Genomic DNA, 288,358 nt, shown 5'->3' with positions numbered 1-288,358 from the left:
GCAGGGCAAGCAGACACTAAAACAGTAACCTAAGAATTAAAAGACAAAACATATATTCCCTTGTTCTCTACGTGGTGACAAGAGGCCAAATTCCTCACACAGTCACATTCTCTCCGCTCTAGCTTCGTCTCACAGACGTTACACAACTTCCGACGTGTTTTACTTTCCCACCATGATGTGTGTGCGCCACTTAAAAATTTAAAGAGTGGTAATGTGCTCCACCGGATAAGAGGTATCAGTTCAGCCAGGGCTAATGCGCACCTCCGAGTACAACCGTGACACACAGATCTCGGAGATATTCCGCCAACCCATCAAAACTGACAGCTTGACCAAGTGCTTCCAGTGATCAGCAGCACGGGCACCCCACACACTCCACTGTCTGCCCCAAGTTCTCTGTCGCTGTCCGCCTACGTCTCGGCTGTCACTCCCCGTTACACCCACCATCCCGCCCTCTAGCGCGCGCCGGGGTCACGCGACCTCGTCGTGCCATCGGGCGGCGCAGAACAACAACTGCATCCTTACAGAGACAACTGAACTGAACTCATCCCGAACAGGCCATGAAGGCACAATGGTACCGACCTGCCGCCGTGTCATCCTCAGCCCACAGGCGTCACTGGATGCGGATATGGTGGGGCATGTGGTCGGCACACCGCTCTCCCGGCCGTATGCCACTTTCCGAGACCGGAGCCGCTACTTCTCAATCAAATAGCCCCTCAGTTTGCCTCACAAGGGCTGAGTGCAACCCGCTTGCCAACAGCACTCGGCAGACCGGATGGTCACCCATCCAAAGGTTAGCTCAGCCCGACAGCGCTTAACTTCGGTGATCTGACGGGAGCCGGTGTTAAACTGCGGCAAGGTCGTTGACCCTTACAGAGAGAGGAAGGGTGAAAGTAGGCGTCACCAGCTCCGACACGGAAAAATACTGAGACTTAATATAACTCTGAAAGTACTTTAGTTAAGTCAAGGAACATGCCTGGAACGATTTTTCTAATTAAAACTCGCCATTCTTGAATTTATGAAGGAGCAAGTGTGCAATAACGAAAATTAGGACACCCAGAATGGACTTCAGACACAGAATTTTAAGTAGACATAACAGCACACAGACCACAGTATGACACTGCAAGGCGAGAAACAGCTTCTTTCTAGTGATTAAAATTCTTCTGGGTATTATGCCGCGTCATTGCTAAAACCTAACAACAATAATAAACTAAAACCGACGTTTCGGCCGAATTGCAACGGCCTTTCTCAGGCTTCCTCAGCTTCTTTCTAATTTGACGGGGATACATTAAACAGAAAATCGCGTTGTAGAACGGGCACGTCCCGACAAATACAGTCCACTTCCCAACGCTCGTCGGTGTTAAAGGAAACGCGAGATTTGAAAACTTCATTGTTGCCTTCAAAGAAATGCAACGATAGTTTCCTGGACATTTTGAGAACACTGCCAATAATTCTTGAATCTGTCTTCGAGCAGTTATCGAGACCGTTTACAGTTTCAGTTGAAAGCGTTCCTCTGCATGAGCAGCTGTAATTGATTGATCTGAAAGATAATTACAGTTTTAAAGACAAATCCCTTTAATGCTAAACCCTCCAGGAAGTTTACACTGCTTTCCTCAGGTAGAGTTTCCAAGTCTCCGTAATAAGATCGTGTAAGAGCAACAACATTTCTACCAAAGTACGTGACTGATAGACGTTTTATCGATTATGGAATTAAACAAGTTATGAATGTGAGAACTCGAGTGTGAAAATCTATGAAATTTTCTGCATCTGTCCGTATGCTGACAGTTTGTACCAGATAAAACGTACGTCTTCCGCGGGCCAAAAATAGTTAAATAATTCTGAAAGTTTGATTTGTTTTTTAACTGTGTTTTTGAGAAAGGTGAAATATAAAACCAAATCATATGCGACTTAATATCCATTAGCCGGCCGGTGTGGCCGTGCGGTTCTAAGCGCGTCAGTTTGGAACCGCGTGACCGCTACGGTCGCAGGTTCGAATCCTGCCTCGGGGATGGATGTGTGTGATGTCCTTAGGTTAATTAGGTTTATGTAGTTCTAAGTTCTAGGGGACTGATGACCTCAGCAGTTAAGTCCCATAGTGCTCAGAGCCATTTGATTTTTAATATCCATTTAAATGCGGCACTTCGCAGTTTCCTCTCTTCCCTCCTTGCGCTGAGACAGCGTGGCGTGGCGGTAGGGGAATATGTAGGAAGCAGCCAGAGCGAGCGCTATGGCACTCGTGCCATGCTAAAGCCGTCGGCGCACGGACCGTGCTGCCGAACGTTAACGTTGAGCGTGCCAAGTTCAACGTGCTGCTGAACGCTCAGGAATGATGCCACTTGTGCATAAAGTACGTGGGGCCCCAACGTGGTACACGCGATCGCAACGCACTCCAGCGGCAGTTGAGGGATGTTTCTAGTTCGTAAATCACACTGTTTACTCAAAGGGTGCGCGTAAAATTCCCACGTTAGCTCTATTAAAACGCACATTTCCTCCATCGTCCACGAAATGGAAAGTACCATGTCCAATCAATAAGGACACAGGCTTGTAAAAGTTCCATTACAAACAGTGTGGTACAAATTTGGAATACTTATCCGCATAAGATAAACATTATTTCATCAGTCCCACATTTTAGTAAAACCCCAAGGTCAGTCTTACTTCATCACTGTTCCTACCCAGTAGCAGAATCTTTGCAACATGTGAATCACGAAGCGTAACAGAAAAAGGAGCAAAATATCTTTATACAAGTAGCGCAAGCTGTCCTGTAGATTAAGCCAATCGAACAAAGCCACCCCTCAAGAGAAGGAGAACTTATATTTACGTAACATCAAATATTATAACATATACTTATATTAAACTAATAACAAAGTATCAGAACCTAATAAAAACGCGAATGTTAGGAAAAAAATTTTTGGATGTGTTAGGACACGAACCACCGCCCCAACAAAAAAAAGCTCACTTCAGGACAAACACGCTACCCTGTACGCTAAACCAACACACGTTCTTTGGTCTAAGCCATATTCTACTATACCAAGCTAAAAACTTTAATCTTAGATGAATGTGTTACTAGTTGAAATTTAATTATAACAAATTGTACCAAGAACAATGCGTTTCGTTTTGGATGGATCTTCAGTGTGTTGCTGCCTTCAAATAGCATACTTTCATAATACGCAAGTTACAATAATTCTTTTGCCACGAATGTGATCTTTCTCATTATTTTCTTGGAATGAATAACACAACTAACAACGGGTTTTCCAGTGATTCTCAATTTGCTGGTGCTCAGAAACGGCATACATACACATAGGCTTGAAATGAATGCCAATATGGCGCCTCATAACTCTGTACTGAAGGGAGACGGCGTGCGTGAGACGTAGGTGGCGTTGTGCCATCTCATGGTCAATGTTCAGACGCACGCTCAGAATATTTGACATGCCAGATACTCCTCTGCACGTTCGGAAAGACTCCCGAACGTGCTGTTCCACACTATGACGTCAGAAACACGGCACGCTCAACCCTCAACGTTCGGATGCACGGTCCATGTGCCGACGGCTTAAGGCTCGGGAGCCGAATTTTGGCCACCGGTTTATGGATGTGAGAGATGACATTACAAAATCGGATGGGATGACTGCAAAATCGGATGGCTCTATCCAAAATGAAACCCACGACCTATGCGTAGGTTAAAATTCATTTCAGGTTTCTATCTTCATCAGTGTTGAAGTTATAGACTTGTGAAATCGGATTATAATTTTTTAAATTTCCTGTACAAGAAGCACAAATCTCTTGAAAACGAGTCTACGCCGTGAAGAAGACTGCTACAGCACGACCTAAACATTGACTGATTTATTGACTGAAATGTTTAGTTTGTTGGGGCTCCAGTAGGCCTTGAAAGATTTTAATGAAAATGTGGATTAGTATTCTATGCAAAAACTATCGTCAGGTGGAAGATAAAACAGACGTTTAAGATAGTATTATGGATATATAAAATTCCCACGCTATATCGTTGATGCCGTGTTCTTACAAGTATCACATGCTAGTGCGACGTGTTGTACCCAAATAAATGTAAATCCTTCGACAGACCGCACAATCATAAACTTCTTGCCAGACGTAATGTTTGGTTCTTGGTCTATCCAGATCTAGAGTTTCTTGATACAGATCCTGTCTCGCCAACCCAGTACCGACTGCTGCAAGAGATGGATAAATATTTGTTTTGAAATGCTCTTCAATTTGCAGTGCTGCCTCCTGCTCGTTGTTATTCGCGCATAGATAATGTTTCTACATTATAACGAAATTCATTTTCTTCCACGGTCAAACACAACACTTAGCAGGTAACTTCTTCTGAACCCGTTAGACGCTGAAGACTACACAAACTTCAAACGAACCGGAGTTATATCCTTAACAACATAATACCATCTCATATGCATAACAACGTAATACCATCAACGATACAGTGAGTGCGTCAATAGGTTTACAACCATCGATAATAACGTTCAGTTACCTAACAAAATAAATTTTTATTCTCAGTACAGATTTTTTTTATCTTAGGTTCGATAATCTCGAAAACTAAGAAATGCATTTTTACAGATATTTGTTGTCGTTTGGATCTCAGCAATTCGTCTCAAATACTGCAGGCGTATTTCGGTACATCCGGATGGGTAACATTATTTATTCACATCGTCTGACTACAGGAGATATGATGGTGTAAATCTCTTGATTAACATATACTTTGCATAGTTATTTTCTGGATTATGTTCTGAACATCTCCGTATCTCCGCAGTGCTCTCTACAACACTCTTTGTCGTTATCTTGCTGTCCTCTTCACCCCCCTCTCACCCCTTGCCCCACCCCCGCCAACCGTAGACCCCACCCTCGCTTGGTGCTGCCAGAGTTTCCTCGATTTCAATTTCCTGCTCTTATCGGAAGAAATTACACAGCCATCAGCCAAACCACGCTACACCATGCACCCTCGCCTCATTCAGTATCCTCAAAATCACCATGGTCAGCATCACCATCTTCCACCCACGACCTCGTTCCATATTGTAGCGATTACACGAAGCTGGAGCCATCCGCCTACATCTCTTTTTTGCTGTTCTTTCCTCTTTCAGTCGGTACGCTCTCAATACACTTGCTCCTTCATCCTCTCTACGTGTTTCAGTCAGTGTACCTTACTTGCTGATACTTTTTTAACACTGACTTCACATCATTTCAGTTACATGATCTAACGGCCTACAAAATCTAACACTATTTCCAACGGATGAGTTTAGTCTGGAACGTATCGGTAAATGCTAAATTGTTCAGAATTCTATAATCGTGTAGGAATTGCATTGTCTTTTTCAAAAGGAAGTCGCGATTATTTCGATAGTTTATTGCTTACTTGTTTATTGTTCCTGAAGTTTGAGTGAACCATGTTCCTTTCGACGCAGAAGTAATTACCCAAATAATTTAGATGAAATTACTTCTTCAAGTACCATTAATCTAGGACCATTACAGATATTACTAGACGTTTTACTCTATGTTACCTTATTTTAAATTTTTCCAGTGCAACCTTAACTTGTAACTGTCATATCTCCTATACTGTTATTCAACTCGACGTGATATGTTTTCCATTTTATTTAGGACTACTAGTCGCCAGAGAATACCATATTAATTAGTGCATCTGATATATTAATCTTAAGTTACTGCAATAAAAAACCACTTCTCGCAAGGAAAGGGTTACTGTTCGGGGAGTATTATTAGCGATTCCACTATGGAGGATGACGAAATTTCTGGGGTCTCCAATTCTATAACGTCTTACGACCTAATTTTTCGAAATCTCTTAAAACGAAAATCGTGATAATCCTCTGAGCAAGTTCACATAATTTGTTTTCACTATCATCGAGTACCAGACTAGGGCTTACGCTCAAATGAATGAAACGTAGATGGCAAATATGAAACTCCAAAAGTACGTATCACCAATAACAATGGGTCTGCAAGCTAATCCAGTAAGTACTAAAAATATCATACTTCGCTATAGATTCCAGTGCGTCGATGAATAAGTATCATGTATGATAAGGATTCTCACAGGAAAAGTGCAATGAATTTTCTATGTATCCACAAATAAGAGTTGACGAGAATGGTCACTCTGGAGGTGAAAAATAAATGTTGTGCTGTTTATGTTCTACTACAGCATACCAATAAAATTTTGGAACTATAATGCTTCATACGCAGAAGACCATTGCTCACCGAAAATAGTTTATGGGTACTGGAACTACTTATATCCAAACAATAACAGCAGCAGCAACAACAGCAACTGCTATTTGCAAAGATTCCACTACTGAATGACAGTTACAAATGAGTGAAAGAATTGGTAACAACATACTATGTGATTGAGTGACATCCGCAAATTGAAGTGATGTTTCAATATCTGCTACATTGTCTTTAAAATACAAATTTATTGTATTCTCGTTACTGTTGCTGACTCTTGAAATTGTCGGTGACAGGCAAAGTACGTCATCTAAAAAAACAAAACTAAGTAGTTTTCTAGGTAGTTACTGGTGGAAATGCGAAATTGGTTATAAACTGGTTGCCAAATGGATGAGGAAAGATAATAGTTCACGTGTAAATTGCTTGCTCTGAACTTCCTATTAACTTAATTTAAAAAACACATATATTTCACTACGCTGTGTTATGGTAACTGCCCTGGAAAATTTCTTGCATTATGCATTTGGGCTACATAACCGTTTCATCCATATTTAACAGCAAGATGGAAATTCTTACAGGGTGAACCAATTAAATTTAATAATCTACGCTAAGTGAATCATAAATTTTGACGAGCTGAATTTTTTAAAAGGATTTCCATGTTACTTTGGTCTTAAATCCCAGATTATTTCTCGTCATCTTCCTCAGCTCTGTCGCAGGTTGAAAACTAACTTAAGCAAAGAACTTATTTTCTATGAAAAGTACATTGGATCTACGTACAGCTAGATTTTAGTTACAAATGAGGCGGACTACGCTTTGCTACGTGGCAACATACCTGTGACAGCATATGCATTATCAGACTTACCTTTGATCAGTATTGATAACTGATTCTGTTAGAAGCAAAGGGATGTAAGTGTCAAAACTGAATATTTGAAGGTATGTGCACGATAGAGCAGTGGAGGAACAACGCTGTTTAGTGGTAAAGGGATATAAACTGCTTGCTGACTGTTATTTGAAGAACTACGTAACAAAAAGTGTTTTCACTTTAGATGCCAAGAAATACGAGTACCCATACATGCCTTTAGTTCCAAATGTATCAGGATATCTGCTGCATCAGAACTGGCAGATTATATTCTGTTTTCTCATCCAAAACATTGAGATAATCGTAGAAGAATGGAAGAAGGTGAACATAATTACAAGAACGGAGATAATGCATACGGAGTGAAAAATCTAATAGTGACGGTTTGCTGGTGTTTATACAACAACTCCCTCAGCCTGGAATGACCCTCACTGCCTCTAGTGACAAAGCAGGGGTCAGGACAAGAACAAAAACATCATTAACATCTGGTTGTATATCACAAAGTACGCCTCACTGAAGACTATTGACCACAAGTTCCTGATTTAAAGCCTCTCCGGTTGGAATATTTTATAAGATTGCTCTCAGCAATGACATGAATTTTGGATCCATTGACTTAAGACGCTGAAACTTAAGACGTCAGAGCTCAGCAACAATACAGTGACTGAGAAATACCAAAATCTGCAGCACTTACTTCCATTTTTACCTCTAATTTTTCGTCCACTCTATTCAAATCCTAAGCACAAATCAAAAACATATGTTTCCACAACCGCAAAGGAGATCACCAAAAAGAGAGGGGCTAAGCACGCAATCTGCTAGTGATACGGTGCCTTCTGATGATGCTGTTTGGTTCTTGGAATATACATCTATTGTAAAAAAAAACAAATGGGAGTATTTGTTTGTATATGTGATAAGAGCTTGTTTGGAAATTCATGTTTCTGCATGTAACTGGGTTTATTCATTGCTTTATCCACTCCATTATTTGTACGGATTAGACTAATAGGTAAAAATGGGACAAAATATTGTAGTAAATTGCTGTGGATCATTCCAAACCTAATATTATGACAGTCAAATGGATGTAATGGACCTCCTTCGAGGAAGATGGGTGTAAGTGCTAACTACATTATTGGTAAGAGAAATTACTGAGTACAAGAATCTGAATTTAATTCACTGATACTGCGCGTAAGCTTCAGTAATAACCACTGTATGTGATGGTTACTGTAGAGAATATAAAAAAATGAAGATAAATTTTCTAATTTAGTGCAAATTTTGAAGCAAGTTTACCTGGAATCGTGATTTTATCACTTACACGGCTTTGCTTTTAATCGCCTCATTTTAATTTAATGATGTTGGACACCATTTCTCGAGCAATGCACACTAATCGATATTTTGTCAAACATTTTGTACAAAGAGTAAGTGCTAATTGGCACATAAATTTGACTAACCTATAACAGAAACAGTTATCTTCAGGTATTTCGAAAAAGTGAATGAATGTGTTTGGCGGTTTGTCGTTAGTGTTTATGCCTTCTTTGATAGCCGTTGGTTTGTTGAAATCAGAATGGATGGCTGAAATGGTTCAAATGGCTCTAATGGCTCTAAGCACTATGGAAATTAACATCTGAGGTCATCAGCCCCTAGACTTAGAACTACTTAAACCTAACTAACTAACTGCCCGAGGCAGGATTCGAATCTGCGACCGTAGCGGCAGAGCGGTTCCTGACTGAAGCGTCTAGAAACGCTCAGCCACAGCGGCCAGCTATCAGATTGGAGTGTCGACGTCTTATGTGATGGAATTTTTCTTTAAATTCTTGATTTTACTCATTAGCTCACTATATGTATATCATAGTTGTGTATTTTATTTTCTGTGTTTGCTCCTGGTAACTTTGTCCCTACAGTTGGATTTTGTGTTCATTACGTAGCAACTGCATCGGTGTTGTCTATTTTTGGTTGTCTTAACGGTAACGGAGGCTAACGTATGCCTTTAAAATTGTAATTATAATCTTTTTTCTTATGGTGCTGTCTAGAAAATTGTTCTGCTTCGGATTTATTTCTGTATTATAAACTTGATGACGTACCTGTTGAATCGATCACTGTATGGAGAATATCTGCATTTTCCATGATCTGTCACCAAGATGGCTAAAACTGGCGAAGTCCGTGATACCGGCTTTTATAATTAACATTACTCTGCACACATGTAGCTGTATACTGACCAGCAAGATTGAACTCCAGCATGAGGTGTATGCATGTCCTCCCTCATCGCGAGGGAAACAAGACCATCCTTCTCCGTGTCCCTAACGCAGTTCCTGTCATCACCAAGTCCATAAAGCCGACCCACTGTGCTATGCTAGATCAAACACATCAGTGCGGTCACTTCTCCATTGGTTTAAACTTCCACTGTCTCTCTCCTAGCGAATGCAATCGTTAGGACGTCAGTCTCCATGAACTGTATGTGATTCACAACATTTCAATCAATAATCCGATTTAAAATAACGAAACATCATTACATGCCCGGTAATGATGGTATCATTTTCACATAAAACATGACTTAGCCGTAGTCTTTATGAGAAAATGAAATTAGTAATTATAGTTCTGCTCAAATTTGACCATTTTTTTAATTTCTACAAAATTGGCCCTATTAATACAAATAATACGTTACACTACCTTTCTTCTTCGTTACGCTTCGTCTGGTGCTAGAAAAACTTCATTGTCTCGCATCGTTTGCTGCTTACTCACCAGATTAGTGAAGTAAGTATTGTTTGTGTAGTGTTGGCAGAAGAGCCAACACTGTGTTGCTAGAGGAAGCCGAAATGCACGCGTTTAATTACACGCTGACTGGCGTGAGGTCTGGAACAGTTAAGGGAATTAATAGTAGCAAATAAAGTACGTAGTTGATATAATACTTAACTTTAATCCACAATTGTAGAACATCTCTCTTGACGGTACATGTTATAACCACAATATAAAATAATATCAAATGCTATGGCGCCTTGCTAGGTCGTAGCAAATGACGTAGCTGAAGGCTATGCTAACTATCGTCTCGGCAAATGAGAGTGTATTTTGTCTGTGAACCATCGCTAGCAAAGTCAGCTGTACAACTGGGGCGAGTGCTAGTAAGTCTCTCTAGACCTGCCGTGTGGTGGCGCTGGGTCTGCTATCACTGACAGTGGCGACACGCGGGTCCGACGTATACTAACGGACCGCGGCCGATTTGAAGGCTACCACCTAGCAAGTGTGGTGTCTGGCGGTGACACCACAGTTTGTTATCATTACACAGTGATAAGAAAATCACTAGCAGAATAAAAATGTGTGCCGGACCGGCACTCGAAACTGGGACCTTTGCCTTTAGCGGGCAAGTGCTGTATAATTTATTTGTACCAGCTTTGTTTACTTCTTTTCTATTTGTGTTTTTTATTTATTTCTTTTTCTCGTACATTCGCTCCCACTTTTAGCGAACTTCGCCTAGCTTCAGTAGTTACATTTCAAGAAAAATTGAATAAACACGGAAAGTTTTCTTCTTCTAGTATTTGTAATAGGAGTGGCCGAGCGGTCTAGGGCGCAATGTCACGGGCTGCGCGGCCCCTCCCGCCGGAGGTTCGAGTCCACCCTCGGGCGTGGGTGTGTGTGTTTGGTTCTCAGTATAAGTTAGATTAAGTAGTGTGTAAGATAAACCCCAGCGGTTTGGTCCCTTAGAAATTCACGCTTATTTGATCATATTTGTAATATTTATTTGCAGCAACTATGATAAAGAAAAATACTTAAATGGGTTTCCCGTTAGGGCATCTTCTTTTTCATGAGAAAATAACCTAAACATATTTTTAAGAAGCGTTTCTCGCAACTAAAATCCGCGTTCTTGCATGTTGCTTACAATGTTTTTAAATTAAATGCAATCCCTATGATTATTTCTCGTACATGTAGCTTGTAAAATAATTTAGTTTTTTGTCACTAATTTTTTGATACACTTCCTTAAACAGAAAGAATCTTCTTATGTCGTATGTAAAAAGCATGAAAAATAAAAAATGAATAAAAAATCTAGCACACATAAAGCTTCTATTTCTGCAGTAACTACACTGCGATGATTCTGTCCTTGTAGCTATTCTTTGATCTGTAACATTACTGCTATGGGGTTTGTGGAGTGGCAGGTGAAAATTTTCGATTGTTGCTGTTCTCAACACAGACTCTCTAAGCACAATGTTGGCAACCAGAAAGTGATTAGCAAAAACGTGATGCCTGTAATTAAAATTCACTGTGCCCATTCTGATGGATAAATTGAAGTTCGCTAAGCTGAGGATTTAGGATGATGTGTAGGATTCATAGAAAATGCAGTTCACTATAACAATTTTCACTATATTCTGAAAACGATAAAGTGTAAAGTTCCAGACAAACGTTTACCCAAGCAATGCTACTATCAGCTCTTGTACTATCAGATCTGTTCAGAGTCTATTGCGTGGATCCTATTATCCCTAGATAACTAAACTATTCGATAATCACAACCGATGTAAATGTTCAAAGTAAATGCTCGCCAAAATTTGATGTTGATACTCACCAAACGCCACACTAGTAATGGTGGAAGGTCTGTCAAAATACTACATATGCAAACTGAGAATAAATCACTGAAGTCATTCCGTAATTAACACTTTACCACAATGCTAACTCATTGTTGTGCATTCTGAGTTATGTAATACGGCACCCAAGGCTGTTGCTTGAAATTGCACAGACGAGACGCGGCTTCCGACAAGGAGTGCGCGCTGATACAAATGTAGAAGAGAACTGGAGCCTGACTCTAGCTTGCAGCGCTCTTATTTATATAGCCGCGGTGCAGACCACCGAAAGCACAGCCGACAACATTTGCCTTCCTGAATAGCCATTGGGGCTAGTAGAGCACCACTTCAAGTTACTAAATAATTAATTGCTTCATTTGCTGAAGGCCGATGAAGCTCTCAATTGAATTGTGCAATCAGCACACAGGTAAGTATCTGTAATAAAATTCTGATGTGTTAGGTTAAATACTTTTGGCGAGAGAATTATTTTAGTTGCACTGCACGCAATAGATGAGCTCTGAACTTGCTCTTTGGAGAGACACTGTAGCTATAGTTGTATATCCACCTTTTGGAAACTTCTCACATCATTATTATTATAGCGTATCTCCATTCTACTAAATCTAAACATCCTAGCTTTATCTAATCACTTACTTAATCTATCTTGCTTACGTACTTTCAGGACACAAAAGCAGAAAATCATGAATTTCAACTAAAATACTGCTTTGTGAGATCCAGCGTGCTGTTTCCATTAAATCACAATGAAAAAAGAATCTGAATATAAATTTAGAAGTTTCTAGCTCCTTCCTTTTGCGCCAATGATTTTTACGTAAAATGTCCAAATTTCCAAAACTGTTAAAGTTACTAATCTGAAACTTAACACATTATCATTTTAGCATCACTCTTGACATGCTATTAGCTTTTCAGGTTATTTACTTTACTTTTAAGGTATTGTGCAACATTCGTGACATCATAGCTAGTTACAGTGGACTAGGCTGGCACACAATGGAAATCATATGAATTCTATATGGCGTGAGTAAGCTGCTTCCCTACAGCTTCTGTTTAGGCCTTCATGGCTACCGTAGCAGCCAGGAAGCCCACGAACTGCACATCATGCTGCACCTTCAGCACCACTCCCCTAGTTTAGAATGCTTCTTCATTTTCTCATGTTGGTATTATTTACGTCATTAGTATACAGTTTGCATGTGAAACAGAAACTTGAATACATTATCAAATTTCTTTTGTTGATGTCTTTTCTTGTACATTTTGTATTTTCTATATACTTGTGCACTGTCATGTCCCATTTTGTTTCTAATGTATTTGTTATAATTCCCAAATCGATAATATTACATTATTTTTATGTTGAGAAAGGAACTTCTTCTCAAAGTAAGAGATTATTTAATATAATTTTAGCTCCAATGCTCCGTCTGATGAAAGCGAGCTGCATTAGAGCTTCCTTCCATATAACTCTGTATCCCTCAAAAATGAAGCGGTGGTTTAATGATTCGTGTTTATTGGATGTTGGGTATATATATATATATATATATATATATTGTAATGAGTTCTATTGACAATAGTTCTTCGATGGTACTGACAATATTATTTATGACTCTGTCCCACGCTAGGTGTATATCTGTTGCTAGTATTTTAGTGTTACGTTGGTACCTAAGTTTGTAGCCTTTTTGATTTGCGTGTAAGTATTCCGCTTGCAATTGGTTTATTTATTAATTGTCATTTTCTATTATAATTATAATTTTTTATTTGTAGTTCACTGTTGCTATTTGAGTTTACGTATTGTCGTTTTGTCAGTTGGAAATAGTGAGTTGAGCCGAGGATGTTAGAAAGCGGAGAAATCGGAACATTTACGACATATTCTTCTGTTTGAGTTCAATAGATGAATGACAGCAGCGGAGGCAGCCAGAAACGTTTGTGCCGTGAATAAAGATAAATCCATTGCACAGAACACTGCAAAAAATGGTTTACTTTTTGTCAGGAGGATCGTTTTGACATTAGTCACGTTGAGTAAGCCCTCGGGTTTTGAAGAAGATTGTTTAAGCGCATTACAACACAAAGATCCATGTCAGTGAGCACGAAAACCGGCAAATGCGCTGAACTGTGATCATTGCACCAGTGTGCGACATTTTCATACAATGTGGAAGGGTCGAAAGTCGGGTGTACGGGTGCATTAATTGTTTGTAAAGCTGGTACCAGGTTGAGATTCATTGGGAGAGTCCTTAGAAAATGTAGTCCATCAACAAAGGAGGTGGCTTACAAAACACTCGTTCGAGTGTCATCAGTGTGGGATCCGTACCAGGTCGGGTTGACGGGGGAGATAGAGAAGATCCAAAGAATAGCGGCACGTTTCGTCACAGGGTTATTTAGTAAGCGTGATAGCGTTACGGAGATGTTTGGCAAACTCAAATGGCACACTCTGCAAGAGAGGCGCTCTGCATCGCGGTGTAGCTTGCTGTCCAGGTTTCGAGAGGGTGCGTTTCTGGATGGGGTATCGAATATATTGCTTCCCCCTACTTATACCTCCCGAGAATATCACGAATGTAAAATTAGAGAGAGTCGAGCGCGCACGGAGGCTTTCCGGCAGTCGTTTTTCCCGCGAACCACACGCGACTGGAACAGGAAAGGTAGGTAATGGCAGTGGCACGTAAAGTGCCCTCCGCCACACACCGTTGGGTGGCTTGCAGAGTATAAATGTAGATGTAGATGTACAACATGCACTAAGCCAAAGTTAGAAAAACCAGAAGGTGACCATCTGTGGATTACTGCTTGCTCGCCATCAGTTGGTTCATGAACAACGCCGACCATTGCTACCCTGTATCATTACTAGTGAAGAAAAATTGTGTCATTATGCGAATATAAGCAAACGAAATGAATGGTGGAATCCAAGCTATGAATCTGGTGCTATAGCTACGGTATGTTGTATTAGTAATTGCTTCCCCGAGGTGTAACCATCACTGCTGACATTTTTTGTCAACAACTGAGGCGTATTGGAGACGCCGTCGGAGATCAACGACCAAGAAGACTACTCCAAGATAAGCCCACTTGCATTCTGCTGTACTGACAAAACCTGTGTACAAGAGTTGGGTTGGGAAGTCATTCTGTATATACCTTAATCACCTGATCTTGCGTCCTTAGATTTTCACATTTTCCGCTCTCTATCGAACACCTTTCAAGGCACGTCCTTTCCGGATGAACATGCGTTCCGAACGTGACGAGTTCTTCGCCTCAAAACCACGTGATTTCCACAGACGTGGAATAGAAAAGTTAACCCGGCATGGGGCAGACTGTTGAAACCAGTGAAGGAGAATACATTATTGGTGACTAAAGTCTGTGTTGGATGTATCTGCTGTGTTTATTAGTCTTCGAGCAAACGCTATGAAATTATGCACCAATCTAATATTTATTTATTCCACATTGCTTTCCAATAATCGATGGGGTATTTTACGTCCGTCTTATTTTAATTTCCGCATGGTTTTTACCTATCCACAATGTGCTGACGGTTTTTCTCGTTTTTGTCCTCATAATGCATGTCAGGTGTCTTATTTCTAAGTAAAAATGCTTTTGGTATTATGCTGTATCTAACCAGAATAATTAAACGGCATCTATATAAATGAAAGCTGGCTAATGAGTCAGAACATTAAATGAATGTATGTAAAGATTGTTGGTCTAGTAGACATTTATGTTTAAAGTCCATCAGACTCGAAGCAGATTTACTTGAGTTAATAATGCTTCTTGACTGTGATTACTTTTTCATTTTGAAAATAGAAATTCATTGTCTTTACTGATAACCGGTCTGTTTCTTAAAGATTAGTCAAATATGTATGTAATTAGCTCTTGTAATCCAGCAAACACCAACACTGCATAATACGTGTGCCAAAGAACTCAGAAAAACTTTGCTGGAGTCATTTATCTGCTAATGACTGCGTCTGCCGTGAAATGAAATGCTGCGTCTGACTTAAGGATCGGAGAGTTCATCTAATGTGCTATGACGAAGCTCAACGTGCATGATGATATGGTATTCTGGCAACGGGCAACTTCGTTTTTTTTATAAGTTTACGTAAATCGGAAGGACCGCGTTGAAATCGCAATGACCGCGTTGCAGCGTTCGTCTGTCAGCCTTCAGCACGATAATTATCGAAGATATTATTTAACGTATCTTGATTAATGCAAATAGTTACATATTTGCAGAATTTCCACAGTTCACAACTTCAGTGTGATACAATCAGCAGATTCTCGTCCGACACAGGACGTAATCTGATAAATTACATGCTTTCACTAACCATAAAAAATCTACAAAGTTCATATTGTTACCTCATGCAGAAAAGCTTCGCTGGTTCCAGACAGTACATAGCCAATTCGCTGCACCCACTTCTGTAACATCGCTGGCAGCGCTCGGCCGCGTAGCTTAAGTTCAGCTGCTGTACCCTTTACACACCTGTCGAGAAGTTCGTAGAGAGATGGAGATAACACACTGTTTCAACTTATAATTTGTCCTGCTGACATTTTCAGGTGGCTGCTTGCTTTGGGGTTTGAGAATGTTCAATAAAGTAGCTGTTTATCTGTTATGCTGTTCGGTGTACGCTCAGTGTGTAGAGCGCCTTTTTTTTTTTTTTTTCAAATGTCTTGTCAATCCCAGGTCTTGCTCCTGAGGTGCTAGGTAGTTTTGAGCATTGCCATCCTCACAATATCACCCTGCCAGAAAGATTTACGGAGTGGTCGTGACAGCTTCCTCTGTTTCTTCTGTTAAGGCTAAAATCTGTCCTTGCGAATGTAGGTGTTGAAAGAATTGACCAGTTGACGTGTTTAATTCTTTGCTTGATGTTCAGATCTCTTATTTGGTTTGGTTGGATACCCTTCATTTTGGCTAGAACTTGTCTCCAGTTGGAGGCTTTTGTTCTTAGTTGGCACCTGTAGGTCATACCGAAGGCAGTGTGATGTTGCATCCGGTTTGCCCACCGTGACTGCAAGTTATTGAGAGCTTCAGATTTAATAAAAGAACTTCCGTGTTGTTTAATTTCGCTCCCGTCGCATTGCAGGAAAGCAGTAGCTTGTTTCGTTAGCAAGTCAGTGTCTTCATTGCTCCTTATTATGACTCCGAAATCGTCAGCAAATTTATTACTTTTTATATTCCAGTTATTGTTACGCCCTGTAATACAGTATTCAAATCTCTTAAGAAGATTTTTAAAGAAAATAAGTCAAGTATTATTTGTAAGAAAATTGCTTGTGGGCCTACATTTGAATCGTAATGTCGTCGGTATGTTGTCCATGAGTCAAAATCCTTATTTTTATTTCTCGTTATTTGTTAAAACGATCAAGTAATTCTTTTTAATACCAGTATTTTGCAGAGTTTTGAAAAGATATCATTGGTTAGGAGCATTATGCACCTTTGCATAACCTATGAAAGCAACGTCTACTTTTTTTGATAACGTGGAGAAGTAACGATGATATGCCTGCATTTTCGTACTGTCTTAGGGGACAATACTAGTGGCATCCGATTACACTTTCCAGAATTTGTCTAAATATTTGTTTAATTACATTTGCAATTATTTTTAATCTTTGTTGATTAAGTTGATTGGTATAATTTGGTTTATCGCTCTGATTTCTGTGTTTCTTCGTTTGGAAGTAGTACTGATGTACTCTCTTTGAGGGTAGAAGGAACAAGTTTCCTTCTCAGAATTTTATTTACAACTTCGGTAAATTTTTTGCCTTTTATATGCTGAAGGGTTCTGTAAAATTCTATGAGCAGGTCTTCAGGGCCAAGAGACTGTTTTGGGAAGAGAACCTTGCATAATATCAAAAACTTGCTCAGTTGTAATTTTGGATGCAAAATTTCTATATTCCTCTTCTGTCAAGACATCCTCTATTCCAAAGTTCTGTAACAGATCTCATTCAGAATTTTCTTTAATGTTATTTTCGGAATACAGTTGTTGTAAAATCTACGTGACTTGTTCAAAACATCTTTTTGTTCTGGTAAAACTCTTAATCTTCTGTTTTTAGGTTGCCAATGATATTCCCCCCACGAACTATGGACCTTGCCGTTGGTGGGGAGGCTTGCGTGCCTCAACGATACAGATAGCCGTACCGTAGATGCAACCACAACGGAGGGGTATCTGTTGAGAGGCCAGACAAACGTGTGGTTCCTGAAGAGGGGCAGCAGCCTTTTCAGTACTTGCAAGGGCAACAGTCTGGATGATTGACTGATCTGGCCTTGTAACACTAACCAAAACGGCCATGCTGTTGTGGTACTGCCAGCGGCTGAAAGCAAGGGGAAACTACAGCCGTAATTTTTCCCGAGGGCATGCAGCTTTACTGTATGGTTAAATGATGATGGCGTCCTCTTGGGTAAAATATTCCGGAGGTAAAATAGTCCCCCATTCGGATCTCCGGGCGGGGACTACTCAAGAGGACGTCGTTATCAGGAGAAAGAAAACTGGCATTCTACGGATCGGAGCGTGGAATGTCGGATCCCTTAATCGGGCAGGTAGGTTAGAAAATTTAAAAAGGGAAATGGATAGGTTAAAGTTAGATACAGTGGGAATTAGTGAAGTCCGGTGGCAGGAGGAACAAGACTTTTGGTCAGGTGAATACAGAGTTGTAAATACAAAATCAAATAGGGGTAATGCAGGAGTAGGTTTAATAATGAATAAAAAAATAGGAGTGCGGGTAAGCTACTACAAACAGCTTAGTAAACGTATTATTGTGGCCAAGATAGACACGAAGCCCATGCCTACTACAGTAGTACAAGTTTATATGCCAACTAGCTCTGCAGATGACGAAGAAATTGAAGAAATGTATGATAAGTTAAAATAAATTATTCAGGTAATGAAGGGAGACGAAAATTTAATAGTCATGGGTGACTGGAATTCGACAGTAGGAAAAGGGAGAGAAGGAAACATAGTAAGTGAATATGGATTGGGGGTAAGAAATGAAAGAGGAAGCCGTCTGGCAGAATTTGGCACAGAGCATAACTTAATCATAGCTAACACTTGGTTCAAGAATCATAAAAGAAGGTTGTGTACATGGAAGAATCCTGGAGATACTAAAAGGTATCACATAGATTATATAATGGTAAGACAGAGATTTAGGAACCAGGTTTTAAATTGTAGGACATTTCCAGGGGCAGATGTGGACTCTGACCACAATCTATTGGTTATGAACTTTAGATTAAAACTGAAGAAACTGCAAAAAGGTGGGAATTTAAGGAGATGGGACCTGGATAAACTGAGTAAACCAGAGGTTGTACAGAGTTTCAGGGACAGCATAAGGGAACAATTGACAGGAATGGGGGAAAGAAATACGGTAGAAGACGAATGGGTAGCTCTGAGGAATTAAATAGTGAAGGCAGCAGAGGATCAAGTAGGTAAAATGACGAGGGCTGGTAGAAATCCTTGGGTAACAGAAGAAATATTGAATGTAATTGATGAAAGGACAAAATATAAAAATGCAGTAAATGAAGCAGGCAAAAAGGAATACAAATGTCTTAAAAATGAGACAGACAGGAAGTGCAAAATGGCTAAGCAGGCATGGCTAGAGGACAAATGTAAGGATGTAGAGGCTTATCTCACTTGGTGTAAGATAGATACAGCCTACAGGAAAATTAAAGAGACCTTTGGAAAAAAGAGAGCCACTTGCATGAATATCAAGAGCTCAGATGGAAACCCAGTTCTAAGCAAAGAGGGGAAAGCAGAAAGGTTGAAGCAGTATATAGAGGGTCTATACAAGGGCGATGTACTTGAGGGCAATATTATGGAAATGGAAGAGGATGTAGATGAAGATGAAATGGGAGATACAATACCGCGTGAAGAGTTTGACAGAGCACTGAAAGACCTGAGTCGAAACAAGGCCCCGGGAGTAGACAACATTCCATTAGAACTACTGACAGCCTTGGGAGAGCCAGTCCTGACAAAACTCTACCATCTGGTGAGAAAGATGTATGCGACTGGCGAAATTCCCTCACACTTCAAGAAGAATATAATAATTCCAATCCCAAAGAAAGCGGGTGTTGACAGATGTGAAAATTACCGAACTATCAGTTTAATAAATCACAGCTGCAAAATACTAACGCGAATTATTTACAGACAAATGGAATAACTGGTAGAAGCCGACCTCGGGGAAGATCAGTTTGGATTCCGTAGAAATGTTGGAACACGTGATGCAATACTGACCTTAAGATTTATCTTAGAAGAAAGATTAAGGAAAGGCAAACCTACGTTTCTAGCATTTGTAGACTTAGAGAAAGCTTTTGACAATGTTGACTGGAATACTCTCTTTCAAATTCTAAAGGTGGCAGGGGTAAAATACAGGGAGCGAAAGGCTATTTACAATTTGTACAGAAACCAGATGGTAGTTATAAGAGTCGAGAGACATGAAAGGGAAGCAGTGGTTTGGAAGGGAGTGAGACAGGGTTGTAGCCTGTTCCCGATGTTATTCAATCTGTATATTGAGCAAGCAGTAAAGGAAACAAAAGAAAAATTCGGAGTAGGTATTAAAATCCATGGACAAGAAATAAAAACTTTGAGGTTCGCCGATGACATTGTAATTCTGTCAGAGACAGCAAAGGACTTGGAAGAGTTGTTGAACGGAATGGACAGTGTCTTGGAAGGAGGATATAAGATGAATATCAACAAAAGCATAACGAGGATAGTGGAATGTAGTCGAATTAAGTCGGGTGATGCTGAGGGAATTAGATTAGGAAATGAGACACCTAAAGTAGTAAAGGAGTTTTGCTACTTGGGGAGTAAAATAACTGATGATGGGCGAAGTAGACAGGATATAAAATGTAGACTGGCAATGGCAAGGAAAGCGTTTCTGAAGAAGAGAAATTTGTTAACATCGAGTATTTGTATGGAGTGTAGCCATGTATGGAAGTGAAGGATGGACGATAAATAGATTGGACACGAAGAGAATATAAGCTTTCGAAATGTGGTGCTACAGAAGAATGCTGAAGATTAGATGGGTAGATCACGTAACTAATGAGGAGGTATTGAATAGGATTGGGGAGAAGAGGAGTTTGTGGCACAACTTGACTAGAAGAAGGGGTCGGTTGGTAGGACATGTTCTGAGGCATCAAGGGATCACCGATTTAGTACTGGAGGGCAGCATGGAGGGTAAAAATCGTAGAGGGAGACCAAGACATCAATACACTAAGCAGATTCAGAAGGATGTAGGCTGCAGTAGGTACTGGGAGATGAAGAAGCTTGCACAGGATAGATTAGCATGGAGAGCTGCATCAAACCAGTCTCATGACTGAAGACCACAACAACAACAACAACAATGATATTCGGTTTCCTGTTGTTTGCATGTTGCATTAAATGATAGATGGGGTTAATTTTCCCCGTGCGTATTTATTGTGGTATGAGATTTTACTTTTAAAGCCCCCCCACCTGCGTCCTCTTCATAGTTACCATTTTGGCTTTAGTCTTATTTATATTTGTAAAGACCTCCTATGACAATGGTTTCATTGCGAAGGTCTCGTCGTCAAGAGTAGTGGAAATCCATCGTGTCTCTTGACCATTTTACTCTCTCTTTCCCGTAGGTAATCAACGCTGATCCTAATTTTTTCTTTACGCCCACGTCCATAATTCTGTATCGGTTCTGTAAGTGTTCCATATTCTTAAGACAGCCTGCCAGGTCTCCTGTATTTTTAAAGCTTGGGCATTTTCTAGGAGCATAGTGATATTAAGTTTACGTAGTGGGCAACTCCAATATGTGTTTTGTCATGTAAATTTAGTCCTGCATTTCACACCGAGGCGCTCAGAGATTCAGCTTACTTTACTACGTAAGTTTTGAGTGACGTGTACAGGGTGCCAGAAAAAAACACCAACAAGCATTACGGACAAGTCCCTCACACAAAAACAATTAAAAATGTGTAGTAAACATGGGCTCTACGACGAATAGCGTAAGAGCAATGAGCGATTGTTCATCATCAATACCATGAAACATGTTTCTTCTATTCCAAGGACTTCTGCTTTAAGGAGGGAATAAGGACGAAAACAAGGAAAAAATCTAACAAACATGGACTCTAAATTGTGAATCTTTAGAATTATGAGCACTTGTTTAGTAGAAGAGACGTGTTACACACTAGCGAAGATGAATAAGTGGTCATAGCTCTTACGGTATACATTGTAAAACCCACGCTTAATAGACTTTTTGCTTCTACGAGTACTGTAGTGCAATTTCAACGGTATAGATTTACGCCATTAAATATCACACCCTGCATGTTACTATAGAGTGAAATGTTATTAACGATGAAAACCAGTATTCACATACACTTGGATTGGTGCATACCATCACCTCCCAAAATATGGAAAACAAAGTCATTGCAGTAGAAAACATCTGTTTCACAGAATCGAAGTGTCTGTTCATAGCACTTACGGTATGTACTTTAGAGTCCATGTTGACTAGACCTTTTTTCTCTTGTTTTGCTGCGAGGTACCTGCCCCCAGAGCTTATCGGTGTTTTTCACTGGGACATCATGTATACAGTCAGTTCTACGCTTTGAACTACTGCTAATGCAGGTAAATCTTACAGTCGTCGGGTACTGTATTCCCCACCTCTCCATCCACTTCAGGTCTTTAACTAGGGCCTCTACTTCCAGGGGCAGATTAACATCTGGTGGCTGACCGCTTTTGCTTAAAACACGATTGGAATCTTCTCCAGTTTTCTGCACGACTTTTTTTTTAATATATTCTATCTTCCCTGGCATTTTTCCCTGAAGATACATAAATATTTGTAAAGTCATGTTAAAAAGTTTGCAGTTACTTCCCCTCCAAGATTCTGAAAGACATACGTTTTTCGATTGAGTCCATCCCTTAGCAACGACTGCAGTCCCAGACGCTGGTTTTTATATATATATATATATATATATATATATATATATATATATATATATATATATATATATATATATATATATATATATATATAAAGAAAAGATGTTATGTGGACATGTGTCCGGAAACGCATAATTTCCATGTTAGAGCTCATTTTAGTTTCGTGAGCAAATTGTAAAACCTCACAATCAACATGTGTGGGCTGACGAGAATCCGTACGCCATTGTGCAATCACGTCATCAACACAAATTTTCTGTGAACGTTTCGGCAGGCATTGTTGGTGATGTCTTGATTGGGCTCCATGTTCTTCCACCTACGCTCAATGGAGCACGTTATCATGATTTCGTACGGGATACTCTACCTGTGGTGCTAGAACATGTGCCTTTACAAGTACGACACAACATGTGGTTAATGCACGATGGAGCTCCTGCACATTTCAGTCGAAGTGTTCGTACGCTTATCAACAACAGATTCGGTGACCGATGGATTGGTAGAGGCGGACCAATTCCATGGCCTCCACGCTCTCCTGACCTCAACCCTCTTGACTTTCATTTATGGGGGCATTTGAAAGCTTCTGTCTACGCAACCCCCGGTACCAAATGTAGAGACTCTTCGTGCTCGTATTGTGGACAGCTGTGATACAGTACGCCATTCTCCAGGGCTGCATCAGCGCATCAGGGATTCCACACGATGGAGGGTGGATACATGTATCCTCGCTAACGGAGGACATTTTGAACATTTCCTGTAACAAAGTGTTTGAAGTCACGCTGGTACGTTCTGTTGCTGTGTGTTTCCATTCCATGATTAATGTGATTTGAAGAGAAGTAATAAAATGAGCTCTAACATGGAAAGTAAGCGTTTCCGGACACATGTCCACATAACATATTTTCTTTCATTGTGTGTGAGGAATGTTTCCTGAAAGTTTGGCCGCACTTTTTGTATATATATATTCAAATCTCTTTGATCCCTGACACATAAGAACTCCTGACGTTAGCATCAAGCAAGATAACTATAGGAAGTCTTTTAATGCAGTTACCTTGATGTATTCTAAATTTTATTTATGTTCAGTGTGATCACACTGTATCTATATTCCACTTGGGAACGCTAATCGACACAACGTAGAGGTCTCCATATTGGAAGTTGCTGGTTGCGAACTCTTTACCACTACTTTCTCTTTTTTAATTTCTTAGACTTCATTTTATACATGAATAAAATAAATTCTTCCTGTTCCACTCCATATGTCTGTTCCTCTTTAACTTCCGCTCAATCACGTTCCTGCATTGTCATGACCAAGCCGGTTTTCACCGTCCTTGTTTGTATTATCGAACAGGTATTTAGATGATTCGTTTGGGCTCTCACCATATGGTTGCTTCGTTCTGTCATAATAAAACTCACCGATTCGTTCCGTCATCTACTGCATTCTCTTCCTGCATGACCCCAATCCTACCCTTAAAGGGTAAGTTGCTCAGGCCAGAGGTGTTTTTTTTATTTACTTATGAAGTCTTAAGCGCTTTCTCTGGAGGACCCTTTCCTGAGTTTTTTAGCGATTCTGTTGATGATCTCTGAGATGGAATCTGTTATTTCTTAGTAGCAGAAGTTCTCTTGTCGGCATTAATTTGACTGTAGTCGTTTATTTCTTTTTCTTGAACTCCTGATTCTGTTGATTTTTTTCGGTCGTCTTTCTATTCACTAATTTCTTTCTTTCCATTTGAATTTTGTATTACTCCGAGTGGTAATCTGCTCCGTATGATCGTTATTTCTCACTTGTACAATTTCTCGCGTTTTGTGAGTTTTCGTTTCAGATGACGCTGAAATACTGGCATCTTCTTGTTCAACAACATAACAACACGCTGAGATGTCTGTGTCATGCGTCGTATGTGCAATTTGTGGTTCTTTCAAAGAACACTCAGTCTCTTTAGATACGCGCATTATTTTCTCAGCTGAATCACGAATTCCCGATATCTGATTGTCTTCTCTGAGGCTGACATCTGTGTTATTCCAGGTTTCCGCACGCGCCGCAGATACTTCCTCCTGCTTCACCACTGTCGGGTGACTGGGGCCGCGAGCAAATGTAGCGCCAGTGAACGATAGCTTCATTCTTACAACTGGCCGTGGTACAGTCGCCTCGTTGTTTGGTAACTGCCGTCCACACCTTATTTAACACTCACTTCGGAGCTTCGGGAGAGCTCAATGGAATTACAGAGGGCACAGATCGTCGACTGTCTCTCGTACATGACAAGGGAGCGAAATCCACAGAAATATACGTATGAAGATGTGTATCCCAGAAGCCCGAACTTAATTTGTCTTATGCCATTCAAAACTGGAAACATATGTGAACCGGACTAATTTTCTGAAGTTACAGATATAATCCGACATAAGGCTTCGGAGCAATACTTATTTGCCGGCCGAAGTGGCCGAGCGGTTCTAGGCGCTGCAGTCTGGAACCGCAAGACCGCTACGGTCGCAGGTTCGAATCCTGCCTCGGGCATGGATGTGTGCGATGTCCTTAGGTTAGTTAGGTTTAAGTAGTTCTAAGTTCTAGGGGACTGATGACCTCCGCAGTTAAGTCCCATAGTGCTCAGAGCCATTTGAGGCAATACTTATTTCTTTAGCTGCTGTTTCGTACAGCAGCTCAAAAATTATTGTGGTTTGGATAACAATCCGGCAAGAGAATCAATAGCTTCACTAGCGGCACCATCTGAATGGTTAAACTTGATTTTGCCACCATACTTGGTAAAAAACTGAACTCCTCCCCAACGGGCCAAGGAGGTCCAACGGTACTGACGGACCGCCGGGTCATCCTCAGCCCACAGGCGTCACTGGATGCGGACACAGAGGGGCATGGGTCAGCCCACCTTTCTTCCGGCAGTATGCCAGTTTCCGAGACCGGAGCCGCTAATTCTCAGTCAACTAGCTCCTCACTTTGCCTCACAAGGGCTGAGTGCACCTCGCTTGCCAACAGCGCTCGGCAGACAGGATGGTCACCCATCCAAGTGCTAGCCCAGCCCGACAGCGCTTAACAAGGTGATCTGATGGGATCCGGTGTTACCGCTGCGGCAAGGCCGTTAGCACCACACTTGGTAGCGCTTCCTATAGTTTCCCCACTTCCTAAGTGATTAATTAGGCTGATATACATTATGTGATCAAAGGTAATCGGGCACCCCCCCCAAAAACATACGTTTTCATATTAGGTGAATGTTGTTGCCACCTACTGCCAGGTACTCCATATCAGCGACCTCAACAGCCATTAGACATCGTGAGAGAGAAAGATGGGGCGCTCCGCAGAAGTCACAGACTTCGGACGTGGCCAGGTGATTGGGTGTCTCTTGTGACATACATCTGCACGAGAGAGTTCCACACTCCTATACATCCCTAGGTCCACTGTTTCCGATGTGATAGTGAAGTGGAAACGTGATGGGACACGTACAGCAAAAAAGCGAACAGGGCGACCTCGTTTGTTGACTGGCAGAGACCGCCGACAGTTGAAGAGGGTCGTAATGTGTAATACACAGACATCTATACAGATCATCAAAAAGAAATTCCAGACTGCAGAAGGATCCACTGCAAGTACTATGACAATTAGGCGGGAGGTGAAAAAACTTGGATCTCATGCTGGAGCGGCTGCTCATAAGCCACACATCACACATCACGCCGGTAAATGCCAAACGACTCCTCGCTTGGTGTAAGGAGCGTAAACATTCGCCGATTGAGCAGTGGAAAAACGTTGTGCGGAGTGACGAATCACGGTAGACAATGTGGCGATTCGATGGCAGGTTGTGGGTATGGTGAATGACCGGTAAACGTCATCTGGCAGCGTGTGTAAAGCCAACAGTAAAATTCGGGGGCAGTGGTACTATGATGTGGTCGTGTTTTTTATGGAGGGGGCTTCCACCCCTTGTTGTTTTGTGTGGCACTACCAGGGCACAGGTCTACATTTACGTTTTAAGCACCTTCTTGCGTCCCACTATTGAAGAGCAATTCGGGGATGGCAGTTGAATCTTTGAACACGATCGAGCATTGTTCACAATGCACGGCCTGTGGCGGAGTGGTTACACGGCAATAACATCTCTGTAATGGACTGGCCTGCACAGAGTCCTGACGTGAATCCTATAGAACACTTTGGGATGTTTTCTAACGCCGACTTCGTGCCAGGCGTCACCGACCGACATCGATACCTGTCCTCAGTGCAGCACTCCGTGAATAATATGCTGCCATTCCCCAAGAAGCATTCCATTGAACGTTTCTTGCGAGAGTGGAAGCTGTGATATAGTCCTTCTGGAAGGCACAGTAAATCATCACAAATATGTATCTATTCTTGGGGACCGCGTCCACGGCAACATGTAGTTTGTTTTTCCTAAACATTATGGTATCTACCGCCAGGATAATGCAACGTGTCACACAGCTTGAATGTAGGTGCGTGGTTCGAAGTGCATCAGAATGAACCTGCCGTACTTCCCTGGTCATCAAACTTCCCAGATTTAAATTCGTTCGAGAGTATGTGGAACCACCTTGATCTGGCTGTTCGTGAAGTTGGTCTTCATCCCGTGAAGCTAGCGCACCTGGCCGCTTCACTGGAGTCGGCATGGCTCCACAGCCCCGTCGTTACGTTCCAGAACCGCGGTAACTATCTTCCTGCATACCTCGTGTTTCATAAGGTGGTTATTCTGGCTGTTGACAAGACATTAATGTGACTGGAGTGAAAACATTTGAATCGTCAGTATTAATTGACAAATTTTGGTGCTTGACAATAAATATATCAGTGTGAACCATCGCATTCTCTATAGGCTCCAGTATGACGTGCCTCCTATTCTCACCTCTTATCTCACGTTTCCTGACCATCTCTCCTCTGTGGGACGGGGAGCGCTAACATTGCTTGCCGGCTTACAGCAGCGTGAATGTTACTAGGGTCTATGATGAAAGCTATTAAAATGTTGGCTGACGTGGGACACAAACTCCTCAACTTGTCCACAGTTGAATAGCAGAAGTCAGAAGAATTCAATCTTACTTAGTAGCAAATTAAACATGTACTCCAATGATATTTATCTCTGTGATTTGTACGTTTTATGTAACCACAAACGTATCTCAGCAGCCTTCAGTCTGATAAAGTTACAATCAAAAGACAAATATACCCATCTTTTCTTTGAAAAGTATTCGGGCTCTTTTTATCATTTGTGAAATGATAAGACAAGACACAATCACATGCAGACGGAAGCAAACGACCTTCGTAGTTGCGAGACAGTCGTTTAATCCACATGTTTAGCACTGCCGCCATACGTCCGCACCGCGGCGAACCCGCGACTTTGTTGACTCACCTATCCAAGCACAGCTCACGACCCACGCTCACAGCTTTGCCTTCCCCAGTACTTAATGTCCTATTCCAGAAATATCACGAAAGTTCTGTTGCAGACGTTGCGGGCTAAGCACTACTGTCAAAAAGGATTTGCCTGAGGGACTGTTTCCACAACGAAGCTTCGCTCTGAGGGGAGTGTCCGCTGATCTGAAACTTACCGCCACGTTAGAACTGTGTGCCGCGCTGGGAATAGTTCCTGTTACCTCCGAGAGTTGCGGACAAGTGCTCTGTCAACTGAGTTGTCGAAAACACGACTGATAGGCAACCTCCACATCTCTGCTTCCACCAGTATCTCGACTCTTACCTTACAAACTTCACGGAAATTCTCCGCTACATCTTGCGGGACTCACGTTCCACTAAGAAAATACATTGCTGAGACGTGGCTTAGCTAAAGCCTGGAAGATGGTTTACAGAATAAACTCTGCAGGGGCACTTAAGTCTTTCTGGCAGATTAAAATTGTATGCCAGATGGGACTCGCACCTGGGACCATTGCACATCACATAAAGGCGCTCTATCCATCTTTTTATTTATTTAAGCACAGAAGTAATTTTTTACTATTCTATTGTTTACTTACTTTTAATATTGTTTCTTTTTGTTAAATAAAGGAAATAAATCCTCCTTATCAATGATACACAAGGAAATGTACATTTTCCTCTTACTAGTGGAAAACTTACTGAAGCTAAAACAAACTGTGCGTGAAGCTTTTCGTCTTCATTTAAGGAGAATGTAAAACCTTTCGCCCGTTTGTTATTCAAAATTTGAAACAGATCTTAAGACTTTCCTCTTCTAAAAGGAGATACCGAGTAACAAGAAAAAAATGTGTTTCTGAGTCATGATTCTTCACTTCTTCTAATCATTTTACTGGAAGGAACTAATAAATTCTTTTGCTCTTTATATGCGAAGCATGAACCATGGACCCTGTCGTTGATGGGGAGGCTTACATGCCTCAGCGATATAGCTGTACTGTAGGTGCAACCACAACCGAGGGCTATCTGTTGAGAGGCCAGACAAACGTGTCGTTCCTGAAGAGGGGCAGCAGACTTTTCAGTAGTTGCAGGGCAACAGTCTGCATGAGTGACGGATTTGGCCTTGTAACATCAACGAAAACATCCTTGCTGTGCTGGTACTGCGAACGGCCGAACGCAAGGGGAAACTACAGCCGTAGTTTTTTCCGAGGGCATGCAGCTTTACTATATGGTTCAATGATGATGGCGTCATCTTGGGTAAAATATTCTGGAGGTAAAATAGTCCCCCACTCTGACCATCGGGCTGGGACTACTCATAAGGACGTTGTTATCAGGAGAAAGAAAACTGGCGTTCTACGGGTCGGAGCGTGGAATGTCAGATCCATTTAGAGGGCAGGTAGGTTAGAAAATTTAAAAAGGGAAATGGATTGTTTAAAGTTAGATACAGTGGGAATTACTGAAGTTCGGTGGCAGGAGGATCAAGACTTCTGATCAGGTGACTACAGTATCATAAATACAAAATAAAATAACGGTAATGAGGAGTAGGTTTAGTAATGGATAAAAAAATAGGAATGAGGATAAGCGGATGAGCTACTACGAACAGCATAGTGAACGCATTATTGAAGCCAAGGTAGACGCGAACCCCACGCATACCACGAGAGTACAAGTTTATATGCCAACTAGCTCAGAACATGATGAAGAGATGGAAGAAATGTATGATGCAATAAAAGAAATAATTCAGATTCTTAAGGGAACCGAAAATTTAGTAGTCATGGTGGACTGAAACGCGCTGTGCGAAAACGAAGAGAATGAAAAGTAGTAGGTGAATATGGACTAGGGGTAAGGAATGAAAGGGGACGCAGCCTAGTAGAATTTTGCACAGAGCATAATCATAGATAACTCTTGGTTTAAGAATCATGAAAGAAGGTTGTATTCATGGAAGAGGCCTGGAGATACTGGAAGGTTTGAGATAGATTATATAATGGTAAGACAGAGATTCAGGAACCAGGTTTTAACTGTAACACATTTCCATGGGTAAATGTGGACTCTGATACCAATTTATTCGTTATGAATTGTAGATTAAAACTTAAGAAACTGCAGAAAGTTAGGAATTTAAGGAGATGGGACCTGGATAAACTAAAATCATAGGCTATAAAGAGTTTCAGAGAGAGTGTTAGGGTACGGTTGACAAGATCAGAGGAAAGAAATACAATAGAAAAAGAATGGGTAGCTTTGAGAGATGGAATGGTGGTCACAGCAGAGGACCAAGTATGTAAAAAGACGAGGGCTAGTAGAAATCCTTGGGTAACAGAAGATATATTGAATTTAATTGATGAAAGAAAAAAATATAGAAAAGCAGTAAATGAAGAAGGTGAAAACGAATATAAACATCTCAAAAATTAGATCGACAGGAACTGCAAAATGGCTAAGCAGGGATGGCTAGAGGACAAATGTATAACCATGTATCACTAGGGGTAAGATAGATACTGCCTACAGGATAAATAAAGAGACCTCTGGAGAAAAGAGAAGTATATAGAAGATATATACAAGGGCTATGTACTTGAGGGCAATATTATGGAAATGGAAGAGGACATAGATAAAAATCAAATGGGAAATATGATACTGCGAGAAGCATTCGACAGAGCACTAAAAGACGTAAGTCTTAACAAGGCCCCGGCAGTAGACACCGTTTCAGAAGAACTACTGATAGTCTTAGGAGAGCCAGCAGTGACAAAACTCTTCCATCTGGTGAATAAGATGAATGACACAGGCGAAATACCCTCAGACTTCAAGAAAAATGTAATAATTCCAATCCCAAAGGGAGCAGGTGTTGACAGTTGTGAAAATAAGTTAATAAGTCACGGCTGTAAAACACTAACACGAATTCTTTACAAACGAATGGAAAAACAGGTAGAGGCTGACCTCGGGGAGATTCAGTTAGGAATCCGTAGAAATGTTGTAACACTCGAGGCAATACTGACCCTACGGCTTATCTTAGAAGACAGGCGAAGGAAAGACAAACCTACGTTTCTAGCATTTTTAGACTTAGAGAAAGCTTTTGACAATGTTGACTGGAATACTCTCTTTCACATTCTGAAGGTGGCAGGTGTAAAATACAGGGAGCGAAAGGCTATTTACAATTTGTACAGAAAGCAGATGGCAGTTATTAGAGTCGAGGGACATGAAAGGGAAGCAGTGGTTGGGAAGGGAGTAAGACAGGGTTGTAGCCTCTCCCCGATGTTATTCAATCTGTATATTGAGCAAGCAGTAAAGGAAACAAAAGAAAAATTCGGAGTAGGTCTAAAGTCAATGGGGAAGAAATAAAAACGTTGAGGTTTGCCGATGACATCGTAATTCTGTCAGAGACAGCAAAGGACTTGGAAGAGCAGTTGAACGGAATGGATGGTGTCTTGAAGGGAGGATATAAGATGAACATCAACAAAAGCAAAACGAGGATAATGGAATGTAGTCGAATGAAGTCGGGTTATGTTGAGGGAATTAGATTAGGAAATGAGACACTTAAAATAGTAAAGGAGTTTTGCTATTTAGGGGGTAAAATAACTGATGATGGTCGAAGTAGAGAGGATATAAAATGTAGACTGGCAATGGGAAGGAAAGCGTTTCTGAAGAAGAGAAATTTGTTTACATCGAGTATAGATTTCAGTGTTACGAAGTCTTTTCTGGAAGAAATTGCATGGAGTGTAGCCATGTATGGAAGTGAAATATGGACGAGAAACAGTTTAGACAAGAAGAGAATAGAAGCTTTCGAAATGTGGTGCTACAGAAGAATACTGAAGATTAGATGGGTAGATTACATAACTAATTAGTAGGCACTGAATAGAACTGGAGAGAAGAGGAAATTGTGGCACAATCTGACTAAAAGAAGTATCGGTTGGTACGACACGTAATGAGGCATCAAGGGATCACCAGTTTACACTGGAGGAAAGCGTGAATTGTAAAAATCGTAGAAAGACACCACGAAATGATACGCTAAGCACATTCACAAGCATGTAGGCTACAGCAGTTATCCGGAGATGAAGAGGCTTGCAGAGGATAGAGTAGCATGGAAAGCTGCAGCAAACCAGTCTCTAGGCTGAAGACCTCAACATCAACATGCAGTAGTTAAAGTCTAAAACCTTTGATACCCGAATCAATGTCTTTTCTGGTTCAAAGTTCTGAATCATGTCATATGATGATTCTTTCTAAGAAACATGCATAATTTTTTTCTTTTATTTGTGCGTGTGATGTGATGCTACTGACTTGTTAGGTACACACAAAAAGTTCTTTGCTCTTGCTTTCTTCCTTCAATATGTAGTGCACCATGTGCTCTTTTATCCAATTAAAAACATCCTGAATGAGATTTTCACTCTGCAGCTGAGTGTGCGCTGATATGAAGCTTCGTGGCAGATTAAAACTGTGTGCCGGACCGAGACTCGAACTCGGGACGTTTGCCTTTCGCGGGCACGTGCTCCTTTCTTTCAGGAGTGGTAGTTCTGCGAGGTTCGCAGGAGAGATTCTGTAAAGTTTGGAAGGTAGGTGACGAGGTACTGGCAGAAGTAAGGCTGTGAGGACGTGGCGTGAGTCGTGCTTGGGTAGCTCAGATGTTAGTACACTTGCCCCCCAAATCCAAAGGTCCCGAGATCGAGTCTCGGTCCGGCACACAGATTTAATCTGCCAGGAAGTTTCATGTCAGCGCACACTCCGCTGCAGAGTGAAAATCTCATTCCGGAAACATCTACCAGGCTGTGGCTAAGCCATGTCGCCGCAATATTCTTTCTTTCAGGAGTGATAGTTCTGCAAGGTTCGCAGGAGAGCTTCTGTAAAGTTTGAAAGGTAGGTGACTAGATAATGGCAGAAGTAAGGCTGTGATGATGGGGCGTGAGTCGTGCTTGGGTAGCTCAGACGGTAGAGCACTTTCCCGCGAAAGGCAAAGGTCCCGAGTTCGAGTCTCGGTCCGGCACAAAATTTTAATCTGGCAGGAAGTTTCAAAAGCATCCTGCTTCGTTACACGATATGGAACTTCATCTGAAATCAGAATATTAGCGGCGGTCGAGATGTTGGGGGAGGCTGTTGGGGATGGATGACTTCTGCTGAACTCTTTGCGAAATTCCTTTTACGCCTTCACACTCATACCTTTGTTAGTCAGACTCATGACTGTTGCACACCACGCACGGAGAGGAATTGGCGAAATGGACAGCATCCAAATTGGAATAAGCTGGTACTTTCCGTTTGACAACCTTATATTACGTCACTTTCATTTATGGTAAGTTCCGATCATGGATGGTTTTCCGATTAGCAGGCCAGTCATTGTTGGTATATTTCTTTTCAGTCGTATTATCTTCCTTCTTGTAGACATATTTAGAAGTCCTTTACTTTCATCGTCTCCTGTTCTGAAAGTCTCGATGAGATCTAACTCTGTTCAACGTGAAAATATTTAAACAGTTAAGACCGCTGGGAACATCTATAGGTGGTTGCAGGCGGCAGTAGCAGTTTTGTTCAATAAGTTGGTAGTCAAACGGTTTGGCGACTTTTCCGACTGCTTCTACGTTCGACACACACATAACGCTAGTAATTTGTAATTGGGGTTCACTCCTCCATTCCTTATAGGGGTTTTAGTGTGTCAAACGTCGCTTTAAAAGTATTTCCTTGGCTCACAACGTTCCCTATTGGCGACACGATTGTTTTGGCTGTTTTGAGAGTATCTGCAAGGCTTGTGCAAAATAGCTCAGTTTAGATATGTATGTATTTACCAGGGTAGTTTCCTGTATCTCGTCATGTTGCGTCAGACTGTTTTCTCGTACAGACGCACGTATACTTGTAAGTTGCTTTTTATAATTAACAACAATGGTGTGTCGGATGTTCCTTCTAAATTCAATACTCAAACTTTTCAATTTGGATACTTCCCTTACTTGTCCCTGATATTGCAAGCGTATCCCTCTGCTTACGTTCATAATGCCTGACTTCTTTTTGTTCAGCTTGGCATCAGACGCAAGTTCATATGTGTGTACAATCTGAAGAGCTTGCGCCACTTGATTCATAATCAGAACTCCTCATAATCTGTGTAACCGTTGCGTACTGTTTTCTTGTCATTTGTATGCAGTCCTTGCAGCTGTTGCGTATCGAGAGGAGAAGTTCTATTCGAATTGTGAACGTGGGACATGGGGAAGCCTTCCCGTACGGAAGTGGTTATGTCAATCATTAATCATTATCCGTGCTACGGTTCTATTTAATATTTCTTGAGTGACCCACATGATTAGTGGTGGGGCTGCCATTGCATCCATGATTTTGAGAAGATACTGATGATCTACTCTGTCAAACGCCTTCTCGAAGTCTGGTGACAGAAAATCATATTTCAAGCGGTAACTACTGCGGTTAATATTAGATACGTATATTCTGTCTTTACTTGTAGATGTTTTGTAAGGTCCAGTGATAGATTTCATTACCGTTTTTATTCTTATTTTCAAAACGTGGGTCACGATGTTGTAATCGTTCTTGAGCAATGTGTCTAAGCGCGGGTTCTCAGCTCTTTTGCTTTCCGGGTTTTTAAGAATCATTCCTTCAGAAAATTTTTAGGGAATGTCGGCATATCCGTTTATGAGCTCGTAAACGTGCACAGTAACTTGCTTTTCATTTATGGCCAGAGAATCTGGTAAAATTCTACGGGATGCCATCATGTCCTGGAAATTGATTATTAGGAATCTTTGCTGTAGCTTCTTTCAGTTAGTCCTCCTCTGTCTTCGCCGAGAGATTTTCCGTTTCCAATGCGATAATTCTGCCTTGTACGTGTCTAAACAGATCTTGCCACTCGTTGTCGAAGGTAGGTTTCTTGAACATCAATTGGTTCAAATGGCTCTGAGCACTATGGGACTCAACTGCTGTGGTCATAAGTCCCCTAGAACTTAGAACTACTTAAACCTAACTAACTTAAGGACATCACACACATCCATGCCCGAGGCAGGATTCGAACCTGCGACCGTAGCAGTCACACGGTTCCGGACTGCGCGCCTAGAACCGCGAGACCACCGCGGCCGGCCGAACATTAATTGTGAGATATATCTGCGAACTGAGACCTTTATCTAACTCGGTTTTGTGAAAATGGTTCCACCATTCAACTTAATTTCTGTCATTATTTTTGCCCTCTCGTCTCGTATTCTCACTCATCGCATGGCACATAGCTATTTCCGAGCTAAAATTTTTCCTTTGATTTTCTGAATCCTTGTGTAATTGCCTATTATTGGCGCGTCCAGGGAGTACTTATCCATTTCTTTGTACACTGCAGCCAGCAAGGTATACTAGTTAGGATTGTATAACGGAATCTTGGTTTCGCATTCTTTCCATACGTTGGTCAACGCCTCATCTTGTAGATGTAAGATACACAGTTTCATAAGCCGCTAGCTCAGTAGGTCCTTGTTTTTTTATATTTTATTTTTTAATTAACTGTAGCGATGTACTTAGCATGATCAAGAAACTAGTTTGCCACACTTCAGACTAGAGAAGATGGTTCTTTAAATTGGCTGATACATGAATCCCGTCCAACCTGCTTGCTGAATGACACAGAAGGTGAAACCAGGCGCTACACCACAGGAATTTTCCCACATATCGGTTAGCTGCTACTGATGTACTATACGCTCGAGTTCTAACGTCTTATTGAAATTCGGTGCTTGGTCTTCTGGAATGAGGACAGAATTAAAATCGCCGGCTAAGAATATGTCGTCTTTGCTATTACTGAAGAGAGCAACGATCTCTCTTAGCGCCCTGTTATCGTTGCTACACGATGCGTAAACGTATAGGAAGTCTTCCAAGTGTTGTAGATGCAAAGAGAAGCGTGTCTTAATGTTCAGCGCGGCGACTTTGAATGTGTGTATTGCGTCCATCAAGTCTTACTCGTTATCACTTAATTTTCAGCATAAGAAGTGCTGTCGGAAACACATCCTTTCCAGGTGTATGTTCTAGCAGAGTGGTTTCCATCTGGTTCGATTGATCATCTTGTTAGACAGGGATTCGCTCCCTTCCCTCAGTTCCAGACAGTTCATCATCTTGGCCAGTTCGTCCGATTCATCTGCCCATCTTTTGTGTTGTGTAATGTTTGGTGCGTCGTTTACACTTTCAGAATACACTTTCTCTGGGTCGTGGGTGGTGAGGTGTTTCGGCTTACTTTGAGTTAGAAGCATGTATGCCCCGATCCAGACTTCTGGATGGTTCCTCACGTTGTTTGTTACTTATTTACTTTGCCTTTTCTCTCAAAACCAGTGCCCATTCTTCAGCGCCCTTTCGAGCCAATCTTCACTTGAAGTACTGCCTCTGGGAGAGGTTTTAGCGTTTTCCATTGACACATTCTTTTCCTGTGGACGGTCCAGCTGTTGGGCAGATGGAGGCTCGTGTAGTTTTCTGGAACTTGTTCCCTTTGAAACACAATAGTCGGCTCTGTGTCTGTTCTGGCTGAGCAACTGCAGCTGATTTTTCACCTTGAGGCTTGGGTCCTTTAGTCACAAGCGAGTCGATAATGGCCATCATTAATTCATACGCACGCGTAGTGCCAACCAGGTGACTTCGGGAGTATGAGGCACACAGCTTTGCCCTGTGGCTGCCGCTTCTTAGGTTAAAGGCAGCGTTGACGTGGTCGGCGATCTCACAGCTTCGTCGGCCGTTGTATACACTGCGAACCGGTGTCGCGGCACGACGTACTGGTTCTCGGCTGCCCACCATATATTACGATGGTACGATAACTGCACACATAGATATACACTCCTGGAAATGGAAAAAAGAACACATTGACACCGGTGTGTCAGACCCACCATACTTGCTCCGGACACTGCGAGAGGGCTGTACAAGCAATGATCACACGCACGGCACAGCGGACACACCAGGAACCGCGGTGTTGGCCGTCGAATGGCGCTAGCTGCGCAGCATTTGTGCACCGCCACCGTCAGTGTCAGCCAGTTTGCCGTGGCATACGGAGCTCCATCGCAGTCTTTAACACTGGTAGCATGCCGCGACAGCGTGGACGTGAACCGTATGTGCAGTTGACGGGCTTTGAGCGAGGGCGTATAGTGGGCATGCGGGAGGCCGGGTGGACGTACCGCCGAATTGCTCAACACGTGGGGCGTGAGGTCTCCACAGTACATCGATGTTGTCGCCAGTGGTCGGCGGAAGGTGCACGTGCCCGTCGACCTGGGACCGGACCGCAGCGACGCACGGATGCACGCCAAGACCGTAGGATCCTACGCAGTGCCGTAGGGGACCGCACCGCCACTTCCCAGCAAATTAGGGACACTGTTGCTCCTGGGGTATCGGCGACGACCATTCGCAACCGTCTCCATGAAGCTGGGCTTCGGTCCCGCACACCGTTAGGCCGTCTTCCGCTCACGCCCCAACATCGTGCAGCCCGCCTCCAGTGGTGTCGCGACAGGCGTGAATGGAGGGACGAATGGAGACGTGTCGTCTTCAGCGATGAGAGTCGCTTCTGCCTTGGTGCCAATGATGGTCGTATGCGTTTTTGGCGCCGTGCAGGTGAGCGCCACAATCAGGACTGCATACGACCGAGGCACACAGGGCCAACACCCGGCATCATGGTGTGGGGAGCGATCTCCTACACTGGCCGTACACCACTGGTGATCGTCGAGGGGAGGACACTGAATAGTGCACGGTACATCCAAACCGTCATCGAACCCATCGTTCTACCATTCCTAGACCGGCAAGGAAACTTGGTGTTCCAACAGGACAATGCACGTCCGCATGTATCCCGTGCCACCCAACGTGCTCTAGAAGGTGTAAGTCAACTACCCTGGCCAGCAAGATCTCCGGATCTGTCCCCCATTGAGCATGTTTGGGACTGGATGAAGCGTCGTCTCACGCGGTCCGCACGTCCAGCACGAACGCTGGTCCAACTGAGGCGCCAGGTGGAAATGGCATGGCAAGCCGTTCCACAGGACTACATCCAGCATCTCTACGATCGTCTCCATGGGAGAATAGCAGCCTGCATTGCTGCGAAAGGTGGATATACACTGTACTAGTGCCGACATTGTGCATGCTCTGTTGCCTGTGTCTATGTGCCTGTGGTTCTGTCAGTGTGATCATGTGATGTATCTGACCCCAGGAATGTGTCAATAAAGTTTCCCCTTCCTGGGACAATGAATTCACGGTGTTCTTATTTCAATTTCCAGGAGTGTATGAATGCATGTACTTACGTAAATTAGTCTGTAACTGCTCAATTCCATTGGAAATGGGGAACTTATGAGCACATTTCTGCAAAATTAGTGATTATCTTCCCATATGACGCTATCATGGAATTTATTTTATCTGCAGTGGCTTCGAATGGCACCTCAAAGATGCGAAACCAGCATGCGTCACAGAAATGTCAATAACACTGCCGTCATGATGTTTACGTTTAAACGTTTCACCATTAGACTCAAAATTTTTCTCACACAATTCGGTGTTTGTAAGCTTCCTGTATACTATGCTGTTCGTAAAAGAAACACGAATACCTATGATATCTCCGAAAGAGAATTTCACAGTTTTCTCAAACCATGTCTCGATTTCAAACGAATTCAGTCTCTGAACGTTCTGGTCAAATGTACATTTCAATGTACCTATTCCCTTCCGCTGATTCATCCTTGCTTCTGATATGAAACAAAGTCTCAAAGAAAGCAGCTAACTGCTGCAACGGGCGCTTTGACTTACCGGTCCGAGCGCAGCAGACCCGCCCGCGCACAACACACTATGGACGTCCGCTCACTACAGTCGCCAAGGCTGACTTAACGCCGACTGAACTACCCAACCACGACACACGACCCGCACTTACTACTTTATTCCCGCTGGTACTTCATCCCAGTCACTGTATCAGCTAATGTTCGCTTATAATAGGTTTGCTAATATGTTCATTACTCCAAATAGGATGTTAGTAACTTTCAAAATAAATAAGATACAGCACCCTTCATTTTTTTATACTTACGTGTTAGTTCTAGTTTCTCTATATCTGTATTTGAAACAAAAGTTATTTTTAATATCATATTAGAATAATATAAAGCTGTTCAGACTGAACTGTCGTGAAGCTGACTTTAGAGAGAGTTGCGTATCACTCGAGAAACAGTCACACCACAGACGCATCGGCCTGGTTGGGAGTATGTGCTCAGTTTGCTACTTCCTCGCTTCCAATGTCTCTCTTGGCTCAATCCCATAGAAAGCAGAAGCGTCTTAAGTGACATAGCTAAGGTTTGCCGCTGAACAACCCCTGCAAAAATTCTAGCGTAACGACTTGTTAACATTCAACCACTTTGAACCTCATTTACTGCATTTCTCAAATTTTATATTTTCAATGTGATTCATTACAAGTATTCTTCAACTTGAAGAGCTCGTAGATATACATCAACTCTGCGAGATTTTGTACACGTGAAGAAGTAAAAAGCACGAGCACATTAGAATCTAACTAATACATGCAGTACGGTATTTGTAATAAGTACGAGGAATTGCTGTTTGTAACAAGTATGTGCAATAGTGCCTAATATCTCAGCAATGAATTGGTTTGGTGGCATGGCGTGAAAGTACTTTGAATTTGTGATCTACAACACACACGGTACTGACATTCTACAGTATTTATTATTTTGCAAACCGGTTTTCGACTGCCACACCTACGTCCGGAATCTGACAACGGCGTAACAGCCGAAAACCGCTTTGTAAAATAGTAAATGTTGTACAGTTTCAAACCAGCGTCATGTGTTTTTTCATTCATAATGTGTAAAATATTGTAACATAACCGACGGAAAGTTCAATTAATACTAGGAATGCGTGACTCCATTATTACTGCACAGAGGGATTGTAACAGTCATCTCGCTCTTTCCAAACCGTATGACTGCTGGTGGTGCTGTTCTACTGTTCTGTTCATTCTGTAAGCGAATGGGGGAGAGTGGCGTTATTGTTTCGTCTACGTTTGCTAATTGTACCCACTCGCCTCGTAAATCCAATCGTCATTCGCTTCTTCCCTTGCAGTATAGGAGCAGCAACTTGAGTATTGCTGTAATAAATGATAACTAACGAGGGGAATAAAGGAGTGCCAATTACCGAAATAATCCAATGATGTATTTTTTAACACTTGCACTACATAGGGCTAAACTGTTACACGTTTCGCAAAGTAACAAATATGATGATACAGTGATACATACAGTAACACTACACCACGATACATCATCCCACACTGCAATCCAGATGCGACGTCCGTGGCAATACAGGTAATCCAAGTTTTATTTACCGGCGCGGATGAGATGCTCGCGGGCATCTAATCATGTTCTCGCGATTGTTCTCGTGGTTTTTGACTTGGCGAACCGTGGATTACGTCTCGTGAGGTACACGAGTGATAACACAGCATCAAACACCTTTATAGACACAAAATTTACTTGTTCTGATTCCTTAACATCTTTACACCAAGCACACGGTTAAACACCTCCACGTGACTTCCTTGCTCGTTCTGGCGCGAAAGAACAAAGAAGCCACCATAGCGCTGTCATCATAATTGATATCAGCGTTACTCGATACATACTTACACTTCTCTGTATCAATTTCTTTTCGTCCACAGAACAACTGTAAACTCCATTCAGTTGCAACATTGACTCTTCTAGACACGCTGTTGTTCTTTTTTGGGATCAGGTAACAACACTTATTAACACAACCATTTACTTGAAAGAATAAACGCCCCTTTTATACATAAAAGTTAGAATAATTCGATTATCTGTGACGTGACAGCCTTTGTATTGTAAAATCCGTCTCGAGTCACATAAATTTCATTGCTCGTCGGTGATAAGACGAAGCTATTGAGGTAATTTATACGCAGAAGCTGGCAATTAGAAGTGAAACCATTAACGCAGCAGTGAACATTTTCTAATTAATAAGTAGCTCCATCAGTCTCCGGATCCCATCCGGCTTCTCTCCAGCTAATTACTGTATTCTTTTTTTTCTTTACTTCTCCTTCCTCTGCAGCTAATTACTTAGCTTTCTTTTTATCGTGGTTTTGCTGGAACCCGATAATGTAATCCATTATGGAGCAGTGTTTACACGGAGAGTAGGAACCGCCTCTGAGCCTTGGCTTAACCTTAATGGCGAGAGAAAGAGGATCCGAGTCCTGAGAGATATTGGTTCAGCGGAAGCAAAGGTCACTTCGCTGCCGAGCTTTCCACATAATGTGCCACACCGAGTGGCAAACTGCTTCTCGTTTGCACAGTTTTTCATGGAATGCGAGATACTACGACACAGAATGTAACACTATACCGCAGCATCGCTACAGAAATATTTAAGGATTATTATTCGTAGCAAACATTTTTTATTACCTTAGTATGATCATTGGCACTATTGTGCCAACATTATAAACTAACAATTAGAAACATCTTTGTTGCAAGAGAAATGTTATCTGAATTTGTTAAAAATAATTTTTAAAATTTGTAGAGTATACACACTTGCTAAGTTAAAGACTTTTGGTTGAATTAATACATTCAAACTGTCCGAGGAGCTGAACAAAAATCTGTGGACAGTGGACGGTGTTTGATTGCGGCAGGTCGTAAGAGAGGATAGAAGTGGTGTAGCTGGGAGAAAGTCTGGACTCAAGTGAAAGTGGCTGTGGCGCATCGACTGGTCATCTCATGTAACTGCAGGAGGCCCTGCGAACTACAGCGGCCTTAGTTCCAATACAGCACTCCTGGCTGCCGCATCGCGGTCGCGAAGTGGGGCCGAGGCAGTTTCAGATAAGTTTTTACAGTCTGGCGATAATTTGTGGATTTGTAGTTTTAGTTTGACGATGTCAACTATGGACAAACGATAGTTGCTTTTATTCTGAGGAAATTTGGGTTATACCGACTGAAACCTGGGTAAATCTAGGTAAACTTTGCAACTGAGGCTGTTGGTTTTTAAAATTAAAATTAAAATGTATACAGTTGCTGACAGGGCCGCGAAATGTTGAAAATATTAGTCCATTGGTTACTTATAACGAAGCTTCAAGAACACTGCATGGAAGAGTTCTGTCCGACCACAGAAAGGAACACTTGCATCTGGATCCAACATATTATAATTTGGAAATATGTAACATTTTTGCTTCCAAGATACTACTTCGAGCCTGCAGCATCCAAAACCTGTAAGATCGGACATCTTCAAACGTTCGGCTCTGCAAAAGGCTTAATTTTAAATTTAATAGACGAAATGAGAAAATATAAACGTCCGTCAAATGAGGCAGGTTAGGGAGAGTACAGACATAAGAACGCAGTCCCGCCGTGGTAACGTTCAATAAAGTGTTCCGTGGTGTCCACTAGCGTCAAGTAATTAAAATTACACAAGCATTCGACCAAGGACTCCTTGGCCATTTTCAAGTTGTATTATTGCGACTGAGCTGCTGGTACGCCTCTTATATACTCTAGACGCTGGCTGTGACGTTATTGGTGCCTACGGCCTCACCATATAGGGGCATAAGTTGAATCGACGTTCGATGCGCCCGCTGCAGCCGCATGATCGCTGGATCCCACGCGTCACTGAGCTGCAGGCCACCGGTGTGCTATCAGTGATTTTTATTTCAATGGCTACTTTTGTTACACAATCGCAGAAGCCGTTAGTGCGAGCCATGATGGATGTTGCGTCAGATTTTATCAGGTGTCCGTTTTCTAAAAAATACTCAGCTAAAGCAGATTTCTCGGGGTAGCGCAGGCCATAAAACCTCTCATGCTCCTTGCTGTATTGTTCGATAGCGCGTACAGTTTGTTCGCTGTAAGACTGACCACACTCGCAAGGTATGTTGTAGATTGCTGGTGTTCTGATACCTGCTACGTTTTTAACTGACTGATCTCTGTCGGGGGCCTTAAAGTCGATTTGATCTTCTGTCGTTGCAGCAGGCGGTTTATCTTGCCCGACGCGGGGCCAGAGAACGGTAAGACAGCACGTTCCTTATCCTGTTCCTAGTCGGTGGTCTTGTTGCTAGGCTTACTGGAAGTCACTTCGTTTGTTTAATATGCGTTATAGCTGTTGTTCCTGAAGACCTTGCGTAGGTGGCTCATCTCATGAGGCGGGTTATCAACGTCTGATATCTGTAGCTCCGTGTTGGGCGAGAATACAGACGTATAAAAACGGTATATGAAAACTGGCAAAGCAGAAATGGTTAGAGGACAACTTGAGGCTAAAGAGACATGCATATCTCGAGGAAAGATACATGCAGAACGCAGGAAAACAATGAGAAGTAGGTCTTGCAGTGACACTTTACTACTTCGAACATACTAATCACGCAAGTAGTACTTTGCGGATATGGGCACGAGGTGGACAACAGTGCGTGATCCGTAACAGGAAATTCTAGTAAACTGCACTTGAATTTTCTGTAGATAATCAACTAGAGGCTTGCTTACCTCATATCTTCGGAAGCTGTGTCGATGTCTCAATTGACTTTCTTCTCCACAGACCACGGCTCTTAAAATTCTGTTTAAAGACAGTGACTTAGAAAATGGCTTTCGGGAATACTACTACAGAGCTACAATACAGTATTGATAAAAGAGGTACCACCTAATTTATTAGCTGAAACCAAAATAACGAAAGCGCGTTTTCACAGTCAGCCCTAAATGAGAGCCAGTCTGAAATTATTAATCTTATTAACAGTTGCGTGAACTGATTACAGTTCTTTGAGAACCATAATATTTACAGAACAATGCAATGTTTCCATGTTTCCTCGGTTAAAATTGCCGGGCTAGTCAGAATAAAACTTTAGTCTCTTTTATTTATTACATGTAACACTAGCGTCTAGACATGTTCACAATCTCAGTGTACCCTAATATTTACAAAACAGTGCATTGTTTCCATGTTTCCTCAGTTGAAATTGTCGGGCTAGTCAGAATAAAACATAAGTTTCCTTTATTTTGTGAAATGTAGCACTAGCGACTAGATATGTTCACAATCTTAGTGTACCCTAATATTTACAAAACAATGCATTGTTTCCATGTTTCCTCAGTTGAACTTGTCGGGCTAGTCAGAATAAAACATAAGTTTCCTTTATTTTGTGAAATGTAGCACTAGCGACTAGATATGTTCACAATCTCAGTGTCAGCGTTAGAATGGCTACAAACGTTTTACGAGGCAAAGTTAAACATTAACATCACTTTTAATTAAATGAAATAACCACTCGTAGTGTGCACATGCTGCCTCTATATAGGCTAGTCTTCGATAAAATTGTTAAGGCTTTCGTAGCCACTTCTTGACAAACTGCCTGTTGGCTTCTGTCTCGTGTTCTTCAGTCGAAGTTTTTTTGATGATTTTTCTGATATTTACCCAGCACGAGTGGTTGGCGTTCTCAAAGCTTAACCCGCCATTGCTACCGGTAACTGGAGTCGAGCTCGTGGCCTCAGATTAAATTTACCTGGCGCGCCAACGTCCAATAGTTCTTCGAACCAGTCACGTGCTCTGCCAGATGTGTGACACTTTGCATTGTCCTGATGTAGGGGCAGATATGGTCCCCAAGGACAGATTCATACTTAATTTGCCGGCTGGGGTGGCCGAGCGGTTCTAGGTGCTACAGTCTGAAACCGCGTGACCGCTACGGTCGCAGGTTCGAATCCTACCTCGGGCATGGATGTGTGTGATGTCCTTAGGTTAGTTAGGTTTAAGTAGTTCTGAGTTATCGGGGACTGATGACCTCAGCAGTTAAGTCCCATAGTGCTCAGAGCCATTTGAACCGTACTTACATTGATCCATTGTGCCTTCCAGAATAATGACGTCACCCAGGGAATGCGACTAAAATCTCCTCTGACCATTAAACTCCCCGCTCTGGTCTGGACCTTCCGACGATTTCTGGAGGGACTCTGCTTTCAGACGTTTCACGTCCGATGGTGCATAAAACGTGATTCATTTGAAGAGGCCACCTTTCGCCATACGGAGGACGTCCAGTTGCGGCACTGGTGATCAAATTCCAGGCTTTGTCGCCGATGAGCAGGAGTCAGCACAGGTCCATGGACCACGCACCTGCTGCGGAAGCACTTGTGCAACAACGTTCGCTGAACAGTAGTTGAGGAGAAAGAGTATGTGGCCCCCTGTTTCATTTGGGCAGTTAGTTGCTCAACAGTTGCACTTCCTTTTACTCGCACCTATGTCTGCAGTTGTTCAGTCCTGTGGCGCACCACAGTTTCCTCGCCACCTGTTTTGTATAGTGCCATTTTGCAATGCACGGTATACATTAACCACGGAAGTACGCGAACAGTTTACAGAACTTAGTAGTTTCGGAAATGTGTCCACCCTTGGCCTAAAATTTTGGACGTCAGATAAATCTCTCCTTTTCCGCATAACGACAACGCGTGACTGTTCCTCCGGAACGCTTTATAATACCCTGCATTGCCAGTGATGCAATCTGCCGTCTGTGAGTGGTTACTGCTCAGTGACGTCCGATGTAGGCGGCGGTCACGTTAATGTGACTGGTCCGCGCAAAACTACATTATTTCTGCACTTTGAAAGTTCATACACATTTAATCAAATAAAATTATTCACTGAAGTTTGAGCAGCAACGATAATTATTAAATTTAAATATTAGCACCTAAACGAGTTGTTGAATCCGTTGAAACTGATAAATCATACTAATTTTTTCTTGTTATGTACGGGTAACTATATTAATTTTCTGTGGTTTACTTGCTTTCTACATTGACGTCTTGGGTGTCCTATTCGAGAGTTGCCATGGTATTTCACTGTTGTTTTGAGATCAGTAGCATGTAAATAAAGTAATATTGACAGGGACTTTTAAGTATCTGGGAAAGTTTGTGTATCAAAATTCGTAACAGAGCCTATTAAAAAGAGGTCACGCTTGAAACTTCGTGGCAGATAAAAACTGTGTGCCGCACCGAGACTCGAGATCGGGACCTATGCCTTTAGCTGGCAAGTGCTCCAGCACACAGTTTTAATCAGCCAGGAAGTTTCATATCAGCTCACACTCCGCTGCAGAGTGAAAATCTCATTCTGGAAACATCCTCCAGGCTGTCGCTCAGCCTTGTCTCCGCAATATCCATTCTTTCAGGAGTGCTGGTTCTGCAAGGTTCGCAGGAGAGCTTCTGTAGAGTTTGGAAGGTAGGAGACGAGGTACTGGCAGAAGTAAAGCCGTGAGGATGGAGCTTGAGTCGTGCTTGGGTAGCTCAGTTGGTAGAGCACTTGCCCGCGAATGGCAAAGGTCCTGAGTTCGAGTCTCGGTCCGATACACAGTTTGAATCTGCCAGTAAGTTTATATCAGCGAACACTCCGCTGCAGAGTGAAAATCTCATTCAGGTCACGCTTGGTCGTTATTATGGGGCTACGCACTACTGTGATCCATTCAGTTTTTATCTTCGGTTATCATTACTTTCCACAGTTCCAAAGTTTTGAATATAAACTTTTAAGTCAAGAAATTTTTTGATCCCCCCGAATACGCCAGTTTACTCCTTTGAAAGTAATGACCGATCACGATATGTGTTAAACTAATTGTTACGTAAACTTAAGTCTGATTATAACCAATTGGTTTCAGTAATAAATAGTCCGTTTCAGGACTGGCTACCGAATTATTGCATTGCTTAGTTGGATTCTCACTCACATCATCATCATCATTTAATACTGATATGCCTTTCAGCATTCAATCTGAAGCATAGTCCCCCTTATAAAATTCCTCCATGATCCCCTATTCAGTGCTAACATTGGTGCCTCTTCTGATGTTGAGCCTATTACTTCAAAATCATTCTTAACCGAATCCAGGTACCTTCTCCTTGGTCTGCCCCGACTCCTCCTACCCTCTACTGCTGAACCCATGAGTCTCTTGGGTAACCTTGCTTCTCCCATGCGTGTAACATGACCCCACCATCTAAGCCTGTTCGCCCTGACTGCTACATCTATAGAGTTCATTCCCAGTTTTTCTTTGATTTCCTCATTGTGGACACCCTCCTGCCATTGTTCTCATCTACTAGTACCTGCTATCATCCTAGCTACTTTCATATCCGTAACCTCAACCTTATTGATAAGGTAACCTGAATCCACCCAGCTTTCGCTCCCATACATCTAAGTTGGTCGAAAGATTGAACAGTGCACAGATAACTTAGTCTTGGTACTGACTGCCTTCTTGCAGAAGAGAGTAGATCGTAGCTGAGCACTAACTACATTAGTTTTGCTACACCTCGCTTCCAGTTCTTTCACTATGTTGCCATCCTGTGAGAATATGCGTTCTAAGTACTTGCAAACGTCCACCTGTTCTAACTTTGTTCCTCCTATTTGGCACCCAATCCATTTATATCTCTTTCCCACTGACATTACTTTCGTTTTGGAGATGCTAATCTTCATACCATAGTCCTTACATTTCTGATCTAGCTCTGAAATATTACTTTGCAAACTTTCAATCGAATCTGCCATCACAACTAAGTCATCCGCATATGGAAAACAGCTTATTTTGTGTTCACATATCTTAATCTCACACAGCCAGTCTATTGTTTTCAACATATGATCCATAAATAATATGAACAGCAGTGGAGAAAGGTTGCAGCCATGTCTTACCCCTGAAACTACTCTGAACCATGAACTCAATTTACCGTCAACTCTAACTGCTGCCTGACTATCCATGTAAAGACATTTAATTGCTTGCAAAAGTTTGCCCCCTATTCCATAATATCGTAGAACAGACAATAACTTCCTCCTAGGAACCCGGTCATATGCCTTTACTAGATCTATAAAGCATAGATACAATTCCCTGTTGAACTCATAACACTTCTCCATTATTTGCCGTAAGCTAAAGATCTGGTCCTGACGACTTCTAAGAGGCCTAAACCCACACTGATTTTCATCCAATTGGTCCTCAACTAATACTCGCACTTTCCTTTCAACAAAAACTGAGAATATTTTACCCACAACGCTGATTAAAGAGATACATCTGTAGTTGTTACAATCTTTTCTGTTCCATGTTTAAAGATTGGTGTGATTATTGCTTTTGTCCAGTCTGAAGGAACCTGTCCCGACCCCCAGGCCATTTCAATTATCCTGTGTAGCCATTTAAGACCTGACATTCCACTGTATTTGATGAGTTCCGACTTAATTTCATCCACCCCGCCTGCTTGATTGCACTGCAATCTATTGACCATTTTCTCCACTTCCTCAAATGTGATCCTATTTCCATCATCATTCCTATCCCATTGTACATCGAAATCTGACACATTACTGATCGTATTTTCACCTACATTGAGCAGCTCTTCAAAATATTCCCTCCATCTGCCCAAGGAATCCACAGGACTCACCAGCAGTTTTCCTGACCTGTCCTAAATACTTGTCATTTCCTTCTTACCTCACTTTCGAAGACTGCTAATTACACTCCAGAATGGTTTTCCAGCAGCTTGACCCAAAGTCTCCAACCTGTCTCCAAAGTCTTCCCAAGATTTCTTCTTGGATGCTGCAATTATCTGTTTGGCTTTGTTTCTTTCTTCAACATAACAACTTTCTCTGTCTACCTGAATTCTAGTATGTAATCTTTTTCCTTTTACAGGCTGCCTTGACTGTGTCATTCCACCAAGCTGTTTGCTTCATCCTACCTTTGCACACTACTGTTCCAAGACATTCCTTAGCCACTTCTAGTACTGTGTCCCTGTACGCCGGCCGAAGTGGCCGTGCGGTTAAAGGCGCTGCAGTCTGGCACCGCAAGACCGCTACGGTCGCAGGTTCGAATCCTGCCTCGGGCATGGATGTTTGTGATGTCCTTAGGTTAGTTAGGTTTAACTAGTTCTAAGTTCTAGGGGACTGATGACCTCAGCAGTTGAGTCCCATAGTGCTCAGAGCCATTTGAACCATTTTTTTGTGTCCCTGTACCCTTTCCAATGACTGTAACTGACTACATTCAACAAACTGGTACCTTTCTGAGATCACTGTTATGTACTTGTGCCTGATTTCCTTATCCTGAAGTTTCTCCACTCTTATCCTCCTACATATGGACCTGACCTCGTGCACTTTCGGCCTCACAATACCAATTTCACTGCAGATTAAATAATGATCAGTGTCATCAAAGAAACACGTGTGTCCCTCACAGCCTTCCTGAATTCCTGATCTGTTATTACATAGTCAATGACAGATCTGGTTCCCCTGCCTTCCCAAGTATACCTGTGAATGTTCTTATGTTTAAAAAAGGAGTTTGTGATTACTAAGCCCATACTGGCACAGAAATCCAAGAGTTGTTTCCCGTTCCTGTTGGCCTCCATATCCTCTCCAAGTTTACCCATAACCTTTTCATACCCTTCTGTTCGATTTCCAATCCTGGCATTAAAATCACCCATGAGCAGAACACTGTCCTTGTCCTTTATTATAACAACTACATCACTGATTGCATCATAAAAACTATCCATCTTATCTTGATCTGTCCGTTCACAATGCGAATATACTGACACAATCCTAATTTTCTTGCTAGACACTGTCAAATCTATCCACATCAGTCGTTCGCTTACATACCTTATTGCAACTACGCTGGGTTCCATTTCTTTCCTGATGTAAAGCCCTACACCCCATTGTGCTATTCCTGCTTTGACTCCTGACAGGTAGACCTTGTATTCTCCCACTTCCTCTTCTTTCTCACCCCTTACCCGAATGTCACTAATAGCTAAAACGTCCTGCCCCATCTTACTTGCAGCCTCTGCCAGCTCTACCTTCTTCCCAGAGTAGCCTCCATTGATATTAATAGCTCCCCATCTCATTACCATTTGTTTGCCAACTCGGATCTTAGGAGTTCCTGGTTTGTCAGTTAGAGGTGGGACTCCGTCACCTCCAAAGGTCCGAGGCATTTTGTTCTGATTGTTGCCAGCATCATATTTAGAGTACCAGGGAATCAGGTTGCTAGCCTTACTTGCCCCGAGTCCCATTGAGTTTTACCCCTAACGGTTAAGGGACTAACCGGTGGATTTGGTAGTCTTTGCCGTATGAGCACAAAGGTGACCACGACTCAGAATATGTCCGAGATGCCCAGCCTTATTCCAAAGTAACTGGTATCCCGACTGTCGGGACCACTTACTTAGCCACTCATACGTTGCCCGTGGTTCATGAACTAGGACGTGACTACAGGAACCCACACCATGAACCATCTTTATTAATACTGTGTATTCGGTTGCCATATCACTGATTCGGTGTGTACCTTTTCATACTGTTTCAATCAATCTTCTTCGGAATCGACGGCTTTCCAATAAATAAGGCGCTCATAATCACGGTCCATTGTAGATTGTATTGAACGAAGTGTGAGGTCACAAGCGCTACAGTTACAAATTACGAAATATTCTGTACTTGTGTCATGCATACACGTGTCCCTACCTCTACTTTTTAGTGTTGTTTCAACTTGATATGTAGTCTGGAACGAAAACTTTTGACCTAAGAAACATACCACAGTATTCAAAACATCTTCAGAGGTGGGTGAAGTGTTTTGCTGCCGTACAGTGTCACCTTACCAGGAATGTTTCGGCAGCTAATTAAAGACCATCAGCTGCATAAAAGAAAGACTGAGATACAGTCTAATCACGTTATTTTGCGTCTAAGAGAGAGATGAAGTGCTCGTTATATGCTGACAGGCTCAAAATATCACAAGTATGACGGCGGGTATCTCTTATTACATCTGGTGCAATCGGGAAAGCGATTCAACACTGTTCATTTTAAGAAAAATTGTTCTCTTTGATTGAAAACTAACAACTACTTGTAAGTGTAAATGACATGTGTACATTGAATTTTTCTGTGCTACGCAACTGTCTGACTTTAATGATATGATTGTTTTATGGAATTACTTATTTCGCTTTTTATTGACACACGAGATTTTAAGTTGGTTGGACGACAGCGTTTAAGTATTTTGCAGATCCTACACAATAGGCAATCTTTCCATTACTATTGCACAGCAGATGAACTTATTTGGCTTTCCTTTTTTTCTGTTACAGGCCGCCAGCGTTGGTCATCTCGACACTGCTGACAAAGATACTCGAACCATAAGGTAAGTCACACTAAACTTTCAATGTACGGGAGCAAAAAACATACAGTAGTGGAAACTGTGTGTGTTTTGTGTAAACGTTTGAGGACGTCTAAAGCGTAAGATTGGTTCTGTCTTTATTATGTTCATAAGCATATTTTACAGTTGATGTTAATTCTCATGTGCTGCATTGTTTGAGATGTATGAACTGAGAAATATCTGTACCAAAATTACTCCTAACACGACATCATTGACTACGCAGCTATGTTGGAATTTTGTGAGCCGTATAACTTCTGAGTTTACGAATGAGAGAAAAAATCATTTATGTGCAATCCCATGCTCTCGTTTTCTGTTCAACCCACTTGGTTCGGTACATTTGTCCACGATTTATTTCATGATGGCGGCCTTGCATGTCTCTCATTATTGTAGACGCATTAGTTCCGAATAGTAATATAATAATAATTGAAAACCGAACAGACGCATCTGTTATGCATGACCTATTACACGAGATTGATGAAAAGACTGGGCTACAAATATCTTACCAAAAAATCGAATATATAGAACACATACACAATAGAGAAAAATTTATGAAGGAAAACAATGGAAAAATGAAGAGAGTTGATAAAGTTAGATACCTTGTGGATTGGATCCTAGCCAACGGACTGGATAACACAATAAATAAGGAAAGAGTTTGAATTTGACACCAGTTAACACAACACCACTACAATAAGAAATCACTGTCCATCCAAGCAAAGGTCAGACGTTATAATTCAGTTATTAGGACACAAATAACGTAACGATGAGAGTGCCAAACACTGAATAAGAAAGGTGAACTAAGAGAACTAAAAAAAAAGAGCGAAAATATTCAGAAAAATTCTAGTTCCTGAGAAAAACAATGAAAATATATGGATTAGAAAGAGAAATGACAAGTTATTTAAAAATATAGAAAAAGTCACAGATACAGTGAAGAAGAAGTGGGTAAAATTGTATCGACATTTAAAAAGAATGAATTACAAAGAAAATTTGTAATTACATTAACAAACTGAAGAAAATTGTAGGGTGGATACAAGCAGAGAAGAAAGTTGCAATCAAAAAAAGTATTACAGAAGAAATAATACGTAACAGGATTCGCTTTAGGCTACTGATAGGCGACGCAATGTATGAAGAAGATAAGCCAAAACTTCGACCAAAGAGAGTGTGGACAGATGATCAGAGACGAGCAGTTGCAGAAAAAATGAAGAGGTACTGGGAAAAAAGGAAGAAAAATAAGCAACATCAGTCTTAAGTAGTATGAGATCCATAGATGGACAAAGTGATAAGTAAAAAAATCATAACAAAATGTTTCGACGATTCATCATCATCGTTATTTGCGCCACTTGACAGCCAGTACCGGATAAAGGCATCCTCTAAGGGTTTCCATGGTTTCAGCGATATGTAGCCAAGTTTCTCCTGCACATTATCTGACGTCACTTGCACACCTCCCATGAAGTCCTCGCCTTTGGTTTTTCGATTCCCTGGCAATACAGCGAAGCTCTGTCATACATTTACCTGCCCACACTTCCCACTAACCACCATGCAGTTTTTGTTACTGCCATGATTGCATCTTCTATTCCACTCTGTTTTCTGATGATATTTTGTTTTCCTGTCTCCACTAGTAATTTCCAATGACAGTATCCCCATCGCTTACTGTGAGACCATTAATTTTTGAACACGCCGGTTACACCTCAGACACCACGTCTTGTGAATCCTGCCTCTTCCGTAAATAAAATGTTAGATGTGAACATTCGATCTGCGGCACACTTATCCAACAGCCATGGACAGAAACGCCGTCTGTCTTGATGATCCTGTGGCCTTAGTGCCTGAACACGCTGTCGATGATGCGGGAACAATATCCCCCAGAAAAGAGTGTGAGACACGCCTGCCCACACGACAGCAGCAACACCTGTTGTTGGCTCGAGGAGGGCACAGTGTCACGTTCTTATATGTGTGGGTAATCTGTATATCACTCTGTTCATCACGGCAGGTTTACGTAGTAGCCTCCACGGCCTTTTCTATATGTTTTGTATCAGCTTAAAGTTTAATGTCTGGAAGACCTACCTCAAATGAAATATTTCAACTTAATCAATCACTACAATCTTTATATTAATAGTGTCCGCCTCCGTAGCTGAGAGGTCATTGTAGGTGATTGGATGGCTGTCATGCGGAAGACAAGGGTTCGATTCCCATTACTGTCAAGTATTTTTCCTTGGTGTGACGAGTGGTAAGAGGTGCCCTCAGTCTCGTGATGCCAACTGGGGAGCTACTTGAACGAACAGCGGCGGAAAGTCGGCAAAACGGTCGGGAGAGAGGTGAATTGATCGCATGCCCCTTCATACAGCATCGGCATGACGCTGCAAGGCAGAGGACTGCACGGAGACCAGTCACTAGGAGCGTTTACGGCCTGGCAAGAAGCTCCTTATTACCTAAACAGAGTGAATTATTATTCAGGTATATATTCAAGGATCTCCTAACCATGTTTCTTTTTATGCTATTTCCTTCTAATTAACTGTAAGTTTTCTCCATATATTACATTTCAGTACAATGTAGAGGGTCTTATTTTCCGCAGCGGTCAGTCTATTTCTAGTTCACCATTTGCTCATGGATTGTTGTACTGCTGATGTATTCGCTTCAAGCTGCTCTTTCGAGTTGGCAGCTATCACAAGAAAGAAATGGCCACCTGGCCACCATACGTAAGTACTCTATCTATGCGATCTCCTCCCCCCCCCCCCCCCCCCCTCTCCAGTAATGTTATCAGTTGCTCGCTGGCAATATTTCAGAAAACAAGTATGCAAACTGTCCCCTACGGACACGCCTTAGTGATATTTTTTATTGCCTTCCCATTCCCCGCTGACCAGTCGGCGACTCTATTGCTGCTATAGTCAAGAAGACGCCGGGAGCTGCAAGTCTCCCAGATGTGGAAGCACCGCGGGCCGCCATAAATTGTTGAATGCCCCTCATACATCTATTAGTAACGCTATTACGTTTTTCGTTTTTGTTCGCTTTACTAATTGAACAGTCTGCTTAACTGCATCATCCGCCAATTTTCCGGATGTAAATCCGAAGTGATGTGAGCTGAGGCTCCTAAGATTCCTATGCACCTGAAGGTGATCACAAAGGAGTGGCTCTTGGTCCTTAGCTAGTGAATTAAGAAGGCAAATTTGTCGATATTATCTGAGTTCTGCTGGAAATTTGTCCACAGAGTTTTAATAACAATTGATTTCGCCTCTTTCCAAGCTGCAGACACGTGTCTCAACCGGAAGGTCTCGGTAAGAAGATTCGACTTTCCAAGCTGCAGACCCGCGTCTCAACCGGAAGGCATGTTTAAGAAGTTCCGTCAGGCATGGGGTGATTTGCGATATGACCTGCTGTAGCACCTGTGAATGAACTCCATCAAGACCGGGAGTCTTACTCGTCTTAAGCTTCTTAATAGAAGAGACAGACGAAGGTGTTCGTCTTGTATATGCCTCGTAATTAAATGCTCGTAATTAAATGTGTTCGTCAATCTGTGGATCCAAGCCAGGGTGGAGATTACACAGCTGAAATATCACCGTCTACCTAGACCCCTGGGTTACTTCACCATCGCCCTTCTTTATCATCCTCATTAGTGCTCTGCCCAAAGGCAGATTTCACATGATAACTCTCCATGCTCTCTTGTCTTCTGCCATCCTCTTGATGTCTGTGTAATTTCCTCTTCCCTTTATCTTGTCTATCACAGCCTACCTTCTCCTGCCTCTCCATCTCCTCCCACAAAATAGTCCTTCCAAACCGTCTGGCAGCAAGCATTCTCGCCTCAACGAATGTCACATCCCCTTCTTTCTGTCCCTTCTAACTTGTATCAGTTTTCTCCTTTCACCATCCATTTCTCACACTCTTTTGTTAGTCACTCTTTGTATCCAGCTTACCCACTTCATTCTCCTCCACATCCACATCTCAAATGCTTCTGGCCTTTATTCAACCTCTCGTCCCAGTGTCTATGTTTCTGCCCCATAGAGTGCCTCACTCCAGACAAACCACTATCCCAGCCTTTTCCTCAGACCTTTGTGTAGTTTGCCACATAATAATCTCCTCTTTGTATTAAATACCCCCTTCGCTATTGCAGTGCGAGTTTTCGCCTCTTGATGACACGTCAGGCCTTAAGTGATCGTAATTCCATTATAATTAAACGCTCTTTCTTGGTTAAGAATGAATTGTTCCACCAAAGTATTTGCCAGTCTCTTTCCAGTGCCGATCTCCAAAAAAATGGTTCAAATGGCTCTGAGCACTATGGGACTTAACATCTATGGTCATAAGTCCCCTAGAACTTAGAACTACTTAAACCTAACTAACCTAAGGACATCACACAACACCCAGTCATCACGAGGCAGAGAAAATCCCTGACCCCGCCGGGAATCGAACCCGGGAACCCCGGCGTGAGAAGCGAGAACGCTACCGCACGACCACGAGCTGCGGACGCCGCTCTCCATACTCTGTTTCTGCTGTACTGATTCTCATCCCATACTCCACTCAAGCTTCATTTAGAATATTCATGACACCTGTGGAACTTTTATCCTGTCGATCAGTAATTAATACGGCTTGCTCCGGTAATTGCCTTTAACTGTCGTTCCACGCAATCCCAGTTTCTTTTTAACCCGGAACAGCGTTTCTTGAAACTGTGATTTAAGCTGTCTAAACTGCCAAAGTCTGACCTGTCCGTCACTATCTGTCATGGCGTGTTGGTAGAATTTGTCTCTGGGCAGCAAACACAACATTTCTAGAAATGAATATCAATTCTCATTTTACGTGGTGGGAATACACAAAGTCGTATCATCATTGTGTATGAGATACGACGGCCGTTCAGAAATTGAGGTCTGATCGTTTGTGAAATGGAAACCACAATGAAAATCAAAAATGTTTTGTGTGAAACAGTTTGCTACACCTTCCAGCTACTTTTCTACGTATTCTCCGCTCCAACTTAGGCATTTGTCGTAGCGTAGTACCAACTTTCTAATACCCTTGTCACAGAATAGAGCCGCCCGTGCTATCAGCCACTTCTCTGCGGTGATATGCAGTCCGTTGTCTGTGCCAAAATGTTTTCTTCGTAGCCAGCGGTTCACGTTAGCAGAGATGAATGTCACAGGGAGCCAAATCCGGGCTATATGGTGAGTGATCACGCACTTCTCATCGAAAACGGTTCAGGGTTGCCTTCATTGCCCGTACAGTGGGCGGCCGAGAATTATCATAAAAAAGAAATGCATGACAGGTACTTTTTGTGGGGTTGCATGAAATCGGGCAAACCTCGCAGCGCTCCCATACTCGTCGAGGCACCTGTTGTTCTAGGAATCATTACGTGCTTACGGTGCGCTCAGAAATGAAAAGAGCGACTTGACGCTATCGACTACCATACTAGAGACACTCCTCGAAACATACCTGCAGAGCTTTATCGGCTTTTCGTGTCATTTCAATTTCGCGAGCTCTCTGATTTTACTTTCCGCATAGCCCTCGTACATATTATTAGTAAGTAAGTCAATTCATGGCTATGGAATCGTTTCCTCGAGAATGGCCACACTTGTCGAGCTACAGAAAAGGGTCATAAGAATAACAACCAAGGATAGCAATCGGGCTCAATGTAAATATCTATTAAAAAAATCGGAGTGTTTAACTACACCATGTGAGTACTCAGAATGAAGTTTCACTCTGCAGCGAAGTGCCCTCTGATGCGAAACTTCCTGGCACATTAAAATTCTGTTTCAGACGGGTACTCGAAACTCGGACCTTTGCTTTTCCTGAGCAAGCGCTCTACCAGCTGAGTTACTACGACTCATAAGCCTTCCTCGTGGCCTTACTTCTGTCAATAGGTACCTCATCTCCTCCCTTCCAGACTACAGAAATTATCCTGTGTGATTCGTGCTCAGGCAGCTGAGTCGGTAGAGGACTTGCTTGCGAAAGGTAAAGCTACCGACTGCGAGTCACGATCTGGGACAAAGTTTTAATCTGCCACGAAGTTCTTTATGAGCGCACACTCTGTTGGAGATTGAAAATTCATTCTGGCAACAGGCCGCCAGGCTGTGGCCTTCGCAATTTCCTTCCCTCCGAGGATGCTAGTCCCACAAGTTTCGTAGGAGAACTTGGGAACCATGAGATGAACTAGTGGCGGAGGTAAAGCTGTGAGGTCGGGTTTTCAGTCGCGTTCGGTTGCTCAGTTGGTAGAGCACTTGGCCGCAAAACGTATAGGTCCGAGTCCCGGTCCAGCACACAGCTTTAGTGTGCCAGAAAGTCTCACAGTATTAGTACATTTACCAATGAATTGTGCACGTAAGTAATAATCTTGATGATTACTGCATGGAACTATCTGAAAAGATGCAGAATGAGCTTAAATTTATCGTGAAAGAACAATCATCATATATAAAACAGCATTTTCTACCTACTAATAAAATTTTGCGATAAAATTGAGTAAATAAATCAACATTTTCTAATACAAACAAATTTTTAAAAAAATTTAAAGTATCTGGTACACGAAACATACTGTAAAATGGAGAATTACTTCGAAAACACAACACTGTTTCGACTATAACGGTTTTCCTTCTGAGAAAAATACCACCGTTATGCAGTGGGTAATACTAAACCTAACACATTTGTCTCTTTCTGAACTCATTCATTATGGAAGGACAATGACCCAGTTTTTCGGAAAAGTAAACGTGGAAAGCAGCGTTAATGTCAACTGATGATGAGTGTGCTGTACCGTGTAGCATATACAGTAACCGGTGTTGAGAAATGACAATAGAACAAACTTTAGAAATTATTAAATAGATTCTTTGCAATAATTTAAAAGTGACAAGGCGAATGAAGTTATGCTGTTTTAAACAGAGTAGCCTTAAATTCGGAAGAACAGAGCCCCATATCTCCATGGGGCACTACCGATCTAAGTTTACCGTGGTTTCCCTAAATTACTTGAGGCAGTTTCTGGGATGGTTCATTTTATATGATCATGGCCAACTGCCTATCCAAACTTTTTGAACTACACCTGTATATACATAAATATCTCAAAATTTGTATCATACTAAGATATGCTCAAATAATTGTATATGGTGTGTAGTGACGAATCAAACTATTACTACTACTACAACAGGTTTGTCCATGAAAAGTACGCCAGTTAAAAAGAAAAGTAAGGCTATGGAACCACCAGCCACCCCGCCCCCCCCCCCCCCCCCGCACCCCACCCCTCCAAAACTTCAGACGTGCTATAACGGGAACAACGCTATAAAATGTTGTTGACTTTTATGGTGACTGGGTATACCTGTATCAGTTTGATATTTCTACTTTCTTTCGATCTCTTTTGAGCACTGGTGGTGTTTGCACTAAAATGTGACAAGAAGTGATCTTAAATTAGTTATAAAATTTTAAAATTCACTGATTGGCGATAATCTGATGCCACACGGTCTAGTACTTTAAAAGGCACAAAGTGTTCTGGCTGAATCTTAGGATGACGAAATGCGGAGTTTATTATACAGGTTGTTCGGAAATTCCCGCTACAACCCTCTTGGACTTGTAGAGGGGAGTGAGTAAATTTCCGTTCCACGACGATATCAGTTCAGATGCTTAAAGCATCCACGTCTGCTGAGGGAAAGAGAAAAGTCTCAGAAGTGTTATCCTGGTGAGCGGTAGGGTAGACAGGATGACATGTATTACGGCTTGAACTCCTATGGACTACATCTCGTGGGGTCGTTTGTGAAGTTTAATTTACGAGGCTCCTGTAGAGGGAGATGAAAGTTTGCTGGCACGAGTTCTGGCCGCTGCAATAGAAATTGAACAGACACCAGGTGGGTTGAAGTGTGTGTACCAGAGCATTCTTCGAAGGTAAGTTTAATTTACGAGGCTCCTGTAGAGAGAGATGAAAGTTTGCTGGCACGAGTTCTGGCCGCTGCAATAGAAATTGAACAGACACCAGGTGGGTTGAAGTGTGTGTACCAGAGCATTCTTCGAAGGTACAATGTATGTAACAACGTTCGTTGTCGCTGTTGTAATGCAATAGTATTGTTCTGTACATAGAGCATGCTTGCTTCTTTTCTGTTTTGGAACAATGGAAAACGCTTAATGTGTAAGTGTTAATACAAACAAATATGCTCATATGATAATTGAATGCTTCGTTACGTTTCCTTTCAGACTGTTAACTAACAAAGCCTAATGCATTTGCTCAAGAAGAAGTAGATGAGTTAAACATCTGAACTGAAACCGTCGTAGAAAGGAAATGGTACAACTCCGGATACGGGTTCCTATCAAAATAGTATGCTTTCACTCCCTTTTACAAGTGCTAGAAGCTTGTAACGGGAATTACGGAATACCTTGTATGTGTAAAATTCGGATATTGAAAATCTTCCTGCAAAGATTAACAAAAGAATCAATATAATGTTACGAATAGTTGACGGATTTTAATCAAGAAAGTGGGCCCTGCGCAAGTAGATCTGAAAGAGGACAGCCCAGTGTGAAATCCAAGACTAGCCTCCATGCACGTTACAAGTGTACACTACGAGTGATTGTTTCGTTTACATAATGTGAGTTAAAGTTTGCCTTTGCATCGGGATGCGTTGGTAAACAGTCCTTCACTACAATCCAGACTATGAGCATGTGCTGCATTTTACTTACAAAAGTAGACTGTAGTTTCGTTCTCAAGAGTCCGAGGATTTGAACTGAAGAAACGTGGGAACAGATACAAAGAACTGTTTTGTGAATATTATGCTGGTCGAAGAATAATAATCACGTTCCGTGACCGTTACTCTGGTAAATGAGTTCAGACTGGCTCCGCATATGGTTGGTTGTGAGAATTCATTTTCTTCATTTTCGCTTGAATTAGTGAGTGATGTGACAACCAGTGTGTCGAGTCTTTGTTGTATCATTGTAGTAGTATCCCCTGTCGTGGTAACAATCGCAGACCGGACTCCACAACTCGTCGAAAGCTGTGCTGACGAGCCGCTTACGAAATGCTGTCGCTGAGCGCTAGGACTACTGCTGGCGTTGTATTCTGCAATACAACAGTCTGCCCTAGTGATAGACTGCATGCCATGGTGCCAACGCTGCCCTTACGCAGCCCGCCACGTGACAACACTTCAGCTGACATACACGACAGGGTTTACAATGGGATGACCCACTTGGTGACTTTTGTTAATCCAGACTACGTTCAGAATTAAAAATCAGCCAAGTACAAGTACAAGTACATCAGCAGAGCATCACAGCGCAATATCTGCCAATTGAACCGGTTTATCCATAGATGTAACATGCCATACGTAGGTAAGGAGAGAGAGAGAGACCGATACCGTGACTATAGTGGCGAGCATTCACCGGAAACATGTCCACCTGCATAACTGAGTGGTCATCGAAGCAGAATTCCACGCAGGGTCCCATGTTCGACTCCTGGCCGGGTCGGAAATTTTCTCCATTCAGGGACTGCGTGTTGTGTTATCTTCTTCATCGTTTCATCTCCACCGACACACAAGACGCCGAATTGATATCAACTAAAAAGACTGGCAGCAGGAAACTATAATCCCCGATGGAAGGCCCTACCCTTACAGACATTTACACGTTACCGGAACATTCAGTTTTGGGACACATTTAGAAGTTTGAACCTGGAGCATTTAGACTCGAAGGACTACATCAATCAATTTTTAACGATGGCATGTTACGTATGAAATATGTGAAACGATTCTTTGTAGATGTAACTTATCCATGAAGGAAGAAAGAGCCAACTCATGAAACACATTTCGATTGATTCTCGAAATTTCGTCCCGAACTTTTTTATTGAATCATCAGTCTTCTCCCTGGTTTGACGCGACTAACCACGAATTCCTCTCCTGTGCCAACTTCTCCATCTCAGACCAGCACTTGCAACTTACGTCCTCCATTCCCCAATTATCTGCTGGTTGCATTCCAAATACCTTGCCCTCTACATCTCCGTCTAGTACTACGGAAGTTATTCCCAGGTGTCTTAACAGATGTCCTATCATCCTGTTCCTTCTCCCTGTCAGTTTTCTCCAGATATTCCTTTCCTATCCGATCATACGCAGAACCTCATCATTCCTTTCCTTAAAGGTCCACCTAATCTTCAACATTCGTCTGTAGCACCACATCTCAAATCTTTGATTCTTTGCCTCTGAGCACTATGCGACTTAACTTCTGAGGTCATCAGTCGCCACACATCCATGCCCGAGGCAGGATTCGAACCTGCGACCGGAGGGGTCGCTCATCTCCAGACTGTAGCGCCTAGAACCGCACGGCCACTCCGGCCGGCTCTTTGATTCTTTCATGTTAAGGTTTCCCAACAGTCCATGTTTCTCTGTCAATTACAATGTCGTGCTCCAAACGTACGTTCTTAGAAATTGTTCCTCAAATTAAGACCTATGTTGGATACTAGAGGACTACTCTTAGCCACGAATGCCATTTCTGCTAGTGCTAGTCTCATTTTGATGGCCTCCTTCCTCTGTCCGTCATCACTTACTACCTAGTAGTAGATTTCCTTAACTTTATCTGCTTTGTGTCATCAATCACGATATTAAGTTTCTCGCCGAACTCATTTCTGCTACTTCTCATTACTTTCCTCTTTCTTCGATTTACTCGCAGCCCATATGCTGTACTCGTTAGACCATTCCATTCATCAGATCACCTAATTATCCTTTACCATCAGTCAGAACAGCAATGTCACCAGTGAAACGTATGATTGATATCTTTCTTCTTGCTCTAATACGACTCCTGAACGTTTATTTCCATCTTTGTTTCCTAGATGTATAGACTGAACAGTAGGTGCCAAAGACTACATCCCTGTCTTACATCCTTTTTTAATCTGAGCACGACGTTCTGGCTCGTTCACTCTTGGCTCTTGTATTACTGTATATTACGCGTCTCTCCTGATAGCTCACCCTTCCTTTTTTCTCAGGATTTCGAAAATCTGGCACCATTTTACATAGTCGACCCCTTTTTCCATGTCCACTAATGATATGAACGTATCTTGATGTTTTTTAGTCTTGCTTCCATTATCAACCGCAACGTCAGAATTGTCTCTATGGTGGCTTTACCTTTGCTAAAGCCAAACTGACTGTCACCTAACACATCCCCAATATTCTTTTCCATTGTTATGTACATTATTCTTGCCAGCAACTTGGTTGCATGAGCTGTTAAGCTGGTTGTGTGACAATTCACCTATTTGTCATCTCTTGCAGTCTTCGGAACTGTGTGCATTATATTTTTCCGTATGTCAGATGATATGTCCCCAGACTCAGACATTCTACACACCGTTCGTTAATATTTGTTTTGTTGATACTTCACCCAATGCTTTTAGATATTCTGATGAAATGTTATGTCACTTGTGCCTTATTTGATCTTAAGCTCTCCGAAGCTCTTTTAAATTCTGATTCTAACACTCGAGCCCCTGTCTCTTCTAAGTCGACTCTTGTCTCTTCCTCTATCACATCAGTCAAATCTGCCTTCCTCCTGCCTTCAATGAACATTTTCCGCCTATCCGCTCTCTCCTCTCCATTTAACAGAGGAATTCCCGTTGTACTCTTAATGTAACCACCCTCGCTTTCAATTTTCCCGAAGGCAGTTTCGACTTTCCTATATGCTGAGACAGTCCTACAGACAATCATTCCTTTTTCGATTTCTTCACATTTTTCAAGCAACCATTTCGTCTTAGCTTCCCAGCACTTCCTATTTCTTTCATTCGTCAGTGAGTTGTATTCCTGTATTCCTGAATTTCCCTGAACAATTTTCTACTTCCTTCTTTCATCGATAAACTGAAGTATTTCTTCTGTTATCTACGGTTTCTTCGCAGTTACCTTCTTTGTACCTATGTTTCGTGATTACCCTTTTCATATATGTATACTCCAACTGTACTGCCTACTGATCTGTCTATTCCTTATTGCCGTATCTATAGCCCTAGAGCACTTCGAGCGTATCTCACCATTCCCTAGTAATTTTGAATCTCACTCCTATGCATATTGATTCTTCCTCACTAATGTCTTGAGCTTCAGATTACTCTTCGTCACTACTACATTGTGGTTCAAGTGGTTCAAATGGCTCTGAGCACTATGGAACTTAACGTCTGAGGTCATCAGTCCCCTAGAACTTAGAACTACTTAAACCTAACTAACCTCAGGACATCACAGACATCCATGCCCGAGGCACGATTCGAACCTGCGACCGTAGCGGTTGCGCGGTTCCAGACTGTAGCGCCTAGAACCACTCGGCCGCCCTGGCCGACACTACATTATGCTCTGAGTCTATATCTGCTCTTGGGTACACCTTACATCCCAGTATCTGACCGAGCGAGGTGAAGCAGTGGTTAGCACTTTGGACTCGCATTCGGGAGGACGACGCTTCAGGAAAATGCAGGGATGATTCCTTTCAAAGGACACGCCCGACTTCCTTCCCCATCCTTCCCTAATCCAAAAGGACCGATAACTTCGCGGTCCCTCCCACAAATCAACCATCCAACCAGTATCCGATTTTCTGAATCTCTCTCTGACCATGGTGTACTCTAACTGAATCCTTTCCGTATCACCCGGCCTTTTCCAAATATACCTTCAGCTCTTGTGATTCTTGAACACAGTGTTCGTTATTACTAGCGGAAATTTATTAGCCTTTCTCCTCTCATTCCTTGCCCCAGTCCCACAGTCTCCTGTAACTATTTCGTCTACTTCCTCTCCCACAACTGCATTCCAGTCCCCCATGACTATTAGATTTTCATCTTCCTTTACGTACTGTATTACCCTTTCAGTATCCTCATATGCTTTCTCTATCTCTTTACCGCCGGCCGGTGTGGCTGTGCGGTTCTAAGCGCGTCAGTTTGGAACCGCGTGACCGCTACGGTCGCAGGTTCGAATCCTGCCTCGGGCATGGATGTGTGTGATGTCCTTAGGTTAGTTAGGTTTAAGTAGTTCTAAGTTCTAGGGGACTGATGACCTCAGTAGTTAAGTCCCATAGTGCTCAGAGCCATTTTTTATCTCTTTACCTTCAGCTTGCGACGTCGGCATCTATACCTGAAATATCGTTGTCGGTGTTGGTTTGCTGTCGAGTCTGATACGAAGGATCCTATCACCGAACTGTTCACAGTGACTCACTCTCCGCCCTACCTTCCTACTCATAACGAATCCTTCTCCCGTTATACCATTTTCTTCTTCTGTTGATATTAATCTATACTCATCTGATAAGAAATCATTTTCCTCTTTCCATTTCACTTCACTGCCCCCTACAATATCTAAACTGAGCCTCTGCACTTCCCGTTTCAGATTTTGTAGCTTACCTACCACTCTCAAGCTTCTTACTCCACGCCTCGACTCGTACAATGTTATCCTTTCGTCGGTTATTCATTCTTTCTCTCATGGTCACCTCGGCCTCGGCAGTCCCCCGCCTCTTCCCCCCGGAGATCCGAATGGGGACTGTTCCTGAATCTTTTGCCAATGGAGAAATCGTCACGATACTTATTTAGTTACAGACCACAATTCCTGTGGATATACGTTACGTGACTTTAATGCAGTGTTTTCCATTACCTTCTGCATTCATGTCATTGATCATTGTTGATTATTCCACCTTTAGGAGCAGTTTCTCACCCAAAGGATAAAAGAATGCCCTGAACCTCTGTCCGCTCCTCCGTTCTAGTTGACAAGGCCGTTGGCATAATGAGAGTGACTTCTTATGCCAGAAATCTTCGTCTACCAGTGCTGACTATTAATCAGTATATAAGCAGTGTTGTATTTCTAACCGGGATCCGGACACGTTTTGATTACTAATCAAAGACGATACCCATTTTCTTATCTCATTTTATTCGTTATTATTTTTTTGGTGTGGACGTCGCATGACAACTGTTCAAGTTCATCGTTGATCCGAAACTTCCTGGAAGATTAAAACAGTGTGCGGGACCGAGACTCCAACTCGGGACCTTTGCCTTTCGCGGGTAAGTGCTCTACCGCAAAAGGCGAAGGTCCCGAGTTCGACTCTCGGTCCGGCGCACAGTTTTAATCTGCCAGGAAGTTGCATATCAGCTTTAGAGTGAAAATCTCATTCTGGAAACATCCCCCAGGCTGTGGCTAAGCCATTTTTCCGCAATATCCTTTCTTTCAGGAGTTCTAGTCCTGCACGGTTCGCAGGAGAGCTTCTGTATAGTTTGGAAGGTAGGAGACGAGGTACTGGCGGAAGTAAAGCTATGAGGGTGGGGCGTGAGTCGTTCTTGGGTAGCTCAGTTCGTAGAGCTAGGCAAAGGTCCCGAGTTCGAGTCTCGGTCCGGCACACAGTTTTAATCTGCCAGAAAGTTTCATATCAGAGACTTTAAATTTGTGTTTTCTATTTCTTTTGGTTCTCAAATCCTGTCTTGTTGGTTTGACATCTTCACAATCACAAAATTTAAAAACACACAATCACTTGGGAATGGCGTTGATGGCTGGCTCTAGTCGTCATCAAATAAAATTAATAGCGAGAAAGTGGAAATTGCCTCCCTCTTTTAATAAATTCTTTTCTGCGGAGTCAGCTACGAAGAAAATTTAGTTTCTTAGTGCAATCTTTGGGTCTACTACATATCTTCGAAGTTTTTACAACAATTCTGAATCTCTGTGAAATAAAGTATTTCCACAAGCAACCCAGAGTATTGCTTCCTTGAACCAAGTTCAGTTGTGAGTAGCCGTCTCCCCGAAACATAAACAAGGAATTACTTCTCCTTTTTCTAATGAGTAATGATAGGTATATAATGAAAATTTACTTAAGACACATCCAACAGATCACAACATTTAAAATTATAAAGTACATAATGTCTCTCCTTCTTCAAATATTTGTCGTCCAGATAGTAGTTTGCAAGTTTCTGTTCCCGGAAGACAAGAAATATTCTCGGTCATGTCTTTACCGAAATTTAATTCAGTACCTATGCGCCATCTAAGCTGTGTTCTTCAGATCTTCTCTTTAGGAATTTGAGCGAACAATTTTATCTGGAAATAAATAATTGGTCGTGATAATGAGTAGATTGTAATTAACGTCCGATCAAACCACACCGTTAAAATGGGCGAAACTAAGCACATGTTACGTTCTCCTCAAGGTAGGAATGGAAACGGTATGCAAAATGAGTCTTATTGCGTTCCAAAGTCACTGATCGGTATAAACTAACAGGATAACAGAAAGTTGTGGACTGGAACCATTTAAGGTGTTACTTCTGCAAGTACCTCGCACAACCTCTGTCAGGTAATATCGAAAATCGACGTGCAGATGTGGAAAAACTCTGTCCCGATGACTGATCACGACATCATTCGGCTTAACTGCTTTTGCCGTCGGCGGGAACGCCTGCTGGCCACGGAATCGTGGCTAGCGGTCACTGGCAGCCGCAACAAAAGGCGTGATGAGCTCTCTTTGTAGAGCGCAATTGATCTTCTGAATGTTTGCCCTCGACAGACTTCTTTGTGAGTTCCCACTTAGTAATCGACTCAGCCGCACAAGTGGAGGGGAGTGGCTGAGGAGCGAGGGGGCGCAGCCAAAGAGCCGGGCTAGTGGCAGCCCGACATCGCAAATAGCCTTCACCGCAGTTGAAATGTGTAGCATGCACAGCACTAGATGTTCCTTCGCTCGTTCTAAACGCTACCCGCAACGTATAGCAAAGAATAACTACAGGATATAAAAACATATCCACGGAGATTCCGTAAACGTAAAATTTATAATTTGTTGCAGAGAGGTAATTCTAAAATCGCTCTGGAGGTATCGAGTGAGAGATGTATAAAAGGTTTGATTGGTTGATGTCTTTCAATGTGAATTTCATTTGTACACGTTCCGAGAGAATACTCGAAAGTCAGCATTCATAAGATTCAAAGTTATGAGGGCTATTCGGAAAGTAAGGAACGATAAGTCGCGAAATGGAAACAACAGTGAAAATCAAAACTGTTTTACTTGCTACGGTTAGATACACCTTCCAGCTACTTCTCTACACAGTCGCCGCTCAGACTTAGACATCCGTCGTAGCGTTGTGCCTACTTTTCAATGCCCTCGTTATAGAAGACAGCCGCCAGTGCTTTTCGACAATTTTCTACTCTGGGCTTGGTGTCTGTGTCAAAATATTGTCATCATAGACAGCGGTTCATTTGAGCAGAGATGAACCTCAGGGATAGCCAATACGGGCTGTATTGTGGGTGATGAAACACTTCCCATCGAAAACGCTGCAGGAACATCTTCATTTCCCCTGAAGAGTGCGGCCGAGAATTGTCATGTAGAACGAACAGCATGACAGTTATGTGGATTGCATGGCTTCAGCGAAATCTCTCGCCAGGCCCTCGTACTTGGCTGGAGACCCTAATTTCTAGCAATCTTTACGTTCTCACTGTGAGTTCAGAACTGAAAAGAGCGACATGATGCGATCGATGGGCGTACCTAACACAGTGCCGAATGCATCTCTGCAAAGCTTCATCAGATTTTCACTGTATTTTCCATTTCGCGACCGATCGTTCCTTACTCTCCGAATAACCCTCGTATGATGATAGTCATTTTCATAAGTGTGGAATACAAACACAAATTTTCATTTTAATTTACATAGCCTGTTTCGTGCAGAAGATAATTGATATCTGAACACGCTGACACACACACACACACACACACACACACACACACAAACACACACACACACACACATGCACATGCACAGTGTGACTGCTATGCACCGATTCAGTTTGACGTTATGACCACAGCCCACTGCGAGACTGAATGCCACTTGGTGGCGTTGTGGGTGGATGATGTGTTAAAGAAACTACATAAACGGGTCAGACACCAATGGTAAATCATTCTAACGACTGCACGGGCTGTAAAATCCGCTGCCATAAGCAGCGTTCACAAAAGGTAAATTATTATCACTCATCATCTGGACATTGCAATCTCGGAAGCGGCGAAGTTGGTAGGCTATTGGTGTGCAACTGTCGTTCGCATTTATCGTCGCTGGTAGAAGGAAGGTGAAACCAAGAGTAGGGAATAACATGTTGGAAGACCACATCTTGTAACAGAACATGGAGGTCAGAGGATTGTCCACTCTGTAAATCAGGGTGGGTGGCTGTCTGCAACAGGTATTACGACAGAGCACAGTCCTGGTGCAGGTACGAAAGTTCCTGAACGCACCTTTTAGCTTAGGTAACTGGATATGAGGCACCGCAGCGGATATCCTCTAACTATTTCTACGCTGACCCAACCCCATTGCCAATTATGAGTGCAGTGGGACAGCCATCAGGTACGGACCGTGGATCGATGGTAATTAAACACTAGTTGGCAGACAAGGTCGACAGTCGTCTCCAGAATGGCCGTCACCATGGTGGGTGGCTACTCTAAACACGCACCCCAAGATGGACGCAGGCCGATGGGAGGAGTATTAAGCCGTGACGTACAGTCAGCCGAGCTTCCATGAGAAGGTGTACATTGCGGGCCACCTACATGTCGTCACGCCTGACGACTTCCCCTAGGGAGATAGCATCTTGTGGTAGGGTAATTTTCCTGTCAGAAGGGCAGAATCATGCTACGATGAGTTAAATGGCAGTGAAATCGCGTTGGTGTCTCGGTCACCGAATTCACCAGAGAGTGATGGAACACACATTGGAGGCTACCAGGCACTAACTCTGCGCCCACGTGTCGCCGACCAGCTGTTTTTAGGGGCTGCGTAACCAGAACAGAGACATTGGGTGCCATATACCTCCAGAAACGTTCTAAGTATTTGTCGATTCCATTTTATGCAGCATTATTACTGTATAAAGTTCAGAAGACGGATATGTGGGTTTCAAGCGGATGGTTATAATGTCTTGGCTCGTCAGTATAGCTATCTAGTTTGAGGCTATTCGAGCCTCTTTATTGCAAAGAAGAAACAAAGCAAACAGTTAAGGTGTGGTGTTTAAAAGACTGGTTATTTTTATTGTCAGGGTGCCATGTATATGTTGTTGTATCGATCTAGAAGAGAAAGTAAATTTAGGTCAATCTTATCGGAGGTTACATGCTTGTGAGCTGCATGAATTTTTGGTTAAGAAACACACATTCCATTAAATTTGAAACTGAAAACACTTGTGCCTAAATATTCTTCAGCGGTGTCTCGTGGAGAATCTGTCAGTGTTTTGCTGAACCGTAATGTGTGATTGGAGTTGCGCGTGCGTTTCACTGATGGCCAGATTGGAGGACCGACCTGTGCCGGGCTGCCTCGCTGATCGGCATCGGCGGATGAAGAGCGCGCGGCGCAGCGTTCGACGTTTGCTCGTTAATGTAACAACTCGTTAGAGCGCAGCTGACGGCCCAGAATTTAATTAGAGTTGAGCCTTCAGCGGCAGATTTGCTTTCCGACGCAACGCGTTGCTTCCGATTCTCTGATCGCAACCGCAAGCGCACAAGTTTAGACAAAGTAAGAGAAAAGTGTAGGCATATGAAGTTATCAAGTAGCCGTAGCAAGCCTCCAATCGAGAGGTTCATGTCGATTAATATTTGCAATATGTTGCAGTAGGTACTTGTACAGTATGTGGCAGTAATGAGCTACATTTTTATGTGGATACTAGCTCAGTCTGCTCAAATAAAAAAAAAAAAAAAAAAAAAAAAAAAAAAAGGGAAAGGGAACACATACGATTGTTCTATATATGAGAATGGGATATACATCCTAGTCTCCTTCTCACACCTGTCTATGATCATCTTCCCCTCCCCCTTCCTTTCTCCGTCTCTTCGCCCTTCCTGCCCCCCCCCCCCCCCTCCTCTCTGTCCATCACTTCCTCCGCCTCTTTCTCCGTCCTATTCTCGTCCCCCCCCCTCTCTTTCCATCTCCTCCTTACCGTTTACTAAGTCCATTTCCTCCCGACCCTATCCATCTCCTCTTGCCTCTACTCTCTCTGATCTGAGCATTGTTTACTGTCATTACAAATTTTAAAAAAAGTGGTTCAAATGGCCCTGAGCACTATGGGACTTAACATCTGAGGTCATAAGTCACCTAGAACTTAGAACTATTTAAACCTAACCTACCTAAGGACATCACACATATCTACGCCCGAGGCAGGATTCCAACCTGCGTCCGTAGCAGTCGCGCGGTTCCGGACTGAAGCGCCTAGAACCGCTCGGCCACCGTGGCCGCCTATTACAAATTTAGATTTGTAGTAGTATTCTGAGCATAAACCAATAAGTGATAAATAAAACACTTTTGATAACAACTAGGATTCAAATTCGAAGCTTTATCAACATTTAAAAGTCATCGGCTAAGAACTTCCGGAGATTTACGATGTAAAATATTTTTAACAAAGCAACATTCACATTTTTATAAAGTTTCCTCTTTTATTGCGTATTTATTACATATATACCAGATTGATCCCACTTGGAATATAACTAAAAACACGCCAGTATTAGAATGCAGGGTTGTCTCCAAATTTCAAAGCAATGCCTAAAGAACTTTCGGATATTCAAGATATTGAAGAAACAGACATCTACGTTTCCACTTACATAGGAACTGTAAATGACGCGAATACTTCGAAATTTTGAAAAACGTTGCACTGGAATACGTGTATGTTTTATATACCTATTTTTTTACTTTTTTAAATAAATTTAACAACAGGCAAAGTTGCTACAAAAATCTCTAAAAGTTACATAAAGATACTGTAGGGACGGATTCTTGACTGGAAATAGAACAAAAAAGGTTCTATGAACAACTTTCCGGAAATGTATCGTTGCCACGGTAGATGGCGGTGACGAATGAAAGTTGCTCCGACCTCGTGCCGTGTGTTCCTGTTGTGTTGCAGGATGTGTGATTGACGCAGCGTAATGTGAGTAGCGGAATGGTCCGGTAGTCATGTCTGGAAAAAGCCGAGATGGCGTTTGTGTACGGCTAAGCAGATGGAAACGATAGAGAGGCAGCACAGCTATACGAAACCAAGTACCCTCACAGACACCAACGATATCACAGAGCATTTCAAGCCCAATTTGGGAGTATGCCTGATCATGGGTCCTTACAGGCAGACGAACGTGCAGAGAGGCGGCGGACTCTCAGTACACCAGATTTGGAGACCGGGCTCTACAGGATATTGAGACGAACACTAGTACAAACTGCAGGCAAGTGGCCTGCTGACATGGTGTAATCCAAAGTAGCATTATGTGTGTGCTGCATGAAACCACTGGTATCCCTCTCACCTGCAGATAGTTGGAGAATTATCAGCAGCAGGTTTCCTTCAAAAAATGGTTCAAATGGCTCTGAGCACTATGGGACTCAACTGCTGTGGTCATAAGTCCCCTAGAACTTAGAACTACTTAAACCAAACTAACCTAAGGACATCACACACATCCATGCCCAAGGCAGGATTCGAACCTGCGACCTTAGCAGTCGCACGGTTCCGGACTGCGCGCCTAGAACCGCGAGACCACCGCGGCCGGCAGGTTTCCTTCAACGGGAAGGATTTTGACGATGGTTATTTCACCATACCATCACATTTATGGGATTTCTGCCATCACTCCTCTTTACCGACGAGGAAACCTTTGCGAGGACTGGCAGAATCAATCTGAAAACTCGTCGTCTGTTGGCTTTACACACAATACGTTGTCACAGGAGCTGTCATTCGTTACCACCATCTACGGTGACAACGATGCATTTCCGGACACATGTTCATATAATCTTTCCTCCTCCATTTACAGTCAGGAATCGGTCCCCGTAGTTTGCCGGACGGTAAATCATCGAGTAGAACAGAAGTGATATCTGGCGTTCTGCAAGGTAGTGTCGTAGGCCCTCTGCTGTTCCTGATTTACATAAATGATCTAATTGATAATCTGAGCAGCCCCTTTAGATTTCTTGCAGATGACACTGTAAGTTATCGTCCAGTAAAATCATCAGACGATCAATTCCAATTACAAAATTATCTAGAGAGAATTTCTGTATGGCGCGAAAAGTGGCAATTGGCAATAAACAAATAAAAGTGCGAGGTCATCCACATGGGTACTAAAATAAATCCGATACATTTTGGGTATACGATAAATCGCACAAATCTAAGGGCTATCAGTTCGACTAAATACCCAGGAATTACAATTACGAGCAACTTAAATTGGGAAGACCACATAGATCATATTGTGGGGAAAGTCCGCCCCCGGTAGCTGAGTGGTCAGCGCGACAGACTGTCAATCCAAAGGGCCCCGGTTCGATTCCCGGCTGGTTCGGAGATTTTCTCCGCTCAGGGACTGGGTGTTGTGTTGTTCTAATCATCATCCTTTCATCCCCATCGACGCGCAAGTCGCCGAAGTGGCGTCAAATCGAAAGACTTGCACCAGGCGAACGGTCTACCCGACGGGAGGCCCTCGTCACACGACATTTCATTTCATTGTGGGGAAGGCGAAACAAACACTGTGCTTTGTTGGCACAACACAGAAGATGCGACAAACCCACTAAAGAGACAGCCTACATTACACTTGTCCGTCCTCTGCTGGAGTGATGCTGCGCGGTGTGGGATCCTCACCAGGTAGGATTGACGGAGGACATCTAAAAAGTGCAAAGAAGGGCAGCTCGTTTCGTGTTATCGCGCAACAGGGTGACAGTGTCACTGATATGATACGCGAGTTGGGGTGGCAGTCACTGAAACAAAGGCGGCTTTCTTTGCGGCGAGATCTATTTACGAAATTTCAATCAGCAACTTTATTTTCCGAATGCGAAAATATTTTGTTGACACCCACCTACGTAGGGAGAAATAATAGTAATAAAATAAGAGAAATCAGAGCTCGAACGGAAAGATTTAGGTGTTCCTTTTTCCCACGCGCCATTCGAGAGTGGAATGGTAGAGAAGTAGTATGAAAATGGTTCGATGAACTCTCTGCCAGGCACGTAAGTGTGAATTGCAAAGTGACCATGTAGATGTAGATGTAGACAATTTCGAACGAAGGAACATTTACATTTTTATTGACATAGATTTCCTATTTGTGTGAAGAAACAGACAGTAGTAATAATGTAACAGTGCGGCGGTAATAAGACAGAGATTCAGTAAAATTTGCATGCCCTTCTAATTAGATAAATTTTCTTTCTCGGCTATCAAAGTCACTGTCCTTGATGAAAAATTTGTCGCGCTCTTGTGGTAATTGTTTGTTACCGAAGATTTTTCTAATTGGTAGTCTAAGACGTAATGTTTATGTCTTGGGAAGTTAGAAGCGAGAAGGCGCATGTCTATGCCTGCTTCTCTTGGGCAGCAGAAATGGATTCATTATAATATAAAACAGTATTTTTCAGTATACCCTGGTGCGCGAAGGATAAAACGTTTCATTGGCGTAAATTTCTTTCCTATAGTTACACAATTAACTGAAATCAGACGTTTGCTTCTTTCCTTCTTTGCCCCTATGACACCGCGTGTCTTTTAAGTCTAGGCATCATGCTCTTGCAAGAAGGAGGAGTGTCAGTAACTTAAACAAATGAAGAAATGGACAAAATTGTAGAATTTAGCAACATTGTTATAAATGTGTTGCACATAAGTTAGCATCAAATGCTAGCTCGAAAGGTGTCTCGTACACTTTTCACGATCCTGTTAGGTTACTCTGATAAACAAATTTGATGGTTATTAGTGCAAATCTCCTTTCCCAGGCGTGTATCCCAAAGCACGGGATTCACAATTTGGCAGATGTAATGCCTGCTGTCCAAATTACCGGTTATGCGAACCAAAGCCGATGGTAACACATACAGGGTTATTACAAATGATTGAAGCGATTTCACAGCTCTACGATAACTTTATTATTTGAGATATTTTCACAATGCTTTGCACACACTCAAAAAGTTTTTTTAGGCATTCACAAATGTTCGATATGTGCCCCTTTAGTGATTCGGCAGATACCAAGCCGATAATCAGGTTCCTCCCCACATTCGGCGCAGCATGTCCCCATCAATGAGTTCGAAAGCATCGTTGATGCGAGCTCGCAGTTCTGGCACGTTTCTTGGTAGAGGAGGTTTAAACACTGAATCTTTCACATAACCCCACAGAAAGAAATCACATGGGGTTAAGTCGGGAGAGCGTGGAGGCCATGACATGAATTGTTGATCACGATCTCCACCACGACCGATCCATCAGTTTTCCAATCTCCTGTTTAAGAAATGCTTCTGCTTTAGCCTTTTCCGTAAGATTTTCCAAACCATCGGCTGTGGTACGTTTAGCTCCCTGCTTGCTTTATTCGTCGACTTCCGGGGCTACGCATGAAACTTGCCCGCAGGCGTTCAACCGTTTCTTCGCTCACTGCAGGCCGACCCGTTGACTTCCCCTTACAGCGGCATCCAGAAGCTTTAAACGGCGCATACCATCGCCGAATGGAGTTAGCAGTTGGTGGACCTTTGTTGAACTTCGTCCTGAAGTGTCGTTGCACTGTTATGACTGACTGATGTGAGTGCATTTCAAGCACGACATACGCTTTCTCGGCTCCTGTCGCCATTTTGTCTCACTGCGCTCTCGAGCGCTCTGGCGGCAGAAACCTGAAGTGCGGCTTCAGCCGAACGGAACTTTATGAGTTTTTCTACGTATCTGTAGTGTGTCGTGACCATATGTCAATGAATGGAGCTACAGTGAATTTATGAAATCGCTTCAATCATTTGTAATAACCCTGTAATATCATCAGGCCAGATACAGGGTCGGTACGACGACGCAGAATGCAGTCTGGTAACTCTCCTTCACGTTGGAACGTCCACACGCTGATACGTTCATGCTGATAACGTACGCAGAACCGGGACTTGTCTGTAAAGATGACTTGCAGGCCTCGGCTTTGTCCAGTGTCGTCCTGATGCCGAAAACTGCAGTCGCGCCTCTGTCAGACGCAGAATCACATGAAACCATCACAGAGGTCGCCCTGCTGGCGGTCACTGGTGTTGCGCATGTAGCCACACTGTCCTTATAGACAGTTAGCATTTGCTGTTTTGTTATTTTGCACTCTCTCGGTCGTTGTTTCTACAAATTATCTGCAGGTATTTGCAAAACTATGAGTTAGCTGGAACAGCTGGCCAGTCAGCGGAAATGCCTCGGTAATATTGGTGCGATTGTGATGTTTTATCGGTCTTATCGACGACATTAAGGCACCATGCTTTAAGCGCCACGTAAACGATAGGCCAATGAGGTAACAGCAAACGTGGAAGTGTACATAGCACAATGTTTACATCAGGTTTATTCTTGACAACGTTGAAAATCAGTGCGGTGCAGTGAGAATTCGACTCGAGCACATATAGGTAACCAAGTATTTGCACTGTTTGTTTGGTTTGTAAAGTTTTTGTAGAAGTGAACTAAAATCATGGACAAAAAAAAAATAAGCCCAATGGTGCGTTTAGGCGAAAACAACGTCAGGAAAAAGAAGAAAGTAAACAAAAATTGACCACATTTGACAAACTTTTTACTCGACCTTGTATAAGTACCTTTGCGTTGATTGTCATTTTAAAATCACGCCATTTTGTTTTTAGGATCTACGAGTTATCTGAGTCCAACAATCCAAAATGAAATGATTGATTGCTTAGGGAACAAACTTGAAAATAAGCATCTAGAACAAATCAAAGCATCACCGTTTTTCACCATCATAATGGACATTACACAGGAGGAGAAGGAGGAGATTACTGTTTAACGTCCCGTAGACAACGAGGTCATTAGAGACGGAGCACAAGCTTGGATTAGGGAAGGATGGGGAAGGAAATTGGCCGCGCCCTTTCTAAGGAACCATCCCGGCATTTGCCTGAAGCGATTTAGGGAAATCACGGAAAACCTAAATCAGGATGGCCGGACCCGGGATTGAGTCCAGTGTGCTAACCACTCATTACACAGGATACATCTAAGGTTGATCAGCGAAGTGTTGTTCTGAGATATACAGTAATAACCAGATCGAAAAATGGGCAACCAATCGATATAGAAGTAAAAGAATTATTTCTAGGCTTTTATGCTATAAACAAACATGACGTAGCAGATTTAGTCAAACAACTAACTACGTTATCTTTTATTGACAAAAATATTCATTTCAAAAGTTTATGGGTCATGGTTGTGATGTGGCAATGTGATGAGTGGTGTTTATACTAGTGTGCAAAGACAGATTAAAAATATTATCCAAATACGGGGGATGTACATTGCGCCGGTCATAATTTGAATTTAGTGATAAATGATGCCGCTAGCAGTTGTATGGAAGTACAGATATTTTTCGCAGGAATGCTAGACTTATATAATTTTTTCCATGAATAGCACTAAGCGTTGCGATCTACCGTCGAAAATTACTGGAGAATCAGAAACCACTCTAAAATGTTAAATCCGACTAGATGTTCTATTGAAGTTAATACGATATCTGCAATAAAACTTTTTTTATACAATCAAGGTTTTATTAGTACTGAAGAGTTCCAGTTAAGATGAGCGTAACGACGCAGAGAGTATTGAAATGCTAAATTTCAAGTTCGTATTCCTTTGTGGATTCATGCTCTAATTACTGAATGACATCGAGTATGCATCCAAACTTTTACAAAAACGTGAGTTCGTCTTGGACGAGCCAAGTGGGGCTTTACCAGGTGTTAAAACAAAATTGATGTTTTACAGAAATGGTTTCAAATCATTCAAGAGCGAATGCAATGAAACTGCAAAAAAAATATGACATGTATCCCAATTTTCATGAAAAACGGCAAAAGAAAGTTAAACAAATCGTTTCGATGACTTAGCTTCTGACACCGATATCGAAACAGGGAAGAAATATTTAAAATTATTCGACTAAGACATTTGGCGCTCATATAAATGAAAACAAGGCTGCATCGAGTCTAGATTTAACGGTACTGACTGATAATTTTGCAAAAACAAAAGCCAGAAAGAATTGTAAAATAAACTGTTAAAATAAAATTGTCTGCTTAATTTTATTGTCTATGTATATTGTTAACTGTACTCTACTACAGCCACGAAAACATAGCCCCTGTCTCCAATTCTTACAGATGATTACAGATCGAATATCGTAGCTCTAAACGAAATCAGGCTGATCCGTACGGAGCACTGAGCTGACAGCGCACAGGTTTAGCGAGAGTGGGGTGCCGGCATTGTCAATTATCTCTGTGCCACTGCGTCGCGCAAGTCTTGACTTGACTGTTACCAACGTGCTTTGCGGCAAGGGGCCATGTTTTTGTGGCTGAGTAATACTTCTCCATTGTTTATTTTTTACTAGCTTCTGCCCGTTCCTTCGGTCGCCTAATATGGACCAACAATGGAAATTATCTCATGGGATCGTTTTATCGGTATCAAAGTATCTTATGGCATGACCAGGTAGAACTCTACCTGTATGCAAAATTTCATCCAAATCCAGCCAGTAGTTTTTGCGTGGGGGTGTAACAAACAAACAAACTTTCACATTTCTAATATTATCACCAAGTACGATTAAATATTATCTTCTGCGTTACACATAATAATTCACTCAGTAGTAAGTAGGTTCGCCTTATTAGGCCATGCAGTGGGCGGTAAGGACCTGATGGGTGAAGTAGTATTGCATCTGTAAAGTAGTTAGTTTAGCTCAAATAGGGCTCCAATTCATTGTTGCCCCGGGGCCCTTGGTACATAGCTACACCCCTGCACCCGAGAGAATAATTCAAAATACATACACTTTTTTTATTTATAGGAGCATAGCTCGGTGCAGATTTCATTGCACATCACTAAGCTGAGCAGAGCAACGTGCGGTCACTGCTACAGATAGAAATACTTCATTACTCTAAGACTGCGCAACCGAAAATATCTGAAAGTACAGCTGACTGAATGAAGGAAGCATAGTTAAATAACTACGGAGCTCCAAACGTAAACACGTTTCACTCTCCCAGCGAACTTCACGGTTTCATTAGCAACCACACGCCAGAGAGAAACCTCGCAAAGCGAGGCAACAACAATTTCCCTACACGTGATACCTGAACCAATAGGGAACACAGACATTGACTGTTGGAGAACGTCCGACCGACAATACTAACCCTGCACACTGTTCAAATGCGAAATAAGTACCTCTGTCCGGATCCACAACTACAGGACATTACGGATACACAAGCGAGTAAAAACAAATTTCCTAAGGTGTGGTACAAAGCTGACTAGGAACAGCCACACAAAAACCAAACCCCCTGCGAAACCACGCAGGCGTCGGCTTGCTGGTAACTACAATACCAAACACTTACTACAACTGGTAGAATGTAGCAGCTGTAACCGATGCTCAGTCAATTCGCCGGTTAGCAAGCAAACAAGCACAACAGTGAGGAAAATATCAGAGCGCTGCCGCTCCTAAAACAACAGTGAGTAATATGCAACTGGATTCAGGTGCCTATAACGGCACGATCGAAAACCTATTGCAACAACTTCTACATCCGTGACTGCAAGTCCCCACGACACAAACAGGAAAAAGTATTACACAACAACTTGAGGTGTCCCATATTACTGGCTAGTTCCGCTCTGCCCGCTGTCACGAGGATGACGGCCGTTTCTTTGACCGTTGTAAGCCATAGGACAAGCAAACAGACGCCAGGGAGGGTGACTTTGACAATAGCCCGCCGCCACGGTGGGTGGCGGGATTTCGAAATCATCGACAGGCAGGACCACTAGGCACGATATGTATGACGCCCTTGTACCCTCCGTGATATCGATATACACTGGCGGAAAAAAGTTGCAACGCTTAAAAAAAATTCATGTAGCATACTGAAATTTCGAGCATACATTTGACTCGGTGACACATTTAAGTGAGAAATATTGCGCGATCGCAGGTTATGATAGCGCGAGATAAGCCATTGCAAATGTGAAATGCTGGTACATTAATAACCTTCGTAATCACCGGAATGTTGACTGAAAGCATGCAAATGTGCATGCTTTGTGTTGTACAGCTGCCTGATGTCAGTTTTTGTGATGGAGTTACATGCTTGTTGGACTTGGTCGGTCAATACAGAGACGCTCAACGCTGTTTGTGGATGACTCTGGTGTCCAACGATGTCTCATATGTACTAGATCGGAGACAGATCTGCTGATCGAGCAGACCAAAGCAACAGATCGACGCCGGTCGGAGTGGCCGTGCGGTTCTAGGTGCTACAGTCTGCAGCCGAGCGACCACTATGGTCGCAGGTTCGAATCCTGCCTCGGGCATGGATCTGTGTGATGTCCTTAGGTTAGTTAGGTTTAATTAGTTCTAAGTTCTAGGCGACTGATGACCTCAAAAGTTAAGTCGCATAGTGCTCAGAGCCATTTGAGCCGTTTTTGAACAGATCGACACTTTGTAGAGAATATTGGGTTACAACGATGTAATGTGGGGGAGCGTTATTCTATTGGAAAACATCCTCTAGAGTGATGCTCATGAATGGCACACAATAGGTCGAATCACCAGAATGACGTACAGTTTTTAAGTCTGGCTGCGTGGGATACCCAAGGGAGTGACTCGGCTGTCATAGCAATTCGCACCCCAGACCGTAACACAGGTGTAGGTCCAGTGTAACCAGCAAGCAGACGGGATGAGTGTAGGTTCTCAACTGGCCTCCCCCTAATCAACAAATGGCTATCACCGGCACGGAGATAGAAGCAGGTTTGTTTAGAAAACACAACAGACCTCCATCCTGCCATCCAATGAGCTCTCGCTTGACGCAAGTAAAGTCGCAAATAATGGTGTTTGGTGCCAGGGCGTCTCGTTCGAAGGCGTTCTTCAAGTAACCGATTTATAACAGTTCAAAACGGTTCAAATGGCTCTGAGCACTATGGGACTTAACATCTGTGGTCATCAGTCCCCTAGAACTTAGAACTACTTAAACCTAACTAACCTAAGGACATCACACAACACCCAGCCACCACGAGGCAGAGGAAATCCCTGACCCCGCCGGGAATCGAACCCGGGAACCCGGGCGTAGGAAGCGAGAACGCTACCGCACGACCACGAGATGCGGGCTATAACAGTTCATTGCGTCACCGTGATGCCAGGCTGCTCAAGTTGCTGCTGTTACGATGGGCCAGAGCAAAACGCAGAACACGATGGTCTTCCCTCTCGGTTGTGCCACGTGGTTGTCCGGAGGCCGGTCATCTTGCTACCACACATTTCGGTGACTACCGCTGCCGTCGATCATGTACAGTGGCTATACTCCTGCCAACTCTTCCTGCAATATCGCTGAAGGAACATCCAGCTTCTCGTAGCCCTAATACATAACTGGTTAACACTGATTGACGTGTTGATAACGGTGTCTTTGTCGCCTAGAAGGCATTCTTGACTGATGTCAGCTCACCATGCCCAATCTCAAACACAACTAACACTCACGACCGTTACAGCCTGTATTTAAAGCAACCCTGATTTTCATCGTCTTAAGTGACTGGTGGGAAATTTGAATAGATATTATCTTTCAGATGTAAAAAGACGCCCCTTAATGGCCCGCAACTCATTCTTGTTGTTGCTATTTGTGTACATCAGTGTGCAGTAGCAAATTGGGATTTGTGTTCAGTTGGCAGAAGAACCAACACCGTGTTATGAATGGAGGCCGAAATGCACGCGTTTCAGCTCACACAGGCTGGCGTGAGGAGGGAAGAACTATACTGACGTGAGGTCTGGAACATGACAAGGAATGAGAGTTCATAAATCGGACATATTTAGTTTGATACTTAACTTTAATCCATTAATGATAAACGTCGCTCTTGAAGGTACATGATTCACAATATTAATATCAATAGTAACTGAATATGGCGCCTTGCTAGGTCGTAGGAAATGACGTAGCTGAAGGCTATGCTAAACTGTCGTCTCTGCAAATGAGAGCGTATGCAGACGGTGAACCATCGCTAGCAAAGTCGGCTGTACAACTGGGGCGAGTGCTAGGGAGTCTCTCTAGACCTGCCGTGTGGCGGCGCTCGGTCTGCAATCACTGATAGTAGCGACACCTAGCAAGTGTGGTGTCTGGTGGTGACACCACAGTTTGTACCTAACACTCCGTTTTCGGCGATTTTCGCATTCACTGGTTGACTCCTTAGGAGGAACATGAATCATTTATGGCATCTGTTTCTAACGGAACATTGGACTGCTGACGAGTGCTACGCATCCTCTTCACCATGTCGTATCGAACATTTCTCGTTGTCAACACTAATTTTATGCATTACCCGTAACTATAAACCCGTAGCTAGACGCTTCAGTCCCGAAAAGCGCGATTGCTACGGTCGCAGGTTCGAATCCTGCCTCGGGCATGGATGTCTGTAATGTCCTTAGGTTTAAGCAGTTTTAAATCTAGGGGCCTGATGACCTGAGATGTTAAGTCCCATAGTGCTGAGAGCCATTTGAACCAACCCGTAACAAGAAACTGATGAGTACCGGACTATTCTTTTCCTCTTCATTGTTCAATAGAGGTAGCCTCTGGTTCTTTTTATTCCCATTTCGATGTAATACTCCCTGCCAAAGAATTCCTTCGTCATTCCGTCACAGTGCATTTGACACAGTTAAACACCTTTTCTTTACCTTCATAATGTGCTTGACCTCACAGAAACAGTTTTCGCAAGTAAAACCAGCTTTCTAACAACTGACGACAGTCGTATAGCGGAGCGCAAGTAATGACTAGAAAATTCTGGCGTAATTGGAAATGCTGTAGAACACTGCAAATGCGAAAGAAAATAATGAAATTGTTAAAAAAATAACTGAAGAACAAGAGCACAATTGCCTTACCTTACTCTTAATAGTGTTCGGCGATAGACGAACGAAAATGGAGAGGGCCAGCTAACAGGGTCCTCAGGGAGACCTCATGTTTTACGCAGCGAAGTTTTAACGAGCGCCGGCTCGCCGTGGACCTCCAGTCGGTATCGACCAAGACGTGACCCAGCTGAGGCGTCCAGAGCACACGTCACGTGTACCGCTATAGATCACGCTGCTATCGTTTCTGACGGGGAGCAGGGGGCGTGCCCGGCGGGCCTCGTTCTCTTTTTACGTCCGTTTCTCCGCCACACATTTATCATCGGCAATGGTATAAGAGGATTGCGGGTACTGCTAGGCACGGCAAGAGAAAGAGAGGGCACTCAGCTGCAGACCTTATGCTTCGGGCAAGGAAGCCTTGTTTCCTGCAGAATGAGACCGCCAGACAGTCCTTTGTGTCACCGTCATAGGAAAATGGCGTTACACAACATAAATCGAATATTCTTGTGATAAAATGAAAAAAGGCGAAGACGTTATAAAACAGACAGTTAAAAATTAGTCACCCACGTCACATCCAGCATTTCGTTCTTATTCCAGGGGTAGTAGCAATGACCTCATTTTAACGCAAAAGGATACAAGTTGTCTTGTGATATAATGCACACATTACCACCCTCCCCTGATATCATCTAATTTTTTTCTGTTTTTTTTTTAATTAATTAATGTATTCTGCTTTAATGTGTATACACTGACTGAAATACGGAGTTTACTCTATGAATGACTAGTCTAGTATTCATTAAACATTCATATAACAGATATAAAATGTTCAAGTTTTCATCCTTTTCGTACCTGATATCCTTACTCACCATGAGTATGGCGTTCAGCCCTCGTGAAACCATGTGGTATGTGATATTGACCTATTTCTTACGAGGCCATAATCTCACGCTCAGTCTACATCTACATCTACATGGATACTCTGCAAATCACACTTAAGGGGGGTAGGACGTCAAACGGGCCGACTTGGAGCAGGAGAGGCACCACAGGACATTTTATTTTCTACTGTCTACACTTTTACAAATAAATTCATAAAACTTTGTCAGCATGACCAGAAAGGATTCAGGATTCACACTCATAGCAGTGGAAGTGCAAAAACATAACAAAATAATTTTTTATATGAAATTTCATCATTTTTTAACTTATTGTTGGCTGCATTTGTTGCTATAGGTACATTTTTCTTCACAAGTGACAGAGATTCTTTGATGAATTTTGCACAGCATACAAACAATACTTACATGTGTATCAAACTCCAGAATTTTCCAAATCTATTAAAAACTGTGGTAAAAATTGAGATAATTAACTACAAAATTTAAATTTTTTTCTAAACATAAAGTTTAAAACGTAACAGCTCATTCATTTTTTCATAAATTAAATAGATTCTAGAGTTTCAGAAACCTGCAAGTATGGTTTGTATGCTGTGCAAAATTCATCGAACAGTCTCTCTTACTTATGAAGAAAAGTGTACCTATAGAAACAAATGTAGCCAATAGTAAGTGAAAAAAACGATGAAATTTCACATGTAAAAAAAAGAATTTGTTATGTTTTTGAACTTCCGCTGCTACGAGTGTGAATCCTGAATCCTTTCTGGTCATGCTGACAAAAAGTTTTATGAATTTACTTATAAAAGTATAGACACTGTAAATTAAAATGTCCTGTGGTGCCTCTCCTGCTCCAAGTCGGCCCGTTTCACGTCCTACCCCCCTTAAGTGCCCGGCAGGGGATTCATCGAACCACTTTCACAATAATTCTCTTTTATTCCACTCTAGTGCAGCTTACGGAAAAAACGAACACCTGTCTTTTTCTGCGCGAGCTCTGATTTCCCTCACTTTACTAATATGATCGTTTCATCCTATGCGGGTCGGCGTCAACAAAATAATTTCGCAATTGTAGGAAAAATTTGGTGATTGAAATTTCATGGGAAGATCCCTCCGCAACGCAAAACGCCTTTGTTTTAATTATTTACACTCCATGTCCTGTATCATGTCCGTGACACTCTCTTCCCTAATTGCAGATAATACAAAACGTGCTGCTCTTCTAAAATTGTTCAAATGGCTCTGAGCAGTATGGGACTTAACATCTGAGGTCATCAGTCCCCTAGACTTAGAACTACTTAAGCCTAACTTGCCTCAGGACATCACACACATCCATGTCCGAGGCAGGATTCGAACCTGCGACTGAAGCGCCTACAACCGCTCGGCCACCACGGCCGCCTGCTGCTCTTCTTTGATCTTTGTCGATGATCTCTTAATTCTATCTGTCTTTGGTTCACCTTCCCCACAACATTTTCTGCGTCCTTTCCAATTTAAATTTAAATTGTTCGTAATTGTAGTTCCTAGGTATTTAGTTGAATTTACGGCCCGTATATATTTGATTGATTTATTGTGTAACTAAAGTTTAACGGATTCCTCTCACATTTTATTATTTATGGTCAGTTGCCAATTTTTTCACCATACTGATATCGTTTCTAAACCGTTTTTCAATTTGTTTTATCTTCTGGTGACTTTACCAGACGATAAACGACAGCATCCTCTGCAAACAACCTAAGACGACTCCTTAAATTGTCCCCTAAATACTTTATATAGATAATGAACAGCAGTGACCCTATAAAACTGCCTGTCAGTTCTTGTTAACCGATGGCAGGGGGACGGTATGAAAGTATGTGTGGTTCCATCGCAACCAGATATGTTCTGTGGGTGACAAATCAGGGAACGGGTTAGGTCACTCACTGATCAGCAAATAGCTCGTTGCTTTTGTGGTGTGGACTGCAGTGAATGGGACTCACTTTATTCTTCTGGAATACTACATTTGGTACCATGTTCACAAAGGATGGGACTGCTGATGGTACCTTTCTCGCCACATTCCGACATGCATTCAGCTTCCTCTGAACAGTTACCAAATAAATCCTGTTGTCATATCTAATTTCGTATCCCCCCCCCCCCACTCACGCACAAGCGTACACAGACACACACACACACACACACACACACACACACACACACACACACACACAATGACTCTACCATTTGTGTGTAGGTCTCCAGAACTGCTGCTTCCTGTGATCTTTCACCAGTTTCGTAGAGAAATGTAGTCATTCACAATCAGAAGCGAGATAGATCGCTGAACAGCACAGGTCCCGGTTAACTCTGGCTATCCACCTTTCAAGTCTCCTACGTCTGTGTTATGACATCAGAGGAAAACCTCACATGATCACAATTTTTTTGTCATCAGACTACCAGTTTCGATCTCTAATGACAATCTTCAGGTCTGCAGAAAAATATGGGAAAAACACAAATACTACCACTTAAAACAATAACGTAGACCATAATGAAAAGTATTACTGACATAATGTACATTTGTATGCTTTAAATATGAAGAGGTATACCGGCTTTGTAAAAACATGTCCTCATATGCTGAAGCCATAGTGGAACCGTCAAATGCTAAACACAAAATCAGCGCCAGCATCGTCAAAAACACAGAAATAATAGTGTACACAAGTGTCACCTTGTCAGCAGCACTACTGTCCAAAACAAACTGCCCTACAGCAACAACAAATTGTTTGTTTTTCAAGTTCGCCAGATGTCGCTACTCTAGGAGTACACATATTCTTCAATGATTAACTGTACGATGTAAAGTAGAGGGGTATACCATCAGTAAAGTCTGTATTGAGCCTATAAAGAGTAAGAGGCGTTACAGTAATGAAAAGCGATGAAATAATTATACTGTGTACTAGAAAAGAAGTTTATTATTTATCTCATTTTCTATAACATCGCCACTTGAGCGTATGTCAGTTACTGTCTCTTAACTTTTTCCTTTTCAGCAATCATTTTTCGTATTTTATTTCTTTGCTTTTTATTACTGTAATGTCTGTTACACTTCATAACCCCATTACAGACTTTACTGATGTTATCCCCCTCTATTTTACATCGTACAATTAATTATTGATGAATATGGGTGCATATAGAGTAGCGACATTTGGCGAACTTGCAACACAAACATTTTGTGGTTACTGTACGGCAGTTTTTTTAACAGCAGTGCTGCTGACACGATGACTCTTGTCTATAATACTATTTATGTGTATTTGCTGAGGCTGGCGCTGATTTTCTGTTTAGCATTTGACGATGCCACTGTGTCTCCTGTATGTTAGGACATGTTTTTATAAAGCAGGTATGCCTCTTCACATTCAAAGCGCAAAAATGCACATTTATGTAATACTTTTCATTACAGTCTTTTTTAATTGTTTTAAGCTTTAGACAGTCTGCTAGTGTATTTGTATTTTCACAATTTTTTTTTTTTTTTTTTTTTTTTTTTTTTTTTTTTTTTTTTGCGGATCTGAAAAGGTGATTATAGATCGAAACCGGTAGTCTGATGACAAAAAAAAAAAAACAAAAAAAACTGTGACCATAAACGTGAAGTAAAGGAAATTTATTCTGTTTTGGGATCACTGTTCAATTCGCGACCATGTCGCAGCTTGTGATAATGCTTAGTTATACTAACAGATTTGAAATTATGTTAAATTAGTATGTGCTATATTGATGACATTTCATGTGCATGATTTGGTTTGTTCTGGAATCTAGACAAAGAAAGACTTAAGGAAAATACCAAATAAATAATAAAGTCATATATTCGTGATGGCTCGTGATACATAAATGAATTGTTATATGGCATAACTGGCCTGGAGACACTTCAAGTAAGTTCGTATGCCTGATGCTTTTAATTTGATGCCTCCCCGACAACGTACTTACTACAAAAAGGGCATTCAGCCGCCCTGTACTACTAATGTTCCAAAGCCAGATTTAACAGGCCGACTCCATGTAGATAAGGAACAAAGGCCGAAGAAAAAGAAGGGTAAGGAAAACCAGTGAAGTATCAGTTTCGTAGCGTTCGGTCAAGGCGCCCGTAGTTGAGATTTCTCATTTACGACGGTGTATATCTACAGTAAGGCGACTCTACTTATAATCACAAAATAAAAGCAACTTTTTTGTTTTCGACAAAACAATGCAGTGGTCTATTTTTATTTTTGCAGTAAGTCCAAGGGGGCTATCGAAAAGTTTCCGTCTGAGAGCATTGCTGCAGCGTGTGTACAACGTAGCTCGACTCCAGTGCGGGTGTATAAGAATTGACATGGAGACAAGGAATTAGTGTGATATTCGCGTTTTTCCGACGTGCATGGGTAAATGCAGAAACGTGAAGTATGGGTCCAAACAGGACGAACGAGCCGTTATTATTTTCTCGACCACCGGAGATCGAACATCGGCCGACGTCCATTGGAGAATGTGTTTGGGGCAGCAGGGTTGTAGAAAATCGCTGCTGCTGGTTCATGATAACGCACGTCCCCATATCCCAAATGTTGTAACGCAGAAGTTAATGTGAAGTCAAGTGAGAGACATTCGAGGACCCATGCAATAGTGCTGACCTCTCCCTATGCGATTACCAACGCCTTCGGCCCTTAAAAAAAAAAAAAAAAAAAAAAAAAAAGGCTTTGAAGCGTCGACGTTTCCTGTCGGACGAGCATGTGCAGCTGGCAGTTACGGACTTCTTCACGCAGCAGGAAACGGTGTTCTGCCAAACGGATACCTCCAACCTGGTGCGTGGGCGGGATAATTGCCTCAATGATCACAGCGATTTTCTCTTGTTGCCATACCGGCAATGAACTGTACGGCCATCCAGTGGAAAGTCTTTGATTGCCCTTACACATCAACAATTGAAGGAAATCCATTATACCTGTCCGTTGCACCTACACAAGTTTAAGTTCATGCTTCAATTCAGGCGCATCGATCCTAGATCCTTAACAACATTACCTCAGTTCCGAGGGATGAGGGGAAATTTATAATTTAAAGCCGGTTACACGGCCATAAAGCGCAATAATATACCTTCCATACCAATTTTAATTTAATTAGTGAACTATAGGAAAGTTTGTAGTACTTAACGCCAACAATTATTAATAGGCGCAATAAACAAAGTTTCCTTAATTAAGCGTAATATTTCGTAGAGACTTGACGAGCCAGGGCGGGTACGGCGAAAGCTGTGCGAGAAGGAGAAGATCGGCTGTTCCCACAATATGGCGAGTTATATTTTGGCTGTTCCGTCGAGCGTCCGGGTCCGGTATGTTGCATCAGAGCAAGGGAGCTGACTGAACAGAAAGGTTTCAAGCAATTAAATGTTCCTTGATGCACATGAGTCTCACCTTTATCCTCGATAATGACAGAAGCTGAAGAAATGAATTAAAATTTGTAGAAAAAACTTTAATTCCGTCAGATCAATAGATCGGTTATGCCTGAAGATACGCGCACGGTTTCCCCATTACGTACAAAGCTGGGGTGCTATTCCAGTACTGGAATACTCACGATATAAGAACTGGAAAACAGGATGAAGGCGTGGACTGATTAGGAAGAGGACTGGACTAGGGCAGTCCAAGTAGCTGTTAGCTGCACTGTTTCGGTGGGGCAATGATTAGCACACCCGCCTAGTAAACAGAAGATAGGGGTTGAAGACCTGGCTGTGGCATATATTTTAATTCATTTCTTCAGCTTCTATCATTCTTACGGACTCTTTGGTTACAGTTGTTACGTTAACTTTTACTGTGTCTTAGCTGCAAAAGAAGTATTTTTTCCAGGGGAAACGTGAGGTATACACTTACCAATGTTCGACCTTTTCATATTGCTAAAGTGCTTTCAACTGTTGGGCATCACTGTGAAAATAATAGCAAGTCAGTGTAGCAGCGTGCAGCAGCTCATGACCACCAGAATACACGGATGTGGTTGGTTTGCTATATTAAACTATATAATTGAGTGTTGTTACTTTTCTTTTGCGTTGCAATTACAGAATGATCCTTTTGCCTTTTATTACAGTAGCGAATTTTTCGTAATTAGTCATTTTAGTCCATAACAAGAAGGCAAGGTGAAGTATGTTTTAAAACAGGTACATATTTTTGTATAAATCTTGCATCCGCTGTCATCAAAAAATCACATTAATAAAACCACATTAATAAAAATTTACCTTCCTCAAGGAAACCAGAAGGGATGTCTGGTGTTCCCCAAGGTAGTGTTAAAGGTCCTATCCCTTTCCTTATCTATATAATCGATTGAGGAGACAATTTGAGCAGCCGTGTTAGGTTGTTTGCATATGCTGTCGTTCATCGTCTATTAAACTCATCAGAAGATCAAAACAAATTGCAAAACTATTTTGAAAAGCTATCTGTACGGTGTCAAAATTGGAAAGTGACCCTAAATAACAAAAAGTGTGAGGTCATCCACATGAGTGCTAAAAGGAATCCATTAAACTTCGGTTACACGATAAATCAATCAAGTATACAGGCCATAAATTCAACTAAATACCTAACAACTACGAACAACTGAAATTGGAAAGAACATCCAGAAAATGTTGTGGAGAAGGCGGACTAAAGACTGCGTTTTCTTGGCACAACACTTAGAAAATGCAACAGTTCCACTGAAGAGACTGCCTACACTACGTACTCCTTTGGAGTACTCCTGATCGGTGTGGGATCCTTACCAGATAGTATTAAAGGAGTGCATCGAGAAAGTTCAAAGAAGAGCGCCAAGTTTTGTATTATCGAGAATTAGGGGACAGAGTGTATCGAACATTTTACAGGATTTGGGGTGGGCTTCATTAAAACAAAGGCCTTTCTCGTTGCGGTGGAATTTTATCACGAAATTTCAATCACCAGCTTTCTCAACCGAACGCGTAAATATTTTGTTGACGCTGGCCTACATAGGGAGAAACGATCACCATAATAAAATAAGGGAAATCATAGTTCGTACCAAAAGATATAGTTGTTCTTTCCGCACGCTAAACGAGAGTGGAATAATAGACAATTACTGTCAAGATGGTTCGATGAACTCTGTGCCAGGCCCTTATGTGTGATTTCCAGAGTATCCATGTAGATGTAAATAAGCTGCTGTGGTTTTGACGGTGTTCCCAATAGGTACTAAAGATTAGTTCCTATATAATAAGCCCTCGCTTATCTGAAATATGTAATGCACTGTTAACTCAAGGTATTTTACCAGACAGACGGAAATAAGCCGTGGCAAATCGCCGTTTTATGAAAGGTGATAGGACAGACTAGTGTGTTTACATTTTGCGGCGTTCAGTTGCACCTCTAACGGTTATTGAGCTAAGTACTGACAAATTTATTTGTACACTGTTATACAGTTACTAAATTTAATCGTTTTCAGTGGTGTTTCTTGCGGTTTGTGGCGAAATAACGATTTAATGAACTTTGAAACGTTCGCTCGTTGGTTTTTTAGAGTTTTCTGTGCGTTGAAGTCTTTTGGTAAATTTCGTGCTTCAGTTTTTATCTACATCTACATCTACATTGATACTCCGCAAGCCACCCAACGGTGTGTGGCGGAGGGCACTTTACGTGCCACTGTCATTACTTCCCTTTCCTGTTCCAGTCGCGTATGGTTCGCGGGAAGAACGACTGTCTGAAAGCCTCCGTGCGCGCTCTAATCTCTCTAATTTTACATTCGTGATCTCCTCGGGAAGTATAAGTAGGGGAAAGCAATATATTCGATACCTCATCCAGAAACGCACCCTCTCGAAACCTGGCGAGCAAGCTACACCGCGATGCAGAGCGCCTCTCTTGCAGAGTCTGCCACTTGAGTTTATTAAACATCTCCGTAACGCTATCACGGTTACCAAATAACCCAGTGACGAAACGCGCCGCTCTTCTTTGGATCTTCTCTATCTCCTCCGTCAACCCGACCTGGTACGGATCCCACACTGATGAGCAATACTAAAGTATAGGTCGAACGAGTGTTTTGTAAGCCACCTCATTTGTTGATGGACTACATTTTCTAAGCACTCTCCCAATGAATCTCAACCTGGTACCCGCCTTACCAACAATTAATTTTATATGATCATTCCACTTCAAATCGTTCCGTACGCATACTCCCAGATATTTTACAGAAGTAACTGCTACCAGTGTTTGTTCCGCTATCATATAATCATACAATAAAGGATCCTTCTTTCTATGTATTCGCAATACATTACATTTGTCTATGTTAAGGGTCAGTTGCCACTTCCTGCACCAAGTGCCTATCCGCTGCAGATCTTCCTGTATTTCGCTACAATTTTCTAATGCAGCAACTTCTCTGTATACTACAGCATCATCCGCGAAAAGCCGCATGGACCTTCCGACACTATCTACTAAGTCATTTATATATATTGTGAAAAGCAATGGTCCCATAACACTCCCCTGTGGCACGCCAGAGGTTACTTTAACGTCTGTAGACGTCTCTCCATTGATAACAACATGCTGTGTTCTGTTTGCTAAAAACTCTTCAATCCAGCCACACAGCTGGTCTGATATTTCGTAGGCTCTTACTTTGTTTATCAGGCGACAGTGCGGAACTGTATCGAACGCCTTCCGGAAGTCAAGAAAAATAGCATCTACCTGGGAGCCTGTATCTAATATTTTCTGGGTCTCATGAACAAATAAGGCGAGTTGGGTCTCACACGATCGCTGTTTCCGGAATCCATGTTGATTCCTACATAGTAGATTCTGGGTTTCCAGAAATGACATGATACGCGAGCAAAAAACATGTTCTAAAATTCTACAAGAGATCGACGTAAGAGATATAGGTCTATAGTTTTGCGCATCTGCTCGACGACCCTTCTTGAAGACTGGGACTATCTGTGCTCTTTTCCAATCATTTGGAACCCTCCGTTCCTCTAGAGACTTGCGGTACACGGCTGTTAGAAGGGGGGCAAGTTCTTTCGCGTACTCTGTGTAGAATCGAATTGGTATCCCGTCAGGTCCAGTGGACTTTCCTCTATTGAGTGATTCCAGTTGCTTTTCTATTCCTTGGACACTTATTTCGATGTCAGCCATTTTTTCGTTTGTGCGAGGATTTAGAGAAGGAACTGCAGTGCGGTCTTCCTCTGTGAAACAGCTTTGGAAAAAGGTGTTTAGTTTTTCAGCTTTACGCGTGTCATCCTCTGTTTCAATGCCATCATCATCCCGTAGTGTCTGGATATGCTGTTTCGAGCCACTTACTGATTTAACGTAAGACCAGAACTTCCTAGGATTTTCTGTCAAGTCGGTACATAGAATTTTGCTTTCGAATTCAATGAACGCTTCACGCATAGCCCTCCTTACGCTAACTTTGACATCGTTTAGCTTCTGTTTGTCTGAGAGGTTTTGGCTGCGTTTAAACTTGGAGTGGAGCTCTCTTTGCTTTCCCAGTAGTTTCCTAACTTTGTTGTTGTACCACGGTGGGTTTTTCCCGTCCCTCACAGTTTTACTCGGCACGTACCTGTCTAAAACGCATTTTACGATTGCCTTGAACTTTTTCCATAAACACTCAACATTGTCAGTGTCGGAACAGAAATTTTCGTTTTGATCTGTTAGGTAGTCTGAAATCTGCCTTCTATTACTCTTGCTAAACAGATAAGCCTTCCTCCCTTTTTTTATATTCCTATTAACTTCCATATTCAGGGATGCTGCAACGGCCTTATGATCACTGATTCCCTGTTCTGTACATACAGATTCGAAAGTTCGGGTCTGTTTGTTATCAGTAGGTCCAATATGTTATCTCCACGAGTCGGTTCTCTGTTTAATTGCTCGAGGTAATTTTCGGATAGTGCACTCAGTATAATGTCACTCGATGCTCTGTCCCTACCACCCGTCCTAAACATCTGAGTGTCCCAGTCTATATCTGGTAAATTGAAATCTCCACCTAAGACTGTAACATGCTGAGAAAATTTATCTGAAATGTATTCCAAATTTTCTCTCAGTTGTTCTGCCACTAATGCTGCTGAGTCGGGAGGTCGGTAAAAGGAGCCAATTATTAACCTAGTTCGGTTGTTTAGTGTAACCTCCACCCATAATAATTCACAGGAACTATCCACTTCTACTTCACTACAGGATAAACTACTACTAACAGCGATGAACACTCCACCACCGGTTGCATGCAATCTATCCTTTCTAAACACCGTCTGTACCTTTGTAAAAATTTCGGCAGAATTTATCTCTGGCTTAAGCCAGCTTTCTGTACCTATAACGATTTCAGCTTCGGTGCTTTCTATCAGCGCTTGAAGTTCCGGTACTTTACCAACGCAGCTTCGACAGTTGACAATTACAATACCGATTGCTGCTTGGTCCCCGCATGTCCTGACTTTGCCCCGCACCCGTTGAGGCTGTTGCCCTTTCTGTACTTGCCCAAGGCCATCTAACCTAAAAAACCGCCCAGCCCACGCCACAGAACCCCTGCTACCCGTGTAGCCGCTTGTTGCGTGTAGTGGACTCCTGACCTATCCAGCGGAACCCGAAACCCCACCACCCTATGGCGCAAGTCGAGGAATCTGCAGCCCACACGGTCGCAGAACCGTCTCAGCCTCTGATTCAGACCCTCCACTCGGCTCTGTACCAAAGGTCCGCAGTCAGTCCTGTCGACGATGCTGCAGATGGTGAGCTCTGCTTTCATCCCGCTAGCGAGACTGGCAGTCTACACCAAATCAGATAGCCGCCGGAAGCCAGAGAGGATTTCCTCCGATCCGTAGCGACACACATCATTGGTGCCGACATGAGCGACCACCTGCAGATGGGTGCACCCTGTACCCTTCATGGCATCCGGAAGGACCCTTTCCACATCTGGAATGACTCCCCCCGGTATGCACACGGAGTGCACATTGGTTTTCTTCCCCTCTCTTGCTGCCATTTCCCTAAGGGGCCCCATTACGCGCCTGACGTTGGAGCTCCCAACTACCAGTAAGCCCACCCTCTGCGACTGCCCGGATCTTGCAGACTGAGGGGCAACCTCTGGAACAGGACAAGCAGCCATGTCAGGCCGAAGATCAGTATCAGCCTGAGACAGAGCCTGAAACCGGTTCGTCAGACAAACTGGAGAGGCTTTCCGTTCAGCCCTCCGGAATGTCTTTCGCCCCCTGCCACACCTTGAAACGACCTCTTACTCTACCACAGGTGAGGGATCAGCCTCAATGCGGGCAGTATCCCGGGCAACCACAGTCATAGTCCGATCAGGGGATGCGTGGGACGAGCTGGCCGTCCCCGACAAACCCCCATCCCGACCCCCACAGTGATGCCCATTGGCAACAGCCTCAAGCTGTGTGACCGAAGCCAACACTGCCTGAAGCTGGGAGCGAAGGGATGCCAACTCAGCCTGCATCCGAACACAGCAGTTGCAGTCCCTATCCATGCTAAAAACTGTTTTGCAAAGAACGTCTGAACTAATCTACAGAGAGCGCAAACAAATCGACAAAATTTAAACGGTTATTAAAATACAAGATTGCCTAGTAAATGCAGTAATGCTGCTACTTGCGCACTGCTGACACTGCTCGGCGGCGGAAGGAGACTAAGCGAAATTACACTATTCAGGTACTAAAACACGATGCTACACTCTCAAATACTATAATACGCCCGAAATTTATGAATTAAACAATGCAAGAACCAAAAACACGCAAAGAAATTAAGAATTAAACTATGTAACAAATGAGTGAGCTAGGAGTATACGACTTGCTGCTCAGCTGCTTATCCAACGGCGGCAGGGAGCACACTGACTGCGACCAACCGACACTGGCCGTTCAAAACAAAACAGTAGACAAACGACTACGCGAATTTACACTATTCAGGTACTAAAACGCGATGCTACAACTCTCAAATACTATAATACGCCCGAAATTTATGAATTAAACAATGCAAGTACCAAAAACACGCAAAGAAATTAAGAACTAAACTATGTAACAAATGAGTGAGCTAGGAGTATACGACTTGCTGCTGCAGCTGCTTATCCAACGGCGGCAGGGAGCACACTGACTGCGACCAACCGACACTGGCCGTTCAAAACAAAACAGTAGACAAACGACTACGCGAATTTACACTATTCAGGTACTAAAACGCGATGCTACAACTCTCAAATACTATAATACGCCCGAAATTTATGAATTACACAATGCAAGTACCAAAAACACGCAAAGAAATTAAGAATTAAACTATGTAACAAATGAGTGAGCTAGGGGTATACGACTTGCTGCTGCAGCTGCTTATCCAACGGCGGCAGGGACGTTTCTTATTGTTTCTAGCGAAATATTTCAGTAAAATTTTCATTCAGTGTTTCAACTTGTGTGAGTGTTCCAGTGGCCACTTGAATTTTTGATCTTAGCTAATAATTTTGTGAAGCTATGTTGGTATTGGTATTAACTACGGTGTCGTACTATTAATACAAGTAGTTGCTTTCTTTGTAGACAGAGAATTTCGAGACAGCTATTATTACTTCTATAAATAGTTTTACTGGTGCAAATGAACTTAAGTAAAGTAGCCGTATAGTTTTTTTCAGTAACTATAAAATTTTACCATGAGTGAGATGTGTGGGCTCTGTCGTAGGTTTGTGAGTAGTCGGTTACGGTGTGGCATTTGTTCAAAGTATTATTATTGGGGGGGGGGGGGGGGGGGGATGCGGTGGGGAAGCCATTGGGCAATCTAGCGAGATCCTCTCCGGGGAATGCAGAATCTGTAGTAGAAATAAGTTGATAGAGGAGCAGGAGCGTAAGATCTGTGCCCTTCAGATGCAGTTACAACGCGCAAAGGAGGAACTAGATAGGATGAGGAGGGTGAAGGGTGGTGGGGAATGGGAACTGGTAGTTGGCAGGAAGGCAGCTAGGAGGATGAAACATTCAGACAGTTATACTTTGCGTATGTGCAATAGATTTGACCAACTGTCAGAGTTGAGTTGAGAGGAGCCTCTTGTAGCTGCAGATGTAGGGAACATGCAGCAGTCCTCGGCAGTTAGGAGGCCTAGTTCAGTTGCAAAGTGTAACAGAAAGAAGGTTCTGCTGCTAGGTAGTTCGCATGGTAGAGATGTGGGCCAGCAACTGCAGGATATGCTGGCGAATGAGTACCATGTCGCCAGCATTGTGAAGCTTAATGCAGCGTTGGCTCAGGTGACTGACAGCATAGAGGAGATACGTGGGAATTTTACGAAGGAGGATCAGAAAGTGATAGTGGGTGGAGCAGGGAAAAATCTTGATAGGGACGGTAATATGATGTAGGTGGCGACCTGGTGAAGATAACTACTCAAACTGGGGGCACTAATGTGCATTTCGTGCAACTGTTTCAGCATCATGATCGGCCTCATCTTAAAGCGGCTGTTAGGCGCATTGACATGGGGCTGGAGAAGGCGCTGATTACACAGGGCAAGGGTCATTGTCAGCTGATAGGTATACCTGTTTAAAGAAAGTCCCTCTAACTAAGGGCTCACCTTCAGAGGACGCCATGTTTCCAAGAAGAGAAGGAATTAGCATATTTCATCAATATATAAATGTATTAGAGATAAAGTTAGTGAACTACTTATAGATGCTGACTCTGAAATTACTGGTATATAGGAACAACACTTGAATAATTTGATATTTCAGAGGCTTCCTTTACCAGGATACAGATTTCCTGGCTGTTGTCCAAGAAGTTCCTTGTAGGGTGGGGGAGTCGCTATGTACGTAAAAAACAGTATTCCATTTGAATCCATAGACCTATCACGGCATTGCACTGAACAGATATTTGAATTTTGTGCAGGGGCAGTTGAATTTAGCGAAAGTAAACTTCTAATTGTGTGTGGTTTATTGATCCCCTAACTCTGACGTCAGCGCATTTCTGCTCAGGGTAGAGAGCGTTCTTAATTCACTTTGTAGGAAGTACCAGGAATTAGTTATCTGTGGTGATTTGAATATTACTTTTGTATATGATTGTGCAAGAAGAAGATGTTGTTAGATCTCCCAAATTCATATTATCTGATGCAGATTGTGTTTTCCCAAATAGGGTGCATGGGAATAGTAGCACAGCCATAGACATTATTTTTATTCATTCTTCATTACTAAATGGGCATTCTGTTAGTAAAAGGGTGAATGGCCCTTCAGACCATGATGCACAAATTTTAACACTAGAAGGCTTTTGTTCTCATACAAATGTCACATATAATTACAAACTATGTAGGAAAGTTAATCCAACGGAAATAGAGAGTTTTTTTTAAACCTTGTCAAGGAACAAGAGCGGCAGGATGTTTATAGTGCCGATACATAGCTGATAAATATAATGCTTTGCTTAACACATTTCTCACGCTCTTTGAGAGTTGCTTTCCATTACAACGTTCTAAATGGGGTACTAGCAGTATTAGGCAGCCCGGGTGGCTGACTAGTGGGATAAGGATATCATGTAGAACAAAGTGGGAATTATATTAAAATGTTAGAAATAGTCACAATCAAGCTACAGTAGCCCATTGAAAACAGCATTGTAAGGTGCTTAAAACTCTTATTAGGAAGGCAAAGAGTATGAGGTATGCAAACAGAATAGCTAGTTCACAGGATAAAATTAAAACCGTATGGTCAGTTGTGAAGGAAGAGTCTGGTCAGCAGCACAAGGTCGACGATATAAAGTCAGTTCATAGTGAAAATATTTCTGTTACTGATAAATTAGATATACGTAGAGCATTTAACAATCATTTTCTGAGCATTGCTGTTGAATTAGATAAAAATTTAGTTTACGCAGGAAATCAAATAACTCTCTTGGCAAATGTCTTTCTGAGGTTGATGTCTGAAATATTCCCCTGTCACAAAGACAAGGGTGAAATTGAGTTAATAATTAAATCACTGAAGACTAAGGACTCTCATAGATATTATTAAGTGTCTAACAGAATATTAAAGTACTGTGCCATACATGTTAGCCCTGTATTTAGCCATATTTGTAATTTTTCCTTTAGGAATGGTCAGTTTTCTGAACGATTAAGGTACTCAGTAGTAAAGCCGCTTTATAGAAAGGGAGAAAAGGATAATGTAGGCTATTTTAGACCTATTTCTATGCCATCAGTGTTTGCTAAAGTTATTGAAAAGGCTGTGTATGTACGGATAATTGATCATTTTATATTACACAATTTGCTGTCAAATGTACACTTCGGCTTCAGAAGTCGTTTAACAACTGAAAATGCTATATTCTCTTTTCTCTGTGAGGTACTGGATGTGTTCAACAAAAGATTTCAAACACTAGGCAAATTTTTTGATTTATCTAAGGCGTTTGATTGTGTTGATCACAAAATATTGCCCGAGAAGTTGGACCATTACGGAATACGGGGAGTAGCTCACAATTTGTTCACCTCTTACTTTACTAACAGACAGCAAAAGGCCATTTTTCACAGTGCTGAGAATGGCTGTGATGTGGGGTCTGAGTGTGGTACAGTCAAGTGAAGGGTGCCCCACGGATCAGTATTGGGGCTAGTCGTGTTCCTTATTTATATAAATGATCTTTTTTTTTTTTTTTTTTTGCTGATGACACTAGGTTGGTAGTAAAGGATTTTGTGTGCAACATTGGCCCAGTTTCAAATAGTGCTGTCCGTGACGTAAGTTCATGGCTTGTAGAAATAAACTAACGCTAAATCACAGTAAGACTCAGTTTTACAGTTTCTAACACAATTCAACAAAACCTGACGTTTTAATCTCACAGAACGGGCATATGAATAGTGAAACTGAACAGTTCAAATTCCTAGGTGTTCAGATAGATAGTTAGCAGTCGTGGAAAGCCCACGTTCAGGATCTTGTCCAAAGACTTAATGCTGCCATTCTTACTATTCAAACGGTATCAGAAGTGAGTGATCGTTCGACACGAAAATTCGTGTACTTCGCTTATTTTCATTCGCTTATGTCATATGGTATTATATTTTGGGGTAACTCTTCCCATTCTAAAAGGATACTTTTGGCTCAGAAAAGGGCGGTTCGAGCAATAAGTGATGTAAGTTCGCGAACCTTTTGTTGACCTCTGTTTGCTAGTCTGGGTATTTTGACATTTGCCTCTCAATACATATACTCCTTACTGTCATTTATTGTTAACAAAATCAGCTTATCCTCAAGAATAAGCCACTTTCACTCAGTTAATACTCCTCAGAAATCAAACCTGCATTTGGATGTGACTGCCTTAACTCTTGTGCAGAAAGGAGTGCCGTATACTGCTGCATCCGTTTTCAATAAGCTACCACTCGAATTCAAAAATCTTAGCAGTAACCCACGCGCTTTCAAATCGAAACTGAAGAGTTTCCTCTTGGGTCACTCCTATTATGTCGAGGAGTTCCTTGAAAAATTAAGCTGATTCTCGTTGTATTGTAAACTACATTCATTTGTACTTATGGACTGACTTTTTGTACGGCCCGAGTGTCTGACAAAGCCAAGTCCTTTGCGAGAGCCTGAAATGCTGGGCAGGTGGTATAGTGCGGCACCTGGTCGGATGGTCTGACCACACAATTGAAATCTCCGCCTACTACCAAGTGGAAGGAATTTCCCTGGAAGAGCAGTGCGATGTCTTCAGCAAGTAAAGTGGGGCGTTCTCTTCTTCTGTCGATGCCGGAAGGAGCATACAGCGTCACCAGACGAACTGTACCAATCGTGAGAGCGACCCCCCGGGCTGATGGTAAATAAGGTAGTCCAGTTGCCATAATCCCTTCCCTCAGCAGAATAGCCGTACCTCCTCCGCCCACATCTGAAGGGATAGCGTAGGCGTCATATCCATAGGTATCGGACTTCTTGAAGGAAGACACCATCCAGATCCGCAGCTCGTTACGTATCTTGCAACATACGGGTTCAAATGGCCTTGAGCACGATGGGACTTAACATCTGTGGTCATCAGTCCCCTAGAACTTAGAACTACTTAAACCTAACTAACCTAAGGACATCACACACATCCATGCCCGAGGCAGGATTCGCACCTGCTACCGTAGCGGTCACGCGGTTCCAAACTGAAGCGCCGGCTCAACATACGGGTTTTGAGGGCAAAAGTAACACCGTTGACTTAGGTCGGGGCGAGGCGGTATGCATGTTCCATCAAGTCGCGGGGCCTGTCCTTGGTATTACAGATGTAGCGTCGACAGGGCGTAGAGATAGGAAGCGACAGGTGTAGGTCTTGCCGGCCTAGGCGTGTTTCGCTGTCAACGTTGACGTTGCCAACGGCATCGGTGTGTCGACAAGGTCCTGAAACGCATCCTACATCTCCATCTCCTGCACCCAGTCTCCCAGGGAAGTCGGTATCACTGGATCTCGAGAGGCAGACGGAGTCGTGCGTGCATCCTCGGGGGCGGGTCTGTGGTGATCCCTACATCCCCCGCATTTCCCACAGACACACCGGTGGCGGGAACCGTGTGATACGTCAGTATCGGCCGTGTCGGACCGGTTTATCAGCTGACGCAGCTCACCATCCCTCGCTGCTTCCTCGGGCCGTTATACTGCGTCGGTCGTTATGCGCCGTTTCTTATGACGCTTCGGTGATTTCTGTTTACACTGTCTCGCCTCTGTGTCCGGCGCACGGCAGGGGGTGGACGCGCCATCCTGTTGTTCAACTCCCTCCGCACCGTCAGCTCGTCGTTGTAGCGACGCGGCTGGGCTCTACGAGAGGGCAACAGAGGCTTCGGCACCGGAAGACGCGGGGGGCTCCTCAGGAACTGTTGCAGGGGCCTCCAAAGCTTGTACCAACATGGAAGGGTGGTCATAAATAACACTGGCTTCTCTCGTCTCGCCGCCGCAACATACGTAATCGGCAAATAGGTCGCTATCGACGGTCGAATCTGATCGGCTGAGGGCGTCTGCACGAGACGGCGTTGCAGCCATTCGGAACGCACATGTCCTACCTGTCCACAACCGGAGCAACCAGCGACCATGAGATATGAAAGTATATGGCGGTGCAATTCAATACGGACCTGCCGCACTCCGTTAAGGGCATGGTAAGTTTAGAAGGTCTTCCGATTTTCGGCCATATGGCTGAGGACTGTGCCATAGCGTCGAAGGGCAAGGGTCGCCAAATCATCTGGAACTTCAAATTGTAGCTCAAACACGCCCACTTTTTGTATTCCCAGTGCAGCACGCTTGAGCGCGACCACACCCAAGTTTCCATCAGAGTGCCTGGACCTATAACCTTCCGCCGATCGTCCGAGAAGGTTGTCACAGGCCTCATCGTCGGTGAACTGACGATAGACAACGCTGGAGACGATAGATAAGTGGATACCCTGCAGCTCTTTCGGGTCAGCATGTATCACGTCACGTAAAAATCTCTGTATTTCGTGGGCCTTGGTCGAGAGTATGTAGTTCAATCTGCATCTTGATCGTGGCTTTCCGATACGAAAGAGCCATCGGATGTCAGGAACGTAACTATCACACTCGATACTAGCGCGGTGGCACGGTAAACAACAACACACCCGGAAACGCGACAGGAGCGGCCGGGACGTACCGCATCGCTCCACAGCCGAAGGCCGACTACCAACTGTGCCACCCAAGCACGACTCACAACCCGTCCTCACAACTTTACTTCCGTCAGTACCTCGTCTCCTACCTTCAAAACTTCACAAAAATTCTCCTGCGCATCTTGCAGGAGACAAGGTACTGGCGGAAGTAAAATTATGAAGACGGGTCGTGAGTCATGCTTGGGTAGCTCAGTTGGTAGAGCACTTGCCCGCGAAAGGAAACGGTAACGAGTTCGAGTCCTGGTCCGGCACACAGTTTTAATCTGCCAGGAAGTTTCAAAAGTAAAAATACTCGCACTAATCTGGTTAAGAACGCAGGACACAACATGATAGAGCTGTGACGCTAGCCACTGTGCGACAGCTTCACTTCACCTGTGTACTGGCTAAGAGGCACATGCAGCCCCTCGAAAACATTGATCTGGTTTACTCTTAAGCGATCGAGTATCTACGGATAAGCCGTAATACGGGTTTGCTTGTTTTGGTCCTTCTTCCTACGAGCAAAATTTCTGGGAAACCGGGTTAGAGCAGTTCTCCTCTTAGAGTGTTTCCTGTTCGGTGGAATTCTGGTTCACTCTGTACATAAATCATCTAGTGGACAACGTCGAACGTTCCACGGTGACATTTTCGGAGAGTGCTGTATATATGAAATTTGCAACGCCGAAAGATTATAGCGAAGTGCAAGAGAACTTGAAAGAAGACCCAAAACTAAGCGAATGTAACTTACTGCACTACGATATTAGCAATACGTTCCCGGAAACAACAACAAAGTTAAAATCTGTAGGAATATTTGCTTACGTTGACCTAAAGTATAATGACCAGGTAAAACTAATGATAGCGACGGCAGATGTCGGGCTGAGATTCATTGCAAGAATCGTAAAAAAATGTGACTCGCCTATGAAAGAAACGGTTTAGGAAACATTGGTTTGTACGGTTGTGGAGTACCATTACCAGCTCGGATTTAAAAAAAAGGGATGGCAGGATCGAACGAATAGCGACGGGTGTAGTTAAGGCTTTTATTTTATTTTATTTTACTTTATTTACACGTCTGGTTCCGTAGGACCAACGTGTCAACGTGTCAGTACATGAAATTACAACATTAAAGTAATAACAGATAAAAATAAAGTTTCATGAACCTGAAAAAATTCAATCCGTAAGTTTAAGTAAACGCTATCAGCAATAGAATAAAAATCAGCTTAATTTTTCAACGAACTCCTCGACAGAATAGAAGGAGTGACCCATGAGGAAACTCTTCAGTTTCGATTTGAAAGCGCGTGGATTACTGCTAAGATTTTTGAATTCGAGTGGTAGCTTATTCAAAACGGATGCAGCAGTATACTGCACACCTTTTTGCACTAGAGTTAAGGAAGTCCGACCCAAACGCAGGCTTGATTTCTGCAGAGTATTAACCGAGTGAAAGCTGCTTATTCTTAGGCAAAAACTAATATTGGTAACAAGAAACGACAATGAGGAATATACATATTGAGAGGCCAATGTCAAAATACACTCGTGAAGAGAGGTCGGCAAGAGTATCGTGATTTCACACCATTTATTGCCCGAAAGGCCCGTTTCTGAGCCAAAAATATCCTTGTAGAATTGTAAAAGTTACCCCAAAATATAATACCATACGACATGTTGTTGCTGTTGTGGTCTTCAGTCCTGAGACTGGTTTGATGCAGCTCTCCATGCTACTCTATCCTGTGCAAGCTTCTTCATCTCCCAGTACCTACTGTAACCTACATCCTTTTGAATCTGCTTGGTGTATTCATCTCTTGGTCTCCCTCTACGATTTTTACCCTCCACGCTGCCCTCCAATGCTAAATTGGTGATCCCTTGATGCCTCAGAACATGTCCTACCAATAGATCCCTTCTTCTAGCCAAGTTGTGCCACAAACTTCTCTTCTCCCCAATCCTATTCAATACTTCCTCATTAGTTATGTGATCCACCCATCTAATCTTCAACATTCTTCTGTTGCACCACATTTCGAAAGCTTCTGTTCTATTCTTGTCCAAACGATTTATAGTCCATGTTTCACTTCCATACATGGCTACACTCCATAAAAATACTTTCAGAAATGACTTCCTGACATTTAAATCTATACTCGATGTTAACAAATTTCTCTTCTTCAGAGACGCTTTCCTTGCCATTGCCAGTCTACATTTTGTATCCTCTCTACTTCGACCATCATCAGTTATTTTGCTCCCCAAATAGCAAAACTCCTGTACTTCTTTAAGTGTCTCATTTCCTAATCTAATACCCTCAGCATCTCCCAACTTAATTCGACTACATTCCATTATCCTCGTTTTGCTTTTGTTGATGGTCATCTTATATCCTCCTTTCGAGACGCTATCCATTCCGTTCAACTGCTCTTCCAAGTCCTTTGCTGTCTCTGACGCAATTACAATGTCCTCGGCGAACCTCAAGGTTTTTATTTCTTCTCTATGGATTTTAATACCTACTCCGAATTTTTCTTTTGTTTCCTTCACTGCTTGCTCAATATACAGATTGAATAACATCGTGAAGAGGCTACAACCCTGTCTCACACCCTTCCCAACCACTGCTTCCCTTTCGTGCCCCTGAACTCTTACAACTGCCATTTGGTTTCTGTACAAATTGTAAATAGCATTTCGCTCCCTGTATTTTACCCCTGCCCCCTTCAGAATCTGAAAGAGAGTATTCCAGTCAACATTGTCAAAAGCTTTCTCTAAGTCTACAAATGCTAGAAACGTAGGATTGCCTTTCCTTAATCTAACTTCCAAGATAAGTCGTAGGGTCAGTATTGCCTCACGTGTTCCAGTATTTCTACGGAATCCAAACTGATCTTCCCCGACGTCGGCTTCTACTAGTTTTTCCATTCGTCTGTAAAGAATTCGGGTTAGTATTTTGCAGCTGTGACTTATTAAACTGATAGTTCGGTAATTTTCACATCTGTCAACACCTGCTTTCTTTGGGATTGGAATTATTATATTATTCTTGAAGTCTGAGGGTATTTCGCCTGTCTGATACATCTTGCTCACCAGTTGGTAGAGTTTTGTTAGGACTGGCTCTCCCAAGGCTGTCAGTAGTTGTAACGGAATGTTATCTACTCCCGGGGCCCTGTTTCGACTCAGGTCTTTCAGTGCTCTGTCAAACTCTTCACGCAGTATCATATCTCCCATTTCGTCTTCATTTTACACCCTCTTCCATTTCCATAATATTGTCCTCAAATACATCGACCTTGTATAGACCCCCATATACTCCTTCCACCGTTCTGCTTTCCTTTCTTTGCTTAGAACTGGGTTTCCATCTGAGCTCTTGATATTCTTCCAAGTGGCTCTCTTTTCTCCAAACGGCTCTCTAATTTTCCTGTAGACAGTATCTGTCTTACCCCTAGTGAGATAAGCCTCTACATCCTTACATTTGTCCTCTAGCCATCCCTGCTTAGCCATTTTGCACTTCCTGTCAATCTCATTTTTGAGACGTTTGTATTCCTTTTTGCCTGCCCCATTTATTGCATTATTATATTTTCTCCTTTCATCAACAAGGGAATGAAAATAAGCAAAGTAGACTAATTTTCGTGTCGAGCGATCACTCACTTCTGATACCGTTCGAATAGTAAAAATGGCAGTATTAAGTCCTTCAACAAGATCCTCAACGTGGGCTTTCCACGACAGCTTACTATCTATCTGAACACCTAGAAATACACTCCTGGAAATGGAAAAAAGAACACATTGACACCGGTGTGTCAGACCCACCATACTTGCTCCGGACACTGCGAGAGGGCTGTACAAGCAATGATCACACGCACGGCACAGCGGACACACCAGGAACCGCGGTGTTGGCCGTCGAATCGCGCTAGCTGCGCAGCATTTGTGCACCGCCGCCGTCAGTGTCAGCCAGTTTGCCGTGGCATACGGAGCTCCATCGCAGTCTTTAACACTGGTAGCATGCCGCGACAGCGTGGACGTGAACCGTATGTGCAGTTGACGGGCTTTGAGCGAGGGCGTATAGTGGGCATGCGGGAGGCCGGGTGGACGTACCGCCGAATTGCTCAACACGTGGGGCGTGAGGTCTCCACAGTACATCGATGTTGTCGCCAGTGGTCGGCGGAAGGTGCACGTGCCCGTCGACCAGGGACCGGACCGCAGCGACGCACGGATGCACGCCAAGACCGTAGGATCCTACGCAGTGCCGTAGGGGACCGCACCGCCACTTCCCAGCAAATTAGGGACACTGTTGCTCCTGGGGTATCGGCGAGGACCATTCGCAACCGTCTCCATGAAGCTGGGCTACGGTCCCGCACACCGTTAGGCCGTCTTCCGCTCACGCCCCAACATCGTGCAGCCCGCCTCCAGTGGTGTCGCGACAGGCGTGAATGGAGGGACGAATGGAGACGTGTCGTCTTCAGCGATGAGAGTCGCTTCTGCGTTGGTGCCAATGATGGTCGTATGCGTGTTTGGCGCCGTGCAGGTGAGCGCCACAATCAGGACTGCATACGACCGAGGCACACAGGGCCAACACCCGGCATCATGGTGTGGGGAGCGATCTCCTACACTGGCCGTACACCACTGGTGATCGTCGAGGGGACACTGAATAGTGCACGGTACATCCAAACCGTCATCGAACCCATCGTTCTAACATTCCTAGACCGGCAAGGGAACTTGCTGTTTCAACAGGACAATGCACGTCCGCATGTATCCCGTGCCACCCAACGTGCTCTAGAAGGTGTAAGTCAACTACCCTGGCCAGCAAGATCTCCGGATCTGTCCCCCATTGAGCATGTTTGGGACTGGATGAAGCGTCGTCTCACACGGTCTGCACGTCCAGCACGAACGCTGGTCCAACTGAGGCGCCAGGTGGAAATGGCATGGCAAGCCGTTCCACAGGACTACATCCAGCATCTCTACGATCGTCTCCATGGGAGAATAGCAGCCTGCATCGCTGCGAAAGGTGGATATACACTGTACTAGTGCCGACATTGTGCATGCTCTGTTGCCTGTGTCTATGTTCCTGTGGTTCTGTCAGTGTGATCATGTGATGTATCTGACCCCAGGAATGTGTCAATAAAGTTTCCCCTTCCTAGGACAATGAATTCACGGTGTTTTATTTCAATTTCCAGAAGTGTATGAACTGTTCAGTTTCACTAATCATATGCCCGTTCTGTGAAATTAAAACGTCAGGTTTTGTTGATTTGTGTGTTAGAAAATGTAAAAACTGAGTCTTAATGTGATTTAACGTTAGTTTATTCTCTACAGGCCATGAACTGAGGTCATGAACTGCACTATTTGAAACCGAGCCAATGGTGCACACAACATCCTTTACTACGAAGCATGTACTGCACTATTTGAAACCGAACCAATGGTGCACACAACATCCTTTACTACCAAGCTAGTGTCATCAGAAAACAGAAATATTTTAGGGTTACCCATAATACTAGAGGGATATAATTACATAAATAACGAACAGTAGTGGCTCCAACACTGATCCCTGGGGCACCCCCCACTTGACAGTACCCCACTCAGATCCCACATCACCGCCGTTACCAACATTGTGAATATTGACGTTTTGCTGCCTGTTGCTAAAGTAAGAGGTGAACCCATTGTGAGCTACTCCCTGTACTCCGTAATGGTCCAACGTCTGGAACAATATTTTGTGATCGTTCAGTAGGTGCGAAGGTGCTGCATAGATGCTCGTAAAACAATTCGAGTGGCAGATTCTATAAGAGAGGCGCTTTGGATGATACTGGGAATTACTGTTGAAATTCCGAGGGTGTACTTTTGTTATCAGCACACTTTCTCCTCCGATGTCCTTCTCGTAACATGGACACGACGAATAAATGACAGAAAATTAGCGCTCAATACGAAAATGAGTAGCTTAGTAGTCAGTACAGATAAAGACGAATGGACGTCCCCTGAAAGGGAAATCACAGCAGGTAGAAAGAAAATCATAGGTAAGCGCGAATAAACCAGAAGAAACGTCCAGACAAATTTAGGAGTACAGAAATATAAGTCGCATAAGAATTCTTCACTGACTTCACTCTTTTCTCTACCTACAGTCAGTTTCCACTTTTCACGCCATACAGATATCTAGTCAAAATCAGTTATGACTTTACAAGACGATAAATGCTAGCATGATCTTCAAACAGTGTTACAGGGCTGCTAAATTTGTCTACTGTGTCGTTTATATATATATATATATATATATATATATATATATATATATATATATCAGGAACAGCAGAGGGCCCGTAACATTAACTGGGGCAACCCGAGATATTACTTCGACTTTGCCACGCAGAGTAGCGGCGCCGTCTCAGGCACCTTGTTGTCACGGTCCGCGCGGCTCCCCCGGTCGGAGGTTCGAGTCCTCCCTCGGGCATGGGTGTGTGTGTTGGCCTTAGCGTAAGTTACGTTAAGTTAGATTAAATAGTGCGTAAGCTTAGGGAGCGATAACCTCAGCACTTTGGTCCCATAAGAATTTACCAGAAATTTCCAATTTCCCAATTTACTTCTGTTTTTCTCAATGACTCTGTCAGTTAATACGTACTATAACCTTTCTGAGAGGAAATCGTGAATCCAGTCGCACAACTGAGGCAACACTCCACAGGTATGCAATTTGATTAGAAGTCGCCAGTGAGCAACTGTGTCATAAGCCTTCGAGAAATCTAAAGATGCGGAATGAATTTTACATCACCTGTCGGTAGCACTCATTACATCGTGAGAATAGAGAGCTAGTTGTGTTTCACAAGATCGATATTTTCTGAAATCGCGTTGGCTGTTTTCTTTCGAGGTAATTCATAATGTTCGAACACAGTATATGTTCACAAATCCTACTGCAAATCGACGTTAGCGATATAGGTCTGCAGTTCAGAAGGTTTGCTCCCACTTCCTTTCTTGGGTATAGTTGTGGCTTGTGAAAATTTCCAGTCTTTTGGTACAGATCTTCCGACTCGTGAGTGGCTGTATATGGTTGCTACGGATGAGCTGTTGTATCAGCATACGCTGAAAGTAAGCTGACTGGTATACAATCTCGACCCGAGGCATTGCCTTTATTAAGTGGTTTTAGCCGTTTCGCTACAACGGGGTATCTACTTCTAAATTAGTTACTATGGCACTTGTTCTAGATTTGAATTTTGGAACACTCATATAGTCTTTTTTGATGATTCGGAAAATCGCGTTTTGTAACTCTCCTTTAGTGGCACTGTCATCAGTGAAGGTACTGATTGCGTCTTACTGCTAGTGTGCAGTGTATCTGACCAGAATCTCTTTGGACCTACTGCCAAATTCAGAGACTGTGTTTTGTTGCGGAAACTGTTAGAAGCATTTCGCACTGATGTTTGCGCTAAATTTCGGAGCTTCTGTAAAACTCTGTGAAGGATATGTCGTGATGAACCTGTCTGCACGACTGTTCATCATCCCAGTAAGAGACACAACGCCGGACAGTAGTTGACAAGCAAGCAGAGTGATGGTGAGAAAGCTGCAGTCGCAGCGGTTGTCCTCCGGTCGGCCGGCGGGCTGGGCTGCGGCCAGAGTGCTCCAAGTAGCGAAGTGTCCAGTGTCCGCTGCTCGGTTTTTTTCTGGAACATTTCCAGCTGGATAAAACAACTAACTGTCGGCCACCGAGTGCATAACTCTCGAGCGCAGCTGCCTGCTATGAATGGTGCTCTAATCTGCTTTTCTGTCACAGACGTAGGCTAGGCTAACCAGCTTTCCAAAATCAAAACGTGGGAGACAAATTAGAAGTTGAAATGAATCAACATTTTTGGGATACTTATGTTAGTACTGAATGTATGTAGTAGATTTGAAGTAAGCTACTTGGTTTATTCTACAACTGCACAGACTGTCATACCATTTTCTTAAATTTGTGGTTATTTCCTATGGGGCCAACTGCTGAGGTCATCGGTTCCTCGGCTTACACACTACTTAATCTGACTTAAACTAACTTACACTAAGGAAAAGACATACACCCATGCCCGAGGGATGACTCGAAACTCCGACGGGGAGAGATGCCTCAGACCGAGCGACTACCTCGTGCGGTTGTTTTCTTAAAACGCACACTAAAAATCTAACAAAATACCTTGCATTATTGATCGTGTAAATATTTTATTGTTTTATTGTTGTCAAATACAAGCACAATATATCACTTTAATATAACCATGTGTTAAACTAGGGTAGAAAATTATTATGATTTACATAGGTTACTTATGTTTCAATCTCAATTGGCCTGGAAGCTTCCCCGTCGATAGTTTCTGAACAAGCATTTATGATATATTTTCCAGAACAATGTATGCCATTCAGGAGCTTCATATTTTCAAATGGAGTTTTATAAAAGTCAGCACATTAAGTATATTGAAAATGAATATTAGTTATAACTATTTCCTATACGGCTTCGACACTTAACATCTTCTTTTCATAAATTTATAAATCAATTGTGGCCGAGAACATTCTTTATGCAGTAACATTAGTGCAAGGTAGAGCTAGCACAATCGCAGTAATGAGCTGCAAATTCTTGCAGCAGTTACCTTAAGATGTAAGGAAGGTGAAAATGATAGATCTTGTTAAGTTTGATTCAATCAAATGGTGTATTTTATTCAATTTTTAGGTACGTCCACATCTTAATTTTTTATGCTATAAGTTACCTAAAAACACGTTATTTCAAAATATATCGGACGGTTGCTGAAAAACGGGATAATGTGCTTCCAGAACGTATTTTCTCTGAAGAACTGGTCACTTAAGGTAAATAAGGGACTATCACATAAAACACGGCACGTCTGGTTACTCTAATGTAGACCTACTTACCTTATTCCTTCGCGCCTCTAAAATAGTTGTTCATGATTTACACGTTTTTAGATGTTTTTTATGATGAACCTTTACGCTTTTTCTAATCGAGGAAGACACGAAAATCTATTTACAACAGCAAAGTTAATAATTATTTTGGCGACCTATTCAGCAGCGGACAAAGAATCAATTTTATTGATTTCATTATGTTATCGAGTGGTGTTGTTCAGTGATACAAAACAAAAAGGAGTTAGATATTTATTTTGAACTTGACTTTTACATTTATTTCTGATATCTATGTAGTTAACGTGCTCTTATAAGATGCCACCTATGCTGGAGTAATCGGTTCGTATCTGGTTAGCTGGAGCAATTCTCATTGCTAGAGTTTATTTATAACGAAATGAAAGATGACGCAGGTCATCAAACTGCGAACCCGTGTTCTTTGTCAAACACTCAAGTATGACATTCGGTTTAGATAGCATGGCAAGGTTGACAGTGAAGTGGCCTGTGAACAATGGAGCTAAGCTCGGCAATCACTTAATACTAGGCAGAGTGGTCTAGGCGCTACAGTCTGGAAGCGCGTGACTGCTACGGTTGCAGGTTCGTCTCCTGCCTCGGGCATGGATGTGTGTGATGTCCTTAGGTTAGTTAGGTTTAAGTAGTTCTAAGTTATAGGGGACTGATGACCTCAGATGTTGAGTCCCATAGTGCTCAGAGCCATTTGAACCTGTAACCTCCCCGGAGAAATTTGAAATGACAAAAATTTGAATGTTAAGGAGAATAGAACGTAGTGTAACCTCCCAGCATATAAAATAATTTATTGACAATGACAATTAAATGAGAACTAGCAATCTGAGCCATGTGTAAGCTCCCCACAAAAATGTAAGACAATTCAATGATAATGAAATCTCAGTGACAATGAAAACGCAAATAGACCGAAATATCGATCTTAGGCCCTGTTCTTACCTCAGTAATATTGCATCTGCTCTTATTTTTCGCCATAGCTTGGAGGAAATGCATCGCAAAAATTCTTTGAACTTAAGTAAATTTTTTCTTTTAAGGAAATGCATGGGAAATTTTCTTTCAATAAAATGTTTGTTTTGTTAAAATGCTTGGTTTGAAAACAAAATTATTATTGGGGCGATTCTTGAACAAATTAATTGCATAGATGAGCGCAAAGCTGCTTCATTACCTTATTTAAAAAGTATATACCTCGTCCTGAACCTTGACCAGAGGCCCACGTCGACGCCCGCCGACTCCTCACACACGACTCTGACTATCTCGCGCGCGCTACTAGCACGAACCAACTACATGCTCTCGCGACTCGCTACATACAACAACTTTCTCGCAATTGTACTGAACTCTCGCGCGGTCAAGCCGCAGACTAGCAACGATAAATAACCCTCTGGTCAGAGATTCTGTCATGCCTCGCCATCGCTGCTACAGAACATACGTGTTTCATAAACCTCCACTTGGGGGGGGGGGGGGGGGGGCAAAAATTTGGCAGCGATAGTGAGTCATTTGGACTTGCCATGAGCAACAAATTTTTTTTAAACTAATTAACTGTACAATTACAAAGAATATACTGATGTAGCAAATATGGTGCACATGCACCGAGTACATAACATATCAGACAATGACAAAATGTGAGTACAAAACATATTAGCAAATCAGAAAAATGTATATACAAATTACTTGATAGATAACAAAAGTGCTCACGCACTGAAAAACTCTTTAGCATTTTCAGAACAAATAAGCAGAATGGCAAAAAATCATGTTCACAAGTGACATGAGTGCACATGCACTGCAGTCAGAACTTATCAGCAAATGAGGAAATGTATATACAATGAGTAACAAATGCCATAAGTGCATACGCACTGAAGTATTGAACATATCAGGAAATCACAAAATGTGTACAGAATGAGTAGAGATCATATTGAAAGACGAGAAAAGTGCACAGGCAGCGATAGTGAGTCATTTGGACTTGCCATGAGCAACAAATTTTTTTAAAACTAATTAACTGTACAATTACAAAGAATATACTGATGTAGCAAATATGGTGCACATGCACCGAGTACATAACATATCAGACAATGACAAAATGTGAGTACAAAACATATTAGCAAATCAGAAAAATGTATATACAAATTACTTGATAGATAACAAAAGTGCTCACGCACTGAAAAACTCTTTAGCATTTTCAGAACAAATAAGCAGAATGGCAAAAAATCATGTTCACAAGTGACATGAGTGCACATGCACTGCAGTTCAGAACTTATCAGCAAATGAGGAAATGTATATACAATGAGTAACAAATGCCATAAGTGCATACGCACTGAAGTATTGAACATATCAGGAAATCACAAAATGTGTACAGAATGAGTAGAGATCATATTGAAAGACGAGAAAAGTGCACAGGCACTGAAGTTCAGTAGAAAACATATTAACACATGACATAAGTGCACATGTACTGTAGTTTAGAACATATCATCAAATCAAAAAAAAAAAAAATGTATAGGTCATGAATACAAATCATGTTAGAAAAAAAATGTTTTTTTTTTTTACTATGTTACATGAATTAGGATAGGAAAGGGTAGGATTGCATCATGGTTGTAGCACTTTAGGTTGCACACAGCTGCACTGAAAGTCCATATCTTTCCACAGAAGTACAACACCAAGTGAGACAATTTGCAGCTCTTTTCCCAGAAGTATTTATCAGCGTATCCAAGACACTGAAATGTCGTAGAAATATTCCCTGTTATCATTTTGGCAGTACATCAGGTACACCAAACAGTGGGACCATAATAACGTCTTCATCGCTGACGGTGGTGGACAGCATGTCGTGTCAACACCACGCTCTTACAAGGCACACCAACGTAGAATTAGTGCAAAAACCAAATATAGTGCTCCATGATCATGAGGATGGACAGGACAAATGGATATTGCAGTAATTCAGGGTAGTTAGCTCAGAAGGTGAAGGACATTAAGTCACATAGTAGTCTTCTTTGGGAATTACAGTAGTAGTTTGCGGCATTCATAGCCCAGTTGTTGAACATTTCTGTACCATGTATTTAGTATTACAGAATAATGTTCATAAAATTAACTGATTATAGCAATTATTGGCAGCATGGGTAATCGTATTACTATAAACAGTGGCAGTCCTTGGCCAGTTACAAAGCGTATTTAGTATGACAGAATAATGTTCATAAAATTAACTGATTATAGTGAACATTGGCACTTATTGGCCAGTTATAAACCATCAGAAGTCATCATTCAAAATGAGAGTCAATTATTGGCGTAGCATTAACATAATTCACTTAGTTATACTAATTATTGGCACTCATTGGCCAGTTACAAAACATCAGAAGTCATCATTGTAAACAGGAGCTAATGAATAGCATAGTATTAACGTAATTCATTTAGTTATACTAATTATTGGCACTCATTGGCCAGTTACAAAATATCAGAAGTCATCATTGAAAACAGGAGCTAATGAATGGCATAGTATTAACGCAATTCATTTAGTTATACTAATTATTGGCACTCATTGGCCAGTTACAAAACATCAGAAGTCATCATTGAAAACAGGAGCTAATGAATGGCATAGTATTAACATAATTCATTTAGTTACACTAATTATTGGCACTCAGTGGCCAGCAAGTATTGAATAGTACAAAACATTGTTCATCATTCAGTATTATTCAGAACTCTCTTAAATGGGTAGCATTATTTGAAACTGGTGATACACACATTTTTTTTTTTTTTTTTTTTTTGGAATGCATTGCTTTGGGTAATTATAAGGGAAAGCAAGAAGAGAAAAAGAAAAAAAATTGCTTCTAGGTTGTTCCTGTAAATGAAAAATGTGTAACGTCATTCGTCATGAGTCAGCTGTAGCAAGGTTGTGACACAACTGGGTAAAAAAATGCAAGTACTAGTATAGGTTTAATAAGTAACAAGTTTAGTAAGTATCATGAAAGGCTTCTCCTGGAAAAAATACAAAATGGATTATTGAGCTGAAGGAAGAAACGCCTACTATGCTGAAAAGTAGTGAACTTCGAATTAACAGGTAGTGAAATGTGTATAAAAAATGTGTTCCATAGCTGTCCTTTCCAAAACCTTCAGTCATCATACCATACGATATAAAACATACTGTCAAAACAAACTGCAACAAACACTTAAATAACTACATAGCATAAATACATAAACTTCAACATCATCCACATCTGTAAAGAAAAAACTTCATTATTCATATTATCATAACTTCATTTTTATCATCACCTGTAAAGAAAAACTTCATTATTCATAGTAGCATATTCTTCATCATTACTCTTCATCAGCATTCATTATCATCTGCAAAAAAAATCACTTCATTACTCATTACACAACTATTCCTTATCTCTAGCATATTTCATCACTAAATCTAAGATGTGTAGTTCTGTCTGACAGCTTGCATCAATCGCCTTGTATTCTGAAAGAAAAAATTTATTAAGACTGCTATTCTACGATGTGTATAGTATATTCTTATTAATGCTTGTTAATTGTGATCCATTTACTCTTCCTCATAAGGTTTTTGTACCTTCTTTCGTCTATTCCGTAGTTGAAATTCCCATTTCTGTTTAATTTATTTCCTTTACGCATCATTTCTTTCTGAAATTGATGAACAAAGATTAATGTCTTGCATTTAAATCATATACCCACTAAATAATGACTGGTTTATGGTGACATAATTAAGCATACAGCATAACATGACAGAAAACGTAATATGTCAAAAGCATAGACAGTGTTCAAAGGCAAAAATGTACAGAGAATATCATAATGCAGCAGCAAAAAAGAAAAATGTAAAACAGTCACGATGTTGAGATATCATAGGGCAAAAAATGTCAAAGTCAACTGGTGTGTGTTATACCTTAACTATTTCACAGTGCATACAAACAAAACATGAAAACAATCGTACATACATAAGAAAGACAAATGTGACGTTCGTTGTGTTCAGCTTGTATGTAGTGTAGTTACTAGAGGCGAGAATTAAAGGCTTTAATGGAGAGAGAATTTGATAAAATTAATACGTCACTACATAGAATTGCATAATTATTCATAAAATACGTAAGTTTGTCTGGAAAAATATGCACGGTCTGATGTGTAACGACAAGAAGAGCGACCTGCTAACCTTACCTTGCCGGGCACTTGCCAAGAAAAAATACGATAGTCATCAATAATTAGTCACATAAATATAATTGCATAAGTGGTCATAAAATGTGTAAGTTCATCTGGAAAATATGCACGGTCTGATGTGTAACGATAAGAAGAGCGACCTGCCAACTTTACCTTGCCGGGCACTTGCCAAGAAAAAATACGATAGTCATCAATAATTAATCACATGAATATAATTGTATAAGTGGTCATAAGTGGCATCATAGCACGTTAAATCATAAAATGGTTTCATTCAATAAAGGGTTTAATGTTCGACACATGGTGGTTGCCCTTACTTTTCCTGGTTCTCAAAGTTTCGACGTGTACAACATTGGGGTGAGGAATGCTGCGAATCCGATGTGGACCTGCGTATAGAAGTTCAAATTTACTGCACTTACCTTTTATTCTGCTGGATAAATAGTGTGTCCGTACTAATATCTTCTGTCCAATGTGAAAGTCACGGCGTGTACAAACCTGTTTTTGCTGTCTTCTTCGGCGCTCTGCGGCACGTTTGATGTTGTTTAGCGCAATGTTAATTATTTCGTGGTGTCGTAATCGACGAGATGTAGGAAAGTTTACTAATTCTTTAATTTTGTTAGGTGCTTCAGTATTTTTCAGTATAACAGACGGAGATAGCATAGTGGATTCATTTGGTATGGAATTAATTACATCTTGGAAGGAGAATATGTGTGTATCCCAATCAATATGTCTTTTGTGGCAGTATATTCTACACAGTTTACCAATTTCTTTCATTAATCGTTCACAAGGGTTCGAAGAAGCATGGTACTTGGATATATAGATCGGAGAAATGTTTCTAGCTCGTAACATACGTGTCCATGTAGCAGAACGAAATTGTGATCCATTATCAGAAATTACTTTCAACACATACCCTACATGAAATAGAAAACGTTTTACAAATGCTCTCGAAACGGTTTTAGCAGTAGCTTTGCGTAACGGAGTGAAAGTAACAAATTTTGAAGTGAGTTCAACAGCGACAAAGATGTAGCAAAAACCTCTGTTAGTTCTCGGAATTGGACCAAAAATGTCTACTGCGGCCATATGTCTTAATTTAACAAGTACAATGGGATATAATGGAGGAATATGTGAAGTGGTGTCTGACTTAGCTTTCTGGCAAATGTTACATGACGCTAAAACTCGTCGTATACGTTTTTCCATGTTTGTAAAATAACAGTTCTGTCTCAGTATAAGAAAACATTTTCTGGCTCCGTAATGTGCGTAACTTAAATGAGTGTACCAGATTAATTTATTAACCAGTTCGTCAGGAATGCATAATAACCAATTGTTGCTGTCAGGATGAGAGCGGCGAAACAGAATGTCATTGCGTACAGTGTAATGGTTTCTAATCGTAACATTATTCTTATCTTGCCAAAGGTGTTTAATTTCTTTCCACACAATGTCTTTATTTTGCTCTTTTGCTATGTCCTGTAATGACGACGAAATAAAATTTTCAAATGCAACTTGTTGAATGTACATAACGCTGAAATTTGCTTTGCACAAGTTGGTTGCGACGTCTTGCTGATTGTTGCTGAGAGAACGAGATAGTGCGTCTGCTATAACATTTTGTGTGCCGGGAATGTGAACAGTTGTAAAATTAAATTCTTGTAAATAAAGTTTCCATCTACTAAGTCTGTCGTGTGTAAATTTAGCCGAAAGTAAGAATTGTATAGCTCTATGGTCTGTGTAAACTGTAGTGTGTCTTCCATAAAGAAAATGCCTAAATCTCGTAAAAGCCCATACAACACATAACGTTTCCAGTTCTGTAACGGAATAATTTCGTTCAGCAGGTGACAGAATGCGGCTTCCAAATGCGATGTTTTTAATTACTGTAGAGCCATCTTCTTCAATTTCCTGAAAAATATGTACGCCTAAAGCGGTGTTAGAACTGCCGGTGGCAATGGAAAAATTTCTGGTAAGATCTGGGTGCGATAAAAGTGATGCATTCAACAGAGCATGTTTCAGGTTCATAAATTCAGAATGTGCTTGCTTATCCCAAGACCAAATAGTGTTTTTACCTGTCAATTGGCATAATCTAGGTGTGTCTAAAGCAGAGTGATGAATAAATTTGCGAAAAAAGTTAATTAAGCCCAAAAAGCTGCGTAATTGCTTCTTCGTTGTAGGAACAGTAATGTCACGTAGAGCTTGAAGTTTTTCCGGATCAGGCGCAATGCCTTCTGCTGAAATTACGTGTCCAAGAAATTGTATGGAAGTTTTGCCAAAGAGCGATTTACTGAGATTAACTGTGAGTCCTTGAGAATGAAAAGTTTGTAACAGTCGTTCAAGAATCATATTGTGTTCAGATCAGTTAGCTTCTGCAATAAGAATGTCATCTACGTACGTCGTAATTCTGTCCTTAAGTTCTGTCGGAAGTATTGTGTTCAAACCGCGAATAAAAGCTGCAGAAGAAATAGTTAATCCGAATGGTAATTTGCAAAATTGATAACAGTCACCAAAACAGAGAAAAGCTGTGTACTTTCTGCAATTCGGATGAAGGTGAATTTGCCAAAATCCCGATTTCAAATCTAGTGTGGAATAAATAGCCGTACCATGAAATTTCTGTAGAAGTTCCTCTAATGCCTGTGGTCGATCTGTTTCATTAATAATAACGTCATTAATGTGACGTGAATCAAGTACGAGGCGAAGTGAGCCATCTTTTTTTTTTGACAATGTGGAGCGGGTTTATGTACGGACTAACTGCCGGTTCAATAATTCCTTGGTCGAGCATATCTTGCAATTCTTTTTTAACTTGTTCTCTGTGGATATACGGAATGGGATAATGCTTTGCTTTAAATGTGTCGTGCTGTTTGACTTGAAATTCATACATAAATCCGGACATAGTACCAGGAATGTTGTCAAAAATTGGAGCTTGCTGTAAAAGAATTTTGCGTAGTTACGTGCGTTCGTCGTCTGTATTTGCACTGCTCTGTTTAACTTTATCATAAATCATCTGTATTACGTCGTAGTCAGCTTCGTCTGGAGTATTATAGTTATGTACGTACGTGTCTGTGAACAATGTGGAATTACAGTCTATGTTACGTGCTGTAGAAATGACCTCTGTACGATTAATTGTTTGTTCTTCCGCAGATAAAGAATGCTGAAACTCTAAAGCCAAATGCACATTTTCATCCTTCAACATTAAATAGGAATTTTGAAAATCAACCACTGCGTCGTGTTGTACCAGAAAATTCGTACCTAAAATAATGTCTGTTGTCAATAAAAGAACAATCCAAAAATTTGAGTGAAAAGTATGACCTGCAATACAAAATGATAAATGCGTCTGTAATTTAACGTCTACTCCTTTACTCTATACTGCTCCTTTTACTTTCGTTTTGCCTAAAGGTAATGTAGGATATGTATTCTCTTTGTTACACTCGTTAAAAGTTTCTTCATTTATTACTGACATAGGTGATCCGGAATCGATTACTGCTGAAAATTTCGAAGATCCAATTTTAATTTCGATAACAGGATGTGAAATGGTTTTTTGAATAACTGGTCTTTCTTGCAAAAGAGTGTCTCGGATGTCGTCAAAAGTAATAACATTTTCGTGAACAACATTTTGAGTGTCAAAAGTAGTGCTTGTGTTACTGGAAGATACGACCAGTACAGTATCTTGTCAAATTCTATCTGACGTGTTACTATTTTCAGGAGGATGCTGTGGCATTTCTACTATTTGAACAGTTCTATTACTTCTTCCAGACGTGTTACGCTCTGGATGATACCTACTGTCCGGTTCATTCATGAGAATATGTTCTTGCGGATGATTTTGCTGTTGGTAAGACCGACTGTTATTATATGTACGCTGATAATTGTGCTCATCATTTTTACGTCTGTCGTGATAGTCATTCCTATAAGGTGCTTTGCGATTGGAATTGAAATACTGTGTTTTCTGTACGTAGTTGTTCCTTTGCTGCCGTGCGTTACTATTTGTTGGATCTGGGACTATACGTGCACGCGGCGAAACATTAAAGTTAGGTTGACCATGTGCATTACATTGTTGGTTAGGTATTCCAACCGGCTGACTTTCATGCTGTTGTGGTGGAAAACGTCTATTGTTACTAAAATGTGGTTCCTGTTGCTGACAATTTTGACGATATTGATAATTGGAATTTTGTCTGTTATTGAAGTTTCGGTGGTTGTCATTCCTTAAGCGTCTGTTACTTTTACTATTGAAATTACGTGACTGATCGTAATTATTGTATGTTTGTTGACCTTGGTTATTATATGTAAAATTTTTGTTTACGAAAGAATAGTCTGATTGCGGCACTTCTAAAAGCTGTAACAGATCTCTGAATGCCGAAATGTTTTCTTTCTGCTGACCCGTTAAAAGTGACACTCTTAATGACCGTGGTAATTTAGAAATACATAATTGAATAAGTGCAGATTTACTGTAAGGTTCTCTTAAATACTGGTTTTGTTGGACCATATGCTCAAAAAATTGCGTCACACTGGGAAAATTGGTGTTCTCATAATTTGGTAAGCTAATTAACTGATCTTTAATTCCGCGTTGTGTCGTCTTCGACCAATACGCTGACAGAAAAGCATTCTGAAATTCTTCTACTGAATAACATTGCCTCGCGATCGGTCTCATACGAGTTGCCGGTTCGCCTTCCAAAAAACTACAAATAAATTCAAGTTTGTGTGTTACAGGCCAGGTCGGTGGAAAAGCAAAGCTAAACTGTTGTATCCAATCCAGTGGGTGAATCTGTGTTCTGTCATTTCTAAACACTTTAAATTTTCTCACTGACAGCAAATGTTTGTAATCAAAATTATCGTCTCTGTATGATGGAACAGGTTCATGATTGTAAGAGAATCTATTTGTCTGTGTCTGTTCAGAATCTAAGTCCTGTACTCTCTGTAGATTACCCAAATTATACGCCCTGCGTGAGTCTGACAAATGTTCGCAAAGTGGCGTCTGCTGTGATGTGTTATTAACTGAAATACTTTTCATCTCTGTTACCTCTTGCTGTAAACTTGACAGTTTTCTGCGTAATGTGTTATTAGATGAATCGATCTCATTGATTGTCTGTTGTAGATTTTGAAATTCAGGTGTTTGATTAAATGAAACCGGTGAAGTATCGTCTGATTTGCTGTCATCATTACTTTCAATAACGTCAATACGACTGGCCAATTCATCATATTTTTCAGTCAGTATTTGTATCTGATCATCGCTTTTAGTGTCAGAAGTATTAATCTGTTTTTGTAATTTACGTGTGGTTTCGTTCAATTTTTTAACGTCAGCTTTGATGACATCGCAATCCTGTGTTAGTTCTAATTGTTCAAATCTGTCTGTCACTGTCTGAATATCTGCTGTGTGTGTATCTGTTTTTGATTTAAGATCGGAAATTTCATCACGTAATTCTGTGTTCAACTGTTTGATGGTATTAATTTCGTCGGACACTGTAGCAATATTGTTGTCTACGTATGTCTTTGCATTCACGAACAATTTACGTTTGTCTTCCTGTCTCTGTGCAGTGATTGTTTCCATGACTTGACGTTTTACTTTATTTTGATCCTGAATAAATTTGCGGAAACGCGTATCACTGTTTTGTATGTGGTGATTAAAACGTTCGTCAATCTGAGTGTTCTGTTGGTCGAATTTCGCGTCAATCTTTTCATCCGTTGTGCGCGAAAGTTCTGCTGTCATTGCTTTAAACTCGTCGCGTAATTGTGTAGCTTTTTCAGAGCATTGTTTAGCAACTGCGCTAATTTCCTCTCTAAGTGTTTCTGTTGTAGCTGTTTGCACTTCCCTTAATTCCTGAGCAACAGACCTAATTTCTTCGCTACTTTTTCTTGAACAAGCCTCAATTTCCTCACGTAACTGTTCCTTAGTGTCATGGCACTGCGCGGCAACGTCTCTAATTTGTTCACTAAGCTGTCTGGAATTGTTGTCTAATTTTTCATTAATGTATTGTTTGAGTTTTTCGTTATCTTGTTTGACCTGTTCACTAAGTTGTTTGAAATTTTCATCATTGTTGTCTAATTTTTCACTAAGTTTGTCTTGTTTTTCACTCTGTTGTTTGAAATCTTCTCTCTGTTGTTTGGAAATGTTATCAAATTTTTCATTAAACTGCTTAGTCATTTGTAGCAACAATGCCATAACTGGATCCGACACAAAATTAGCATTTCTATTCTCTGTGCTGTTTAATGGTGGATCTGGAATTGTCTCGCTTTCTGTAACCATTTGGTTATTCTGAGATTTACAGAAAGGTTTGCCAGTCGAATGTACTTTGTCGGTCACTATTTCGGAATTAAATGGATCCGCCGTACTTTCAGTACACTGTCCATTTTCATTAGAAAAATTTGTCTGTACGTTATTTGAATTTTCCAAACCGGGTGTGTTAAGCTGGGCAGCGCTCATTACAATAGGGCGCCCCACGTCTTCAATTGTCGTCAAATTAACAGAGGAGACAATTAAGTTCGTTTGTTCATCAGTAAGATAAAAATCATCATTAGTGGTTGGAACGCACTGATTGTTAGTGAACGCAGGATTGTCATCATTACACTGTGTGTCACAAATACTATCAGTGAGGTTGTTTAACTCGGTAATTTCATTCATAATACCTCGCGATACACTATTCACAGTCTTTCGCGGCATTTTTACAATAGTCACAATTATTCACAAATGAAATAAGCACAATGCAAAAAGCAACAAACACAAATACAACAGAGCAACGAATTGCCGATGATCTGAGGAAAGAAAGTCATAAAATTAGTAAAAGTGTTGCACCAAATGCTAATTATATTAAGCAAATAAGAGCCGATATCTGACTACTTTTCAAATGATTCTCAACGAAATACGATCCTGGACTGGATGTCGCCAAGTGTAACCTCCCCGGAGAAATTTGAAATGACAATATTTAAATGTTAACGAGAATAGAACCTAGTGTAACCTCCCAGCAAATAAAATAATTTATTGACAAAGACAATTAAAGGAGAACTAGCAATCTGAGCCATGTGTAAGCTCCCCACAAAAATGTAAGACAATTCAATGATAATGAAATATCAGTGACAATGAAAACGCAAATAGACCGAAATGTCTATCTTAGGCCCTGTTCTTACCTCAGTAAAATTGCATCTGCTCTTACTTTTCGCCATAGCTTGGAGGAAATGCATCGCAAAAATTCTTTGAACTTAGGTAAATTTTTTCTTTTAAGGAAATGCATGGGAAATTTTCTTTCAATAAAATGTTTGTTTTGTTAAAATGCTTGGTTTGAAAACAAAATTATTATTGGGGCGATTCTTGAACAAATTAATTACACTTAAGATGCATTACACTATCAGATGAGCACAAAGCTGCTTCATTACCTTATTTAAAAAATATATACCTCGTCCTGAACCTTGACCAGATGCCCACGTCGACGCCCGCCGACACCTCACACACGACTCCGACTACCTCGCGCGCGCTACTAGCACGAACCAACTACATGCTCTCGCGACTCGCTACGTACAACAACTTTCTCGCAACTGTACTGAACTCTCGCGCGGTCAAGCGCAGACTAGCAACGATAAATAACTCTCTGGTCAGAGATTCTGTCATGACTCGCCATCGCTGCTACAGATCATACGTGTTTCAAACCATTTGAACTTAATACTATTGGAGAATAGTAAGGTATCTGTTTCTATTTCCCGTCCTTAAGCGATCTAATTAACATTGCGCTGTACTTCCACTTGTATTTTCATTCCCAGCACTACTCAGAAAGACGTTTAATCACTGTCTGAAGAACTAAGAAGTTCAAAACCCGTTAAAGGCGCATTAGAATGACTTACTTCCACGATATTGCAGAAATACCTGACAAGAATGTAGCCACAGCACATGACTGCTGGCAGTGGCGGTAGTGGGGAGGTAGGGTTTCGAGAAGACTAGGCTTCGGAAGGGTCACACGGCATTGCTGAGATTGAAGACTGTCGTGTTGGGTATATGACTGTGGCGCAACGAACTGCGTCTGCAGCAGCAATTCGAGCAACAGTTGGTTTGACAGTGACACGACGAGCTGTTACAAATGGTTTGTTTGAAGGACAGCTCCGAGTCAGATGTCCTGTAGCGTTCATTCCACTGACCCAGAGTACCGCAATTTGCAACTTCAGTGGCGCCAAGCGTGAGCTCATTGGAGGGCAGGGTTGAGGTCCGTTGTGTTTTTTGGTGAAAAGCGATTCTGCCTCGATGCCAGTGCTGGTGTTGTGTTGGTTAAGAACAGGTCAGATGAGCATCTGCAGCCACCTGTCTGCGGCGCAGAAACACTCGTGCTACATCTGGAGTTACGGTTAGGGATGCGATTTCGTATGGCAGCCGGAGTAGTCTCCTTGACAGCCAACACACACCATCACAATAACTTGGTACGGCAGTCTGATGATCCGACTTGTTGTGCTGCCATTCATGAACAGTATTCCACAGGTTTTTGCAACAGGATAACGCTGGTCCCCATATTGCTGCTTCAACACAACATGCTCTACAGAGTGTCGACATGTTACACTGGCTTACTCGATCTCCAGTTGAGCACGTGTGACACATCATCGGACGAAAACTGTACTGTCATCCACAACCAGCATTTATCGTCTCTGTATTGACCGAGCAAGTGCAAGCATGTAATTCCAACCCATAAACTGCCATTCAGTTCCTGTAAGACGCAGTGAACGAGCTTTTGCATGCTTGCATTCAACATTCTGGCGGTTACACTGGTTATTAACGTCCCAGCATTTTGCATCTTCAGTGGCTTTTCTCGAGCTTACAGTACAAAAAAATAACTGATTAAATCTGCACAAGAAATCACCAAACACAGTAGCAGACGCCTGCGCACTGTTCGATAAGCGCATGGGTCAAGGACCGGTAATAGCAGCTTTAGCCGCGAGATAGCACAAAAAAAAGGTTCAAATGGCTCTGAGCACTATGGGACTTAACATCTGTGGTCATTAGTCCCCTAGAACTTATAATTACTTAAACCTAACTAACCTAAGGACATCACACACATCCATGCGCGAGGCAGGACTCGAACCTGCGACCGCAGCAGCCACGCGGTTCGAGACTGAAGCGCCTAGAACCGCACGGCCACACCGGCCGGCGATGGCACAAGGGATCTAATTTTAAGAAATGTGAACTTACAATGGTAATCACTTAAATATATTACCTAGACGAACGTATTCCCAACCTTACACTAATATATCTTATATATTTTTGTGTTTTGGGTTTTTCTACCAGTGTAGTCTGTACCCGGTGTCTAGGGGTAGCGTCTTTGATTCATAATCAAAACGTCTTCGGTCCCGGGTTCGATCCCCGCCACTGCCTAAACTTTGATAAATAATCAGCATTGGCGGCCGAAGACTTCCGGCATAAGAAGTCAGCCTCATTCTGCCAACGGCCTTGTCAAAGTGGGCGGAGGAGCGGATAGAGGTTCAGGGCACTCTCCTGCCCTAAAGGCGGAATAATCAGCAATGATCAACGACATGAGGATGCAGAAGGCAATGGAAACCACTGCATTAAAGACACTTAACGTGTATCCACAGGACATGTGGCCTGTAATTGAAGAAGTGTCATGATGATCTCTCCATTGGCAAAAGATTCCGGAATAGTTCCCCATTCGGATCTCCGGGAGGGTACTGCCAAGGGGGAGGTTACCATGAGAAAAACATTGAATAATCAAAGAAAGGATAACGTTCTACGAGTCGGGGAACTAGAAAATCTGAAAAGGGAAATGCAAAGGTTCAATCTAGATATAGTAGGGGTCTGTGAAGAGAAGTGGAAGGAAGACAAGGATTTCTGGTCAGATGAGTATCGGGTAATATCAACAGCAGCAGAAAATGGTATAACAGGTGTAGGATTCATTATGAATAGGAAGGTAGGGCAGAGGGTGTGTTACTGTGAACAGTTCAGTGACCGGGTTGTTCTAATCAGAATCGACAGCAGACCAAAACCGCCAACGATAGTTCAGGTATACATGCCGACGTTGAAAGCTGAAGAAGAACAGGTAGAGAAAGTGTATGAGGATATTGAAAGGGTAATGCAGTATGTAAAGGGGGACGAAAATCTGATAGTCATGGGCGACTGGAATGCAGTTGTAGGGGAAGGAGTAGAAGAAAGGTTACAGGAGAATATGGGCTTGGAACAAGGAATGAAAGAGGAGAAAGACTAATTGAGTTCTGTAACAAGTTTCAGCTAGTAATAGCGAATACCCTGTTGAAGAAACACAAGAGGAGGAGGTATACTTGGAAAAGGCCGGGAGATATGGGAAGATTTCAATTAGATTACATCATGGTCAGACAGAGATTCCGAAATCAGATACTGGATTGTAAGGCGTACCCAGGAGCAGATATAGACTCAGATCACAATATAGTAGTGATGAAGAGTAGGCTGAAGTTCAAGACATTAGTCAGGAAGAATCAATACGCAAAGAAGTGGGATACGGAAGTACTAAGAAATGACGAGAAACGTTTGAAGTTCTCTAACGCTATATATACAGCAATAATGAATAGCGCAGTAGGAAGTACAGTTGAAGAGGAATGAACATCTCTAAAAAGGCCCATCACAGAAGTTGGGAAGGAAGACATAGGTACAAAGAAGGTAGCTGCGAAGAAACCATGGGTAACAGAAGAAATACTTCAGTTGATTGATGAAAGGAGGGAGTACAAACATGTTCCGGGAAAATCAGGAATACAGAAATACAAGTCGCTGAGGAATGAAATAAATAGGAAGTGCAGGGAATCTAAGACGAAATGGCTGCAGGAAAAATGTGAAGACATCAAAAAAGATATGATTGTCGGAAGGACAGACTCAGCATACAGGAAAGTCCTAACAACCTTTGGTGACATTAAAAAAAGCAACGGTGGTAACATTAAGAGTGCAACGCGAATTCCACTGTTAAATGCAGAGGAGAGAGCAGATAGGTGGAAAGAATACATTGAAAGCCTCTATGAGGGTGAAGATTTGTCTGATGTGATAGAAGAAGAAACAGGAGTCGATTTAGAAGAGATAGGGGATCCAGTATTAGAATCGGAATTTGAAAGACCTTTGGAGGACTTACGGTCAAATAAGGCAGAAGGGATAGATAACATTCCATCAGAATTTCTAAAATCATTGGGGGAAGTGGCAACAAAACGACTATTCACGTTGGTGTGTAGAATATATGAGTCTGGCGATATACCATCTGACTTTCGGAAAAGCATCATCCACACAATTCCGAAGACGGCAAGAGCTGAAAAGTGCGAGAATAATCGCACAACAGCTCATGCGTCGAAGCTGCTTACAAGAATAATATACAGAAGACTGGAAAAGAAAATTGAGAATGCGCTAGGTGACGATCAGTTTGGCTTTAGGAAAAGTAAAGGGACGAGAGAGGCAATTCTGACGTTACGGCTAATAATGGAAGCAAGGCTAAAGAAAAATCAAGACACTTTCATAGGATTTGTCGACCTAGAAAAAGCGTTCGACAATATAAAATGGTGCAAGCTGTTCGAGATTCTGAAAAAGTAGGGGTACGCTATAGTGAGAGACGGGTCATATACTATATGTACAACAACCAAGAGGGAATAATGAAAGTGGACGATCAAGAACGAAGTGCTCGTATTAAGAAGGGTGTAAGACAAGGCTGTAGCCTTTCGCCCCTACTCTTCAATCTGTACATCGAGGAAGCAATGATGGAAATAAAAGAAAGGTTCAGGAGTGGAATTAAAATACAAGGTGACAGGATATCAATGATACGGTTCGCTGATGACATTGCTATCCTGAGTGAAAGTGAAAAAGAATTAAATGATCTGCTGAACGGAATGAACAGTCTAATGAGTACACAGTATGGTTTGAGAGTAAATCGGAGAAAGACGAAGGTAATGAGAAGTAGTAGAAATGAGAACCGCGAGAAACTTAACATCGGGATTGATGGTCACGAAGTCAATGAAGTTAAGGAATTCTGCTACCTAGGCAGTAAAATAACCAATGACGGACGGAGCAAGGAGGACATCAAAAGCAGACTCGCTATGGCAAAAAAGGCATTTCTGGCCTAATATCAAATACCGGCCTTAATTTGGGGAAGAAATTTCTGAGGATGTACGTCTGGAGTACAGCATTGTATGGTAGTGAAACATGGACTGTGGGAAAACCGGAAGAGAAGAGAATCGAAGCATTTGAGATGTGGTGCTATAGACGAATGTTGAAAATTAGGTGGACTGATAAGGTAAGGAATGAGGAGGTTCTACGCAGAATCGGAGAGGAAAGGAATATGTGGAAAACACTGATAAGGAGAAGGGACAGGATGATAGGTCATCTGCTAAGACATGAGGGAATGACTTCCACGGTACTAGAGGGAGCTGTAGAGGGCAAAAACTGTAGAGGAAGACAGAGATTGGAATACGTCAAGCAAATAATTCAGGACGTATGTTGCAAGTGCTACTCCGAGATGAAGTGGTTAGCACAGGAAAGGAATTCGTGGCGGGCCGCATCAAACCAGTCAGTAGACTGATGATCAAAAAAAAACCAGTGTAGTTTCAAGGATTGAATATTTAGTACACAATTATTAATGTATCTAATTAAACAACAGCATATATAGAGAACAAATGGTGAGCTGCTAACTACGAAGGCTTTGTTGCCAGTCCGCTTAATTTTTTGCTAAAAACACTCCGTTTTCAGTACACAAGTGGCCCATCGGGACCATCCGACCGCCGTGTCATCCTCAGCTGAGGTAGGGACAGGAAGGGCGTGTGGTCAGCAAACCGCTCTCCCGGTCGTTACGATGGTTTTCTTTGCCCGGAGCCGCTACTAATCGGTCGAGTAGCTCCTCAGTTCGCATCACGGGGCTGAGTGCACCCCGAAAAACGGCAACAGCACATAGCAGCCCGGATGGTCACCCATCCAAGTGCCGTCCACTCTCGATAGCACTTAAATTCGGTGATCTGATGGGAACCAGTGTATCCACTGCGGCAAGGCCGTTGCCCGAATTTTGTATTAGGTAAACTTACATTTCAGGCAGAAAATTTGGACATAAATGCCATACGTCCCATGTTTTTGTGGTTTTAGCGTACTAGATCCAATCCTTAGAAAGTTAACATCTCATCAGAATGATTCATTCGGATCATTGCTAAGAGTTTTGAACTTAAAGGTCTGCAGATTATCTGTTACAATGTTGGATTAACATATAAAAACGTTAATATATAGAAATTGTTACGAATCGTATGTGCATTTTATTATAACTGACTTGTCACTTGTATAGGAAAGTTGGTGTAAAGAATATCAGACAATATTTATTCTAAGTGATATTCGCTTGTTTAGCCCACATCAAGAGAAGACCAATGAGGCGTAAGATATCACGCGTCTGTAAATTCGAAGATTCTTGGTGTGTTGAAGGACAACTAGAGAGCAGAATTCCGTTGTATCAGAAGTGCGGAAATGACGGCCATATTGGTCACTATAATTTTTTTTTTTTTTTTTGGATTGAGCAAAGTTCAAACTGATCCGATAAATATTCAGTGCGGTTCAAGTCTGTATGGATTAGACCTATCAACTACTGCGTTTTTTTTGTACAAAATGACTTTCCGCTTGCTACACAGTGTAAAGAAGAAGTGCTTTTACATCACGATATGCAGGATGTCTGATTCCACTCTATGTGACAGATGAATTTAGTTTGCCGTTTATTGGTACTAGAATGATTTACTGATTTTTTACAGTAAATCGATTTCTCCAGCACTTAGAGCAGAGAAAACGGATTTCCACGCAGTCTTCTTACACTAATGTAGGCAGTTACCATACACTTGAGGAATGCAAAGAATTCCAAACTACAGTGCACGTATATGTCTCGTTCTATATCATCTGGATTGATGAGGTATTTCTTTGCTTGGTCTCTATCTACTGTATCATTCTTTGGTGTTCGCTAAGTACTTACAACATCTTAATGTAAGTTTTTCTGTTGCGCTATAATAAAAAAGAATTCATTCTAGTAAAATATGAGAGTCGTAGTAGTATTTGTCACCGAACTCAGCTTTACTTCTACATCTGCTGCGGAGCAGATACTCATAGTCACAACTTCTCATTTATAGATACAAGTATCAAGTACAGCGCCGTACCAGATTTTAAATTCTTCTTGCTCATCCTCAACATCTAATGGAAGAAAATGGGCTGCTTCTGTACACTATCTTTCTGAAACTGAGTGTTGAATCATGTTAGAACTCCTTCAACTGATTAAATTTGGGCCGGCTGATGTGGCCGAGCGGTTCTAGGCGCTCCAGTCTGGAACCACGCGTCCGCTACGGTCGCAGGTTAGAATCTTGCCTCGGGCATGGATGTGTGTGATGTCCTTAGGTTAGTTAGGTTTAAGTAGTTCTAAGTTCTAGGGGACTGATGACATCAGATGTTTAGTCCCATAGTGCTCAGAGCCATCATCTGATTAACGTTGTCCACATTCAATCATTACATTGCCTATAACTGTACAAAATTCTGTAGCAAATGTAATCCAACGTGTAATTGTTTATTCGTTTCAGCGACGCACAAGTGAGAACGTGTGCTTCTTACCCTTTGGTGCTTCCATCTCTCAGTGGTATGCCTTTCGGAACGTATGGCTCATTCATTACGATATGTGCTCATCAGTTTTAGAAGAGGGCATTGAAATCTATTTGGAAGTCTGTACCGACACGGGAAGGGACAAGGAACCAGTCGACAACAGTCAAGTCCCATTGCAGCTTTCCTGAATACTCTTCTTCTCTCTTTTGTATTTTCCTCTCTCTCTCTCTCTCTCTCTCTCTCTCTCCTTCTCTCTCTCTCTCCTTCTCTCTTTCTCTAAAAATGTTTCCGCCCCATGAAGAAGCTCTGATTTGACAAACGTGTTGAATTTTTAATAGTCTTCTTTAATTTCAGAATATTAACATGGTTGGTTAGATGGTCAACAGAAGATTTTAGTTGGCCGACGGGAAGTGGATTACCTCGCTGAATCTTGTACAGCGGTACTCCCATCTGTCAATGGAGCGGGCCTTTCGGAATGTGTGACTCACCAGAAGTGGACATGAACACACAAAGCCAAACATTAGTGTGGAGAAACATCCTTCGTCATATGTGTCCAGTATTTTTAGAAGAGGACACTGAAATGTTTCTTGAACTCTGTACCTATATGTAATGGTCTCCTGCAGCGACGTATAAGTTTGAAATTTGGATGAAACTTGCTTATAAGCTTCCTCTTTAATGACACACAAGCGTGGTCCTCTGCAACAACGACGACGACGACGCTCCAAACAGCAATAGGTCACAGCTCAAAAATCATGTGACGTGTTATGTGCGTTAATAATGTCAAACTGTTAACCAAGCAACACCACAGCTCTGCCCATTGTCACCGTGGACGAGTCACACGCTGGGAATATCGTCACAGCGCCTTTTAACTACATTCCACCCATTTTACGGGTCCGCATTGGAGGTTAGAACCACAACGAAACAGCCATAAAATGAATGGCCAAGGAATACATTCCAGATGCACCGCCGCTCAGGGCTTAGCGTAAATGATTGCAATGAAACCATTCCTTTCCTTGTGGCGTTGGTTCTCACACATTTTGCGGTCGAAAACTACAGTTCGCCTTGTGCTGAGCAAGAGAATGGCGTTTTTGATACCCTTTGGCACTGCTGATACCCTTCGACGTTTTAACCCTTCTCTAAGGACATTGTGCTGCTCCGTTCCTGCTAAACATCTGACTTCTTTGGAGGGCAGCGCGTCCGCAGATAGTACTCTTGCGTGCCGGTTGGAACGACTAGAGACCGCTCGAAACCATTCTACGAAATCTGAAAGTGATCAATGGCAGGGAAAGGTACTGATGCCTTTTTATCCGTACTTAGTCGTTCCCTCCTATGACATGATCACGCGGGGGTGCAACGACAATATGTGTGTGAATAAAATATCTAATGGGTTGCTTAACCGCCAGTTGCTAGATCAACCATGAGTCTCCAACGCGTGTTGTAGTGTCACACAGCTACACTTGCAACATGCTCGGTTAAGATGCGTGCGTGGCACCCAGGGTGATATCGAAGTGGGGCATCCTTAGAGAGACCCCGTGCTATTTCTCCACGCACATCGTAATACTGCACTCCCACCCTTTCAGATGGTTCAAATGCCTCTGACAAGGGAACCTCCCCATCGCACCCTCCTCAGAATTAGTTATAAGTTGCCACAGTGGATAGACCTTGAAAAACTGAACACAGATCAATCGAGAAAACAGGAAGAAGTTGTGTGGAACTATGAAAAAAATAAGCAAAATATACAAACTGGGTAGTCCATGTGCAAGATAGGCAACATAAAGGACCGACAGAACACAGGAGCGCCGTGGTCCTGTGGTTAGCTTGAGCACCTGCGGAGGTAGAGGTCCTTGGTTCAAGTCTTCCTTCGAGAAAAAAGATTAATTTTTTATTTTCAGACAATTATGAAAGTTCAGGCACTCACACATAATCAACTTCGCTCTCCAAAATTCCAGGACATGTTCAGATTTGCTTGGACGTATGCAGGATTTGACGGTCTACACACGGAAAAATTTGAAAACGTAAAAAACATATGTTTTGACAGAGCACAGGGAAAAGTGTGCGAGTGTGAGACTTTTGGATTCATTTTTTGCAGTTTATGTGACAAACTCTTATGCTTTCATCACTTTTTTGGGAGTAATTATCACATGCACAAGTTTTCGCTTGAGGGGAGACTTGAACCAAGGACCTCTCGTTCCGCAGCTGCTCACGCTAACCACGGGACCACGGCGCTCCTTATCTCGGAATGTCCATGATGTTGCCTACCTTCGCGTGGACTACTCAGTTTGTATATTTTGCTTATTTTTTTATAGTTCCACACAACTTCTTCTCGATTGATCTGTGTTCGGTTTTTCAAAGCCTATCCACTGTGCCAACTTACAACTAAATCTGAGGGGGGTGCGATGGGGAGGTTCCCTTGTGAGCACTATGGGATTTAACATCTGAGGTCATCAGTCCCCTCGAACTTAGAACTACTTGAACCTAACTAGCCTAAGGAAATCACCTACAGCCATGCCCGAGGCAGGATTCGAGCCTGCGACCGTAGCGGTCGCACGGTTCCAGACTGAAGCGCCTAGAACCGCTCGGCTACATCGGGCGGCACTCCCACCCATCATCACGTTATAGGAGGTTGTGAATAAAAATGTCGTGTGACTAGGGATTCAAGTCGGGGAGACCGTTAGCCGGGTGCAAGTCTTTCGGTCTGACGCCACTTCGGCGACTTGCGCGTCGATGGGGATGAAAGGATGATGGGTAGGACAACACAACACCCAGTCCCTAAGTGGAGAAAATCTAGGAGGTTGTGAAAAAGGAGAAATGAAAATGCATAAGTACCCTTTCCTGCCACAGATAGTTTTCAGATTTCGTCGAATGAATTTGAATGGTCGCTTCTGGTGCCAACGTACACACAAGAGAAAAAATAGCGGTTGCCCTGCGCTGCAAAGTGGTCAGCCCCACAATCTCCTTAGAGAAGGGTTGACACTACCGAGACTGTCAGCAGTGTTAAATGATGCGAAAAACGTTTTCCTGGCACTCATCCCACTGCGAACTCACGGTTCGCGCGGCCCGCCCCGTCGGAGGTAATTAGAGTCCTCCCTCTGGCATGGGTGTGTGTTGTCCTCAGCGTAAGTTAGTTTAAGTTAGATTAAGTAGCATGAAAGCTTAGTGACCGATGACCTCAGCAGTTTGTTCCCAAAGTATCTTACCAGAAACTTCCAAAATTTTCACTGCGAACTGTTGTTTTATACTGCGAAAAGTATGGAATTCAACGGCCTGGAAAAACGAGTGGTTTCACTGACGCCCTTTCTGCCAATCCCTAAGACTTTTCGTGCCGACATCCTTCCCTAATCCGATGAGACCGATGGCCTCGCTGTTTGGTCTCTTCCCCCAAACAACTCAATCCAACCCAGCTTTTCGTGACGATTGTGATCTATAGGGTGTCTGGAATGTTTTCCTCTGCCACTCAAAAGAAAACCGCGTGATTTCAAAGCTGAGCGTCTCGGTTATGACCACCATCGTAGATGCCTTTAAACGCAAGTGTGAAACGTGGGTACGATGGGCTGTGATAACCTTCCCCAAGTGTGGGACGTCCATGGTGGCGCTGGGCAGAATTCTGGTGAAGTCTGGTGCCATTGTGACAACGTTCAACCTACCTTATTCGCCACATGACCTTATGACCTGTGGCCTCTTTTTTTTTAATGTGTCAACACCTTGGTGTTTGAAGTGTCGTGGAGTACGAAGGTGACATCATAGGCCACCACGCTTTTACCCCATTAGCGACGTAAGTTATATGCTTCTCTGAGCTAAATTCCAAACTTATGGGTCGCAGTTGGAGGCAACTACGGGGATTCGAAAAAGTGCAGATTGTATTTCGATGAGAAACATTAAAAATTGTGCTAAAGTCTCTATTTATGTACGGTAGCCGCTACGAATGCTTGACCGGGGTGTACAATACATCGAAACCCCGCAGGGGCGGCGCCCGCAGGCTGTCCCCGACGCTGCCACGGGCGCTCGCCTGGGCCCGGCTGGTCCACTCCCGCTAATGGCAGTGCCGTTAAGTAGCGGATTTTAAAAGCTCAGTAACTGCCCAGCCCCTGAGCAGGCGTGGGGGATTGCGATACGGGGAAGGAGAAACGGAGAGGGAGAACAGAAGCAAACCGAGAAAGGGAAGCGGAAGGGACACAGCGACCGCCACTAAGGAAACTCACAGCTAATTGCGGTGAAAGCTGTAACAAAGTTCTGGCCCGTTTCGAGATAAATCTCAGACGCGAGAGCCGCGCCGATTTAGAAGAGGAACCACTGAGTCGTATTGTTTCTTCGCCGAGAGGGCTTTGGTGAGTATTTAATTACTTCATCATTCCGCTGGAAAAGATGCGCGCGGTATAATCTTGTCTGAAATTTTCTTATAACGATCTCATTAATGGAAACTGCCGGAAGAAATTTGCTTTCACAAATGTTCTGGCAAAATGATTTCAGTTATGGCAAGTTACATAACCACCTCTGAAGCAGTCGATTTCATTATTCTCATTAAATACCCTGTCGGTGTGAATTTATTGTAAACTGAGACAGTCGACAAAGCCTAAACGTCTGAAAACGCTGGTAAAATGCAAGGCGTTGGATGATACCATTACAATTACAATAGGTCATCACGGGCATCCAGCAGTAAACCAGAAATATGAAAAAATGTATTGAGAAAATATATTGAACATACTAAAGGGTCAAGAAACCACTGTTCAGAGGCTGTACTAGGAGATTGTAGGCTGCGTATCTCATACACTGAAGATAAGGGTTCTCGTTGCAAGCCCATAGTGAGTTTTCGAGCAAGAAAGAGTTTTGATACTGAAGTAGGTTGTAACGCCGGAAATGCATGTCCTCCTATTTCCATCTATTGTAGGCCTACTATAAATTTTTTCCTTATTTTGTTACCTGAAGATATGACATTTCTGTGTCTTTATATATTGTAATTGTTTTACAATATATACATACATATATATATATATATATATATATATATATATATATATATATATATATTCATTAATGTCGATGTATAATTGGTTTGTTTTGTAAATACTATTTCTATTTTTATGCTGGGTCTTGCCTAGGGAAAACTATGTTATCGAACGATTACATGGATAGGTCGTGTGGAGAACCAAAGTGTTTAGGATCTTGGGTAGTGTTAACTCTGCTGCGTGGAGCGCGGGCAGAGGGGAGTCTGGCTGGAGTAGGGCGGTGGAGCAAGTGCGTTGTGTGACGCTCCCGCGCGTTGCCACGCTTTCGGGGTTTGGCAGCATGTAATGGCGCTCGACTTGCTATGATAGTTTCTGGAATGGTGTCGCAGACGGGAAGCATTAGCTGGCACACATCAAGAGCCCGTTTAGCCTGGTGACCGTGTCGAGAAGGTGCGCCAACATCCAGCTTCTGCAACAGCGACGGCCGGCAATGAGTGATTGTCGCCACCTCCTCGATCGACGACTTCAAACCTTCAATCAACCAACAAGGAAGACTGAAAGCACGTAAAGTTTTAGAAATGTATGGCAGACCTCAGCTTTTCAAACTGTTCCATTGGCATCACAAAAATACAGCAACTTAGCATGAACCTTTGTTGCTCATTGTCCCAAATGCATTACCAAGGAGGGTCTCTTTTTTTCGGAATTGAACCCGCGTGTCGTTGAAATTCAAAAGCTAGCATTAAACTAATATCATTCCATTTCACTGCTTTAATTTCAAAGTTCAGTTAAAGTATTCATAGCTGGCTACAATATTTAGATTACACATGCACAAATTAAGAGTGCGAGTTTTATTATCATATTTTAGCTTACCTGTGACTGCAGCTTAAACTTGGTACGTACAAAATTTTACTATTGTTAATTGTTCAACATCATTTAATTCAAGTTCAAAGTTAAATCTCTTATTTCTAAATTGCGTAGATTCAAGTAGCTTTTGAGATGATTGTTGAGGTAGCTCAAGACTATATTTTATTTAATTTCGTAGTGCTTCAGAAACAAAGTTCACTATTAAATTCAGTCACTAAATTAAGTTTCAGTTTTCCGGTTTTATTAATTCTTTTGCTAAATTAAGTCAGAGTGTAGCGAAATTTATTACTTCTGACAAACATTCAGTTTTCACACAACACGTGTCAACCTTCAGTTGGCACGCTTTTAGTACTAATTATATGTGCATTAACATTTCTTTTTCAGTTAATATAGCCGTTGTCCATAAGACTGGCGACCGTAATTTTCCCCAAAACTCAAATATCTAATTAACGCTAGTTAATTGTTAACGTAATGACCGCACATTTACTTTCGTCATTAACTATACCCTTTTTCAAAAATAATTTCCACCAATTTCATTTGAATTTTTCCTTTCATTTAGAAGTAACCCTTCCACCTTCTTTACCAACAGATTAACTTCGGTAACGATTGCTTTTGCCAAATTTCCATTAGGTACACACGGTTTAATTTTTCACTGTCATTAAGGTCGATAAGTGAGGGGGAGGTTACAAGGTGATTTGAAGACAACAAAAAAATTATTCCGAAAGTAAGGTCCGATCGATCGCGAAATGGAAATCACAGTGAAAATTCGATAAAGCTTTACGTAGTTGTGTTGGACTGTCTCTAATACGTCCTCTGATCGCATCACGTTTGTATTTTCAGTTCTGAGCACACAGTGAGCACGTAAAGATGCCTAGAAAACAATGTCTCCCGCCAAGTATAAGAACCCGTCAGGGATTTCACACGATTTGATGCAGCCCACAAAACATAGCTGACTTGCATTTCCTTCTTCATGAAAGTTCTCAGCCTCACTCTGCAGGGCCAATGAGGAAGCCCCTGCTGGGTTTTCGATGGGAAGTATTTGATCGCCCTCCATACAGCCCGGACTTTACTTCCTCTGATTTTCATCTCTGCTGGCATGAACCGCTGGCTATGAAGATCAGGGTAGGGAATCGGCGAAAGGCGCAGGCGGCTGCCTTCTAAGATGAGGGTTTTGGAACGATGGTACAACGGTACGACAAATGTCTCAGACGGAGCGGCGGCTAGTAGAGACTACTGCAAATAACACACTTTCGATTTTCACTGCGGTTTACGTCTCGGACCGATCGGACCTTGCTTTCGGAATACGCCTCGTGTCAACTACTGTTAAGTACCATACGGAGAAAGAGAATCACTACTTTAACACAAAAAACAGATAGCTCATGAGTTCTAACTCTGCATTTCAAATCCATCTAGATATTCTTCGTAGATGTGTCGTAGCGTCGGTAATAAACGGTCGGTGATTGTTAGGATGGTTTCTTCAGCAAAATATCCACTTAACAGTTCTTATAAGAAGTGGAACAGACATATTAAAATAGCGGTAGACAGATAGTGGCATAGTTAATTTATGAACTTCAATGGAAGGCGAGTTTAAACTCCGATGCTACAGACCACGACCTTTCTTTATCTGTGGTTATTGACAACTCATCATTTCATATTAAATTTTTATTGCTCGCAATGTAACGTCACTGTAGCGCCGTTAGATGACGTTTCCGGATATGGGCTCTTATCTTAAAATTTGTTTCTCAATGAGCTATCTAAATTCGTCTTTACGGCTTTATAGAGAAGCAACTGAAGGAACTGATAACAAATAAGTCACCAGGTCAGTATGAGATCCCAATTCGGCATTTCAAAGAGAGCTCTACAACATTGGCTCCTTAATTGACTACATTTGTCGTGACTCTCTTGCTCAGTGAAAAGTCCAAAGCTAATACAAAAAAAGCGCACGTGACTCCTGTATATAATAAAATCAAAAGGACGGACCCGAAAAATTACAGGCCAATATCCTTATAATCGGTTTGCTGTAGAATTCTTGAACGCATTCTGTGTTGGAGTACTATAAATTTAGCCGGCCAGTGTGACCGAGCTGTTCCAGGCGCTTCACTCTGGAACAGCGCGACCGCTTTGGTCGCAGGTTCGAAAACTGACTCGGGCAAGGATGTGTGTAATGTCCTTAGGTTAGTTAGCTTTAAGCAGTTCTAAGTTCTAGGGGACTGATGACCTCAGATGTTAAGTCCCATAGTGCTCAGAGCCGTTTGTGCAAGCTATAAATTTCCTTCAGACAGACAAACTTCTGTCCTGAAATCGGCAAGGATCTAGAAACCATCGCTCTTGTGAAACTGAGCGTACCCTCTTATCACATGATGTTCTACAAATCATTGATGGAGAACAACAGGCGGGTTCCACGTTTCTAGGCACAAATTTAGAGAACCGGCATTTAAGGCTGACTACAGAACGATTCCATTTCTACCAACGTACATTTCGCTTAGGAACATTGAGGATAAAATAAGAGAAATCGAAAAATTAGCACACGTGCAGAGGCTTTTACACAGTTGATTTTTCGTAGCTTTATCTAAGCGGGGAAGGGGAGAGGAAATGTCTAGTAGTGGTGCAAGGTACCCTCCAGCATGCGGTGTACGGTGGTTTGCGGAGTACCTATGTACATGCAGATGTAGAAATCCAACCTCTCTTGTCTTATAAGGTGAAGGGATTCTCCCTCTGATTGTTCAAAACGGTTCGCTCTCTGGAGATCTAAGATGAAGTGTGTATATAGTCTCCTTCTGAAAATTTTCATGGTTCTGTCAGCCCTGTACTATCATTAGCTAATCACTGTAGACCTTCAAAGTACTGATCAATGAAAAATTTGCTGTCATAGCCACAATCTCCGTTGTACTAAACAGTCTGCTGCGATTAACCACTAATGTATTCCTCTCTTGGAGTGGGGCAGAAAGTAGAAATTCTCTCCCACTATGAGAATAGTTTCGTCCAGTGATAGCAGATGTATATACCCACTGAAACGTCCCCTTTGAACAATTATACAAGACTGTGCTTAAACTGACATACAATATTTTTTTAGCGCAACGCAATCTGACTTTCAATAATCCCTACAAAAGAATGGCCCTGTCTAATATAACCTATACCTTTCAGAAATCACTTACCTCACAAAAATCTTGGTTACTCGAACTACTGGAATACAGCGAGCGCCACTACTGCCAGCTAAATAAAAGATTCAAACTACGGAAGGCACTAACTACTGATAGGGATAGTTAGCAAATGAAAGATATTAATAGAGAACAAACAATGTATTTACTTTAATAGTCATAATATATGTAGCAGTTCATGACAAATTACAAAACTCCGCCATCTCTCTCCCCACATCCACCACTGCTGGCGGCTCACCTCCAACTGCGCATCGCTACGCGCTGTTCACATCCAGCTGCCGCTGCCCAACACTACAATGGCATACAACAATGCAAACTAGATACAAACTGCACACAGCACAGCCAGTAATTTTCATACAGAGGTGGCGTTACCAATAAAAAAACCTAAACAGCCTACTTACACCACTCATGACTCTTCTTCTCTGCCATGAAAATAATTTTGGTGAACCGATTAAGAAATCTCATAAAATTTAAACATCAACTTTCTCTGGCCTCCTTTGAAAACAGATTCCTCTTGCATCCACTTGCAAATCTCTATCTTTTTAGAAAGCTCCGTTTACGCAGGTTCTCAAAACTGAAGATAACGACCTGCCCTATGCTGCCTCCAGCCCCTCTGATGCTCTTATCGGAATATGGGACACCATCTCGGACAGCGCCCGCCTACTAAGTGTGTATCTGGCTCGGGACTCAGCCTTCATGTGCGGAATAGTCTTATGACTCGATTGCAGTTTCAGCTACACTGAAGAACCAAAGGAACTGGTACAACTGCCTAATATCGTGTAGGGTCCCCGCGAGCACACTGAAGTGCCGCAACACGACATGGCATGGACTCGACTAATGTCTGATGTAGTGCTGGAAGAAACTGTTACCATGAATCTGAGCCGTGCATGGCCATTTATTGTTTGTCATCCTCAATTACGGTACTGCCACCTCGTTTTTCTATTCCGTTTACTGGCGTCACTAACTTCCTGCCTTACTTGCCCCTGAGTGGCAGCAGCAGCGAGTATCGATAGTGCACTGTCGTACCATATCTGGGGCGACCGATAGTATTTCCGGGTCGTCGTGTGTCTGGCGGTCAGTTGGAGACGGGCCAGCAGTGCAGTCGGGACCCAGCAGCAGTGAAGTCGGGGACGGAGCACTGGTGAGGAGCGGACAGCCAATGCTCGCCCACAGCTGATGACACACATGAACTGTCCGACGGAAGGAGATTGGAGCAAGACGACCGTCGGTTGGCCGTTCGATTGGTCGTCTCATCGGCCGACGTATATTTGGTCCTGTGACCGCTTCCGGGCCTACGAAGTAGGTCGGTTGGGGAGAGCAGCGGTGAGGTCTCCTTGGCGCATAGTCAGGCCAGAGCAGCCGCCGGCGTGCACCCGTGTTTGGAGTTGTGAGGCGCTTCTAGCGAGGGTAACGAAGTTCGTCGCCCACCGAGCCTGGACACTAAAGTTGAGTGCTCACTTAGCCTTTTATCAAGCCTCAACTGCTATCACTTCTCTTCGTTTGATCCTGGTTGTCGCTTTCTGGGAGATTCCCGTGAGCAACAACGTGTGTGCATTGAAATTGGCTAGAATTGCAGCCGTCTTCCTGTGTGGTGTTGAACTTCATTTAATTCATTCCTTCATTAATGAATTGTACCAGCGGTACCTTCTGCATTGTAGTCGTTGACGTTCCGGTGACCTGCCCTGGTCGTTGACGTAGTTTTCAGCAGTGTATTTTCCTCGCCATGTCGATGCTGTCCAGCATGGCGTGTAGTTCGACAGCTGATGTGTTGTTGGTAGTTTTGGGCGTTTATTCTAACCTGGTTAGATTGGGCACCAGTATCTAGAACGTTGTGTTATTGACTTTTTGCTGTCGTTTCCCTGGTCGGGTGGTTCGGTTGGTTCGTCGGCTGGCTTTTGGTTGGGTTGCCTTCCGATTGAGAGGTTGTCGGTCTGGCTGCCTGTCTCACCTAAACGTGCGTTAGTGTTACCTTCCCAGGTCGATCCTTGGAACCTTCTGAGTGCCGCTCCTTGTGTTTTACATAGTGATTTCCTTTTTAGTCTTAATTACACTGTGTGGCCTTCAGCCAAGCTTTAGCTTATTAAAATTGCAAGACTTTTCTTCTTAGGCCTTAAGCCGTACAAAAAAGTAGTTTCTTGTTTGGTTTGTGGCCTTCAGCCGAGTTTAAGCCGTTCAAAATTAAAACTGAAAATTCCATAGATTTGTTTCAAGTTGATATGTGGCCTTCAGCCGAGTTTTCAGTCTTTTTAAGTCAAAAGTTGAAAAATTTTGTCTAGACCTTCAGTCGTGAAAAATATTTTCTAATTTGTGTGTAGCCTTCAGCCGAGTTTTCCAGCTTAAATTAAAAATTGGAAATTTCTTTGTCTGGGCTTTAAGCCGTGAGATTGTTTGGGTTTCGTATGTGGCCTTCAGCCGAGTTTCATGTGAAGCATTTTAGGATAAGGCTTTTAACCTATTTTGGTTGAAATTTAGAGGCTCTTCCCTTTAGGCCTTAAGCCGTAAAATTGTTTCCTGCATGCTATGTGGTCTTCGGCCAAGTTTTAACCTCTCTTAAATTAAAAATTCAATATCCTTGTCTTGCCCTTAAGTCATAAGATGGTTATTCTTTAGTATGAGGCCTTCAGCCGAGTTTTACACGGAATATTTTAAGATAAGGCCTTCAGTCTTTTCAAATTGAAAGCTCTTCTTCCTAGGCCTTAAGCCGTTAAATTGTTTGTTGACATGCGGCCTTCAGCCGAGTTTTCAGTCTATTGAGATTAAACTCTGAAAATCCTTGTCTCGGCCTTAAGCTGTAACACTGTTCTTGATTAATGTGAGGTCTTCAACCGAGTTCAATGGGAAAAATTTAAGCTGAGGCTTTCAGTCTGTTTATACTGAAGTTTATACTTTCGTTAAAACCTTGAGAGTTTTTTATTCTTGCTTGTGTGATTGTCTGTTTTAAGAAACAAATTTTTTATGTTGAGTGCAACTGACTGTAACCTATTTTGGCCTCTTTCCATAAATATAACCTCATCCGCTCTGTCCTGCCTGCCCAGGGATTTCAGAATCATGCAGGGATGTCCATAAATACGTAAGAGTGCGAGAGGGTAGAGATCTCTTCTGAACATCATGTTGCAAGGCAGCTCAGATATGCTCAATAATGTTCATGTCTGAGGTGTTTGGTGGCCACCGGAAGCGTTTAAACTCAGAAGAGTGTTCCTGCACCTACTCTGTAAATGTTATGCACGTGTGGAATGTCGTATTGTCCTGCTGGAATTGCGGTAGTCCCTCAGTATGCACAATGGACGTGAACAGATACAGATGATCAGACAGTATGCTTACGTACGTGTCACCTGCAGAGTCGTACCTAGACGCATCAGGAGTTCCATATTACTCCAACTGCACATACAGAGTCTCTACCAGCTTGAACAGTCCGCTGCTGACATGCAGGGTCCATGAATTCATGAGGTTGTCTCCATATCCATACGCGTCCATCGGCTCGATAAAATTTGAAACGAGACTCGTCCGTCCAGGCAACATGTTTCCAGTCATCAAGAGTCCAATGTCGGGGTTGACGGGCCCAGGAAAGCCATAACGCCTTGTGTCGTGCAGTCATCAAGGGTACACGAGTGGGTCTTCGGCTCCAAAAGCCCATATCGATGAAGTTTCGTTGACACTTGTCGATGGCCCAGGACTGAAATCTGCAGCAGTTTGTGGAATGGTTACACTTATGTCACGTTGAATGATTCTCTTCAGTCGTTGTTGGTCATGTTCTAGCAGCGATGTCGGAGATTCGATGTTTTACCGGATTTCTCACATGCAAGGAACATTCGTGAAATGGTCCTACTCTTCATCGCTACCTCGGAGATGCTGTGTCCCATCGCTCGTGAGCCGACTATAACACCACTTTCAAACTTACTTAAATATTGATAATCTGTCATTGTAGCAGCAGTAACCGATCTAACAACTGCGCCAGACACTTGTTGTCTTATACAGGATTTGCCGACGGAAGCGTCGTATTCTGCCTCTCTGTATATCTCTGTATTTGAGTAACCATACCTGTACGAGTTTATTCGGCGCTTCAGCGTATCTTCTGCGATTCACGCACTCCCGCAGTCAGCCAGCAGAACACTTTACAGAAAAACATTGCACATTTCATTCACCATAGGCAAATTAAATTGAGAACTACAGGTTATGTTTGCAATCATGGGACTTCGTTTTACTCACTACTTTACTTGAAATAAGCAGTTTTCATAATATGCAAAGATCAACACATTCCTCAAACTGGGGAACTATCAAGAATGGTGTTCCACAAGGGTCGGTCTTGGGTCCTTTGTTGTTCTCAATATATATTAATGACTTGCCATTCTATATTCATGAACAGCCAAAGTTAATTCTATTTGCTGATGATACAAGTATAGTAATCACACCTGACAAACAAGAATTAACTGATGAAATTGTCAATAATATCTTTCAGAAAATTACTAAGTGGTTCCTTGTAAGTGGACTCTCACTGAATTTTGACAAGACACAGTACATACAGTTCTGTACAGTAAATGGTATGACGCCATTAATAAATATAGACCTTAATCAGAAGCATATAGCTAAGGTAGAATATTCAAAATTGTTAGGTGTGTCCACTGATGAGAGATTAAATTGGAAGAAACACATTGATGATCTGCTGAAACGTTTGAGTTCAGCTACTTATGCAATAAGGGTCATTGCAAATTTTGCTGATAAACATCTTAGTAAATTAGCTTACTACGCCACTTTTCACTCATTGCTTGCATATGGTATCATATTTTGGGGTAATTCATCATTGAGGAATAAAGTATTTATTGCACATGAGCGTGTAATCAGAATAATAGCTGGAGTCCATCCAAGATCATCTTGCAGACATTCATTTAAGGATCTAGGGATATTCACAATAGCTTCTCAGTATATATACTCTCTTATGAAATTTGTTACTAACAACCAAACCCAATTCAAAAGTAATAGCAGTGTGCATAACTACAATACTAGGAGAAAGGATGATCTTCACTACCCAAGATTAAATCTAACTTTGGCACAGAAAGGGGGAAATTATACTGCCACTAAATTGTTTGGTCACTTATCAAATAGTATCAAAAGTCTGACAGATAACCAACAAGTATTTAAGAAGAAATTAAAAGAATTTCTGAATGACAACTCCTTCTACTCCATAGAGGAATTTTTAGATATAAATTAAGAAAAAAAGAAAAAAAAAACAAATAAAAAATTATAAAAAATTAGAAAACCAAAAAAATAAAAAAGTTGTTATATTAATTTAATTATGTTGTTAAATTAACTTAATTATGTCATGTATTGGAAAATTTGACTCGTTCCACATCATTACGAAATATCGTATTCATGATCCATGGAACTAGTATTAATCTAATCTAATCTAATCTAATCCGAAGCTTCATGCGTCGATAGTAATTGGACTTGATTTAATAGTCTGATTTGAATAGTTTGTTATTATTAAGTTACAGAGCAATTTAGGGAAAAACTGTCCCGTTACGACATGTAGAATATACAGCTAAATGAGTATTCATATCACAGCTCATCATGCGACTGAAAGTGGTTGGTGAAACAGAAGCTAAATTTATGCGTAGCAATGGCTGCTGTAGCAATCTGGCTGGGAAGCCAGTCGCGTGTTGTGAAAGCGGGGAAGCAAGCACTTGCACCCTGTACTCCTGCACGCTTGTCCCGGGGAGCGGTGCCACAGCGGCTGGCAGTTCGGCTCCCCGGAAGCGGCGCGAGTTCAGGCGCCGAGGGCACGGAGAACTCCCGCGGGTGGCTGTCAAGCCGAAATTTCACAAACCGCCCGCCTCGTACGGCCGCGCCTTGCTGGAACGAACAAAGTTTGGCGGCTTACGCGGCACCAGAAACGTCGGCGGGCGGCAAGTACTCTGGCCAGGCCGGCCGGGCACCGTGGGCCGCCTTGTGGAAACCGCACTGGCGCCGAAATTGCGGCTGGCGCCAGCGGTGCTGGTGTTGGAGGCGCCCGCGTTATTAAAGCCGGCGTCCCCCGCATGTACTGCACGCCACCCCTCGCTGCGTGCCCTTTTTTGTTTTTCTGGAGAGGCAACACTCAACGGCAGCGGCGATGACATGAAAGGGTACACACTATCTCGCAGACAAGAAACTCTCTTGTTCACTGCTCGCGAGGGAGGAACAACTTTTTATATACTCGAATTGCAGCTTAAAAGTTTATTTAAAGATCGCAGCACGGTGTCGTTTAATGGCTTTTCTTTACCATGCAGGTCCATTATGAACTCAAATATGGGCAGCCTTCTCATTATGATTTCTCTCGAGAACTCTCCTAACAGTGAAAATGTAATGTCGAAGGATGATTTAAAACTGTCATTCAGAAGAACGTATGGCCTAAAGTTTGTACCATTATAGTTTCGACAGTTGGGCAAGTCACAGAAGCGAGGTTTCCGGCATGTGGTGGTACCTAGAGTGCCATGTCACTTTGTTTACATTACTTTAATACTTGTTCCACAGATGATGAATACGACATTTCGTAGTGATGTGGACCGTGTCAGTTGAACAAAAGTTTCTATTACACAATATACAATATAGTTAACACACTACCGGTCATTAAAATTGCTACACCAAGAAGAAATGCAGATGATAAACGGGTATTCATTGGACAAATATATTATACTAGAACTGACATGTGATTACATTTTCACGCAGTTTGGGTGCATAGAACCTGAGAAATAAGTACACAGAACAACCACCTCTTGATACGCCTGGGCATTGAGTCAAACAGAGCTTGTGTACAGGTGTACAGGTACAGCTGCCCATGCATCTTCAACACGACACCACAGTTCATCAAGAGTAGTGACTGGCGTATTGTGACGAGCCAGTTGCTCGGCCACAATTGACCAGACGCTTTCAGTTGGTGAGAGATCTGGAGAATGTGCTGGCTAGGGCAGCAGCTGAACATTTTCTGTATCCGGAAAGGCCCGTACAGGACCTGCAACATGCGGTCGTGCATTATCCTGCTGAAATGTAGGGTTTCGCATGGATCTAATGAAAGGTAGAGCCACGGATCGTAACACATCTGAAATGCAACGTCCACTGTTCAGAGTGCCGTCAATGAGAACAAGAGGTGACCGAGACGTGTAACCAATGGCACCCCACACCATCACGCCGGGTGATACGCCAGTATGGCGACGAAGACTACACGCTTCCAATGTGCGTTCACCGCGATGTCGCCAAACACAGATGCGACCATCATGGTGCTGTAAACAGAACCTGGATTCATCCGAAAAAATGACGTTTTGCCATTCGTGCACCCAGGTTCGCCACTGAGTACACCATCGCAGGCGCTCCTTTCTGTGATGCAGCGTCAAGGGTAACCGCAGCCATGGTCTCCGAGCCGATAATGGTTCAAATGGCTCTGAGCACTATGGGACTTAACATCTGAGGTCATCAGTACCCTAGAACTTAGAACTACTTAAACCTAACTAATCTAAGGACATCACACCGATCCAAGCCCAAAGCAGGATAAAAACCTGCGACCGTAGCAGTCGCGCGGTTCCGGACTGAAGCGCCTAGAACCGCTCGGTCACCGCGGCCGGCCCGAGGTGATAGTCCATGCTGCTGCCAACGCTGTCGAACTGTTCGTGCAGGTGGTTGTTGTCTTGCAAACGTCCCCATATGTTGACTCAGGGATCGAGACGTGGCTGCAAGATCCGTTACAGCCATGCGGATAAGATTCCTGTCATCTCGACTGCTAGTGATACGAGACCGTTTGGATCCAGCCACAGATTCCATATTCTGCTAACAGTCATTAGATCTCGACCAACGCGAGGAGCATTGTCGCGATACGATAAACCGCAATCGCGATAGGCTACAGTCCGACCTTTATTAAAGTCGGAAACGTTATGGTAAGCATTTCTCCTCCTTACACGAGGCATCACAACAGCGTTTCACCAGGCAACGCCGGTCAACTGCTGTTTGTGTATGAGAAATCGGTTGGAAACTTTCCTCATGTCAGCGCGTTGTAAGTGTCGCCACCGGCGCCAACCTTGTGTGAATGCTCTGAAAAGCTAATCATTTGCGTATCACAGCGTCTTCTTCCTGTCGGTTAAATTTCGCGTCTGTAGCGCGTCATCTTCGTGGTGTAGTAATTTTAATGGCCAGTAGTGTACTTAATATCTAAAAATTCATCTATTGAGTAGGAGGAGTTCTCCTTCAGAAATTCTTTTAATTTGTTTATAAGTGTTGGTTGGCTATCTGTCAGAATTTTAATACTGGTTTGAAATTGACCAAAGACTTTTGTGGCAGCATAATTCAACCCTTTCTGTGCCTGAGTCATATGTAACCCAGAATAAAGAAGATTATCCTTTCTTCTAGTGTTGCATGCCTGATCCGCTGAACTCTTGTTTCTACCGAGACACTGAAATAAATGTGGTTTTAGGGTTGCATTACTCAGTCGGTAACCCCTACAGGATCATTTTGACGTCCTACTGTCTATCTACCTGTCACACTTCCCAGTATCCTTTTTTCAGGTATCTAGTTTAAATTTATGACATGTATTAAAGTCTACGATCTCGTGGCGATGTAAGCAAGTGAAGCTTGTAAGTCAGTACAGTCAAAAGACACGGCCTTTTACGTCACGTATTTTCGTACAAACTCACTCATCAGAACCTACAATGTACTTCCCGTTGACCTAGAATCATGAAATTTGCATAGAAGCCAGGTATTACACTACAGCCGAAGGAAAAAATCCGAAAATTCTTAATCTGTAATTATATTAGACGAAAAAAATTCTTTCTTTTCATTCGTTATCAGGCTGGCTGTTAACACCCCTTCCTTTGCAGGAACGATTTGACATATCAAGTTGAAATTTATGTCACTTTCTACGGTGTATCGTACGTTGGCGATATATTAAACGTCAGCTTCTCGGTCAATGCAATCAAAAGATACGGCCGTTTGCGCCGCGTAGTTTGATACTCGGAACTTTAGTCATCAGAATCTACGTGGTACTTCGTGTTGATCTAGAGTCGTAAAATTTGGCAAGAAGAAAGGTTTCGCCGTGAAAGAAACATTAAAATATCTGAAAATCGTTGATCTGTAATTACATCACACGGAAAAGTATTCTTTTGTCATTTGTTATTCGACTTCAGACTCGAAATTGAAACTTTGTCGAAAGTCTTGCATTCGAAGGGACCAATACCTCGCCAGTATCAATGACGATAACAGGCAAAAGTCGCCGAAACTCTCCATTTCCGGCATGGATAAACTGTCTGTATACATAATTAAATTTGTACAGAACCGATAGGCGCATGTCCTACTTAAGCCTCGCCAATATTTTAATGTCCGAAAATACGCTTTTTCTAACAGCATTGAAAAGCTCTTGAAAAAACGAATGTAGTGCTATAGAACTTCTTAAATTTGACGGTGAAAGTTTTCCTGGGTGTATCCGGTCAGTAAGCTGAAACTGAATGCCAAGGCTGCCAAAATTTCCCGCTCCGGTGAAAGTACTACCAGCCCTCTCGTTATATACAATAAGAAAAGAGGGCTCCTTTTTAAGATTAGACGTAATTTGTATTGGTCAGAATTTACACTACCAAGATACAAGGTTAGTAACGGATGTTGTGCCTGGAAACATAAGGCGTGGCCACCCTTTGTCTCTATGATTGTTTCAACTTTACTCGGAACACTTTCTGTGAGGCGTCTGAATGTCTACGGAAGATGGCAACCCATTCTAGCTCAAGAGCCGAAGTCAGAGGAGGTACTGATGTGGGGAAGAAGTTACTGATGTTGGACGCTAGGATGTGGAGCGAAGGCGAGCTCCTGACTCATATCAAAGGTATTGCATTGCATTTAGTTCATGACTCTGGGCAGGCTGGTATACTTCGGGAATATTAGGCTGAAGGGCCAAGAAACTGATACAGGCAAGTGTATTCAAATACAGAGGTATGTAAACAGGAAGAATACAGCAATACAGCACTGCGGTCGGCAACACCTATATAAGAGACATGTCTGGCGTAATTGTCGGATCGGTTACTGCTGCTGCCACGGCAGGTTATTAAGTTTTAAGTGAGTTTGAATGTGGTTTTATAGTCGGCGCACGAGCGGTGGGGAGCAGCATCTCCGAGGTAGCGATGAAATGGGGATTTTCCCGTACGACCATTACACGAGTGTAACGTGAATATCAGGATTCCGGTAAAACATCAAAAAAGGTCCTGCAAGGACGGGATCAACGACGACTGAAGGGAATCGTTAACGTGACAGGAGTGCCACCCTTCCGCAAATGGCTGCAGATTTCATGGCTGGGCCATCAAGAGGTGTCAGCGTGCGAACCATTCAACGAAACATCATCGATATGGGTTTCGGAGCGGAAGGCCCACGCGTATGCTCTTGACGATTGCACAATACAAACCTTTACGCCTCGCCTGGGCCCGTCAACATCGACGCTGGACTGTTGATGACTGGAAACATGTTGCCTGGTCGGATGAGTTTCGTTTCAAGGTGTATCGAGCGGATGGAAGTGTTCAGTTATGGATCCATGGACCCTGCATTTCAGCAGGGGACTCGTCAAGCTAGTGGGGACTCCTTAATGACGTGGGGCGTGTGCAGTTGGAGTGATATTGGACTCCTGATACGTCTAGATACGACTCTGACAAGTGACGCGTACGTAAGCATCCTGTCTGATCATCTGCATCCATTCATGTCTATTGTGCTTTCTGACAGACTTGGACAATTCCAGCAGGACAATGCGACACCCTACACGTCCAGCATTGCTACAGAGTTGCTCCAGGAAACTCGTCTGAGTTTATACATTTCCACTGCCCACCAAACTCCCCAGACATGAATGTTATTGAGCATATCTGGGATGCCTTGCGACGTATTGTTCAGAAGATATCTCCAGCCCCTCGTTGTCTTAAGGTTTTATGGATGGTCCAATAGAAATCACAGTGCCAGTTCCCTCTAGCACTGCTTCAGACATTTCTCGAGTCCTCGCCACGCCGAGTTGCCGCACATCTGCGTGCTCGCGGGGGGCCTACACGATATTAGGCAGGTGTACCAGTTTCTTTGGATCTTCGGTGGATATTCTGATATGAGCAATGATCGTACTATTTCTCTACTGTACACGGTACAAAATGCTGAAAAACGTGTTCATATCCTTCCAAATTGTGCGCTTTTAAGAAAGAGAGACCAAAGCTACGAGAAAGACCCCATACACTAACTTTTATTTACTTGGCTATTGGCAGCACACTTGGTGGCAGGTAACGTTCTCCAGGCTTTCACCAAACCCCTGACGTCGATATCTACATCGCCTCAAGCGTTCACACGGAAATGGGTGAATTACGAGGCGAACTCGACCACTGTACGCCATTACCTACACTTCCTACTCACAGTCATTGTGCTAGCTGGACTACTGATGGCGCTTTGGATCTAATGAGTGATTCCTTCTGCTGATTTCATCCAATTTTTTGATAGCCCTATACAATACTCGACGGTTCCTCTCCTCGTGTAGCTGTGGTTGTCCTCTCACGGTTCTACTTTTAAAAAAAAATGGTTCAAATGTCTCTGAGCACTATGGGACTTAACATCTGAGGTCATCAGTCCCCCACAACTTAGAACTACTTAAACCTAACTAACCTAAGGACATCATACACATCCATGCGCGAGGCAGGAGTCGAATCTGCGGCCGTAGCAGCCACGCGCTTCCGGACTGAAGCGCCTAGAAGCGCTCTTCCACCGCGGCCGGGTACTATTGTAAAATCACATCAACAACAATAGTCTTCGGCAGCTTTAGAACTCTCCAAATGTCCCTGATGGGTTTAAAGTAACATCAAATGACTAGTTACGTTTGAAACCAGTGAGCTCTCCTGGTAGTGGGCTTTCGCTGTTAAATATTCTCTTCTGGCAACACCTCTTTTTATGCTGGCGGGTCGGCCTCGCGTGACATGTAGTCGTCAGTTTCGCATTACATAAAGGTGACCGAATACTCTTGGTCAGACAGTGTACACTAAGTTGTAGCAAACCAGAAGCGGCTTAGCAAAACCCTTTGAAATGTGTGTGCGCGCAAGTATACAACCAAAATTCTCAACTGAACGACGGAGGCTGACGTGAGAGCTCCACTTGACCGTGTCTGCATGGCAATGGCCCATATCGACCATTTTGCCTTTGAATTTTACGTCATTTCTCTTATATTTTTGCGAAAAAACTTTAAGTCCGGCATTAACAAGCGTTTCAATACTTAATGCGTCGTTTTAAGATCTTTCGTTATAAGAGCACATCATTACAAGATACTTCCTTTAAGATATCGGTTGTACTAGAGTGAAGTGGATTAAACATGCATGAATATTACGTCCCCCACTGTAAACTACCATATGCCAAAAAGCTCGTTCGGATACCGTTAACGGTTCACGAAATAATGTCGATGTAAATTTTAGATATATATCTTGTACAAATGCAGTATCTGGAAAAGATACCCGTTTTGGTTTTTGGCTGTAAGCCAAGGATTTCTAATGTGGAATTTATTCAAGTACCGAGGCATACTCAGAGAGATAAATCCTGTGAATTACCAAGAAGGACAGAAATCAATGTATCAGGGAACATTGTGGTGTGAAAGACGTAGTTATGTCTTACATGGGTGAACGGGAGATGTTGTCAGACGAATGCACGGTAGAGGATCAAACGAATTACAAAACGTTAGGAAAGACCAAAAGAAATTCCAGGTTGAAATTTGGTAGATGACTTTTCCAACCATGTAGAAATAAAAGGGATACGTATAGTTGGAAAATGGGAATGCAATGGGAAATTCCTTTAGGGTCCTCTATCCAGCCTTGCCTGTCAATTGAATGGTGATGATAATGATGGTGATGAAATAAAGGAATGTGAAGATCAGTGGTAGATGAAGTAAGTGACGTCATCAATAAAGGAATAATGTGACAGCGTATGGGCTGTACTCTGAGTCAATGGTTAAGCAGTGGACATAATTGAAGGGAAATTGATATTAGTAAGGCATTGTGCTAAAATGAACGTACCGCACATCGGTTCAGATTAAAAACAGTGCATATCAGATACATCTGATGGTGATGATGCTAGAAACCTCGAAATCGGCTATGGAATAATAAAATGGAGAGCATTCTACTGCGGTCAGAGGGGGTTTCTTGTTTTCCTTAATTACTCCTTAATCAAAGGGGCCGAAACTTGTCTTTGTAATATAAATGCAAAATACGCGGCCTACAGTACAAAAGTAAATTTCAGTGAAGGAAAACTTGATATCTACAGGTACGGTAAGACGTGCTTCAATGATGCTGTTCGGAGAAATTTCTGTATTTTTCAGGATCAGACCGAAATGCAGTCACCTCACTGTTTCCGAAAACTCGTAATGTGAAGTGCACTGTAAACCAAAAATTGATCAGAATTATGAAGCGTTTTCTTCTACTTGTGAAGTTGTAAGTAAGGTCGTGACCATTCGTATGAAAGCCATGGTAAGCGGTTCAACTCACGATTTCCAGCTTGCCATATTCCGAGACCTTAAATGTGAGAGCTATGTCTGCGGAAACAGCCATCGTCGGTTGAACGAAAACTATTCCGGCAGCCGGCGAATTCTGCTCTGGGCCGCCATTAAGGGCTTCCGAGCGTGTGGAGCGGCTGGCGAGCGTCGCTGATGCTCGTAGGAAATTGGTCGTTTATCACGGGCCTCGGGCCGTCAGTTCGTCTCTCGATGCCTTCCTGCCGCGTGAAATACGCGCATAAAACGCCGCGCACAGCGCCGGAACACAGTGTCGTTGCACCGCTATAAATCTCCCAAACTAGGCACTGGCTCACCGGAGCTGACGACTACTTATTTCGTACACCGTTCGAAGCAGAATTGCGCTGTCGACAGTTTATGCATTATACGCAAGTCATATCAGGGGCGGATTATTGTAGCTTACAAGTGGAAGTCAAACGAAAAATGATGTAACTAAGATGAAGCACCAACTTCTGTACCCGAGGTCACAAAAATGGCGACGTTCGTGTTAGATGTAAGTATGTGGAATTCTGTTAGCGAGAAAATGATGATCACCTAATACTGTTAACAGATAGAAATGAGTCCCCGATTGACGATTAAAGTGACAAAATGTAATTTTTTAGGTGTGACTGTAGAACTTCAATGTTATCTTCGGCAGCTACATCGATATTGAAACTTCCTGGCAGCTTAAAACTGTGTGCCAGACCGAGACTCGAGCTCGGGACCTATGCCTTTCGCGGGCAAGTGCTCTACCAACTGAGCTACCCAAGCACGACTCACGCCTCTTCCTCACAGCTTTACTTCTGCCAGTACCTCGTCTCCTACCTTCCAAATTTTACTAAAGTTCTGCTGCGAACCTTGCAAAACTAGCACTCCTGAAAGAAAGGATATTACCGAGACAAGGCTTAGCCACAGCCTGGGGGATGTTTCCAGAATGGGATATTCACTCTACAGCGGAGTGTGTGCTGATATGAAACTTCCTGGCAGATTAAAACTGTGTGCCGGACGAAGACTCGAATTCTGGACCTTTGCCTTTCGCGGTCAAGTGCTGCAAGGCTCGCAGGAGAGCTTCTGTAAGGATTGGAAAAGCTCTGCTGCGAACCTTCCAAAACTAGCACTCCTGAAAGAAAGGATATTATCGAGACATGGCTTAGCCACAGCCTGGGGAATGTTTTCAGAATGAGATTTTCACTCAGCAGCGGAGTGTGCGCTGATATGAAACTTCCTGGCCGATTAAAACTGCGTGCCGGACCGAGACTCGAATTCGGGATCTTTGCCTTTCGCGGGCAATTGCTGCAAGGTTCGCAGGAGAGCTTCTGGTAAGTTTGAAAGGTAGGAGACGAGGTACCGGCCTAAGTAAAGCTCTGAAGACGGGGTGTGAGTCGTGCTTGGGTAGCTCAGTTGTTAGAGCACTTGGCCGCGAAAGGCAAAGGTCCCGACTTCGAGTCTCGGTCCAGCACACAGTTTTAATCTGCCAGGAAGTTTCATATCAGCGCACACTCCGCTTCAGAGTGAAAATTCTCATTCTGGATACATCGATGTTATTCGAAAGAAAAAAAGCTACAACCAACATTAATGAGTTTGCCGCCATCCTTCTCCATCATCATTAGCACATACACTTCTTCTGATTGTACATTTATGTGACCTACATTAAAAAATTACCTATAATATTAAGAAGACTGCCGGCCGCGGTGGGCGAGCGGTTCTAGGCGCTTCTGTCTGGAACCGCGTGACCGCAACGGTCGCAGGTTCAAATCGTGCCTCGGGCGTGGATGTGTGTGATGTCCTTAGGTTAGTTAGGTTTAACTAGTTCTAAGTTCTAGGGGACTGATGTAATCAGATGTTAAGTCCCAGAGTGCTCAGAGCCATTAAGAAGACAATAATCCAAAGTTTTTAAATACTTTTGGAAAGATGATGATATTGCCCAGTACCTGTATGTCACTTTGTAATATGACATTTTAAATTGAATTTTTGAAATTAGCCGCTAATAGTTTTGTTATATTTGGTAGAATAGGCCTATTTCGACAGTACTGACGTTGCCAAGTACACCTGCAAATATGCACTTCGTAAATTTCATTTACTTTTGCGGTATTTGTGTGTGGAGCTAACTGTACATATATACTTACGTCTAGCTGGGGGAGACGTACATATTGCATCATTCATGATTCCTTTTGTCATCTGTCGATTTTGTTCCGTTAAGAGCGACATGCTGAGTTCCTTCTGCAAGGAAGTCTTGAATCCAAAGCAAAAGCTGTCTGATTTTCGATAATCTCATTTTCTTTTTCAACAAACGTTAGTGCCTGGTAATGTCAAATGCCTTCCTGATCTCAAAGATCACGGCATCAATCTGAGCGTTGCTGTCTATACAGCTATGGAACTCATCGAGAAACAGAGAGAGCTGAGTTGCTTGCGAAATCAGTGTTGATTTTTATAGAAGAGGTTTTCGTTCTCAAAACGTCATAATTACTGAGCGCAAAACGTGTTCCATAATTCTGCAAGCGACTCACGTCAGTGATATAAGCCTGTAATTATGTCCATATGTTTCACACAGCAGCGGAACGTGCTCTGTTTTGAAAATTGTTAACCACACCAGGAGTCGAACTCAGAACCTTGAAATTAGCTGGCAGTTGATCCCAGAATGACTCTTTCAGTCCCCAGCGCAAGCAAAGGTTAAGCAGTTTTACCACAATTCCTTTTATAGGGTACTGTAAGGCCCTCTGTATATGCGGAAGAGTTTCTGTGAATTTTCTGTAAAACTGTAGAGAAGTATAGACATATGCAGGGCGAGTCATGCCTGGGTAACTCAGTAAGTGAAACATTAAATTTATCCTACACTACTGGCCATTAAAATTGCTACACCACGAAGACTACGTGCTACAGACGCGAAATTTAACCGACAGGAAGAAGATGCTGTGATATTCAAATGATTAGCTTTTCAGAGCATTCACACAAGGTTGGCACGGGTGGCGACACCTACAATGTGCTGACATGAGGAAAGTTTCCAACTGATTTCTCATACACCAACAGCAGTTGACTGGCGTTGCCTGGTGAAACGTTGTTGTGATGCCTCGTGTAAGGAGGAGAAATGCGTACCATCACTTTGATAAAGGTCGGATTGTAGCCTATCGCGATTGCGGTTTATCGTATCGCGACATTGCTGCTCGCGTTGGTCGAGAATATGGAACGGTGGGTTAAGGAGGGTAATAGGGAGCGCCGTGCTGGATCCCAATGGCCTCGTATTGCGTGAAAATGTAATCACATGTCAGTTCTAGTATAATATATTTTTCCAATGAATACCCGTTTATCATCTGCATTTCTTATTGGTGTAGCAATTTTAATGGCCAGTAGTGTATCTACTTTCTACGTTGAACACGCGACCGTGGTTAGAAAAACCGTACTCTTTGAATTAATACTGTGACCAATAACTGTATAATACTTAAATGAAATCCTTTATTTTTCTTCATTATTCGTCATAGTGGGTAACGAGAACAGAGCCACATATAGTAATAACAGTAAGCAAAATAGATGCACGCTGCTATCGTTTTTATATGTTTTATTCCGTGGTTGATTTCGAGACTTCACGTCTCAACTTCAGATGTACGTCAGTACACATCTAATCGACGCTATGTAGTAAGTTCTCAGACCACAGCAAATTGTCAACTGCAGGACAAGAGAACACACCCTATGTCGGCATCAGCAACACCATGGAATGCAATACTACCTGCGTGGTCTTGCGGACGTATCGTGTATTCACCTCTCTTACAGTTAACGACTTGCTGGGATCTGAGAAATTATTATGCAACGTCGATAACATGTATACTGAGGAGAGATGTGAACTTTGGAAAATGATAATGAAATAAAAGTTAAAACAAGCAAAACTGCAGTCTGAGGCTATTTCATTTGTTATTATTCTCTTAGTTTCCCATTGAGCAGCTGTCGATCATTTCAGATTGGTCTTCAGACATGTGGTTCACAGAGGTGTTGCACGCTTTGAACCAGGCGCAGCCATTCATTGAGGTCGTCGCAACGTCGAGTAATGCCAGAAGTTATAGCAACGAAGGAAACACAGCACGTAAGAAGCTCTTGGTTTAACAGAAGTTGTTAAATAAAGTTCTTCTGAGTGCCGCTTAACGATTGATGATGGTTGTGCCCTTCAGGGACAGTTACCCACATCATGTGTAAGGGGTTTCCTGGAACTCCATCCGCTCATCCATCCTTTTCTGACAAGATCTTTGGTGGAATGAGGAAGACTCTTTACGCTGAATGTCTTCCGTCGTCAAAGTTGATTTGTATTCAAAATGTAAGTAATGTGTGGACTCCAACCGAAGATTTTGTTTAGTTTGATATGTTATCAATGATTCTATCCCTGGCCTACTCTTAATATCTCCCGATGCATAAATTCTCGCAATCTATCTTCCCGATTTCCGTTTCTTTAGTCTGCTGTGAAATTTTGTTAATTTTGCTTGTAATTCAATTTGCAGATTCTTTTTTCTTCTTGACGAGTGTGTTAAGAACAGAGACAGTTAACTTCTCGACAGATTCTACTAACATCTCTCATAACTGTTACCGTATAGGAAGATCTCACTGTAGAATCGGTTAGCTTTTGTCCTACACGTACTTATGCATTAAAACCACCGTTGCACCTTCGTAATACGATTTTCTGTTTGTTATCCCTTACTTTAACTTTTCACACATGCCTTCAGCTTCCTTAAGGGAAAATATTCACGATGGTATATGGATGTGAATTACCTACTGTTTACTCTCAAAACATTCCTTCAAAATCTGGATTATTCTTTTCATTCCCGACAATGAAACCCAGTACCTAATTTCATTCCCGCTCAGTTGCTCTGTAGTCAAACATGTATCTTAATTTCAGTTCAACTTCGTACTCATTTCGTACCTCACTTTTCCTATCATATTTCATCTTACTTAATTCCTGTTCCAGCTCAACTAACCTGCCACTAGGTCTCAATTTATTGTCCGTTAATACAAATTGGTATTCTCAGTTGTATTTTTTAGGGTCCATGACGTTGCCGATATAACGTAACTTCCTATAGCAAGATGTAGGGGAAGAAATAGTCGTTCGTGTCATACAGCCTAAACCAATTGCTTGAATTCGGTCATTTCACTATTTCAAATATTCTTTCAGCCGTGTTTGAATACCGATATCTCAGAAATTCATACTCATCAAAACTACCCACGATAGGCTAACCTACCATTGATCGAAGAGTATGACGAGACATGTGAGTGTGCTCAATCTGGGCAGAATAGTGCTGGCAGTAGTCAGCACAGACCGGGGTTTTTCTGAATCTCAACGACTGCTGTTATCACAATCATTTCGCATGTTGAAGTGTTCTCAAGTCTCCAGTTGATACCACCATTTGTTGGCAGCAGCTTTGGTCTCGTCTGCGATGGAAAATGTTTAGAAAGACTTTGTAGCACTCAGTCACATGTCCCAAGTCACTATGTAGGTGGTAGTAGAACCAGTGACGTCTCTAGTTTAAAACCAGAGGTTCGCAGTCACTTCTAGGAACAGTCACGCAAATCTATCGAAACACCACGAATAAGGCTGGTTTTATTAAAATTTTGAGACAGTCGTCGAAAACAATCAAGTATGGTCTCAAGACTCATGTGAAAAATAACGTTATTCCAAAGTGGGCCACATTCAATCCGACCAATTTGAGCTTTCAAGTCGTGCGAGAATGGCCTCCAGTAAATTAAGTGGTTCGAGAGAGCCCACACATCGGATAGGCATGGTTCCACTAATCTCTGTTCGCTAAGGGAGATTAATATTTTGCCGTTGATCAGTACACGAATCAGATACTGTATTTTCTTTGAATAAAGAAGGCAGTTCAGTAGCTGAACTGAATCACTATACTTGAGATTTATATTTAGTTCAAATTACACCATCATTCGATGTTACTGGGGCTGGGTATTGTACCCCAGTGGATCTCCTCTATTTCTGTATCCTCTGAACAGTGACCGAAGGAGATGGTGCAGTGATAGGAGAATGAACTCGCATCCCGCACGACAACTTTACGACTCGCGCCTGGCCATCCTGCTTTATGTTCTTCGTTATTTCTTTAAATCGCTTAAGGCAAATGCCGGGAAGGTTCCTGTCAAAAGAGCACACCGTTTTCATTGTCTATCGTTACCAAATCAGAATATTTGCTCCATTCCTAATGACTTCGTCGTGGGCGCATGTACAGTCCGATCTTACGCTCTCTCTCTCTCTCTCTCTCTCTCTCTCTCTCTCTCTCTCTCCCCTCTTTCTCTCTACAGCGACCTCGCAATAGGTCACCCTATAGTTCTGGTGCATGCTAGAAATTTTCTGAATTTCATTGCTTGCACATGATGTAAAATCCACCTTGCTCCAACCAATGCGAAATGTCACACCCCCTTTCCTACAGGATTCTGTCCTTCGTTGTTATTTCCCGCAGTCAGAGAAGACGTCTGTAGCGTTTAAAAGGCAGGGAGCCAAATTAAGATGCGATTAATCAAGATTTCTTAAATAAATGTACACTTGGTTGCACACGAAAGCCTTAATAACCACATTCCAAAAAGGCGCCTAAAATAAACACTTTGCTCATTTGATATTGTTGAAATTTCCTCGTATTATGCTTGTCAGGTGTTCAGTGACTGTAACAATGGAAGAATCAAGACTATTATTTGATGGAGATCGCTTCATTAAAAACCTATTGAACAATTTTGATGTGCGCGTATTGCTAGTTCTGAAATATCAGTGAAGGATATTTCCGGATCAAAAGGGCACGCAAGGAAGATCAGAGTAGAAGAGAAGAGGTACATGAAGACCAAAATGTATGGTCATGGCCAACATTAAGATACTTGTTTCTGCCAAAAATGCAAATAAATAATGTTTCTGCATTTCCCACAACTTTTATTTTTCAGTGTCTAAGGTACTTTTTCTGCAGGAGCGTTACAGATAGAAAGGAGAAATTTGCTGCAGACCACAATTTCCTGTGGCACAAAATTTTTCAAAGTGCATTACTATCAAATTCATTTAAACTTTTGTGAAATAAAAATTGCTACATATTATACACACAAATTAAAAAAAATGTTGTTGCAGTTTGGTATTGAGAAACTGATATATTAAGAATAAACTACCACATATTGGAAGTGATAAGTAAGGCAAACATTCGGAAGTATCCTGCAACATCCTGAAGAAATTATTTGACATAAAGTTGAAAAAAGTCCAGATTGAAGCCAATAACATAATGACAACAAGTACTAAATTTTTTACGATATTGCAGTTCCTGTGTTATTGCTAATTTCAATGCGAAGTTCTTTCGGACATGTATACATATCCGAAGGCTCTTTATATTTTAATTCGGAATAACACAGGCACTGCATTATGGTATTTATCCGCCGTCGCCGGGCATGTGACTTTCGTGTAAAATGGCCCTCCTGTAAGAGAATATACATAATGGATGTACAAGTACAGGATGTTGACGCACGGGTGATGACATATGGAAGTTTGGGCCTCGCCGTGAGTCGTGCCCCTTCAGCCAAATGATAAGGCGATCGATCGCGAAAAGCGCTAAATCCGATTTCGAGCCTCGGTACAGCGAAGATTTTCGTTGTCGTCATCCATTATACAGCTAATGGTAATCCATGTTCGTAACTGCGGAAACATTTCATGTAGTACAAAATTTGGGTCAATGATCTCTCAAACAATAAAGTTATGGAAGTTACATTTACCCGCGTATTTTATAATGCGTCCTCCCTCAGACGGTATGTTCACAACGTAACACTACAGCAAGAATTAGAAAAACAACAGAATAGACATGTTCCACCCCTGTCGGCAGGAATGGTAACCTCTATGGGTCGTCTGTATTCAGAGTAGACTGACGGCAGCGTATTACGTACCACAGGTCCCCGTGTGTGGTACTCTAAGCCTCTACAATAGTAGCTCACGACAGGATGCTATTAAAAAGCAGACGTTGCAGTACATTGCATCCGCCGCAGCTACTCGAAGCATGGACGTGTAGCCAACAAGCACAGTGCTGGCTCTCCGTCTGTTGTGAAGCGGCCGAGAGCGTGTTCGGTGGCTGACCTATTGTTTCAAACACCAGAGAAGACTGTAATACGATGCCGCGGCCTCTCGCTAGAAACATGAACACGTGTTGTGAATCGCTCAGTACAATGCGGGGCAGCTATAGCGAATGGCCGTTACCACCGACAATAGCTGTCGCTGACAGACATGCAGATGAAAGAGGCAAATACAAGAGGCCCATAGGCTTATAACTCACTACGTTACTTGGGAAATCGTTCAGCGGTAGAAAAAAATTGCTTCTATAAAATGATCCTTTGTGAATAAAATAATTTTTGTTAATTGGCAGTGTCATTAGAAGCACTGAATTACGGAGGCTAACTCCTGGATTCTCTTTTTTCCCTTTATTATTATTTCATACTTTTCATCCCATACAGGGGGAAGGGGAGCAGAGAGGGCGAGCGTCAATGTTACAATCAACCCGCTCTTTAGCCAAAGGACAAGGAACATACGCAAAAACGAAAAAGAAACAACAAAACATGGGTTACATATATAAGCCATTTAAAAAAGTTGTAAAGACGAATTTATTGCAGTATTTCATACATTTCGTCATTGTTAACTTAAAACACGAATACTAATACGCACAATAAGAACCAGGAGAGTACATTTAAAGCATAATATATAGTAAAGCACTGATCTTGAAAATGAAGAACTGCACTGTATCTAAAACTTAACGTGCCCCTCCCTCGGAAAGATGTTTTGTTGATGGCGCGAAAAGGTGAAGTAAGTAGTTGTGTAGGGAGATGCGCGTGTAAGTTGTATTCTGGTGAAGGTTTTACTGTGTTACTGTATTACTATGTTGTTCCCCCACAACAAGTATGGAACTGCGAAGAAAAATTTAATGCAGCAGATGAGGTTATTACTATTCCATTTCCTACGGAACATTATTTCACTTTTCAGTGAGGATGCAGAAAGTATTTACAGTAATCACAGAAAGTATTTACAGTAATCATTGGACTCATAATGAAAAACAGATTTAACATCTGAGATTGGGTGTAATTAGTTTATAGTTGTAACATGACTGGGAATGATATTCTGTACCTATTAAAATGTCGTTCACACGATCTCTGTTTTTACATGTGTGAATTTCTGTTGGGTATTCCAACTGGATCGGTGAAAGACATATTTTATGGAGACATAAAACTAAAAATTTAAAATAAATCATTCTAAACACAAGAACGGATTGTAATGTGCGGGCCGGCCGCTGTGGTCGAGTGATTCTAGGCACTTCAGTCCGAAACCGTGCTGCTACTACGGTCGCAGGTTCGAATCCTGCCTCGGGCCTGGATGTGTGTGATGTCCTTAGGTTAGTTAGGTTTAAGTAGTTCTAAGTCTAGGGGACTGATGACCTCAGATGCTTAGAGCCATTTGAACCATTTTGTAATGTGCAGCTGACAATATCTAAACAGGATGACTGTCTTTTATTATGAACTAAATGTCAATAAAAAGCAAAAATGGTTACTTAGTAATACGCTATAGCGGGGAAGGGCCATGAAGTTTTTACCAGCGTAATAACTAATTTAGAACGAACACTTTTATTCTATTATGAAAGGCGAGCGCAGGAGAAAATAATTGTATAGATAAACATAGGTGGAATGATTTGCATTGTAAAATCGATATTAAAATGCAAACGTCCGTAAGGTATTTTCAATGTTCATCGATCTACCGGCTTGTGATTTTCTTATCAACGTTTTTTCTGTTATTTATCGCATTACCAAGCGCGTTTAAACTTGAGTTCCGCAGTTTATTTCCACAGCTGTGACCGTGATACACGACGCGGCGTCTATCCCCCATTGTGCAGCGGAGCACAGCATGACGTTACTGCGAGCTGAAACCACGCTGGCGAACACATAATGAGGCAAATTGGCCGTATAATTTCATAAAATTGGAGGGGGAGGGGGGGGGGGGGAGGGGTGAGACCACTGCGCGGCAGCGCTGCGGCCAAGCAAAGCGGGTATAGCGCGCCGCAATATCTTTATCAAGAGCTTCCAAACAAAGTTCCCCGCGCTCCACGGCATGGCCAATTAAAGTCGCATTACGTGAATGAGCTAGTGACATAAGTTGGCTCCCCGCACAGCCTGGACCCTGAAAGAACGCGCTAATCGGGCCGTGTTGTTATTGTTAGGGCAGCTGCCAGCCGGAGGAGCTCACTGTCCGGGTAAATAAATTCAGACGGTTTTTGGCCATAGGTATATTTTTCAAAAGGTTTTATGTTTTGAAAGAAACAACTGAGCAAAGAAGTGTCGTGAGTGTAAATATTTCCGTTGATTGCTTTGAAATACATGATGGGTTTTGAAATAATACAAAGCGTGTTTCAGGGAGGAAAAGTAGGATTATACGTCCGCTCGACACCGAGATCTTTTGGAGACGGGAAGGCATGATCGAATTCTGGAAGGGAAGGGATGAAAATCGAGGGTGCTGTTTTTAAAAGAACCATTATGCCATCCGCCTTAAACGATTTAAAGATACTTCGGACAACCTAAATCTAGACTATTGGAAGGTTATTCCAATTGCCATCGACCCGAATAGAGTCCAGTGTGTTACCATTGTGTTTCCTGGATCTTTAAACTTCATTCTCAACCCGAGAAAAGTCATACTAAGTTGGTCCACAGTTTCGTAGCGTTTTTACATATTCTTAATAAAGACAACAGATACACATAACCGAGAGTTTCGTCATCAATAATATAGTCTTCGTCACTATTTACAATAGTCCGCCAACGCTTGGGTAACAAACTTTTCAATCCACGACTGCATATATCACTTGATTTTGAGGCGAGGAATTCATTGAGCGTGTTCCGAGCGTATTTGCACCCGGAAAGGAAGTTCCGTGAAGGCTGCTCGACAGAGAGCAGAAAAGGTGAAAATCTGAGGGCTCAAGCTAAACTAGACTCGTCCCGAACAGGTCATGAAAGCTCAACGGTACCGATGCTATCGACCGACCGCCGTGTCATCCTCGTCCCATAGGTGTCACTGGATGCGGATATGGAGGGGCACGCGGTCAGCACACCGCTCTCCCTGTCGTTTGTCAGTTTCCGAGACCGGAGCCGCTACGTCTCAATCGAGTAGCTCCTCAGTTTGCCTGAGGGCGCAAGATCAGGTTAATAAGCTGGGGACGGAATCACTTCCCAACTCAACATCTGTGTTGTCCGTCTAGCAAAATGAGTGCGGGCGTTAACGTGGACTAGCACCACTTCACGCAATATTCCTGGTCGTCGTTTATGGATTGCAACACGTCTCAGTTGTTAATAATAAAAGTCAAAAGTGAAGGCTACAGATCGGGGAAGCAATTCGCAGTACACCACATCGCCGCTGTTCCACCAGATCCATAACATTATCTTTTGCGAATGAGCGCAGGGCTTTGTACGGGCAGTTGCTGCTTTGTTTGAGCTCAACTTTTTCTGGTCTCAACCATTCTCTTCTTTTCCTTACGTTAGCAAAAAGACGCCATTTCTCGTCACCACTAACGATACGGGACAGGAGTGTACGGTGTTGTTCATGAGCCCAATGATGACAAGCAAGCAGAGTGGCAGATACGTCACCTGAAAATTTTTGGGATTTTAACTTAGAACATGCGATATGTTCCACGAGATCCATAACATTATCTTTTGCGAATGAGAGCAGGGCTTTGTACAGGTAGTTGTTGCTTTGTTTGGATGTAACTTTTTCTGGTCTCAACCATTCTTTTCTTTTCCTTACGTTAGCAGAAAGACGCCATTTCTCGTCACCACTAACGATAAGGGATAGGAGTGGTCGGTGTTGTTCATGAGCCCTATGATGACAAGCATGCAAAGTGGCAGATACGTCACCTGAACATTTTTGGGATTTTAACTTAGAACATGGGATATGTTCCACGAGATCCATAACATTATCTTTTGCGAATGAGAGCAGGGCTTTGTACAGGTAGATGTTGCTTTGTTTGGACTCAACTTTTTTCTGGTCTCAACCATTCTTTTCTTTTCCTTACGTTAGCAGAAAGATTCCATTGCTCGTCACCACTAGCGATTTATTAATTTAATCGTGTCTGAGCTACATCTGTAATTAATTACTACGCTATATATACTAGATTACAAATACAAGTAAATGATAGTTATTCATTCATATATACATTCATGATCTTCACAAATTGTAAGTCGTCATTATTGTCTAAAGCATGGCTCATATCTCTCTCCAGTGTTCGGCACACTTCACTGCAGCGTCGTTGGCCAACCACAGGTCTTGGAAAGTGCATGGGGCCAGCAAGGATGGACAGGCCAGCAGGTGTGTCATGGTTTGTTTTCCTCCACATTGGCAGGGCTCTTCTTCGGCGTATCCCCACTTGATCAGGTTATCCTGTGATCTTCCCATTTGGCATCTCAGTCTATTTAGGCTCTTCCAGACTCTCCATTCCAATTGTGATCCAGCAGGAAGTTTTTCTTTAATGTTCCAACTTTCCAGACTGCCTTTATCCAATTTCTGTTTCCACATTGATTCTCTAGTTGTAGACTGACTTTCGGTTAGTGGACGTTCAACTTTTATGAAGTCTTTCCTAGATTTAAGTCTTGCCTCCGCTGGCTGATGTGCGTACAGGGGATGTCTTCTATCTTCGCACTGCCTGCTTCGTTCGGCCATCGCCAACGTTTGCCGTCTGATCTGTGGGGGGGGGGGGGGGGGGCTATTCCAGAACACATATAAAGGAGATCACGGTTTGTAGGCTTCAGGCATCCCGTGACTAATCGACATGAGGCATTCAGTGCTGCGTCTAGCTTCTGAGCATGCACCGCTAGCGATACCGGACAGGAATGGTCGGTGTTGTTCACGAGCCCAATGATGACAAGGAAGCATGGTGCCAGCCACGGCACTTGAAAATTTTTTCGATTTTGACTTAGACCTGCGATATGTTCCACGAGATCGATAACACTATCTTTTGTGAATGTGCGCAGGGCTTTGTACGGTCAGTTGCTGCTTTGTTTGGGGTTAACTTTTTCTGGTGTCAACCATTCTTTTCTTTTCCTTACCTTAGCAGAAAGACGCCATTTCTCGTCACCACTAAAGATAATGGATAGGAATGGTCGATGTTGTTCATGAGCCCTATGATGACAAGCAAGCAGAGAGGCAGATACGTCACCTGAAAATTTTTGGGATTTTGACTTAGAACATGCGATAGGTTCCACGAGATCCATAACATTATCTTTTGCAAATGAGTGCACGGCTTTGTACGGCCAGTTGCTGCTTTGTTTGGACTTGTTTTTTTTTTGGTCTCAACCATTCTTTTCTTTCCCTTACGTTAGCAAAAAGACGCCATTTCTCGTCACCTCTAACGATACGGGATAGGATTGGTCGGTGTTGTTCATGAGCCCATTGATGACAAGCAAGCATAGACGCAGAAATGGCACCTGAAAATTTTTGTGATTTTGACTTAGGGCATGCGGTACCGAAACAACCGATTATTTAACCTTCTCCATTGGATGCAATTGTCACACGATGATGAAATGATCACAGTTCCTCACATCTGCTGGTTCTCGAGTACACTGAAGTGAATAATTGTGGATTAATGCGTTCAAACGAACTTTATGAAACCCCCAGGGTTTTTCTTGAACGTGCAGAGCCACTGATGTCAGAACGATTCTGCTTAAAATGAGAAAACCACTTTCTTGCCCTTGCTCTTCCTAGTGACGTTATCCCCATAAACGGGGCAAACGTTTCTGGCTGCCACCACTGTTGTCACACCTCTACTGGAATCAAACATAAGAATTTGTCGGAAATGTTCCGATTTCTCCATTTCGCAGTCCATTTTCTATCTCCCACAACTCCACTCATTATATCCAGTTGACGAAATGACAACGTGCAAACTCAAACAGCAGCAGTGAACTACAAACAGGAAGTGACAATCGATAAATAAATCCAGAGTAACCGCAATAACAAAAGGCAAAACAAAAACGGTACCAACTTATGCACCAACCTAATAACAAAAAGGTCACCTGTACATGGACTGCTGTATTTGTTGATATTTTATATACTTACCGTTTCTCCGTCGATTAACAACCTTACAGAAGAATATTCTAAATCAATCTTGAACGGCGACATAAAACAGTGTTTGACCCAGAACAATTAATCTGAATCACATTGAGCGTGCACGTCAAACTTCTGTAAATTACACTCCAAGTAACTGGCAATAATCATAACTAATCATACATAAGAAAAATTAAACAAAAAAAGAAGCGTTAATAACGCACTCATTGACTTTGAATATCAGATACTGATCAAAGATTAATACACATGTTAAAATCAGTTTACGTGCTGTTTAATTGCGAGCACTGATCACTGCAGTAAAAAATCAAGATGTCACTATAAATACATCGAGAATTACATTGTAAGTTCATTGACAGAACCAGTATCGTAGGCTAATATTACAACCATCGTGCACATATGTTTTCTCATTTAATGAATAAATATTACAAAGTAATGGTGTCTGTGGAGTAACCATGGCGTACTAGGCATGTCATCAACAAATAATTTTATCTGCTATAGATGCAAATCGAAATACGCACGGTGAACATTAACAAAACAGACAACCTGAAGGGACGGATTCCTGACTGGAAATAGACGAAAGAGGGTCCTACAAGAATATTAAAGGGGCCATTGCAGAAAAGAGAACCCCCTGTATGAATATCAACAGCTCAGATGGAGAACCAGTCCTAGGCAATGAAGAGAAAGCTGGAAGGTGGAAGGACCAAATAGAGGGTCTACGCAAGAGAGACGTACTTGAGGGCTATATTATAGAAATGGAAGAGAAGGTAGATGAAGACGAGATGGGAGAAAAGGTACTGCGAGAAGAATTTGACAGAGCGCTGAAAGACTTAAGTCGGAACAAGGTCACAGGAGTAGACGAATTTCTTTGTCAGAACTACTCACACCTTTGGGAAAGTCAGCCACGACGAAATATTACACTTGTGGATCAACATGTACGAGAATGGCAAAATACCCACAGGCTTCAAGAGGAATGTAATAATTCCAATTCCAAAGTAAGAAGCTGCTAACGAGTGTGAATGTTATAGGATTATCAGTTTAATAAGTCTTGGTTGCAAAATACAGACACGAATTCTTTAAAAGAAAAATGGAAACATTGGGGAAACTCATCTTGAGGGCGATCACTTTAAATTCTGGATTCGAGAGACAATACTGATCCTGCTACGTCTCTAATAAGATTAAAGAAAGGCAAACCTACATTGAAGGCATTTGTAAACTGAGAGAAGGCTTTTGACATTGCTGAATAAAACAAAATTTTGGAAATCCTAATGGTTACATAGGTAAAATACAAGGAGCGAAAGACTATTTATAGCTTCTATGGAAACCAGACGGCAATTATAAGAGTCGACGGACATGAAAGAGAAGCGGTGATTGAGAAGAGAGTGAGACAGGGCTGTAGCCTATCCACGATGTTATTCAATATGCACAATGAACAAGCAGTAAAAGAAACCAAATGGAAATTGGGAGTAAGAACTAAAGTTCAGGAAGAAAAATTAAATTTTTAAGGTTTTCCGATGACAACAAAGAACTAGGAAGGCCAGTTGAATGGAATGGACAGTACCTTGAAAGTAGGATATAAGATAAATATCAACCAAAGCAAAACAAAGGTAATAGAATGTAATCGAATTTAGTCGGGTAATCTAAGGGCAATAGACCTACTTAAGGAAGTAGATGAGTTTTGTTATTTGGGCAGCAAAATAACTGATGGTCGAAGGAGAGAGGATGTAAGATGTAGACTAGTAAGAGGCAAGAAAGGCGTTTCTGAAGAAGAGAATTTTGTTAACATCGAATATAAGTTTAAGTGTTAGCGTGCTTTTCTGAAAGTATTTGCATGGAGTGTAGCCATTCATGGAAGTGAACCATGAACGATAAACAGTTTAGACAAGAAGAGAGTAGACGCATTAGAAATGTGGTGCTACTGAAGAATGCTGAAGATTAGACGGGTAGATCACGTAACTAATGAAGAGGTACAGAATAGAATTGGGGAGAAAAGAAATTTGAGACACAACTTGACTACTGGAAGAGATAGGTTGATAGGACATCAAGGAATCACCAACTTAGTACTGGAGGAAATTGTGTGGGGTAAAAGTTGTAAAGGGAGACCAAGAGATGAATACAGTAACCAGATTCAGAAGGCTGTAGGTTGAAGTAGTTATTCGCTGAACGGGCTTGCACAGGATAGAGTAGCACGGGGAACTGCATCAATCCAGTTTGAAGACGTGAATTTAAAAAAAATAAAAATAAAAAAATTAGGTGTGAGTTAATTGGCGTATGTTTGTGAATTTTACATTTACTTAGGTGTTCTAAGTAAATGGGAAAAAGGAAACAATACGATGTTGACCGTAACAAGATTTGATCCAGCGATTACCGATCTGCGCTACTGATTTTGTCCGTCTTAATGTACTTTAACTTCACGGAAATGATGGTAGAATATGGACCTTTGTTTAAAAATTTCGTTGTATTGCAAAGAACCCAGCACCCCCTCCTCTCTCTTCCACATGGCAAGCGACCCCGCTACCACACAGCCAACCTGTCTGTTGAAAAATCGGCCTCACTTTGGTGCAGTAAAAATGCTTGGAAAATTGTAGAATCAGTTTTCTCAAGAATCTTGAGAATGGTATTGAACTTTGGGATACTGATATCTTAGTTCTGCACTTCACGTACGATAAATATACAAAATTACCAAACTCTGATTGCTATGTGGTCTCCTTGACACATTCAGCATTGGCGACTTCTTCGCACTAAATACATTTTACTTTATGAGACGCCCCTCTTTATTTTTACAAGTTACTGAGTATTTCACGTGGTAAAAGAACATGATTTCCCCTCAAGTCTGTATGACGTAACATGGAGAAATAGAGGCCGGTACGTCCTTTTCTGCCACACAGCTCCGGTGTTATGATAAAGGTATTTATTATCTGGCTACCCTTAATATTTAGATGTCTTACATATTACTTTTGAAGCTTGCTTATTAGTAATTGCTTGCTCTACCGGTTTTGTCCGTTGTCAAATACGATAACTAGAGTTATTAGCTCTGAAACAACGTCTTCCTTATAACATTCTATCCTCATCCACAGTAAGAGCTATGATCTGTATAAAAATTACATGACAGTTTTCCTGTATCGAAATTTAATGGGATATTAAAACAGTGCCCATATCATGAGGAAAAACCTGGAATCTCGATTAAAACAGTGCCCATATCATGAGAAAATTCTGGAATTTCGAATGCTGATACCAAATGAGCCAGTCAAGTACGACTCACAAATCTCCATGACAATCTTCCTTTTACCAGCGCATCTCTCCTATTTCTTGATTGCGAAAGACTGTTTTTTGGATTTGAGTTCTTGTCTGACACGTTGTTTTACAAGGAAACTCTTCAATCCGAGGTCACAAAAGGCTAGTGACGTTTACGGCATTCGCCGTCCCACACATTGTCTATCATGCTGTAAGTAGGCTGTTTAGGTTTCCTTATTGGTAACGCCACGTAGCGCTCTGTATGAAACTCACTGGCTGTGCTGTGTGCAGTCTGTGGATAGTTTTCATTGTTGCCTACCATTGTAGTGTTGGGCAGTTCGATGTTAACAGCACGTAGCGTTGCGCAGTTGGAGGCGAGCCGCCAGCAGTCGTGGATGTGGGGAAGTGAGATGGCGGATTTTTGAGAATGGATAATCTGGAGGTGTGTCCATCAGAAACAGTACATTTGTAAGAATGGAAGTCATGAACAGCTATATATATTATGACTATTAATGTAAATACATTGTTTGTTCTCTATTAAAATCTTTCATTTGCTAACTATGCCTATCAGTAGTTAGTGCCTTCCGTAGTTTGATTCTTCTATTTAGCTGGCAGTAGTGGCGCTCGCTGTATAGCAGTAGTTCGAGTAACGAAGATTTTTGTGAGATAAGTGATTTGTGAAACGTATAGATTAATTTAGTCAGGGCCATTCTCTTGTAGGGATTACTGAAAGTCAGATTGCGTTGCGTTAAAAATATATTGTGTGTCAGTTTAAGCACAGTCATGTATAGTTTTTCTGAGGGGACGTTTCAATGCAACCACAATATTAGCTGCTGATGGCAACAGGTGGCGGAACTCCAGGTATCCAATGATGAACACAGCATGAGGCTACGGAGCATAAATGATCTGCTTAGTGGACGAGTAACTCACAACTAAGCTACAGAACTAGCAGTGTTCGTACAAAGAAGAGCAGTAGCGGCAACGATAGACGAAGCAAACGTTGCGTTATATATACAACAACAGTTGTCGAAGTTGACGTTTCGAGAGAAAGGAACAAACGGATTGTCAATGAGCGAGAAAGAAGAGGTAGATGCAATATTAACGTTCTGCAAGACGAGTCAGTGGAATGTGTGATGTCGCATACACTCGACGGTGAGCACAATGTACATGACAATACGTGCTTAACAAGTGGAAGTGATACTGGAACAGGCGTCGAGCCATGTAGTTCATCATCCATGTCGTGCTGAGGGCCAGTGAAACGTTCTAACGGTAAATCGTTGCCCAAGAAGCACGTACTAAACATAATTACGTACATTGAAGATCATCCGCGCATAGTTAAAAAAAATGAACAGATTTCGGATAAGTCCGTAGAAATATGACCGTATACCGCATAGGAAAAGTCAATGGGCATTCAAAGCAGGGTAAGACGTAGTTCTTAGAAAATGTTGTGTTTGGCGCCTTTCAAGGATGCTCGATACAAATTACAGAACGTGCACGATAGTGGCCTACTACGTTAGGCACATCGAATTACGTGCGACATAGATTACAGTGATTTCAAGGGGGGCATTGAAAGATTTTACAGCTTCAAACAGCGCTACAGAATTGGAAGACATAAGATAGCGAAACTGCAAACAAAGCATCTACTTCACAACGCACAGCAGTCTGTGGAGTGGGTCCGAAAATTTGTAGATGAGATAAACAAACTTATACTATCCTTCAGCGAGGAATTTGTTGTCAGCTGTGACCAATCGGTATTTGAAGAGGAAATGCATATGAAAGGAATCAAGGATTTCAGAGGTACCAAGGGAGTTGTATCAAGATCAATTAACATCGCTGCCTTAACGCATTTGTAAACAGTATGCCGACTGTTGGTAAAATCGCTGGATGGTAAATTGGCTGGAAAGTTATTTCTTGTGCTGCAGGAAGTTGGACGTGCTTGCATGATCTTGCAAGGGCAGGAGACAATATTTACGTCACAGCAAACAAGAGAAGGAAAATGGGTGTAAGATAAGTTGCAAGACCACTGCTTTTAACTAATAGCTGGTCACAATGACTTGCTATTGCATCATTCCTGGTGTGAGTATAAAAATAAAACTCCATTAGAGCAAACCATCATCCTAAAAACGGTGTGTTATTGAAATTCCTAGAACCACTGGACGAAATCTGCCTTGGACATTTGTTTCTTCCTTGCGTGTATAATATATTTCACACAGTCTGCAGCTACGCCTCAAAGGATAGCCGGTTTCACCATGAGCTCCACGACAGTCGGTTTTGCACTTGGTTGCATGTCATCATTTCTCATCACACCTTATACCAGTGTGATTCTACGCTATGTCCCTTCTTTAAGAGTGAACACCCCGCTGAACGTCCTGCACGGTTTGTAACTTCCTAAGAGCTCATCTTCGATCATGACGTTGCGAACCATTGTGACCACTGTGGCGTGCCAGTTTCCATTCGGTGGTCATGGTGTTGGTTAAAAGTTTGTTTTGAATATGTGTCGAATATCGACAATGACCATTTTGTGAAGAGTAATACACAGAAGGCTGAACTCTGCATCTCCCGGATACTGACATTCTGTCGCCTTCCTGACGCACATGGTGAGTCATTGGCAGCTAATATTTTTTCTGTCATAAATGTTAACACAACACCTTCACATGAGCCCTCCTAAAGGCTGAAGTAGCGAAATCGCACTCAAGGGGTTCCTTGTCAGTATTTTTGACGTTAAGTTACAATAAAATAAAAATGATATGGAGAGCTGAAAAATTAATCACATGAAGATACGGTATCTCTAATAACAGCCTACCAATGAATATTTCTACTGGAAAATATCCTACTGAACACATGCAAATAGACATAAACTCGGTAGCTCGAACACACTACGTATTTACCGAGCGACCTTGTATAATGGCTACAGTGCTTGCTCCACATTTTGTTGGAGTGGTGTACGACATTTTCACAAATCAGATAATGCGAACGTCGGGTTGATGTTATCAGTCTGACGTTTTGCTTCGTCTCTAATTTGGCCAGTTTATTTCCCTTTAGTTTTATTTCTTTCGCTGACAAAAAAGAATGGTCTCACTGTAATAGAAGTGAAACAAATAATCAATTTTTGAATACAAATGCTAAAGTCAGAGTAGAGTTAAGATATTTTCATCACATTGTTTAATATAAATGGTGACCTTAAATAAAAAAGTATGTTTTTATTTTATGCGGTTGTGGTCTGCAACAGTCGTTATAATAGTATCGTATTTCATCTATAGATGATTTGCAGTTATTGTGTATTCCGTTCTGGAACAACATTGTGATCTGTTTTCTACTACTTTATATGTAACAAAGAGTGGACACACTGCGCGTATTGTCCTGATGTAATGAAAATTTACATAATAAATAAGCACAATCCAATATCGGGAAACAAAATTTCAGCACCCTACTCAGGTGCTTTTTATTCGGAGCGGCGAATTGTATAGCTGTACGAGAGTAAGGGGGTAGAGGGGATTTGGCAGAAGGGGGATGGGGGCGAGTAACGGAATGATGTAAGCGTCGTGGGTGGGGGCAGCACGTGTTCCGAATAATGTAGGACTTCAACTGATTCCTGTAAAGGGCACGGGGCAGAACTGGTGCATACATTTCTATTGTGACAATCAGTACCTGTAAAGTGTGATGTCGTAGAATCCAGAATGACAGAAGTTTCATGTCATACAATGTTTACCGAATACGTATGTTTGACACTATCTGTGTGTTACATCAAATATCGTTCATCATTTCTGTGCATTTATTGACAGTCCCATATGTCCATTAACAACAAAACCCATGTGCATACTTACGGGCACAGTGTTAACCCCTTGGCCTACGCGCTGTCTTCACATCGCTCCGGCCGTAGTAAGGAAGGAGGCCGGTCGCGCGTCTAACCATTAAAAGCTGCTTAGCCGTGTGTTCGAACCTGCGCAAAAAGTATCCGTCGTATAACATGTATATTACGGCGTAAATAAGGGAACTGTGGAATAAAAAACAACGTTTTAGCACAATTTTAAAATGTCTGGGAAGTAAATGTGATCCATTCACTAGTTCTGCTGTTAGGTAGTTCTCATGGCAGAGGTGTAGGCCAGCAGTTGCAGGAAGTGCTGGGGAGTGAGTACCAGGTCACCAGCATTGTGAAGCCTAATGCAGGATTGGCTCAGGTGACTGGTAACATAGGGGGGTTATGTAGGGATTTTACTAAAGAGGATCAGGTAGTGATTGTGGGTGGGGCTGGTAATAGTATTGATAGGGATGGGGAGTATGACATAGATGGTGACCTGGAAAAGGTAGCCACTCAGACTGGCAACACGAATGTGAATTTCGTGGAACTGTTTCAGCGTCACGATCGGCCTCATCTTAATACAGCCGTCATGCGTAATAACATGAGACTTGGAGGTGCGCTGATGACAGAAAGCATGGGTCACATTTCAGTGGTGTCGGTGGAGTCTATCAGCAGGACGGGTTTCACTAGACATGGCCTGCACATCAACAGGTATGGGAAGGGGAGGTTGGCAAAGCTTATAGGTGACAGCATAGGTGGGGTTGGTGGGATCACTCATGGGAAAATTCCTGCTGTAGTGGGTGTTAGAGCTGCACCTTTTTTAGATTGAAGTCAGCTGATAGGTATTCCTGCTTAAGGGAAGTCTCTCTAACAAAGGAATCACTTTTGACAAAGCTTAGGTATCCGAGTAATGAGTGAATTAGTATTTTTCATCAAAATATACTAGGTATTAAAGATAAAGTTAGTGAACTGCTTATAGATGTTGACTCTGAAATTATTGGTATATCTGAACACTTCTTAAATAAGGAGATAATTCAGAGGCTTCCTTTACCAGGATACAGGTTGGCTGGCAGCTTTTCGAGGAGCTCTGTGCGGTGTGGGGGAGTAGCCTTGTATGTGAAAAACGGCATCCCATTTGAGTCCATTGATGTTTCAAAGTACTGCACTGAAAAGGTGTTTGAATGTTGTGCAGGTGTGGTTAAATTTAATGGAGCTAAACTTCTAACTGTTGTTATTTATAGATCCCCAGACTCCGATTTCACGACATTTTTGCTAAGGCTAGAGGATGTTACTGGTTCACTTTATAGGAAATACAAAAAGTTAATTATATGTGGTGACTTCAATATTAATTGTATAAGTGATTGTGCAAGGAAGAGGATGCTGGTAGACCTCCTTAATTCATATAATCTTATGCAAACAGTATTCTTTCCAAAGAGAGTACAAGGGAACAGTAGAACAACCATAGACGACATTTTTGTTCATTCCTCATTACTAGAAGGGCATTCTGTTAGCAAAAAGGTGAATGGCCTTTCAGATCATGATGCACAAATTTTAACTCTAAAAGATTTTTGTGCTGCAACACGTGTTAAATATAGTCATCAGCTGTTTAGGAAAGCTAATCCAGTTGCTGTAGAGACCTTTGTAAACCTTATAAAGGAACAAGAGTGGCAAGATGTTTATAGCGCTGATACAGTAGACGATAAATATAATGCTTTTCTCAAGACTTTTCTCGTGCTCTTTGAAAGTTGCTTTCCGTTAGAACGTTCAAAACAGGGTACTAGCACAAACAGGTAGCCTGGGTGGCTGACTAGAGGGATAAGAATATATTGTAGATCAAAGTGGCAATTATATCAAAACGTTAGGAACAGTCAAAATCTAAATGCAGCAGCCCATTACAAACAGTATTGTAAGGTGCTTAAAAATGTTATTATGAAGGCAAAAAATATGTGGTATGCAGATAGAATAGCTAAGTCTCAGGATAAAATTAAAACCATATGGTCAGTCGTAAAGGAAGTGGCTGGTCTGCAGAGACAGGTCGAGGATATAGAATCAGTGCATAGTGGGAATGTCCGTGTTACTGATAAGTTGCATATATGTACAGTATTTAATAATCAGTTTCTGAATATAGCAGGTGAACTAAATGGAAACATAGTCCCAACAGGGAATCATATAGCGCTCCTAGAAAAAAGTGTTCCGAGACTGTTACCTGAAATGCTCCTCCATGATACTGACAAGAGGGAGATTGAGTTAATAATGAAATCACTAAAGACCAAGAACTCTCATGGATATGAAGGGATATCTAGCAGAATACTGAAGTATTGTTCTATGAATGTTAGCCCAGTATTTAGCCATATCTGTAACTTTTCCTTTAGGAGTGGTCGGTTTCCTGACCGATTAAAGTACTCGGTAGTGAAGCCACTTTATAAAAGGGAGACACTGATAATGTTGACAATTTTAGACCTATTTCTATGCCATCGGTGTTTGGTAAAGTTATCGAGAAGGTTGTATATACAAGGTTACTGGAGCATTTAAATTCACATAATTTGCTGTCAAATGTTCAGTTTGGTTTTAGAAATGGTTTAACAACTGAAAATACTATATTCTCTTTTCTGTGTGAGGTTTTGGACAGATTAAATAAAAGGTTGCGAACGCTAGGTGTTTTCTTTGATTTAACGAAGGCTTTTGACTGTGTTGACCACAAAATATTACTGCAGAAGTTGGACCACTATGGAGTAAGGGGAGTAGCTTACAGTTGGTTCGCCTCTTACTTTAAGAACAGAAAGCAGAAGGTAATTCTCCGCAATATTGAGAGTGGTAGTGATGTTCAGTCCCAATGGGGCACTGTTAAGTGGGGCATTCCCCAAGGGTCGGTGCTGGGGCCACTGCTGTTTCTTATTTATATAAATGATATGCCTTCTAGTGTTACAGGTGATTCAAAAATATTTCTGTTTGCTGATGACACCAGCTTGGTAGTGAAGGATCTTGTGTGTAATATTGAAACAGTATCAAATAATGTAGTTCATGAAATAAGTTCGTGGCTTGTGGAAAATAATTTGATGCTAAATCACAATTCAACAAGAACCGATATTTTGAACAGACAGAATGGGCATATTATAAGCAAGACGGAACAGTTCAAGTTCCTAGGGGTTCGGATAGATAGTAAGCTGTTGTGTAAAGCCCATGTTCAGGATCTTGTTCAGAAACTAAATGCTGCTTTATTTACCATTAGAACAGTATCTGAAATAAGTGACACTACAACACGAAAAGTAGTCTACTTCGCATATTTTCATACGCTTATGTCGTATGGTATTATTTTTGGGGTAATTCTTCTGATTCAAAAAGGGTATTTTTGGCTCAAAAACGGGCTGTTCCAGCTATATGTGGTGTTAAGTTCGAGAACCTCTTGTCGATCCCTATTCAGTAGTCTAGGAATTCTGACATTGCCCTCACAGTATATATTTTCTTTAATGTCGTTTGTTGTTAGCAATATTAGGCTATTCCCAAGAGTTAGCAGCTTTCACTCAGTTAATACTGGGCAGAAATCAAATCTGCATGTGGATTGCACTTCCTTGACTCTTGCGCAGAAACGAGTGCAGTATTCTGCTGCATCCATTTTCAATAAGCTGCTACAAGAACTCAAAAAATCTTAGCAGTAGCCCAAACTCTTTTAAGTCTAAACTGAAGAGTTTCCTCATGGCTCACTCCTTCTATTCTGTCGAGGAGCTCCTGGAAGAGCTAAAAAATTAAGCAAATTCCAGTGTTACATTGTTGATTTTCTTTATTTAAACTTACGACTTCTCACCTGAATATGTTTTTTTATATTTCATTTTATCTGTTTCTAATATCGTGTTATAATTTCATGTATTGACTCGTTCCATGACCATGGAGACTTCTCCTTAGTTTGGTCCCACGGAACAATAAATAAATAAATAAATAAAAATAAAAAAGTGTACAAAAATGATTTATTATTTGCATGTGGCTAATGTGTCATTCACAATTTGTAAATTAATACTTCATTAAATTAATTATGTTTAGATAACTGCATTAGGTCATTAGTAATCCTCAACTGTGCAACATTTTTCGAAACAATGAAGGACATGTAACGCAACTCGACAGTTTTTACATTCCCATGTTGTTTCATTCCTCATCTTATATTTTGTACGCACTTTTCAAGCTGTATTCCAGTGACGTGCAATATATCTGCTTCAGAAAGTGATCTCAGTATTACGCACTCTCCGGTCTATATTGGTCGTCGTCTTTTGTAAAACTGTGACGGTACTTTTTGTTTAAATGCTTGTGGTACTTGAAATCTGTAATCCTCGTAATTTTGTTTCTTTTTCATGTTGTATTTGCGGTACAGGCTATTTGAACTATACAGTGCCGTATTAAATACGTAAAAAGAAATTTACGGTAGTCTTTCAAGTATTTCCTCATAATAGGGAACACGTCAGTTCCTGATTCTGGTGATTAATATGAATCATTTCCCTGTTGTAATCAACAATATATGTTGGTTTGAAAGTACTATTTCGCTGTCTTACGTTTTGTTCAATCATTTCTACAGTTTCGTTCTTTGTAGAAATAATATGGACGTCCCATTTTTCCCTCCACTCCGATGCAGCTTCTCATTATGTGATCTCCTATTTTTTATTCTGCTTTAATAAAATCTCACTGCATATTTCAAGTATTAAAGCGCACTGTTCCAATAATATTTATTCCATTAGCAACTGAAGCTACAAACCGTTTCGGCGTAGAATACCAATTATCAACGTACAGAATCTGTCCTCTATTCTGAATTGTCTTTGATAATTGCACCACAACGGTTTTCGTTGAACTGTAGTTAGAGCAAGCTATTCCAGTTGATTTTTCATCGTACAAGCATTTAGTTTCTATTATTTTCCATCTAATAATAGATGTCTAGTGTAATATCAGCTCATATGAAATTGATACGAGTATTTGCAACATATGGGACCAGCGCTACGACTAGGAACACTTTTCAACAACGTGTATACGAACCTAAGCGTTCGCTGCACAGTGAAACAAAACTCAGACTGTTGTTTGCAGCTGAAGGGGTCGCTCTGTTGCCGGGCTGTAAATCTCCACTGATTTGGCAGGATGCAGACCGAGGTTCAGAGTGGCGTCATGAGGCGCAATCAAACTGCGTTCAAGATTATTCCATTTGTTACTCAGAATAGATGTAGTTGCCTTGTCCTCCGCGACGGCAGGCGGCTGCGGATTCCGGACAGGAATCCGCTTAATCTGACAGCGGACTCACGGTTGTCGAGTACGCCGACTCAGCTCGGAACGGAACCGAGGGATGACGAGGTGTCCACGCCCCGACGGTAGCCCTGGTTGGAAATGGCGGTGAGTGTGACGTGTGTTTGATTCACACTTCGTTTCCGAGAGTACTCAATCCCTCCCAGATCATTGCCCGTGCTGTTCCCTCAAGTGGACTGCTATTTCGGATGCCGCAACATTCTGCTGAACGCTGGATATGGCCGTTCGGTCTCGGTGTGACGGTGGAGCTATACACTGAAGTGCCAAAGAAACTGGTATGGGCATGCTTATTCAAATACAGGAAGATGTAAACAGACAGAAAACGGCACTGCGCTTAGCAACGCCTATATAAGACAACAGGTGTCTGGCGCAGTTGTTAGATCGGTTACTGCTGCTACAATGGCAGGTTATCAAGATTTAAGTGACTTTAAACGTGGTGCTAAAGTCGGCGCACGAGCGATGGGACAGACGAGGATGGAACACAGCATCTCCGAGGTAGCGATGAAGTGGGCATTTTTCCGACGACCATTTCACAAGTTTACTGTGAATATTAGGAATACGGTAAAAGATCAAATCTCTGATATCGCTGCGGCCGGAAAAAGTGCAGCCCTTCGGCAAATTACTGTAGATTTCAATGCAGGGACATCAACAAGTGTCACAGTGCGAACCGTGCAACTGAACATCATCGTTACGGGCTTTGGGAGCCGAAGGCCCACTCGTGTACCCTTCATGAGTGCACGACAGAAAGCATTACGCCTCGCCTGGGTCCGTTAACGCCGACACTGGACTGTTGATAACTGGAAAGATGATGCCTAGTCGGACAAGTCTCGTATCGAACTGTATCGAGCGGATGAACATGTATGGTTATGGAAACAGTCTCATGAATCCATGCAGCCTGCATGTTCAAGCTGGTGGAGGCTGTGTAATGGTGTTGAGCGGGTGCAGTTGGAGTGATAGGGGAACCCAGATACGTGTAGATAGGACTCTGACAGGTGACAAGTACATAAGCATCCTGTTTGATCACCTGCAGCCGTTCATATCTATTGTGTACGCCGACGGACTTGGGCAATTCCAGCATGACAATGCGACACCCCACACGTCCCGAATTGTTCAAAATGGCTCTAGGAACACTCGTCTGAGTTTAAACACTTCTGATGGCCACCAAACTCTCCAGACATGAACATTATTGAGCATATTTGGGATACTTTGCAATGTGCTTCTGAGAAGAGATCTCCAAGCCCTGGCCCTCTTACGGATTTATGGACATGCCTGAAGGATTCATGGTGTCAGATGTCTGCAGCACTACTTCAGCCATTAGTGGGCCTATGCCACGTGGTGTTGCGGTACTTCTGCGTGCTCGCGGGGGCCCTATACGATATTAGGCAGTTATACCAATTTCTTTGGCCCTTCAGTGTTGGTAGACGCCCTGGTATCCATCAGTGCTGGCTGCTGTGCTGTACTGGGTGCTGGATTTCATCATCCATGGCTACGAATCGCTAAGGCAGCAAATGTAACACCAACATTAGGAGTCTCACAAACAAGATGTTACCATTCCATAACCAAAGAGCCAAGTGCAAACCACACGAACGCTATTCATCCTACTGATCGAGTGCTCTAAGCTAATTGGGGACATGATGCCGAATAAGAATCCGCTCTATGACGTCATTCTTAATGACTGAATCGATTCTGTTCTACTCGAGTTACCAGCGGTCTTCAGTTCCACTACAACTGCATAACTAACGTGTTATAATTTCTTTAATTCTTAGTGAAACTCCTGCTAGTCAGTGTTGCATCCTAACTAGTTTCTCTTACATAACGTTACTAGAATAACGAAGGCAATGGGGTCTGTCCCGTTCAAATCATATTCTGCCGAGCTCTCTCGCAGTCGAACAAAACGATATCGATATTTCTTGTCTTCCTGACCGAGTACCGGTGTTGATATTTAGTGTTTTCCGGCTGGTGGCTGTAGCAGGATCAGCTGATCGTACTTAAAAATTTTACTTATAACACAGCACTAAAATGAACAAATTTTAACAGAAGTAATAAGATACTTGAACGACTAAAGAAGTTACTTCGCAAAAGACAGCCGTAGTAATCAAAATCCAGGTGGTAAAAGGCTGTTGAATATACAGGATTTCCATGAAAAATGACCCATTTATATATTTTAATAGTATCAACTCTAAGCATTGTAAAGGGTTTGTGCAAGGTCGCAATTGAAGATGAATCCAACAAGGTTCAGGTAAGCATAAGACCATGAGTGTTGGGTCGCAAGATCAATCTTCAGTAATGCTCATTTGAAGGCGTTTGGTGAAGAATTATGGCAGGAAAAATATTACCTGCTGATGATTCACCATGTGAATCAGGAAAGCGACAGGAAATGATAGTTCGTGAGGCGCACATATCAAATTTCTATGGTATATATGTATTACATTTCACAAATCGACGTCATCAACATTCAGGAAATGTTCAGAACAGACCATTTCTTGAAAAGATGTGGCGCGCCACAGTGATGGCAAAGGTTCGCACCATCAATCGAATACGAACACCTTGGCAGTTACAAACCGTGTGGGGCGTTCAGTCAGGTATTCAGTGTTAAAGAAGCCGTATAGAATCATATAGGTGTAAGATATGATGACAACTGATGACAGGCAACCGAATGTGAAACAGACTGTCATGGAGCTTAGGGTCAAACTGACTTTTCTTTGAGGTGTAGCTGTAGACAGTGTGATAATATGTTTCATAGGGAATGAAGAAACAAACATCCAGAGGCTGAATTTGACCCACGACCCATGACCCATGGCACCAGGATGATAGTTGGCCCTAAGGGAGCATTATTTTTATACGCACTCCAGGAATGCTGCTAAAGTAAGTCATTTTGACTAGCTATTAGCCAAAAGCAGTACTCACGCTACTTCTCTAACACCCACTATCCCACTCTTGTTTGCTCTGACGAAAATATTCTCTCCTGCCCTTGCAAGATCGCACATAAAATATCGTAGAGAGCAGACAACGCCCAACTTCTCGTACCACAATAAATAATTTTCCAGGCAGTTTACCATCCAGATTAGCAGTCGGCATAGCTGTATAGGAATGCGTTAGTTGAACTTGATACAACTCCCTTGGTACCTCTAGGGTCTTTGGTTCGTTTCATATGCGTTCTCTCTTCAAATCCCAACTGGTCGTATTTAAAACAAATTCCTCACTGAATGATGGTATAAGTTTGTTTATCTTATCTACAAATATTCGGGCCGATGCCACAGATTGTTGCGCATCACGAAGTTGATGTTTCCTTTGAAATTTGGTAGTCTTTCATCCTCCAATTCTGTAGCACTCTCTGAAGCTATACAACCATCCGCTGCTCCCTTTGAAGTCAATATGTCTATGTCGGGCAGAACGTTGTAGGTCATTATCATACACATTCTGTAAATCGTATTGGCCATCCTTGAAGCACGCAAACACCAGTTTTTCTAACAAGCGCACCTTGTCCTCCCTTGAATATCTGTAATTTTCCTTATGCACTACGCGGTCGTATTTGCTTCGCATTTACTCTAAATCTGTTCGTGACTGTTTTGCTAGTATGCTGTGGATGATCATCAATGTACCTTATTATGTTTAGTACCCGGTCCTTGGACAACGATTATTCCTTACAACGTATCATGGAGGCAAGATTTTTGGCTCCCTGTACGACAAGGATGATAAACTGCACGGCTCGGCATCTGTTTCGGAATTACTTTCACTTACTGAGCACGTATCGTCATCATTGTACACTTCACGTACATTGTCGGCACAGTTGAGCGTATACAACACTACACATTCCACTGACTCATGTTGCACAAATGGTAATATTTCACGTGCCACTTCTTTCTTACTCTGTGAATATTCCTTGCGTTCCTCTCTGACGAAATCTCAACTTCGACAACTGTTGTTTTAGACATATTGCGCCGGCCAGAGTGGCCGAGCGGTTAAAGGCGCTAGAGTCTGGATCCGCACGACCGCTACGGTCTCAGGTTCGAATCCTGCCTCGGGCATGGATGTGTGTGATGTCCTTAGGTTAGTTAAGTTTAAGTAGTTCTAAGTTCTAGGGGACTTATGACCACAGCAGTTGAGTCCCATAGTGCTCAGAGCCATTTGAACCATTTTTTAGACGTATTGCAATGTTCGCTTATTTGTCGTTGCCATCGCTCTACTTTGTATCAATACCACTACCGTCGTAGCAACGTTGTGAGTTACTCGACAACGAAGCAGTTAAGCTATGCTCCGTGGCCTCATGCTGTGCTCATCATGGGATACCACCAGTCCCGTCCCCTGTTGCCGTTAGCGGACATATTGTGGCTGCAAGGTAGGCAATATCTGGGTCGTCGGATGCCGTAAATGTCATCGGCACACCTGGTAAACTTACTGGCTAAGATAGGGTCAAGAAAGCGTGAAACAAACAATCCAGACACCTCTTCGCTGGTCATCGAGGCTCAGCTCGAAGTGGGACTCTACTCCAGTCAATCAGATTCGAGACCACTTTGGGATTTTGACAATAAAAGAGCCAGAAATTTCCTGGCAGATTATAACTGTGTGCCGGGCCGAAACTCGAACTCGGGACCATTGCCTTTCGCGGGCAAGTGCTCTACCAACTGAGCTACCCAAGCACGACTCACGCCCCGTCCTCACAGCTTTATTTCTGCCAGTACCTCGTCTCCTACCTTCCAAACTTTACAGAACCTCTCCTGCGAACCTTGCAGAACTAGCACTCCTGAAAGAAAGGATACTGCGGGGACATGGCGTAGCCACAGCCTACGGGATGTTTCCAGAATGAGATTTTCTTTCTGCAGCGGAGTGTGCGCTGATATGAAACTTCCTCGCAGATTAAAACTGTGTGCCGGACCGATAGACCCAGTTGGACAAAATTTGACACCACATCACTAGAGAAGACATCAACAACGCTTCAATAAATGCCAAACCGGAAAACAGCTTGCATAAGGGTCTCAAGTGGACCAACAAGCTTCTGACTTGCTCAATATGTGGAACTCTTTCTGTTGAATAAATCTGCAATTATTTCTAAAATTGTAATCGTCGGTTTCTCTATACACGCACATCACATCTACGGAATTCCGTCCCATTCGCATAATTCGTTCATGATGGGTCGTTTCTTTTGCTTTTGCTGAAGCGTGTATTTTACTAGTATAGTAGTGGTACATACCCTGCACTTGTATTTTGCATCCTGTTGCATATCTTTGGTGTGCGTGTTCTTTTTGGTTATACTTACAACTCCGGTTTCCACGTATTGTTAGATTTCACTCTCGCCTGCTATTACACGTTTTCTTATACAAACACAATGCTAGAGACAACACTTACGTCACCATATTCATCGAGAGGCGATATGTTATCGCTGCTGGCCACTCCCTCATTGTTTTGTTTCTTTTCAGGATGGTGTCGATTCTGTGTGTCTGTGGTGCGATTGCTGGCTGAGAATTTATTTTATCCCTCTGTTCTGTATGTGTGTGTTTGTACGGGGTGAAAACTGAGATCGAGTTCGTGTCTGACCAAAATTATCAATTCCGACTACAAACTGATTGCATTACACTTTTAGGACATCTGAGCGAACTGGACGGTTAACATATCTTTGCGTATCCTTTGCTTCGTTCATTTCACTATATAAATTTCAAAAAGTGGTACCCTTACTGGTCTCAGTAGTAAGGAGAAAGACGTGAAGATGGATAGTAAACACTTAAAACTGTTCGTAAAATGTGGCCAGTTTACCAGAGACAATCAGTTAATATTCCATTTTAACATTCTATTCAGTGGTGTAATATCTTATTCTTTAGACAGAAACTCTGCGTTAATGAGAAGACACTTAGAAGAATCAGGGAAGTCCTTTTGAATCAGTGAATCACATTCCCCGTCTAACTGGGCACTGTTACCGAGTCACGGTCAAATATCCTCGCGCCGTTTTGCCATTCATCTGACTCTCGGTCTAGTGTACGGCGTAGAGGACGGAACGAGGTACTGATAAATACAGTCGCCGGTCAGTTACCTTCTCTGCCAGTCAATGAAGTGCTTGCCTATGCGTCATCCTATATTTTTGAGATCGATATTGCCTGTTAACGTTTCTTGTTTTGCATTATCCTTTGGTCTTTTATATCATGGTTGCAAAGAAGGCTCGTCGTATTCTTCCCTTTGCGAATTGCCAGTTCGCTCCAGCGCTCTTCGCGTCATGGTCTGTATGAGTGATCACAAATTTTTTTCTGCATTCATACGAGTAGGATAGAAAAATATTAATCCCCAGTTTCCCAAACTGCCAATAGTACGACGAGTAATTCGAAGGCTATTCGGAAAGGAAGGTCGTATGGGCGCGAAATATAAACTACAGTGAAAATCCGATGAGCCTTTGCACTGATGCGTTGGGCAGTGTCTCTGGTATGGCCGTCGATCGCATCACGTCGCTCTTTTCAGTTTTGAGCTCACATTGAGCACGTAAAAATGCCTAGAAAAATGTGTCTACCACGGTGTTCGGAGTAGGTATTAAAATTCGTGGAGAAGAAATAAAAACTTTGAGGTTCGCCGATGACATTGTAATTCTGTCAGAGACAGCAAAGGACTTGGAAGAGCAGTTGAATGGAATGGACAGTGTCTTGAACGGAGGATATAAGATGAACATCAACAAAAGCAAAACGAGGATAATGGAATGTACTCTAATTAAGTCGGGTGATGCTGAGGGAATTAGATTAGGAAATGAGACACTTAAAGTAGTAAAGGAGTTTTGCTATTTGGGGAGCAAAATAACTGATGATGGTCGAAGTAGAGAGGATATAAAATGTAGACTGGCAATGGCAAGGAAAGCGTTTCTGAAGAAGAGAAAGTTGTTAACATCGAGTATAGATTTAAGTGTCAGGAAGTCATTTCTGAAAGTATTTGTATGGAGTGTAGCCATGTATGGAAGTGAAACATGGACGATAAATAGTTTGGACAAGACGAGAATAGAAGCTTTCGAAATGTGGTGCTACAGAAGAATGCTGAAGATTAGATGGGTAGATCACATAACTAATGAGGAAGTATTGAATAGGATTGGGGAGAAGAGAAGTTTGTGGAACAACTTGACCAGAAGAAGTGATCGATTGGTAGGACATGTTCTGAGGCATCAAGGGATCACCAATTTAGTATTGGAGGGCAGCGTGGAGGGTAAAAATCGTAGAGGGAGACCAAGAGATGAATACACTAAGCAGATTCAGAAGGATGTAGGTTGCAGTAGGTACTGGGAGATGAAAAAGCTTGCACAGGATAGAGTAGCATGGAGAGCTGCATCAAACCAGTCTCAGGGCTGAAGACCACAACAACAACAACACGGTGTATGAGGGTCTGGTGAGAGATTTCGCCTGAAGTTATTCAAATCACATAACATTACTGTCATTCCTTTACTTTTTCATGACAATTCTCGCCCGCACTATGCAGGGGCAAATAAGATTGCTCCTGCAATGTTTTCGGTGGGAAGCTTTTGATTACCAACAATACATCCGATTGGCTCCAAAACTGTTTCGAATAAATCATTTTTGAATTTCGCAGTCGTTTCCATTTCGCGACCGATCTGACACTACTTTCCGAATAGCCCTCGTATAAGCGCCTGTATAGAGATTTTGCCTGATGTCATGTAATCTCATAATATAGCTTTCGTGCGTTTCCTCCTTCATGACGTTTTTGGTCACATACGGCAAGGGCAATGAGGACGCTCCTGCAGCTCTTCGATGGCAAGTGTTTGGTTATCCACAATACAGTCCACAATTGGTTCTCGCTGAGTTTCGAGTTTCATCTCTGCTCACATGACTATGTGAGCTATGAAGACAACATTCTGGCGCTGACATCTACACTACTGGGCATTAAAATTGCTACACCACAAAGATGACGTGCTACAGACGCGACGTTTAAGCGACAGGAAGAAAATGATGTGACATGCACATGATTAGCTTTTCAGAGCATTCACACAAGGTTGGCGCCGGTGGCGACACCTACAACGTGCTCACATCAGTAAAGTTTCCAACCGATTTCTCATACACAAACAGCAGTTGACCGGCGGAGGGTAATACGGAACGTCGTGCTGGATCCCAACGGCCTCGTATCACTAGCAGTCGAGATAACAGGCATCTTATTCGCATGGTTGTAACGGATTGCGCAGCCACGCCTCGATCCGTGAGTCAACAGAAGGGGACGTTTGTAAGACAACAACCATCTGCACGAACAGTTCGACGACGTTGGCAGCAGCATGGACTTTCAGCTCGGAGACCATGGCTGCGGTTACCCTTGACGCTGCATCACAGACAGGAGCGCATGCGATGGTGTAATCAGCGACGAACCTAGGTGCACGAATGGCAAAACGTCATTTTTAACATGAATCCAGGTTCTGTTTACAGCATGATGATGGTCGCATCCGTGTTTGGCGACATCGCGGCGAACACACATTGGAAGCGTGTATTCGTCATCGCCATACTGGCGTATCACCCTGCGTGATGGTATGGGGTGCCATTGGTTACACGTCTCGTTCACCTCTTGTTCGTATTGACGGCACTTTGAACAGTGGATGTTACATTTGAGGTGTGTTACGACCCGTGGCTCTAGCCTACATTCGGTCCTTGCGAAACCCTACATTTCAGCAGGATAATGGACGACCGCATGTTACAGACCCTGTACGGGCCTTTCTGGAGACAGAATATGTTCAGCTGCTGCCCTGGCCAGCACATTCTCCAGATCTCTCACCAATTGGAAACGTCTGGTCAATGGTGGCCGAGCAACTGGCTCGTCACAATACGCCAGTCACCACTCTTGATGAACTGTGGTATCGTGTTGAAGCTGCATGGGCAGCTGTACCTGTACACGCCACCAAGCTCTGTTTGACTCAATGCCCAGGCGTATCAATACCATTATTACGGCCAGGGGTGGTTGTTCTTGGTACTGATTTCTCAGGACCTATGCACCCAAATTGCGTGAAAATGTAATGACATGTCAGTTCTAGTATAGTATACCCGTTTATCATCGGCATTTCTTCTTGGTGTAGCAATTTTAATGGCCAGTAGTGTGGATGCAGACCGCAGTTATGAACTGGTGGGAAACACTGGTGGCTGCCTTCTGTGATGAGGGTCTCAGAAAGCCGGTACCACACTGCGACAGATGTGTAAATCGGAGCGGTGACTATGTAGAGAAGTATCTGGAAGTTGCTGCCAACTGTTGCAAATACAGCATTTTTCATTTTCACAGTGGTTTCAATTCTGTGACCGATGGGAATTTATTTTCCAAACAGCCCTGCTAATTACCTTTTCACGGAACATTCTTCCATTTATTGGCTACGCTAAACCCGTGCAACGGTGCGCCGCTGCAGTTTTTCGGAGCGCAGAGTTGCCCGCGTTCGCCGGCCTGCCCTGTTTGCCGCCAGCGCGGTCGCCCTGGTCGTGTAGCGCCTGTCCTGTCCAACCCCCGCCCCCCGCTGTCCGCTGTCGGCGCAGAATCGATACATTTCAAATGCAGATCACGCCGGCGAGTGGCGTTCGTTGTACACGAGTGACAGCCCGGCCGGCCGCACGCGCGACGGTCCGCCAGCGCGGCGACACGCCGACTGCTGCCTCGTGTAGCGATGTGCCGCTGCCACCTCTCTCTCTCTCTCTCTCTCTCTCTCTCTCTTTCTAAACCATTAAATATTGCGGCCGTGCGCTGAGGTCGCACAGTAGCTCCCACTTCAATTTGGAAACCCTTGTACACACCACTATTCAATATACACTGAAGCGTCAAAAAAACTGGTATAGGCATGCGTATTCAAATACAGAGACATATGTAAAGAGGCAGAATACACTCTGCGGTCGGCAAGGCCTATATAAGATAACAAGTGTCTGACGCAGTTGTTAGATCGGTTACTGTTGCTACAATGGCAGGTTATCAAGATTTAAGTGAGTTTTAAAGTGATGTTATAGTCGCCGCACGAGCGATGGGACACATCACCTCCGAGGTAGCTATGAAGTGGGGATTTCCCCGTACGACCATTTCACAAGTGTATCGTGAATATTAGGAATCCGGTAATACCTCAAATCTCCGAGACCGCTGCGGTCGAAAAAGGATCCTGCAAGAACGGGACAAACAACGACTGAAGAGAATCGTTCAAGGTGACAGGAGTGCAACCCTTCCGCAAATTACTCCAGATTTCAATGCTGGGCATCAACAAGTGTCGGCGCGCGAACCATTCAACGAAACATCATCGATATGGGCTTTCGGAGCGGTAGGCCCAGTCGTGTACTCTTGATGACTGCACGACACAAAGCTTTACCCCTCGTCTGGGCCTGTCAACAGTGACAATGGAGTGTTGATGACGGGAAACATGCTCACTGGTCGGACGAGTCTCGTTTCAAATTGTATCGAGCGGATGGACGTGTACGGGTGTGGAGAGAACCTGATCAAACCATGGACCTGCATGCCAGCTGGGGTTTTTTCAAACAGGTGGACACTCTATAATGGTGCGGGGCGTGTGCAGTTGGAGTGACATGGGACCCTTGATACATCTACAGACGACTCTGACTGGTGATACGTACGTAAGCATCCTGCCTGATCAACTGCATCTATTCATATCCGTCGTGCATTCCGACGGACTTGGGCAATTCCAGCAAGACAATGCGACACCCCACACGTGCAGAATTGTTACAGAGTGGCTCCAGGAACACTCGCCTGAGTTTAAACACTTCCGCTGCCGTCAAACTCCCCAAACATGAATATTATTGGGATGTCTTGCAACGTGCTGTTCAGAAGAGATCTCCACCCCCATTTACTCTTACGGATTTATGGACGGCCCTGCAGGATTCATGGTGTCAATTCTCTCCAGCACTACTTCAGACATTACTCGACTCTATGCCACGTCGTGTTCCGGCACTTCTGCGTCCTCGCGGCGGCCTTCACGATAATAGGCAGGTGTACCAGTTTCTTTGGCTCCTCAGTGTAAGTTTCCCTGCCTACTGATCGACATACCACAAGAATTTCTTTCCACTGTCGACATTTGTATATTGGCCAATTCTTGTTCTCAGCTAAATAAAATATTTTTCACACAGTATCAGGGTGCAAAATCGTTCACTGACGATACCTTTTCCTGTAGCTGTCCACCCTCCTTAGCGAAGGTCAGAGCATCTGACGGCCATGCACAGTGCCCAGGTTCGCTCCCCAGGTTGGCCAGAGAGTTTCTCCACGCATCATTTCATCATCATCGATACGGAAGTTGCCCGATGTGGTGTCAACTGGAAACACTTGTAACTAAGTGGCCGAACTTCTTCAGCTGGGGGCTCCCGGCCATCCATGACACATGATCATTTTATTTCATTGTCGATAAAAAAACTGACGCTTTCAGCAATCACAAGGAAATTTATAATAACCTAAATGCATATACTTCTCGAGAAAACCTCCATTTGCTGTAGCGAAGCGCTGTTCTCTTTAAGTGTGTAAATGTTAGAGAACACTTGCAACAAATGGAAAGAAACCTAATGGTCTCTGTTTACACGATAGGGGGTGAAAGTCAGTCCTGACCGTGAAAATTGCAACACTGGAAAAGATATCAAATGAAATTTTACTTATTGCCTGTATCATGAGATCGCAGGGGAAGGTATTGTATACCGAGTGGCAGTCTGTGCCATCACACCAGGTGCGGCGATTGTACTCTTGAAAACTTAACTCTCCTCGAAGTCTCCACAAACTAATATATTCATGATACTGCTGTAACGAGAGACCATAATCAATGAAATGGTGGTGCCGCTCCCGTGTCCATTGTTGTCGGGTGTCTTCCTCCACTGCTGTGTCAAGAGAAACCGAGGAGAGTCTTGGTGCACTGTCGCCGCACTCTCTCTGTGGATACTTGTATTCCTCCAAATATGCTCATTTCTTGACTCGAGGGGCATAACGTGGCTGTTCCGACCTGCACAACGGAGCAAATAATGTGTCTGTCCTCTCTAGTACTAATTGCGAGGAGCCGTTGAGATCCAGCATGGGGTTGCGTATTGTCTTCTTGAATCCATTGTTTCCATATTCGTGTGACAGTCGTGGGAATCAGGGCAACGTGAGTTGCAAAACTGCCAAGCGATGAACCGTGGCCTCAATACGCCACGATTCTGCTGCTGTCAGATTCCAACACGTGCTAGTAGACGTTTCTTCTTCTTCGTACTACAGGCATAGCTCGATCTTTCATTTGATATGGCGACAGATGGCATTTTCGTATGAATCACGTTTTATGCTCCATCGGACAGAGTGAAACATTTGAAGACAAAGAAGGGGGGAGAGCTATGTTCTCGGAAATCTTTCGTTGCATTCCCTGGCTGATCTCGTAATTCTGGTGACTACAATAAATCGACGGAAGTATGCAACTACACTATGTGATCAAAAGTATCCAGACGCCTGGCTGAAAATGACTTAAAAGTTCGTGGCGCCCTCCATTGGTAATACTGGAATTCTTAACGGTGTTGGCCCACCCTTGGCCTTGACGACAGCTTCCACTCTCGCAGGCATACGTTCAGACAGGTACTGGAAGGTTTCTTGGGGAATGGCAGCCCAATCTTCATGGGGTGCTGCACTAAAGAGGGGCCTGGCAACAAACCGGCGTTCCAATACATCCAAAAGATGTTCTATAGGTTTCACGTGAAGACCCTGTGCAGGCCAGAGATGTTAATGACGTGTAACCACACCGCCACAGTTCGTGCATTATGAACAGGTTCTCAATCGTGTTGACAGATACAATCGCCATCCCCGAATTGATCTCCAACAGTGGGAAGCAAGAAGGTTATTAAAACATCAATGTAGGCCTGAGCTGTGATAGTGCCACGTAAAACAACAAGGGGCGCAAGCCCTCTCCATGGAAAACACAACCATGACACCACCGCCTCCGAATTTTATTGTCGGCACTACACACGCTGCAGATGACGTTCACCGGGCATTCGACATATCCGCACCTAGCCATCGGTTCGCCACATTGTGTACCGTGATTCGTCACTCTACACAACGTTTTTCCATTTTTCAATCCTTCAGTGTTTAAGCTCCCTACACCAAGCTAAGCGTCGTTAGGAATTTACCAGCGTAGTGTGTGGTTTATGAGCAGACGCTCGACCGTGAAGTTGTCTGATTTCCCGCCTAATAGTACTTACAGTGGATCCTGATGCAGATTGGAACTCCAGTGTGATGGTCTGGGCAGTCAGTCAACAGACGAGATCGGCCTGTACGTTTTTGTGCTGTAAGTATCCCTTCACGTTTCCACTTCACTATCACATCGGAAACAGTGGACCTCGGAATTTTTAGGAGTGAGAAAGTGTCCCATACATACATGTGACAAAAGTGTCACCCAATCAGCTGACCACGTTCGAAGTCCGTCAGTTCCGCTGAGCACCCCATTCTGCTCTCTCACGATATCTAATGACTACTGAGGTCGCTGATATGGAGTATCTGACAGTAGGTGGCAGCAAAATGCACCTAATATGAAAAACGTACGTTTTTGGGGAAGTACAGATACTTTTGACTACATAGTGTACGTTTGGGGACAATGTCCATCCATACATGCAGTTTATTTTTCCTCTGCACGGTGTCATCTACCAGAGGGACAATGCAGAGTGTCACACAGTTCGAAGTGTGCGTGGGTGGTTCGAAGGGCACTGGGTGAGTTTATCGTACTGCCCTGGCCGCCAAACTCCACTGATTTAAACCCAGTCGAGTATCTGTGGAACCACTTCGTTCGGGCTATTTGCACCATACATCCTCAACCGAGAAAGCTAGAGCAGCTGGCCACAGTAAAGGAGTCTGTATTATTTCGAATATCTGTCGATACCTTCCAGAACCTGATAGATTTTCCTGCACGTCTTGCAGGAAAGTAGTTATTCAGACTTTTGCCAAGTAATCACTTTGATACGATTGGACAGTGTAAAATCAGTATTGGGTTACGTGACGTAAGGTCTTTGAATTGTTGGAAAGGTTCTGGGAAACTTAAAGCAAATCGTACTCTGGGGGCTAGTGCTATGAATTGTGAAGTATTGTTTCAAGGTTCCGTTTTAAGTAGGCATGACAGCAGACACAGAACGAATTAGACACACGCTGCTAGGATCATGAAAGGCAGTACAACCCGTTCAGAACTATAAGAGAGTTTCTCGGGATCCTCAAATAGAGCCGACATACTTCACGCAAAGCCCTGCTCTGCAAATCTAGAGAACCAATTCTAAGAAGTGTGAGAGTCCATTGTACGTCCAAAACCGTATATCTTGCGCAGGGACATTAGAGTAAGATAAGAGAGATTTGAGATCGTGCAGAGGTACACCGCTATATGTTTCTCTCTCAGTACGCGAATTGAATAGGACAGTAAATTGATAGTACTGGGAAAGATGTACTGTTTACTATGTACTGTAAAGTGGCTTGCGGTATATGTGTTCATGTGATTGACGTATTTATTTTATATGCCGGTCACTAAATTTTAATATCAGAAATGTTTCTAGTGACATTTTCGGATCGAATGAGGTGTAGCAGTGGGTATGACGCAGAACTCGTGGCAGGGCAGTGGGTTAAAATCTCTGGCCTTCCAGATTAATATTTTCTTGGTTTCTCAAGATCACATAGCGTCATTCCTTAGAAGGATAATTTGAAAACACAAAGGCCACGTCTTGTGTCACCCTTGCATATCAGAACTTCTACTCAAATAATAGCATCTGCTATGGGGATCTACATTGTTATCTTTATTCCATCGTTCTTTGATATCCGTGGAACGGGTTCTCCGTCGAAATACATACAGGCGTCTGGGTTCAAGTATGTGTCTCTCTGGTGGATCTACGTCAGTGAGTATTCTTTCAGAATCTGAACATTTGTTCCAGAAAATTGTGCTAATTCTGTGTACATTGGTGGCTGACTATATATACCTGTATATTCTGAGAGCAAGAAGTTGGCAGAGGAGAGGAATTCATGCAGGGCTGCAACAAATCAGTAAGGAGATTGACGACAGAAAAAAAAGCATACCAGTGTTTGAGATTCCATGTTGGAAGAACTAATATACGGTGCTAAGCTATAGGAATGGTCATTTTACGACCCTTATTAATTATGTGTGCTTCGTAATATTAAAATTTCAATTACGAGCGTTATAACACGAATTTCCTTTGCAAGTCGCACATCACAGATTGTCGAACAAAAGAGGTTCTTTGTTTTCTATCACTAGGTGTTTCCGTACAGTCCTCTCCGGCAGGTCAAATCGCTTCAGTATCCAGTAGATAGATACGTTATAAAATCAATGCTACATACACGACTGTTCAATCTTCAGATTCCTTTTGTGATGTACTACGACGTAACAGTACAAAATAAGGCGGATTCAAAAGATTAAAGATTTTAATCTGTCCAGTTGGAGAAACTTTTGGAGATTTTCAGAGAGGAAGCGAGAGTGTTGAGAAGAGTTCTCTGATTGACAAAATTCTCTCGATCTTGGTTTAAATTCCACGAGCTTTTGGCTGAATACTCCTCGGCCATTGTTAAGTTTGTCGACTGCTGCTACCGTCCTTACATGGGCGTGCTGCCAGCTCTAACGGTTCCATGCAAGGTATTCCGTGTAATTTTCAAATATTTTAAAAGGCTGAAAAATAGACACAGGATTTCATTATTACAGATATACAGGGTTATGCATTCAACTATCAGAATAAAGGCGTACATGAAGATATCTTACAATTTTAAGCACTTAGGCACATATGATCTTAATATCCCTCTATTATAGTGTAGCTTATTCTAATAAAGATATTCTTAGTTGACATGGAAACCAGTTCAGTGTAATAAAATATGTGCAACCATTTGGCTGTTTTTCATCCTTCATTCAAACTTTAACATATTATTATTTCACAATAAAATTCATCGTACAGTGGATGCTACAAACTTTCTAGCAACGATGCTCGTACAAGAACAATGACGGCTTACTACCCATACTCTGGCCGGCCGGAGTGGCCGAGAGGTTCTAGGCGCTTCAGTCTGGAACCGCGCGACCGCTACGGTCGCAGGTTCGAATCCTGCTTCGGGCATGGATGTGTGTGATGTCCTTAGGTTAGTTAGGTTTAAGTAGTTCTAAGTTCTAGGGGACTGATGACCTCCGCTGTTAAGTCCCATAGTGCTCAGAGCCATTGGAACCATTTATCCATACTCTTATATTTTTTTAAAGAAATCAAAACTTTCAAGGATAATTATCACATCGAATTTAAGTTCACACCCTGAGATATAATCTTAGCGCTAATATCGTTTAAACGCAATGATTTCTTACATTCCCCAATCGTGCCCCACACCCGATTACCTTACATGCATTAACATGTGTAGCAGTGGTCTGCTTCATCTTGTATAAAACACTTATTCACGATCTGCCGTCGTCTAGGAGTACGTATGATTTACCTTTCGTTAGAAGATCAGCATTCACAGTGAAACGTTCGTTTCGGGGTTGTGTCATCACTTATTTAAACATACTAGGAACGTCATAACACATGACGACTACTGATAATATGGCTATCGTCATAGGAGCGCAAGTAGCCACTGCAGCCATAACTGGCGAATTCATTGATGTTAATGATACTTTTCCCTCAGAACGCTACGGTACCATGGTGTCACTCAGTTGGAATACAGACGGAGCACAGGGAAACATTTAAACCTGTTTCATCAAGGAAGTTTAAATGTAGAATATTAGTGGCAAATTGTAACTCCAGTAATATAAAAGCTAAAATAATTGAGACAGAAGGGAAAATGTTGGAAAAACAGAACTGAGAGTGATATTTCGTCTACAGATTTTTGAAAAATGAGTACCTCTAGAAAGAAATGAAAGAAAAAGTAGTGTGTTTCTGCAAATCAATGCAAGTTTATATTGGACTTTTAGAACCTTTTATGTAGAGCAGTGATACTCAACATGGTCCATAACGCCCACAAGTGTAGGCTCAAGCTTTCATGGTGAAATCTGGGCGATAGGAGTTTTAACGTAATTGCCATTAGGTTTTCATAAAATTTTGACATAAGATGTTTGGTAAGTAATTATTACTATATGTTTTAACTTACTGTAACTCTTCCTTTTAAATTTCGTTATGAAAAATGTCTTTCCTACTCCATTAATGACCATTGGTGTGGAACCAATGTGCAATTAGAAAATATTACTTTTAGCTGAGATAAAAAACTGGACGGTAATTTAGGAAGGTTGACAACCTCTGATCTAGTGCATGTCTCGCTATTTGTGGAGTTAAAATTTGTAAGGGAATTTCTTTTTGAATAAGAAATCATTAGTGACTGCAAACGTTGGTTGCATAAACAGCCGTAAGCTGTAGATTTGTTATTTATTTATTACGCGTATTGTCTAGGCAGTTCTTCATCAGATAATGTTAAAATTAATGCCGTGGGCATGTGTCACATATGTCCCTGTCGTTAATTTCAAAATTATATGATGAGGTTGCTGTAACAGTCTCGCACCAAGGAATGGAACAGTTTGTAAGGCACACGTTGGCACTGTCATTGACCCTCCGAACATCAGTCAGCAGCTTAGGCATAATGTACAACGTACACAGGAACAAATTAGTGGCGTCATGGGACTCGAACAGCTCAACACTTTTTCCTTTCTTGTGAATTTTTGGTCAGAAACTGAGACCATTTTATGTTTCTTACAGGACTGCGACGATCTTGATTACCAAGGTACCACGGTGGTGTTTCGTTATCGGGACGACGGCTGTTCAAATTCCCGTCTATCCATTTGAGGAGTTAATTGTCTACAAATTCAGAAGATGTTCTTAGCGTTCTTCTTGTTTATTGTCATATCTAGGAAATTAATCGTATTATTCATCTACATTTTAACCTTATACTTCACTTCAGGACGCTGCGCGCTTAATTTATTAGCTATAGGAATGAGGTCTTCTTAGCTAGATTATCGATTCGTCATGTAATTTTGGGTTCTCTTTAGCAAGAAATTCAATTGGAGACCTTTTATAAAAATTTCAGCTAATGTTTTAGCAAAGCTACCCATTGCTAAGCCGTGTTTTTGATAAAATATTTTCTCATTAAATTTAAAATAATAATGATATAAAACTAAATTCTGCCTTTCAGTTACCTCTATTTTTCTCACAATCCTGATTCAAAGAAATATCTTTCAATATAACTTCGCATTTGCCCTTTATCGTGGTGCGAGCGCCGCGTGACTGTTTGACGTTACTTCTATATAACATATACTATAATACTTCAGATGACGATATGCAACAGATATTACGGCGACTTTTTAAGTAACTACACATGTACTGTACGTGACACAAATTTGGTTTGAACATCTGAGGATTATCTATACTGGCTGTAACCGTTTACAGGAAATACAATAAATATTGTAATCCAGACAGTGTTATTCAGACTGCGGTGTCTCCGTGACAGCGTAAAGTCATTTAATAGTATATATATTGTAAGTGATTCGCTTTTAGCTGTTACAAGGGCATGCAGCGTCTCCGTGACAGCGTAATGTCATTTAATAGTACATATATTGTAAGTGCTTCGCTTTTAGCTGTTACAAGGCACTGTATGAAGTCTTCTGTAGCTACTGTATCAGAATGTAGTCGAAAGATCCGTCATACAACTCAAAGGACCTCTGCTAAAGCGTAAAGCTTGTCAGTGGCACCAAAGTAGGTGCGCAGATGTGGATAAGACACAAACCAAAATTCATGGTGCCATTGCAATAGCTAAAATGATGAACTTAATTTTCAAGTTGCGTTATGAAGGAAGACACGAGAGCGTTACTCCAATTCAATTTTAAATACACTATAAAATATAGTTAATAATGTCAGTGACGTCGACAAAAACTTGAAATTGTTTAAATGTCCTGTTGCTCGGTGAAATCTCTTTCAATTTCTTTACAGAAATACCAGCTGAGTTAGTTCCCATTTTAATAATAATACATCGTAGAACTCTCGAACATATACTGCTCCCAGTAGCTACAAGGAAGCAGTGGTCACAAATGGTTCAAATGGCTCTGAGCACTATGGGACTAAACAGCTGTGGTCATCAGTCCCTTAGAACTTAGAACTACTTAAACCTAACTAACCTAAGGACATCACACATATCCATGCCCGAAGCAGGATTCGAACCTGCGACCGTAGCAGTCGCGCGTTTCCGGACTGCGCGCCTAGAACCGCGAGACCACCGCGGCCGGCGCAGTGGTCACATCCTTCTACAATGTTAGCAGAGATAATGCACAAAAACACATCCCAATTTCATTGAGATACATCTGTCGTAGAAGCGTAGAAAAGATTCTGAGCCCAAACATAGAACTTTACGTTAAACAGAATGACCTCTTCCATGATAACAAACATAGATTCAGGAAACATTTGTCCCGAGAAATTCGTCTTGCTCTTTTTTTGTATGACATCGTCAAATTCAAGGATCAAGGCAGTTAGGTAGATGTAGTATTTTGTGACTGCCGTAAACCATTTTACTCAGGACCAAACCTATGTATGATCACATTGTGTGTGAAAGGAAATTTGTAACTGTATTGAGCGTTGTTTTGTGGAGAGGATACAGCATGGAGAGTAGAAGTAACATCAGACGTTTCACGGGGGAATGTTTTGGGGCACATGTTTATGTTTTATATGAAAGCACTGGCAAGCAACATTATAGTGGTCTCATACGTTTTGGAGGTGATTCTGTAATTTCTAATGGTTTTACTGTGTGGAGAAGAGCTGCACAAATATCCAGCCACATCAGAGTAAGAGCACATGACGTTTTGGAGGTGATTCTGTAATTTCTAATGGTTTACTGTGTGGAGAAGAGCTGCACAAATATCCAGCCACATCAGAGTAAGAGCACATGACGTTTTGGAGGTGATTCTGTAATTTATAATGGTTTACTGTGTGGAGAAGAGCTGCACAAATATCCACGTTTTGGGGGTGATTCTGTAATTTCTAATGGTTTACTGTGTGGAGAAGAGCTGCACAAATACCAGCCACATCAGAGTAAGAGCAGAAAGTGGTGCAAAGGTTAGTAATGTGCTTGAAATGTTCAGAAATGTAAGATTTTCGATGTAGATGAAGTTATAGAGTTGAGTAATATCATTTCCTTGTGTAGCTGTATCTCCTAATAGAACCTATTATTAACTCTCAAACTCGCTTTACCATAAACTTCCACTGTTTGTCGTAAGTATTTGTATTTCTCTTAATAAAATGTAAAGAACTTAACCACCAAATAATGTGGACCCCCACTATTGTCAATCCCGTGGCGTAATTCGAGGAAGTCACAACGTAAGTACTTTGAAACAGACTTCTAAGTGTCTTAGTTCAGTGCAGTGTAGCAATGACTCAGCTTTAGTTTCAGTGGGAGACAGGGGTCTACAACGGTGTGTTATCTCTGGTCCCTGTCACACGGGTACCACTCACTCACCACTCACACTTATGTCGACGAATAGCAATAGCCCCTGTATTACCTGGAGAGGATGGTATTTGAGGTACCTTTTGTATCTCTGGTACGTGACTCTCGGTAGTTAGCCAATTCACCCATTCGCAGAAGCTATTAATCGATTGACAGCAGTCAGGGCTATTTCCAGCTGCATACGAACAATAGTTAACTCATCCCGCGCCCGAAAACATAATTAACAGTGGGGCTACTTTGTGGGCAGAGCTAAACAGTAAACAAATAAATCCAGGATTGCCAGTCCCGTTTGAGAACATTCAAGATAGGGATGTTTATTTATTAACGTTCTTAATTTTGAGTCATCAGTTTTCCGAATGCTTTCATGATACCCGCAACGAATTCTTCTAATACGCCTACCTCTTCATATCACAAGAGGACAGTGCCTGCTCGTTCTAATTGGTCCAATTTTGTGGTATATTCAGGGCTTGGACAGAAATGGAAGTGGCAGAAGTGAGAGCTCTAAATGGCCAAGCGTTCAGAAAAAATAGCAACTCTGGAACGGGTTGGGCGACCCGGTAGCCATATACATTATCAGGGACTCTAAACAGCGGTTAGCGCAGCGGAAAGAGTACGGAACAGTAATCTGAGGATCCTGGCTTTGAGTCCCTATCCAACAGTTTTTTATTTTTAATTTTTACCTTATAAAAGCAGTAACGCTCAGTATATAATGATCATTAAGATCTTCAAAAAATACATGAAAATGAAAAGGCAAAGTAAAATTAAGGATTGCGAATAAATTTCCAGAGTAGGATTCCCCTCAAATGCACTCCACTTGGAACCCTGCGATATCTGTTATTATCTTCAGGTGAAGAATTAGACCAAAAGACTTCAAAACTGTTCTTATCATATGTAGAGCGAAAACGAAATCGAATCCCGAAAAGACTGCACTAAAATACATTTCACTGTACATCACAAACTATCCCCGCCAATATTTGGCAAAGTCATCAGCTACACTTGGCTTGCTGCCAAAATGTTCGATGCGGGAGAACATTATGAGAATTTAAACTATTTTGTTTTTCTATAGGAAGTTTAAAATAAAAATGTAACTTCGAAAATGTTGCGTTTATAACGTGTATAAGACGTCGACAAAATTACTGCTTCCGCTGCTTTTACGATATCACCCCAGCACGTGTAAATCATCAATTGTTGAATAATTAAAGTATCTAATTTTATGCAAGAAGTTCTCGTGTGCACCTTACAGTCCTTCCCTGTAAATTTATTTGCAGTCCTGAATTTTCCCTTCCTTTTACCTCTCGTGCTTGTTACGGAAGAGCCTTATTTCGATTTATTTACGGTAGAAGCAGCGTAATAACTGAAAATAAAAGAAAAATACTATACAGGGACTCGAACTCACGCTCCTCGGATTACCATTCAGTACCCTTACCGTCGCGCTTAACGCTGCCTGGAGCCTCGGCCGACACGCACGAAAATTGCTATATTTTTCTAAGCGCTTGGCCATGTGGAACCACCACTTCTGTCACTTTCATTTCTGGCTATGCCCTGCGTATACCGTAAATTTGCACGGTTTCGGTGATGACAGTAACAGTTGCATCCTGCTTCCTGTTCGCCTCCGGTAGATGATTGGTCAGCGCGACCGACTGTTAATCCTAAGGGCCCGGGTTCGATTCCCGGCTGGGTCGGAGATTTTCTCCGCTCAGGGACTGGGTGTTGTGTTGTCTTAATCATCATCGTTTCATCCCCATCGACGCGCAAGTCGCCGAAGTGGCGTCAAATCGAAAGACTTGCACCAGGCGAGCGGTCTACCCGACGGGAGGCCCTCGTCACACGCCATTATTATTATTATCCTACTTCCTCAATTATTTGCTGGATGTGCAACAATATCTATATTGCAATACAATTCTTATCCTATACTGTTTCTCTGTTACCATGCAGGTTATTCTCTGATACCGTTAAAAATGTCCTATTATCCTGTGCCTCATTCATGTTACTTTTTTTCACACCTGCTTGGGGCGCTTGTAAGGATCGAACCTAACTCAAGGCTGAGCAGTCTCGTCTGCCGTCTTCTACACTATCAGAACAGGTAATTGTATCTGGCGGGCCGCTTGAATATGAGCGCACAACGGCCTGATTGGCTAACTTAAATGCTAATTAACCCGGAAAGTGCGCAGATTATCGAATTTTTGTGTTAATAGTTATTTCTCAGCACAACCTTCTCTGAAATGCACTTACACCATCCTGTATGAAGGATCAAGATAATGTTGCTATTACCTACTCGGTGTCAATGCGTTAAAATGCTAATAATTTGCGTAACGACACATGTAGTACGGTGTATGCCAGTTTGAAAACTGATGCATTCTTGTTTTATTTTGCGGCCATGTTAAAGCCGACAAAGCACAGTACTGCACAGACAGCGAATGACGAATACACGTCACCATGCTGCGGTCTTGTCAAGACATAAACGTTTCAGACCTCAGACAATTTTATTTCAATTTCTTGGGTACTGAGTAGCTATTCATTATCTCCAGGTTTCGAAAGGTAATAAATTTATGCAGACGTAAATGAGAGACTAGATTGCAGAACAACATTCCGGAGCATTTTTTGTGCTACGTATTTACATTCTGGTGCGTCCATGTATGAGTTTCTCACTACTCGGACAAAGCCCCGGAGCGACGTAATTTAATATTCCTGTTCTCAGGCCAGTCGATAATACAGAAATTAAAAAGAGGATGAGGGAGAAAGTGAGGCCGTCGGCTGAGCAAAGAAATGCCGATAGCAGGAGCAGCTGGAGGGCAGGGCAGGGCAGAGAAGTTGGTCGAATTACTGCGGAGCTCCTGGCGCGGCATCCTCGGAGACCCCCGGCGGATGAGGGGGAAGAGCGCAGGGGAGGGGAAAGGCGCAGGCGCCGACGTCTCGTAATGAAATCCGCGAGATATGATGAAGCCGAGAAAGCGCCGCGGGCTGCAGGTAGCTGGAAACGAGCTGGAGGCCGGCGCAGCCGCTGCGCCTGCGATAATTCGATCACCTGCGCGTTTGATTTGAGGAGGCAGTGCGGGTGGCCCCCTCCACCCGGGACCAACTGAAGACGGTACCGGGAACATCTGAGTTCCAGGCCAACATTTGCTCGGTTCTGATTGATTTCCGCCTACTGAAGGGTGCGGCGAATTCAGTCAAACACTACGGACAACAAGCAACGCCTTTATTAGCTACGACACTTACTGCTTTTTGGGCTTATGGAAGCAAATACCACTCTCCTCATTGACTCTGGCCGGCAGTGACGTATCGGCAGCAGCGTCCATCAGGAATGTTGTGTCGGCGTCCAACGATGATGTCGGAACGCTCTTTGACAGTGTAATGGTACTTGAATCACGTAACCATTACAGCACCTCACATGAACCTCTCGATACCAGCAATATTCTACTGTGTTTCTGTAAAGTAGTTAACGTATTTCTGTGACAACATTCAGATTTGATTTCATTAATGTAGAGGTACTTTGATACATTGATATGTTTATATTGCAATGATATTATTCTTATGTGTATTCTTTCTTTTGTCACTATGATCTTTTACGTACTTGTAACTCTGATTTTTGGGTGCGTAAGCGATTTTTGGAGAATCAAGATTTGGTCGTCATGTTGAAAAGACACAAATTGTAGTCAGTTTATGAAATGTGAACTTTAACAGCTAGGAAGATATTTTCAAGTATGTTTTATATTGTGAAGTGGTGTTGTAACAAAAGTAATAAAAAAGAAGTGTAACTCAAATTCGGAGTGCTTATTACTTTTTTACGTCACCATTGTCTTAACTTGCAAAAGTTTAATCTTCAAGAATGGATTTTGAAGCGCATCGATAAAACTTTTGAATATCGCAGAATAACACCTTGGCCTCTTTGCATCCGAGCTTGGAATCATCACTACCTAGATTTTCGACGATTGAGCCATGAGTTCACAACAAGACCAGCGTGGGATATACGAAAAAATGAGTGCCCAGTTTATCCATTATTTCATGAAATGACTTTATTAACTGTGCTCTAATGATACCTGCCACATAATATAACTTTGTTGTTGCCCGAAAATGCAATATTTAGCAGCGTGAGCAACACTACAATCATAATTAATTTTTCACCTTTGTTGTGGTAGGGTTGTTGGAACAGCCAGCAGCGGTATACTGTTTCTGTCGGCGATGTTGGCGGCTCCACAGAATGACCTCTTGCGGTCCTCACTCAACCTAATTTTTAACATACTTCTGTAACACCACACCTGAGATGCACCGCATCTCTTCATTTCTAGTTTTCCAATAGTCCATCTACATCTGCTTCTACATTTATACTCCGCAAGCCACCCAAAGGTGTGTGGCGGAGGGCATTTTACGTGCCACTGTCATTACCTCCCTTTCCTGTTCCAGTCGCGTATGGTTCGCGGGAAGAACGACTGTCTGAAAGCCTCCGTGCGCGCTCTAATCTCTCTAATTTTACATTCGTGATCTCTTCGGGAGGTATAAGTAGGGGGAAGCAATATATTCGATACCTCATCCACAAACGCACCCTCTCGAAACCTGGCGAGCAATCTACACCGCGATGCAGAGCGCCTCTCTTGCAGAGTTTGCCACTTGAGTTTATTAAACATCTCCGTAACGCTATCACGGTTACCAAATAACCCTGTGACGAAACGCGCCGCTCTTCTTTGGATCTTCTCTATCTCCTCCGTCAAACAGATCTGGTACGGATCCCACACTGATGAGCAATACTCAAGTATAGGTCGAACAAGAGTTTTGTAAGCCACCTCCTTTGTTGATGGACATTTTCTAAGCACTCTCCCAATCAATCTCAACCTGGTACCCGCCTTACCAACAATTAATTTTATATGATCATTCCACTTCAAATCGTTCAGCACGCATACTCCCAGATATTTTACAGAAGTAACTGCTACCAGTGTTTGTTCTGCTATCATATAATCATACAATAAAGGATCCTTCTTTCTATGTATTCGCAATACATTACATTTGTCTATGTTAAGGGACAGTTGCCACTCCCTGCACCAAGTGCCTATCCGCTGCAGATCTTCCTGCATTTCGCTACAATTTTCTAATGCTGCAACTTCTCTGTATACTACAGCATCATCCGCGAAAAGCCGCATGGAACTTCCGACACTATCTACTAGGTCATTTATATATATTGTGAAAAGCAATGGTCCCATACCACTCCCCTGTGGCACGCCAGAGGTTACTTTAACGTCTGTAGACGTATCTCCATTGATAACAACATACTGTGTTCTGTTTGCTAAAAACTCTTCAATCCAGCCACACAGCTGGTCTGATATTCCGTAGGCTCTTACTTTGTTTATCAGGCGACAGTGCGGAACTGTATCGAACGCCTTCCGGAAGTCAAGAAAAATAGCATGTACCTGGGAGCCTGTATCTAATATTTTCTGGGTCTCATGAATAAATAAAGCGAGTTGGGTCTCACACGATCGCTGTTTCCGGAATCCATGTTGATTCCTACAGAGCAGATTCTGGTTTTCCAGAAACGACATCATACTCGAGCAAAAAACATGTTCTAAAATTCGACAACAGATCGACGTCAGAGATATAGGTCTATAGTTTTGCGCAACTGCTCGACGACCCTTCTTGAAGACTGGGACTACCTCTGCTCTTTTCCAATCATTTGGAACCCTCCGTTCCTCTAGAGACTTGCGGTACACGGCTGTTAGAAGGGGGGCAAGTTCTTTCGCGTTCTCTGTGTAGAATCGAATTGATATCCTGTCAGGTCCAGTGGACTTTCCTCTATTGAGTGATTCCAGTTGCTTTTCTATTCCTTGAACACTTATTTAGTCCATGTTTCGCAACCAAACAACACTGTGATCCTAACGTATGTTCTCAGAAATTTCTTCCTGCATTTGAGGCCTACGTTTGATACTAATGGACCCCACTAGGCCAAGAATTCCCTTTTTGCCACTGCTAGCCCTACTGTTTTTGAGTCATCAGTCTTCTGGCTAGTTTCATGCAGCCCACCAGGAATTCCTCTCCCGTACCAATATCTTCATTTCGGGGTAGGACATGCAACTATGTCCTCAATTATTCACTCGAAGTTTTCAAATTACTGTCTTGCTCTATAATTTTTACCCTCTACAGCTCACCCTAGTATAATGGAGGGTATATCCTGATGTCTTAAACTGATGTACTGCCACCCTGTCCCTTCTTCTCGTCAGTGTTCAAACGTTCAAATTTGTGTGAAATCTTATAGGACTTAACAGCTAAGGTCATCAGTCCCTAAGCTTACTCACTACTTAACCTAAATTATCCTAAGGTCAAACACACACATCCATGCCCGAGGGAGGACTCAACCTCCGCCGGGACCAGCCGCACAGTCCATGACTGCAGCGCCTTAGACCGCTCGGCAAACCCTGCGCGGCTCTTGTCAGTGTCTCCCATATATTCCTTCTCTCGTTGATTTTGCGAGGAACTTTCTCATTTCTTACCTCATCAGTGCACCTAATTTCCATGTCAGTGCACGTAACTTTCAACACTCTTCTGCAGTACCACACCTCAAATGCTTCGATTCTTTTCCTTTCGAATTCCCTGCAGTCTATGTTTCACTCCATAAAATTCTGCGTCGCAAACGAATATTCTTAGAAATTTCTTCCTTAAATTAAGGACTGTGTTTGATACTAGTAGACTTCTCTTGGCCACAGTTAGTATTCTTTTTCCGTCCTCGTTGCTACGTCCGCCATGGGCTGCTTTGCTGTCTAGGTAGAAATATTCCTTAACATCATCGGTTGGTTGGTTGTTTAGGGGAAGAGACCAAACAGCGAGGTCATGGGTCTCATCGGATTAGGGAAGGATGGGGAAGGAAGTCGGTCGTGCCCTTTCAAAGGAACCACCCCGGCATTTGCCTGGAGAGATTTTTAGGGAAATCACGGAAAACCTAAACCAGGATGGCCGGACACGGGATTGAACCGTCGTCCTTCCGAATGCGAGTCCAGTGTGCTAACCACTGCGCCACCTCGCTCGGTAACATCATCGGCTTCGTGATCACCAATCCTGATGTTTGGTATCTCATTTTTCTCATGTCTACTATTTCTCACTGCTTCCGCCTTTCTTCGTTTTACTCTCAATCGCCGGACGCTGCTGCTACGGTCGGAGGTTCGAATCCTGCCTCGGGCATGGATGTGTGTGATGTCCTTAGGTTAGTTAGGTTTAAGTAGTTCTAAGTCTAGGGGACTGATGACCTCAGACGTTAAGTCTCATAGTGCTCAGAGCCGTTTGAATCATTTTTACTCTCAATCCATGTTCTAATCAGCAGATCCTGTAATTCCTCCTCACTTCCATTGAAGATGGCAATATAAACGGTAAATCTTTCACCTTGAAATATAATTCGACTCGTGAACCTTTCTTTTGTTTCGGTCATTGTTTCTTCGATGTACAGATTGCGCAGTAGGGGCGAAAGACCACATCTCTGTCCTCCACTTTTTTTATCCGAGAGTTCCTGTACTTGGTCTTCCATTCATTCTCTCTTGATTCTTGTGCGTATTGTATATTATACGTCTTCCCCTGTAGCCCAATTTTTCTCAGAATTTCGAACATCCTGCACCATTTTACATTGTCGACAAGTCCTATGAACGTGGCCTGATTATTTTTCTTCGGTCTTTCTTCCATTATCACCCGCCATGTCTGAACGGTCTCTCCGGTGTCTTTACCTTTCCCAAAGTCAAACTGATCGACACCTCACTCACCCTCAATTGCCTTTTCCATTCTTCTGAATATTATTCCTGTCAGAAACCTGCGTGAATGGCCTTTTAGGTTGCTTGGGCAATAATTCTCCCGCTTGTAGGCTCTTGAAGTCTTTGGAATTGTGTGGATGATGTTTTTCAGAAAGTCAGATGGTATATCGCCAGAACCTCACTTCTACACACCAACATGAATAATAATTTTGCCAGCCGTAGTGGCCGTGCGGTTAAAGCCGCTGCAGCCTGGAACCGCAACACCGCTACGGTCGCAGGTTCGAATCCTGCCTCGGGCATGGATGTTTGTGATGTCCTTAGGTTAGTTAGGTTTAACTAGTTCTACGTTCTAGGGGACTAATGACCTCAGCAGTTGAGTCCCATAGTGCTCAGAGCCATTTGAACCAAATAATAATTTTGTTACTACTTACCCAATGATTTTAGAAATTCTGATGGAATGTTATCTACCCCGTCTATCTTAAATTGATTTTGAATCTTCCAGAGCTCTTTTAAATTATGATTCCAACACTGCATCCCGTATCTCTCCTGTATTTACTCCTGTTTCTGCTTCTATCACGTCATCAGAAAGTCCTCCCGCTCATAGAGGCCTTAAATGCATTCTTTCCAACAATCCGCTCGCTGCTCTGCATTTAACAGTGGTATTCGCAATGCATTCTTAAAGTTACCTCCCTGTCTTTTAGTTTTAGAGAATTTTCTACAGTCCCACCGATAGGCTCAGAGAACTTTAATCGTACCTCTTCACTCCATAGTACTTCCGTATCCTTCTCTTTTTCGATTCCTTCACATTTCTCAGGCAGCAGTTTCGTCTTAGCTTCCTACAATTCCTATTTATTTAATTACTAAGTGATTTGTATTTTTTAATTACTGAATTTTCTTGAATATTTTTGTACTTTCTTCTTTCATGGATCAAATAAATTAGATCGTCTGTTATCAATGTTTTCCTCGTGGTTACCTCCTTTGTATCGATGGTTTTCTTTTTAACTTCTATGAGTGCACTTTTTAGATATGCCTATTCTTCTTCAGCTCAACTGGCTACTGAGATATTCCTTGTCGCAATATCTATAGCCTCAGACAACTTCAATCGTACCTCTTCACTCATACATAGAAAGATAGATCCCTTATCATTTAGCTACAAAATAGCAGGTCAGCAACTGGAAGCAGTTAATTCCATAAATTATCTGGGAGTAGGCATTAGGAGTGATTTAAAATGGAATGATCATATAAAGTTGATCGTCGGTAAAGCAGATGCCAGACTGAGATTCATTCGAAGAATCCTAAGAAAATGCAATCCGAAAACAAAGGAAGTAGGTTACAGTACGCTTGCTCGCCCACTGCTTGAATACTGCTCAGCAGTGTGGGATCCGTACCAGTTAGGGTTGATAGAAGAGATAGAGAAGACCCAACGGAGAGCAGCGCGCTTCATTACAGGATCATTTAGCAATCGCGAAAGCGTTACGGAGATTATAGATAAACTCCAGTGGAAGACTCTGCAGGAGAGACGCTCAGTAGCTCGGTACGGGCTTTTGTTAAAGTTTCGAGAACATACCTTCACCGAAGAGTCAAGCAGTATATTGCTCCCTCCTACGTATATCTCGCGAAGAGACCATGAGGAAAAAATCAGAGAGATTAGATCCCACACAGAAGCATACCGACAATCCTTCTTTCCACGAACAATACGAGACTGGAATAGAAGGGAAAACCGATAGAGGTACTCAGGGTACCCTCCGCCACACACCGTCAGGTGGCTTGCGGAGTATGGATGTAGATGTAAATGTACTTGCGTATCCTACTTCTTTGCGTGTTGATCCATCTTGGTTAGTCTCTTAAACAACCGCCTACGCGTCATCACTAATAAATTGTGATCTGAATCCATATCTGCTCCTGGGTATGCCTGATAATCCAATATCTGATTTCGCAATCTCTACCTAACCATGATGTATTCTAACCAAAGTATTCACGTATATGCCGGCTTTTCCAAGAATACTTCCTCCTCCTGTCATTCCTAAGTAGAGTATCCGCTGTTACTATTATTTATTGGAGAACTCAATCAACCTTTCTCCCCTCTCTCGTTCGCACTACCACGCCCATATTCTCCTATAACCATTTCTGCTACTCCTTCCCCTACAACCACTTTCAAATCCCCCATGACTATTAGACTTTCATCTCGCTTTACTTACTGAATTACCGATCAGCATCCTCATGTACTTTCTCTTTCTCTTAATCTTTGGCTTGCGTCGTCGGCATGTATACCTAAAATATTGTTGTCGGTGTTGATTTGCTGTCGATTCTGGTGTGAACAATCCTAAAACGGAACTGTTTGAAGCAACTCACTGTCTGTTATACCTTCATACACATTACGAATCCTTCTCCCGTTATACCATTTTCTGCAGCTATTACTCTGTACTCTTTTGATTCGAAATCCCTGTCTTTTTACCATTTCACTTCACTGAACCCTTCTAGATCTACATTCAGCCTTAGCATTTCCATTTCAGACTTTTCAGTTTCCCCATCACGTTCAAACTTCTGATGTTTCACTCCCCGTCTCGTAGAACGCTACATTTTCGTTTGTTGTCCAATCTTTTCCTCATGGTCACCTCCCCCTTGGTTCAAATGGTTCAAATGGCTCTGAGCACTATGGGACTTAACATCTATGGTCATCAGTCCCCTAGAACGTAGAACTACTTAAACCTAACTAACCTAAGGACAGCACACAATACCCAGCCATCACGAGGCAGAGAAAATCCCTGACCCCGCCGGGAATCGAACCCGGGAACCCGGGCGTGGGAAGCGAGAACGCTACCGCACGACCACGAGATGCGGGCCCTCCCCCTTGGCAGTCCCCTGCCGGAGATTCGAATGGGGGACAGCTGCCGAATCTTTTGCCAATGGAGAGATCATCATGAAAATTTTTCAATTACCGGCCACATGTCCCGTGGATACACATTAAGTGTTTGTAATGTAGTGGTTTCCATTGCCTGCGGCACCCTCATACAGCTGATGATTGCTGATACATCCGCCTTTAGGTGTAATTCCCTGCCCCAAAGGCAGGAGAGTGACCTGAACCTCTGTCCGCCACTTCACCTTCCTTGACAAGGGCGTTGGCAGAATGAGGGTGACTTTTTATGCCAAAGAGGTGGCTCTCAGCCATTGGCGGCTAAATATTTCTTGTGGCAAACTTGTTGTTGTTGTGGTTGTTTTCATTTCTGAGACTGGTTTGATGCAGCTCTCCATGCTACTCTATCCTGTGCAACCTTCATCTCCCAGTACCTACTGCAGCCTACATCCTTCTGAATCTGCTTAGTGAATTCACCTCTTGGTCTCCCTCTACGACTTTTACCCTCCACGCTGCCCTCCAATACTAAATTGGTGATCCATTGGTGCCTCACAACATGTCCTACCAACCGATACCTTCTTCTAGTCAAGTTGTGCCACAAACGTCTCATCTCCCCAATCCTATACAGTAGCTCCTCATTAGTTATGTGATCTACCCATCTAATCTTCAACATTCTTCTGTAGCTCCACATTTCAAAAGCTTCTGTTCTCTTCTTGTACAAACTATTTATCGTCCATGTTTCACTTCCATACATGGATACACTCCATAGAAATACTTTCGGAACGACTTCCTGACACTTAAATCTATACTCGATGTTAACAAATTTCTCTTCTTCAGAAACGCTTTCCTTGCCATTGTCAGTCTACATTTTATATCCTCTCTACTTCGACCATCATCAGTTATTTTGCTCCCCAAATAGCAAAACTCCTTTACTACTTTAAGTGTCTCATTTCCTAATCTAATTCCCTCAGCAATACCCGACTTAATTCGACAACATTCCATTATCCTCGTTTTGCTTTTGTTGATGTTCGTCTTATACCCTCCTCTCAAGACACTATCCATTCCGTTCAACTACTCTTCCAAGTCCTTTGCTGTCTCTGATAGAATTACAATGTAATCGGCGAACCTGAAAATTTTTATTTCTTGTCCATGGGTTTTAATACCTACTCCGAATTTTTCTTTTGTTTCCGTAACTGCTTGCGCAATATACAGATTGAATAACATGGGGGAGAGGCTACAACCCTGTCTCACACCCTTCCCAACCACTGCTTCCCTTTCATGCCCCTCCACTCTTATAACTGCCATCTGGTTTCTGTACAAATTGTAAATAGCCTTTTGCTCCCTGTATTTTACCCCTGCCATCTTCAGAATTTGAAAGAGAGGATTCCAGTCAACAATTTAAAAAGCTTTCTCTAAGTCTACAAATGCTAGAAACGTAGGTTTGTTTTTCCTTAATCTTTCTTCTAAGATACGTCGTAAGGTCACTATTGTCTCACGTGTTCCAACATTTCTACGGAATCCAAACTGATCTTCCCCGAAGTCGGCTTCTACCAGTTTTTCCATTCGTCTGTAAAGAATTCACGTTAGTATTTTGCATCTGGGGCTTATTAAACTGATAGTTTGCTAATTTTCACATCTGTCAACACCTGCTTTCTTTGGGATTGGAATTATTATATTCTTCTTGAAGTCTGAGGGTATTTCACCTGTCTCATACATCTTCCTCACCGGATGATAGAGTTTTGTCAGCACTGCCTCCCCCAAGGCCGTCAGTCGTTCTAATGGAATGTTATCTAGTCCCGGGGCCTTGTTTCGGCTCAGGTCTTTCAGTGCTCTGTCAAACTCTTCTCGCAGTATCGTATCTCCCATTTCATCTTCATTTACATCCTCTTCCATTTCCATAATATTGTCCTCAAGTACATCGTCCTTGTGTAAACCCTCTATATACTCCTTCCACCTTTCTGCTTTCCCTTCTTTGCTTAGAACTGGTTTTCCATCTGAGCTCTTGATATTCATACAAGTGGCTCTCTTTTCTGCAAAGGTCTCTTTAATTTTCCTCTATGTAGTATCTATCTTACCCCTAGTGAGATAAGCTTCTACATCCTTACATTTGTCCTCTAGCCATCCCTGCTTAGCCATTTTGCACCTCCTGTCGATCTCATTTTTGAGACGTTTGTATTCCTTTTTCCCAGGTTCATTTACTGCATTTTTATGTTTTCTCCTTTCATCAATTGAATTCAATATTTCTTCTGTTACCCAAGGATTTCTATTAGCCCTCGTCTTTTTAACAACTTGATCCTCTGCTGCCTTCACTACTTCATCCCTCAGAGTTACCCATTCTTCTTGTACTGTATTTCTTTCTCCCATTCCTGTCAGTTGTTCCCTTATGCTCTCCCTGAAACTCTGTACAACCTCTGGTTTAATCAGTTTATCCACTTCCCATCTCCTTAAATTCCCACCTTTTTGCAGTTTCTTCAGTTTTAATCTACAGTTCATAACCAATAGACTGTGGTCAGAGTCCACATCTGCCCCTTGAAATGTCTTACAATTTAAAACCTGGTTTCTAAATCTCTGTCTTACCATTATATAATCTATCGGATACCTTCTAGTATCTCCAGGATTCTTCCATGTATGTAACCTTCTTTTATGATTCTTAAACCAAGTGTTAGCCATGGTGGCAAACTTAAATTTTCTTATTGCTTTTTCGCTAAAATCTAGACCGTGGCGTTTCAGATGTGTCAGTCTGTTTGTTATTCCATTCACTACAGAAGGTTTGGATTTTCAAGTGTGACCAAACATCCTGGTGACCTTAATTGTTTTGCTCGTTTTTGTTACACAGTCCTAGCCAGCAATACCGCAACGTAACAAAGGCGATATGCAAAAAACGTCCAATTCGGGTGAGGTGTATTATACATTTCGATGTGCAAATGAAAGCATTTCTGTGTAACTACAAGAAGTATATAGGTATGCATAAAATAATGTACATTCTGTATGTAATGAAAGATTATGCAGGCGGCTTCTCATTCAATAATCACTTTTGGATATTGGACCCTGTCGAGTCTCGTACAGGAATGAGAAACGTCTACCACCACGTGTTACATCTTTACAGGAGCTGTAAAGTGGCGACTTTCGAGAGTGTGGCATATTGTTCCGTGATATTGGTCCTCTCATTGGTCGGTATGACGCGCACACTTGATAGGCAGGTGCGGATTTTACCAGCATTCCTAACGAATGCGAATGCAGAGTCTTACTATAACGTTACCTTGGTTAGTAATAAGTCAACGTAACTATTAAGTCAGGACCATGGTGCAGGTTTTATAGTTTATAGTGAACCAGTAGCTGCTTACATACTAATTAGCCAGTACTACTAAATTCCCATGTAATAGCAATCAGTACTGCCTCAGAGTTTTTCCATTATTACCTTCTAATTATGCGTGGAGGTACTTCACTATTCTCCCTCAATATGATGAAAATAATTGTATTACTCTATGACTTATTGCGTGTCGATGTTAGCACGTTATATTATTGTTGTATAATCTTACACATGTGTAATAATACATTTTGTGATCGGTAATCCGTATTAGCGCTAGTGAATGTATACTGCTTCAAGTCAGTGTCTCATAGCATACAAGAAACGGCATAATGGTCAACATCATACATCTTAGTGGGTGAGGTCCACCCGTTATGCAAAACACCGTTTATCCCAAGTAACTAAACAGGTTTCAGCACCACTGTGCCATCATCAGTGAATTTCCGTTTTATTTAATCTTTACACTTGGTGTGAATGATTTTTCAGGACCACTTGTGTATTATTTATTACTGGTAGCTTGTCATCTTTTCGTGTGTCAAGCTGTTTTATGCTCAGCATCATGTCACACCAAGTGTAAAGATTAAATAAAACGGAAACCCACTGAAGATGGCGCAGTGGTGCTGAAACATGTTTGGGAACTTGGAAAACACTGTGTTTTGCAAACTGGCGGACCTTACACCCTACAATTTTAACTGCAAACACAGTAAACACAGGGAGCTGCAAATCCAAATAATGAATATCATAAATCGTAACATACATTTACTGTCCAGAGCGAGTCACATGAGGGAATTTACTGAACTGTCAGGGAGTATTGTTGTAGATGCGTAAGTTTGCTGGAGAACTTTGTTGTTTTGTTATCGCAGCAGGGAGACCGAGAATCTAAAGCTGACACCAAAGTAAACTTTCAATTTCCCCGACAACCTACAGCTGACACCAAGGTAAACTTTCAGTTTCTATGCATAAGTCAGTAACTTATAAGTACAAGATATAGTCTTGCGAAACCGGCTGAGGTTTTGGAGCGCTGCAAATACAGTTACGTAAAAAACAGGCAACATTACGAAGGAATTGTGCGACATAAACGAAAGCTGACTGACGTGTTTCTACATCTGAAAGACGGCGTCCATTCAAATTTCCCCCATTCTCATAAGGGTGGCTCTAGTAGCACCACTATGATGATGCTGATCAAGTTTACCTTAAATGCACGCCGTAAAGCTGGTGAGACGTAGTTACCTTTGAGTTTGTACGCGTTGAGGTGATGTTAGTCAAGAATGCGTTTAAGGTGAGAAGGACGTCATTATGAACACCAGGGGTACGAAAAGCTGGATGTTCCTTCTGCGATACAGGAGAAAGGTTGGCAGGAATGTAGCCACTCAGACGAAGACTCCAACGTCATCCACAAACAGCATTATCCGTTGCCATATTTGAGCCGTAGTAAAGTTAGCTTTGAAAAGCGCGCCGCAGCGCGTAGCGTGAAGCAGTCGCCCTCCGTTATCTGGCGGCTGCGCCGTTGTCGCAATTGATGGCTTCGGTGTCTCCCTCTAGCGGGAAAGGGGCATAGTGGGCTGTTCGCGTGGCTTTAAGAAGTGGCTGTATGGGCTCTCGTGGAGAGTTGGCAGTCGGCGCATCAAGAAGCGACTTCTCTGCCGGTGCTAGAGGGACAACACGCAGACCGCGGCTTCAGCGTAAGCGACGCGAGCAGCGGCTCCGTGGTATGGGGTGTTAACTGCTCTTTGCGAAAGGAATTTTCCTAAGCGTGGGTCCGCGAGGGGTCTAATTTGCCGTATGCTGTCGACCGGCGAGGAGGTTCTGAAAATCGGCGCGCCTTCCTGCGTCCGTTGAAACGGCTGGCAGCGGGCGGCTCGGCAGAGCATTTGTGGGTGCTGCGTTGGTTCAGCCCTGGTAGTCGGAACACACCAGAAGTCGAGTATTCATTGTTAACAGATGAAGTTTAATTGAATTCAATTTACTTATTCTTGTTAATTATACCAGCCGTATATTTTGGGGGTTTCCCGCCATTCATTCTCGTCTGCCCACCCGGTGGTAATATTAGAAAGGATGGTCCGTTTGTCCCCTTTTGAGGGCGAAAGGGGGGCGGGGGACTCAGAGTAAATATGTGGTTCGGATTGCTTCTTTCCCCTCCCAGCTTACCCACGGGTTTTTCGACTGTTAGCCTCTGCCATGTCTGTGGAAGTCTAAGGCACAAGTGACTGAATGCAAGGCACTAAGACCTGGTCCATTCTCTCGCCTGCCATAACTAGTATTACTAGACGCACGTGTAAAAGGTACTCTAAGAAAGAAGAAAAATTCCTTTTGCCTCGTGGTAAGAACTAGTCAATTGCATAACGAATTCCTGCTCATTTGGAAGCTATAACTTACGTAAATTTGTGTTTATATATATTTGGCTATAATCAAGCAAGGTTGTTAATGTCCACCGAAGTGGTTTTTTTTGTATTGTTTCTAGTCAGCAAAAGCTGTTGTGTGTTTTTCCAATTCAATACCGTTTAAGGCTTGTACTCAACGTGCTTATGTGTTTTAGACGGATAGTTGGTTATTAGTGTGTTTCCTTGCCGTGCAAAAGTTTGCCATTTCATTACAGGTAGAAATTGTTGCCTTGAAAGGAGAATGTTGTAAAGGTTCGCAAGTCCTACCTTGCGAGCGTGTGTGTTTGCCGTAAGTTAACTGGCAGATATTTGTAAAATTCGCTTTTTTATATATTTTGGAAATGTTAATGTTATTAACTGTGAGTGTCCCCCCCCCCCCCACCCCACCCTCTACCCCATGTGCATGATTCATGCGTTTTGGTTTTTCTATTTTGAGAACTTTTGTAAACAGGATTGTCTTTATATGTTGCAGACAAGTTAGACTCTGCGCTATTTAATGAGCCTGAGTGAGGCTGTTGTGGGCGGCCGTAGCTACGGCTGTTGTAACCAAATGGGAAATTTGTCTGCCCAAAAGTGAAACCATATATTCAAATTGTATTCATTTATTAATGGAATGAACTTCACCTGTAATTTAGCTGAGCTTGAAATATTATAAAGCGTCGCGTTGTATACGTTAAATTGCTTACCTGTACTTGCCTTTTCTTGGCGTGAAATTTTTATATAATAATTTAAAAGTCCTATCCTATCGTAAATTGTGTCTTATTCGTTAAATGATTTGTGTTTTTCTTTTTAATATTGCAAAGTCTTGCACCAAATTTGAATAAAGAGTGTTACTGAAAATTGTGTGTAATTTCACCAGTTACTCTTTGGCACCTACTTCCACTTTACATTTTGTGTATTCATTGTGATTAATAACCTTTGGTCAAGTAATTTTACGGTTCAATATTGACCGAGCAAGTGTAACAAGCGTGGAATTCCATCTGTCAAAGTGACATCCGGCACCTGTACAACACAATGCATTCACGTCTGCATTTCTGCATTCAATATTCTGGCAGCTACACAGATTGCTAATGTACCAGCATTTAACATTTGCAACGAATTATCTTTCACTTGCATTAGTCTGTGGTCTTGCAATGTTAATCACTTATATGATTTACCTATACAAATGTATCCCCGTAGTTTCTTTAATCTACCGGGTGATCGAAAAGTCAGTATAAATCTGAAAACTTAATAAATCACGGAATAATGTAGATAGAGAGGTAAAAATTGATACACATGCTTGGAATGACATGGGGTTTTATTAGAACCGAAAATAAATAAATAAAAAGTTTACAAAACGTCCGACAGATGGCGCTGGACAGCAAAACGTCAGTGACTGCGCATGACAATTGTGTATAAAAAGAGCTGTAATGAGAGAGAGAATCAGATGCGCCAGCAGTCGCAGCATGTTGACGTTACCTGAAAAGGCGCTTTTAGTGAAGTTGTATTATCAGAATGGGGAATGTTGTGGACTGCCAAGACAGCCAGTCCACAGTGACGGGTAACCGAAAGACACGCGCTTAAACTCACGCAGGCTGGCGTGAGGTCTGAAACAGGATACGGAATGAATGCTATAAAGAAAAGTACTTTAATCCATCATTTGTATACATCGTTCTTGATGAGACATGCTTCATACGATAACTATCAATTGCTATGGCGCCTTGCTAGGTCGTAGCCATTGACTTAGCTGAAGGCTATTCTAACTATCTTCTCTGCAAATAAACGAGGCTTCGTCAGTGTTGCATCGCTAGCTAAGTCGTCCGTACAACGGAGCGAGTGCTAGTACGTCTCTCTAGACCTGCCGTGTGGTGGCGCTCGGTCTGCTATTACTGACAGTGGCGACACACGGGTCCGTCGTATACTAGCGGACCGCGGCCGATTTAAAAGGCTACCACCTAGCAAGTGTGGTGTCTGGCGGTGACACCACAGGGAATGTGCTAGTTCAGCGTTACGATCCTATAGCGATAGGAAGGGGATTCTAACGGGTAAAGGTCCGTTGACAAATGCAGCTGTGGCGAGAATGATTTCGAAGTTTGAAGCCACGGGTTGTTTAGACCATAGACCCCGCAGTGGCCAACCGATCACAAGGCGTAATGCTGCTGAGACAGTTCAGGAAGAAATGGAGACTAGCGGGTTCGTCTATGCACGGGGAAGACTGCGCTCGTGCAGTCGCACGTCGCACCGGCATTCCATACGCTACTGTTTGGATGGCACTGAGCCGTAACCTCCGATGCTATGCGTACAAAATCCATCGGCATCATGAACTATTACCTGGCGATTTGATGAAGCGGAGGGCATTTGCGGTGTGGGCGCTTCAAAAGATGGCGGAAGATAACGATTGGCTGAGTAACGTGTTGTGGACCGACGAAGCTCATTTCACGCTCCGAGGGTCTGTCAACGCCGACAACTGCAGAATTTGGGCTACCGAAAATCCTAGAACTGTCGAGGAAACTCCATTACACGACGAGAAAGTCAAGCTAAGGTTTGGATTTACTACATCCACCGTTATCGGTCCTTTTTTCTTCGACTAATTCTGGTTTTGTAACTGCTACCGTGACGGGTGAGAGGTACGCGGACATGTTACAGAATCGCATCATCCCCAGCCTGGCTGATAAACACCTGCTGGAACGTACGATGTTTATGCAGGATGGTGCTCCACCCCATATTGCTAGAGGTGTCGCTTGGTGATGATCGTGTGCTCAGCTGCCACTTTCGTCATGCTTGGCCTCCCAGGTCCCCAGACCTCAGTGCGTACGACTATTGGCTTTCGTGTTACCTGAAGTTGCAAGTGTGTCGTGATCGACCGATATCCCTAGGGATGCTGAAAGACAACATCCGACGCCAATGCCTCACCGTAACTCAGGACATGCTTTACAGTGCTGTTCACAACATTATTCCTCGACTACAGCTATTGTTGAGGAATGATGGTGGGCATATTGAGCATTTCCTGTAAAGAACATCATCTTTGGTTTGTCTTACTTGGTTACTGCTATTCAGATCAGATGAAGCGCCATCTGTCGGACATTTTTTGAACTTTTGTATTTATTTGGTTCTAATAAAACCCCATGTCATTCTAAGCATGTGTGTCAATTTTTATCTCTCTATCTACATTATTCCGTGATTTATTCAGTTTTCAAATTTATACTGACTATTTGATCACCCGGTACATTAATAATTTTTTGATGTCGCGATTTTTTCTGCCAGTGCATTAATTGCGAACGAAATATATTTTAGTAGCTCCTACAATTAACTCGCAGATATAGGGACATACGGAACCGCGAGCAGATGACATGAACTCAAAGCTGTAACAGTGGCATGTCGTTCATCTCGCACTTGTAGTGACCATTGCACCACGCGGCACACAATCAGTGTAAAGTGAAAGCTCGACGGCTGGCAGAGTGGCACGCGGTGCAGTTTTGTTTTACCCTGCGTGCCGCGCGGAGTGGGCGGCGGCACTGTGTGTCTCTCTGGCGCGCCGCTCGCCGCTGGAGCTGCAGTGCGCACGCGCCTCTCCGCCGGCCTCTTCAATTAGCCGCGCCGCGGCATCGGAAATACGGGCGAGCCGGCGGCCCCCGCCGCTCCCTCTGCCGGCCGCGCCGCGCGCTGCGCTCCGCACACAGCGCGCGCTCTACTTTCACTGCGCACGCGAGGAGCAGAGTGGCAATCAACTCTGCAGCCTCTGTGTCGGCTGTAAACGGCGGAGCTGCGAGGCTGGGTCCCGCTTTCAAAGCCGCCTCAAATCAATGTTGACACGAGTAGTTCTCCGAGTAAGTAACGCACTTTTCAAGGAAATTAGTGACAGCGTTCAGGAACTCCTTAACATCTGCACCTACAGGGTGTTTCAAAAATGACCGGTATATTTGAAACGCCAATAAAAACTAAACGAGCAGCGATAGAAATACACCGTTTGTTGCAATATGCTTGGGACAACAGTACATTTTCAGGCGGACAAACTTTCGAAATTACAGTAGTTACAATTTTCAACAACAAATGGCGCTGCAAGTGATGTGAAAGATACAGAAGACAACGCAGTCTGTGGGTGCGCCATTCTGTACGTCGTCTTTCTGCTGTAAGCGTGTGCTGTTCACAACGTGCAAGTGTGCTGTAGACAACATGGTTTATTCCTTAGAACAGAGGATTTTTCTGGTGTTGGATTTCCACCGCCTAGAACACAGTGTTGTTGCAACAAGACGACGTTTTCGACGGAGGTTTAATGTAACCAAAGGACCGAAAAGCGATACAATAATGGATTTGTTTGAAAAATTTCAACGGACTGGGAACGTGACGGATGAACGTGCTGGAAAGGTAGGGCGACCGCGTACGGGAACCACAGAGGGCAACGCGCAGCTAGTGCAGCAGGTGATCCAACAGCGGCCTCGGGTTTCCGTTCGCCGTGTTGCAGCTGCAGTCCAAATGACGCCAACGTCCACGTATCGTCTCATGCGCCAGAGTTTACACCTCTATCCATACAAAATTCAAACGCGGCAACCCCTCAGCGCCGCTACCATTGCTGCACGAGAGACATTCGCTAACGATATAGTGCACAGGATTGATGACGGCGATATGCATGTGGGCAGCATTTGGTTTACTGACGAAGCTTATTTTTACCTGGACGGCTTCGTCAATAAACAGAACTGGCGCACATGGGGAACCGAAAAGCCCCATGTTGCAGTCCCATCGTCCCTGCATCCTCAAAAAGTACTGGTCGGGGCCGCCATTTCTTCCAAAGGAATCATTGGCCCATTTTTCAGATCCGAAAAGATTACTGCATCACGCTATCTGGACATTCTTCGTGAATTTGTGGCGGTACAAACTGCCTTAGACAACACTGCGAACACCTCGTGGTTTATGCAAGATGGTGCCCGACCACATCGCACGGCCGACGTCTTTAATTTCCTGAATGAATATTTCGATGATCGTTTGATTGCTTTGGGCTATCCGAAACATACAGGAGGCGGCGTGGATTGGCCTCCCTATTCGCCAGACATGAACCCCTGTGACTTCTTTCTGTGGGGACACTTGAAAGACCAGTTGTACCGCCAGAATCCAGAAACAATTGAACAGCTGAAGCAGTACATCTCATCTGCATGTGAAGCCATTTCGCCAGACACGTTGTCAAAGGTTTCGGGTAATTTCATTCAGAGACTACGCCATATTATTGCTACGCATGGTGGATATGTGGAAAATATCGTACTATAGAGTTTCCCAGACCACAGCGCCATCTGTTGTTGAAAATTGTAACTACTGTAATTTCGAAAGTTTGTCTGCCTGAAAATGTACTGTTGTCCCAAGCATATTGCAACAAACGATGTATTTCTATTGCTGCTCGTTTAATTTTTATTGCCGTTTCAAATATACCGGTCATTTTTGAAACACCCTGTATATTTCCAGTGGGTAAAGTTTCCAAACCGCTGTATCGTTCAAGGTGTATTGCAAATTGTACAGTCTTTTATACCTCCAATTCCATCTACCGCAACGCGTGCCTTCACACACACACACACACACACACACACACACACACACACAACTGATTCGTTCATGATTGCTGACCATGATCAATAGCCACTTAGCAAACTACTAGAAACATTTGTTTCGTGACCTGTTTACATACTCCTGTTCATCATCAGCCAGCTGGTACAGGCGTTCTCCATTCTACTCTACACTCTACGTAAAAGTACACCTGTGGTAGTTATTGATTTAATGTCGGCCAGTATCGACATGTGAGAATTTAATGACTCTTGTCGCTGGGGCCGGTGCTCTAAAAGGCATTTTACAAGAATCAGAGAAGAAAAATCGATCTGACGCCTTTTGAACACACCGGCTGATACTAAGATCAGTATTGTTTGATTATTGGTGATATTAAAGTCTCCCATCAACCGTGATTACTAATTAATTTTTTAAAAATATATCTATCACTGATTTCGAAGCGACAGGTGACTATCATGTTTCCTTTGTGTCGTTTATATACAGCTAACGACAAGATTCTACCAGTTTGAAACACTTTTGGAAGACTCACAAGAGGATTGTCTCCAACAAGAAGAATACAACCTTTCTCCTGACGTGTCTAATGACAAGCTACAGCAACGTAACCACTTCGATAAATAGTTAATTGATTTCTTGATCTTCTTCGTACGGAAAACCCTGTTTTGAGGTGCAGAAATTGCACTTGGAGACCCACAGGGCGTTGAAAACCTCCCTTTCCCGCTGTCCTCATCTTCCTCTTGTCTGAGTAGAAAAACGATGGCAAGAAAATTCAACGGACTTTGAAAGTTTTGAGTTGTGAAACGTACACTTACTTTCAAAACGTCATCAAGCCACGTTGACACACGTAACATTAGTACTCGGGACATGTGATGATTACAACACATGACAACCTGAGCAAAAAAGAAAATTTAGATGCTTTGAAATACAATTAATTAGGCCGATTGGCTCGCAATGTGAAGAATTTACTGTAAATGCTCTACTATTGGGATGGATTAACAGCAAACTGATCATGAACTGTGCATCGGTGATTACTCACCTCCCAAACGCAGAAAAGTAACATTTCCACATAGAACACATGCTCTAAAGTTACGAAAGATTTTCTCAAAATCTCCACTTAAAGCCTTGCGAGGCGGATCAGAAACATAGATACAATTAACGGCTCGCTATCTGTCAATAAGTAACAAAATCGGATAGCAAATGTGCTCAGCCATGTAGTGTGTTAAGAAACCGCAGCGGAAGCAACAGACGAGACTAGACGAGCACGACATGACATTCACCGTTCGCCATGAAGTGCACTTAAATGTGACTGGCTCGTGGAACTGCAAACTCAAACACTGCCTTCCGACCACTCTACTGGTCACACCAAATACTATACTCCTGGAAATGGAAAACAGAACACATTGACACCGGTGTGTCAGACCCACCATACTTGCTCCGGACACTGCGAGAGGGCTGTACAAGCAATGATCACACGCACGGCACAGCGGACACACCAGGAACCGCGGTGTTGGCCGTCGAATGGCGCTAGCTGCGCAGCATTTGTGCACCGCCGCCGTCAGTGTCAGCCAGTTTGCCGTGGCATACGGAGCTCCATCGCAGTCTTTAACACTGGTAGCATGCCGCGACAGCGTGGACGTGAACCGTATGTGCAGTTGACGGACTTTGAGCGAGGGCGTATAGTGGGCATGCGGGAGGCCGGGTGGACGTACCGCCGAATTGCTCAACACGTGGGGCGTGAGATCTCCACAGTACATCGATGTTGTCGCCAGTGGTCGGCGGAAGGTGCACGTGCCCGTCGACCTGGGAACGGACCGCAGCGACGCACGGATGCACGCCAAGATCGTAGGATCCTACGCAGTGCCGTAGGGGACCGCACCGCCACTTCCCAGCAAATTAGGGACACTGTTGCTCCTGGGGTATCGGCGAGGACCATTCGCAACCGTCTCCATGAAGCTGGGCTACGGTCCCGCACACCGTTAGGCCGTCTTCCGCTCACGCCCCAACATCGTGCAGCCCGCCTCCAGTGGTGTCGCGACAGGCGTGAATGGAGGGACGAATGGAGACGTGTCGTCTTCAGCGATGAGAGTCGCTTCTGCCTTGGTGCCAATGATGGTCGTATGCGTGTTTGGCGCCGTGCAGGTGAGCGCCACAATCAGGACTGCATACGACCGAGGCACACAGGGCCAACACCCGGCATCATGGTGTGGGGAGCGATCTCCTACACTGGCCGTACACCACTGGTGATCGTCGAGGGGACACTGAATAGCGCACGGTACATCCAAACCGTCATCGAACCCATAGTTCTACCATTCCTAGACCGGCAAGGGAACTTGCTGTTCCAACAGGACAATGCACGTCCGCATGTATCCCGTGCCACACAATGTGCTCTAGAAGGTGTAAGTCAACTACCCTGGCCAGCAAGATCTCCGGATCTGTCCCCCATTGAGCATGTTTGGGACTGGATGAAGCGTCGTCTCACGCGGTCTGCATGTCCAGCACGAACGCTGGTCCAACTGAGGCGCCAGGTGGAAATGGCATGGCAAGCCGTTCCACAGGACTACATCCAGCATCTCTACGATCGTCTCCATGGGAGAATAGCAGCCTGCATTGCTGCGAAAGGTGGATATACACTGTACTAGTGCCGACATTGTGCTTGCTCTGTTGCCTGTGTCTATGTGCCTGTGGTTCTGTCAGTGTGATCATGTGATGTATCTGACCCCAGGAATGTGTCAATAAAGTTTCCCCTTCCTGGGACAATGCATTCACGGTGTTCTTATTTCAATTTCCAGGAGTGTATGCTTGCAGAAATCTGTAGCTAATAGAGAATGTATCTTTTCAGTAAACCTACGAGGTAACACCTGGTGAAACAATACTGTAGTGAAAGCTCTAAGTAGGACAGACAAATTACATAGTAAAATTTCCGTAAACTCACTGAAAGTAAGCAATATAGTTTTAGTGATGTAGAAGCATATTATATTGATGGTTCAAATGGGTCTGAGCACTATGGGACTTAACATCTGAGGTCATCAGTCCCCTAGAACCTGTTGTTGTTGTTGTGGTCTTCAGTACTCTATCCTGTGCAAGCTTCTTCATCTCCCAGTACCTACTGCAACCTACATCCTTCTGAATCTGCTTAGTGTATTCATCTCTGGGTCTCCCCCTACGATTTTTACCCTCCACGCTGCCCTCCAATACTAAATTGGTGATCCCTTGATGCCTCAGAACATGTTCTACCAACCGATCCCTTCTTCTGGTCAAGTTGTGCCACAAACTTCTCTTCTCCCCAATCCTATTCAATAGTTCCTCATTAGTTATGTGATCTACCCATCTAATCTTCAGCAATCTTCTGTAGCACCACACTTCGAAAGCTTCTATTCTCTTCTTGTCCAAACTATTTACCGTCCATGTTTCACTTCTATACATGGCTACACTCCATACAAATACTTTCAGAAATGACTTCCTGACACTTAAATCTATACTCGATGTTAACAAATTTCTCTTCTTCAGAAACGCTTTCCTTGCCATTGCCAGTCTACATTTTATATCCTCTCTACTTCGACCATCATCAGTTATTTTACTCCCCAAATAGCAAAACTCCTTTGCCTCTTTAAGTGTCTCATTTCCTAATCTAATACCCTCAACATCACCCGACTTAATTCGACTACATTCCATTATCCTCGTTTTGCTTTTGTTGATGTTCATCTTATATCCTCCCTTCAAACCACCATCCATTCCGTTCAACTGCTCTTCCAAGTCCTTTGCTGTCTCTGACAGAATTACGATGTCATCGGCAAACCTCAACGTTTTTATTTCTTCTCCATGGACTTTAATACCTACTCCGAATTTTTCTTTTGTTTCCTTTACTGCTTGCTTAATATACAGATTGAATAACATCGGGGAGAGGCTACAACCCTGTCTTACTCCCTTCCCAGCCACTGCTTCCCTTTCATGTCCCTCGACTCTAATAACTGCCATCTGGTTTCTGTACAAATTGTAAATAGCCTTTCGCTCCCTGTATTGTACCCCTGCCACCTTTAGAATTTGAAAGAGAATATTCCAGTCACCATTGTCAAAAGCTTTCTCTAAGTCTACAAATGCTAGAAACGTACGTTTGCCTTTCCTTAATCTTTCTTCTAAGATAAGACTTAAGGTCAGTATTGCCTCACGTGTTCCAACATTTCTACGGAATCCAAACTGATCTTCCCCGAGGTCGGCTTCTACTAGTTTTTCCATTCGTCTGTAAAGAATTCGTGTTAGTATTTTGCAGCTGTGGCTTATTAAACTGATTGTTCGGTAATTTTCACATCTGTCAACACCTGTTTTCTTTTGGATTGGAATAATTATATTCTTCTTGAAGTCTGAGGGTATTTCGCCTGTTTCGTACATTTTGCTCACCAGATGGTAGAGTTTTGTCAGGACTGGCTCACCCAAGGCCGTCAGTAGTTCCAATGGAATGTTGTATACTCCGGGGCCTTGTTTCGACTCAGGTCTTTCAGTGCTCTGTCAAACTCTTCACGCAGTATCGTATCTCCAATTTCATCTTCATCTACATCCTCTTCCATTTCCATAATATTGTCCTCAAGTGCATCGCCCTTGTATAGACCCTCTATATACTCCTTCCACATTTCTGCTTTCCCTTATTTGCTTAGAACTGGGTTTCCATCTGAGCTCTTGATGTTCATACAAGTGGTTCTCTTATCTCCAAAGGTCTCTTTAATTTTCCTGTAGGCAGTATCTATCTTACCTCTAGTGAGATAAGCCTCTACATCCTTACATTTGTCCTCTAGCCATCCCTGCTTAGCCATTTTGCACTTTCTGTCGATCTCATTTTTGAGACGTTTGTATTCCTTTTTCCCTGCTTCATTTACTGCATTTTTATATGTTCTCCTTTCATCAATTAAATTCAATATTTCTTCTGTTACCCAAGAATTTCTACTAGCCCTCGTCTTTTTACCTACTTGATCCTCTGCTGCCTTCACTACTTCATCCCTCAAAGCTACCCATTCTTCTTCTACTGTATTTCTTTCCCCCATTCCTGTCAATTGTTCCCTTATGCTCTCCCTGAAACTCTGTACAACCTCTGGTTCTTTCAGTTTATCCAGGTCCCATCTCCTTAAATTCCCACCTTTTTGCAGTTTCTTCAGTTTTATTCTACAGGTCATAACCAATAGATTGTGGTCAGAGTCCACATCTGCCCCTTGAAATGTCTTACAATTTAAAACCTGGTTCCTAAATCTCTGTCTTACCATTATATAATCTATCTGATACCTTTTAGTATCTGCAGGGTTCTTCCATGTTCACAACCTTCTATCATGATTCATAATCCAAGTGTTAGCTATGATTTAGTTGTGCTCCGTGCAAAATTCTACCAGGCGGCTTCCTCTTTCATTTCTTAGCCCCAATCCATAATCATCTACTACGTTTCCTTCTCTCCCTTTTCCTACATTCGAATTCCAGTCACCCATGACTATTAAATTTTCGTCTCCCTTCACTATCTGAATAATTTCTTTTATTTTATCATACATTTCTTCAATTTCTTCGTCATCTGCAGAGCTAGTTGGCATATAAACTTGTACTACTGTAGTAGGTGTGGGCTTCGTATCTATCTTGGCCACAATAATGCGTTCACTATGCTGTTTGTAGTAGCTTACCGGTATTCCTGTTTTCCTATTCATTATTAAGCCTACTCCTGCATTACCCCTATTTGACTTTGTGTTTATAACCCTGTAGTCACCTGACCAGAAGTCTTGTTCCACCTGCCACCGAACTTCACTAATTCCCACTATATCTAACTTTAATCTATCCATTTCCCTTTTTAAATTTTCTAACCTACCTGCACGATTAAGTGATCTGACATTCCACGCTCCGATCCGTAGAACGCCAGTTTTCTTTCTCCTGATAACGACATCCTCTTGAGTAGTCCCCGCCCGGAGATCCGAATGGGGGACTATTTTTACCTCCGGAATATTTTACCCAAGAGGACGCCATCATCATTTAATCATACAGTAAAGCTGCATGCCCTCGGGAAAAATTACGGCCGTAGTTTCCCCTTGCTTTCAGCCGTTCGCAGTACCAGCACAGCAAGGCCGCTTTGGTTATTGTTACAAGGCCAGATCAGTCAATCATCCAGACTGTTGCCCTTGCAACTACTGAAAAGGCTGCTGCCCCTCTTCAGGAACCACACGTTTGTCTGGCCTCTCAACAGATACCCCTCCGTTGTGGTTGTACCTACGGTACGGCTATCTGTATCGCTGAGGCACGCAAGCCTCCCCACCAGCGGCATGGTCCATGGTTCATGGAACCTAGAACTACTTAAACCTAACTAACCTAAGGACAACACACACATCCATGCCCGAGGCAGACTTTTTTTTAGATTGATGTACAGATCTGTAAACAACTATAGTCAAATGAAAACATTTGACGTATGAGACGCTACTGAAAAACGCGTGACTTAAAGAAAACGAACATCTAAATATTTGGTTATTTTTCTCGAACGAATCGCTCCTCCTAGACATTACCACTTACTGCTGCATTGTATGCCACCTTTAAGGTAACCGTGGATTTCTTCTTACTGGTACCCTGTGTTGAAATGAGCATTCATAACTTAAAACAGCCACAGAACTTCTCTACTCCTCTCGTCAGCACGTAATGCTTATTGAATGATTGTAACAGCAATTTTTTCTAAAACTGAAGATTTAAAATATCTGCCGTACAACTCCATTTATTATACGACATTATAAATGAATGTTTTGTATCGGACCCTACCTTTGTTTTACCCGTTCAACAAGTTATAGAGACTATGTACCCATTCAGTACTACGCTTTTATCAAATACGTTTTGAACACTGCTTCTGCCCTGTGGAATACAAACAACACATTTAGCTACCATGTTTCCCAAGTTGCGTATCTACGTTTAATTTACAGTTAGCTGCACTTATTGTGTAAACTGCACCTCTAAGGGTGTATTATGCATATGATATCGAACTAGAAACTAAAAGGTACTAAATAACAGTACGTACACATTACTTCTCCTTACATCTGAGAATTAAACTATGGGGTTCCACATTTCTCAGTTGTATGTCCACTGTTCGTCCTCAAACATGCAAAGGACTTTGTCTCTATTATACAATTCTTTTTGTAGATGACTCTAGTGTTGTAATCAGCCCGAACAAACATACAGCAACAGAAGAGATGGTAATGTTTTTAAAGTGCTACTGAGAGATTTTCTACAGATCGTCTCACTTCCAATTCCCAAAATACATAACATAGTCAGTTCTGCGAATCTAATGGTAATACTGCAATGATAAATTTAGCACATGACGTGAAAACAGTAGGTAGCTCGGAAATTTAAAATTTTGGTTTCCATATCTATGAGAACTCAAACTGAACAAAGGAAAACCTATTTTTCAACTCCTAAGGAAACTCAATTCAGCCAGATTTAAGCTTCGGATCATTACTAGTCTATGGGAGAGACAAACCATTAAGTTATCACATTTTTATTACCATCATTCAATAACGCTGTACGATATAAAGTTCTGTGTAATTTATCTTTAAGAAAGATAATGATCGATGCTCAAAAATGTGCTGTCAGTTTAATATGTGGTGTTCCCCATGATTATCTCGTCGACATCTTTTCAGATGTTCAGCCTATTGCTACACAGTATACTTATTCCCACATTAATTTTGTTATTAAAATACAGAAGGAAGAACGATATTCGTAACTACAAAACTGGAAGAAAGAATGACAGTCATTATTTCACATTAAAATTGTCATCAGCACAAAAAGGGGGCGCCCATTGTTGCCACCGGAAGTTTTGATCACCTTTCGAGTGTCAAATAATTTCTGACAGACAACAAAGTCAAATCTGAAAGCAATTTGAAAATCTTTCTCCTTGACAACTACTTGTTTCCCACAGAAGAAAGTTTTGCATCACCTCGGTTCCGGGAGTTCCGGAACCTGTACAGAAGATTGAAATAGAGATCAACATAATCATCATTTCCGCGCTTTTTATTGCTCAAGAAAACCATACATTGCATGTTGTGCCACCATTCAGCGAGGCCTTCAGAGGTGGTGGTACTCTAATACACAGTGCACGTCCTCTTGCATTGGTGCATGCCTGTATTCGTCGTGGCATACTATCCACAAGTTCATAAACGCACTGTTGGTCCAGATTGTCCCACTCCTCAGAGACGAATCGGCGTAGATCCCTCACAGTGGTTAGTGGGTCACGTCGTCCATAAACAGCCCTTTTCAGTCCATCCCAGGCATGTTCGATAGGATTCATGTCTGGAGAACATGCTGGCCACTCTAGTCGAGCGAGTCGTTATCCTGAAGGAAGTCATTCACAAGATGTGCATAATGATGGCGCGAATTGTCGTCCATGAAGACGAATGCCTCGTCAATTTGCTGCCGATATGGTTGCACTGTCGGTCGGTGGATGGCATTCACGTATCGTACAACCCTTACGGCGCCTTCCATGACCACCAGCGGCGTACGACGGCCCAACGTAATGCCACCGCAAAACAGCACGGAACCTCCACCTTGCTGCACTCGCTGGACAATGTGTCTAAGGCGTTCAACCTGACTGGGTTGCCTCCAAACAAGCCTCCGACGATTGTCTGGTTAAAGCCATATACGACACTCATCGGTGAAGAAAATTGATGCCAATCCTGAGCGGTCCATTCGGCATGTTTTGGGCCCATCTGTACCGCGCTGCATGGTGTCGTGGCTGCAAAGATGGACCTCGCCATAGACGTCGGAAGAGAAGGTGCGCATCATGTAGCCTGTTGCACACAGTTTGAGTTATAAAACGACGTCCTGCGGCTGCACGAAAACAATTATTCAACATGGTGTTGTTGCTGTCAGGCTTCTTCTGAGCCATAATCCGTAGATAGCGGTCATCCATTGCAGTAGTAGCTCTTGGGCTGCCTGAGCGAGGTGTGTCCTCCACAGTTCCTGTCTCTCTGTATCGCTTTAGTTCACTCCGAGACGCCTGGAAACTTCCCTTTTTGAGAGCCCTTCCTGGCACAAAGTGACAATGCGGGCGCTATCGATCCCCAGTATTGACCGTCTAGGCATGGTTGAACTACAGACAACACGAGCCGTGTTCCTCCGTCCTGGTAGAATGACTGGAACTGATCGGCAGTCGGTCCCCCTCCGTCTAATGGGTGCTGCTCATGCATTTTTTTTTTACATCACTGGGCGGTTTTAATGACATCTCTGAACAGTAAAATGGACTGTGTGATACAATGTCCACAGTCAGCGTCTATCTTCAGGTATTACATTGCAGCACCATTAACATTTTCTATAAACCTGTGTCTCATAGAAGGGTTTTTTCCTGATCCTCTCAAACTATCCAAGGTAACTCCAGTCTTTAAGAAGGGTGTCAAATCAGATCCTGCAAACTACAGACCAATTTCACTAATTCCAGTACTAGGAAAAGTATTTGAAGGCATAATATATAAGCAGATGTATGAGCACCTAGAACTAAATGGTATGTTAAGTGCATCACAGTTTGGTTACAGAAAAGGAAGGTCAGCTATACATGCCATAGAGCTCTTAGTCAGAGACATTCTAGCAGCATTTGAGGACCATGCGCACGCACAGGTAACCTTATGTGATCTGAGCAAAGCTTTTGACTGTGTTGACCACTCACTTCTGCTCTCTAAACTTGAGTACTATGGAATATGTGATAAAAGTTTAAAACTCATCAAATCATACCTCAATAAAAGGAACCAGGTGGTGAGTTCAGGAAGTCATCTGTCAAACATACTCGAGGTTCAACATGGAGTGCCACAGGGATCTAAATTGGGACCACTTCTTTTCCTTGTACACATAAATGATTTACCAGGAAATATAGATGTAAAGACATATATGTATGCAGATGACACAACTTTTCTATCTGTAAACCATGTACTTGATAACCTTGTAAGTGATATGAAATTGGCAAAAGAAAATGCAACATCATGGTTTAACGCCAATGGTCTGCTATTAAATGAGGAAAAGACTCAGAATATGTGGTTCAGTCTATCAAAGACTACAAAAATAGAAAAACAAAAGGCAAAGTTTTTAGGTATTGTACTTGACAACAGTCTAACATGGAACTCACATGTTGATCACATAGTGGTTAGGTTGTCAAGAGTTATATATTTGTTGAAGAGACTGATGTGTTGTGTGACATTTGAGTACGTAAGGACAGCGTACTTCGCCTTTTTTCAATCTGTTTTAAGGTATGGGTTAATACTTCGGGGAAACAGCAGAAAAATAAATGAAATTATGGTGATCCAGAAGAAAGCAATCAGAGTAATGGCTAAGGTAGATAATAGAACACATTGTAACCATTGTTCACTAAATATAGAATTTTAACAGTAATTAATTTATATATTCTTGACAGTGTTAACTACATACTTGCTGAACTACCTAATTTAAGTGTAACAAATGAAAGACATGGCTACTATACAAGAACGTGTACTTCTCTGCTGTTGCCACAAAATAGATTAGCTGAAACTAACAATAGTCTAAGTACATGGCAATTAAATTATATAACAAATTGTCTAAAAATGGGTCAATCAAGCTTGACAAATTATTTAAAGACAATGTTCATAACTTCTTGTTAACCAATCCATTCTATTCATTAGAAGAATTTTTAGGAATGCCTAATACAACTTAAATGTGTAAAAATTTTTTTTTGCAAAATTAATAGTTTAAGTGAACTGACGAAGTCTATTGCATGTAACAATGCTGAATGACTAATAAAGAATCTGAATCTGAATCTATATCTCATTAAAAATCGTATTAAGTGGCGTAACAAAGTGAGCTAAACATACATTTAATTATCACTGCACAGTTAATGAGGAGAGGAAATATTTTTAAGACTTCTTAAACCATTCTAGCTAACGGATCACAATAAATCACCAAACACCTTTATTTATTTCTTTGTCATGGTTCCATGGTACCATACAAAAAAGGAAAAAGAGGAAACCATCAACTGAGCCCCTACGACTTATCATACATACAAGACGCAGCGCCAATATTAAATGCAAAACATAGAGGTGGTGTGCAAGAATTACTAACGTATTAAGAAAAATAGTAAATCCTCAGCATGTAAGCATACTTTTACAAGAATGTGTAAGATAAATATAATGTAACTCGTTCCACATCACGACGACTTATCGCAAACTAATGGATTGAACGTAAGACTAACTACTACTTTGTCGGTGTGGTGACGAGTAGATCCAGTTTCTCCGATGGTTAAGAAGGAGATGTGAATCACAACTTGTTTTAGGGGAAAAATGTGAATTCTTAAATACGCACGCGACTCAATTGTGAAATAGCAACTCGCCCTTGCATGTGTATGTGTGTGGGTGGGTAAGTGCAACTATAATAACTGTTTTTTATAATAATTTTAAATCTTGAAATCAGTTGAATGTACTTGGTCTCCGGTACAGTATTAAAGTAATAAATAACAAAATAACACCTATGTAAAATATTACAAGAGGGATGACCCTGCAAATCAAGTGACAGATTACATCTACATCTACATTTATACTCCGCAAGCCACCCAACGGTGTGTGGCGGAGGGCACTTTACGTGCCATTGTCATTACCTCCCTTTCCTGTTCCAGTCGCGTATGGTTCGCGGGAAGAACGACTGTCTGAAAGCCTCCGTGCGCGCGCTAATCTCTCTAATTTTACATTCGTGATCTCCTCGGGAGGTATAACTAGGGGGAAGCAATATATTCGATACCTCATCCAGAAACGCACCCTCTCGAAACCTGGCGAGCAAGCTACACCGCGATGCAGAGCGCCTCTCTTGCAGAGTCTGCCACTTGAGTTTGTTAAACATCTCCGTAACGCTATCACGGTTACCAAATATCCCTGTGACGAAACGCGCCGCTCTTCTTTGGATCTTCTCTATCTCCTCCGTCAACCCGATCTGGTACGGATCCCACACTGATGAGCAATACTCAAGTATAGGTCGAACGAGTGTTTTGTAAGCCACCTCCTTTGTTGATGGACTACATTTTCTAAGGACTCTCCCAATGAATCTCAACCTGGTACCTGCCTTACCAACAATTAATTTTATATGATCATTCCACTTCAAATCGTTCCGCACGCATACTCCCAGATATTTTACAGAAGTAACTGCTACCAGTGTTTGTTCCGCTATCATATAATCATACAATAAATTACGTATCTATACAGGCATGTTCAGTGCTACAGAATTACCGAAAGTAACACCGATGCAAATCTACATGGAACTCATGTAATGATTCATAATGAAGGGTAATTGCGTCGTACCGGTGCCAGTGACAAAAACTGCAAAGAGAATGACATAGAATAGCCTTTTCAAGAAGAGTTACAGTCAAAAGACCGTTGTAGAATACGCACGACGTCGACATAACGAAAGTGAATTTCGGTGGATTGTGAAAGTGTTTTCGACCCCAACAATGATGATCAGTGAATGTTTCGGTTTCACAGAAATAGGTTATTTGATTGCAATGCCAGTTACCATCTCCAGAACTGTAACTTCGAGGTGCTGGAAAGGCTGTCTTAGTCTTCGAGGAAGACGACTGTCCCCACCATGTGGAAATTGTGGCTGTTATGTTTCAACAAAAAACCGAGAGCTAACACATATCAGTACTTGTCCATATAATACACATTTGAACCCTTCGAATATAACTGGAACAACTGATTTGATACAGGGATGGCTAACAAATAATGTGGTTTATATGCGAGAGCTGTTGCGCGAATCACACTATGTCGATGCCCCCCTCGCACGGGAACGTTGCCAGTCCTTACTATTGCTCAGTTCTCTAGTTAACACAACTCGTCCAGTGTTTAATCTTACTAGAAAGAGAAATTATTTTCTTCGATGAATTTAATATTGGGCTGCGTCATGTATGTCTGATACGTCGTAGGGGCTCTGTTGATGTTTTCCTCTTTTTCCTTTTTTGTATGGTACCATGGAACCGTGACAAAGAAATAAATAAAGGTGTTTGGTGATTTATTGCCATTCGTTAGCTAGAATGGTTTTAGAAGGCTTAAAAATATTTCCTCTCGTCATTAACTGTGCACTGAAAATTAAATGTATGTTTAGCCCACTTTGATACGCCACTTAATTAGATTTTTAATGAGACATACACGTCAAGATTAAAAGCTAAAATGCGCTATCGCATGCAGATAATCTTTTCCTGATATTTTCGTAACGCTAAATATTTTCACGTCGTGTTAACGACATTATACTGCAACTGCGGCGAAACCACTGATTACTAGCATGCAAACCTCGCGTTGTATTAAACATTGATAAGCTTTCTGAATAAGCTTTGACAGACAAATAGTAACTTATTTTCGTGACCCAGGGCCGCAAAACTTTTCCTTCTTCGTTTATCCTATCAACGATGCAAGTGCCAAGTCGCCGTAATTAATGTTCTCTGTGTGTGATTACTAATTGTGCACACAATGGTGGCTTTGAGGATAACCAAAACTTCTAGTACTACAGATTACTACCTAAGGATGTTTCCATGCAAGACTACTTTGTTCATTTTTTTTATGCCAATCAAAATCTGTTTCACAACTGTTGTGATTTTGATAATTGTAACATAGACAAGTCGTAAAATCGTAAAAACTGCTACGAAATTTGCCAGGATTCATAAAATGGTTGAAGTTGACGTTCCCGTAGCAGATCTTGAGTTCCAAATTAAGCTGTTGGACCCAGTAAAAGATGAAAAGGATTTATCTATACATATATCTCACCTTCTGCCTCAATATAACACTGAAATTAATTCTAAATTCTGTACATCTTTCCTTTTCCGGAGGAAAGATTTCCGGTGTGGTTGTTTCTTCTCGGCAAACTTTTGTGATTCACTATGATCTACATCTTTTCCGTTCGTATACTTCCTATTTTTCCAAATCTTTCGAACATTCTTTCTACTGTTTCATTTCATTTTACACTCTCATTCACTCTGCCTCCCACTTCTCTTTCCTGTAATAGAGAAGTTTTCTTTCTGTCCAATGTAATGCGATCTTGCCCTTACGCCCATGACGTTGTCACTGATCATTACAGACGTTGTGTATGAGTTAGTATTCTAACAGATTTGTATGATTTGTGAGATTTTGCTGGTAGTCATAACTTTGCTTTGTCCTAAATTCTGACTTATTCATTACATTTCAGCTGACATTAAGGAGGCTCAGCACTTCCCAATATTTTGTGCCATGTGTCATATGTTCAGTATCTTGATATGACTTCGATACCACACGTAGTTTTCCGTCTACTATCGTCTATAAACAATGTGAGTGACACAGTGTGTTTCTCATTGATAAAATTTTCGAGTTTGTATTTATAGCAAATAAATTTTCCGTAATCCGGTGGGGTAAGGTTTTTCTTATTTTATCCATGATAACTCGTGCCTTAAATAATGAAAGTGGCAGAACTCTGGCGACTTACCACCCTAGAAAAGAGTAATGGTTCACTGTTGTATATTTGTGTTCAAACACATATATTTTAAGTGCAAAGAATGTATTGAAACTGTTAAAAAGTTGATAGAATTGTGTTATGTTTGTTAGTTTCGTCGGCTCTGAAAATGAAGTACGGTTGGTGCACCATCAAACCGCAGAGTTTCGTGCAAGCAGTCTCACGTCCGTTTCTCATTTAGTGTGAAGTCACTTGCAGTTCCCGATACAGAATTTTCGTTTCTGTGGTTACACGTTCAGCAGCTGTTACATTAATCTAGAATTACAGCAGTTTTGTTGTGCTTCGCTCTGCATCATCGCCAGAAAGGATATCCCAAGAATATCACGATACGGCTCAGCATCAACAGCTTCTTTCACAATTCGGCCTCTTAATAACCTTCTTCCACCCAATCACTTCCTTCCCCACGCACGATCAGCAGTCTCGTTATTTTTTTCCAGTAAATCCCAGTAGTAACTGCGATCCATTAATGGCTGTTCATAAAAGAGAAGCTCGTGTAATCTGTATTCGTATTCCTTAGTGCTAAATCAAATATCACTCTTCTTCGATTCCCTTACTACAAATAAGAAAGTTCCGAAGGTTCCATGTGTTACATACGAACATCCTACTGTGGATGTATCCGTGTCTCTGCAATACTGTTTCTCCTCATTCAGCATATCTCGTTCACCCTAGAATGCCAATTCGTGGAAACGCAGCACATGAAGATTCTCATATTTTCAGGTTGCAGCTTTCATTAAAAGATATATGTGTGACTGTTTGATGCTTAGGCGTCGGTAGCAGAATTCAGCAATCAAGCCCACGAAACCTCCACTGCCCTCAGCACTCCGAATAAAACATTCCAGAAATTTTCCCTGTAATCTCAAAAATTTTGCGGAACTATAGATCGGTTACGCGTGGTGCATCCCAATAATTATTTTTTCTGTTAAAATATTTCATCAACCCATCAACATCGGTGATCTTGACTGAACTACATACAATGTTCGGAATCATTTATACTATGTACATGAGCCATTTTATCATATCCCAACGTGCTCCTCACTGAGAGTTTGTATTAGTCTGCATTTGTCTGCATTAGTCTGTAGTCAAGTTTAAGTCTGCGCCTAATAAGATTATCATATTCCTGTACATAGCCATGAAGATAAATGTATAGACACTTTGTCAAGTATCAGAGATATGTGAGAATAAGATTAACGTAACAAGACCAAAGGAACTTCAGATTGTCAATTGTAAATAGCATCCAGAACTAAGTTAACTAATGTTTATGCTGGTTATTATTTTAATAAATGTGTGTGAAAATTAATCAAGTTCTGTTTAAAGTTGGTCACCGTCAATCTGCTACTCTGAGCGTGCAAGTGGCATTTCTATCGTCTGACCTAACGGCAGAAGATAAACACGCCACGACAAGACCACGAGACATATTGCTGACACTCGCCTACTTCATTAGAGCGACAAGTCAAATAATCTGATGGTGTGTGTACCAAGGGTCTTACAGTACGCACACCACAGTATTATTCCTCAGAGATGAACCCTAACAGTTGGCGTCCACGAGGTACTCATGCTTATAGCTACAGTACATCAAAAAAGATGACCTTCTGGGTAGTAAGTTGAAAAAATGTGATGGGTGCGTTTAGATACTCACACACAGTATTCTTCACCGTGCCGAAAAACGAAAGAGCTATAGTACCTCCGAGCAGATTGTGCACCCTGCTGAAGACAATGGTTCCCACAATTGTCACAACTCAACAGTAGTGTGTAGCCATAGCGTTCCACAGCGTTTTTCTTATATCGAAGCTTTCCTATCAATACTCTTTTGTCGTTTAAATTCACGTAGTTTATACCGTCCGCGAAGTATATCCTTATTTCCAGTACGGCTGCTGTTGCTGGGATACAAAGAAGGTCTCACACGTTATATTCGGTATCTTTGACGTCCCCTTCTCATCTTATTCTGTGGACACAAATCAGAGGTACGTTGGAAACGATTTGTATCTAGTGCCATTTCACTATACTGACTGCCAGCCGCGGTGGCCGTGCGGTTCTAGGCGCTACAGTCCGGAACCGCAGGACTGCTACGGTCGCAGGTTCGAATCCTGCATCGGGCATGGATGTGTGTGATGTCCTTAGGTTAATTAGGTTTAAGTAGTTCTAAGTTCTAGGGGACTGATGACCTAATATGTTAAGTCCCATAGTGCTCAGAGCCATTTTGAACTATACTGACTTTTCGAAGTAACAGTACGAACATCGAATAAACGAGAGCTCCATTGTGTCCGAACACCGTGGTAGTACCCATGACTAGGTGCATCGTATTACCAATGTGATCCACCGAGTACCAGAAGTCATATCAAAAAGTCGTCGTAGGCATAGAAGGGCGTAAAAGGCAGCGTGTTCTAGGACAGAATTCCGCTTCGATATTTGGGGAAACACCGCGCACTGTAAGATTTTACGTATAATAAACGGAAAACCAGATGCCCCTTTGGGTTGCAAGGAATAAAAATCCAAGGAGTAATTATCTTAGGAGAAGATCACGGCAAGACTTTCTTAAAGCAGTTTGTCTTTCTACTTACAAAACTGCAGTATAGGATTACTGAGAATAATATTTTTTGTCTTATTCATAAGAAAGCGGTATAGTTGCCATCCTTCGAAGAGCCGGAGTTTTCAGGTAACTGTAGATTGTATGATTATCTAAATCAAACAATGAAACAGCCCCTATGTTCATTTACACAACCGATTTTCGGATGAACCCATATTTGTGAATGAAATTACAACGTATTTGGCAACCAGTGTGTTTGATATCAGTACGAGAAATATTATCTGGGAAATGCAAACCGTAAGTTCGGCTACAATGAGGGGCTCAAGGGATGTGGGCGAGGAACAGCTTTTAAATTTCCTTGGCGAAGAGGTGCTATAAACGACAAACTACATTTCGAAAAAGAAACGGAGATACCCCACTGGTTTTCAGTGTCATCGACCAGGAATCACAACTATGTCCTTTTCACGTACAAACTGCAATCCGAGATGTAACTACGAAATACAACGGACAGGGGGCAAGAATCAAACTGTTTTTGTCCAACCATACGTAAGTACTGTTGTTTCCAACGTGTACGTACCTAACTACTACTAAATGTTTACCAGAACTGTATGTTCTAGTCATTACATTCCTATGTAATTACAACTAACTACAGCTTCTTACAACTATAATTTTACTAATTCCTGAATGCCATCGCTTCTCCAGGTTAGCGTTTTCCATTTCTTTGTCGCTTGACTTTTTAAAATGTTTTTCATTTTCAATCTATGAGGCCCGCTTGGTTGTGAAAGTTTCTTGTAATTGTAGCATTTTAAGTCCGTCACTTTCACCGTTTACCTGATTTCACTAGTCCATATTACAGTTCCATACACATCTGTTTTTAACACTTACATCACCACAAACTTAAATAAATTCCATGTTGGTAAAGAGTAGTATTCTTTAGCTGAAAAAAGCTTTCAACGATCAAGTTGGCACACTGGTTAACAACTAGTATCACATCCGAGAGGCCGACGCTTCAAGTCCGCCTCCGGCCATCCAGGTGTAGGTTTTCCTTGATTTCCCTAAATCGTTCCAGGAAAATTCCAGGATGGTTTCTTTGAAGGATCAAGATCGATTTTCTTCCTCATCCTTGAAACATTCGCAAGCTTTTGGTCCACCTCTAATGACCTCGATGTCGACGGACGTTAAACACTAAGCTCCCTTCCTTCCTTTTACTAATACATACTAATACATTTCTTGATGTGGACAACCGAAATATTCCTACTTACTAGACATTTTTCCTCTCATTGTACTAATGCGTCATTAGAGCACTGATGTAGTTAATCCACTGTTGTCTACGTCCTATATATATACGTGGAGAAATATTCTAGCTGTTGTTACAATACTCTTACCTTTACGAGGTGTGTATAGAAGGCTCCATAATTTATGAAGAATCGTCGTTGTTTATAAGTATTGGAGTCCAAAAGCTCTTCATTGTACTTTCAGAAGGTATGACTCCATTTTTAACGAAGTCGACCTCCTGGAGGCTGCTAAGGAGAAGATTTTCTTACGCAAGCAAAATGTCGTTTTCGACTATAAGAAAGTTGATGATGGTATTTCACCTACGATTTCGGATTATGCCGTGGTCTGGTGGTTTGTGTGACTCAGTGACAGTGTACTGTAGGTGCAACCGCCGGCCGGTGTGGCCGTGCGGTTCTAGGCGCTTCAGTCTGGAACCGCGTGACCGCTAGGGTCGCAGGTTCGAATCCTGCCGGGGGCATGGATGTGTGTGATGTCCTTAGGTTAAAGTAGTTCTAAGTTCTATGGGACTGATGACCTCAGATGTTAAGTCCCATAGTGCTCAGAGCGATTTGAACAATTTTTTTGTAGGTGCAACCACATCAGAGAAATATTTGTAGAGTGGCCAGACTATCAAATGGTTCAAATGGCTCTGAGCACTATGGGACTTAACTTCTGAGGTCATCAGTCTCCTAGAACTTAGAACTACTTAAACCTAACTAACCTAAGGACATCACAAACATCCATGCCCGAGGCAGTATTCGAACCTGCGACCGTAGCGGTCGCGCGGTTCCAGACTGTAGCGCCAGACTATCATGTGCATGGTAATCCACTCAGTAGTAGCAGTGCAACATTCTGATTGATCGATTTATCAGGCATATTAACATTAACCAGCCAGTGTTTCCTATGTCGATTGCGCGAACGGCTGAAATCCATTATAATTCTCGAGAATATGCAGCTTTACTCTGCGGTGTAATGGTGATAGCATAGTCTTCAACAAAACAATATGGAGACAAAGTAGCCCCCCACCCTTATTTCTGGGCGAAGCTACACAAGAGGGTGTCATCAGGAAAAATAAATTTTTTGGGCTACAGGTCGGAGCGTGGATACATCAATTAATCCATTAATAGGGTAGAGAAAGAGAGCAAAGAATAGATTTAAGCTAGGTATAGAGATTGTAAGTTAAGTGCGACGGCAAGAGATAGAGGATCCCTGATCAACTCAAAACAGGGTTGTTAGCAAAAAATTAAATGGATGTAGTGCACGAGTAGATATAATAAAGAATTATAAAATAGAAATGCATGTAAGCTACTACGAATAGCATAGATGATGCATTATCGCAACCAAGAGATGTACAAAGCTAACATCTACCTCACTTCTATAATTTACATGCCACGTGGTCTGCAGATATTAAAGAAAATGTGCGATGAGATGAAAGAACTTAGATTGTTTACGAAGAGGAGACAGAAACCAGACTATAGTTACAAGAGTTCATGGATACGAAAAGGAAGCTATTGTTTATTGAGCGAGCTACGAGAGAAATCGATGAGAAAACTCGAAGGGGAATTAAAATTTAGTGATAAGAATTGAAAGCTTTGTGATTTTTCGGCATCAAGGTAAGAGTAGGACAAGGGTTATCGAGTGTCTTAGATTAAGTCAGGGATGCTGATAGAATTATTAAGAAGTTAGACAACAGTAATAGCTTTAGTAGTAGACGATAGCATAAGTAGAAAGTATATAAAAAGTCGACTGCAGTATCGACAGAATTATTCATGAAAACGAGATTCATTTTAACATGTAATATAGATGTAAATATTAGGAAATACTTTCTAAAGGTATTTGTGTGGAGGCAAACTGGAGAGCTTCTTGACTGGGAAGTAACGGCTTCGGTCTCGTAACCTGACATACGGCCGGGAGAGTGGTGTGCTGATCACTTGCCCTTCCACATTCGTTTCCAGTGTCGCCAGTGGGCAGAGGATGAGACGGCGGCCGGCTGGTACCGTTGGGCCTTCATGGCGTGTTAGGGTGGAGTTTAGTTTTTGTATTGCCTGTATTGTAACCTTGTACGTAAGTGAAACGTGGCCAACAAACAGTTCCCACAAGAAGAGAATAGAAGTTTTGGAAATGTGGTGTTACAGAACAATGCTATGAACTGGGTAGGTGGTTCGGATAACTAACAAGGAGATACTGCATCTAACTGTAAAGGGAGGAACTTTAGAGCACAGCCTGACTAATACAGGGGATCGGTTGACATAACGTTCGCTGAGACATCAAGAAATCGTTTATCTGGTACTAGAAGGAAGTGGGGGAATTAGAGTTATAGTGGGAGAGAAAACTTTTACTGTAAGAAGATACATATCGATATAGCTTGTAAGAGTTATGAAGAGATAAACTTGCTTGCACATTACGGTTGTCATGGAGAGCTGCATTAGATCAGTTGTCGGACTAAAGACGACATCAAAAACAGATTCATAGCAACGAGTTTTCGTAGGTGGATGTTGGTATTTGTACTACGTTTCTTGAATACCAATATCCCCGGCTTCAGATTTTGGAATTGGGGCAGTGTGATCAGTATAAGACGACTGGGATAACGTGGACGAGGAGTGCCTTCAGCATATAAATCTGACGCTTGTTAATATCCCCCGCTTCAGATTTTGGAATTGGGGCAGTGTGATCAGTATAAGACGACTGGGATAACGTGGACGAGGAGTGCCTTCAGCATATAAATCTGACGTTTGTTAATAAGTTTCTCACAGTCCTTACCGTTTTAAATACCTTCTACCTGAGATAAACGTGTTTGAAATTAAAACAGACTGCATGAAAAAATAGTGAAACATGGAGAAGGGGAGTGGAAACAAAATGAAAGTTGTGTGATGTTGCTGATGTTGTTTCGGTTATTAGAAAATCGAGTCAAATTGACAAGAACTTCGTAGCATGATTATGAGCTTACCGGTGAGACGTTACACGTTTTTGACTTGGTTTCGTGTACTGATTCGGTTGGGAAGGGAGTCACAAAGCCATTGTATCTTCTCCTGAGGAAGTTGGCCCACAACTGGTCCTGGACGCAAGCACTGGGACGTCCGAACTGGTCCCACACATTCTATCGCGTACAGATGAGGGCATCTTGCTCATCACGGGAATGCAACAACATCTCGCAGACAGTTCACAGAGACACATTCCATGTGTGGAAGAGCAGTGTGTTCGAAAAGCAGGACGTGCGTGATGTACCTCTGTGCCGCCTTGGTTCCCTTAATTACTACCATCCGTGACCTGACGGTATACCCGACGGCTCCCCGCACACTAACACCAGAAATAACATCGATGTTCCTCTCCAGAACACTGGAAGTTTGAGACCTCTTCCCACTCATTCAAAAAACTGCTAAAAACACTACCGTTTGTGTTGTGGTGTTACAGGAAGCCTAAGCATGGGTGTTACAGTAGTGCCTTACTCCTCCTTCTTCTAAAAATGATGCAGAATGTTTTATGGAGTCCATAAATTGTTCTCGGATGGCAGTCGTAGATGTGAAAGGTGTGTGGTGACGGTTCTCACGAATCCAGACCGTACCGCACAACCATCGATAAGCCGCTCTCGAAACACTCGTAGCGTACCAGCTGTATGGACTGATAATAGGAATTATACAGTGGTCCTCCAAGAGCCGCAGCTGCAAACCCATGGGCAACACGCGTGTGAATAGCGGTTGGTCGATGCCTCGTTAGATACCGGAGCACTGAGCTATGGCGGACATTTCTCTTCAGTGCGCCGAGTCGTGTACGGTGTTCAGTTGCCGCTATGGCGGACATTTCTCTTCAGTGCGCCGAGTCGTGTACGGTGTTCAGTTGCCGCCAAATCGCAGTGTTCGTCCGTCGCCCCGGGACTTGGGCACCGTAGGCATCGTAATCCAGCTGTGGACTATACGTTGGCATCGGTGAAACGCACAGTGACAGGACTTCAATACTTTAGAGGAGCTGTAATAATTTCAGACGGCTAACTGTGCTGGAAATTTAGAGAAGAAGCATCATTTAAGTATTTCTTCATATTTAATATACATCATATTATTGCTAATTGTTGGGAATCTTTCTGTTCTAAGACAACATACGCCTCCTCCTGCATTCCCAACACGATGTGCCTGATGCACTGTACGCCGATCCTCCCATGTGGTCTGACGTGGTAGACCACAATACTGACAAGGACCATGCGTGCCCTCTTATTGCCATACATTCCAACATCAGGACACTGTCACATCGGAATGCTCAACAAGTCTGCATACTGCATGATTCGACTAGTCGGCCAGATGGAGACTGACAATGATGCCCCGTTTGAAACTTTACAAAGAGGTGATAAAGCAGTCTCAGCCGAATACACAACATCTCTGTGTCCTTCACTCATCTGACGCTGTTCACGCCCCGTATATGTCTGATCAAGCCTGGTAACAACAATGGACACGAGCAACACTAACGCCCTCTGGTGTCCGTTCTGTCTCATCTTGTTGCAACTCTAACCATGTCGACGGGACGTTAAATACTAATCTCCTGCTCCAGTCATTTACATACCCCACCTAGTTGTATGAAGTCACAATGACATCCGATGACGTCTTGGGTGCTTCGTGTTTTTTTCGGCCAGTGTATTACCAAAGTAGCAGCAGTACTACGATAATTCAAAGATAACTTACTAAGACTCAAAGATATTTTCCTTTTATCCTTCGTAGATAAAACCGGAACTCTTCCCTTATCGCTCTTCATCTGGACTTACATGGTTCAGGCTACTGATAACGCGTTCACCAGCAAGACAACTATTATCTATAGAGCTCACCAGAAATGGATCGGCGCTCAGCGCTACAGACACATTGGGAAATGTAAGGCATAATTTATCTGAGTTAACTATCCCAGTTTTCAGCAAATTTGTTTATGTATCGACGACAACAAAAGCAAAACGAGGATAATGGAATGTAGTCAAATTAAATCGGGTGATGCTGAGGGAATTAGATTAGGAAATGAGACACTTAAAGTAGTAAAGGAGTTTGGCTATTTAGGGAGTAAAATAACTGATGATGGTCGAAGTAGAGAGGATATAAAATGTAAACTGGCAATGGCAAGGAAATCGTTTCTGAAGAAGAGAAATTTGTTAACATCGAGTATAGATTTAAGTGTCAGGAAGTCGTTTCTGAAAGTACACTCCTGGAAATGGAAAAAAGAACACATTGACACCGGTGTGTCAGACCCACCATACTTGCTCCGGACACTACGAGAGGGCTGTACAAGCAATGATCACACGCACAGCACAGCGGACACACCAGGAACCGCGGTGTTGGCCGTCGAATGGCGCTAGCTGCGCAGCATTTGTGCACCGCCGCCGTCAGTGTCAGCCAGTTTGCCGTGGCATACGGAGCTCCATCGCAGTCTTTAACACTGGTAGCATGCCGCGGCAGCGTGGACGTGAACCGTATGTGCAGTTGACGGACTTTGAGCGAGGGCGTATAGTGGGCATGCGGGAGGCCGGGTGGACGTACCGCCGAATTGCTCAACACGTGGGGCGTGAGGTCTCCACAGTACATCGATGTTGTCACCAGTGGTCGGCGGAAGGTGCACGTGCCCGTCGACCTGGGACCGGACCGCAGCGACGCACGGATGCACGCCGAGACCGTAGGATCCTACGCAGTGCCGTAGGGGACCGCACCGCCACTTCCCAGCAAATTAGGGACACTGTTGCTCCTGGGGTATCGGCGAGGACCATTCGCAACGGTCTCCATGAAGCTGGGCTACGGTCCCGCACACCGTTAGGCCGTCTTCCGCTCACGCCCCAACATCGTGCAGCCCGCCTCCAGTGGTGTCGCGACAGGCGTGAATGGAGGGACGAATGGAGACGTGTCGTCTTCAGCGATGAGAGTCGCTTCTGCCTTGGTGCCAATGATGGTCGTATGCGTGTTTGGCGCCGTGCAGGTGAGCGCCACAATCAGGACTGCATACGACCGAGGCACACAGGGCCAACACCCGGCATCATGGTGTGGGGAGCGATCTCCTACACTGGCCGTACACCACTGGTGATCGTCGAGGGGACACTGAATAGTGCACGGTACATCGAAACCGTCATCGAACCCATCGTTCTACCATTCCTAGACCGGCAAGGGAACTTGCTGTTCCAACAGGACAATGCACGTCCGCATGTATCCTGTGCCACCCAACGTGCTCTAGAAGGTGTAAGTCAACTACCCTGGCCAGCAAGATCTCCGGATCTGTCCCCCATTGAGCATGTTTGGGACTGGATGAAGCGTCGTCTCACGCGGTCTGCACGTCCATCACGAACGCTGGTCCAACTGAGGCGCCAGGTGGAAATGGCATGGCAAGCCGTTCCACAGGACTACATCCAGCATCTCTACGATCGTCTCCATGGGAGAATAGCAGCCTGCATTGCTGCGAAAGGTGGATATACACTGTACTAGTGCCGACATTGTGCATGCTCTGTTGCCTGTGTCTATTTTTCTGTGGTTCTGTCAGTGTGATCATGTGATGTATCTGACCCCAGGAATGTGTCAATAAAGTTTCCCCTTCCTGGGACAATGAATTCACGGTGTTCTTATTTCAATTTCCAGGAGTGTATTTGTACGGAGTGTAGCCATGTATGGAAGTGAAACATGGACGATAACTAGTTTGGACAAGAAGAGAATAGAAGCTTTCGAAATGTGGTGCTACAGAAGAATGCTGAAGATAAGGTGGGTAGATCACGTAACTAATGAGGAGGTATTGAATAGGATTGGGGAGAAGAGAAGTTTGTGGCACAACTTGACTAGAAGAAGGGAGCGGTTGGTAGGACATGTTTTGAGGCATCAAAGGATCACCGATTTAGCATTGGAGGGCAGCATGGAGGGTAAAAATCGTAGAAGGAGACCAAGAGATGAATACACTAAGCAGATTCAGAAGGATGTAGGTTGCAGAAGGTACTGGGAGATGAAGCAGCTTGCACAGGATAGAGTAGCATGGAGAGCTGCATCAAACCAGTCTCAGGACTGAAGACCACAACAACAACATCGACAACAAACAGAAATGAGTCGGTCTGGATACGATGTAGATCCCACGTAGTCCAAATTTTTCGAACGATGCCAGTTACGCAGTTTGGGGAACATGTTGGTTGTTGAGCACCTTGAATTCCAGAAGAGACGAATTGTACCCTCCTAAAATGTCGAAGAGACGTCTCATTTCTAAACATCTTACATGAAATACGCTCGATTTGTTACTTTGTAAATCCAACGACACCACTGATTTTTGTCATAAACCAGCACCACTAATCAGAGAGAATATTTGCGAATTATGCGGCACCGAAAATCTTCTACACGTACCCTGTGACTTCCAGTGCGTTGCAGTTGAAGGACGCCTCGTCATTATTGCCGACATTATCCTGCGGGGCTGCAGCTGGATAAATAATTCGTGGCGCCCTTTGCGAAATGCCAGCAACCGTCCGCTAAACCACAAGCAGATCCTCCGGGATTATTTGAAGCGTGTTTTGTAGGGCAAGAAATTGTGTTATTGAGTCATGCCAGAGAACGTACAAGTCTGCAGTTAGATGAAGAGTTTATACAATGTTTTCAAGCTTCAGTGCTGTATGTCACCATTAACGAGTGGATATAAACATTCCCAGTAGTGTTACTCAAGGAGAAAAAATTCTGTTGGCTGATGACAGCAATACTATAGTCACTGATAAAACAAGAGAAGTCCTTGCAGAGAAAGCAAATGAAATTCTCAAGGCAGTTTATCGTTAGTCAGTAAGCAATAAAGCGACATTGAACATAAAGAAAACTAATGCCGTGAATTTCAGTTTGAAGAGGAAAAATGACAATGTTAAATTAAATGTAGATGGCACATCTATAGACTGTGGAACAAATGCATAATTTCTAGGGATGAATATTGATTCTCAGTGAAAGTGGTATTAACACAAAAAGGTACTTGCAAACAGAAGGTCGTCAGCATGTTCTGCCCATAGAATCCCATCATCAGTGTAGAATATGCAGTGTCTTTTAGTTACATATTATTGATATGTACACTCAGTTCTTACCTATGACATTGTTTTTTGGGGAACAAATGCACAAAATATGAACACAATTTTCAAACTCCAGGAAAGAGCCATAAGAATAATAACCAAAAATACTAGTCGAGCTCATTGTAACGATCTGTTCAAAACACTGGGGATTTTAACTGCTCCATATGAATATATTTACCGGTCAGTTGTACACATCAAAATTAACATTGGTAATTACTGCACAAACAGTTCTGTCCATGACCATGTAACAAGAGCTAGACCCAAGTAACATTTACCAAGAAGAAATAAACATAAAACTCAAAACAGCATTTTCTACCAAGGAAAAAACTGTACAATCAATTACCAAAAGAGATGAAGGAAATTGCTAAAATACACTTATTTATAAAGGCAGCTAAAAGTATCTGTTATGCAAAACATTTTCTACATTGAAGGATTACTTAAATAAAACAAAGTTGGGGTTTGATAAAAAATTTATTCAAATAAATAATAATAATAAACTAATTATTATTATTATTATTATTATTATAAAACATGTAACATTCCTGATAACACTTTCACTTTATGTTTCCATCCTTCTTTTTTCCTTTCTAGAAATACTTACCCGCAAGCTATGCATAGCAGAATACTAACAAACTGACTCAGTTTTTCAGAATAGCAAATGGGAAGTTGCAGAACAGGAAATGGCCCAGAGATCACCAGTATATATATATATATATATATATATATATATATATATATGTGTGTGTGTGTGTGTGTGTGTGTGTGTGTGTGTGTGTGTGTGTGTTGCCCAGAGATCACCAGTATATATATATATATATATATATATATATATATATATATATATATATATGTGTGTGTGTTTGTGTGTGTACTGCATGAAGTGTTATGAAACAATGTGTGTATAGTCTGTGAAGTGAGTGATAGTGAGATATGAGTGAACAGTGTGGCATTACATTATTTAATAACTTATTTGTAAAAAAAAGTATTGTATACCAGGAGTACAGCTAGTAATTGTCTCTAACTAGAAGTCTGTAAATGTATGTGTATACGAATTAGCTTATTTTAAATTGGTATAAACTTGTAAATACTTTGACATGTCCTACAGCCTTGTGAAAAGAGATCTACAGATGATTAAAGTTACTACTACTACTACAACATAGTAGCTAGAATCATTTCTGTGTCTGCAACAGCTGTGAAACTGCTTGTCATGAATAACGTTTGGTTCTGCATTGTCGGGTCATAGGCGGGGGGAAGTTTTAATTAGATTTTCTGTCCTCTAATCATGTCAACTGGATATCAACGTAAAGGAATTCAAGTCCGAAATCGACAACACAACTGTCTCAATTATTTAATGGAGTTGAATAGTCCGTCAAATCTGTAAGACAATGATCCAGCCATGGCTGTCGGAAACCCGTAAACATGACATTCGTAATCCTCAAGTTTTCTGGCCGATATCTTTCGGAAATCTTCGGTTCACTGCGAAGCGAAGCGTGGATGCTGTTGAAAGTTTAATCTAAAGAAATAGTAAACTAGGTAGTTGTAAAACCCTGTAAACATAGCGGGCATCATGTCAAGCAAACGTCTTTTATGTATCGTTCATGTCATTCGAAACGATGACCACCGATTCATTACATGGGCGGGAGGGGGGAGGGGGAGTCCACAGAACAGAGTGTGGAGGGTTGAACCGTACTTTAAGCGGATCATCAGTCAGCTAACTTCAGAAAGAGAACAAGAAGTGACAACTCTGTTTGTAAAGAACATGCATGAACAATTCATCTATGCTTTTCGTTTTCGTAAAATAGCTCTTAACTCCGTCACCGGGATAATATTATGAAAGGCCATAGACTATGCAGGCAGCACTTGTTTGTTGTTGTTGGTTTCAATTAGATTCCTGGTTTGATGCTGCCCTCCACGCCATCTCTCTTGTGTAAATCTCTTAATCTCTGCATAATTAGTGCGCCGTACACCAATTTGAATCCTCTTACAGTAATCAGGCCTTGGTCTCCCGGAACAGTTCTCGGCTTATAAACTTCCTTCCAGTGGCTGATTAACTATTCCTTGATATCTCAGGGTGTGCTAAGTCAACTGAAGACATCTCTTAGTTAAGTCATGCGACAAATTCATTTGCTCCCCGATTTGATTCAGTATCTCTTCATTACTTACCAGCCCTGATATCTAATCATCAGCATAACAGATGAATTCGCAGTTGCGAATCATGACCAGCATCAGCTGTAGAATGAAATGACTCAATAAAAATTTGTGCCGGACCGGGGCTGGAACCTGGATTTCCAGCTTATGTGCGAGTACAGACGGTAGACGTAAGGTTGACGTTATATGGAAGTTTGGGTAAGGCCGTGAGTCGTGCACGGGTAGCTAAATGGTAAGGTGACCGCTGGTGATAAGCGGGAAATCCGGGATCGAATACTGGTCCGGCACAAATTTTCAGTGTCGTCATTCCGTTCTACAGCTGATGGTAGTCGTTATTCGCAACATCGAATTCATCTGGTGTGTTTAGTAACGGTTGTTGTCGCCACAGTATCGTCATCAGAATAACACCGGAACTGCAATATCGTAATCATCAGCACTGCCCGTTAGCACAGTATTTCAAAAACTTCTGTTCTCCGCAGCGCCTTACGTCCGTATAAGGAGACACACCAGACAAATAATTTCAGAAAAGGCTCACTTACACTTCGCTTATGTCAATTTATCGGTACACATGCGACAGTGTGTGTTGCCTAGTATGTTCCAAAACGCTGCGTGTAAAAACCAGAAAGTTCCTGCGCTCAACCACAGGTTCTATTGGTAAATAAGAAGGTAGCATAAAGTGTTTTGGACAGCCCTTGCGCTAGGGGCCATTTATATACCCGACAGAAGGATCGTCTTAATGTCACTATCCTACAATTTTACAAACTTCCTCCTGTTTGCGTAAATGGAGAAAACAGTTTGGATCGTTTTGGATTTGATGTGGTCTACGTTTGGCTTTAAGGGGTTTATGGAGGCACCATCAGTGCGTGGGCGTTTCCTTAGAAACTCCCCAAAAAGAATTTTTCGTCTTTTCTCCTACCAAAACCGAACCGCGGATGCCAAGACGGTTATGCACAGCAGATGTGTGACATTTATATGATATTGTTCTAAGATCCCGATGTCGAACAACCTTAAATTTTTTCTTCATATCTTTATCCGTTACCGAGATACAGAGATTAAAACTTACCTAACATGTAAACGTAAAATACGCATGTAAAGTCGGGTGTGATACGAAAACGTAGCTTATAAAGTGACGCAGCACAGGTAGATATGCTGTGAAGTGTCTCCGTTATCATCAGAATGGTACTGAAGCACATGCAAAATTTTTGTGTGCGTAAAATCTGGTGTGAGGTGTAAATTTAAGTCTGCGTTATTTTAATTTTATGTAAGTAAATTATCAAAATTTGACACACCGACGAAGGTTTTTTCGCATGAATAACATGCCCCACTGTGACAGAGACAAGTAAGGATCCACCGGAATAATGCTCCAGTCGAAGCACAAAAAAAGAGGATTAGCTCCAGTTTGTTTGCAGAGTGGGGTACCAGCTGTTCTTTCTACTTTCCATAGTATCTTCAAAAATTTTCCCGAAAAGTTTGCCATAAGAATATATTGGCACTTTTTTGTGCTGAGAGAGAAGGAGATGGTGATAGTGGCTATGGGAAAGAGACTGGAAAGTGATAAGTACTGGAAGACAATAGAGAGTTGTTGCGGTATAGAAAGAGCGAAGGAAACAATAGCAGCGTGAGAGAAAGAGAGGGACACAGCGGCCGAGAAATATTGCTGTCCGTGACAGAACAGTGCTAGGAAAAATGAGACAGTGGCAGTGGGAGAGGAATAAAGAGAAGAAGAAAGTGGATGTTGGCGAGAGTCACTGATAAAGAGAGACGGAGTGGATGATAATGACAATGACAGCGAGGAAGAGAAACGTAGTGATAATGAGGAGAGACAGCAGCATTGAGAAGGAATGAATGAGATAGTAGCAGTAAGGGAGACCAAGGAGGAGACAGTGAGACATAGTAGCAGGACAGAAAGAAGGAGCTGTGGCTGTGAGAAAGGAGACAACGACGCAAACAAATAACGACGCTGAGCTGGGCTGAATGAGTGAGTGAGAATGGGCAAGTGGGAGAGGCCGGCTATGAGCGACGTACAGTGATGGAATAGCGGCCGTGAGCTAGTCACAGTTAGGAGACCTCGTGCTAGTGAGAGGTGAGTTGCATGTCAAAATAAGGACGAATTCGTTCTCGTGACAAAATTTTTGGAAACATTTTTAAAGGTGCTGAGAAGGGTGGAACGAGGCAGCCGGTACTGCACTTTTCAGTCAGTCTTTTAAACAGGAATATTTTCGCCTTTTCTGCGATCTGACAGGAGGATTTTTCCACTGGTGTCAACATATGTAACTTTTCCAGAAACCTTTCTTCCTATTGCGAGAATACGTTTTATATCATCCCTACTTCTAACATCGTCATTTGTCTTGCTTTCCAAACAGAAAAAAACGTCAACTACTTTCAGAGTCTCATTTTCTACTTTTTCTCAGCATCACTGAATTTTAACTGCCACATTCCGTTACCCTTGTTTGAATACTGTTGATGTTCGTCTTATAACCTCTTTTTAAGGCACCATCCATTTCATTAAACACATCCTTCAATTTTTTGCTGCCTATTGGGTTACTACGTCATCGCCCAACTTCTAATTTCTGTTCTTGTCCCTGAACTTTTATTCCCTTTCCAGATGTCTCCCTTGTTGGTAGTTTTGCATCCCGCCGCCGGCCGGTGTGGCCGAGCGGTTCTAGGCGCTTCAATCTGGAACTCGCGACCGCTACGGTCGCAGGTTCGAATCCTATCTCGGGCATGGATGTGTGTGCTATCCTTAGGTAAGTTAGGTTTAAATAATTCTAAGTTCTAGGGGACTAATGACCTCCGATGTTAACTCCCATAGTGCTCAGAACATTTTGTATCCCGCCTGGATAGGCGGTGCGGAGGTCTGGTTCTGTGAACTGCTTCTGTAATATAGGCCGAGAGTGAAGGAAGAGTCCGCAGCTCGTGGTCGTGCGGTAGCGTTCTCGCTTCCCGCGCCCGGGTTCCCGGGTTCGATTCCCGGCGGGGTCAGGGATTTTCTCTGCCTCGTGATGACTGGGTGTTGTGTGATGTCCTTAGGTTAGTTAGGTTTAAGTAGTTCTAAGTTCTAGGGGACTGATGACCATCGATGTTAAGTCCCATAGTGCTCAGAGCCAGTGAAGGAAGAGAGTAAGAGCAGGAGAGGTGAAGCACTTCGGTGCTGCATGTAATTTTATCAAAAAATGTTCAAATGTGTGTGAAATCTTATGGGACTTAACTGCTAAGGCCATCAGTCCCTAAGCTTACAGACTACTTAACCTAAATTATCCTAAGTACAAACACACACACCCATGCCTGAGGGAGGACTCGAACCTCCGCCGCACAGTCCATGACTGCAGCGCCTCAGACCGCTCGACTAATCCCGCGCGGCTAACTGTAACACTTTTAATAGAGTCAAAAACACAAGTAAATATCAAATGCATACATAACGTAGGCTAGGATGTGATTGTTCTGTATAATCTCAGAACTATCTAATACTCGTCGTTGTCCAAACTTTAACTGAACGTAACTGATACAAAGTCGCAATAGCAAGCTAGCCAACTCTATAGAAGAAGCGATATTTCCAGGTCGTCTCTTCTTGATGAAAAGGGCGAAATCAAGGCGGCACTCCCTGAGTTCCACAGCGTCGGCCAGAGGGCGCTGTGGTCGGCGTAGTTACTCTCTCTCGTAGTGCCAATTTACAAGTGAGTGGCATCGTAACTATGGACGCCGCAAGTGGAGTTCCGTACAAGTAGGACAATGAAGTAGATGTGGGCGGGGAAGCAGATGTGGCCGAACATGCCCAAGCAAATTATTCTCTCCCTAAACGTTATCGTTTGACTGGTGAAGACTCCAGAACTTCTTGAAAACTATGATGAGAAACTTCCAGACGACACAGTTGAATGTTCTTATTACAAACCTCTCCGCCCCCCTACCCTTCCTTCCAAAATGCAGGGTGAGCAGGGGGCTACCTGCAGAACTTGCCCAGTAACCGCGACGCCCGTGCATGTCAGAAGATCCTGCAATGCGGCACCGCGGGCTGGTGCCTCACCGCTACGACAGGTACGCCTTGAGTCCGTAGAGCGGCGCCGATGATGCCGCCGTTGCAGTGAAAAGGGGAATTAAAGCATTAAACATGCAAAGGCGGCCGTTATTAAGGGGCCAGTCAGGCGGTCTTGATGCCTGCGGTGCGGCAGCCCATCTTGCCACTGACGCTCGCCCCTCATCCGCTCTGTGGTTCAGTCCTGGGCAGCCTACCACACCCCCTCGGGCTGACCTCTCATCATGACACGCGCCGGAAATTCTCCTCAGCTTAACTGCTGTTTGCCAGCCCCTCCAAAATTATTTAAACAGTGCATGACGGAACAGATCCTGCAGGAATCCACGCTACTAGGTGAAATACTACGCAGTCTCGGGGGACTGAATGGCGCTAGAATTCTATGTTGCAACAGAACGCTAATTTACTTTCAACGACGGCTTCTTACGCAGTCGATGGAATCATAACAAAAATTAAGTCTCAGAACAGAGACTATAATGATGTTGCTTCCTGGCAGAACCAAACTCTGTGCCAGACCGCGATTCGAATCTGGGACCTTTGCCTTTCGCAAGCAAGTGCTCCAGCGTCTGAGTTATCCAAGCACCATCCACGACCTGCCCTGGAGGAAGTGAAGCTGCAAGAGCGGGTCATAAGTCGTACTTTGATACTTCAGTCGTAACCGTAAGGATTAGAAACAGGTAAACTGAATGATTCAACTGCACGATCTCTGTGGCACCGGGTAATCCTCCCAAAGATGACAAGAAACAGCGAACTTTATTACACAGACCTTAGTTCCCCTCCGAAGTGTACTTGCTGTAACGCTGAGAATACGATACATCGCATCTCATGGTGTGGGAGGCTTCAAATTTGGCAGTGAATGAAACGAAAAATGGGGTCATAATGAGGGCTTTGCTATCCACATACAATCCAAAAAGACTGTCAATCACAAGACATGTACCTTAACGTAAAAATGAAAAACACTCAAATCTCTGACACTTCGTTATACTTACTACACTGTAAACAAGGAAACTGAAATCAAGCTACAAAATTACTGGTAATATCCGACAGTGGAACATAACAAACTGCTACAATACACGAACTGCAAAGGTAACTTTGCTCGATTTTCAATCACTTTACTACCATCTGACCCATGCTAGGTATCAGAATATACTGATAGTGCCTACTTGGAGGAGGTGAAAATCGGAATCCAACAAAGTGAACGTACGCTTAATGGTGATCTACGTCACTCACTCTCTATTCAAGAAGGTTATTTTGATACAAATTTGTAAAAGAGGCCGCGTATTTTAAAGGGGCAACCCCACATTTTGAAAGAGGAGGTTTTAGTATCTATAGAAGGAAAGCCTCTTATGTTATAGAAGAAACGTTTTGTCTGATTCAGATGAATAGCCTCGTTGTTATGAAAAGAGGAGTTTGGATTGTCTTAGAAGAGGTACGCTTGTTTGTTCTACAAGAAAGAAAAAGAGGAGAGTTCGTTAGTTATTATTCGTTGTCGAGGGGGAGATTTGTTTGTTTTAAAAGGGGATCCTCGTAGAGTTCAGACAGAATACTTGGTGTCTTGTTTAAGAAGATGTATCTTGAGCGTGCTAGGAAAGAAGCTCTGCTCTAAAAGAGGAGATTCGTTTCTTTAGACAAAAAATAGTTTTGAGAGACAATTTTCATTTCATTAAAGAAGTCTTGTCTAGAAAAGGAATTTGTTTCTTATAAAATAAAAACCTTGCTTAATTTAAGGGCCTTATTGGCTTAGAAGAGGTCCTGTTTGTTTTGGAACAGGTGTCATGTCTGTGTTTTGAAAAGTTCCTTATTTTTTGTTGGTTTGAACCTGTGGTTACGCATTAAAAAAAGGTTCAGGAGTGCATCGTGAGGAGCTAGCTATAAAACCACATTTGGAGGGAGGCAGGGTGGGCTGTAAGGGGAAACAGGAGAACTCCTGCCCCACAGAAATAAATAAAAAGAAAAAGAAAAATGTCGGTAGAACACTCTGCCGCAAAAGGCACACAGTTTTATTTTACCAGTTAATTTCAAATCAAAACATACTCCCCTACAGACTGAAACTTCTTTGCCAATAGAATGACGTAACGTTATTCAGAAGTATAGGACATACTGTACAGCTCAGTGGCCATATGTCGTGGAAAGGCAGAAGAAGTGATTTTCATATCGAGCGCTTAAAACTACAGTAATGCTTCGAGGTATGGGCTCTACGACGCTTTCAATTCATTCCTGAGAAGTGACGCATTCACCTTAAAGTGCTACCCGCAATTTTTCTTGTGAAGTTCGTGTTGATTTGATCAAGCGTTTGTTCGTCAGACACGTCTAGTCGTTCCGAGAGGTGGTTTAAGTCTTAGGAAATATGTGGAAGCTGCTAGTCCATTTGGCACTTTCATTTTTTCCCAATATGTTTTATTTCTAGTAGATCGTTATATTTATTTTCACAATGTAGCAACCTCTTTGCTTGGTCACTGTTGCAGTTTTACGTCTTTGAGGAGTCTGCTTGCTTTTGACCAATGGGAATCGTTTGCGGTTTGCAGCCCATTGTTTCTACCTGTTTAAAGGAAAATTCACCAGTACACTATTATTCGAGTGGTGCCAACTTCCTGTTATGGAATCAGTTGCATGCTAGTTTGTGGAGCTGTGTTTGGCGATGTCCAGAACCGCGCTGCTGCTGTGGTCGCAGGTTCGAATCCTGCCTCGGGCTTGGATGTGTGTAATGTCCTTAGGTTAGTTATGTTTAAGTAGTTGTAAGTCCAGGGGCTGATGACCTCAGATGTTAAGTCCCACAGTGCTTAGAGCCATTTGAATTTGTGTTTGACGAGAACACTGTGTCTGATGGAAGTACATGCTGCTATAATCAATGAAGAATTTGGGGAGACAATTTCAGTTTACTTGCCGTTGTGTAGATTACTGATTTTCTCGAGGTTAGATTGGCACTTATTTGTTGCGATCACTCTGCAAGTAGGAATCGGAGTCACTAACTCGTGCACAGTAAAATGGAAGGGTATAGGTTACTTATTCTTAGTTAAATGGTGTTTGGCTATAGGATTGCCGTGCTGTAAATCCGCAGACATTACTCGCTCCGGAAGTGTATAATACACTCCTGGAAATTGAAATAAGAACACCGTGAATTCATTGTCCCAGGAAGGGGAAACTTTATTGACACATTCCTGGGGTCAGATACATCACATGATCACACTGACAGAACCACAGGCACATAGACACAGGCAACAGAGCATGCACAATGTCGACACTAGTACAGTGTATATCCACCTTTCGCAGCAATGCAGGCTGCTATTCTCCCATGGAGACGATCGTAGAGATGCTGGATGTAGTCCTGTGGAACGGCTTGCCATGCTATTTCCACCTGGCGCCTCAGTTGGACCAGCGTTCGTGCTGGACGTGCAGACCGCGTGAGACGACGCTTCATCCAGTCCCAAACATGCTCAATGGGGGACAGATCCGGAGATCTTGCTGGCCAGGTTAGTTGACTAACACCTTCTAGAGCACGTTGGGTGGCACGGGATACATGCGGACGCGCATTGCCCTGTTGGAACAGCAAGTTCCCTTGCCGGTCTAGGAATGGTAGAACGATGGGTTCGATGACGGTTTGGATGTACCGTGCACTATTCAGTGTCCCCTCGACGATCACCAGTGGTGTACGGCCAGTGTAGGAGATCGCTCCCCACACCATGATGCCGGGTGTTGGCCCTGTGTGCCTCGGTCGTATGCAGTCCTGATTGTGGCGCTCACCTGCACGGCGCCAAACACGCATACGACCATCATTGGCACCAAGGCAGAAGCGACTCTCATCGCTGAAGACGACACGTCTCCATTCATCCCTCCATTCACGCCTGTCGCGACACCACTGGAGGCGGGCTGCACGATGTTGGGGCGTGAGCGGAAGACGGCCTAACGGTGTGCGGGACCGTAGCCCAGCTTCATGGAGACGGTTGCGAATGGTCCTCGCCGACACCCCAGGAGCAACAGTGTCCCTAATTTGCTGGGAAGTGGCGGTGCGGTCCCCTACGGCACTGCGTAGGATCCTACGGTCTTGGCGTGCATCCGTTCGTCGCTGCGGTCCGGTCCCAGGTCGACGGGCACGTGCACCTTCCGCCGACCACTGGCGACAACATCGATGTACTGTGGAGACCTCACGCCCCACGTGTTGAGCAATTCGGCGGTACGTCCACCCGGCCCCCCGCATGCCCACTATACGCCCTCGCTCAAAGTCCGTCAACTGCACATACGGTTCACGTCCACGCTGTCGCGGCATGCTACCAGTGTTAAAGACTGCGATGGAGCTCCGTATGCCACGGCAAACTGGCTGACACTGACGGCGGCGGTGCACAAATGCTGCGCAGCTAGCGCCATTCGACGGCCAACACCGCGGTTCCTGGTGTGTCCGCTGTGCCGTGCATGTGATCATTGCTTGTACAGCCCTCTCTCACTGTCCGGAGCAAGTATGGTGGGTCTGACACACCGGTGTCAATGTGTTCTTTTTTCCATTTCCAGGAGTGTACTTTTTACTTACTCGAGAACTGTGAGATGAGAATATGATGTGCCTATCGCTTGTCACAAAACTGAATCTTGTAGATTCGAGTATCCCTGCGGTGTTGAATTAGAGCCGGCCGCTGTGGCAGAGTGGTTCTAGGCGCATCAGTCCGGAACCGCGCCGCTGCTACGGTCGCAGGTTCGAATCCTGCCTTGGGCATGGATGTGTTTTATGCCCTTAGGTTAGTCAGGTTTAAGCAGTTCTAAGTCTAGGGGACTGATGACCTCTTATGTTAAGTTCCATAGTGCTTAGAGCCATTTGAACCATTTTGTTGAGTTTGACATTTTCTGTTAAAGAACCACTTCTTTCCGATTTATCGTAAAATGTATCTTACCACTCTGCGCTAAGCCACTGGAACATGCAGCGACCCACAGCACTCAATTTGTTTCGGAAATCAGTCACTGTATTCCCATCTTTTGCAAGGTATTGATATTAAGCGAATTTTGTTTTCACGCTCCCTATTAGGTTTCAGGTCCAATCGAGGTAGATGAACAGGATCTGTTCTGCTAATGGCTTATAGATTCTGTAAATTCTAATGCAAAAATTACAAAATTGAGGAAACATCTCGCCGTTGAATGCTGTAAGCAGAGAGCTGACACATATTTAGTTTAATTCATTGTCCTTCACGAATCAGTACTCACTATGAAAATTCAAATGTAAGCTATGCAAGTCCGTTGTTTTCGATTGCGCTGTATGTGAAACTATTTCTATTCAGGTTTGAGAGTCAGATACCGCATCCAAATTAATTTTGTGGGGTATGAGAATGGTACTTTTTTCATAGATTGGAAGTTACAGGGCTTCATTACCACTAGTTACGGGAGTATTCCGTGTTTGCTTATCAAAACACACGTCTTTCACATGGTTGCTATGAAACTGGAGATCCATCAAATACACAGTTGACCACGGAATGCTGAATACTGCTATGTGGTCCTGCCCATGTGTCTTGCACGTATTGTCTTCCCACGTTCTAGTTTGGTAACCTCGAGACGTGCTGCCGTGTTTGATACGCACCTATGTGTTCAGATTTCGTGTCTATACTGGCGTCAGACGCACCATGTAGCGGCAACATTCCGACTTCATGCACGGCATATTTTCAAATGGGAAGCATTTCCCGCGACGATTTCCCACTGAGTTTAATATGACATTCCTACGTTGTAATTCGAGGTGGTATTGTGGTGTGAGAGACTAACAGTCGTCGAACACAGCGGCCTGTATGACTATTCGCAAGTTACACTTGGTCTTAAATCTACATCTGTACTTCGCTGCCACCGTACAACTTGTTCTAGTGTTACGTGATAAAGGGGAAACACATTCGTCAGAATAACGAATTGTTTTGCTAACTACACAACGTAGGGTATTCTGTGTATAGCAGAAAACACTACCAACGTCTTACACCATTTAAAACCATGAAAATGTAGTAGGTGGCGGGTGCCCTGGTAGGAAACAGAATCAAAATGCAACTATCTTGGCGCACACACTGATCGGTTGCCACTCTGTGTAATCCACATGAATGGCACAAGATGTGGTCGTCTACTGATTTATTTGGACACGCGCTCTGACCGATGTGAGCCCTAAGGCAAAGTAAAATTTTTATGTCACTAAGTTTTCACTATCCATATTCATATCGGTTAATATTACTCGAGCTCCACGGCAGAAGTGAGCAAACAAGCCTTCTTTGATTGTACGGAAAACTGGAATACGCCGTGGTGCAAGTAAAATCTGAAATGTGAGGTGTAGCGTGATTTGATAAGATTACTCCTAGTGAATCGCAAGAGTATCTTTTTTGAGCTCCAGCCTGATGTTGCAAAAGGAAGTTTCAAAGGAAGTTCCTTACAGACGCTCACTGATTACGCAGCTACCGCCACAGAAATATTACAGCATTACCACTGGAACCAAATGAAGAAACTGTTTTTTAAGATATATATTTTTGTTAAATTAACGATTTTTCAGTAACTTAATTGCTCTAGCGTCATAGCAACATACTATAATCACGTTATAAAATCAAAATTATCTTCATTTATTGTATAGATTAGCATTCAGTTGTAAAATTCATAGCTGTAGAATTTATAGGTAGAAATGTATTTCTTCTAAAGTTGACCAGCAATTAAAACTCGTTTATTCTATTTTCAGGTAAGACTGAACTTCACTACCCCTGCGGAATGAACTGCATATGAGCAGGTGGCGTGTAGTAAGTACTAATAATCACGGATCAAGTATCCCATTCACACCACTTTTACTTGCTAGTCAAATAATTAGAATGTGTGATTAATAAACTGTTGCTAGAAACTAAAATTCGTTCGGAAAATAGTCTGTAATAAATCTCGCACGCTGTAGCAGAAAGTGCAACCATCTGAAACTTCATCAAAAAGTAGATATACGTGAAATTTAGTTGTGGTCCGACACTCATCATTTTACTGCCAGGATTACTAAACTCATACCCAGCACGATCTGCAACCAAAATAGAGAATCTAACATTTAAATAACAGGACGACGCAACATTAATATGAAATATCTACCTGTAACCAATCTGTCTTCATACAAAGAGGCTACCATAGAATTCTCGGACTTATGTAAACAGGTTTCAGTCCAAGCGTTATCTACTAATTCTAATTATATTTACAAATTTCAACAGCAGAAAACATTTGAATTAATCTCAATTTCTTTCTACCCATCTCCACCATGTGCGTATTTCATTCTCATAAGGCAGTGAATGTTTGTCCTACAATTTAAATAATTCTTATTCAAATCTATCTAGCACTTGTTCTGATAAAAACAACTTCGCACAACTTCGCATGCAAATATTTACTTCTTTTTTACTTACAATCCATGATTTTCTTTCACGAGGAATTTATTTTCTTTGTCTAATATGTGTTAACCTTTTTGATTCCTGGAAAATTGCTGCTTTTCTTTTCACAAAACGCATCTCTTTCTCTCTTGTCCCACCAACAGTTTATTGAAGGTTTGTGTGGAAAAGCTTTCCATTCATTTCGAACTCTTAAATATTCCCTTCATATCGTTTGGTAGAGAATGGTAGAAAAATCCTCAAACCCAAAATTCATCAAAAAGTCGTGAAAACTAGGTACATTTCGTAATCAAAATATATAAAATATTCTCTAACCTAAAACAGTTCAGAGTTCAACATGATGGCTCACAAATTAACACATGCAGTGAAAAGAATAGTAACTCATACTCCATCTGTTCTCAATTCTGTAAACAAAGCGGCAAAAGACAGAGTCCTAGTCTGTATCACAGATTTGCCTCTCAAAATATAGGTTTCCACGAGAAGTTAAAGTATGGTAGTGGCTGTTCACTGTCTAGAATCAAACAGCTCCATGTCGAATACCACTCTTTACCACAGGCAGATCTGCCCCCTTGAGAACTTGGATAAAAGTGTCTGAATCGCTTCCTTGAACACTTCACTTGAGAACGCCCAGTGTCCACTTGACTCCCGTAGTGTTCCACTACTGTCTGCTTTTCCAATGGCTTAAGACTATCCTCATCAAAAATACATCGTTCTTTCGTGCTACAGTCATGGTTTGATTCACCTTGACCACTTTCCCGCACAAAGCTAACACATTACAATTATATTTAAATAGCAGGGCTGGATGCACCTAATTTTCTGAGACTGCTGATATATTCAGATTTGCATTAATATTTGACTGTATATTATTATGGACCCTCAAAGAGCTCTAAGAAACCATCTTTCAGCCTGTCTGACACTTGTTATATCCAGATCATTTACAGTAAAAGTAAGTAATAGTTGGTTCATAAATAAATACGCCAGTATTCTTGTGCAAGGGTGTTCACACTAAATGATTATAGATTATAGCTAAGTATTATTTAAACACTTATTTATGTGTATTTGAGAGATGCATCTTTTGGCACTCTTTACAATAGTGGTGTTAGCTATCAGAATTGGCTGACCACTTTTAAATTACCATGGTTTTTAATTCCACTGGAAAACAACATATAAACAAAGTTACTGGCTAAATAGTAAACTGTTCATTAAATAACTAACGAGTATGATAGTATAAGGTATCGATGCTGTATTCAATTGCTGTGCACTTGTGGTGGACACAATGTTCTGAGAAATATTTGCATCTTGAAAAAATATAAAAAACGTAATAAATCAAGAAATGAAGTAGATACTGATACGTAGCCTTCAGCGATGATACCCACACTGCAGTGATATCATCTGAGACATCAAATATTGAAATCCCATGAAACATTCAAAAGATTTTAATTCAGAGGTTCATTGTGAGATTAGTTATTCACTGTGAAATATTAACTTCTGTAGTTTTAAAGTTGCTGAAATGTTTTTGTGCCAGTGGATGCACCTCATTTTTCAGAGATCGCAGATGTATTTAGATTTGCATTAATATTTGACTGTAGATTATTATGGACCTTCAAAGAACAGTACCAAGCCATCTTTCAGCTTGTCTTTCTGCCATTTCTTGGAGCATTACGTGTCCTCCCAAGTGTCAAAATTCCCCATGCTGGAATTTTCTCATTCCTGGCCACGTGCTCCTTGTCCTTGCACCTGGACTCACCTGGATTGGTAGTCTAGCCGAACTTGCTGCAGTGTGCCCTGAGCCCTTGGGCCTGGTAGCTTTCACCTTACCTTGTACCAATTCTGGGTTCCTGATTATCTCGTCCACGTATGTATAACATTACATCCATATTATCCTCTTTATCTTTAAGCTGTGAGAGATATCTTTTTGAGTATCATCTTAATGCACTTCTGGCTTCCAATTTTCATTTACACCTAACTGACGCTTTCTATCAGACTACTGACGCCCTTATTTTCACTATCACGAAAACACATAACTTCATTTTCACAACAAAACTCATGTTGACCATATAATTAACAATTTATTTGATACTTTGAGCCAGTATATCTTCCTATGTCTGACAGATTATTTTGATTTCCACTTGAAACATTGTGTCGTGATTCCTATGACTTCATTGGCATTAGTATGCTTCATCATTTCATCTAGTCAAATTATGAATTAGTTACCACCCAATTAACTTGCTTGTTATTCGTTTACAATCACTGAAATTTCGGAATTGCTTTTCTTGTTGCTGAATTATGGTGCAAATTATTATCACTCATTGGCAAGGTATGTCGTGCAGTTGATTTCGTTATGTGTCTCATTATCATTGCTTTGTGCCTGAGCGGTTTGTTGGAGAGATCATCAGCAACAATCAGTTAAACCTGTGTAAGTAGGCTGTTTAGGTTTTCTTATTGGTAACGCCACCTCTGTATGAAAATCACTGGCTGTGCTGTGTGCAGTCTGTGGCTGCTTTGCATTGTTGTAATACTCGCCATTGTAGTGTTAGGCAGCTGGCTGTGAACAGCGCGTAGCGTTGCGCAGTTGGAGGTGAGCCGCCAACAGTGGTGGATGTGGGGAGAGAGATGGCGGAGTTTTGCAATTTGTCATGAACTGCTATATATATTATGACTATTGAGGTAAATACATTGGTTGGTCTCTATCAAAATCTTTCGTTTGCTAACTATGCCTATCAGTAGTTAGTGCCTTCAGTACTTTGAATCTTTTATTTAGCTGGCAGTAGTGGCGCTCGCTGTATTGCAGTAGCTTGAGTAGCGAAGATTTTTGTGAGGTAAGTGATTTGTGAAACTTATAGGTTAATGTTTGTCAGGGCCATTCTTTTGTAGGGATTTTTGAAAGTCAGATTGCGTTGCGCTAAAAAAATATTGTGTATCAGTTAAAGGACAGTCTTGTATAATTGTTCTAAGGGGACGTTTCATATGTCGACCCTAAGCCTAGGATACCTCACTGGAATGTACGCCAACAAACCAATTTAGAATTCTTTTGTCAAAGCCACAGCTTCTCTATGAACTTTCTTATTGTTCCATTATTGTCGACGGAAATTATACTGGGAGTAGACTTTTTGAATGAATACAAAGCAATCTTAAGCTTTCACGATGCTGAAATAAGTTTAGAAAAATAAGGTAAGTCAGTAGCTTTGAAATTTGAAGATTGGCTCTCAAACCATGACGAAGAAATTAATCGGCTTTACCTCCTGTTAGACAACAGTTCGGAATGTTCAACGGAACTTGACACTAACAATCACTCTGCAAGTACTGACAGGGGTGATATCGACGGCGCATTTGATACTAATGCGTTAATTCAGAATAAAATTCAAACAATTGAGAATTGTAATGACAATGAAAGGCAAGACCTTTTTGAGATTTTACAAGCACATTCCACAGTTTTTACTCACAAAACAGGAACAATCAAGGGATTTCAATACCAATTTCGTGTTCGTGAGCATACTAAATTTTGTGTTAGACCATACGTAATTCCGGCGCATTATAGGGACCGTGTTAGAACAGAAGTACAATCTGTGCTTGACGAGGGCATTATTGAGCCTGCAGTAAGCTCATACAACAATCCATTACATGTTGTTGAGAAGAAAAATGGATCGATCAGACTTGTCTTAGATTCGAGACAAATCAATACTATCATTATTCCTGAAACAGACAGGCCGCAAACGTCGGAAGAACTTCTTCAAAATTTTAATGGTGTAAAAGTGTTGTCTTCCATTGATCTCAGATCCAGCTTTTATCAGATCGAACTTCATCCAGAATGTAGAAAATACACAGCTTTCCTTTCTTTCGGCGTTTGTTATCAGTTTCGGAAACTTCCCTTTGGTTTGAACATTTCTTCAGCAGCATTCATTCGCGGGCTAAATTCCATATTACCTGAGTTCTTAAAACGTCACATCACCTTATATGTGGACGATATTCTAATAGCAGAAGCTTCATGGGAACAACATAATGGCATCCTTAACAGTTTTTTTACGTATTTTTGCAGAATCTGAAATTACAGTTAACTTGGAAAAGTCTGAATTCGGTAGGTCAAAGGTGAGGTTTTTGGGACATATTATTTCTTCTGAAGGCATTCAGCCGGATCCTGGAAAGTTAGAAGCAATCAGAGCCATTCCAGTTCCATCCACAAAAAGACAAGTCCGCAGTTTTCTGGGTCTCGTAAATTTTTACCGTCGTTTTCTGAATATGCAAATTCTTGTTACACCAAAACTTTGTTCTCTCACTGGAAAAAAACACTATTTGGAACTGGGACGAACAAGCACAGTTGGAATTCAATTCTTTGAAAGAATCGCTACTTAACGCGCCAATACTAGCTCATCCAGATCTGTCACAAGATTTCTGCCTTAGCACGGATTCTTCTAAAGTCGGACTTGGTGCCCATTTATTTCAAGAAGCCATAGAAAATGACACTACTGTTCAGAAAACCATTGCTTTTGCTAGCCGAGTGCTAACAAAATCTGAAAAAAATTATTCCGTTACTGAATTAGAAGCTTTAGCTATCGTTTGGGCATTTAACAAATTCCGTTTCTTTCTTTCTGGTGAGCACGTAAAAGTATACAGTGATCATCGTGCATTACAATTTTTTATGTAAGTAGGCTGTTGAGGTTTTCTTATTGGTAACGCCACGTAGCGCTCTGTGTGAGAATCACTGGCTGTGCTGTGTGCAGTCTGTGTCCAGTTTGCATTGTTGTCTGCCATTGTAGTGTTGGGCAGCGGCAGCTGGATGTGAACAGCGCGTAGCGTTGCGCAGTTGGAGGTGAGCCGCCAGTAGTGGTGGATGTGGGGAGAGAGATGGCGGAGTTTTGTAATTTGTCATGAACTGCTATGTATATTATGACTATTAAGGTAAATACATTGTTTGTTCTCTATTAAAATCTTTCATTTTGCTAACTATGCCTATCAGTAGTTAGTGCCTTCCGTAGTTTGAATCTTTTATTTAGCTGGCAGTAGTGGCGCTCGCGGTATTGCAGTAGTTCGAGTAATGAAGATTTTTGTGAGGTAACTGATTTCTGAAAGGTATAATTTAATGTTACTCAGGGCCATTCTTTTGCAGGGATCTTTGATAGTCAGATTGCGTTGCGCTAAAAATATTGTGTGTCAGGTTAAGCACAGTCGTGTATAAATTGTTCAAAGGGGACGTTTCATATGTCGACCCTGCCAGGATACGAACCTGGATTCTTTTGTAGGGATTTTTGAAAGTCAGATTGCGTTGCGCTAAAAAAATATTGTGTATCAGTTTAAGGACAGTCTTGTATAATTGTTCTAAGGGGACCTTTCACCTGTTCCAATCTTCTCATTTCCACATTCTTAAATATTTAAGCTACTTCGTTTCTCCATTCTACTAAATCTTACTAATTTTATGAGTCCTACCAATTTTCATGCTTTATGTGCTATATCAACTCGTGTATTTTTCAAGGTATCATTTTCAAATTTGTATGGCAAAACTGTTTGGTATCTTCAGCTGGTACATAACACTGACTTAAGTTACCATTCAGCAAGAGACATTGTAGAAATTTTAATCAGTTGAAATCACAAATAAAGATACAACATAAACCAGAAGCAGTGTGAACAGAAAATGTATTTCAAAATTCTGTTTCTAAATATACCTTCATCAGAAGCACAAATACACTAAAATCACATCCTGTGGTGGAGATACATAACACAATCGTGACCAAGGGATCGTGAGCGTATTTAGATATACCGAAACCGTGGTCAAGGATTTCATTAAATCTTTATCATGCAACTGTTTGGCTGTTATCATTTACCGTGGACAAAATGAATTTCTATAACGTTATAAAAAGTTTCTCTTCCATATTCAGACTTTTTGAGATTTCTCAGTGACAACACTGTTTCCCAAAATGATGCTTGTACAATCTATCACAGTGTGTGTTATGAGTTCATGAATATAAAAGGAAACATGTTCTGTAATAGACTTTAAAGTAAACGGACTTTATTTATGTTATACGATTACATAATTTCGACTATAACTCATTTTCAATCACATTTCTGATATAACATATTGCATAATCTTTTACTTTACACATTACATCAAAAATTTACATCAAAGACATTACAGCCTACGTCACATATTGGTAACTGTAATGTAAGTACTGCAGCTCGGTGACTCATGCTCATTGCTGTAAATGATTAGTGTAGCCAAAGTCTAGCCATATTCACAAATTCAAATTGTATTCTCGCATTTCATATGGCTGATGATCACTGCAGTGCCAGCTGTGCCTGTTGTGACAGCATGCATGTAGTGTTTTCCTTTACAGTCATCTCTGAGCAACTTACTTCCTTCGACGCACCATGACATTTTCTCAGTGAGATCGACGTTGAAGTTAAGTTTTATGACTAGCTGTGCTTGGCCAAAAGCAACGGGAATTTTAAAAAAAAATTCACGAGTCGATTATCACATCGGTTTCCATTAAGTAATAAATATTCACCTGTCCATCGTGTGTAGCATTGCCTACATGAAAATGGTGGAGAATACAGCTTCTGAAAGAATTCTCAATAATATGAGCGACATTCAGCTCAGACATTTGAGTGGACTCATTGGCACACTGGAAGTGGAACATCTGGGTCTTAGCCAGAGGGTGGCCTGCGTGTTTAAGCAGTTGTTTGAAGTGTCTGTGGAGATGGTGGTCGCAGGAATTAGACGATATGGCACTGCAATAAACCGTAGAGTGGAAAAGTTGACACACTTTTCATGTATCCATTTCTGAATGGGATGTGCCAGGTACACATATACCATAGTAAATATATCCAATTACATTTGGCCATAGGCAGCTGCAGTGCCATCGTAATTTATGACGGTCAGCCAAAGACGTTTTTGGGATGTGGGCAACAGGAACATCTCATATCAAGCTATACACAACGATGCATCACACAACTGACACCACTGTAGAAGATGGTTCATTGTTGATGTACATGGGAATTCTTCAGTCTCTACGATGTGACCATCAACTCTCGAGACCCTGAGCAGTCCCTGATACAATGGCAGGGCACTATGGATGAACAGTCTGCACTGCCTGAACATTCCTCCCTTCCCCCCCCCCCCCCCCCCCGCATCGGCTTTGCAAAAATAATGAGGAATAGGTCCATAGGAGAGGTGGACCACTGCAGACTTAGTGGTACAAACTGATGTTTTTGTCCCTGATGCTAACGACCCACAGTCATTGTTGGATACCGACATTCATATCCCAAAACGACGGGCTCTGAGGCGATAGAAGAAATGTCAGCTGGTTCCGTCCATACATGCAGAGCGACTCTGTAGAAAGAACGAAGAGCCTGAAGGTGGCTTCCTCAGCAGGAAGGTATGATGGTTGGTTCTCATTACAGGATTCAAATGACAGCGGATTTACAGGAGGCCTCTAACAGCACCATGCTTTTGGATAGTTTACAGCTGATAGATTGGGTCTCTTCTTGCATCATAGACATACTGCAACTTTCTGCTGCCATGGATGGGCTGAAGATGTCGAAAACATGATATCTGCTGCCATATCTAAAATGGTTGCAGTTGCTTCACATCATGACAGTTACATACATGTGGATACATGAGATGACCAATTGTTGACATCAGTGCTTTCTTTGGGTTTGGCTAATTCAACCCTCCCAACGAGTGCCAACAATACTGCATAGCCATGCTAGTCCAACCAGACTGGCGCCATCAGCCTCATTACCATCAGATATCCCAGCATGGATTGATCGCTTACCCGCAGATTGAATCTGCATATCCTATCTCCCGCCAGTCAACGGCTGTGTGGAGTTTGTACATATGTAGCGGCTTGTGCAACAGGGTGATCCACTTGTTCGTGGAAAGAAGGATAGTCGGTATGCCTCATTGTGGGCTCTAATCTCTCTGATTTTACCCTCATGGTCTCTTCGCGAGATATACGTAAGAGGGAGCAACATACTGCTTGACTCCTCGGTGAAGGTATGTTCTCGTAACTTCAACAAAAGCTCGTACCGAGCTACTGAGGGTCTCTCCTGCAGTGTCTTCCACCGGAGTTTATCTATTATTTCCGTAACGCTTTCGCGATTACTAAATGATACTGTAACGAAGCGCGCTGCTCTCCGTTGGATCTTCTCTATCTCTTCTATGAACCGTATCTGGCACCGATCCCACACCGGTGAGCAGTATTCAAGTTGTGGGCGAACAAGCGTACTGCAACCTACTTCCCTCGTTTTCGGATTTCATTTCCTTAGGATTCTTCCAATGAGTCTCAGTCTGGCATCTGCTTTATCGACGACCAACTTTATATGATGATTCCATATTAAATCACTCCTAATCAAGTAAAACTGAAGTGATATCAAGTGTTCCCCAGGGAAACGTCCTGGAATCTCTGCTGTTCCTGATGTATATAAATGACGAGGCTGACAATCTGAGCAGTTCTCTTAGGTTGTTCGCAGACGATGCTGTAATTTACCGTCTAGCAAGGTCATCCGAAGACCAGTACCAGTTGCAAAGCGATTTAGAAAAGATTGCTGTATGGCGTGGCAGGTGGCAGTTGACGCTAAATAACGAAAAGTGTGAGGTGGTCCACATGAGTTCCAAAATAAATCCGTTGGAATTCGTTTTACTCGATAAATAGTACAATTCTCAAGGCTGTCAATTCAACTAAGTACCTGGGCGTTAAAATTACGAACAACATCAGTTGGAAAAACCACATAGATAATATTGTGGGGAAGGCGAGCCAAAGGTTCCGTTTCATTGGCAGGACACTTAGAAGATGCAACAAGTCCACTAAAGAGACAGCTTACACTACACTCGTTCATCCTCTGTTAGAATATTGTGGTGTGGGATCCTTACTAAGTGGGATTGACGGAGGACATCGAAAGGGTGCAAAAAAGGGCAGCTCGTTTTGTAATATCACGTAATAGGGGAGAGAGTGTGGCAGATACGATACGCGAGTTGGGATGGAAGTCATTAAAGCAAAGACGTTTTTCGTCGTGGCGAGATCTATTTACGAAATTTCAGTCACCAACTTTCTCTTGCGAATGCGAAAATATTTTGTTGAGCCCAACGTACATAGGTAGGAATGATCATCAAAATAAAATAAGAGAAATCAGAGCTCGAACAGAAAGGTTTAGGTGCTCGTTTTTCCGGCGCGCTGTTCGGGAGTGGAATGTAGAGAGATAGTATGATTGTGGTTCGATGAACCCTCTGCCAAGCACTTAAATGTGAATTGCAGAGTAGTCATGTAGATGTAGATGTTGATGTAGTGCGTACTCCGAGATAATTTATGGAATTAACTGCTTCCAGTTGCTGACCTGCTGTATTGTAGGTAAATGATAAGGGATCTTTCTTTCTATGTATTCGCAGCACGTTACACTTGTCTCCATTGAGATTCAATTGCCTTCCCTGCACCATGCGTCAATTCGCTTCAGATCCTCCTGCATTTCCGCACAATTTTCCATTGTTACAACCTCTCGATATACCACAGCATCATCCGCGAAATGCCTCAGTGAACTTCCGAAGTCATCCACAAGGTCGGTTATGGATATTGTGAGTCAGAATTTGGAGGACACTGACGGAGTGCCTAGTGTTGGATTGTGGGCTGCGCGTATGGAGGCTCCTCCGCCTCCCACGCTCATAATAAAGGCGCACCGGCGTGGACGAGGACGGCCTCGCTTAATGGCTGCGTGCGCGCGGCCTCTATAAAATTATGTGGCGCCAATTACCCGCGCCTGCTCCAAATGACGGCAATTGGGCCGTGTAGCTGCGTAATGCGCCGCTGCCGTGACGGGACGGCGGTCCCCCCAGACCCGCGATAAGCCGCCTGCCGCCCGCTCACCTTTCATCAGCGGGCCGAGGCCTAAATGTCTCAGTTCCAGTGGTTGCTGCGACTGACTGGGGCGCGTGACGATTTTACCTTGTTACGTCGATTGTCCTATTGTTGGTAACGAGGCTCTGTGGTAATAAAGCCCTTTGTGCCCTGTAGCACGTACGTTTTTATGGTGGGTCTATTCATCATGAAAAACGTACTTTGAAATCATCTCTCCGGTTCAACCACAACCACCCCTACTCGGAGGTAGCCTTTTCGTTTTTTTTTGTTTTTTTTTTTTGTTTTTTTTTGTTTCTGATATTCACCACTGCTGTTGTCTCTGTGTGCGAAGCAGAACAGCTGCATACAGTTCCTCAGAAACGGGAAGTTGCGATTTGAGATTGCGAACAGTACTGGGTCTCTTTTGAGTGATGGTCCTGCAGATGGGTGATAGTGAACAACCTGAGGAATGGTATTTGCAGTATTTCTTTTCAGAAAGAGGGAGAGAGACAGAGAGAGAGAGAGAGAGAGAGTTGCGATGAAGGCTTGTCTGATTACTCGAACCATGAGATTAGATAAGAACGTGTGTAAAGTGAAACTGAAATGACTAGTGTTAAATATGTGGCAGACACACTAAGTCGAAATAGACTGCTTTCGTACTCAGAGACCAGTCGGGCGCAGTGAGAGTGAAAAATAGTGTCGTGATACACTGCAGCACGGCACATACTCTGATGTGTCAACAAATTACGACCACCTGCTTAATTGTGTTATGGTCGTGTTTGGAACGCAGTTCATTAGCGATTCTGCGTGATGTGGGTTCGATATATCCTTGGCAGCTTCCTGGTGGTATGTGGCACCGTATGTCTCTACACAAATCACGTAATTAAGGTACATTAGAGGAAGGTGTTTTGTTCACGTGGAGATGGCTACAGTGCTCTAGATGTGTTCCGTTGGGTTTAGATAAGGCGAAACTGGTGCCCAAGATGTCAAGGCGAGTTCACTATCATGCTCATCAATATGCTGAAGCTCGATTGTGGTCTTGTGAGAAGGTGCGTTACCCTGCGGCTAGTTGCCATCGCCATCAGGGAAGATACAAAGCACGAAGGGATACCTATGGTCTGCAATAATGTTCACGTAGCCCGCCGAACTCGTGCTACCTTCGGTTACTAACACAGGTTCACGGAAGCGCACATAAGCGTAGTATTGTCCACACCTTCGCGCGTCCGTGCCGCGGTGCTTCTTTCGAACAACGGTTCACCTGAATGAAGACGTCTCTCGGCACAACTATCGACTTAGTCTAACAAGGGGAGGCCGCCAATTGTGAAATTCAGATTCGATTCATACTGCGCATAATAAAAGCTCATGGCCAGAGGTGTAATGTGGCAAAGCACCAAGATGCACTTCTCAGCCGTTGTCGAGAAAATCGACAGTTAAAAGAAACCGTTGCGGTGAAATACTCTCTACGATTAGTAACTTCTCACAGCGTCGTGGCGCAGCGGTAAGCGCTTGGGTTCGTAATCCGAAGGTCGCCGGATCGAATCTCGCGCCATGCCATTTTTTTTTATTATTAGTTTTTTGTAATTCATATATATATATATATATATATATATATATATATATATATATATATATATATATATATGTGTGTGTGTGTGTGTGTGTGTGTGTGTATATACACACATTTTAATTAGAAAAAACAAATACTAAAAAAAAAGTTGCATGGTGCGAGATTCGACCCGGTGACCTTCGGATTACAAACCAGAGCGCTTACCGCTGCGCCACGACGCTGTGGAAAATCATTAATCATAGAGAGTATTTCACGGCAACAGTTTCTTTTAAATGTCGATTTTCTCGACAACGGCTGAGAAGTGCATCTTGGTGCTTTGCCACATTACACCTCTGGCAATGAGCTTTTATTATGCGCAGTATGAATCGAATCTGAATTTCACAATTGGCGGCCTCCCCTTGTAAGAAGAAAGGCGAGCTATCTAAGAAGCCGAGACATTTGCACCTACCCACTCCAATCTCGATGATCCCGTGCCCATATCAATCGTAACTGAAGATATTGTTGGATCATCATAAGAACACGTATGGGTCGTCAGCTACAAAATCCAATGTTCAACAATGTACGCTGGACGGTGTACTCTGAAATGTGCCCGGAGCAGCATTTTACTGTGCTCGCTCTGCTGCAGATCACAGCCTATCCTGCTTTGCAGCGTGGGCCATCTCCGATCTCTACATTATACTCACGACAGCAGTACGCCAACAGCCAACAGCTTCGTCGTTACCGGTTGCCGGGTTATAACAATTTGCTCTTCGTCATAGTCGCTTATGTCAGAAGATTTTCCCCTTTGTGGCCCGTTAGAATGATTTCTAACCTATCTCCATTCCGCTTGGACTCTACACTTTCCATATCTCATTATGTGCTCATAATGTCACCAGGTTGCATTCAATCTCGCAGTGGACATTGGTTATGACTTTTTGCCTTATTGGTGTGAATCGGGTGTAGTTACGGATTAGTGCAGGTGTACTTCACAGACAGAACGAGCAAAAAATTACTTAACCTTTCACAGTTGGTGAATGGTGCAACCAGTCGAGTATACTTTTGAAGCGTTTTGTTTCATTAATCTAACCCGTTTCAGGCTACCAAGTCCATCTTTGGATGACTAATGTTTTCACTTACATAGTTGCTTTGTTTCTCTGCCTCGTGATGACTGGGTGCTGTGTGCTGTCCTTAGGTTAGTTAGGTTTAAGTAGTTCTAAGTTCTAGGGGACTGATGACCATAGATGTTAAGTCCCATAGTGCTCAGAGCCATTTGAACCATAGTTGCTTTGATCAACAGCATGCCGTCTGCTAATGCAGTACACAAGATTATTTGAATGTTTAGTGCCTCTTTATACCACAACGAAACAAATTCCGTGTACTGCAACTTATGTAAGTGAATACACATATTCCATATCATATGAGTATAAACGCAAGAACGTTACTGTGTTTCTGTTGACGGAACAAGTTCCAGTACATGGAGATGTTTTTCGTGTTCCACATGGTTTTCCAGGTCGTTGTACGAGGGTTGACTGAAAAGTAGTGCTTCGACGTTCCTAACTCTTCAACAGTTGGCAGCATTGGTATGCGGCAGGTACTGGATTGTTCCGCAGCCTCTTCTACACAGTTCCAATTGGCGGGAAGACTTAGCATTGAACGGTTTTGTTGTTACAGTGTAAAGTATGGAACCCTGTGCAGGCGATCGGTCAGTGCGATTTAAGCAACGTGCAGTCAATGTATTCCTGACAACAGAAGGTGCCACCCCAAAGAAGATTCATCAGAGAATGAAAGCCGTTTATGGTGATTGTGTTGATGTGAGTACTGTGCGTCGTTGGGCGAATATGTTTAAAGACGATGAGGCGGGAACATCTGACCTGCTTGACAAACAAAGAGTTGGACGTCCTGTGACAGCAACCACCTAGTTTCATAAGCAAAATGTTGGCAGACTGAATCAGGACGATCGTCGTATCGCTCAGAGAGAAACTGGAAGCACAATCGGCGTTTCAAAAGATTGCGTGGGTCACATTATTGCACATTATTGTACGATGGGTACCCCGGATGCTGACTCCTGAAATGCAAGCGCGCAAACTTGAAATTTGCCAGGAATTCCTCTCGCGTTATGAGAATGAAGGTGACGCCTCTTTTCATTCAACTGTGACAGGAGACGAAATGTGGGTACACCATTACGACCCGGAGACGGAAACGCCAGTCTATGGAATATCGACACAAAGACTCGCCCCAGAGAAATAAATTCAAGACACAGCCCTCAGCTGGAAAAATCATAGCCACAGTGAACTGGGACGCAGATGGTGTTATCCACGTTGATTTCCTTGCTCGTGGAACAACAATAAATTCAGAGTGTTACATCACAACGCTGCGAACTCTCAAACGATGGCTAACAATGGTCGGAAAGGAAAAGGAAAATGTTTTCCTGCAGGATGACAATGCCAAACCACCACAGCAGGACTTCAGAGACTGAATCTCACCACCATTCGGCGTCCTGCATACTTTTCAGATTTAGCGCCGTCTGACTTCCATCTTTTGCTAATAATGAAAGACAATCTGCGGGGACATCATTATGCTTCTGATGAAGACGTTGAGAGAACTGTGAGACTGTGGTTGCGGAAACAGAGTATCGACTTCTTCCATGACGGCTTCAGAACACTTGTTCATCGTTGGCAGAAATGTATCCAATTGGCTGGTGATTATGTGGAAAAGTGAATATTGATAATTAAAGATCACATTGTAAGGATTATTTGTGAATTTATGCATTAAAATATTTCCATCCAAACCCAAGTAACGAAGGTGGAGGCATTACTTTTCATTCAACCCTCGTATATGTTGCTGAACTGTGCCGTACTTCCGCTCCCATCCCTTCCCCCCCCCCCCCCCCCTCCCGCCACTATCCCATAAACCATAAACCATGGGCCTTCCCATTGCTGAAAGGCTTGCGTGCTTTCATTGAGGCAGATAGCTGTACTGTAGGTGCAACCTCAACGGAGGGGTATCCCTTGAGAGGCCAGACAGACGTGTGGTTCCCCAAGAGGAGCAGCAGTTTTTTCAGTAGATGCAGGGGCAATAGTCTGGATGACTGACTGATCTGGCCTTGTAACATCAACCAAAATGTCTGGCTGCGGTGGTACTACGAACAACTGAAAGCAAAGGGAAGCTACTACCGTCATTTTTTTCCCGAGAGCATGCAGCTCTACAGTGTGGTTAAATGACGATGGCCTCCTATTATGTAAAATGTTACGGAATTAAAATAGTCGCCCATTCGGATTTCAGGAGGATGTCGTTATCAGGAGAAACAAAGCTGACTTTCTACGGATCGGAGTGAGGAATGACAGATCCTTAATCAGACAGAAAGGTTATAAAATTTAAAAAGGGAACTGGATAGGTTTAAGTTAGACGTAGTGGCAGTTAGTGAAGTTCGGTGATAGGAGGTACAGGACTTCTGATTAGGTAAATGCCGAGTTACAAATGCAAAATCAAATATGGTTAATGTAGGATTAAGTTTAATAATACCACCGTAGTACAAGTGTATATGCCAATTAGCTCCACAGATGATAAAGAGATTGAAGAAATGTGTGATTAGATAAAAGAAATTATTCATACAATAAAGGGAGACATAATTTAACAGTCGTAAGGGATTGCAATTCGATGGTAGGAAAAGAAAGATAAGGGAAAATAATAGTTGAATCTGTACTGGGGGAAAGTAATGAAAGGCGAGGCCGCCTTCTAGGATTTTGCATAGATCGTAATTTAATCATAGCTAACACTTGGTTAACAATCTTGAAAGAACGTTGTATACGTGTAAGAGACCTGGCGACACGGGAAAGTTTCGGATTAATTATATAATGATACTACAGAGATTTCGGAAACAGATTTTAAACTGAAAGACATTTTATGAGTGGGGCAGATGTGGACTCTAACCACAATTTATTGGTCAAGAAGTGTAGATTACATCTGAATAAACTGCACAAACGTAGGAATATAAGGAGATTGGATCTGGGTTAATTGAAAGAACCACATGTTGTAGAGAGTTTCAGAGAAAGCATTAGGGAACTATAAACAAGAACAGGATAAAGGAATATAGAGAAGATGAATGGATGGGTTTGAAGATGAAACAGTGAAGGCAGCATAAGATCAAGTAGGTAAAAACACGAAGGCTAGTATAAATACTTGGGTAATACAAGCTATATTGAATTTAACTGACGAAAAGAGAAAATATAAAAATACCATAAATGAAGCAGGCGAAAGGGAATACAAATTTCTAAATAGTGAGTCTGACAGAAAGTCCAAAATGGCTAACCAGGAATGACTCGAGGACAAATGTAAGGCTGTAGAAGCATGTATCACTAAAGGAAAGATCAATTACCTCTGCCCGAAAATTAAAAGAGCCTTTTGGAAAGAAGAGAACCACCTGCATGAATATCAACAGCTCTGATGGAAAACCAGTCCTAAGCAAAGAAGGAAAATCAGAGAGGAGTAAGGAGTAAGTAGAGCGTCTACACAAACGAGATGTATGTGAGAGCAATGTCATGCAGACGGAAGAGGACATAGTTGAAGATGATATGGGAGATATGAAACTGCTTGAAGAATTTTACAGAGCACTGAAAGATCTAATTCAAAATAAGGCCCCAGGGGTAGACAACGTTCTGTTGAAACGACTGATAGCCTTGAGAGAGCCAGCCATGACAAAACTCTTCTCTCTGTTGAGCAAGATATATGAGACTGGCGATATACTTCAGACATCACGTAGAAAATAATAATTCTAATTCCAAAGAAAGCAGGAGCTGAGAAGTGTGAAAACACCGAACAGTCAGTATAATAAGCCATATTTGCAAAATACTAACACGAAATCTAAACAGGAGACTGGAAAAACTGTTAGATGCCAACCTCCGGAAAGATCAGTTTGGATTCCGGAGAAATGTGGGAACATGCGCGGAAATACTGACCTTACGACGTCTCATAGGAGATAGGTTAAGGAAAGGCAAATATACATTTATACCGTTTGTAGACTTAGAAAGCTTTTGAAAGTGTTGACTGGAATAATCTCTTTCAAATTAAAAATACAGGGAACGTAAGGCTATTTACAATTTGTCCAGAAACGAGATGGCAGTTATAAGAGTCGAGGGGCATGAAAGGGAAGCAATAGTTGAGAAGGGAGTGAGAAAGGATTGTAGGCTATCCCCGGAGTTATTATATATTGAGCAAGCAGTGAAGGAAATAAAAGAAAAAATTTTAGTAGGAATTAAAGCATAGGAAAGAGAAATAAAAACTTTGAAGTTTGCCGATGACATTGTAAATCTGTCAGAGACAGCAAAGGACTTGCAAGAGCAGTTAAACGGAAAGGACAGTGTGTTGAAAGAAGAATATAAGATGAACTTCAACGAAAGCAAAACGATGATAATGGAATGTAGTCGAATAAAATGAGATAGTGCTGCGGGAATTAGATTAGGAAACAAAACACTTAAAGTTGTAGATGAGTTTCGCTACTTGGACAGAAAAATAACTGATGATGGTGGAATTATAGATGATGTAAAATGTAGACTGACAATGGCAAGCAAAGCGGTTATGAAGAAGGAATATTTTTTAATCTCAAGTATATATTTAAGTGTCAGGAAGTCTTTCCTGAAAGTTTTTTTTTGAAGTGTAGTCATGTATGGAAGTCAAAAACGGCTGACTAACAGTTTAGACAAGAGGAGAATAGAAGCTTTTCATAGTTGTTGCTACAGAGGAATGCGGAAAATTATATGGGCAGATCACGTAAGTAAGGAGAAGATAGTGGAGGAAGGAAATTAGTGGCCCCACCTGACTATAAGAAGAGATCGGTTGGTAGGACATATTCTGAGACATTAAGGGACACACACAGAGATGAATACAGTAAGCAGATTCAGGAGGTTGTAGGTTGCAGTAGGTACTCGAAGAAGAAGAGGCATGCATAGGGTAGACTAGCGTGGAGAGCTGCATCAAACCAGTCTTCGGACTGAAGATCAAGGATATAAACAGAGCAAAGGTGATTCGTGGGACATGCAAAATGCAGCATGCTAATGACATAGAAATGCTTGCACTCTAAGAATGAAACTATTACTAAAGAACTATAGCACAAGTTGTGTCCAATAAATTTTTGTGTAACTGTCAGCGTAAATTTTGCAGAAATATTTTAAAGCCACGTGATCCATACCGTATATGTGTGCTTGTGTATGTATGTATATACAAAGTTATTTAAGACTAGTAACAGAGTATGAGTTGTTGTTGTTGTGGTCTTCAGTCCTGAGACTGGTTTGATGCAGCTGTCCATGCTACTCTATCCTTTGCAAGCTTCTTCATCTCCCAGTACCTACTGCAACCTACATCCTTCTGAATCTGCTTAGTGTATTCATCTCTTGGTCTCCCTCTACGATTTTTACGCTCCACGGTGCCCTCCAGTGCTAAATTTGTGATCTCTCGATGCCTCAAAACATGTCCTACCAACCGATCCCTTCTTCTATTCAAGTTGTGCCACAAACTTCTCTTCTCCCCAATCCTGAGTATGAGTTAGTTGAGGGAAATACGAAATTAAAAAAGTGGAGGGTGCGATGAGAGCAACTCTTTTGTTCACCTTAATACACTCCTGGAAATGGAAAAAAGAACACATTGACACCGGTGTGTCAGACCCACCATACTTGCTCCGGACACTGCGAGAGGGCTGTACAAGCAATGATCACACGCACGGCACAGCGGACACACCAGGAACCGCGGTGTTGGCCGTCGAATGGCGCTAGCTGCGCAGCATTTGTGCACCGCCGCCGTCAGTGTCAGCCAGTTTGCCGTGGCATACGGAGCTCCATCGCAGTCTTTAACACTGGTAGCATGCCGCGACAGCGTGGACGTGAACCGTATGTGCAGTTGACGGACTTTGAGCGAGGGCGTATAGTGGGCATGCGGGAGGCCGGGTGGACGTACCGCCGAATTGCTCAACACGTGGGGCGTGAGGTCTCCACAGTACATCGATGTTGTCGCCAGTGGTCGGCGGAAGGTGCACGTGCCCGTCGACCTGGGACCGGACCGCAGCGACGCACGGATGCACGCCAAGACCGTAGGATCCTACGCAGTGCCGTAGGGGACCTCACCGCCACTTCCCAGCAAATTAGGGACACTGTTGCTCCTGGGGTATCGGCGAGGACCATTCGCAACCGTCTCCATGAAGCTGGGGTACGGTCCCGCACACCGTTAGGCCGTCTTCCGCTCACGCCCCAACATCGTGCAGCCCGCCTCCAGTGGTGTCGCGACAGGCGTGAATGGAGGGACGAATGGAGACGTGTCGTCTTCAGCGATGAGAGTCGCTTCTGCCTTGGTGCCAATGATGGTCGTATGCGTGTTTGGCGCCGTGCAGGTGAGCGCCACAATCAGGACTGCATACGACCGAGGCACACAGGGCCAACACCCGGCATCATGGTGTGGGGGGCGATCTCCTACACTGGCCGTACACCACTGGTGATCGTCGAGGGGACACTGAATAGTGCACAGTACATCCAAACCGTCATCGAACCCATCGTTCTACCATTCCTAGACCGGCAAGGGAACTTGCTGTTCCAACAGGACAATGCACGTCCGCATGTATCCCGTGCCACCCAACGTGCTCTAGAAGGTGTAAGTCAACTACCCTGACCAGCAAGATCTCCGGATCTGTCCCCCATTGAGCATGTTTGGGACTGGATGAAGCGTCGTCTCACGCGGTCTGCACGTCCAGCACGAACGCTGGTCCAACTGAGGCGCCAGGTGGAAATGGCATGGCAAGCCGTTCCACAGGACTACATCCAGCATCTCTACGATCGTCTCCATGGGAGAATAGCAGCCTGCATTGCTGCGAAAGGTGGATATACACTGTACTAGTGCCGGCATTGTGCATGCTCTGTTGCCTGTGTCTATGTGCCTGTGGTTCTGTCAGTGTGATCATGTGATGTATCTGACCCCAGGAATGTGTCAATAAAGTTTCCCCTTCCTGGGACAATGAATTCACGGTGTTCTTATTTCAATTTCCAGGAGTGTAGTTAATATTTAAACTTTTATGTACTGATTTCGTAAACGTATTTATGATATCAGTATATAATTGTAAGAACTAAATATTGAGATATTCTTGCGCAGTGCAGCAGTGGCAGACAAGATGCCTACGTTCAAAATATCTATGTAACTGAAAATATTAGCCATATGGAGATATGTATGCCAGTTTGAAACCGGTCGTGGCACTGAAGTAAAGCATTGCAAAATGTTTTGTTGTTGATTGCGTCATTCACCAGCTATTATTAACGGGTGAGGAGTTCACACAATGCAACATGGATAAAATAACACTTACTCTTTCATTTTCTGGAAGGAAGGGATATAGCTAATGACGTATTACCTCTGAAGGCTGACTCAACAAGTGTCTTTTCGGCCATGAGTCCTAAGGTTTATTTGATACACTTCTCAAATCTCGTCGCTTTTCAGATAGCCTCTCTTTTAAACATAACTGTGAAACTCAATGTTATAGACGAACAGCTTTATACATGTTTACGTAAGCATCCCTTTGGTATTATTCCGTACTATCAATCCTTTAGCTTCACTTTCCAGAGGCTACTCTTCTGGTCATATGCACCCAGCCCTTCTAAAACGTTGATTCATCCTGTTAACAAGCATAACATCCGGCTTATTTGTTAATTTGATTCTCACAAATCCACGAAAGATCGTCGTATTTGACTTCTCACTGACGACCCGCTGCGGATCTGCATCGCTCAAGTGAGCAGAAACCTTCTGAAATTTATTTTGAACAAAAGATTTATCTACTGTGCAAATTGTAATGACACGTGAAGAGACGACGTGTAACCTGTCCAGCTCCTTCTTCTGGTAAAGGGTTCCCTAGCGAGCATAGGTTTATCAGTTACAGTATGGAGCTCCCCAGCAACGTTGCATGCTCTATTTAAGGACGGCGTTGGCTCCCTCCTGGAATCTCATTGACTGGGACAAAATTTTCATCACTGATAAGTCCCGCTTCGAAATGAGCCACATTTAAAAGGGGAGACGTGCATGGAGACGTGCCGAACAACAATGGGAAATCAACCTGTCTGTCGCCTGACGTCGGCCGTTGTGGCCGAGCGGTTCTACGCGCTTCGGTCTGGAACCGCGCGACCGCTACGGTCGCAGGTTCGAATCCTGCCTCGGGCATGGATGTGTGTGATGTCCTTAGGTTAGTTAGGTTTAAGTAGTTCTAAGTCTGTGGGACTGATGACCTCAGATGTTAAGTCCCATAGTGCTCAGACCCGTCTTAACCATTTCTCGCCTGCCGTACTGTCCGAGAACCAGGAGTGATGGACTGGCCTGACATTTCTACGTCCGGTCCAGTTGCTCTTCATAGTAACCATCACTAGGCACGTATTTCAGCAAGCTAATGCCCGCCCGCACGCGGCGAGAGTTTCTACCGCTTTTATTCGTGCTTGCTAAACCCTACCTTGGTCAACAATGTTGCCAGAACTCTACCCAACTGAGAACATCTCTAGCGTTATGGGCATGGCCCCTTCAACCATTCCGGTAGTTTGACGATGTAACGCGCTATATGGACAGAATTTGAAGGATATCTAAGAACTATATTAATCAATGCCAAGCCGAATAACCGCTCGCTTAAGGGCCCGAGGTGGACCAATGATTTAATTACTTGCTCAATTCCTTAAATTCTTCCTCTCGAATAAAATACCCAATTTCTTTTGAAATTTTAATCGTTTGTTTGTTTGTTTACCTGTATTACATCTACCGATTTCTGTCCCATTCGGATAATTTCTTCATGGCGCGTCATTTTCTTTTTTTCTTTATCTCAACGTGTATATAAGTTAGGGCACAGAGGTCCCCAACAAAATTACACGCTATGTTTAAATTAGGGCACTGGTTTTTTATATCAGGTGTTATTGTAATTACAAAGACATTCGATGATCCACATGCCAATGCAATACATTGTTTTCCGGAAGGTAACCAAAATACGTGACGAGGATGGGTTAGAACCCTGTCACAAAGAATGTCACCTCTGGTTATGCGACACTTCCAGATCCTTCAGTGTGTCTAGTACCACATCATCTACATGCTGTCATTCAGCTACGGACCTGTGCCTTTCCGTTAGCAACCATGACGAGGAATCCGCAAATACTGGCCTGTTAAGTATTGTCTACGCACAGTGCATAGAGGAGACAAATGTTGCTGCAACCTTGATATTAAAAAGATAGTATCCCTTCCCAGAGCAGTAAGAGGCCTTTTAAAAGAGAACTTTATTCGCTAGTACAATTATCAGAGATCGAATCACTATTCATCGTACAGCCTTAAACCTAAATCCGTATTTGGTATTATGAACCTTTTACTGTTGATTACAGACCATGTAGAGTGGAAGTAAGACTGCAAGTCAATTACTTCTGTCATGCAGCATCTCTCTAAGACTTTCCTGGTTGGAATCCATTACTTCTCTGATGCCAGAAATTCATCTTACCCTTTTCCATCCTCTTCTCCTTGTGCCTTCGATCTTCCTCTGCATTAACATCTTTTCACGTGAATCAGGTCTTGTCACGATGTGTTGAAAGTACGTCAGCTTTTTTTTCAGTATCAGAACTTCTACTGGGCAGTCTGGTATTATTTTCTGTAATACCGACCTAATTGCTCTCTTTGCTGTTCTTGTAACTGTAATCAGTTTTACATACTCCCTGATTTCTGTATGACGTGAGACAGTAAGTTCCAGTTAACTGGCTGAGTAACTTTGTTCCCAGCATAGAGGGAAGGACCGTATCTAGTAGAGCCAATGATAACCAAACCAGGATAGTAACTGATCAACAATAATTTCTTTCTGAGGATAAACATTGAAAGCATGAAATGAAAAGTGTCATAAATAATGACAACATTGTAGAACATTACACTCCTCCGGATTTTTCAGAATAAAAAGTGCTCGATTAACGTTATAATTCTACCAGGAACGCCAACAAGAAACATTTTCTCATAAGAATTGATATATTTATTTAGATGCTATGCCTGATTTAGTTTACTGAATGCTCTAATCGGTTGCATTCCACGTCTTGAATTATGGTGCACAATGAAACTGACACCATTACCTTCAGTTTCAATTATTTCACAGTAAGAAGAATATAATAAACCAATAAGCATCGCTGAATGCCTCAGAGTCTTAAAGGCATAACTTGCCCTCTTTGTGATTCTTTGTACAAATGTAATCACGTCCACAAAGTAAGATACTTCGAAGTAAGGACAGAAATAATTTAATTTTTTGGTCACTGTTAAAGATCATTCTCTCATTTGCCTATCACCTTTAGTAATAGCGTCCATATGAGTCACATTAAAAAGTAGTACCAAAAATTAAGGACGTGATGTGGTGAATAAGAACTTTGTCGCTGTCGATTCTTCATAACTTAAGAATTACGAACGCCAGGTCATGAACGTTCTGCTTATTTTATCTTTTTTATTGCAGAATGAAAACTGTATGATATAATGCACTTTTCTAAAACTTTCTGTTGTTCTTTTAAGACTGGATAATTAGTTTCCTCTTTATTCTCTGGTTAATTTTTCCATCGATACCGCGATATTATTGCTGCATGGGAAAATTTTTGCCGCAAGAAATAAGGAATGAAGTTTAATGTGGTATCGACAGAGGAGAAATGTAAAAAATAAAGAAGGAAATCATAAATTCTCTACAGCGTGGCGCTAAACAGATAAATGGTACTGCAGTATATCAGAGGAAGTACTTATTTTTCTGTACTGTACTGTCGAATTCTAGCCAAATTTAAGAATTCTGTCGTAAAATAGTTCCAACATTTGTTGTTAGTACCGCTTTTTACTTTGGACTCAGTGTGACTGAAATCCACATATATAAACATTCGATAGAAGCTCTTATACAAATCTTTCTTGTGGTAAAACATATGTAGCAAATCTTCTTATGCACAATAGTTATTTTATCATATTAACTGAATTACCATCGATTCTTCGTGGAACGACATAAGTATAAAACAAAAGAACTATACTGTGTCTGTTCCATAGGAAAATACACGCAGTACTGTGATTTTCACTGGTAGATTTTTTTATTTACTTATACAAGTAACATACTGTTTAATAAATTGATCTATCAATCAATATCAGTACTGCAACAACTAAATCACAATCAAACTGAACTCCCCTTACAATAGTCAAGTTTAGAGTGTTGTTATGTAGAAAAACTTGAATACTGGAAAACTATGAGAGTGAATTAAAGCAGTTCTCAGACATTAAGAGGAAATGCACCATTTACCTAGTTTAGGAAGCTTAGAAGGGTCGTTTTTTTCTTTGTGCTCGTTTCCAAGTTCAACTATATTGTCGTATATGTTCCACAGGATTGAGATGTAGTGGGATCCAAGACCCTCATGTAGAAAATATAGACACACTTTAAATTCGGAAGGGTACACCAGAAAACTATGTAAAGCGTCTTCTTTCGAGTTTTTTATTTGAAATGCAAATCTTTCCAGGTATTTCGTCCATATCCTTTTGTCAACGTGTGATGGGATGCGCGCTTGAAGGTCGATTTACACATAAAAAGAGGAGGGTAGCAAAATGCAATCGTGATGCCTTTAGAACTCTGCAAGTAGGGCTCGGGGACCTAAATCGCTTTATGTATGCGGAGTGCTTTGAGTTCCCCAGGGCGTTTCGGATCCTTTCGCTTCCTTGCTACGGCGGCTACTGGAACCACATTCACGCACTGCGAGGCCGAGGATACGTGGAATCAACACGAAAAATTTTCGAAGGAAGACTACTCTTCCCAATTACTATTCCATTAATGAACTGGAGATTGCAGAAAGAGAGAAAATATGTATTTCCAAAGAAGACCGATAGTTCTGTGCACATTCTCCAGATTGGTACTAAAATTTACATAACTGAATTATCCTTCAGTTGCTGTTTCTAAAACGAAGAGTATGGAACAAGCGTATGTAGTTTATGCGCTAAATGAACAGCACTTAGACAGAAACGCTAGTTACATTTTGGGCTTTGAAACCCGAAGAGCTAGTAGCAATAGGCTACTATGATAATGACAGGTTAGCATGTGTCTCAGTCGTGTAGGACATTTAGAATATGACCGGTTTTAGACGTTTGGTAATGGGGAAATGAACGGTTATAGTAATGGCATGCACTGCCTGAATGCTTGATCTATTTTTACTATTTTATTATTAAATATCTAACGATGATCACATAGATTTAAAGTGATCACATTATAAATGACATGTTGAAACGTGACTGCTGTTTAAATGTGAGTGACATACACGCAAAGGTGGCTGAATATCTCTGGACAATATTTATTACCTAACTAATATTTTAATTGCTGAGGTACTTTTTCATTGTTAAATTAATAAGGCGCTGACCGTAGAATGGTGTTGTCTTTTTTTCAGTCTCGGTCATATTAACACTTTCAACAACTTACATACAACAAATAGTTATAGACAATACTGTGAGTTACGTAGACACACCTGTAAAGGGATACCATGACTACGTCTGTTGTATCTGATTTTGAATAGAAAAAGAAAGAAGGAGCAAAAAGAACGAATAAGGTTTTCTTAGCAAAGAGTTGTTAGCTATGAAGTGATTCCCTGCTAATCGTTTACAGGTCCTTGATAAGTTTTCAAACTTTTCGCTAGTTCTACAGCCGATTTTTTTAATGAACGACGGGCATTCAGTAGGTAATGCAACACTTTTTATCGCGGTATATTCCCGCTTCAGCCCTATGGTTTCATGAAGTTATGATAGATGGTGGGGCTTTAGGTAAGCTTCAAAATGGCGTCTCTAGCGGAGGTGCGTTTCAAGCACAGAGTTGCCATTAAGTTTGTTTTCGGAAAAACAGAGCATTGCAGACATTCATAGACACTTGTATACTGTCTGGGTCGGGAATTTTCTCCGTTCAGGGACTGGGTGTTGTGCTGTCTTCATTATAATTTCATCCCCATTCGGCGAGCGGGTCGTCCAATGTGGCGTGGAGTGTAATAAGACCTGCACCAAGGCGGCCGAATCTGCCCTGTCAGGGGCCTCGCGGCCAATGACGCCAAACGCTCATTTCCATTTACAGAGACCTGGCACTGAACAAAAAGCACGGTTAATTGTTGGGCGAGGCGTCTGTCATCATCGGAACAGGATCGCGCAAACCTGTCAGATCTCCCCGTGCCGGCCGGCCGCACACATGGATGCAGGAGGAAGGAAGATTGGGTTCAACGTCCTGTCGACATCGAGGTCATTTAGAGACGGAGCCCAAGCTCGGTTTGTGTCAAGGATGGGGAAGGAAATCGGCTGTTCCCTTGCTAAGGAACCAACCCGGCATTTGCCTGGAGTGATTAAGGAAAACCACGGTAAACCTGAATCTGGACGGCCGGTCGCGGGTTTGAACCGTCGGCATCCCGAATGCGACTCCAGTGTGCTAACAACTGCGCCACCTCGCTCGCTACACAGCCGTGACGTCTGCAATGCTGGGACGTGTGGACACTCTCACTAGTGGTGATCGATAGATCACAAACACCTAACTGTTCAACTGGACGTCTCTATCGGTAGCGCTGACACACTCGCTCACCAGTTGGGGTACTCAGAGGTGTAGACCCGCCGGGCTCCTCTCCGCCTAAAGACCATAAAGAATAACGGAGGACCACCTATGCGGTATTACTTACACATTATGAGGCTGCGATAATTTTTTTGTCGAACAGGGTCACAGGTGATGGAACATAGGTTCATCACTTCTAACTGGAGACAAACGTCAACCTATGTAGTAACGCCACACCACCTCTCCCCCGAAGAACGAGTTCAATGCCGCACCTTCAGTTGGTAAAACCATGGCGATGGTCTTCTGGGACTTCGAAGGGGTTATTCTGTTTGATGTTCCCCCTCATGGTGAAACGACCACCTCTGAAGTGTACTATGTTACACTCAGGAAACTGAAGAAATTACTTCAGTCTGTTCGTCGCCAAATCATGCAAACGAACCTCTCCTTCTACATGACAACGCAAGGTCTCACACAAGTTGGCGCACTCTGGAGGTGCTCAGAGAACGTCAGTGGATTCTTCTTCCTCATACACTCTACAGCCCGGATGTCACACCTCTCAACTCCCATGTGTTCGGACCTATCAAGAATGCAATCTGCGGGGAGCAGTACGAGGATAATCTACATCTACAAGATTACTCTGCAATTCACATTTAAGTGCTTGGCAGAGGGCTCATCGAACCACAATCATACTACGTCTCTACCATTCCACTCCCGAACAGCGAGCGGGAAAAACCTTTCTGTTCGAGCTCTGATTTCTCTTATTTTATTTTGAAGATCATTCCTACCTATGTCGGTTGGGTTCAACAAAATATTTTCGCATTCGGAAGAGAAAGTTGGTGACTGAAATTTCGTAAATAGATCTCGCCGCGACGAAAAACGTGTCTGCTGTAATGACTTCCATCCCAACTAGCGTATCATATCTGTCACACTCTCTCCCCTATTACGTGATAATACAAAACCAGCTGCTCTTTTTTGCACTCTTTCGATGTCCTCCGTCAATCCCACCTGGTAAGGATCCCACACCGCGCACCAATATTCTAACAGAGGACGAACGAGTGTAGTGTAAGCTGTCGCTTTAGTGGACTTGTTGCATCTTCTAAGTATCCTGCCAATGAAACGCAACCTTTGGCTCGCCTTCCCCACAATATTATCTATGTGGTCTTTCCAACTGAAGTTGTTCGTAATTTTAACACGCAGGTACTTAGTTGAATTGACAGCCTTGAGAATTGTACTATTTATCGAGTAATCGAATTCCAACGGATTTATTTTGGAACTCATGTGGACCACCTCACACATTTCGTTATTTAGCGTCTACTGCCACCTGCCACACCATACGGCAATCTTTTCTAAATCGCTTTGCAACTGGTACTGGTCTTCGGATGACCTTACTAGACGGTAAATTACAGCATCGTCTGCGAACAACCTAAGAGAACTGCTCAGATTGTCAGCCAGGTCATTTATATAGATCAGGAACAGCAGAGTTCCCAGGATGCTTCCCTGAGGAACACCTGATATCACTTCAGTTTTACTTGATGATTTGCCGTCTATTACGAAGAACTGCGACCTTCCTGACAGGAAATCACGAATCCAGTCGCACGATAATGGGGATGTTACTGATGCAGCAATACGATGGCGCCGACGTCGGCGAGTAGAGTGAGGCTCTCCCAGTAAGGTGGCGTAAGGCATAGCATGGAACGGAGATTATGTTGGGAAATAGGGTTCTGTCGTTAAGAAAGTGGGATATCATTTGAATTACTGGTGAAGCAACCCACCTTAAAAAAGAAGTGTGTTACATTGTTTAAGGGACGTACCTTGTGTGTAAAGGTATTTGATGTGCACACTCGATCATTTCCAAATTACGAAGCGTTCGAGGTGAGATTCCAGTAGTTCACGCAACAGGAGTTTTCAGTGTAAGGATAGTGAAGGCTAGAGTTCTTCGAAAGGAACGGTGTACCAAGTAGTCTTCAGTCTAACATGGAATATGTGCAGAATAGAAAGTATCGAATCAATATAAAGTAAGAACGAATATTTGATTAATATTGGTAAGGTTCGTATGTTTTATTTAACATTAGTGTTTTGTTTACAATGTTATCCGCATTCTGAATTACCCGCTATCTGGTATAATCTCGAACTACAGTAACTTGTGTATGTCAAGACGCTCTTCCTTTATGAAAAGCCGTCTGCTCTACATTGTTGTCAAAATTAAAATGACAGATGTACTTCTCCACAAGTGACTGATATTAAGATTAATTTAAAATAAACAACGAATACTTATCTAAACATTGCTAGAGACTATTGTATACAGGGTGTAATGAAAATGTATAGCACAAACTGCAGAACACATTCCTCACTAGCAGACGAAGAAATTATGTTATATGAACATGGGTCTGGAAATGCTTTGTTTATATGTTACAACTCATTTTTCCTAACTCATTAATTCTGAGAAACACAGAGGAAGAGAATGTTATAATCATGGGGAACACGTACTCTTAGTGACGTCTGGTTACTTTGTGCAACGCCAGCGCTTTATTTTACATGTCCCTGTTATCATGCGACGTACGTCATTGTTTGTTTACGGATAACAATTGTTCCAGTGATCAGTGCTACCGCTGCAAGCACAGGGGCTGCTACATAGAGTTAATCAGAGACTTTTCTCGTGCAGTAGCAGTGTAGGCTTATTCAAAAATGGCCAAAGGCCCTTTGAA

The sequence above is a fragment of the Schistocerca serialis genome, chromosome 2 (assembly GCF_023864345.2).
Source record: "Schistocerca serialis cubense isolate TAMUIC-IGC-003099 chromosome 2, iqSchSeri2.2, whole genome shotgun sequence".
NCBI classification, from domain to species: domain Eukaryota; kingdom Metazoa; phylum Arthropoda; class Insecta; order Orthoptera; family Acrididae; genus Schistocerca; species Schistocerca serialis.
This window is presented reverse-complemented; position numbering follows the sequence as displayed.